A 243,793-nucleotide genomic window follows, 5' to 3' on the forward strand; every position below is an offset into this window, starting at 1 on the left:
TGGGCGTGCCAAGAAGTATGCGGGTGGTAGTCTATCCCTAGACCATAGTGAACCACTGTGTGATTCTGGCTCTGCCAGAGGGCACTTTATCACACTGGAGGGATATTGGAAGTCCAAAGCAAGGAATTATTTCTTTTTTCTTTTTTTTTTTTTTTTTTTTTGTCTTTTGTCTTTTTGTTGTTGTTGTTGCTATTTCTTGGGCCGCTCCCGCGGCATATGGAGGTTCCCAGGCTAGGGGTCAAATCGGAGCTGTAGCCACTGGCCTACGCCAGAGCCACAGCAACGTGGGATCCGAGCCGTGTCTGCAACCTACACCACAGCTCACGGCAACGCCGGATCGTTAACCCACTGAGCAAGGGCAGGGACCGAACCCGCAACCTCATGGTTCCTAGTCGGATTCGTTAACCACTGCGCCACGACGGGAACTCCTATTTCTTTTTTTAAACAAAGATATCCGGAGTTCCCATCGTGGCTCAGTGGAAATGAATCCGACTAGCATCCATGAGGATGCAGGTTCAACCCCTGACCTTGCTCTGTGGGTAAAGGATCTGGCGTTGCCGTGAGCTGTGGTGTAGGTCGCAGAAGTGGTTTGGATCTGGCATGGCTGTGGCTGTGGCTGTGGCGTAGGCTGTCAACTGCAGCTCTTGATTCGACCCCTAGCCTGGGAACCTTCATATGCCATGAGCGTGGCTCTAAAAAGACCGAAAATAAAATAAAATGATGTCTAGTTGATTCACAATATTGGGTTGGTTTCTTCTGTACATCAAAGTGATTCAGTTATACACATGTGTATGTTATTTTTCATATTCTTTCCGTTATGGTTTATCACAGGATATTAAATGTAGTTCCCTATGCTATTCAGTAACACTTTGTTGTTTATCCAGTCTATATGTAAGAGCTTGCATCTGCTAACCTCAAGCTCCCAGTCCATCCCTCCCCTACCTCTCTCCTCCTTGGCAACCACAAGTCTGTTCTCTGTGTCTGTGAGTCTGTTTGTTAGATAGGTTCATTTGTGCTTTATTTTATTTTACTTAAGATTTTTCTTTTTTCTATTATAGCTGATTTACAGTGTTCTGTCACTTTCTGCTGTATAGCAAAATGACCCAGACACACACACACACACACACACACACACACACACACACACACACACACACATTTTTTTCTCACATTATCCTCCATCATGTTCCATCACAAGTGGTTGGATAGAGTTCCCTGTGCAGTACAGCAGGACCTCATTGCTTATCCACTCCAAATGTAATAGTTTGCATCTACTAACCCCAAACTCCTAGTCCATCCCACTCCATCCTCCTCCCCCTTGGCAACCACAAGTCTGTTCTCCAAGTGCATGGGTTTTTTCCTTCTCTGTAGATAGGTTCCTTTGTGCCATATATTAGATTCCAGATATCATATAGTATTTGTATTTCTCTTTCTGCCTTCTCTTTGTATGAGTCTCTAGTTCCATCCATGTTGCTGCAAATAGCATTATTTTGTTCTTTCTTATGGCTGAGTAGTATTCCCTTGTGTATATATATACCTTATCTTCTTAATCCATTCATCTGTCAAAGGACATTTAGGTTTTTTCCATGTCTTGACTATTGCAAATAGTGCTGCAATGAACTTATGGGTTGCATGTATCTTTTTCAATGAAAGTTTTGTCCAGATATATGCCCAGAGGTGAGATTTCTGGGTCATATGGTAGTTCTATATTTAGTTTTCTGAGGTACGTCCATACTGTTTTCCATAGTGGTTGTACCAATTTGCATTCCCACCAACAGTGCAGGGGGGTTCCCTTTTCTCCACACCCTCTCCAGCGTTTATTTGTTGATTTGTTATTGATGGCCATTCTGACTGGTGTGAGGTGGTACCTCATTGTAGTTTTGATTTGCATCTCTCTAATAATTAGTGATGTTGAGCATTTCTTCATGTGCCTGTTGGCCACCTGTATATCTTCCTTGGAGAAATGTCTATTCAGGTTTTCTGCCCATTTTTCAATTGGGTTGTTGGTTTTTTGCTGTTGAGTTGTATAAATTGTTTGTATATTTTAGAGATTAAAACCTTGTCAGTTGTACCATTTGAAACTATTGTCTCCCATTCCATGGGTTGTCTTTTTTTTTTTTTTTTTTTATGGTTTCCTTTGCTGTGCAAAGCTTGTAAGTGTGATTAGTTCCATTGGTTTGTTTTTGTTTTTGTTTCTGTTGCCTTGGGAGACTGACCTAAGAAAACATTTTTACGGTTGATGTCAGAGAATGTTTTGCCTATGTTCTCTTCTGTGCCATATTTTACATTCCACATATAAGTGATATTCACATATAAGTGATATCATAGGATATTTGTTTTTCTCTTCCTAACTTGCTTTACTTAGAATGATAAACTCTAGGTCCATCTATGTTGCTGCAAATGGCATTACTTCATTTTGTATGGCTTAGTATTCCATTGTATATATATATGTATCACATCTTTGTAATCCATTCACCTGTGGATGGACATTTTGGTTGTTTCCAAGTCTTGGCTATTGTGAATAGTGCTGCTATAAACACAGGGGTGCATATATCTTTTTGAATTATAGTTTTATCCAGATATATCCCCAGGACTGGGATTGCTGGATCATATGGTAATTCTAATTTTAGTTTTTTGAAGAACCTCCTACTGCATACTGTTTCTCATAGTGGTTGCACCAACTTGCATTCCCACCAACAGCATAGGAGGGTTCCCTTTTCTCCACACCCTCTCAGCACTGATTTGCAGCTTCTTCTTTTTTTTTTTTTTTGTGGGTCTCCCCCAAGTTTTATTATCATTATTTTTTAATAGTTATTTCCCAATACAGTTTTTTTTTTCCTACTGTATGGCATGGTGATGTAGTTACACATACATGTACACATTCTATTTTCGCACATTGTCATGCTCCATCATAAGTGACTAGACATAGTTCCCAGTGCTACACAGCAGGATCTCATTGCTAATACACTACAATGGAAATAGTTTGTATCTATTAACCCCAAGCTCCCCAACCACCCCACTTGGCAACCACAGGTCCATTCCGCATGATTTGCAGATTCTTTAATGTGGCCATTCTGACCAGTGTGAGGTGGTACCTCATTGTAGTTTTGATTTGCACTTCTCTAATAATTAGTGATGTTATCCATCTGGCTGTCTTTCTTGGAGAAATGTCTGTTTAGGTCTTCTGCCCATTCTTCTACTGAAGTGTTTGTTTTTTTGAGTTGCATGAGCTATTTGAATATTTTGAAAATTAAGCCCTTGTAGTCACATCATCTGCAAATATATTTCTTCAGTCTGTAGGTTGTGTTTTCATTTTGCTTATGGTTTCCTTTGCTGTACTGAAGTTTGTATTAGGTCCCATTGGTTGTTTTGTTTTGTTTTGTTTTTGTCTTTTTTTGCCTTTTCTAGGGCAGCTCCGTCAGCATATGGAGGTTCCCAGGCTAGGGGTCCAATTGGAGCTGGAGCCACCAGCCTATACCAGAGCCACAGCAACAAGGAATAGGAACCGCGTCTGTGACCTACACCACAGCTCACAGCAACGCCAGATCCTTAATCCACTGAGCAAGGCCAGGGATGGAGCCTGCAACCTCATGGTTCCTAGTTGGATTCGTTAACCACTGAGCCATGTTGGGAATTCCGCATTGGTTTATTTTTGCTTTCATTTCTATTGCCTTGGGAGACTGACCTAAGAAAACACTGGTGTGATTGATGTCAGAGAATGTTTTGCTCAGGTGTCTTCTGGGAATTTTTATGGTATCAAGTCTTATATTTAAGTCTTTAAGCCATTTTGAGTTTACTTTTGTGTATGGTGTGAGCGTGTGTTCTAATCTCATTGATTTATAGGCAGCTGTCCAACTTTCCCAACACCATTTGTTGAAGAGACTGTCTTTTTTCCATTGTATATTCTTGCGTTCTTTGTCAATGATTAATTGACTGTAGATGTGTGGGTTTATTTCTAGGCTCTCCATTCTGTTCCATTGAGCCGCAAGTCTGTTTTTGTACCAATGCCATGCTGTTTTGGTTACTATAGCTTTGTAGTATTATCTGAAGTTTGGGAGGGTTATGCCTCCTGCTTTGTTCTTTTTCCTCAGGATTGCTTTGGCAATTCTGGGTCCTTTATGGTTCAATATAAATTTTAGGATTATTTGTCCTAGTTCTGTGAAAAATGTCATGGGTAATTTGATAAGGATCGGATTGCTTAGGGTAGTATGGCCTTTTTTCCTTTTTTTTTTTTTTTTTTTTTTTTGTCTTTCTGTCTTTTCTAGGGCCGCACCCACAGCATATGGAGGTTCCCAGGCTAGGGGTCTAATTGGAGCTGTAGCCACCAGCCTACACCAGAGCCACAGCAACACCAGATCCACCAGCTCATGGCAATGCTGGATCCTTAACCCACTGAGCAAGGCCAGGGATTGAACCTGAAACCTCATGGTTCCTAGTCGGATTCGTTAACCACTGAGCCATAACGGGAACTTCAGTTTTATTTTATTTTATTTTTGTCTTTTTTTTGGGCATTTCTAGGGCCGCTTCTGCGGCATATGGAGGTACCCAGGCTAGGGGTCTAATCAGAGCTGTTGCTGCCGGCCTACACCAGAGCCACAGCAACACGGGATCCGAGCTGCATCTGCAACCTACACCACAGCTCATGGCAAAGCCATATCCTTGACCCACTGAGCAAGGCCAGGGATCAAACCCACCACCTCATGGTTCCTAGTTGGATTTGTTAACCACTGAGCCATGATGGGAACTTAGTATGGCCATTTTAACATTATTAATTCTTCCAACCCAAGAACATGGAATATCCATTTCTTTGAATTATCTTCAAATTTCTTTTATTAATGTTTTATAGTTTTCAGCTTAAGTATTTCACCTCCTTGGTCAGGTTTGTTCCTAAGCATTTTTTTGAGGCATTTTATTAAAAAAAAATTTTTTTTTAGGGCTGCACCTGCAGCTTATGGAGGTTCCCAGGCTAGAGATTGAATTGGAGCTGTAGCTTCCAGCCTATGACACAGCAACACCAGATCTGAGCCACATCTGCAACCTATACCACAGCTCACAACTCCAGATCTTTAACCCACTGAGTGAGGCCAGGGATTGAACTTGCGTCCTCATGGATACTAGTCAGATTCATTTCTACCAAGTCACAACGGGAACTCCTATGTGATTTTAAAAATGATTGTTTTTTAATATCCCCTTTCTGATATTTCATTATTAGTGTAAATAATGTAGTAACTTATGTATGTTAATCTTATATCTTGCTACTTTTCTGAACTCCTTTATCAGATCTAGTAGTTCTTGCGTAGAGTTTTTAGGGTTTTAATATATAGTATCATGCCATATGCATACAATGACAGTTTTATCTCTTCCCTTCCAATTTCAATACCTTTTTATTGTTTTTTCTTGTCTGACTGCTGTGGCTAGGACTTCCAACACTATGTTGAATAGAAGTGATGAGAGTGGGCATTCTTGCCTTGTTCCAGATCTTAGTGGGACTGCTTTCAGAGCTTCACCATTGAGTGTTATATTGGTTATGGGTTTGCCATAAAGAGTTTTTATCATGTTGGGCTATCTTTCCTCTACACTCACTTTGGTAAGAGTTTTTATCATGAATAGATGTTCAATTTTATCAAATGCTTTTTCTGCATCTGTTGAGATGATCATGTGGTTTTTGTCTTTGCTTTTGTGGATATGGTGTATGACATTGATTGATTTGCATATGTTCAACAATCTTTGTGACCCTGGGATGAATTCATCTTTGTTGTGGTGTGCGATCTTCTTATGTGTTCTTGGATCTGGTTTGTTAATATTTCATTGAGAATTTTTGCATCTGTGGTCATCAAAGATATTGGCCTGTAATTTTTTTTGGTGTTATCTTTGTCTGGTTTTGGTATCTGGGTGGTGTTGGCTTCATAGATAATGTCTTTGTGAGTGTTCTTTCTTCAGTCTTTTGGAAGAGTTTCAGAAGAGTTTCAGAAGAATGGGTATAAGTTCTTGGTGTGTTTGGTAGAATTTTCCTGTGAAGCCATCTGAACCTGGACTTTTGTTTGTAGGAAATTTTTTTTAATGGCAGATTCTTTTTCACTTCTAGTTGTCAGTCTGTTCAAATTATCTATTTCTTGATTCAGTTTTGGTGGGCTGTATTTTTCTAGAAAGTTGTCCATTTCTTCTAGGTTGTTGAATTTTTTTCATATAATTGTTTATAGTATTCTCTTATGGTTTTTTTGTTTTTTTGTTTTATTGTGTGTGTGTGTTTTTTCGGTTTTTTTTTTTTTTTTTTTTTTTTTTTTTTTTTTTTGCAGTTCTGTGGAATCAGTTATTTCTCCTTTTTCATTTCTTACTTTGTTTATTTGAGTCCTTTCTCTTCTTGGTGAACTTGCCCAGAGGTTTGTGATTTTGTTTACCCTTTCAAAGAACCAGCTCTTGTTTCACTGATTTTTTTCTATTGTATTAATTAATCTCTGTTTATTTCCTCTCTGATCCTTATTATTTCCTTCCTTCCGCTGACTTTAGGTCTTAATATGTTCTTCTTTTTCTAATTCTTTCAGGTGATAGGTTGTTTATGTGAGATTTTTTTCTTGTGTTTTGAGGAAGGCTTGTATCTCTTTGAACTTCCTTCTAAGAACTGCTTTTATAGCATCCCATAGATTTTGTATGGTTGTGTTTTGTCATTTTTCTTGATATTTTTAAATTTCCTCTTTGATTTCCTTATTAACCCATTGGATTTTTAGTAGCATGTTCTTTAGTCTCCGTGCAGTCGTGTTTTTTTTCCCATTTCTTTTCCTATGGTTGATTTCTAGTTTCATGGCATTGTGGTCAGAAAAGATACTTGAAATAATTTCTGTCCTCTTAAATTTGTTGAGGATTGTTTTTATGCCCCAGTATGTGGTCAATCCTGGAGAATGTTCCATGTACACTTGAAAAGAATGTATATTCTGGGGCTTTGGGGATGTAATGTCTTGGAAATATCAATTAAATCTAACTGTTCTATTGGATCATTTAGAATCTACTGTCCATTTAGGATCTCTGTTCTTATTGACTTTCTGCCTAGAAGCTTCCTATCCATTGATGTGAGTGAGATGTTGAAGCTTCCTACTATTATTGCATCCCATCAGTTTCTCCCTTTTGCCTGTTGGTATTTATGTTGGATACTCCTATATTGGTGTATATATGTTGCTAAGTATAATATCCTCTCCTTGAATTGATCCTTTTATCATTAGATAATGTCCTTCTTTATCTTTCATTGTGGTCTTTATTTTTTTTTTCTTTTTACTTTTTTATTTTTATTTATTTATTTATTTATTTTTTTTTTGCCATTTCTTGGGCCACTTCTGCAACATATGGAGGTTCCCAGGCTAGGGGTCGAATTGGAGCTGTAGTCACTGGCCTATGCCAGAGCCACAGCAACACGGGATCCAAGCCACAGCTCATGGCAACACCACACCACAGCTCACGGCAACACTGGATCCTTAACCCTACACCACAGCTCATGGCAACACCAGATCCTTAACCCACTGAGCAAAGCCAGGGATGGAACCCGTGACCTCATGGTTCTTCGTGGGATTCGTTAACCACTGAGCCACGATGGGAATCCCTGTGGTCTTTGTTTTAAAGTCTCTTTTGTCTGATATGAGTATTACAACCCCCACTTCCTTTTCATTCCCATTTGCATTATTTTTTTCCATCCCCTTACTGTCAATCTATGTGTGTCTTTTGCCCTAAAGTGTAGGCAGCATGTTGTAAGCTTTTGTTTTTATCCAATCTCCCCATCTGTGTCTTGATTACAACATCTAGTCCATTGACATTTAGGGTAATTATTGATAGATATGTATTTATTGCCATTTTAAACCTTGTTTTCCTGTGAATGCTGCATTTCTTCTTTGTTCCTGTCTTTTTTTGTTTTTCCTTTTTTGGTTTGATGATTTCCTTTTATATTATTCTTGTTTTCTATTCTCTTCTTTTTGGTTTTTGTGAATCTATTTTTTTTATTTGTACCCTGTTTTTCAAATATGTTAATTTCCCCCTTTATCTATGTGCTTTAGATGAATAGTCATTTAGGCTCAACCCCCCCTCTTTTTAAAGAAAAAAAAACTACATTTCCTACTCTCCTTCACATTTTATGGTTTTCATGTCCTTTTTATATCTTCATGTTTATCTTTTTGTTGTTCATTGTGGTTATCATTGCTTTCATAAGAATCCTTTAAAAACTTTTTTCTTTTAATCTGTACACTGGCTTATTTTAGTGATTTACTTTCCAGTTGTGATTTTCTCTTTCCTATAGCTTCTTGCTTTTTTTCTATTAAGACCTTTCAATATTTCCTTTAGGATGGGTTTAATATTGCTGTATTCTCTTAGGTTTTTGTTTGTTTGTTTGTTTGTTGTTTTGTCTGAGGAGTTTTCTATTCTAAATTATAATCTTGCTGAGTAGAGTATCCTAGGTTGCACATTTTTCCCTTTCAGGATTTTGAATATTTCTTGCCACGCCCTATTGGCTTGCAATGTTTCCATGGAGAAATCAGCTGATAGCCTCATGGGGGTTCCTTTGGAATCAATCCCTTTTTCTCTTGCTGCCTTTAGAATCTTTGCTTTAACTTTTGCCATTTTAATTATAATATGTCTTATATTCTGTTTGGGTTCATATTGTTTAGGACACTCTATGTTTCCTGTACCTGGATGTTTCCTTCTTTAGGTTTGGGAAGTTTTTCAGCCATAATTCTTCAAATACATTTTTGAACCCCTTTTCTCTTTCTTCTTCTAGAATTCCTATTATGCATAGGCTGGCATGCTTTATATTGTCACATAGGTCTCATAACTTCTTTTCTTTTAATTTGACTTTCTATCTGCAGTTCTGATTGGATGATTTCCATTATTCTGTCTTCCAGCTCACTTACTTCTCTGCATTATTCATGCTGTATTCATTGTCTTTAGCTCAGCTTTTGTCTCAGAAAATGCATTTTCTAATTTTTCTTGGCTCCTCCTTATAGTTTCTAGTTCCTTTTTACAGTAATCTGCAATTTCTATCAATAGCCTTTCTTAATTCCTTCAGTATTTTTATTATCTCTCTTTTGAACTTGGTGTCTATCAGATTGAAGAGGTCTGTTCCTTGTTTTTTTTTTTCCAGGGGATTCTCTTGATCTCTTAACTGGGAGTGTTCACTCTGCTTCTTCCTCTTACTCTTTTCCTTTTATTCTTACTCTGTGAGTTTAGGAGAAACAATTCATCTACTGTGGTTTGGGAAGGTCATTTATATGTGGGAGTGTCCCTGTGTGACCTGCATGGGTTTTACATTTTTGGTTTGAGGGCTGTTTCTAGTATGGAGGCCTGCTGCCTCTTTTCTCAAAGTGTCCTGATAAGCAGTGTGACTGGTGTTGTGCTGATCAGAGCCTGCATTGGATATTGGGTGGAGCTTCCTCTTTGCTCCATGATTGTCATGGCCATGTCAGTGACAGAGTCTGCTCCCCAGTTGTTGGAGTAGAAGCCCCCAGATCCATTTCTGAACTGTTTCTGGGCTGCAGAGTGAGGCAGGCAGGATTGGAGCACTTCCACTGGGAGAGGAGATACTGAGTATTGCTCTACCAGGTAGTACATTTGGTGGTATCACCTCTCACCTGTTGTGCAGACTCAAAAGTACACTGCTGTTGGCACTGCCCTTGGCCCAGCCTCAACTGTGGGGTACTTTCCCACTGTTAATATTTATCTGCTGTTTAGCTTCTATAGTATTTTAATATAGTGTTGAGACCAACAGAGGTGAATTTTATATCTCAATTTTGTTAACTCTAAATTTATGTATCATAACTCACTATTCTAAATGTCCATTTTTCCCATATATTCATGTCACTGAAAATCAGGATGGATTCACATAATTGGCAGGTTTTTTTTTTTTTTCCTCAGTGGTACATAAATTATAGTGATGTCTTTCAATCAGTGGTATCTTATATGTGATGAACTAGGATACTTGTAGGAAAATATATGTCTGGGTATTTCCCCCTACATCACTCTATGGAACGCTAGTCTGTTACGTCTTTTTTTTTTCTTTTTTTTTCTTTTTAAGGTTGCAGTTGTGGCATATGAAAGTTTCCAGGCTAGGGGTGGAATCAGAGCTGCCACTGCTGGCATATGCCACAGCCACAGCAATGCCAGATCTGAGCCACATCTGCAAACTACACCACAGCTCAAGGCAAGGCCAGATCCTTAACCCACTGAGCGAGGCTGGGGATCAAACGCACATCCTCATGGATACTAGTCAGGTTTGTTACTGCTGAGCCATGACGAGAATTCCCTGTTACATCTTTTTCTACCATTCTGCCATTCCTCATCACACTGCAGCCATATGCTGGTCTTTGGGTTTTTTCCCTGAGCACCCGAGGGCCTCTGGACCCCGGGAAGCTCATGAGGCTGGCTCCTCAGGCCTTAGCTTAAGCTGCCATCTCAGCTTAAATGTCACTCCCTTTCAGAAGCTTGTTGACCATACAGTTAAAATCAGCACTCTTGCCCAAAACAACTCCTATCATATTATTCAGTCTTAGTCATGAAAGCACTTGCTCTGATACTTTCATTAGTCTCTTTCCTTGCTCAGCATAAGCGCCAGGAGAAGCGTTCTTGCCCATCTTGTTCAATATCAAACTCCGGCAACTGGAATAGAGTCTGACACCAAGTAGGTGCTCAAATAGTTCTAGAATGAATACTTTAGAGAAATAATGTTAGGCTATGGACACAATTCTGTAGTCATTTAGCAAGTAACTATGTTTCAAATTTACAAATAACATTGCTTATTTTTCTATGGAAAAGAATTTCATATGTGTAAATCATTTTGTTGGGAAGATCCATTTCTGATTGCTATCCAGTTAAATTTCAGAGATATATTACTGGCTGCCATTAATATATATATATTATTGGCATATACCAAGAATAATTTCCACAGCATGAAACAATTCCTAGCATCCGTAATTTATCTGTACATATTGCAAATCTACTTACTCTTGACCAGAAGTGATATCAAACAGGAAGCAAACTAGGGTGAAAAGAGAAAGGTTGTTTCAAAAAATTCAAGAATGTGATTACCTTCAAGTTTTGTTTCTTTTTATTTTTTGGCCACCCTGTAGGCCAGGGATGAGCTCTAAGTCTCAGTTGCAACCTAAGCTGCAGCTGCGGCAATGCTGGATAGTTAACCTACTGTGCTGGATTAGGGATCCCTGTTTGGGGCCAGGGATCAAACCTACGTCCCAGGGCTCCCAAAACGCCACTGATCCTGTTGTGCCACAGCAGGAAACCCACCTTCAACTTAAAAAAAAAAAAAAAAAATTTTTTTTTAAGGCCGCACCTGCAGCATGTGAAAGTTCCTGGGCCAGGGGTCAAATTGGATATGCAGCTGGGGTCTGCACCACAGCCTCAGCAATGCCAGATCCAAGCTATGAGCTACACTGCGGCTTGCAGCAACAGCAGATCCTTAACCAAGTTAGGCCCAGGGATCAAACGCACATCCTCACGGACACCATATTGGGTTCTTAACCCACTGAGCCACAACAGGAATTCCAAACTTTTTAAATTTCAAGAAGAGAAATTTTAAATTTTAAAGGAAAGATGAAATTAAAAGTATTGTTTATACCTATACATTTATTTCCCATGGCCCAGTTCAAAAAATTAACTGAAATAAAGTTTGTTTGACATTGCAGAACAGCTAACAAGGACATTAATGAATAACTTAATGTCAGTACTTACATTTTACATGTATGACAAAAGGATTTAAAAAAAAGGCTGAAATTCTAAAAACTGTATTTGTCTGCTTTTTTTTTTTTTTTTTTATTCAAAAAGCCCATGATTCTGTGGAAGGTGATACAAGATGGTTTTCCAGTTGGATCATAATTTCTACAATTTGTCATAACCATAAATCCCAAAGGTTCCCATCCTCCCCACCCCGATTCACTTTTGGCACCTGTATGTGAAATGTCACTTCTGCAAAATGGGGGGAAAATGTGCTGAGCACAAGGTTTTTAATCACAGTACTCTGTGCCTGATGAAAAATTTTCTGACAGCTGGATTTAGCATATTGATACAAGAAAGATGAACCATCTCACCAATAAAAATCTTCTAACTCCACGGCTGTCTCAGAAACAAATGCATATTAGAAACAGTAGCCAATGCTCAGAGGTAAAGGGGAGACGGCTGCTCTCATTGTTCCCCACTTCTAACTGAAATTCAGAGTCATGAGCAATTCCCACGGGAGGAGGTGGGGTGTCTGGCACAGGCCCTGGCTTTGCGGTTTTAGAATGCCACCTTAATTCCTCACGTCCTTCAGAGGAACTCGGGTCACACGGGATGAAACAGCGAGAAGCTGACAGGACAGAGCTGTTGGCTCCTGGTGCAGGAGGCGGGGCCCGCCCGCAGGACTGGAGGCTAGAAGAGGACTCTGCCAAAGAATGCTGTTTTAAATTCTGATTAGAAAAAATTGTATCATTTATATAGACTTTTGCTCTCGAGCCTTCACCTAGTCTATTAAAAAGAAGCTCTTACAGAAAAATCAGGTTGCTATAGGAGGAAAATAGCCAACACAGACTCCCATTGGCTGATCTTTCAATATGAAGAATACGACTTTCACTTTTCATACTGAGAAGGATTTCATATGAACCCACATGGTCCAATTCAAATTTATTTTCTTAGCTCTGCTTCAGACCCACAGGGGATGGCTAAGAGATTCATACAGAAAAATCTCTGAATGTTCCGCCGTCATTAGAACCTAATGCATGTTTCTGAGACCTACTGGAGAGCTGACAGAGGTTGGGGGGTGGGGGGAGGTCTTAGCCACCCCCTAGCTGTCAAGATCTAATAAAATAAGACATCTTCATGTTAAAACCAAAGAAGCTAATGTTACAAAACTAGGGGGTGGGGAAAGAAGCCAGGATATAGTCCTTTTTCTTTTTACTTAACACTTGGCTAACTCCTGCCTATAGCACCACATATGCGGGTAACTTGTGGAAGGGATGGAGGGAAGAAACTCTGAAACCTCCTGACAAAGGAGCTGTTCCATTGCACAGTCAAGGGCTTCTTTCTTCTGCCAGCCACTGCTGCAGATATTTTCCCCATTTACAGAAGTGTGTGTGAGTGAGGCTGGGGAGAGCAGGGAACAGGCCGAGAGGTGGACTGTCGCCTTCTGAGGAGCCTGCCCTCTGTCCTTAGTGGCGACTGATGCACCCAGCACCTTAGCCTTCACAGTAAGCAGCACCTCTCCTTAAAACTCTTCTTGTTCTTGCTGCTTTTCTTGCCGTTCTTGTCTTTGTTTTCTGACATCTTCTTTGCTCTGATCTCTCTCATTAGGTCAAAGAACACCTGCATGGGGGGGGGGCGGGGTTGGAGAATGAGGAGGAAGAAGCCATTTAATGATTTAATGAAGCAGTTTGACTAAGGAAGATATGTCATTACATTTCAAAGCATAAAGCCAAATTTATTCTTATAAACCATAGGCCTGGAGTTCCCAGGTGGCCTAGTGGTTAAAGATTCGTCAGTGTCACTACTGTGGTGTGAGTTTGATACTGGCCCAGAAACTTCCACATGCCACAGGCTTGGCCAAAAAAACCAAAAACCAAAAAACCATAAGCCATATAAAACAAGAGGTCGAGGGCAAAGAAGAGCAACTGACATTAAAAAACACAGTCTCATTCTACAAAGGGAAATCTCTGTTCCCTTCACACAACAGGTCAAGCTAAGGACAGAAGCATCACACTGTCGCTGCCACTTGGCAGCTTATTTCAAAATGATAAAACCCGGAGTTCCTGTTGTGGCGCAGTGGAAACGAATTGGACTAGGAACCATGAGGTTGCAGGTTCGATCCCTGGCCTTGCTCAGTGGGCTAAGGATCCAGCGTTGTTGCCATGAGCTGTGGTGTAGGTCACAGATGCGGCTCGGATCTGGCATTGCTGTGGCTGTGGCATAGGCTGGCAGCTACAGCTCGGATTAGACTCCTAGCCTGGGAACCTCCATGTGCCATGGGTATGTCCTTAAAAAAGGCAAAAGACCAAAAAAAAAAAAAGATAGAGCCTGTCTTGAGTGTTAAGTGTGAGAAGGATGAGGCGTCACAGGACCGGCCAACAACACCTTGTGAAATTCACATATATTAAGAGTGACAGCAGTCTTCCAACTTCCTGGCTCTTCCAACCACCAGGACAGGAGAGGAAGGCCCAAGTGCCCTTGACCCGGAGCTTTGAGACACATCTGGGGACCAACCAATCAGTCCTTCCCATGACCTCAGAGGGACAAAGTCACTGCACAGTACTGCTCTCCCAGCCTAACCCCACAGTGGCAGGCTTGGGATCACAGGGCCACGGGGAGGACAGGAAGCAGAACGAACAGATGACACAGGGACAGGGAGAGAGCAGAGCTCCTGACACCCTCCCCTTTCCTCAGTCCTCAGTTCCATGTGATGTCACTGGAAGGAACTTTATCACCTCTCCAGGTGATGAGACGCACCCTCTGAACACAAGTGCTTTACTTAGATGCCAATTAGCACTTGTCACAATAGTTCGGGCTTGGCCTTCCGCTACCGTCAGCCAGGCCCGTGTACAGAGTAGCCCCCTGCAGACAAAATATCCTCCTGCCAAGAAAGCCTCAAGATTCCTCACAGAGAAGACAGAGACAGAAAGTGGGTGGCTGAGGGGAGGCCTTTAATCCTTGGACGTTTACCCAAAACTACAAGCTCCTGTTATTTTCTTAGTGAGAAGCAGGATGGAGCTTTCTGGGTGGGGGATTCCCAGGAGCACTTCCCACCAGCTCGGGGCACAGGAAAGGACCCCCCCCCCAAAAGTGGATCTGACTGACCTAAGCACCCCTTTCCTTCAGCCTCTCAGGAAGGCACCCCCCCCCCACAGCTTTTCTTTCAGCAAAAGCAGAGGAAGGGAAAAGCATGTGTCCAACTCAAAATGATGACCAAGCAGATCTTATCGACATGCTCCTTGCCTGTCAAGTGTTTACAAGTGAATACAATGCTGCCAGTCAGAGGTTTCCGGCTGGTTCCTGTTTGGCAGGTCCAGTGGGTCCGGGGCAGGAAGTGGGGAGGACAAGCCCCTGTGACAGCCCCTGCCCCCCCTCATCGTGGTTCCCAGGCCAGGGAAAGTCTGGCTGATTTTTTAAAAAATGAAGTTAGGTATTTGGATTTCCTGTGTGTTTTCGAACTCTACCGCTAGAAAACAATTTGGCAGAAGTTAAGATTTGGAAATGCACAAGAATCAATGTAAGAGCTGAGAGGAAAACACAAAGGAAAAGAAGCTGACAGGGGAACAAGATACAACTAAACAGATTTCTGGGGGGGTTTCTTTGGCCCTGCCCACAGCCCATGGAAATTCCAGGGCCGGGGACCAAACCCTTGCCACAGCACAACCCGAGCCTCAATGCTGGATCCTTAACCCACTGAATCACTGGGGAAACTCCGCAACTGAACAGATTTCTGTTGCTGGAGAGGCTTCCAAAGTGAACCCCTTCTGACACCAACATCCGAAATACCAGCATCATTTCAAGCTAAAGGAAAGCTTGGTTACAAACCGTTTCCTCTTCAGGTGAGAAGCAAAGGAAAATTATTTCTCCATAAGAAAGAGGGGTGTAAGAAGGGATGTGGGCAATTCAGACACCGATGCTAGCACGGGGTGAGGTGTCCATGGCTTGGCTGCCAAGGTGATGTGTGTAGGTGTTGCAGAAGCCTGGATCGTGATGTGAGAGCTGATGAACAGGGTGAGGGCAGAAGAGAGAGCCTCAGCTTTAAGTGGGTCTACTTTAGTTCTGTGGCAACTGCCTCAAATCTTACCTTAAAAAACCACAACCAGGACAAAAACAGAAAAGAAGGGGAGTTCCCTGGTGACCTAGTGGTTAGGATTCAGTGCTTTCACTGCTATGGCCCAGGTTCGATCTCTGGTCTGGGAACTGAAATCCCACATTAAGCTGCTGCTCACCACCGCCAAAGAAAAGGGTCTCTCGGAGTTCCCGTTGTGGCATATCGGAGATGAACCTGACTAGGAACCACATGGTTGTGCGTTCAATGCCTGGCCTCACTCAGTGGGTTAAGGATTCCGTGTTGCGGTGAGCTGTGGTGTAAGTCGCAGATGCTGCTCGGATCTTGCACCATTGTGGCTGTAGTGTAGGCTGGCAGCTGTAACTCCAACTGGACCCCTAGCCTGGGAACCTCCATATGCCGCAGGTACGGCCCTAGGCAAAAAAAAAAGGCAAAAAAAAAAAGTCTTCCAGTCACTGGAGGATGCTCATCACTGTCAAGGCCATCCTTTAACTACCTTCGGAGATTTGAATGAAAAAGTAAGCTGGGACCCAGAGAAGAGAGACCTGGAGGGCTGATTCCTGGGAGAAAACACTATTGAGAGACTATCAGAACCCCCTGGCTCTGCCAGGGGACAGGAAGGTGAAAAGAAGGCACTAACTAATCCGTCAAGGAGAGCAAAAATCAAGAAACGCGCGCTTCTCCGGACACCTGCATGAGAGGCCTTCCCAGGGCTGGCTCCGCCCTGGGGAACACGGGCCCCACAAGCCGGTGGTCTCCCCTGGGTACACGTCCACAAGGCGCATCTGACCAAGGCTCAGGACACAGCCAGGGAGCTCCGGGTGCGACATCTGCATCAGGCCGTCCTGGTGCTTCTCAGGACAGTACCAGGACATCTGGGAGGACAGCCCTACCTCTGCCCCTCCCAGAACGGTTCCCTGGGGACCACAGATGGGACGCCGGGAGCCATGCCCACCTTGTCCACGTTGGCGCGCGTCTTGGCCGACGTCTCCACGTACTGCACGCCCCACTCCTCGGCCTTGGCCCTGGCCTCCTCCACTGGCACCTGCCTCCGCTCCTCCAGGTCCGACTTGTTCCCCACAACCAGCAGCGGGATTTTATCTTCTTCTGCCTTCACACGGAGGATCTGCTCCCTGGACAGCACATCAGGAATGAAGCCACTGAGAAGCTAAACTAGGAACCCCCTGCCTCTAACCCAGCTTGACTGGGGAAATGCCTCCACTCAGGGCTCCTCCCTCAGCATCTTCAACCGCAGCTCTGTCTGCCTGCCCCAGGGTGACCTGAGATGCTCATTCCAAACGCGGATGTGCAGCCCAGGAGGGGCCCTACAGAAGCAGATGTCTGGGCAGGAGCCCAAGATTCTGCATTTCAACAGCATCCTGGGGAAAATTCATGCTTAGGAGAAAAAAAAAATAAAAACCTGGGAACCTCTGGGATCAAAACAAGCTAAAAGAAGTATCTTCAGGGAGTTCCCCTGTGGCTTGGTGGGTTAAGCACCCAGCATTGTTACTGCTGTGGGGAGGGGTTTCATCCCTGGCCCAGGAACTTCTACACACTGCAGGCATGACCAAAAAAATTAAAATTTTAAAAAATTACAACAAAATTTAAAAGTAAGTATCTTCATATACAAAATGCTTAATAATTCCCTTGGAAGAAAAATGTGATTTCTTTGTGAGAATAAAAAACTATGAATTCCACCGTTTTTCATATGGAAGAGAATAGCCCATTAGCAGACATGAAATCATTTAGTGGGAAAAAAAAAACCCTGGTAATTCTTTTTCCTCAATGAAATATAATATTATAGAATAGCAAAGAAACATTAGAGGGACTCTCAAGCAGTAAAGGTGAGTAGGGTTTTGCAAAACTCCTGTTCCAACTATGTCTGTGTTATGTGAGTGCCCCCCACTCTCCCCACACCCAGTTCTCTTAGGCAGTAACCCTACTGCAACAAAATGTGAAAAAAAATGAAAGAAATACTCCTAAGGAAAAGTACTTCAAAAACATCTTTAAAAAAATTCTTACTGGAGTTCCCTGGCTCAGTGGATTAAGGATCCGGCATTAAAACTGTTGTGGCTTAGGTTCAATCCCTGGTCCAGGAACTTCTGCATACTACAGGAGTGACCAAAAAAAAAAAAAAAATAGAAAAATAGAAAAAAAAATTTTAATTAAAAAACTGTTACCTGTAGCACATTAAATTTTGCGCTACTGAAATTAACCAGCCATCTAAAATTGTTTTTAAAAAACCAAGTATTTAAAAAATTAAATGTTCCACGTCCATTATTTTGACCCAGTGGGAACACATCTACCTCTGCATTCTAATACATTCCAAAGAGATCCTTCCAAAACCTGCTGTGGAGATTTGCGCTGATTTGTTATATAACATCAGGTGGCATTACATAATAATAAAAACATTAAAATTTTTTTCTAGGAGTTACCATCCGTGGCTCAGTGGTTAACAAACCTGACTAGTATCCATGAGGACGAGGGTTTGATCCCTGTCCTTGCTCAGTGGGTTAAGGATATGGCATTGCCGAGAGCTAAGGTGTAGGTCGAAGATGTGGCTCGCATCCCCTGAGCTGCTGTGGCTGTGGCATAGGCTGGCAGCTGTAGCTCCAATTGGACCCCTCGCTTGGGAACCTCCATATGCTGCAGATGCGGCCCTAAAATAACAATAAATAAATAAATATTTTTCCCCCCATACAGTCAATTGAAGTACCAGATACCAAACTTTTTTTTCTTTTTTTTTTTTTTAAATACTTAAGCCCCACCTGCCCTTCCTTAGCCCATTGAGGATTCAAATGAGCCTGAAACACCATCAGGTCTGAAGGTTTATCTGAAAGGAACTCCCGGGTTTGGCTGAAAATGATGCTCTTCTGGACCTGCTAGGGATTAGAAAGGAATGGCTTAAGGACCACTCTGCCCCTGGAGGAGGTCATTTTCCTGTGGCAGAGAGGCTACAATACCTGCCCTCCATCTACTCTGTTTCATTTAGGGACAGCCAGATACCAAACATTTTAAGGAAAATGAAAAATAAGCAGATGCTTGAAAATTGCCTCTGAGGAGCTTCGCCATAGCCTGCATTTCCACAGGGGTCAAGGAGTATGCTGCCTTTAGAAGTCACATGATCAGTATAATTAATGAACAATAAAAACTGACCGCTTTCTGGCTCATAGTCTTGCAAAGGCATGACTGATTAGCTCCATCAATAAGCACAGAGATCCCAAACCAGGAGTACCAAGCTTTGGTCTCCTGTAACAAACCTACTTTTCCAGTTTTTGGAATACATCAAGGAAGACGTTCGAGGAAGAGGGCAAGTATTCACATTTTATTTTCTGGTGGGGCCTTTCCATTTGGGAGGTAACACAGAAATGCATATGTTTTCCCTTTTTAAAAAATTTTTTTCTCTTTTTTTTTTTCTTTTTAGGGCCACACCTGCAGCACATGGAAGTTCCCAGGCTAGGGATCGAATCGGAGCCGCAGCTGAGGCCACACCACAGCCACAGCAATGATGGAGCCAAGCAATAGCAGATCCTTAACCCACTGAGCAAGGTCAGGGATCATCAAACCCACATCTTCATGGACACTAGTCAGATTCTTAACCTGCTGAGCCACAACACGAACTCTATAAATGTTTTGTTTTCAAACTGCTAACGGGAATAAAGTGACTGAGTTTGACTCTAAGGGCTCAGATCACCTACCCCCATCCTTCTGTTCCCAGTGACATAAGAGGCCTGGATGGCTCTGGGGCTTTTCTCTGAATGGCCAGCATTTAAGCCAAAAGGACTGACTTCCTCTCCCTTTTGCTTTGAAGTCATCACCTGTCCTTTCTCCCAGGACAAGGTGGCGCTACTCTTCTGGTTGGGGGGGTGGGGGGACGGGGACTCTTCTACCCCCAGTGTTTCCTGTTGTGGTGATTCGTTCAGGAGGCCAGTGGGAAATCAAAGGCCGGGGTCAGGCAAGGAGAGAAACAGGGTGGTGTGTGCATGTGTCCTGTTTTAGCCTCAAGGACGGAGACACAACCACAGGACCCTGTAGATGCTAAGCCAGTTATGAGCACATGGGCTGTAGCCACTTTCTGAAATCTCTAGGCATGTCAGAAAGGGCTACAAACTACAGGATTTCTCATAGGGAGTCCTGGCCACTCAACTGGCCACCACAGCACACACGCCACTGTTGCCGAGAACAGCAAAATTTACCGTCTGGACTTGAGACCATGACAACAGCTCAGGCTGTGACGTATCCCTTCCCCTGGCTCTGCTGGGTCCCAAGGCCTCCCCCCACTCCCAGGGCCTTCCCGGCTTCCCAGCCTTTCCTTCCACGTCCTGGGGGGATAGTTAGCTTCATTTTCCCCTTTGGTGATCACCTTATCTAACTGGAACTTGCTTAAGAAGGAAAAACAAAGTTACTGGGTTCCCCCGCCCCTTTTAATTCATTATTAGACTCTAGCTCTAGAGTCTAATAAAGTCATCTGGGGAGCTCCCTGGTGGTCCAGTGGTTTGGTTAGCATGCAGTGTTTTCACTGCTGTGGCCTGGGTTCAGTTCCTGGTCTGGGAACTGAGATCCCACATCAAGCAACTGCATGCTGCGGCCAAAAAAAAAAAAATCATCTGGATGGATCTGTTTATAAGGAGGGGAGTTGAAAAACAAGTGTGAAAGAGAGACGGGAAGGGGCCAGGCAAAGGGAACAACACCCTTTCTACTAGAATCCCTATGAGAACTAGGCGCACGGCTAGGGATCAAATCAGAGCTGCAGGTGCCGGCCTACGCCACAGCCACGCCAAATCTGAGCTGCATTTGTGAGCTCCACCACGGCTCAAGGGCACACCAGATCCTTAACCTACTGAGCGGGGCCAGGGATCAAACCCGCATGCTCAAAGACACTAGTCGGGTTCGTTACTAGTGAACCACAACGGGAACTCCTCACTAGTTCTTTATAACAAAATGAACTTCAGGCATCTTTACCCACCACCATGATTTCAAATACATTATAGTAAATACATTACAAATTAAATATTCTACTGACCTTGCGCCCATACAGGGAAAAAGCTCTGGGGTCATGACCCAGTGAAGGGTTTTACTTAGGAAACCTAGTCTCATGCATCATGTCATTTCCTTTCACCAGCCGATAACAGCATTTTCAGACACATCAATAGAATGCTAAGTAAAGCTGCCAAGGGTCCTGACACTGCGGCAGGGCAGGGACTGAAACCCAGGTCTGTGTGATCTAAAGCAGGGCTCTCTCCATGCAAATGTCTCCAAAGGAGCCGCAAACGGGCACTCTGACCCACAACTTTCACTCGCCTGACACTTGAGGTTTCAGAAGCCTTAAAGTAGAGCAGAACTGTTACTCCTCTAGCAAAATTAGGAAAAAAATAAAAACAGTTAACTCTCGTCAATCTCTCTCTCAGGATGTCTATGAAAACAATGACAGGTTCTTGTGTACAAGCAATGGCTTTGTCCTCTTTAGGGACAAGAAGAGTCTTCAGACCATTTATATTTGGAAATTATAAACCAGAAAGCTCAGAGTTCCCTGATGCCCTGGTGGTTAAGGACCTGGTGATGTTACTGCTGTGGCTCAGGTCCTACTATGGCCCAGGGCTCGATCCCTGGCCCAGGAACCTCTGCATGCCATGGGCATGGCTAAAAAAACAAACTATGAAGCCTCAAGAGATTATAACAAATGATGAACTATAATGAACCATGATTCAAAACGCCCCAGAAAATTCTTTAGACAGATTTCTTCCTAACAAGCTCAACCCTGGACCATTATACTCAGCCCCAAATTCCTTCCAAGTCTAAGACATGAAAGGAAGGCCAGGAGTTCCCTTGTGGCTCAGTGGGTTAAGGACCTGGTGGTATCACTGCAGTGGCATAGGTTGCTACTGTGACATGGTTTCAACCCCTGATCCAGGAACTTTCACATGCTGTGGGTAGCCAAAAAAAACCAAACAAAAAAAAAAAAAAGGAAGGCAGGCAAAGGGCCTCCTAAAGGCTATTTCATTCCATACGTACCTGAATTCGGCAGTTGCTGTAAAGGATTCATGCTCTGTGATTGAGAACACGAGAAGGAAACCCTCCCCACTTCGGAAGTAGTTGTCTCGAATGGCTGCGTAGTCCTCCTGGCCAGCTGTGTCCAGAATATCTATCTGGACTTCCTCACCATCAAGAACCACTTTCTTTCTGTAACTGTCCGCTTTGGTGGGTTCATAGTCTTCTACGAACTGAGGAAATAAACAGCATAATTAGTAATAGTTTTGTCTTGGGGAGGGTTTTTTTGTTTTGTTTTGTTTTGCTTTTCAGGGCTGCCTGAGGCATACAGAGGTTCCCAGGCTAAGGGTCTAATCAGAGTTGCAGCTGCTGGCCTAGAGCACAGCCACAGCAATGCTAGATCCGAGCTGCATCTGCGACCTACACCACAGTTCATGGCAACTCCAGATCCTTAACCCACTGAGCGAGGCCAGGGATTGAACCCACATCCTCACAGATACTAGTCGGATTTGCTTCCGCTGCACTACAATGGGAACTCCAAGAATAGCTTTTTTTTTTTTTTTTTTTTTTTTTTGTCTTTTTGCCTTTTCTTGAGCCGCTCCCGCGGCATATGGAGGTTCCCAGGCTAGGGGTCAAATCAGAGCTATAGCTGCCAGCCTACACCAGAGCCACAGCAATGCAGGATCTGAGCCGCATCTGCCACCCATACCACAACTCACGGCAATACTGGATCCTTAACCCACTGAGCAAGGCCAGGGATCGAACCCGTAACCTCATGGTTCCTAGTCGGATTCGTTAACCACTCTGCCACGACGGGAACTCCATCCAAGAATAGTTTTAAGACAAATAAAATTTGCCGAAGAATATATTTCCATACATGGGTACTTTGCCTATCATCAGTGGAGTATTTATTGAGGGCCCATAATTATCATACTATGTGCAAGGCACTCTAAAGGACAAATAACTCCTTATGCAATACTTTTCTTCTTTGTTGCTTTCACTTCTTCCATTTTTTCATTTTTCATTTTGTTTTTAAACAATCAGAGCAGATAGTCCCATTTTACAGGTGAGGAGACCAAGCAGAAAGCAGAACACTTGGCAGCACTCCTGTGGAAAACTGTAATACAAGCACCAGCAAGGGTAAGGGACAGGAGCTCTTGTTCATAATCTACCCAAGTATAAAACACATCTGAGTGACTGGGTCACCATGCTGTATAGTAGAAAACTGACAGAACACTGTAAACCATATTATGAAAATAAAAATCAGTATGTAAAAAAAATTAAAAAAAAAACACATCTGAAAAGTAATATGTCAAGAGGTACCAAGAGGCTTCAATAACTATACATGATACACTCCGAATGCGTCAAAGATTCAGTGTAAAAAATAAGACCCTCAAGTACTTGAGGAAAACATGGGTATTGAGATCCCCTTATTACCTAGAAGGAGGGAAGGCCTTTTTTTTTTTTTTGTCTTTTTGTCATTTCTTGGGCTGCTCCCTCGGCATATGGAGGTTCCCAGGCTAGGGGTCGAATCGGAGCTATAGCTGCCAGCCTACGCCAGAGCCACAGCAACGCAGGATCCAAGCCACGTCTGTGACTTACACCACAGCTCACGGCAACGCCGGATCGTTAACCCACTGAGCAAGGGCAGGGACCGAACCCGCAACCTCATGGTTCCTAGTCGGATTCGTTAACCACTGCGCCACAATGGGAACTCCGGAAGGCCTTTTTAATTATCACTCAAAATCCAAAGCCAGAAAAAAGAAAAAATTGATAAATTAGACTCCATAAGAAGTTTTAAAACTTCTGTATGGTATAACACACTATAAATAAAGACAAATGACAGCAGGGAAAAAGTATTTAAACAAATATCACAAAGAGCCATGTATTTGCAGTTCCTAGAAACAAGGAGGGGAAAGAAAAAAATCAACAATCCAGTGGGGGCAGAGTTCCCGTCGTGGCTCAGTGGTTAACGAATCCGACTAGGAACCCTGAGGTTGCGGGTTCCATCCCTGGCCTCACTCAGTGGGTTAAGGATCTGGTGTTGCCGTGAGCTGTGGTGTAGGTTGCAAATGCGGCTTGGATCCCAAGTTGCTATGTCTCTGGTGTAGGCCGGTGGCTACAGCTCCGATTCAACCCCTAGCCTGGGAATCTCCATATGCCGCGGGAGCAGCCCAAGAAATGGCAAAAAAGACAAAAATAAATAAATAAATAATCCAGTGGGGAAAAGTGGCAACAGATATAAACAATTCATAGAAAAATGAATTCATATGATGGTTAAACATATGAGAGAAGGTTCACCCTCACTAATAAAGAAAATAAAAATTGTAACTATCTTTGCCATACCATTTTTCACCTACCAAACTGGCAAAAATCCCACAGTCTGACGACATACTCTGGGGAAAAGACCCTCCTGCCCACTGCTACTGGGAACAGAGAACAGTGCGGCCTTTATGGAGATAAATACGGCAACACTAATGATTGAGACAAGTACTCATCCTGCTTCTAGGAATCTAATCTACACAAACACCTACACAGGTACATCTAAGCTTATCCACTGTAGCGCCACGTGCAATAGCAAAAGATTACAGACCATGGGAATGCCCAGAGCAGGGATCCACATAATGGAACACTACGCAGGTATAAAAAAAGAGGGGAGGACATGTACAGATATATAAATATCTTTCGGATATTAGAATCCACCTTTTGCATAATATATATATACACATATAAGATATACCTTTTAATTGACAGAACACTGTAAATCAACTATAATGGAAAAAATTAAAAAATAAAATAAAATATAGGAGTTTCTGTCATGGCACAGCAGAAATGAATCCAGCTAGGAACCATGAGGTTGAGGATTCAATCCCTGGACTCGCACTCGCTCAGTGGGTTAAGGATCCAGCGTTACTGTGAGCTGTGGTGTAGGTCGAAGACACGGCTGGGATCTGGCATTGCTGTGGCTCTGGTGTATGCTGGCAGCTGTAGCTCCGATTAGACCCCTAGCCTGGGAACCTCCATATGCCATAGGTATGGCCCTAAAAAGACAAAAAGACCAAAAAAAATTTTTTTAATTAAATAAAATTTAAAAATATACCAAAAAACCAGATGTACCGTGTGTGTGTGTGTGTGTGTGTGTGTGTGTGTGTGTGTGTATTTGCCAAAAACACACCCCGGAAGGACAAAACAAAACAAATTTAAAAGCTGATAAACAGAAAAACTGAAGAAAATGAACCTAAATGAATATTAAGTTGGTTATGTAGCCCCATAAAGAAAGAATTAATTCAAGAGCCTTTGAAACAGAATGTCTAGATAAAATGCATTCCATTAAAAGAGACTAAGGACAAAAAATTCAAAGAAATGTTAAACTTCCCTCAGTGGTTAAACTTCCCTCAGTGGTTATACTATCTGTTAAAAATTAACTCAAAATGGATCAAAGACTTAAATGTAAGAGCTGAAACTATAAACCCATAGAAGAAAACACAGGTGGAAATCTTGGATTTAGCAATGCAGTCTTAGATATGACACCAAAAGCACAAGCAACAAAAGGAAAAACAGATAAAGTGGACTTTATCAAAATTGTAAAATTTCCTGCTTCAAAGAACACCACCAAAAAAGAGAAAAGACAACCCTCAGAATGGCAAAAAAAAAAAATCTGTAAAGCATGTATCTAATAAGGATCTTATATCCAGAATATATAAATATTAAAAGCCAATAAAAACACAATTTTAAAATTAAAGGAAATTAAATGCCAATGTAAAAATAAGCCAAGGAAGAAAATGAGAAGAAATAAATGAAAATGGAAAAAAAAAATAGACAAAGGATCTGAACAGACATTTCTCCAAAGACAGTAACACAAATGGCCAATAAGCACATGAAAAGATGCTCAATATCATTAGTCGTTAGGAAAATGCAAATCAAAACCATGAGATACCACTTCACACCCCCTAGGAGGCCATAATCAAAAAGATGGAGATTAACAAACATCAGTGAGGATGTGGATAAATTAGAACCCTCATATATTGTAAAACAGTGCAACTGCTGGGGAAAACAGTTTTGCACTTCCCAAAAAGTTAAACAGAGAGTTACCACATAACCCAGCAAATTTCACTCCTCAGTATAAACCTAAAAATCTGACGTGTCTACAGAGAAACTTGAACATGAATGTTCACAGCAACATGACTCAGAATAGCCAAAAGTAGACACAATCTAAACATCTATCAGCTGATAAATAGAGAAAACATGGTATATCCAGACAATGGAACATTATTCTGTCATTAAAAATAATGAAGTATGATTCACGTTCTAATGTGGATGAAACTTGACAAATTATGGGAAGGAAAATAAGCCAGACACAAAAGACCACATATTATGAGTCTGTTTATAGGAAACATTCAGAATGAATGAATCTATGGAAACAGAAAGCAGAGTAGTGGTCACCAGGGCTGCAGGAGGGGATGACTGCCAATGGTTATGAGGTTTCTTCTGGGTGATGAAAACATTCTGGAATTAGACAGTGGTGATGGTTGCACAATTCTGTGACTATACTAAAGCCACTGAGTTGTACACTGAAACGGGTAAATTTTATGGTGTGTGATTTACATCTCATTTTTTAAAGGAATAACATACTGATACAGCTGTACCATGGATGAACTTTTAAAACATTATGTTCAGTGAGAGAGGCCAGACCTAAAGGTCACGTATTGTCTGATTTCATTTACATAAAAGGTCCAGAACAGCACATCCATAAAAACAGAATGTAGCTGCCAGGGCCCAGGGTGAGGGGTTGCAGGAGATTATGAGGAATGACTGCAACAGGTAGAGCTCTTCTTTTTTTGGAGTGATAAAAATGTTCTAAAATCCTATCATGGTGATGGCTGCATATCTGTCTGAATATACTAAAAATCATTGAATGGTACACTTTAAAAGGGTGAATTTCATTAGAATGGATAGACAATAGGGTCCTAGTGTACAGCATAGAGAACTATATATAGTCTCCTGGGATAAACAATAATGGAAAATATATATATATTTTTTTGTCTTTTTGCCATTTCTTGGGCCACTCCCGCGGCATATGGAGGTTCCCAGGCTAGGGGTCCAATCAGAGCCATAGCCGCTGGCCTACGCCAGAGACGCAGCCAGAGACACAGCAACGCTGGATCCGAGCCACGTCTGCAACCTACACTGCAGTTCACAACAACACCGAATTCTTAACCCACTGAGCAAGGCCAGAGATCGAACCCGCAACCTCATGGTTCTTGGTCGGATTCATTAACCACTGAGCCACGACGGGAACTCTTTTTTTTTTGAAAATAATTTTTTTAATTAAAGAATGTATATTATATATGACTGAGTCATTTTGCTATATAGCAGAAAATGGCACAACATTGTAAATCAACTGTAATTTTTTTTGAAAAAGTAAATTTCTTGGTGCATGAATTCTTTTTTATTTTATTTTTTAAAAAAATTTTTTCTCACTGTACAGCATTGGGATCAAGTTACTCTTACATGTATACATTTTTTTCCCCACCCTTTGTTCGGTTGCAATAATGAGTATCTAGACGTAATTCTCAATGCTACTCAGCAGGATCTCCATGTAAATCCATTCCAAGTTGTATCTGATAACCCCAAGCTCCCAATCCCTCCCACTCCCTTCCTCTCCCATTGGGCAGCCACAAGTCTATTCTCCAAGTCCATGATTTTCTTTTCTGTGGAAATGTTCATTTGTGCTATACAGTAGATTCCAGTTATAAGTGATATCATATGGTATTTGTCTTTGTCTTTCTGACTTATTTCACTCAGTATGAGAGTCTCTAGTTCCATCTATGTTGCTGCAAATGGCATTATGTCATTCTTTTTTATGGCTGAGTAGTATTCCATTGTGTATATATACCACACCTTCCTAATCCAATCATCTGTCATGGACATTTGGGTTGTTTCCATGTCTTGGCTATTGTGAATAGTGCTGCAATGAACATGTGGGTGCAATGGTGCATGAATTCTTAATGAAGTCATAATTCATATTTTCTAAAAATTCAGTAACTGAATTGAAAATATCTGGGAGTTCCTGCTGTGACCCAGTGGGTTAAGAACCCAACTGCAGTGGTTCAGGTTGCTGTGGACGCTTGGGTTAGATCCCCAGCCCAATGTAGTGGGTTAAAGGATCCAGCATTGCTGCAGCTGCAGCTTGGATTCAGTCCCTGGCCCAGGAACTTCCATATGCTGTGGGTGCAAAAAAAGAAAATATCAATGCGAACTTATGGCCTCTCTGATAAACACTCTTAAAAACAAGAGTATTGCTAAATGAAAGCCACTAATTCAAATTATTTTATTTTATTTATTTATTTTTGGTCTTTTTTTTTTTTTTTGCCTTTCTAGGGCATATGGAGGTTCCCAGGCTAGGGGTCGAATCGGAGCTGCAGCCACTGGCCTACGCCAGAGCCACAGCAGGAGATGGAGCCAAGCCACATCTGCAACCTACACCACAGCTCACGGCAACGCCGGATCCTTAACCCACTGAGCAAGGCCAGGGATCGAACCCACAACCTCATGGTCCCTAGTCGGATTCGTTACTGCTGTGCCACGACAGGAACTCCAATTCAAATTATTTTAAATCGAAAAATGAAGTTGCTAAAGGAGTTTCGGTATTAGGCTCTCTTACATTCTTATAATAATGATCTTAAAATAGAGAAAATATTCTGTCTATGCTTCACAATGGTGTCCTTCTTTTAATACCCTTCAAAGACAGATACACAATCCCCCTTAAAACACACCCCAACCCCCAGTGCACATCTCTAAATACCACCATAAAGCATCTCAGTTGTGGAACTCCCTGGTGGCCTAGCAGTTAGGAATCCAGCATTGTCACTGCTGGGGCATGAGTTTGATCCGTGACCCAGGAACTTCCGTAGGCCGTGAGTATAGCCAAAAAAAAAGCACCTCAACTGCTTATTTTTAAACTTCCAAGGATAAAAGCAGCCAGGGGCTTTTTTTTCACTTGTAGTCAGAATGTCCTGATACGACCATCTAGATCCATGCTACGGAAAAGTGTGCCTGTTGTTGGAACACTGGTTTATAATCTTGACATTCACATTTTCCCACTAGAAACAGGAACTTCCCAGAGCCTGGCTATCTGTTAACAGGAACCGTACAACTGGCCTTGCCGGGCTGCTGCGATTCCATCTCAAATGCCCAAGACACGCCAACCCAGGGCCAACTTCACACAGACCTGTTCTTCTCGAGCCACGTCTAAGCTGCCTGTGCTGGGCTGCTTAGAGTGTAAAGCGGTTACTGCCAAAATCCCCCCATTGCCAACCTCACTTTACCAGAAAAGGCCTCAAATCCTAAAGTCTTCAAATCCAAGGATTAAAAGGTTAATATCTCCATCTGCCACACTGGCAGTTCCTTCCAACTTTTCCAAGTCAGACCTTAGACAAAAATAAAGACTTCTGAGATTATGGCTCCTTCCATAATCCAATTTCCCTGAAAATTCTAACATAGAAGCTAAATGTTTGTTTGTTTGTTTGTTTTAAACAAAGGGCAAAGCACTGGAGCAGAAGCAAACAGTCTGAATGGCTCATGATGCTCCAAGACAGCCGGCATCTCCAAGTACAGGACTCAGTTTCCTCTTCTTTGCAATTGGGCTCGGCTGCCTCACCTCCCAGAACAGCACATGTGACCACATGTCAGAACTGCTTTATGAAAAGAGGCCCCCCCAGCTCTCAACTCCAGAAGGGATGTTGTAAAGGTGCCCCTGAAAGTCTGTTATCAGTGAGGTTTGGGAATCACTGCTAAGGTCTCAAGCTCCAAAACTGTGATTCTAGAACCATACCGTTCAAAATCACAGGCACCAGCCAGGAGTCCAGAGCTCAGCAGCCACCGGCATTGGACAGAACAGACACAACATTTCCGGCATCACAGAAAATTCTAAGAAAATCAAAGCTTCCCCAAACAGACATCACTACTCTCTCTTCTCTTCTTGCTCAGATTTTATTTGACCATTTCTTCAATAGCTGCTGCTTTCTGGTCCTCAGATAGGTCAGCCGGCAGAAAAACAGACTCAGGTCAGGTCAGTTTCTCTGAAGCAACTGGGAAGAGGACAAGCAGCTCTCGATCCTTCTGCACATGTCTCCCACCCCACCCCACCCCCCTCCTTGAACCCAGACTACTGCAGGCACACACAGAAACAGAGGCAGTGAAAAGGAAAAACCCAGACTCAACTCTCCTGGTCTCCTGCGGGGTCGGCGGCCACACTGTGCAGAATGGATCCTGGCCTCAAAGCGAAGTCGGGCTCTATGTCTGAACCCATCCTTAGATTCGCAGCTGGGACCTGTCAGTCACCCACACAGTGGAGGAGCCCTTCCTCCACTGACCTGCTCTCTGACCCAGGCCTTCTGGACAGCAGTATGACTGTCCTTTAGGCTGGATCCTTCCTTCTTGTGGGGTCTCTCCAGGGCCCTGTAACATGTTTGGTAGCATCCCAGGCCTCTACCCACTGGGTGTCAGTAGCACCCTCCGCCCCTCAGTTGTAACAACCCCAAATATCTCCAGACGTTCATGATTTGGCGGGGGAGGAGGAGGGATGGGGGGGGAGGGGAGGTGGGGGAAGGGCATCTTCGCCTTGATCCTTTATCTCCAGTAACAACTGCTGCTCTAACCCTGTCTCCCTCGTCCTAATTCCTCTCCTCACCCTCTTTTCTTCCCCAGCCTCTGTTAAAGAAGAAAGAGAAAGAATCATTAGTAACCAAATCACATCATCAGGCAAAAACAAACAAAGCCTTCCAAAGCCAATGTTGAAACCTGCCTCCCTTCCTTCACCCAAAAACGCTGTGGGTCAATTAAACAGATTATGTTAGATTCCCCCACTTTGGGCCTGAGTATAAAATAAAGAAATGCAAGCATCAAAAATAAAAGCTTCTCATGATAAGATACAGGAGGGCTCTGACCCAGGATGAGAGGGAGGTTTTGGTCTGAAGCTTCTTCACCACAGGGCCCTCAAATTATGCAAAGAATATTAAATACAAGGGCGATCATTCGGGAGAGAGTGAGATGGACTGGGACTTTGGGGTTAGTAGATGCAAACCAATACATTTAGAATGCATAAACAGGGAGTTCCCATGTGGCTCAGCAGGTTAGGAACCCAACTAGTATCCATGAGGATGCAGGTTTGATCCCTGGCCTCACTCAATGGGTTAAGGATCCAGCATTGTCAAAAGCTGCGGCGTAAGCAGCAGATGTGGGTTGGATCTGGCGTTGCTGCAGCTGGGGCACGGGCCAGCGGCTGCAGCTCTGATTTGACCCCTAGCCTGGGAACTTCCATAATGGATAAGCAATGAGGTCCTACTTTACAGCACAGGGGATTGTAGTCCAATCTCTTGGAATAGACCACGATGGAAGATAATATAAGAACGTGAATATACATATATATATATGTATGTATGTATGACTGGGTCCCTTTGCTATGCTGCAGAAATTGGCACAACACTGTAAAACAACTAGATTTTAATAAAAAAATAAGAAAATTTTTAAATAAGCAATCATTCAGAATAGAAAAGAAATCATAATTCATCACAAGTTTTCTGCAATGTCCCAATGCTGGGGTGAACCCACCCTCAGGGGCCCCTCAGTGAATCGGGCCCTTGTGTGATGTTCTCCCCTTAATGGCAGAGGACCCGCGCCTAGCTTCTCACCAACAGGACACGGCAGCGGGTGATGAGCCAACCCCATGACTATGTTTCTGGTTCGGAACCCTGCAGAGACTTTCCTGCTGGCCGGGAAGAAGCCAGCTGCATGGTAAGAGCTGTCTATGGAAAGGGCCACTTGGCAGAGGCCTGCGGACGACCTCCGGGGCATCTGCCCGCCGCTAGGGGGCCTGGAGGAGCCGGGAGCCTCACCACACCCTTCCTGCAGACTGAGACCCAGAGCCACACTCTCAGCTCAGCGGGTCCACACTCCTCACCCCTGGAGCCTGGAGATGATTGATGTGTATTGTTTCAAGCTACTGACCATGTGGTAATTTGTTACACAGCAATAATACAAATACCACTTACATCACAAAATCCCAGGAAAATAATGTTATCAATCACCTGCCTGACATACCTCTAGAACACCTTCCTACTTTGTCTGCTTCATACATTCGAATAATCTTGTCGTGTGCCCAGGATCCTGAAAAATCTCCTACAGAGAACTAAAAAATAATTCAGTCTTTCCTCTAGCAAATTGAAAAATAGTTCTGTTATTGATGGTTTAGGAAAGTTTTTTTCTCGGCTTCACAACTACAGGACAATTACTGGCAATGAAAAGTTTAGGACTATTGCCAAATTTGGGAAACCTCTACTGACCCTCCCCCGTAAGACCTGGAAGAACTTTCTAGACACTGTTTCTGACACTATTTCCACCCCTGCTCTTCCTCCACCACCCACACACTTTCAGTGGCAGGTGCCACAGGACCTACTCACACCAGGACACACCCTGGCTGGTGAGTCAGCACCGCCGGCAGTGGGAAGGCTGGGACTGCTGGGAATAACCCCACCGCATAAACACACACAACTGACACACCATTGGTGCCCAGCCAAATGCGTCCTCAATTCAGCTTCCCTCAGCTAGACCCCCAAAAAGTCATGACCACTCCATCGCCACCCAGCACAGGAGGAAGCTGGACAGAGGAGAAAGTCTAGGGGAAAGAGAGAGCGATCTTACTGCCCATGGTTATACTGTCTTCTTTCGCGCACATTAGGGAAAGCACGTGCCTGTGCAAACACAGTGCCAGTGAGAAGCCCCAAGGTTTAAGCTCTGGTCTAAACCCTCTGCTGCAGGACCGGCAAGGGGCCATCAGGCAGGGACATTTGTTGGCTCAGGAATCAAGACCCTGGACTCAGCACATTATCCCCGGTAAGTGATGAGACTCTGAGGCAAAGATGGGGCGAACTTCACTTTGATCCCTGGAAGAACTAGAGAGAACGTGACATCTGTCCCTTGGGGAAAGATTAAGTTCATATGACAACTCGGCTCTCCCTTTCAGTATCTCCCCAAAGTGACTGTCACAAAGCTAAGCCACTGACCCATTCTTTAGATGCACCTGCTCAAAGGTCCCTTCCTCCTCCCTTGCTCCTGTCATAAAGAAGGTTCCAAGGAGAACAGAATTGGGGTTGCCAAGGGGGAGAGGCAAGGGGAGGGATGGAGTGGGAGTTAGGGATTGGCAGATGCAAACTATTACACATACGATGGATAAACAAGGTCCTACTGTATATAGCACAGGGAGCCATAGTCAATATCCTGTGAAAACCCATAACGGAAAAACATATGAAAAAGAATATATATATACATATATATATGTATGTATGTTTAACTGAGTCACTTTGCTGTACAGCAGAAACTAACAAAACACTGTAAATCAACTATACGTCAATTAAATTTTTTTAAAAATAAAAAACATGTAACACCAACTGATCCACATAAACATTTAATTGCACTTCAATTTCTAAAAATTTTTTAATATGTGATTTTTTTACATGAATTCTGAGCTGAAGGGCAAACGTAGTAGAAAAAGATGACTGAAATACTTCCCCTTATTTCAGGAAGGATCTCCTAAAACACAGGTTTCATTGTGCTAGAGTCTTGGAGATATGACATGCTCAAGGATCTTGGAGATAAATCGGTACCAAGACATAGTAAAGCAAAATTCTACTGTGAAAGGAAAGGAAAGGAAAAAGGGAAAAGAAAAGAGAAAAGAAAAGCACCAAGTATACCAATGGAAGTTACGTGCAGGGACCCCGCATGTCTCTGCCAGAGCTGAAATTACTCACCTGCAGTCAGCAGTGCGGCTCTGACACTGGTCAGAAGCCCCTGGAGAGCTACGAAGAAACCAGCCTAACACAAGGTGCCCCAGGACCCTCCCGCTGGAGCAGGGACACGGCCACCGCAGGCTGGCCAGGGCGGGTGTCTTACCTCATCGTACATGAACTGGAGCGTCAGTGCCGACTTGCCGACCCCGCCACTGCCGACCATGATCACCTTGTGAAGGGCCAAGGAGCTCTGGCTCTTACTCTTGTTGGCAGCCATCCTGCTGGTTTTCTGAGGTCACGAAACACGGACAGAGGACCCAGTGGAAGAGCTGCCAGTGAAGACAACAAAGACTCTGAGGCGGGTGCCTTTTCACTCCAGTGAAATCAAACGTGAACCATCCGCTCCAGAAAAGCCCAACCCACCGGTCCGACAGAGAGGTCATTCTTCCAGGCTCCAGGCAGAGACAGAAGCCCTCCAGCATCTCTGGCAGTCACTGCCCAGAGCAGCGCCAGGACCAGAGCGAGGGTGAGGCAGAGAGAAGAAGGTGTGTGTGCATCCATCGCCCATCACCAAACCAGCACACCCGCCACAGAGCTGCACTGACACGGGGGACCAGACAGAGACCCCACGTCACCTGTGCCACAGGGACCTCACAGGGACCTCAGTCCCATCCCTTTATTTACACCGCCCCCTCCCACGTATGTTCAACACACACACCCTCACACGGCCTTCCGGGGGACCAAAGCGGAACTCTGAGAATGGTTAAGTCAACGTGCTTTTAATAACAAGCATCCCTTCGTGACATGCGACATATAGGAAAACTAAATTATTCACTCCACATTCATTTACATCGGCGAACTAAAATGAGTTACACTTTTCTAAAATAATAGTCTATTCTGGAGTTCCATGGTGGCTCAGTGGGTTAAGGATCCAGTGTCGTCACTGCAGTGGCATGGGTTGCTGCAATGGTGCAGTTTCAATCCCTGGCCCTGGAATTTCCTCATGCCACGGATGCAAACATTAGTAAGTCATTAATTAACAACCTATTAGTCAAAATCAGTTTTAACCTCATCAGAAGTGAAATCGAATGAGCAGAACAGAGCAACCTTGGTGGTGTGGGAAGAGAAAGTATTCCAGAGTTCCCATCGTGGCGCAGCAGAAACGAATCTGACTAGTGTCCATGAGGACGCAGGTTCAATCCCTGGCCTTGCTCAGTGGGTTAAGGATCTGGTGTTGCCGTGAGCTGTGGTGTAGGTCACAGACTCAGCTCAGATCAAGCATTGCTGTGGCTGTGGCGCAGGCTGGCACCTGCAGCTCTAATTCAACTCCTAGCCTGGGAACCTACATATGCCGTGGGTGCGGCCCTAAAAAAAAAAGAGAATATACATATAAGAGAAAGTATTCCAAATAAGTACATTTAACAAGTGCCTGAAACTTACTCTAACCCATGTGCCAATTTTTATTTTAGGCAACTTGTTCGGAAAGTCTCTTTCACACCTGCTCCAGCATAAGGAAAAAGGGCCCAGGCTCAGGCACATCATAGGCCCAAGTCTGGTTCTCTCATTTGCCAGACGCGCAACCTACATGCCAGTTACTCAGTTTCTCCAGGCCGGTTTCCTGATCTGCAGACAAGTGAACTAACTACCCTGTGGGATTTTTTAGAGTAATAAATGAGACAACAGGTGAAAGACCGAAGCACTGTGCCTGGCACACAGTAGCAACTTAAGAAAGGCTGGTTTTCTTCCTATCTAATTTTAAGAGAATTTTTTTTTTTCAAATTACAGCATGATGAGCAGTTATTTCCATTACTTCTGACAAAGTAACCTGAAAATACCCCCAGTGGAAAAAAAAGCAAACATGGAAAAATTAAAAAATAAAGATGGAAATACACATCTTTTTTTCTTTTTTTGCTTTTTAGGGCATCTGCGACCTATGCCACAGCTCACAGCAACGCCGGATCCTTAACCGAGTGAGTGAGGCCAGGGATTGAACCCACGTCCCTATGGATTGTAGTTGGGTTCATTACCGCTGTGCCACGATGGGAACTCCTACAGCATCATTTTAAATCAGCGCTCTCCATCCTTGGTGGCATGATGCAACCCCTGGGCAGCTTTAAAAACAACCCCAGAGATCTTGATGGAATTTGGTCTGGGATGGCTGGCATGTCTGGGATCACAGCCTGGACATGGGAATGTCTAAAAGCTTCCCTGGTGATGACAGCAGGCCTCCCAGGTTGAGAACTCCTATTAAATGCTCCGCTGAGCTCAAAAGGAAGTAAGAAATCCCCGTGCTGGGGAGGAAAAAAATCAGAGCAGTGAGAGCTGGTATCTCTTCAGTCCTAGATGGCTATTATTCTTAGTACCTTAGGATTTAACAAACAAAACATATAGGGAGAGGAAACTGGACACCCATGCCAGGTGAGAGGTCGAATGGAGACCTCCTCTCATTTGAGAACTGAGAAGCCAAGGCTCTTGACAGAAGACACCTTCAGGTAAAGAATGAACCAGCCAAACATCGGTCCACTATCAGGGAGGAAGAAACTTCCTCTGCCCTTCTGGGTGCTGCTGGTGCTTCTAAGAATTAAATTAACGTGAGACAGATTAACAGGAGAAAATCCCAGAAACGTTTTATAACATGTAGACATGGGAGCAACCCAGGAAAACTGAGTAACCTGCCCAAATGGCCAAAGCCCTCACCTTAAACGCCGTCCTCAGCTAAAGGCAAAAGAGGATGTTGAGGGTGGGGAGAGTCAGTTATGAGACATGAGCAGAGAAAGTCCAGTAAACAAGGGTAAGGTTGTTATGCAAGTTTAACTCCTTGCCTTCTCCACTGATAAGAGCTTCTAGAGGTTTGGCCGCCCTCCTGTTCCTGGTACAGCACAGGAGACGCCCTTACAAATGAAGCTATATACCTTATATATGTCAGTGTTTCCTGCAAATGTTTAGCTCCTGCTTGGTTTTTCAGAATGTTTTTCCATGTCTGCTGTTTCCTGGGAAAAAAACTAGCTTAAAACGAGTAATATGCTGGAGTTTCCCTTGTGGCACAGCGGAAATGAATCCGACTAGGAACCACGAGGTTGCAGGTTCAATCCCTGGCCTTGCCCAGTGGGTTAAGGATCTGGCGTTGTTGTGAGCTGTGGTGTAGGTCACAGACACGGCTCGGATCCTGCATTGCTGTGGCTGTGGTGTAGGCTGGCAGCAGTAGCTCTGATTCGACCCCTAGACTAGAACCTCCGTATGTTGCAGGTAGGGCCCTAAAAAAAAAAAAAAAACAAACAAACAGTAATATGCCACAGAACTCTGTTTTGGGGATGGTAAATTCTGCTCCCCTGTACCCCCAGCAGGGGAGGACAACAAGGACGCTTGTCTGCCTGGACCCTGCCTACAGCAAAGTGCACCCTGAAACTCTGTAAGCACAGCATTCCTCCACAACTAAGGAATCAACATAAAAAGTAATCTCAGGCTGCTCGTGGTGCTGCAGCATGAGACAGATGCTAAATGCAGCAAAGACAGCTCAGGATTCCTACAACCAAACCCCACAAAGAGGAGACCACAGGTCCAACCTACAGAACACCTAAGAAAATAACCATGCAGGAGAGCTGGCATCCCTCACAAGTAGGACTTTTCAGACAGCCATGATAAAAAAAATTATTTGATTGTTTTTAACAAAGACAAAACCAGACTGTGAGGAAAACTGCATTATCAAAAGGCCAAGAGTTGGGAGTTCCCTAATGGCTTGGTGGGTTAAGGATCTGGCATCATCACTGCAGTGGCTCGAGTTCCCTCCCAGGCCCCGGGAACCTCCCCAAGCCAAAGGTTGGCCTGGGGGGAGAAAAAGAAAAAAGAAAAAAATCCCATCACCCAGAGATATTCACTATTGACAGTGAATTTCATGCTTGTATTTTAATCTATATATTCTTACATTTCAATCCATATAATTCTTTCTATATTTAAAACCTTTTGGAGATCATATTTGTATGGTTTTGCGTGTTATTTTTCACATATTATCTATCTGTCTTCTTAAATGGGGAAGACTGAACATAAACCTTTTCTGGCTGATTCAAGACTCAGCGTCACTGAAAATCAGAAGCCTTGGCTTCTCTGAGTGGGGTCACATGCCTGCTTGTTCCCCCCACACTGGAAGGCCCTCTTTCTAGGGCCCCTTTCCTATTGATGTGCTTTTTAGTAAGTGTTTTAAGCAATTAACTGGATAATGAAGCACATTGGAATTGTGACTAAAATAGAATAAGTGGGATAAGGAGCGGGCCTCCTCCAAAGGCTCAGGAAGGTTAAACTGCTTTTGGCCTAATTTCTGGTCCACAACTGTTCACCATGGGGCTAAGATCAGTGCATGATGTTAGAAACTCTATACCATCGACGATTTCTCTGAAGCAACATTGCTTCCATGAGTTATGATATTATATTATAATTGTATTAAAATGAAGAAGTAATTTTCCATATTTTGGGCGGGGGGGGGGGGAATGCCAGCAAACACATGCAGGCATCTAACTCTGAGCCATTGTTTTCTAAAAGCAAAGTCAGTTTCTCTAGAAGAAACAACCATAAATGAATTGAAGGTTACTCAAGAGATCCACAGATACTTGCCAAATACCTGTGCACCAAGCCCCCAAATTGAAACAAGTGTGGTGGCTACCTGCGGGCTGTGTAACCGCTTCAGCCCTGGACACAAGGGAAAAGGCAGGAAGAAGGCAGGCGAGTCAGCCCGGGCCCCTCCAGAACCAAGCCTGGAAACTGCAGGTGCCGACCTGTTAGGGGAGATGATAAACCCGTATGTTGAAACCACTCTGGATCTATTTATTGTTACTTGTCCAGACAGCATTCCAGAAACTGTGGTCTGTGGTCAAGAAACTCAGAGTCCAAGTTACAGATTCATCAATGATGACCATCTGGGCCAACAAAGTCTATGGCAGGAGTCCCCCGCCCCTGCCTGCCCCCACTGCCGAGGGCTCTGGGAACATAGGAGAGCCACCTGAGTCACATGGCAAGGTCAGGGGACATGCCTCGAGGGAGCAAGGGTTGGAGGAGCTGGTGACAGAGGAGGAGACATCAGGAAGAAGACAAGTCAGGGAGGCTCAGAAAGGTCATGTTGGTGACTTGTGGCTTATAACAGGTATGCCCAGCCAATAAACATATTCTTAAAAAGTAACATAGGTACCCCTTTGCCCCAACATCTTATTATGAAAAGCTCCACGTTTTCAGAGAAATAGAAAGAGCTGCACATATACCCACCACCCAATCCTACAGTTAACGTGCTGCTTGCCTTTTGCTTCATGGCAAAGCCAGTCATCTGGCAGCCCTCCACCCACCCATCCATCCATCTTATGTTCTGATGTGTTTCCATGTAAGCTATATACATCAGTACACATCATCCCTAGCTTCACTCACATCTTTTTTATTGTTATTATCATTGGTCACACACGCAGCATGTGGAAGTTCCAAGATAGGAATTGAACCCTCACCACAGCAGTGACAATGCTCAATCCTGAACCACTAGACCATCAGGGAACTCCACATACATCCATTTTTCACAAAACAATTCTATCTGTCCCAGAATGATCTTTAAGGGGCTTGCAAACCTCGTAATTGTTCTCTTCCATTCCAATTTGGGTTCATAGCCAATACATGAAAAGTCAAAACACAGACCTTCCAACAATGGGAACTGGGGCCTGTGACACCAGGCCTTGGCAGGCTCACCCCTCAGAGTCAGAAATCTTTTATTGGGAGTTCCCATCGTGGCGCAGTGGTTAACGAATCCGACTAGGAACCATGAGGTTGCAGGTTCGATCCCTGCCCTTGCTCAGTGGGTTAACGATCCGGCGTTGCCGTGAGCTGTGATGTAGGTTGCAGACGCGGCTCGGATCCCGCGTTGCTGTGGCCCTGGCGTAGGTCAATGGCTACAGCTCCGATTTGACCCCTAGCCTGGGAACCTCCATATGCCGCAGGAGCAGCCCAAGAAATAGCAAAAAGACAAAAAAAAAAAAAAAAAAAAGAAAGAAAAAAGAAATCTTTTACCAGTTGAGAAACACACCACAGATTCCCCCCCCTTTTTTTTCCTTTTCTTTTTACAGCCATACCTGCGGCATATGGAAGTTCTCAGGCTAGAGGTTCAATCCGAGCTGCAGCTGAGGCCTACACTGCAGCCACGGCAATACCAGATCCTTAACCCAATGAGTAAGGCCAGGGATCGAACACACATCCTTACAGAGACAATATCAGGTCCTTAGCCCACTGAGCCACAATGGGAACTCCAATAGATTCTTTTTAATATGTCTCCACCTAACAACGGGAAAGCTGTATCTATAGTGGGCTTCATTTCTCTCCAAAAAAAAAAAAAAAAAAAAAAAAACATTTAAACGCTACTCTATGCTTAGCTGTGCATCTTAGAAAACTCGATCTCCTAAGGAAGGATATAGATATAAAGCATTGGGATAGAACTGCCCATATGCAACGATAAAGATGGTTCAGGGTATAGTGGAGAGCAGAACAAACTCTGGGAAAAGAAGTTCTGGAAAGGCTTCAGAATTGAGTAAGAATTCACCCAGCAGAGTGGGGTGAGAGAGGGAAGCTTTCCATGCATAACAGAGGGCATAGCAAAGCAAGAAAGGCCTGAAGTATCAAAGCAGGTCCCAGAATCACATAATATTGAAGCATAGGAATGGGGTGGGGAAGTGACTGGGTGTCACATCTCCAAAGACAGATGTGCTCATCTACAAGTAAGCCTAAAATGCTGTCTTAAGAAATATATCCAGGAGTTTCCGTCGTGGTGCAGTGGTTAATGAATCTGACTAGGAACCATGAGGTTGCGGGTTCAATCCCTGGCCTTGTTCAGGGGGTTAAGGATCTGGCGTTGCCATGAGCTATGGTGTATGTTGCAGACATGGCTCGGATCCTGCATTGCTGTGGCTCTGGTATAGGCCAGCGGCTACAGCTCCAATTAGACCCCTAGCCTGGGAGCCTCCATATGCCGCAGGAGCAGCCCAACAAATGGCAAAAAGACAAAACAAAAAAAAAAAAAAAAAAAGAAAAGAAAAGAAAAAGAAACATATCTAGGAGTTCCCGTATGGATGAGAAAGGGAAAGATCTGGCATCATCACCGCTGCAACATAGGACTGGCCCAGGACTTCCGCATGCTATGGGCACAGCCAGAAAAAGAAAAAGAAAAATAATAATAATAATAATAATAATAATAATAACAATAATCAAAAAGGGAGACAATCCTAAATCTGGGAGAATTTAGTCACCCAAAAAGTTAAGGACAATAATGAAAACAGACCATAGAGAAATGAGGAATTTATGAAATCATACCTATAATAAATATTAAATAAACAAGGGAGGCTATTGCTTACAGCAGAACATCAAAGGCAGACTAATAACAGTACAGGGTGAGGAAGCTAAAAAAAAATATAGACATTTTCCATCTATCAGAGTTAAGACTGGTTCAGGCAAGAATCAGCAGGAGATGCTAAATCTAAAGGGGAGACTCAGATGAGGATCGGGAGACCGGCACAATCTTGAAGCATCTCAGCTTACTTATGAATCCGACTCCTCATCTTAACAAGCAGCAGTATTAAGTATGAGGACAAATCCCAACTATCCAGACCACTTCCGGTTACAATCCAAATTAGGAACAATCCGATCTAAATGAGGGTCCTGAAAGGTCCTCCCCTTGAGAAGCAGCATCTCGGATATGGAGGAACACAGGAAAGCGATGGATGGCAGGGGTTGCAAATGCTGAATAATGAAAAAGGAAAGCACAGTGACGCCGTCCATTTGGGAGCCATCATTTCTATGGACACTGAGAGTCAACATGCAGTCTCCCCATTTCTTATCATTGAACACCGACCTGTTAGATAGTTGTGAAAAAATGACTGTATATACCAGCGGGCATGGTTGTGAGAATACAAACTGACAGCACAGAATCCCTGTATCATTGTCCTTCTATTTTATTTTATTTTTGTTATTTTACGGCAGCACCCACAGCATATGCACAGCATATGCCTACCCGACAGCCACAGCAACTCAGGATCCAAGCCGCATCTGGGACCTACACTACAGCTCCCGGCAACACAGGATCCTTAACCCACTGACTGAGGTCAAGGATCAAACCTGAATCCTCATGGATCCCAGTCGGGTTCCTTAACTGCTGAGTCATGAAGGGAACTCCATCATTGTCCTTTTAATGACACAAATGTGGTTTTTTGTACACAGTCTCACAGGCACTCCTTGGGCAGAAAGGTTAAGTAGTGTCTTATTCACATGAGTGTCCCCAGGGACTAGGGCTCTTACTGACAGTGAATCAGAGAACTAGAAATGCCCAGAGAATGAATACGGAGTGAATGAACCATGAGAGAAGAGTCTTTAAGAAATAAAAATGAGAGCGCTTTTTTTTTTTTTTTTTTTTTTTTTTGTCTTTTTGCCTTTTCTAGGGCCACTCCCACAGCATATGGAGGTTTCCAGGCTAGGGGTCGAATCGGAGCTGTAGCCACCGGCCTACACCAGAGACACAGCAACTTGGGATCCAAGCCGCATCTGCAACCTACACCACAGCTCATGGCAACGCCGGATCCTTAACCCACTGAGTGAGGCAAGGGATGGAACCCGCAACCTCATGGTTCCTAGTTGGATTCGCTAACCACTGACCACGACGGGAACTCCGAGAGCGCATTTTAAACAATTTTCCATAACACGTACTATGCCACATTTTTCATCCACGTTCCATTAAAGAAAGGTTTATCCATTGTGTGTTCTATTGTGAACGTTGATCCTAGAAGGTAAACAATTAAGGGAGCAGACCTCCCCAGAGGTTCTTTTTGTGGTTTAACAATAAAAACTGTTAGCTACAAAAATGTTTAAATGCACACACACAGACTCAGGAGCCAATTTGAAGAGATGGATCCGAGATGGAAAATTAAAGATCAGCAAAGATAATAACTGCAATGGATTGAAACACATCCAGTTTGTTCATAATGATACTAAAAAAGCATCTTTCGAGGACTGGTGAAACAACCCATTATTTTTAAAATTGGTAAGTAAAGGGACGTATAAAAAAGGGATATATAAAAATATATCTTGCTTCTCCTATACAAGCTGTCCTAACAGATGACCAAATAATAGATGAAGCAAAGTTTCCCTTTACGAAATATTCTAACTAATCAAGGAATGACAGATTTTAGGCTATCACCATTTTGCAACTCCTCATGAATTAAGAGATCTGCTAACATTACAAAAAAGAGACAATCTGACATCTTGAAAAAGACACAACCATCAAGATGTATCCTTGCCAGAAACCTTCTAAATCTAACCACTGATTCACCTGAAGTACAGGGAGACAGAGGAATATGCTCTACAGAATAAGACACACAGCTGCTTCAACGAATAAAGTGCAAGAAAAAAAGAGAGACGGATAGAGTTCCCGTCGTGGCTCAGAGGTTAATGAACCCAACTAGTATCCATGAGCACGTGGGTTTGATCCCTGGCCTCGCTCAGTGGGTTAAAGATCGGGCATTGCCGTGAGCTATGGTGTAGGTCACAGATGCGGCTTGGATTCAGCATTGCTGTGGCTGTGGCGTAGGCAGGCGGCTATAGCTCCGATTCAACCCCTAGCCTGGGAATTTCCATATGCCACAGGTGCAGCCCTAAAAAGACATTTAAAAAAAAAAGAAAAAGAAAAAAGAGAGATGGAGAGGGAACCCGTAAATTATGAGACATAAGAGCCATATCAACGGATTGAAACATACGGACCAAATTTGGATCCCAGTATGAACAAACACACACACATAAGAAAACTGGGGAATTCTGAGCATTGACTGGATTTGATAAGGAATTATTGATAAAAAATTTTCACATGACTTCATTTAACCTTACTACAAATGAAGCTAAATGATTTATGACATTTGCTTCAAAGTTATCAAGGGGGAAAAGAGCAGAGATCTAGATGAAATAAGATTAGCCATAAACTGATCATTGTTGACACTGATGGATGGATACAAGGCAGTTCATTATACTATCCTCCGTACTTTGTTTTTTGTTTTGTTTTAATAGCTGTAACCCACAGCATGTGGAAGTTCCTGGGCCAGGGATCCAGCCCCAGCCAGAGAAGTGACCCAAGCTGCTGCAGTGACAACACCAGATCCTTAGCCCACTGTGCCACAAGAGAACTCCTAGATGCTTATTTTTGATGGAATACACTCATGGTACTAAATTATTACTTTAGTTTCTTGAGGATGGTCTAGTTACCAATATTTACATTAAGAAAAAAAAAGCACAAATTGCTCAACAAAACCTAGAAATTCAGTTCAGGATAATTTTTTAAAAATTTGCCTAAACACTCCAAATCTTCTATATTATGTATGTGGCAGGAGAATGTATCTGTGACAAGAATGCATATCTCCAGGTTCAGGATTGCCAAACCATACCTATAATAACCCCCGTATTTTATTTCTTGCCATAAATCACTAAAATTTCTCTGAAGCCCTCCCAACTCCCCTCCAAAATAGCAGAGGACCACCTAAAGTAACAGTACATTAAGAGGCCCTTGGAGTTCCCATCGTGGCACAGTGGTTAACGAATCCGACTAGGAACCATGAGATTGCGGGTTCGATCCCTGGCTCGCTCGGTGGGTTAAGGATCCGGCCTTCCCATGAGCTGTGGTGTAGGTCACAAGACGCCGCTCAGATCCCGAGTTGCTGTGGCTCTGGCGTAGGCTGGTGACTACGACTCCGATTAGATGCCCAGCCTGGGAACCTCCATATGCCACTGGAGTGGCCCTAGAAAAGGCAGAAAAAAAAAAAAAAAAAAAGAACAAGAGGCCCTTTTGGCAAAAGCACATCCAGTAAAAATGAGTTTTTAAAACATTTTGCTAAGTAACATTAAACATACATAGTTTAAGGTACTGTCTGCCTGGCATCCTTCTCTTTTCTTTTTTTATTTCTGCACCTGCATCATGTGGAAGTTCCCAAGCCAGGCATCAAACAGGAGTCACGGCAGTGATCCAAGCCACAGCAGGTCCTTAACCCGCTGAGCCACCAGGGAACTCCTTGGTATTCTGTTTTAGAAACTGCTCCCCTCCACCATCCTCATGGTTACTACAGGAGAAGGGGCAGGGCTGAGGGAGAGAAGACATGCCAGGCTAGCATGTGGCCCCATTCTCAGGGAGAAACTGATCCCAAAGGGGCACATGACCCAAGTACGGGGTTGTTGGTGGCTACAGCTGGGAGACGAGCCCCCAGCCAGGGCTGAGAGAGAAGCAGGAACCCCTGTGGCCCTTCAGACCATGCACTGCCCGGTCTGAGGTTATCATTATTAGTTCTGAGATAGGCCCTTAAAACAGAGATTACCAGATCACCAGATCACCAAATAAAGTAAGTTTTGTCTATTAAACAATGCTCCACATAAACAAAAAACTGCAGGTTCAGTGGCTGGGTATTTCAAAGTCCCTATAGTTTTACCAGAGATACTCTAAAAATTAGAGCAACCTAGTCTGTATAAGAATCTCATCATTTCACCCACTGATTTATTATTTAGTTTATTAATTACTATTCACTAGTAATCAATTAGTAATCAATTAATTATTAAACCTGTATTTATTTAAATAAGGATTGCTGATCATTTGACGGCTATCCAGCTGGCAGGGATCTGTCTGGCCATCTCTTACGTGACTTCGTGATCTCAGGAAGGAGCACAGGCCTTGCAGTGGACAGCTGAACCTGGATAGCGTGACAGTGGCTCTGGGCACCTGAGTGCCTGGCAGTTGGGTCACCTCGCCAAGCATCCTGCATTGGCTAGCTGACCTCTCCACAGCCACAAACTTCCGAGGGCTAAGGCTGAACCTCTGTTAAATCCTTCTAGCAAATGAAGATACTCAGTCTTAACTCCTCAGGCTGGTAAATCTGCATTTCCTGATGGCTTTTCATGAAATGGGACCTTCCTGGAGTGACGGTCCTGGTAAGAAACAACTTAAGTCCTCAAGGGGCTCAGTTTCTCTTACTGGAGCCTCAGCCCTTCCTACATCTAGTAACTTAAAGAAGGAAACTCAGGAGTTCCCCGATGGCCTATCAGTTAAAGGATCCGGCATTGTCACTGCTATGGCTCTGGTTGCTGCTCCAGCATGGGTTCAGTCCCTGGCCCAGGAATTTTATAAGCTGCAAGCAGAGCCAAAAACCTCAGTTTTCCCCCTCCCTTGTGCAGCTGCTATTGTCATCAGCCCCAGGGAACAGAATATTTTTATCTTCTCATACATATATGACTCAGTTTCCATGTCTAGGAAAACAAGGAAGTTGAATTAAATGATCCAAGTTCCTTTCCAATTTTTTGCTACTTTTTTCTGAAATCCGATCTGCAAAACAACTTACATTAGCGCTCCTGTGCACCTAAGGAAATTTGTTTTAGGTATTTGTGTTCCCTGATGCATATCTCTTTATCTGTTCTCCTGCCAAAGGTGGGGTGGGGAGGTGGGCGACTAAACAAAACCAAACGAAATTAACTAAAACAAAACCAGAAAGTTCTGCTTTGCTCATCACAAGCACCCTGCCTCTGGTCTGTACCGCTGGGTACACATTACTGCTTCTGCCAGGACTGCCCTTTCTTCACCATGACCTCCCTGGACCTCCAGCTCAGCTGACCCTCAGTCCACGCAGGTTCCCAGGCCTGTCCATACCACCCACTGAGGCAAAGCAGTGATCTCCTCCAGACCAGGCCTGTCTCCCCTACTGCACCGAGAGCTGCCCATGTGTCTTTGTGTGCCATGCACCTGGCACTTAGGAGACCCCAATCCATGGTGGACTAAAAAAAAAAAAGAAAAAGAAAGAAAGTTCTCTGCCTGGGTTGGGAGGCCTCAAAAAGACAAGTGGTTAACTCACAAACTTTGAAAAGTTAAATTTCCTTAAAGGATGACTTTCCTCAACTACAAAGCAAAAAGAAATGGTGCGAGGTCATTTGCAAGCTCTGATTGTTTAAGCATGTGCAGTTACTTCCAAAATAAGGACCTCCCCCACCCTACCCTCACCTCCAATGGACCCTGGGGATTTCACTGGCCTTAAAGAGTCTGCCAAGCCATACAGACTCCAGTTCCTTCTACCCACAAAGGCAGCCTCGGAGACATGAGGGCTGCTTTGCCTCCGGATGGTTGAAGGTCAAGTCTGAACCCAGCATACGTGGGTGGCCCTGTCCTAAAAGACTTACCCAAAGTGCCGCTTAGATTTTTCACCTAGATTCACTTCCCCATCATCCACTAGCATGTCACATGCACACAAACAGAGCCTGTGGAACCTGCAAGGTCATTTAACTGGTTCAGAGCCCCCACTCTCAGCCAGGACACCTTTAGTGGCTGCAGGGGGTGGGAGGCGGGAGGACCTTCAATCATGGGGTGAAATACTGGAATTCCTGGATCAGAAAGCTCTTTAAGAGTCAGGAATGCACAGACAACCAGAGCCCAAGTTCTAAAACAAAGACCTAGGAGGAAATGTTCCATCAGAAGCAGTGAGGACACACCCAAAAGAACTGAAAGCAGGGCCTCAAATCGGTATTTGTACCCCCATGTTCACAGTAAATATTCACATCAGCCAAAAGGTGGAAGCTGCCCACGTGTCCACTGATAGATGAATGGAAGACAAAAGGTAATCTATCCATACAGTGGAATAGGACTTAGTCTTAAAAAGGAATGAAATTCTGAGATAAGCTACAATACGTATGACTCCTGAAGACATTCGGCTGAGTAAAACAAGCCCCTCACAAAAAGGCAGATCCCTCTCTGCTTCCACTTATAGGAGGTACCTGGAATAGTCAAATTCATTGGGATGAATTCATAAGGAGAATAGGGGTTGCCAGGGGCTGGGGACAAGGAGGATGGAGAGTTCGTGATGAATGGGACAGCTGCAGAACGGGATGCTGAAAAAGCTTTCAGAGACGAAACAGTGGGCCGACTGTACAACAACATACATGGACTTAAGGCCACTGAACTGTACACATAAAAACTATGAAAATGAGGAGCCCCCTGGTGCCCTAGTGGTTAAGGATTCGGTGTTGTCACTGTGTGGCTCAGGTCACTGTTGAGAGGATTCAATCCCTGGCCTAGGAACTTCTGCATGTTGCAGGCATGGCCAAAAATAAAAAAGTGTTAAAATAGTAAATTTTATGTTAGGTATACTTTACCCCAACTTCTTTTTTTTTTTTTTTTAAGTAGTTACACGCCCACAACAGTGGGTCAGAAGAAAAAAAATGCACAACTTGAAGTCTGGCGTCTGCCATTGGGAAGCTAATGGCCTTGGTTCAGCTGGCTCCCTCGGCCTCAGTCTGATCTAGTAAATCCAGAAGAGATCTGTGTCCCCGGGGTCACGATGAAGGAATGAGAAAACACCTACCTACCACGATACCTGGCTCTGGTCAGGCACTCTGCTTCCAGAAATCCACTCGGATGTTCTGGAAAGTCTTGGAAAGAAATGGGCAGAGGAGCCCCAGCTATGCCAAGGCAGGGCGAGCTGCCAGGCTTGAGGGAGGAAGAGACAAGGCCAGGGTGACTCCTTCGCTCAGATTCTGCCTCCCAACAACCAAGGTGGCACTTGTCCAGGGCTCCATCCCAGACAGGAAGAGGCCTGGCTCTGGTCCTCATTCAGCCACTCATTCTGTGATGAGGCGAGTCCCTTTACCTCTGGGCCCAAAGGATGGACAGCATTTACCCACCCCCCACCCCCCACCCCCGCACCTCGTGCCATACCTGGGAGGAACCAATGTGGAAACCCGCAGTAAAGGCTGGACGAGCATTTCCCAGCCAGAAACAAGGGTAGAAATGCCACCACCTCTAACAGAGGTCCTTTGGTCCTTCCTCCTTCTGTCACCCACAAGGACAGTGGCACTCGCCTTCAGAGGCATTCACAAGGGGCACTGCAGGCCCTGCCTGAAATCTCCCCCGGAAGCTCCTGAAATCTAACAAAGGTCACCTCTCTTTCTCTCCCCATTGTGTCAGGGTGTGCAGCTCTAGGGTGCCAGCACCAGATGCTGCCACCAATCCAGTTGAGATCTGGGAGCCACAGTGCGGGAGCAGTGGGGAGGGCAGCACGCTGAGGGGCGTCCCTCTACCAAGTCCCCCCAGACACGCAGGCCCCCCACTCTTCCCCACAACTAAACTCTCATCCCACCAGGATGGCATCCATCACCTGAAATGACTAACCCACCCCCACTGCATCCCCCAGCCCCTGGGCACACTGGCAAACTCTTCTAAAAATGCTCCTCTACCTTCTGGCCTATCCTGAGACCCGGGGGTCCCAGGGGACACGACATCTTAAGGGGATGCTATTTCTCCTCATGTGCTTCAGGGACAGGAGGAGAGAAGGGTCCTTCTTCCCTTCCCCCCACCAAGTGTCACATCCAACCATCTCCTTCTTCCTCTTGCAAAAGCCCTGGGCCCCCACCTGGCTGCTAGCATCTCTGGACCTCCTCTCACGGCCCTCGTTCACTCGTGGTACTTGCTTCTGACTCACAGGCTTCCTTTCCAACCCAACCCCCATCATCCTCCTCAGCGACCTCTATGTTCACACTGACCACCCGCCCAGGAGCGTGGCTGCTCTAACCCTTGAACTTCTCTCTCAAAGCTTTTTCTTTTTCTTTCTTTCTTTCTTTTTTTTTTTTTTTTTTTTTTTTTGCTTTTTAGCGCCACACCCAAGGCCCATGGAGGTTCCCAGGCTGGGGGTCTAATCAGAGCTACAGCTGCCAGCCTACACCAGAGCCAAGCTGCATCTGCGACCTACACCACAGCACCACAGCTCATGGCAATGCTGGATCCTTAACCCACTGAGCGAGACCAGGGATCGAACCCACAACCTCATGGTTCCTAGTCGGATTCATTTCTGCTATGCCCCAACAGGAATTCCCCAAAGCTTTTTCGTTCCTTTCCTGTGACACTACTGTGGTCACTTCATTATCATCAGCGTGATCATCCTCTCCTCTCACTGTCTGGCCCTGGCCCCCATCCCTCTAGCTCACCTGCTCATCCACCCCTCCCCCATCATTCTCTGCCTCTGGATACAAGAGCACTGGTTCCAGCACCTTCCCTCAGTGCATGGGATCCCACTTCCCTCCTTCCCCAACTGAGACCCCATAGCTCACTCTGCAAACACAGTCACCTTCCTCATCGCCTCACTATCCTGCCTGGCATCTGCACCCAACAAGCAAATGCTGCTGGAGTGGGAAAGTCACATGACCAACCTTAGGAAACACGAGGAGAAGTGTGTTTAGGGTCACAAACTGGGAATGGGTGTTCACTCTACACGTCCAAGAAATCTTACTGTGACGCTCTCCGAGGCCCTCCCCACGCTCACGCTCCACCAGTGACCTTGCCTCATTTTCCCCAAACAGAAGCCATGGAGCACAACGCCCTTACCACTCCTCTGCCAAGTCTACAAACCCACTGGCATCCATGCCTATCTCCTCCTTGTCTGCTGCTCTTGGCAGAGGCCAACTCTCCACACAGGTGTTGGACTCTGTGCCACCCACACCCCCATACCAAGGTCATTCCTGTCATTCTGTTTAATCTTCATCCTAAACACACTTACCATTTTTATCCTCATATTCCCCTCTAGCTAGTGACACAATTTCTCTGTAGGCCTAGTTATCTGTACCAGTGCCTCTCACAGTACCTGGGAATCTTGGTCAAAGGCACATTCTGATTCAGCAGGTCTGGGATGGAGCCAAAGACTCTGTTTTGGGAGTTCTTGTCATGGCGCAGCAGAAGGGAATCTGCCTAGCAACCTTGAGGTTGTGGGTTCAATCCCTGACCTCACTCAGTGAGTTAAGGATCCAGCATTGCCATGAGCTGTGGTGTAGGTCGCAGATACAGCTCAGATCCCACATTGCTGTGGCTGTGGCTTTAGGCCGCCAGCTACAGCTCCGATTGGACCCCTAGCCTGGTGTGGCCCTAAAAGGATTTAAAAAAGAAGAAGAAAAGAAGAGGTTCAGAGAGTGTCCAGACTGGAGAAGCAGAGTTCATTCGTGTGCCACCATGGGGGGCGGGGGCAAATTCCATGAGGACAGAAGCTCCTTGGTTTGTGACCTGGGACCTGGATCTCTTCATCTGGCTGTTGATTCATGTCCTTTAACAATCTTTATAAGAAACTGGTCATGAAGTGATGAAATGGGTTTCCTGAGTTCTGTGAGCCACTCCAGCAAATTAATCAAACCCAAGCAGGGGGACATGGGAACCTCTGGTTTATAGCTAGTTGGTCAGAAGTACAGGTAACATCTGGGCTTTGTGACTGGCAGCTGAAGCGGAGGGCAGTCCTGTGGGACAGAGTCCTTGACCTCGGGAACCTGGTGTTATCTCTAGGTAGAGAGGGTCACCATTGAGCTGAATCACAGGTCACCCTGCTGGTGTCAGAGAATGTCTTGGTGCTGTGCCCCCACACATAATCCACATTGGAATTGGGTGTAGAACCCCTTTAGAAGTTAAAGAATGGTGGGCAATGAGATCCTGCTATATAGCACAGGGAACTATATCTAATCACTTGTGATGAAACATGATGGAGGATAATGTGAAAAAAAATCTATATATGGGTATAACTGGGTCACTTTGCTGCACAGCAGAAATTGACAGAACATTGTAAAAATCAACTACAGTAAGATTTTTTTTTTTACGTTTCAAAAAATAACAGGAAGTTCCCTTATAGTGCAGTGGGTTAAGGATCCGGCATTGCCACAGCTGTGGTGCAGGTTGCAACGGCAGTGCCGTTCGATTCCTGGCCAGGGAAATTTCCCATGCTGTGGGTGTGGCCCAAAAAAAAAAAAAAAAAAAGTTAAAAGATGGCAGAAGGTACTGAATGAACACATATAATTTGAGATTTTAAAAAGGCTTAATATGCGAGGATGAGCAGAGGTACCACATTGGCTAAAATCCATTCCTAATAATGGGATCAGATAATCTACAACAAATGCCTGGCCACCAACCTTTTCCTGTTTTCACAGGGGGAGGGGAGTGGAAGGAAGAAGGGGGCTGATAGGAGAGGCAGGATAAAGAGAAAAGAAAGATACTAGCTCATAAATTAGGGCAGCAAACAGGAGACAGGCCAAAAATAGGAAGAAAGGAAAGGCAAATTGTGCTGACTTTTCTAGTCTGCCTAATGGCGACTAACAACCTTGAACTGGGTTGGAATGAACTAAAGCAATTCTCAGAAGACTTCATTTTCTGAAGTTACAATTTAACTTGATTTATGAAACCTTTTGTTATAAATATGCCGAAGTCAAAGGATATTTGTTCTATGTTAGAATCATAGAATTTTTAAGAGCTAGGAAGAAACCTACAGACCTTTTAATCGGGCTTCAAGCTCAGGGTTCCTAAATTCTTCTCTGCACGTACGGACACTACAGAAAGATTTCATCTAGAAGTTAAAAGAATAAAGCTCTTTTTGTGCAGGTGAATAATTAAAATGTGTTAGGGCTTGGAGCTCCCTCTGTGGCACAGTGGCTTAAGAATCCAACTATAGCAGCACATATAGGTGCAGAGGCGCAGGTTCAATCCCTGGCCTGGGAATTTCCACATGCCAGGGGTGCAGCCATTTAAAAAAAAAAAAAAAAAAAGTTTTTTTAATGTATTAGAATTTCAAAAAAGAAATGAAAACTTGCTAGACAAATAAATATTGTCCGAAGTTTTCAGGTAATTGGGGGAAGGGCTCTATTTTTTTTTATTGCCAGAATGCCACTATTTATTTATTGGCCTTGCTGTCAGGGCTCTAGGAAACTTTTTCTTGTGATTATGCCTCTTTTGCCCCTCCCCTTTTTAAAAAACTTTGTATGGGGCGTTCCCGTCATGGCTCAGTGGTTAACAAACCCCCGACCAGTATCCATGAGGATGCGGGTTCGATCCCTGGCCTCACTCAGTGGGTTAAGGATCCCGTGTTGCCGTCAGCTGTGGTGTAGGTCACAGACACAGCTCAGATCCTGAGTAGCTGTGGCTGTGGTGTAGGCCAGCAGCTACAGCTCTGATTCAACTCCTAGCCTGGGAACCCCCACATAAAAGACAAATGACTAAAAAAAAAACTTTTTATAGTGGCAGGTTTCACACATACATAAAGTTAGAAAGAAGCATTTAATAAGCAGGTTCTCCAAGATGTTTTTAGCTACCATGTCAGTGAGTTTTATTTCTTAAAAAATACACAGATGGTGGAGTTCCCCTTGTGGCTCAGTGGTTAGAGAACCCACATCCATGAGGACACGGGTTCAATCCCTGACCTCTCTCAGTCGGTTAAGGATTTGGCATTGCCCTGAGCTGTGGTGTAGATCGCAGATGCAGCTCCGATCCTGAGCTGCTGTGGCTGTGGTGTAGGCCGGCAGCTACAGCTCTGATTCAACTCCTAGCCTGGGAACCTCCATATGCCACAGGTGTGCCCCTAAAAAGCAAAAAAAAGAAAGAGAAAAAAAAATACACAGATGATTAACAACTAACTTTGCTCATCATGGAGATCATTTTGGGCTAATTTTTAACCAGTTTCTTTTAGGGTTTCAAAAAAACAAAAGAACAAACAAAAAAAAAACCTCAGCTGTTTCATTTGGTTTAGGGACCACCAAGATTTTGTTTTAGTTTAGTTTGCTTTTTAGGGCCGCGCCCATGGCATATGGAAATTTTTTAGGCTAGGGGTCGAATCAGAGCTAGAGCTGCCGGGCTACACCACAGCCACAGCAACTCGGGATCTGAGCCTCATCTGCAACCTACACCACAGTTCACGGCAACACCAGATCCCCGACCCACTTAGCGAGGCCAGGGATTGAACCCATATCCTGCAGAGCCAGGAAGGGAACTCCCCAGCGAGATTTTCATTTCTAATTTCCAAAGCTACTGTATATTTATTTGGCTAATTAACCCTAGCGCCTGACAAGGAAGGACCAGAAGAAAGAACATAAAACTTCAAAAGTTTCAAGAATAGTAAAAATTCCAGCTGCATTTTCATCTCCTACAGTACACACTCCAGTAAGCACCTGAAAAAAAAGAAACCATAAAAAAAGGAACTGTGGTAGATAGGCTCCAAGAATGCCAATGGTCGGGGTTCCCATTGTGGCTCAGTGGCTAATGAATCCAACTAGGAACCATGAGGTTGCAGGTTCGATCCCTGGCCTCGCTCAGTGGGTTAAGGATCTGGTGTCGCTGTGAGCTGTGGTGTAGGTCACAGATGTGGCTCGGATCTGGCGTTGCTGTGGCTCTGGTGTAGGCTGGTGGCTACAACTCAGATGAGGCTCGGGTCCTGCATTGGCGTGGCTGTGGTACAGCTCCAATTAGACCCCTAGCCTGGGAACCTCCATATGCTGTGGGTGTGGCCCTAGAAAAAGACAAAAACAAAAAACAAGCATGCCAATGGTCTTCAAGCTTCCCCAGGGCAGTCCACTGCCACGTTACACCAGGCTGGCCTGTGTGCTGGCAGAAGTGACAGTATGTCACTTAGATACAAAGACACTGCAGTTTCCACTTGATCATCCTTTCTCCCACTTCCTCCCCGTCTCAGATCACTTGCCCTTGGGAGAAAGTGAGCCACCATGTTGTGAAGAGTCCTATGGAGAAGCCCCTTGGTGAGGACTGAGGCCTCCAGCCAACAGCCATGTGAGTGCGCCATCTTGGAAGCAGACTCTCCAACACCAGTCAAGCCTGCAGATGTCCACAGCCTCAGGAGAGACTCCGAACCAGAAGCACCCAGCCAAGCCACTCTCCAGTTCCTGAACTTCAGAAACTGTGATAGTAAATGTCTGTTGCCTTAAGCTGTGAAGTAGGGGGTAATTTATCACACATCAGAAGAGGATTCATTCAAAAGACAAACTTTAGAAATAGCTATGCAGGAGGACCAAATTACTATACATCCTTCAACTCCTGCCGTTTACTAAGCAAAATTACCCAGCTTAGACTATTTTAATTTGGATCAAAACTAACTTAATATTATGTATGTCAATTCCCAATCTAGTGGGCCTAAAATACATTGTATATAAACTGCCCACAAAGCATTAACAAAAGCAATAAAAGACAACAATATGTTAGCAATTATCTATTAATGGCACCTTTTCCTGCATTTATATTTCAATTTTTAAAAAAGGAAAAACTCTGCCAAAGACTTGTCTACAACTACAACAGAGAACACTCAGGAAAATTACTGCAGTTTATTTTAGCTTATCTTACTGTCTTTTCAGGGCCACACCCACAGCATATGGAAGTTCCCAAGCCAGAGGTCCAATCGGAGCTGTAGCCGCTGGCCTACGCCACAACTATGGCCACGCAGGATCCAAGCTGTGTCTGCGACCTACACCTCAGCTCACGGCAACACCGGATCCTTAACCCGCTGAGCAAGGCCAGGGATCAAAACTGAGTCCTCATGGATGCTAGTCAGATTCGTTTCCACTGAGCCACCACGGGAATGCCAGTTACTCTTTTTTAGAGTAACATCAACTTGAACTTGAGACCTGGCTGGTATTCTGTAGTTGCTATTGTACCTTCCTGCTTTGACACTTGGCGTCCATATTCTCTACATCTTTCTCTCCACTCTCACCCATCAAAAAGCTTATTACACCCTCTTGCCTACCCGGCCTACTTTTGGGGACATCCAAGGACACGTACACATGCACATCCATACTTGTATTCCTAGGCACCAAAAAGAACTGAGGAGCCAAAGGACACAGCTCATGGTCAAATCTCCAAGGCTAGATATTTACCTGGCCTTGGTCAGATCAGTGGGTCTGTGCTGAGCAGACAGCTGATGCTCCACAAACACCAGTTTCCCTCCACCTCCTCACCCACCCCAGCCCCCTCTGCATGATGAAGGAAGAGTCCCATTTTCTCTCGAACTTGTTCACCTCTTCTTTCTTTCTTTCTTTCTTTTTCTTTCTTTCTTTCTTCCTTCCTTCCTTTTTCTTTTCTTTTCTTTTCTTTTTAGGGCCATACCTGCTGCATATGGAAGTTCCCAGACTAGGGATCAAATTGGAGCTGCAGCTGCCGTCCTACGCCACAGCCACAGCAATCCAGGATCCTTAACCCACTGATCCAGGCCGGGGATCAAATCCGCACCCTCATGGATACTAGCCAGGTTCTTAACCTGCTGAACCACACTGGGAACTCCTCAGTCAGCTCTTTTATTCAGACTCTTCAGCAACATGCATTCGCTTTAGAAAAACATCCAAAGGGCTGTTTGTTTAGAAGTATAGGCAGCCCAGGATAATAATAAAAAAAAAGAATGTATGTATATGTATAACTGGGTTACTTTGCTATACAGCAGAAATTGACAGAACATTGCAAATCAACTATAATAAAAACAATTTTCTTTTAAGTACAGGCAGCCCCCAACTTATGATTCAACCTACAATTTTTCAACTTTATGATGGCTAAAACAAAGGTGATATGTATTCAGTAGAAACCATACTTCAGAGGTTGAATTTTAATATTTTCCTGGGCTAGCGATACATGATAAGATCCTCTTGTGTTCACAAGACCTAAACAGACATTTCTCCAAAGATATACAGATGGCCCACTGGCGTGTGAAAAGATGCTCAACATTGCTAATTATTAGAGAAATGCAAATCAAAAGTACAATGAGATACCACCTCACACCAGCCAGAGTGGCCATCATCAAAAAGTCTACAAATAACAAATGCTGGAGAGGGTGTGGACAAAAGGGAACCCTCTTACACAGGGGGTGGGAATGTAAACTGGCACAACCACAATGGAAAACAGTATGGAGGGTATTTAAAAAACTAATAATTGAGTTGCCATATGATCCAGCAATCCCACTCCTCGGCATAAATCCAGAGAAAACTCTAATTCAAAAAGACAGTTTGAGTTCCCATTGTGGTGCAGCAGGAACGAATCTGACTAGCAACCATGAGGTTGAAGGTTCGATCCCTGGCCTTGCTCAGTGGGTCAAGGATCCGGCATTGCTGTGAGCTGTCGTATAGGTCACAGATGCAGCTCAGACCCCGGGTTGCTGTGGTTGTGGTGTAGGTCAGCAGCTCTAGGTCCGATTGGACCCCTAGCCCGGGAACGTCCCTGTGCTGCAGGTGTGGCCCTAAAAAGACAAAAGACAAAAAAAGAACAAAAAAACATTAGTCAAGGAGAGGTACTCTGAATGGAGGCAAAAAGACAGAACCTGTGAATGGATTTTAGCTGATATACATATATACATTTCTAATAAAAATTATCAGTATTGAGAATATCTTCCATTTAGTAGAATTTTTCTTCTCTTGTAGAAGGTATTTTCTTAATTAAAAACATTATAATCTATAGAGAAGAATTAACTGAAGACGTCTACAATTTCAAATTTAACTGTAAAATGCAACTGTGAAACAGATTGCGGGCATTTTTTTGAAAAATTTAAAACATTAAGACCATATTGGAAACATACTTTTTCAGAAAAATGGTGTTAAAGACAGTTATGGCTAAGAAACCAATTAAATTATGTGGCTATGTACCAAAAAGGAAGGAAAAAAAAAAAAATAAGACCGTTCGTCTGCAAACTTGGTGCTTCGAGCGGCTCAGAGTGTGCAGGCTGCTGTCTCCAACCTACGTGCTGTCTCTGCGCCCACAGCGCACTGTCTGCACCGCCTGGGGGGCTGCGGATGGGCACAGTCCAGGAGCTGGGCACCAGCCCCGCTCTGCTCTCTGTGGGAAAATTCACAGACAAACATGTATGGATAACAACAGAAAATGTCATTGGAACAGTGGGAATCAGCAATTTTGCACAGGAAACTTTGCGAGATGTTTACTGCAGTCTGACTGAAGTTGGGACAAAATTGAACAAACAAGAGGAGTTTGGTGCTTTGGAAAGTGTGAAAGCTGCCGGTGAACTCTATTCTCCTCTACCAGGAGAAGTAACTAAAATGAATGGAGCTCTAGCAGAAAATCCAGGACTTGTCAGCAGATCTTGTTATGAAGATGGCTGGCTGATCAAGATGACACTCGGTAACCCTTCAGAACTAGATGAACTAATGAGTGAAGAAACACATGAGAAATACAGAAAACCTATTGAGGAGTAAAGTGGAAGCCCTAAATAAACCAGTTTGAAACAACTTAATCTAGCATAGATGTCTTAAATTAGTGGTGGATAGATTTTTTTTTTTTTTTCTCTTTTTAGGGCTGCACCCCTGGGCATACGGAGTTCCCAGGGTAGGGGTCTAATCAGAGCTGTAGCCGCTGGCCTACGCCACAGCCACAGCAACGCCAGATCCAAGCCTCCTCTTCGACCTACACCCACAACTCATAGAGATGCCGGATCCTTAACCCACTGAGCAAGGCCAGGGATCGAACTGGCAACCTCAGGGTTTCTAGTCGGATTCCCTTTTCCACTGGGCCATGATGGGAACTCCAGTGGTGGAGAGATTTTTAAAAAGCAACTTTTAGGAGTTCCCATCGGGCATGGCTCAGTGGTTAATGAATCCGACTAGGAACCATGAGGTTGCCGGTTCGATCCCTGGCCTTGCTCAGTGGGTTAAGGATCCGGCATCACCATGAGCTGTGGTGTAGGTTGCAGACGCGGCTCGGATCCCTTGTTGCAGTGGCATGGTGTAGGCCGGCAGCTACAGCTCTGATTCAACCCCTAGCCTGGGAACCTCCATATGCCGTGGGAGTTGCCCAGGAAATGGCAAAAAAAGACAAAAAATAAATAAATAAATAAAAATAAAAAACAACCTTTAGCAAAAGAACCTACTTACAATGTTACCAGAAAAAATTACCACTTATCTTCCTAATGACCTCAGATAAACAGTGTGCATCTTTTGCACAGCACCCTATGATTTTCAGGCTAGGCACCAGTTAGAGTATTCAGAATTCTTGAAATTATCTGTGGTAAAACTACTTATAAAATTACATAATTCAAGGATAACATCATTATCTTAAGCCTTATATATATATATATATAATATTGTAACTTGCTTACAGCCATCCCTGGATTTGGGTTAAAGTACTTAATGAACTTCCCATTGGAAATAACTGGCTGTGGAGAAAAATTTTCGTTAGTTGCACAGAGTCAGTAAAGAACATTAGTATCTTAATTTTACAATATACTGTGTTTGCTGGTGCTATTTTTACACAGTGAAGCACAGCCTTGCAGAAAAATAAGGAAAAGTTTAATAATAAAATATTCAACTTAAAAAAAAAAAAAAAAAGACAGTTCGTAGCAGCACTCTTCACAGTAGCCAAGACATGGAAACAACATAATTGTTCTTCAACAGAGGAATGGATTAAGAAGATGTGGTATATACACAGTGGAATATTAGCCACAGAAAAGAATGAAATAATGCCCTCTGCAGCAATGAGAAGGACCTAGAGATTATCAGACTAAGTAAGCAAGCCAGAGAAAGACATTTATCATATGATATCACTTACATGTGGAATCTAAAATTTATACAAATGAACTTATTTACAAAACAGAAATAGATTCAGACATAGAGACCAAACTTATGGCTACCAAAGGAGATAGTGGTGGGGGAGACCGATGAATTGAGAATTTGGGGTTAAGAGATACACACTACTAAACATAAAAAGATAAACAGAAAGGACCTACTGTAGAGCACAGGGAGCTATATTCAGTATCTTGTAATAACCTATATATATGTAAAAGTGAATCACTTTGCTGTGCACTTAAGACTCATACAAGATTGTAAATTAACTACAATTAAAAAAAAAAAGCCCCAGCTCCCAGTCAGCCAGAGCTGATACATAGCCAGTCCATACCCATGCAGCCAGTTTGTTTTCCACTCTGAGTACAGTATTCAGTAAGTTACATGAGATATTCAACACTTTATTATAAGATAGGCTTTAGGTTAGATGATCTTGCCCAACTAACTGGAGGCCAATCTGAGTGTTCTGAGCACATCTAAGGCGGGCCAGGCTAAGCCATGAGCTTCCATAGGTTGGGTGTAGTAAATGCATCTTTGACTTAATGATATTTTCAACCTATGATGATGGGTCTATCGGAACATAACCTCATTGTAAGTCAAGGAAAATCTGGACTCATAGCCCATGAAAAGTGGGATCCGTGCATACCACCCTGAGACCAGTCACACCGGAAGCCTTAGAAAAGCTCACCACCATCTCTCAGCACTGTTGTCACGTTGTCTCCCAATTTAGCTTTCGGAAAAGGTCTCCCAGGATGTTTCCAATGTGGTTAAGAATTCAGTAACTGAATGCCAAGAAATACTGTGGAACTGGGTGATGCAGCCCAGAGAATTCTCTCAACTCTCTGGCTTGAAAATCTCCAGAATCTCAAGCCATTTTCAGCTGAGGCAAGAACCTCGAAAAATTAAGGCAAGAAATTAGAACTCCTCCACTTTCTCCATCTCCTACCAAGACCCATTTAGGCCTCTAAACCTGGTTTTCCTGCATTTATGTGTCCAGGTCCCATATTCCCGAAAGATAAATGATAACCAGACTTCCACTTTTTTTCCATACAAAATCCTGGCAAAGGCATAGGGAAATCTTGCTGACATCTCAGATCAGAATACCCACTGTTTCCGATGGGAAATAACATGAACAGAAAAGGAAGGAAAGGCCTAGATGTGGTCAGAAGGAGGCTAGCTGTCGCAACTTAAACCACACACAAGGGACAGGATTCCCTGGCCTCTTTTTCTCCCCTCCCTCCATCCCACCCCCCCTCTATCACAGAGAAAACCTCAAACATTCCTTAATTCATTGAATCCTAACAAGTAGGCCAACCATTACCACCTTTTTTTTCTACAGCCATGGACTCTGCAACACAGAGAGGGGAAAACCAGGCTCACGATCACACCACAGGAGTTCCCATTGTGGCTCAGCGGTAGCCAACCAGACTAGTATCCATGCGGATTTGGGTTCAATCCCTGGCCTCCCTCAGTGGATTAAGGACCCGGCACTGCTGTGAGCTGTGGTGTAGGTCCCGTGTTACTGGGGCTGTGGTGCAGACCGGCAGCTGTAGCTCTAATTCAACCCCTAGCCCGGGAACTTCCATATGCTACAGGTGCGGCTCTAAAAAGAAAAAAAAAAAGGAAAAAAATCACACCATGAATAAAGTTTTGGAACCTAGGTCTTCACACTTTGTCCCCTGCTCTTCCCAATATTCACAGGTACTTTTCACTGTCACTCCGTATCAGAGAACTTTGAGATTCTACTTATATTGTTCCAGGTTTAAGGAAGATTGCCTTACATTGTTCTGAACTTTGATATCAGAGATCTTGCGGCTCTGCTTAAAAAAATATGGATCGTTTACACATCTCAAAGATTCGCTAACCCCTCTGTTAATCAATGCCCTCTCTCCAGCCTCAAAACCTAACAACAAAAAATAAGGTTAGGAAACCAGGACAAAGCAGAAAGTTCAGGGTTCTACAGGGGTTAGAATCAAGTCACAAATAACTCCAATGAACCATCAGCCAAGTCTCCTCCTTGGCAATTCTATATCAGTCTACTAGAACTTCTCTCCAGAAGATTCACCTGATAGCAACATCAAGTCCCAAGGTTTCCAGTATTCACCTGAAAGTGGGCAGAGAATGGACACTGCTTCAACAAGTAGTCTGGGCGCAGCCGCCTCTGCCGCTAGTCACGGATAACCTCACAGCCCTATCCGAGGGCAGGAAGAGGTGCTGAAGCCTGGACCCGGCCAACACGCAGGTCCTTGTGCTTCCTATCAGAGCCTCATCAGGGCCAGCCCCCCTTAGAAAGGAACTAGGGGTTGCGGGGGGGGGGGGGCACTTCACACTCTTCTCCCAGACAGGAGCAAAAACAAACAGACCGAGCAACTTCCCTAACAGCGCCCCAGCACAGTCCAAGTACAAGTTCTTAAGGCACGACTAAGTTTTTGCAACATTCACACCTCTCACCCTGACCGCAGCGGCGACGAAGGGCCTGAGGAAGTGGACCGTCCTTGGCTGGAGGCCCAAACGCGCAGGAAGTGGAGGCAGAGGCCATTTGCGGGAAAAGGGAAGGAGTGAACAGGGGGAGGCTGGGGCGCCGCCCCCATCTCCCTAGCCCCGCGGCTCTGGGAGCCCCCCCACCAATCCTGGCCCAAGCGGGGCCGCAGCCCTCGGGTCGCCCTCCCGCCACAGCCTGGCGCGGAGCCGGGGGCAAGGGCCACCCAGCCCTGGGCGCGCACCCACTTCCCCAGCGCGCGCCCCACCTCGCCCGGAGGGGCCCGCCCGGGCGCAGGCACCCTTACCTTGGACCTTCCCGCGCCTCCTGGCCGTCCGCACCGGACCCCCCGCCCTTAAACCCGCCCCGCCCGCTCCTTCGCCTCTGCCGGGGGCCGGACCCCAGCCGCACCCCACCGATTTGTCATTGAGCTGCCGGTTCGCTTCCCCACCCCCCGAGCGCGCGCCCGGCGTCGCCAAGGCAACCCTGTCCCTCGAGAGCGCGCCCTGCCTTCAGCTCCTCACCCCCGGCCCCCGGCGGCCGCGCCCATCGAGAGCCTATTATCCAATCCGAAGGGGAGGTTCCAAGCCTTGGGCGGGTGGGGGAGGAGTCTTCGCCAATGAGAAGCCGTCTCGGGGAGGGGGAAGGGGCGGAATCGGCACGTCGGCCCCGCCCAACTCCTTTCCTGCTTTCCGCGGCTGACGCGGTGCACGTGACCGCTGCTGCAGTGAAGGAATCCTGAGCCGGTCTGGGGACTCTGGGTGTGGCGGGCGGGAGGGTGCTCTAGTTTTGGGCTTAGGTCAGGGCGAGGCCAAAGCCGTAGAAAGCAGAAAGGAAGGACAGATCTGATACAGAGAAACCGAAGTAAATTGTGATGTGTCCGGGAGGCCGTCGTGACGCCGGCCAGGGGCTCCCGTAGGCGGGATCTCCGCTTACCACCACGACGCGTTTGGCTGATGACATCCTATTAGTAGTAATGGGGTTGCTAATGCCTAGCAATAACTTAGCCCAGGTCATGTACAAGGGCCAGAAGCTTGAGCCCATCCTGGATGCAGGAAGTTCACTGAGGAAGCTCATGGCCGGAAGGTTTTTCACCCACAGTACGTCCCTATCATGATCCGAAACCCGGGAACTTCTAATTTCTATCCAAATAGGGTTTGGGTTGATTTTCCTAACTGCCCCTTCCTAGAGCTGAATCCTACCCCAACTCCACTTTGCCTAGGCAGAATTTATGGCCCCACTGACCCCGATACAACCTCATGGTTCGTCAAACACTATATGGCAATTAATTGTTTAAATGCCTGCCTCCATAATCTCTAGGGATGGAAGCCATCTCTTGTTCAATTCGATATCCACAGCAGCTAGCACTGTGTAATTAATTCTTTCCTTGTTGATAATTATACATCAGGGTGCTGCATGTATTACAGGAAAGGCTTTGTACTCTGATTAAATCGCTGTGTATAAGCAACTAACAGATCCAGACCCTCTACAAAGAGCAATATCAAAAAGCACAGAAGCATTAACTTAGTTTTAAGTAACAGGCTTATCAAAGACCATATCACCAGACTCTGCTAGTTTAGCCTAGGATCTTAAGTATTCTATTTGACCTTCCCCATATACATTAAAGACTTATATTGCCTGCTAAGTATATGAGAAACTCTGCTAGGTACTGTTAAGGGAGAAGGTAGGAGGCTCCTCAGAAAGGAAGTTCTCCAGTATGAATGACCTAGAAGGGGAATCAGATGAAAGTCTATTCCTACGGATAACGATTAAGTGCACAGGTTTGGAATCAGGAAGCAGAGGTTTAAAGGAGGGCTCTGCCATAGAACTAACAGTGTCTTAATTAGGAAGTTAACCACTGCAGGCCTTGGTTTCCCCAGCTGCCCAACAGGAGCAGCACCTGCGCACTGCAGGTGTGATGATTTACATGCAATGACATATAAAGCACTTGGCATAGTGCTGGGAACTTGATGGGTGCTCAGCAAACATTAGCTTCCATTGTGTTGCCACCCAAAGCCAAGATGGACACGAGCTTATTATAACCACCTAGGGAGAGCATTTCCTCCCACTACAGCACCGTGTATGGCCTGGTAGAAAGGACACGCTGTGGCAATGCCATTTGATCAAATGCAAGTTCAGACCCGGGAAGGGCTTACTGCGGCCTGCCCTAACGAAACGGACAGGTTAGGGAACAGCATCAGGGCCCTGGATGACCACCAGCATTTTCCTGTCCCCATACCCCTAGGACCTACAGCAGTTACAGGTGGTTTTCTTACCATTCCTGGGGTGTATAACTGCCATTCCTATGACTAGTAACAGGGCGCATTAGGTCTCAAAAATGATGCCCTTACTCTCCACATCCCATCCCCACCCAACCACCTGCCTACCTGCCTCAGCCCTCCCCGCCCCCCACCCAGGGATTCCACTGGGACTCGGCCAAGAGGGTCATCTGTTCAGCTCTTGCACATGCCAGACCCTAGCTAAGTGAGGCTGTCTCAGAGGGGACTGGCAGGGCACTTGGAAGAGTTGTCTCACAAAGGACACAGACCCGGAACATATCCCCATCTGGGGATGAACCACAGCCTCTGGGACTGCTCCTCTCAGATCTCAGAGGACACCCTTGTCTGCTGAGCTTCTCCTGAGGGAACTCTGACTCCCTGCAGAGCAGCAGCCTGAACAGCAAGAATACAAGAGCCCCAGCAGGACCCTGTAAGGTCGCTCTAACCCACTGCAGCTGTAGAAAGAACATACTAGATGCTTGCTCCTTCAAAAGTACTGACTGAGTATTGAGTGAGTCTGGACTACTGTTTGGCGAATATTTCCACTTCTCTTTCCTGGGCCCTAGACAGTCTTGAACTTCTTGCTCCCTGTAGGTGGGTGACTCTATGGGACCCAATGACTTGGAAGCAGACATGATACACAAATCATTTGGGGGTGGGAGAATTTATCTGTCCATGGGAGACCCTTCAGAGCTCTCATCTGCATGGTATGGTACTGGGAACGTATGGGGGCCCCATCAGCCTGGGCCCCTGCAATGAACACAGTGCCCCCCACCCCCCAGCCCCGGTCCACCACTAACCTGTGACAGACATTTATGTGATTGAGAAACAAACTCTGTGATTTGAAGACACTAAGATTTGGAAGTCTTTTGTTGCTGCTGCACAGCTTAGTCTGCTCTGACTGATGTCAGGCCCTAATGGGTACCAAGCTAGGGATATGGTGATGGCTAACTCAGACAAGAGAACCAACAGACAAGCAACTAGGTCATTACAAATGGTGTGCCATTACAAGTGACTTTAGGAGTTCCTGTTGTGGTTCAGCGGGTTAAGAACTACATAACATCCATGAGGATATGGGTTTGATCCCTGACCTTGCTCACTGAGTAAAGGATCTGACATTGCCACAAGCTGCACTGTAGTTCGCAGACATGGCTCAGATCCCGCGTTGCTGTGGCTGTGGTGTAGACTGGCAGCTATAGCTCCAGTTGGATCCCCAGCCCAGGAACCTCTTCATGCCATGGGTGCGGACTTACAAAAAAAAAAAAAAAAAGAAAGAAAGAAAGAAAGAAAGACCACCCTGGCTATTGTGTGGAGAGTGGCCTGTAAGGGGCAAATGTGGGAGTGGACGTGGACGTTGGAAGGCTGTTCTGGGGGTCCAAGCAAAGTGGGGCCCACAGGGGCAGAGCCTGGCAGTGTTGTAATCTGCCCTTGGTTAATTGGAGATCTGGGGAGATTGCAGAAGGAAGAGAGCAAAAGCACTGAAGACTAAACAGAAGGTCCTTCTGCCAATCCCAGCGGCTGGGAGTTCGGACCTCTAGAGGTGCTTTGACCCCAGGAGATAGGTGCTCAAAAGCCAGGCAGAACAGGGGAGAATGTGAGAGGGCAGCTGGCCAATTTCCTAGAACATCAGCCAGCATATGAGACTTGCTCCCAGAGCTGGCAGGATGATATAAATAGACGGTATTATTAGAAAGAGTCTGACAAGCTCCAATTATCCCTGCAGGCATTTGATACTTGGTGACCATCTGGATTAGAAAAAAGAGGGGGGTAGTTCTCGTCGTGGCTCAGCGGTAACAAACGTGACTAGTGTCCATGAGGTTGCAGGTTCCATCCCTGGCCTCACTCAGTGGGTTAAGGATCAGGCATTGCCATGAGCTGTGGTGTAGGTCATGGACATGGCTCAGATCCCACATTGCTGAGGCTATGATGTTGTCCAGCAGCTGCCTAGCCTTTTCCATATGCTGCAGGTGCAGCCCTAGGAAAGAAAGAAAGAAAGAAAGAAAGAAAGAAAGAAAGAAAGAAAGAAAGAAAGAAAGAAAGAAAGAAAGAAAGAGAGAAAGAGAGAAAGGGAGGAAGGGAGGAAGGGAGGAAGGGAGGAGGGAGGAGGGAAAGAGGGAGAGCCACCGATCTACAGATGAAAAGAAGCCATTCTTACCTACCAATGGTTATAGGGAGAATCCACTATAAACAGCAAGACTCCTTAGGGTTCTTCTTGGTCATCTCCCTCTCTGTTTCTCCAGCCCTCAGTGTCCGGCGCTTCCTGCCAGCTCCTCCTGTTCTCAGAAACAGCCTCATGGGTTCATCCGCACATAGGAATAAAGGGCTAAAGACAGCTCAGTGGGTACCCACTCCTTCCTGGGCATTTGCATCATCCGAAACTGAAACTTGAGGTCTTAGGCTAGGGGAAGGATTTAGGGGAGGACCAGAGATCTTTTTTTTGAGGGGGGGGGCACACCTGCAGCATATGGAAGTTCCCGGGCCAGGGGTCAAATCAGAGCTGCAGCTGCCAGCCTATACCACAGCCACAGCAACGCCAGATCCGTGCCATATCTGTGACCTACATCGCCGCTCATGGCAATGCCGGATCCCCGACCCACTGCAAACCCACACTGTCACAGACATTGTGTCAGGCTCTTAACCCACTGAACCACAATGGGAACTCTGAGGACCGGAGGTCTTTAACTCACACTACTAGGATGGAGTGACTTTTCCCTTCCTGGCTGGGGCTGGCAAAGGTTCAGACTCCTGAGTTCTCACCCAAGGCACCAGGTAAGGGTGATGCTTTCTTGGAGCCTCCCCAAAGCCTGGGGAATATCCCTCTGCCTTCCTTTCTTGAAGCCTCTTGCTGGCAGCTACCAAGAAAAGCGCTGGCGCTTTCTTATTCCCAGCCACATTCCGGCTCTTGACTTTGGTGCTCGATTATTTATGGCCACTTGAAAAAGACTTACTGGGCCTTTTCTCAACCACTTTCTGCTAAGTGTTTTATTGAGAGCTTCTCTCTCTGCGTTACTCCCTTTCTATGTCATCTCACCAGCCCCAGCCAGGCAGCAGGAACTAACCAGATATTCCCAGGAATTGTTCTTCTGGGAAAGCAGAGGTCCACGTCATTAGCTAGAGAATGAGCTTTCTTCTTCTAAAAGAAATTAATCAACTTGGGTAACACATTAGAAACAAATGAGGAGTTCCTGTTGTGGCTTAGTGGTAACGAACCCAACTAGTATCCATGAGGACTCAGGGTCGATCCCTGGCCTCACTCAGTGAGTTAAAGATCCTACCTTGTCGTGAACTGTGGTGTAGATGGTAGCTGAGGCTTGGATCTCGAGCCCAAGTTGTGTGTCTGTGGTGCAGGCCGGCAGCTGCAGCTCCAATTCTGCCCTTAGCCTGGGAACTTCCATATGGCACAGGGGAAGCCCTAAAAAGACAAGGAAGGAAGGGAGAGAGAGAGAGAGAGAGAGAGAAAGGAAGGAAGAAAGAAGGAAAGAATTCCTCTCCGAGTTCCCTGGTGGCCTAGCAGTTAAGGATTAGGTGTTGTCGCTGCTGCCTGGCCTGGGAACTTTCGCATGCCACTGGTAAGACTCCCCCCCACCCCACAAAAAGATTCCTTTCTGTTTTGAAGTGTTGAATGAGCCGCACTTATCTTTCTGCTGTCATAGTTTACCAAGAGTTATCTCCATGAAATGAGGACAAGTCTATCCGGTCATTAAATAATAAGTCTTCATTATGGCTATGCCCCACCCCTTGCCAGCTCACGTTCTCCTCGTCCAACTTCATAGACACCCATGCTCAGTGCTTCCAAAAATCTGCAGGGTACACCACTTCCAGGTAACCAGATAAAAACCCTGCAGGGTGGCAGCGGCAAAGCCCTGGCTTGTGATATAAAATGAAATTTGAGTGTCTGGATGCTGTGCTGAACGCTCTCCAACATGAAATATTACCCCGTCTCTCCAGAAGCCAGCCCCATCCAAGAGCATGAAAACACCCCTCCTCTCTCCCTGCCAGCGTGTTCTCCTGACCGCATTGCGAGGTCTTCCCCGGATGCTGCCTCGGCCTCAAAGGTGCCAGCCTCAGCCACCGCACACCAACCCTGCCTTCTTGGTGCCTTGACTCCATTGCTCCTCAGACCCCAGAGCTCCTGAGGGTCCCATCTCAGCCACCTGTCCTTCTCTGAGGGCCCATATCACCCACCCAGTGCCTGCTGACGACACCCAACCAGAGCTGGGTCCCCCACCCAGACGTTCTTCTGATCTTGAGATGCATGTCACCCAGTGAGTCAGAGTCCAGCTGTCAGCACCTGGGCAGGCAGACAGACAGATAAAAAGGACAGGACACAAAAGCCTGAGTTAGGAAGGCAGATGAGGAAAGAAGGTGATGTTGGCTGTGCAGGGGAGCAAACTTTGCCACCCCAAAATGTGTCTCTCTAGAGTTCCCTGGTGGCTCAGTGGGTTAAGGATCCAGCATTGTCATTGCTACAGCTCGGGTCGCTGCTATGGCAAGGGTTTGATCCCTGGTCCAGGATTTCTGTAAGGTGCACACCCCCCCCCCAAAAAAAACAAAAAAAAAATTTTCTCTTTGGCCTACAGATTATTTTGGATTATTTTGAGCTGAACACAAAGGCCCAAAGACCGAGGAGGAACCTTTGACCCTCCTCCTAACTGCCTGAAAGAATTTAGATGGAGGACCTGTTTCAGGAAAATATTATAGATTATCATAATATCATGAGTACCAGGCATGATGGACCAGGCGGAATTAGCAAGGCCTAGGTCATCACTGAGGAATTCTGGGTCCCAGTGTCACTGCACAGCCCAGCAAACATTTGTTTTCTAAACATCCTCTCATCTCATCTTCCTGTGAATTGTCTTCCTCACCTTTTTTTTTCCTTCATTTTACAGCTGTACCTGCAGTGTATGGAAGTTCCTGGGCCAGGAGTCAAATCAGAGCTGCATCTGCAACCTACACCACAGCCACAGCCACACCAGATCCAAGCCGCCTCTGTGACCCATGCTGCAACTGCAGCAATGCTGGATCCTTAACCCACTGAGTGAGGCCAGGGATCGAACCCACCTCTTCAGGGGCACCATGAGGCACAATGGACATTCCTCTTCCTTGCCGTCGATAGTCCCCAGCCCCTCCCCCCACTTCAGAGGGCAGATAAGCCTCAACTGCCTGACTTCTCCGTGGGCCCCGTATTCTTAGGGAGCCCCTGTACATAGGTAATAAACTTTGATTTCTCCTATTAGTCTGTCCCGTGTTCATTTAATTCTTCGACCAGCCAAAAGAACTGAGAAGAGCCAAGGCAAGTGCTTCCTCCCCAGCATCTGGGGGCCTTTCTCGGGCCTGTGTTGTGCAGACTGCCCTTTGCTCTCTCGTGATCCCCACAGCAGCCCATGGCACTGCTATTCCTCACCTTATAGATAAGGACCCTGGGCCTCGGGGGCCCACAGGGCACAGAGGACCAAGGGGCAAAAGCCTGAGGTCAAGCCTAGGTCTGGAGCTGGGCCTTGACTAGCTCTGCTCTTGGCCTAGTGCAGCCAGAACCATCCTTGCAGCCTCCCAGTGAAGTCCAGGCCCCCGGGTTTTTAGTCACCACCTGCCTGCTGCTCGAGGCTGATTCCAGCTCCTCTGGAGAAGGTGAGGGGGCCTGCATTTCAGCCTTGGCCTCAAGCTGCCACCCTGCCCACCCCTATCCCTGCCCTCAGCCAATCACCGTAAACACCAGCCCTTCCCCGCTCCATGATTTTTTAAATTAGCAACACTTTTTAGGGGGAGGGGATACACCCACGGCAGGTGGAGGTTCCAAGGCCAGGGAATGAACCCAAATCACGGCAGTGACAACGCCAGATCCTTAACTGCTATGCTACCAGGGAAATCCAGCAACACCGGTTTTTGTGGGGTTTTTTTTTTTTGCATTTTAGAGCCACACCCATAGCATATGGAAGCTCCAGGCTAAGGGTTGGATCAGAGCTATAGCTGCCAGCCTTCGTCACAGCCACAGCCAACTCCAGATCATCAGCCCACTGAGCGAGGTCAGGGATCAAACCCACATCCTCATGGATACTAGTTGGGTTCATAACCCACTGAGCCACAATGTAAACCTCAGCAACACCTTTTTTTTTTTTTTTGGCTTTTTTGCTATTTCTTGGGCCGCTCCGGCGGCATATGGAGGTTCCCGGGCTAGGGGTCGAATCGGAGCTGTAGCCACCAGCCTACACCAGAGCCACAGCAACGCAGGATCCGAGCCGCGTCTGCAGCCTACACCACAGCTCACGGCAACACCGGATCGTTAACCCACTGAGCAAGGGCAGGGATCGAACCCGCAACCTCACGGTTCCTAGTTGGATTCGTTAACCACTGCGCCGCGACGGAAACTCCAGCAACACCTTTTAAAAATGTGTTTTGATTTTCTTTTTAAAATAGATCTCTTTCCTGCATGAGCTCCAGAGAGCAGGTCAAGGCTAAAGGGTCAGAGGTCTGAGGAATGTGAGGTGGCCAGTGGGGGATAAGGGGCCCCTGAGTCAGGAGAGTTTCTGATTTGGAAAGAAAGCAAAACTATTACAAGTGGAGTCTCACCCCTGCCCTCCCATCCCCTAGTCCCTCCTCCAAAAGCAAGACCACCCAGACATTAAAATTCACATCTCTGGGAGTTCCCATCGTGGTGCGTTGGAAACAAACCCAACTAGTATCCATGAGGATGTAGGTTCAATCCCTGACCTCTCTCAGTGGGTCATAGACCTGGCACTGCTGTGAGATATGGTGTAGGTCACAGATATAACCCGGATGTGGTACTGTTGTGGCTGTGGTGTAGGCCAGCAGCTGTAGTTCCGATTTGACCCCTAGCCTGGGAACTTCCATGTGCCAGGGGTTCAGCCCTAAAAAAATGAGCAGAAAAAAAATTCATGTCTCTGGGATGGGGACTGGGGAACCATCCTCTTTTCTGCAATACATTTTTCTGTAGAGTTGTAATTCCTTATCATGCCAAGAAATGTGGCGGAAGGGAGTAAAATTAAAGTAACAGTGAGGTTAGTCTGGCCCCCAGGGGTGGGAAAAAGCTGCATCCTCTTTAGGTTCCCCCGAGGCAGGGCCCCACTGGGAAAACTCCAGAAGGACAGAGTGGCTAGGGCCACACTCCTGGGACATCCTGGCACAACCCATGCAGGTGGCAGATCCAGTCATAATAGTCGGGGCCATACATGGCAGGAAGCAGTCTACTTCTGGATAGATGTGCAGCCCAGATGCTGGTGCCAAGAGAAGGCCCAGTGGCCAGAGCTGGATTCCTGCTCTCTCTCCTGGGGGACCTGCTCCTGCCTGCCCTCACTGCAGACAGAGAGGAGATGAGGCCCAGAGCTGAAGAGGCCACAGGATGAGTCTGAGGCCTTTCAGCCAAGACAGGGGCCCACCTCTCCGCTCAGCAGGTCAGGTGGGCACCCTGCCAGGTCCTGTGCCAAGCAATTTATAACAGCATCTCGGCATCTTTCATGCCCTACTGTCTTAAGAGGGAGGTGCAGGAGTTCCTGTTGAAACAAATCTGACATCCATGAGGATGTGAGTCGATCCCTGGCCTCGTTCAGTGAGTTGGTGATCCAGCGTTGACATGAGCTGTGGTGTAGGTCACAGACACGGCTTAGATCTGGTGTTGCTGTGGCTGTGGTGTAGGCTGGCAGCTGTAGCTCCAAATTGACCCCTAGCCTGGGAACTTCCATATGCCTCGGGTGCGGCTCTAAAAAAAAAAAAGAACAAAAAAGAGGGAGGTGTAATTTCCTATTAACAGGTAGGTCAGGCAGGTTGAGAGGCAGAACAGGCCTCAAACCAGATGTGCCTGATGATGAAAAACACACCCTTTATCCCAGTCCCATGGCTGCAAGGCTGTGTGACCTTGGACAAGTCACCTCCCCTGTCTAAACCTGGGTTTTCTCTACCTGGTGATGGTCTCAGGTCTATGCTGAGCACCAGCTATGGCAGAGCTCTGCCAGGCCCCAGCTTTCAGGAAAGAGTGCCATCCTGTATTCTCACCCCTCCCCTTGGGCAACTGGCCCAGGTAGAGGCCAAACCTTCGGCAGAGCCAGCTCAGTCCCCTGCTGTTGTGGCTCCTCTGGACTCCTGGCCCCCCAGCGCTCCAGCTCCCATCTCATCACAGCCTGAAGCCTGTTCCAGGAACTCCCTTGGAGGAGTGGCTGCTGCCTAAAGGGCGAGGCTAGAGAATCTCTCCCCAGATCTCCTGGTGCTAAAACACGGGAACATGGATCCTTGGTTCACCAGGTCATATCTGATGGCTGTCATTAGCCTCTCACACTTAAATATTAATTCCTCTGATCCCTCCCACAGCTGAGATGTTATACATCAAAGGGCCCATTACAGGGTTTGATCCTTAGCAAGCCTCGGAACCTGTTAATTAACGGATGGATGGATGGATGGATGGTTGGAGGATAGATGGGTGGATGGATGGATGGATAGATGAGTAGATGAGTGGATGGTTGGGTGGGTACGCGGGTGGCTGGGTAGAATAGGTAGATGGATAGGTGGGTGGGTAGATGAGTGGGTGGGTGAGTGGATGGTTGGGTGGATTGATGGATGGATGGGTGGGCGGGTGGATGAGTGGGTGAGTGAGTGGATGGATGGGTGAGTGGGTGGGAGGGAGGATGAATAAGGGGATGGTTCGAGATATAGGATTAGGCGAGCCATTCACAACTGGGGATGCCCCGAGGTAGGTGCGAGGTGGTGGACACAGGAGCAGGTACTTGGCGGCCAGAGGGCCTAGAGGCCCTGAGACTACAGGCAGGCCATGGCGAGACGCGTGCAGAAACAGCCTGCCAGATCTGGAACACAGACCTGCAAGGTGTTGACAGCACCCATCTCCCACAGCAGGCTCTGCAGGGCACGCAGAGCAGTGTCAGGCACATGGCCCATTTTACTCCATCTGGTAATTAGTGCCCCACTGTCAGACTGATCAGCTCACATTGGGTAGTGGTTTGACCCAGGGCCACCTCGTGTGTCTCAGCAGAGCTGTGACAGGCTGGGCCCAGGCCCTGATGACCAATGTCTGTGGCAGGCCTGGCTCTGCCTGAGGCCAGCAGGCCCTGACCCGGAGCACCCAGAGCACCATCCACTGGCCCCTCTCCCAGAGTGGACAAAGCCCCAAGGCTACTAAGGTTGCCACATCAACCGGAGATGCAATGTTGGGAACATATTTACACTATAAATTCTTCATTGATGATCTGAAATTCAAAATCATTTGGGCATCTGGAGTTCCCTGGTGGCCTAGAGGTTAAGGGTCTGGTATTGTCTCTGCCATGGGTTGGGTCTCTGCTGTGGCATGGGTTCCATTCCTGGCCCAGGAACAGCCCAAAAAAAAAAAAAAAAAAAAAAAAAAAAAAAGAACAAGATGCCAAATTGAATTTTTCTTTTGGCCACACCCTCAGCATGAAGAAGTTCTTGGGCCAGGGATCAAACCTGAGGCACAGCTGTGACAATGCCAGACCCTTAACCCTTTGTGCCACCAGGGAACTCCCAAGGCATCTTGTATTTTTATTTGCAAAATCTGACAAAACTACCCAAGCCCAGGGTCTCTGGATGGGCAAACTGCAGCAGCCCACACCAACCAACGTTGTCAGAGCCCAGCTGCAGGGCTGGCTGAGAAGGGAGGCCAGAGAAGCAGGCCAGACAAATGGCTCCCAGACAGAGCCCCCCCCAACACACACCTCCAAAGCATGCAAGCAGCCCCCCAGCAAGGACGGCTGCAGGCTCCAATGAGATGGCATGTAGCAGCGCTACCCCTCGCGGAGGTGGGCAGCGGGGAGGCACCTCTCCGGGGCTTCCCCGATCCCACCCCTCCTCTACCACCCCTCCTCCATGACTCAGCCTCTCAGATTGTCTATACACTTCACCACTGATTCCACAGCACCTTGTATTCTGCTGCTGTCCTGTGGCTAGAGAACCCCCAGCTGAAATCATAAGACCCCTCAGACTGAGTGCCCAATGCTACAACTCAGCCAGCCCAACACCCTGCAGCCAGCTCTCACTCAGAATGTAAAGTTGATCGACATCCTGGGCTGCCACAGACAGCCCAGGCCCCTGGGGTGCTGTATGGCCTGAGCCTCAGTTTTCCTTTTTTTTCTTTTTTGGCCACCCCTCAGCATATGGAGTCTTTGAGCCAGGGATCAGATCCAAGCCTCAGTTGTGACCTACACCAAAGCTGTGGCAATGCTGGATCTTTTAACTCACCGTGCCAGGCCGGGGGTCAAACCTGCATCCTGGTGCTTCAGCAATGCTGCCAATCCTGTTGAGCCACAGCAGGAACTTCCAAGCCTCAGTTTTCTTGTCTGTAAGCGGAGTGAGCTCACAGAGCAGGCTGGGGAGATTCAATAACACGATACAGAGAGTTTGCTGCCATTTGGGCCTGTAGGAGCCCCTTGGTCCACACCATTTCCTTGATTTTGTTTTGTTTTGAGTTAATTTTTTTTAAATTGTGATAAAATACACAACATAAAACTCACCATTTCAATCCCCCCCCCTTTTTTTGTCTTTTTAGGGCCACACCCGTAGCACATGGAGGTTCCCAGGCTAGGGGTCGAATCGGAGCTTTAGCCACTGGCCTAGGCCACAGCCACAGCAACTCGAGATCTGAGCCGCATCTGCAAACTAAACCACAGCTCATGGCAACGCCGGATCCTTAACCCACTGAGCAAGGCCAGGGATCAAACCTGTGTCTTCATGGATGCTAGTCAGATTCCTTTCCGCTGAGCCATGATAGGAACTCCTCAACCATTTTTAAGTGCACTTTCAAGGGCCTTAATTACATTCCAGTTGCTATGTAACCATTACTACCCTCCTTCTCCAGAACCTTCTCACCTTCCCAAATTGAAATTCTTTTTTTTTTTTTTTTTTTTTTTGTCTTTTTGCCATTTCTTGCACCGCTCCTGCGGCACATGGAGGTTCCCAGGCTAGGGGTCGAATCGGAGCTGTAGCCACCAGCCTACGCCAGAGCCACAGCAACACAGGATCCGAGCCTCCTCTTCAACCTACACCACAGCTCATGGTGATGCTGGATCCTTAACCCACTGAGCAAGGGCAGGGATGGAAGCCGCAACCTCATGGTTCCTAGTCGGATTCGTTAACCACAGCACCACGACGGGAACTCCCCAAATTGAAATTCTGTATGTTAAATAATTCCCCATACCTTCTCCACCCCCGCGCCCCAGCACCTGGGGATCAGCATGAATCTGACTCTTCTAGAGCCCGCATGTAAATGCAGCCATACGGTGTCTATCTTTTGGTGACTGGCTTATTTCACTTCACTTAAAGTCCTTGAGGTTCATCCACGCTGTAGCCTATGTCAGAATTCCACCCCCCTACCTTTTTAAAAATTTTTTTGGCCTGATGTGCAGTGGCTCGATGTGGAATCTCAGTTCCGAGACCAGTGATCGAACCTGGGCCACAGCAGTGAAAGTGCTGAATCCTAACCATTAGACCACCAAGGAACTCCCAGAATTTCCTTTGTTTATATGTATAAAACATTTGGGTTATGCATTCACCCTTCAATGGATAATGCTACTAGGGGCATGGACATGCACTAGCTCTTTGAGATCCTGCTTCCAAATCTTTAGGGTTTATACACAGAAATGGAGCTGCAATCACATAGAGTTCTATGTTTACCTTCTTGAGGAAGCTCCATGCATTCTTCCACAATGGCTGCACCATTTTACATTCACGCCAACTGTGCACAAGATTCCAGTTTCTCCACATCCTCGCCAAGACTTATTTTCTGTTTTTGTTTGTTTTGTTTTGTTTTAGGACCACACCCCTGGCATATGGAGGTTCCCAGGCTAGGGGTCAAATCAGAGCAGCAGCTGCCAGCCTATGCCACAGACACAGCAACACCCCAATCCGAGCCGCATCTGTGACCTAGGCCACAGCTTGCAGCAACACCAGCTCCTTAGCCCACTGAACAAGTTCAGGTGTGGAATCCACATCCTCACAGACACTAGGTTGGGTTCTTAACCCACTGAGCCACAATGGGAACTCCTATTTTCTGCTTTTTCATAGTAGCCATCCTAAGAGGTGTGAGGTGGCCGTTCCCCCATTTCTGGACCCTGCTTCTAACAGGTGATCTGTGAAACCTGTGAACTGGATTCTGGCCTGAGCTTTGGTTCTTTGGTTTCCTGGGAGAAAAACGGGCTCTTTTTCCTCCTGGCGGGGACCTTGGGCCTGTGGCTCCCAGGGGTTATTTACAGCTGGGGCCACCTCAGGCCACCCTTCTGGGAAGGCTCAGGAAGGGCCCTTTCTGGGAGCAGTGGGGAGAGGGTGGGCACAGGGCATGGGATCCCCGTGGCTTTCCTGCAAGAGCACAGAGCTGACACAGGGCCAAGGACAAGCAGCTGTGACTGAGGGAATCAGGGGACCCTTAGTGGCAGCTTCCCCTCCAGCTCTCTGCACTGACTTTGCCGCCGCTGTTCTGGGTTCCCAGTAAAAAGCCTTCCCCTCTCCCCTGGGGCTGGGCTCTCATGGCCCCACCCAAAGAGACACTGTCACCAAAACTCCCTGACTCAGAAGCCACCCTCTCACCGACCCAGCAGTATACACAGCAGAAGGCAGGCCCCCTGAGGCTGGGACGTGGAAATGGCAAGCTCTGATGGAGGAAAGGCCTGGAATGATCCAGAACTAGACGGGGAGGCAGGCCGGAGTATATCCAGCTGTTCCTCCCATCCAGGGAGATTTAACAGGGCTTGGAGTCACAGAGGCCTGGATTCAAATCACAGCCCCATCAGCACATGCTGTGTGACCCTGGGGTAAGCCCCTTGGCCTCTCTGAGCTGCTTCTCTCCCATGAGGCTGAAAATGCCTGAATCACAGGGGTTTGATTCAATCTGGGCCCCACTGGCTGCACCCACCTGCCCGCCACTCTTGCGTGCAGACTCTGCCCTTCTCCCCTCCCCATCTGCAGCTGCTGAAACTCCACATACATTCAGACGTTCTAGAAGGAACAAAGCACTAGATGAAAAGGATAACGGCCTCCCTTTTCCGACTGGGGCTGGCTCGTTCTTAAGGGAAAAAACAACCCCCCTGCAGCATCACCTCCTTTGTGTTTGGGTCTCAGGAAACAATGAGTGGTGGGCGGTTTCCTTTCCGGACCTGCCCCTCATCCTCCCGAAATTCCCCAATGGCGGCCAAGCTCTGTGATAAGAAAAGTCAGCTGTTTCCAGCAAGAGGCCAGCTCAGATCACAGGCGGTAGAACAGAGGCAATGCCTCTCCTGCGCACCGCCCCCCCTCCACTTTCAAGACAGATCACCTGAGCCACACACCCATCAGCACACTGGTGACCTCCTGGAAAGTGCTGGATCAGGTACCCTGTGGGGGGTGAGCTGGTCACCTCCTCCTGGGCTTGTGGCTCCTGCCCCCCTCAAATCCTGGGCTTCAAAACCATGGGGGGGTGTGGACCTCAGAGATCCTGGCACTCAGTAGGCACATCACATCAGGGTGATGTCCTGACCACACACTAGTTGCCAGGCACCATGCTGGGTACGAGGACACCCTTGTGGGCACAGGGATGGCAACTCTGGGGGGGAGCAAGAGGCCAACGTTGCCCTCCTCCCATCCCCCTGCACTGCTGGTGCTCAAATTTCTCCACCCTCTGCTCGCTTGAAACTGAGGGAGGAGCGACAGCAGAGCCAAGTCCAGAAAGGAGCCGGTGCCATGAAGCAAAGAGTCAGGTCGTTGGGCGCATGGTTTGACTTCAACTCTGAATGCAAGTGTTGACTTAAAAAAAGTCACAACCTGAAAGGTGAGGGTTAGGTTTTATTGGGGAGGAGGGTGAAATTAGGGCTTCAGCTCGGGGAAACAGCATCTCAGGTAGCCCTGAAAAAAACCCCGCTCTGAGGAGGCCAGGGGGGAGCTAGGATGTGTGAGTTTTGCCAGTAAGAACAAAAGATTTACAAATGATCAGATTTGGAGAAAAAGATTTATAGAAAATCAGTTTCTATGGGAAGATGTCAGGGCCTGGCCTTACTGGAATGACTCCATTGACAGGCACCTCAGCTGTGGGCCAGTCTTGTTTCTTTCCTGAGTCTCCTCAGGGCTCACTGACCCACCCTTGGGAGTGGCTGTTCTCACAATGACCGTGACATCTTTTGTTTCGTCAACTTAACTGCAGCCCAGGAGGCAGTATCTCAGATAGCTCTGAAATACTGCCCTGCGAGGAAAGGGGAAATATCTCGATACAAATCATAAAGGTGAAGGGGGAGGTGCATGCAGCCTGGCACACATTTTGCAGAAGTTTGCTGCTGGTCTTGTGAAGGTTGATACTAGTCCCAGACATTAGTCATTGCTGATGGATTTTAGTGTTTTTCTAGATATGAGGAGATGCAAGAGTTGGGCTCATAAAATCTTCTCCTAAAAAGATCCTACTCTTTGAAAACCCATTCTTCCAGTTTTCCCAGAACACAGAGTGCCTCACTTCTGGTCTCCACCCTGAGCTCTGCTCAGGGGATGCTGCCGTTTGGCTGCAGCCGTGGTGGCTCCCGTTTTACTCCACGTAGAGGCAGATGGCGAGGGCCAAACTTCAGTTCACACAAGGAAGTAGCAAGGTCCTAAGGAAGGCCCTCCATCTTCCTCACGCAGACCAAGCAGAAGACAGCTCCGGAGACTGGGTTCACATCGTCCACCCTTTAATCCAGGATGGGCGATGATGGCGTGAGGGGGCAGGAGGTGGGAAGGCCTGGACCAGGGTCTCTGAGGAAGCCTCCCCTCCCAACTGGCTCCACACACAATCAGACCAGGCCTTGCCCCCTCCACACTGATAGGTTCCCAGGAGGATGGAGATGGGCCCCCAGATGTGACTGTTCACCTTGGAGACCCGTTGTGGACATGGGGACAGCCCAGCAAGATCTACACCCTTTCCCGGAATGTGGAGCATAGATTAACCTCCTACGAGGATTCATTGCCCTCTTACACACTCGACCACCTTCCCCCCCACCTCCACCTTCTTCGTCATTCCTGCCACACGTTTCCACCATCAACTCCAGCCACAGATTCTTTATAAGCTTAGCACCTCCTCACAGTCAGGGCTGGCACCATCTTGAGCTCAGCCTGGGCCCCTCTGATGCCTTAAGAAAATCTCTCTTGCTTTACCAACTAGGCCTTGCACGTTCCTCCCTTGGCAAACCTAACACACACCTTTGGTGACCTCCCTCGAAGTCCAGGCTCTCGGCCAGGCCCAGGCCCAAGCCGCCAGCCTCACCCCCAGCTGCTCCCCAGGTTGCACACAGCACCCCGAGGTGCCCCCCAGTCATTCCCGCCCCTCCTCCACCCATGACCCCCCACCTTCTCCTCCAAACTCCACCAAGCAGCGGGGCATCCCTGCCCACCCCCTTCCACGGAGAGAGAGGCACCTGGCATAAAATAGGAAAGGACAAGCATTTATTGAGTACCTACCATGTGCTGGCTGCTTTCACGAAGGTCATCTCAAATAATCTTTTTCTTTTTAAGGCCCACCTGCAAAGTGGGTCTGGGGGAACCTGCAGAGGAGGAACGGCTGCCTGAAAGGCCCCCTGCTCTAGATATACCTCCACTGCGTGCCATAGGAAGGGCCACCTGGGGGGCCTGGCCCTACTGGCAGCAGCTGGCCCTGAGCTGCAGTCACAGCTCACAACCCGCATCTTCCATCTCACAAGGGATTGAAAGTTTGGCCAAACCACTGTCAGACAGACTTGCCCTCAAGCCCTGTATTAATTGGCTTTTGGACGCTACCACCCAAACCTGAGTTCCTGTGTGTCCCATGAGGGCTTAGCTGCGGAGGCCGTGACCCTGAAGCCAAAACAGCCAGACACCTGGGCTGTGCCTACCTGTGTGGTGAGCCTGGGAAAGCAGGTGCCCAGGCTGGCAGGCTCTCCTGGGACGGGCACTCAGCCAGCATCCCCGGTGGCCATGCTGAGCAGATGGGATGTGTTCTGGGTTGTCAGCCCGCAGCGGTGGTTGCACCTGGACTGGGAGGGCCTGAGGCTGCCCTGGGCTCTGCACCTCCACCCTCCTCCTGCCACACCCGGCCTGGCCCCGCGCACTGGCCCCTTTCCTATCAGCTCTACCCCTACAGAGTCAGCTGAGGAGGGCAAAAGCCTACGCCTGTCCTCTCCATCTCCCCCTCCTCACCTTCCTGGGGAGAGAGGAATCTGGCCGGGATTTTAGTGATGTGTGCCTCGATCCTGCTTGGAACACAGTAGGTGCTCAACAAATGCTACTTTATCCTAGATGAGTGGTGGGAGGCAGTGTGCTGGTGGTGCAGAGCCAGACTCTGGAGGCAGAAGGCTAGTGCACCCCACTCTGCTGCTCCCCAGCTGTTGGAGCTGAGAAAGTTCCCAGCCACGGAGCCCCCAGATCCTGGTGTGTAGACATTTGGACAGTGATTGGACCTGCGCCACAGTCCACAACAGTGCTGGCTCCCGGTGTGGGCCATGAAGTGTTGGCCCTGATTTATCTTAGGAGGATCCAGCTGCATCTAAATGAGGCATTGGGACAGAATAAAATATTGAGGGAGTTCCTGTGGTGGTGCAGTGGAAACGAATTTGAACAGTATCCATGAGGATGCAGGTTTGATCCCTGGCCTTGTCAGTGGGTCCGGGATCTGGAGTTGCCGTGAGCTGTGGTGTAGTTCACATATATGCTGCTCAGATCTGGCATTGCTGTGGCTGTGGTGTAGGCCGGCAGCTGTAGCTCCGATTCGATCCCTAGCCTGGGAACTTCCATATGCCGCGGGTGCAGCCCTAAAAAGCAAAAAGAAAAAGAAAAACTCCTCTGCTCCCCACAGCATCCCAACCATACAATTTATGATGTTTCCTTTTGCTGATGCATCTGCTGTGGTGGTACTAATGGCCAGTAAACCATTTCACTGAGGTTTTTTTTAATCACCTACTTAGAAACTGTACAGCAAAACCTCTTTTTTCAAACCCCCTGCTCTGTAAAAGTGCTTGGAGTTCAAGAAATTATCTGTCTTCCTAGGAGAAATCTGGTAATGCTGGATTTGCAGTAGGAATTCATTTATGTCAAGAGTAATTCACCACCTCAAGGTCTCCCTAGAGAAAGCTGGAAAGTTTATAGCTCTTTCAGGCAATTTGGAAAGAACCTCCTTGATGGTAAATAATTTTTATGTTCTTAACAAGAGAAAAACTGAAGACCAGCAGGAACTCTGCAGAATTTCATTGTCTTTCTTGGGCAGGAAGCTACTGCATGAAAAGGAGAGGATTGTTTGGGGATTTTGGGGGGGGGGGGGCGGGGCTTCCCATGGCAGGTGGAAGTTCCTGGGCCAAGGATGGAACCACAGCAGTGACTTGAGTCACAGCAGTGATGATGCTGGATCCCACTGAGCCACCAGGGAACTCCTGGCTTAGGTTTTAATCCTTTGTTATCTCCAGCCTCAAAAATGTATTTTCCACTTATATTTAGCTAATTCATGGTGAGAAACATCTGCAGTCTCAGAGGTCAGCTGTTTTCTCTCCTTGAAGGTGACTTCTAGGACACGGCATTGGACTGGGGCTGGAAATTTATTTCTAGATTCAGTGGCCCTGCCTGTAGTTTCAACAGAGATGGGGTTGGCCTCCTGGTGGGTTTTGTTTGTTTTTTTAGGGCCTCAGGTGCAGCACATGGGATGTCCCAGGCTAGGGGTCAAATCAGAGCTACAGCTCTCAGCCTATATTACCAGCCACAGCAAAGCGGGATCCGAGCTGCGTCTGCAACCTACACACAGCTCACAGCAACACCGGATCCTTAACCCACTGAACAATGCCAGGGATTGAACCCGAATCCTCATAGATACTAGTCGGATTTGTTACTGCTGAGCCACATGGAACTTCTCCAGGTGGTCCCTTCTGTGGCTCATGCTTAAATACACCAGGGCAGGGGCTCTCTGCATTGCTCTGGCCCAGAGGCTGTAACAGCCTCTCCCTGGATCACCCAGCCAGCCTGATCTCCACCCAACAGCTTATTCCCAGTGCTTCTCTTTTTCTGGTTTTCAGATGACTTTTTTTTTTTTTTTTTTTTAATGTTACTGGAGTATAGTTGACTGATAATGTCTTTTGTCTTTTTTTTTTTTTAAGGGCCGCCCCCACGGCATATGGAGGTTCCCAGGCTAGGGGTCAAATCGGAGCTATAAGCTGCTGGCCTACACTAGAGCCATAGTGACGCCAGATCCAAGCCATGTCTGCGACCTACACCACAGCTCATGGCAACACCAGATCCTTAACCCACTGAGCGAGGCCAGGGATCGAACCCGCAACCTCATGGTTCCTAGTCGGATTCGTTTGTGCCATGAAAGGAACTCCATAGTTAACTAACAATGTTCTGTTAGTTTCAGGTATATGGCCCAGTGAATCAGTTATATATCCATCCATTCTTTTTCGGGTTCTGTTCCCATCTGGGTTATTACACAGTACTGAGTAGATTTCCCTGTGCTATACAGTGGATCCTTTTTTTTATCTTTTTCTAGGGCCACACCGGCAGCATATGGAGGTTCCCAGGCTAGGGGTTGAATTGGAGCTGTAGCCGCCGGTCTACATTGCAGCCACAGACAGCAACGCTGAATCTGAGCTGCATCTGCGACCTATACCACAGCCCATGGCAACACCGGGTCCTTAACCCACTGATCGAGGCCAGGGATCGAACCTGCAACCTCATGGTTCCTAGTTGGATTCGTTAACCACTGAGCCACGGCGGGAACTCCTATACAGTGGATCCTTGTTATATATCTATTTTATATATATTAGTGTGTATGTGTTCATCCCATCCTCCTAATTTATCCCTCCCCCCAACATTTCTCTTCTGGTAACTATAAGCTGACTTTTCATTGGTTTCCACCCGGGACCTCCAGCCTGCTCCCTGTTCTTTCAGGGTTGTTCAATCTGTCATGTCTGTGGCCCTCGACTGCTATGGTGAGGAATCAGGCCTGAGGGTCAAGGCCCAACACATGCTGGTCCCTGGAGGCTACCACAGTGGAGTGAGTGGCCTCAAGCAGTTGGGGGTCCTAGGTTCTCAGTTCCAGCTCCCCACGGGGGCACCTGCCCAGACACAAAAGTTCAGGACAAAGCCTGAGGCAGCCAGGGGGCAAGCAGTGAGATGAGGCCAGAAAGAAGGGCAGAGGCTGGTCAACCACAGCCCTGAGAAATAAGAAGCCACCAAAGCTTTGTGGCAGGGCAAGCTGAATCCTATGGTCCCATGTCCCCACATTGTGCTGTCTTCGACCTGCAAGCAGACTGAGAGGCTCCTGAAGGCAAGAGTCCCAAACTGCTCCTGGGGCAACTCCAGGGCCTGGTGCTGCATGACATGCAGAGGCATGTCCTGTCTTTCTTTGCTTATTATTGTTTGCTACTTTGCACCAGTTAGTGAAAGAACAAGAGGTAACACAGAATGAGACCACAATTCGAATTTTATAAATGTCTGGGAGTTCCCCTTGTGGCTCAGCAGTAATGAACCTGACTAGTATCCATGAGGTCACGGGTTTGATCCCTGGCCTTGCTCAGTGGGTTAAGGATCCAGCATTGCCATGAGCTGTGATGTAGGTCGCAGATGTGGCTCAGATCTAGCATTGCTATGGTTGTGGAGTAGGCCAGCAATTGCAGCTCTGATTTGATCTCTAGCCTGGGAACTTCTATATGCCACAGATGTGGCCCAAAAAAGCAAAAAAAAAAAATTTTTTTATTAATGTCCCTTTTTGCCCCAGTCATCCACCTATGACACACTATTTTGGAACTGATGCCAGGTGAGAACAGAACCAAGGATTATCTCTATATGATAGAAAACTCTTGGCTGAGTAAATTCATTGTGCACGTGAGAATGGAAAAGAAAACTAACATGGTCCAACTGTTGAAAATATTCTGGTTGTGCCAATTTTACTTATTTATTTATTTATTTATTTTGTCTTTTGTCTTTTGAGGGCCACACCCGACGCATATGGAAGTTCCCAGGCTAGGAGTCCGATCAGAGCTATAGCTGCCGGCCTACACCACAGCCACAGCAACATGGGATCTGAGCCGTGTCTGTGACCTACACCACAGCTCACGGCAACACTGGATCCTTAACCCATTGATTGAGGCCAGGGATCAAACCCACAACCTCACAGCTCCTAGTCAGATTTGTTAACCACTGCGCCAGGGCAGAAACTACCTGGTTGTGCCAATTTAAATGCAAACTACTGTTTCCTGAACTGCTTACCATTTGTTTAAGCAAAGTCCTTAATTTGGGAAGTTGCTTGCCCACAGCCACAAATAAGAAATTAGATTGAATTAATAAAGTTGAACTGTATTTGGATGCCTCAAATTAAATTCTCCCAGGGTTTTGTTTATGGTTTTGTAACATTTGGAGGTAATTGTGATCAACCCCAAATAAACCACAGACTCCACACACGCACACTTGCACACACATCAAAAACTGTCCTGGTTTTTTCACTGATTTAATCTTATGCAGCCTAGTACTTGAGTCTACATTTGATTTGGGCCTTTTTACCTCTTCATCAATGTAAATTCTTCACCTTTGAGGAGTTTTCCAGACCAAAAGCCTTTGACCAGCTGCCATCAACTGCAGATTTGCACTGACCCTGTTTCTGCAAAGACAACAAAGAAGATGAAACAAAAATACTAGACTTTATGTATTAAGCGCCCGTGGGATATTAATCTCGTGAATCTAGCATGTGTACTACTGCATTGCAGGTCAGGACAGATGCTTGACTCACCTTCGTGAGATGAATATGCCAGTAAAGGAAAAGCTGCTAAACACAAGCCTAAGTCTCAAGGGACCCCGATCAGAGTCCAGCTCTTCAGTGGGGCCTGGACACCAGCTGGGCCAATGGCAGGGTTCAGGAGAAAGCTGTGGTCACAGAGTTGGGGCTCACCTGGTCTGGTTTCCCCATCTGTGAACTGAGGGTTGCGCCTCTGCTGCAGCCCCTCAAAACGAGCTTCAGATGATGTCTCGCTTTGAAATATGGAGCTCAGCACAAGCATGAGGGGCTGGTGGGCTCCAGGATGTCCTCGTGCGGGGCCCAGAGACTGCCCCTCGAAAACCCAACACCTCTGGGCTTTGGATGAGCTGCTTTGCTCTGCTGCTCAGCCTAGGCCTACAATGCCACAACAGCTGCCTCCTTCCTGCCCACCCCTGCTTCCTGGATACACTCACTGTGCATAGGTCTGTGCTAGAAACTGCAGATACAGAGATGAAAGATGGGGTCCTGCCCTTGGGAACCACTGTCATCTTGGGACAACCAGGTAAGCAGAGAGAGGATCTCAATGCCCTGGGGTGTGAGCACTGGGCCTGACCACACAACTGGGGGGTGGGGGAGAACCTCACAGCTGGAGGGGGAGGGGAAAAACACCTGGAGCTCCACGGTGGCCTAGTAGGTTGAGGCTTCAGCATTGTCACTGCTGTGGCTTGGGCTCAATCCCAGGAACTTCTGCATGCCACAGCCAGGAAAAATAAAAGAAAGAAAGAAAAAATAAAAGAGAAACAGTAGCCACCGAAAGGACAGAATAACTAAGCACATCCTGAGTTTTTCATACATGGTTTCATTTTGCATCACAGTTGTGTGAGGTTGTCTCCACCACACAGATGGGGCTGGAGGCTGCTTAGCTGCCAAATTCACGGAGCTTGGAGACAGCAGCATCAGGATTGAGGGGGTCACAGGGCAGCAGGGTGCTGAGGCTGGCACAAAGGGCCAGGTGGTCTATGGTGTTCTGGTGAAGAAGCTGACCTAAGCCAATCCAGATGGGTCTGAGAAGGCCAGTGTCCCTGGGCTTTCTGTACAGGTCATCCCTCTACCCCTAGCCACCTACTTTGTGGATTTGCAGTGAGGGGATTCTGTCTACTGGGGCCAGAAGACCATGGCCTGGTCTAGACTCCTGCCTTCATTCCAGCTCCTCCAGGGAACTGATTGTCTAGCTGAGCCCAGTGTAATTACCTGAGTCCTTAACAAGAGAAAAGTCAGGCAGAGGAGAAGTGCAGCTGAAGGGGCAGTCAGAGATTTGAAAGTGGGAGAATGCAGCACTGGCGGCTGTGAAGGGGGCCCTAGGCCAGGAGATGCGGGCGGCTGAGATTCATCCCCGGCTGACAACCAGCAAGGACAGGGGAGACTCAGTCCTCCAGCCCCAAGGCAATGAAGTCCTGCCAAGCTAAACCAGCCTGGAATCAGATTCACATCAGTGCCTCCAGCAGGGAACAAGGACCTTGGTGAGACTCAGGCATAAAACCAGCTGAGCTCAGCCTATGCCCAAACTTCGGACTCACCAAAACTGTGGGATAAAACATGGGCATGGTTTTAAGCTCTCCTTGTGGCAAGTTATTAACAGTCGCAACTGAAAACTAAGAACAAATACGTGAGCTCTCTGAAGACAGATGGCCCTGGCCTGGGAGGGAACAGCACAGGGCTTGCCATGCTGGCAGTGAGGACCGCGTCTGCCTGTGGGTTCCATGTACTCAGAGCCAGTGGGGAGGGAACTACTGAGCCAGGGCAGGGTCACTATCATGAGTAGGCTCAAATTTTTTTTTTTTTTTTTTTTTTTTGTCTTTTTATGGCTGCACCTGCGGAAGCAGGCTCTGACCTCCCTTGGGAGGAGGACAGCAAAGACACATGAGATTGTGACAGCCCATCTCAAGATCCCCCTCCTGGGAGTTCCCGCTGTGGCTCAGTGGTTAAGGAATCCGACTAGGAACCATGAGGTTGAGGTTCGATTCCTGGCCTTGCTCAATGGGTTAAGGATCTGGCGTTGTTGTGAGCTGTGGTGTAGGCCACAGATGTGGCTTGGATCTGGCATTGCTGTGGCTGTGGCGTAGGCTGGTGGCTATAGCTCCGATTAGACCTCTAGCCTGGGAACCTCTATACGCCATGGGAGCGGCTCAAGAAAAGGCAAAAAGACAAAAAAAAAAAAAAAAAAAAAAATCTCCCTCCTGGATGAGAACCAGATGCGTGTCTGGAGGTGCTCTAGATGCGTGGGAAACAGGCTCCAAAACTCCCATCTTGGCCACTAAGCTGGCAGCAAAGGCCCCGAGGTCATGTGGCTTTAGGGAGGATCCTGGGGAGGATTTCTGAGTGTCCTAACAGGGGCCAGAAGAACTGGCTCTGCCACCACTTGCCTGGGGAGCTGCCAGCAGGTCCCCCACCCCCAGGCTTTACTTTCCAAAGTGTGGTGACTTTTTTTTTTGACTGCACCAGCATATGAAAATTCCTGGGGCCTGAACCTATGCCACAGCAGTAACAACATGGGATCTTTAACCCGCTGAGCCACCAGCGAACTTTCTTTAAATGCAAAGTGTTTTCCATGTATTGATTCACTGAATCCTCAAAAAACCCATTTCAGTAGCTGGACTGGTAGAGTTATTTTTTTGTTTTTGTTTTGCTTTTTAGGGCCGCACCCACAGCCCTATATGGAGGTTCCCAGGCTGGGGGTCTAATCGGAGCTGTAGCTGCCTGCCTACACCACAGCCACAGCAATGCCAGTTCCGAGTCGTGTCTGTGACCTACACCACGGCTCACGGCAACACCAGATCCTTAACCCACTGAGCAAGGCCAGGGATCAAACCCGAAATCTCACGGTTCCTAGTCGGATTTGTTTCCTTTGAGCCATGACAGGAACTCCCACTCCAGATTTCTTGACCTCTTGGCCCTTGTCCCACTATTGTTCTGTCACAATCAGACTGAGGCGGGGGCAGATAAGGGTTAGGAACTTCAAGTGGGGAGCCCAGAATCTGAATCTCCATTCTGCTCCTAACCCTACTGTGACCTGGAGCAGGAAGCACCTGCTTGCTGGGTCCAGTTTCCTCACCCGCTCCTGGAACTTTTGGGAGGGGCCCTGCAGGGTCTAACACCCTCTCAGCACCTTCTTATCCTCTCTGGGCAGGTGTGAGATTGCACTGGTAGCCAGGCACCCTGCCTCCACCATTTCACAAGCAGCCTGAGAACTGCCAGTGCCCCACCATGTCGAGTTCAGCCCCAGAAGCCATCTGTTCCAGGCACTGGGCTCCACCCTACCCAGTACACTGACTGCACGCACCAGCCCCTTCCGCCGCACGAGGTCAAGCCCACTGCCTCATGTCTCGTGCACACACACGTCTTCACATATGCACACCCACTCTGTGCATTCCTAGTTATAGCACCTGTTCGCTCGCTCACAAACTCCACATTCGCCCGTCCACCCGCCTCGCTCGTGCCCACGCGGTTCTCCCGCTCAGTGTCGGCTGCGCTGGAGCCCCAGTCGGTTGCCGAAGAGGGTGGGGCACCCGCGGCCGGCCGCGCTCCACCCACTCTCGGCCCCGCCCTTTCCCCACCTCCTGCCTGGGCCCTGGCCCGCCCATATCCGCGCCCAGCCCCGCCTCCTGCCTGGGCCCCGCCTCCCGCCTGGGCTGGCCCAGAGGATGTGAGCTCACTCCCGCCTCCCGGCTCGCAGCGCCGTCAGGAAGCGTCCGCCCGCGGTGGCCGCCAGCTCGTTGCCAACGGGCCGGCCGGAGTCGCCCGTCCCGCCCTTCCCGGCGCCACACGCAGTAGCTGCTTTCCAAATGGGTACGCAGTGAAGGCGGGCGGCCGCGGAGCCCAGGCAGCGCCGGGCTCCGAGACACTTCGTCCTCCGGGCCCGGCGGGTCGCCAGGAGACCGCCGGCGCGCAGGCCACGCCCATCGCGTTTCCGGTCGGGCCACGTGACCAGGCGCGCACGTGTTCCGGCCTCTCGGCGCCGCAGGCCGGAAGCTCCTCCTGCAGGGCTCAGGGCTGTTTCCCACCTGGGTCTGACGCGGGCCGGGCCGGGGGAGGCGGCGGGCCCCGGAAGCAGCGCAGGCGCGGTGGCCCCGGGTTGGGGGCAGCAGCCTCGCTATGAACCCCAGGGGCCTGTTCCAGGATTTCAACCCGAGTAAGTTCCTCATCTACGCCTGTCTGCTGCTCTTCTCCGTGCTGCTGCCCCTCCGCCTGGACGGCGTCATCCAGTGGAGCTACTGGGCTGTGTTCGCCCCCATATGGCTGTGGAAGCTCCTGGTCCTTGCCGGCGCCTCGGTGGGCGCGGGCGTTTGGGCGAGGAATCCCCGTTACCGCACCGAGGGTGAGGCCTGTGTGGAGTTCAAGGCCATGCTGATCGCTGTGGGCATCCACCTGCTGCTGCTCATGTTCGAAGTCCTAGTCTGCGACAGGGTGGAGAGGGGCACCCACTTCTGGCTACTGGTCTTCATGCCGCTCTTCTTTGTGTCTCCCGTCTCCGTGGCCGCCTGTGTATGGGGCTTCCGGCACGACAGGTCCCTGGAGCTGGAGATCCTGTGCTCTGTCAACATCCTGCAGTTCATCTTCATCGCCCTGAGGCTGGACAGGATCATCCACTGGCCGTGGCTGGTGGTGTTTGTGCCGCTCTGGATCCTCATGTCCTTTCTCTGCCTGGTGGTCCTCTATTACATTGTCTGGTCCCTCCTGTTCCTGCGTTCTCTGGATGTGGTTGCCGAGCAGCGAAGAACACATGTGACCATGGCCATCAGCTGGATAACGATCGTCGTGCCCCTGCTCACTTTTGAGGTTCTGCTGGTTCACAGGCTGGACGGCCACAACGTGTTCTCCTACGTCTCCATATTCGTCCCTCTTTGGCTGTCATTAATCACTTTAATGACCACAACATTTCGGCGAAAGGGGGGCAACCACTGGTGGTTTGGTATTCGCAGAGATTTCTGTCAGTTTTTGCTTGAAATTTGCCCTTGTTTAAGAGAATACGGGAACATTTCATACGATCTACATCATGAAGATAGTGAAGACGCTGAAGAAACGTCATCTGTTCCAGAAGCTCCTAAAATCGCTCCAATGTTCGGAAAGAAGGCCAGGGTCGTGATAACCCAGAGCCCTGGAAAATATGTTCCCCCACCTCCCAAGTTAAATATTGATATGCCGGATTAAACTCGTTGTCGGTGGGGGAGTGCCCACGAGTGGAAAAGAAACCATATACACCCGAAGTCCACCTTACTTTGGCCTCTTTGCTCATCCATCCCAAACTTGGAACTGATAACAGGCTCCAAACATCATTTCATGCCTTGTTGGAGATCGATGCCTACCAGTGACTCATCAGTATTTCATCGGAGATGTGGGAGGTTATTTTACCCTATAGTGGTGGGTGTGCCTGTGCGCGTGCACGATGTGCGTCCCGGTATGAGGCGCTTGTCTCCAGGTTGCTGCTGCAGAACCAGCTAGAGCTGTGCATTAAATTGTTTTAGTAGGTCTTCAGATGGGCTCAAGACACAGCTAGGACTTTTTTTTTTTTTTAAGTGGTACTATATACCTATCAAAAGTATTGTTTTGAAAAGTATTTTTATACACTGCTGGCCTGAAATTGTATTTCAGATTGTGCCTGTTGTGACGTAATCAATAGCAAAAGTAAAGCCTTCTCCTTCCCACCACTTGCACATAAACCTCATAGTTGTTACTTTAGGCGTTCCTCCTGTTAGAATAGTTTTTCTTTAGGCTTTACTGATACAGGTTTTGAGTAGCCTCAGAGGTGAATTTTTCTAATGCAGTGAATCCATACAGATGTGATATTTATATGAATATTTTAGCCATGTAATATATTATGTTGAATTCTAGTTCTGTGCAGTAAAGTGTATTATGTTAAAGTATTTTTTTAAGTTTATATGTGAAGACACATGTCTATTGCAGATGTTGTTAAAGATTGCTTAAAACATTAATATGTACCTGGTCTGGGGTCTTATTAAAGTTCTAGGCATGAATATAGGGATTGAAAAATCCCAAGGATCTGAATATTCAGGTGTTCCAATGCCTCGGTCTGCAGAGTTTTAAGGTCTCTCTTGGGAGGAGCCACTGTCCTTTGGGAACAGGTGACATGCTCCAGGGTGGCACCAGACCATAAAGTGTAACTGTTATTTAGCACCTTGAATTTTTCCACACAGGCAAGTACATCTCTTCACGAACAACTAAAAGAAGCAGCAAGTGGTTTGTCCATTTCTAAGAATCTTAGACTATTAATTGGCCATAAAGTAAAGTGGTATTTATACTTGTCACTGGAAAGCCAGAGAGAGTGGCCTTAACCGAAAATGGCTAACAGGATCAAGTATTATTTTAAGGTCCAAACTTTTTGATCTGTCAGAAACAGGTTATTTTTAAAATAAGTACAATGTTGCTTTAGGTACTGGTGGTAGCCAGGGGATCAGAAGGGCACAAACCAGATCCTGGAAGGGTTTTGTTTTTCTGAGAAAAACAAATCCTTTCAAAAGGAGGTTAAAATTTAAGAGTATTGATATTATTAATGGAGAGAAGACTGGAGGGAACCCATTTCTGTTACTAGCCACCTAGTAAAAATTATCTCAGCTGGGCTCCGTAGGGATTACGTAAATAATCTACCTGGTGAGAAGACATGCTAGCAACAATGGCCAACCTTTTGGGGACGTGGGTGCCCAAAAGCATGAGGGTGTTGCTACAGCTCAGTTTGGTCTCCTAGAACTGAACTGAGGTCATAGACACACACATGTGGTCTCTGCCAGCCCACAAGCAGTGGGTGTAACATTTCACAAGCATGGATTCATTCATTCGCTTCCTCAACACGTATTGATTGAGGACCTGCTCTGAGCCGGACGTGGTGCTGGGATGCGCGCAGATCACATTTGGCAACTGCCTTCACGCACACAGCACACAATTAAGTGATGAGGTAGTGCCTGTGGCAGCCGCCTATCTGTGGGAGGGAGGAAGGCAGGAGCAATGTGTGCAGGAGAGTGCAGGATGCCCCTGGCCTCGGGGGGATCTTTCCCTGGAACTTGACTCTCATCTTTGTTTGCAAAAGCCCAGCCCAGCCCCTGCCTGTCCTTCCATCCCCAAACAATACCTTAAAGACATGGCTTACACTTCAGTAAGATATCGCTGTGGAGGAGGGGTTGCCGGAGGAATTGAAGGGCTGGTATGGGGGCAGCCGTGGGCTCAACAGCCCCTCCTGGTACAATTTGAGGCTGTGGACTTGTTGGCACCCAAAACAATCCCTCCAAACCTGACGGTCCCTCCTGACGCTCACCTGCCTGTCTCCTCTCTGCCATCCCAGGGTGGCCTGGTGTTGGAGAGCCAGTGATGGTCCTGTGTTCTCTGCAGGTGGGTCATCCCCTGGCTGACCTCTTTCCTGCCTCAAGACCATTAAGTAAAAACAGCCGGCGTGGCGGCTTGTAGAAAGTTGTTTAGTCTGTAGAAGCTAATACAGTCTCAGCTATGCCTGGAGAGTTACCTAATTGCTATGGCAACCCTGACTAGCCACAGTATTTAGCATGTGTCCAATTCAGTAACTCTAGTTTCTCCTGTAAGATGCCTTAGTCCGCTGTTACTGCAAGACAACCTCAGAAATCTCAGAGGCTACTGATTACAAATCCTCACCCTGGGGTTTTATATTCCAGGGCATGGGCGTGGTCTGGGCCTGTTCCAGGTCCTGGGGGCGGGAAGGAGTGGCAGTCCCCTGGGCATGTCCTTTCTCATGGCAGAAGCACAAAAGGCCAAGCCAACCCCACAAGCACACTTTGAGCCCCAGGTCACGCACTTGGTGGATGTCAAGTGTCCTTGTTCTCTTGGCCAATGCACAAGGCCAAGCCCCACCTCGGGGGTGGTCAGTTCAAGCCCAAGAACAGTGACACGGTCGGAGCAGCTGTTGCAAGAGTTTTTGTTTTTGACTCTTTGGGGCCCCACCAGAGGCATATGGAAGTTCCCAGGCTAGGGGTTGAATGGCCTACACCACAGCTCACAGTGGATCCTTAATGCACTGAGCAAGGCCAAGGATCGAACCTGCAACCTCATGGTTCCTAGTCGGATTCGTTAAACACTAAGCCCTTGCAAGAGAGTTTTGAAGACAGGAAAGGAATCACAAAATTTGTGGCAGAACGTGAATGATCTTCCCCGTATTTTACAAACATTCTGTCATCTTGAAAAGTTCATTGTTTGGATTTCCCTGGTGGTTCAGGTTAAGGATCCAGCATTGTCACTGCTGTGGCTCAAGTTCATTCCCTGGTCCCAGGAACTTCCACATGCCTCAGGTGCAGCTAAAAAGAAAAAATTTCATTATTTAATACTGCAATATTGCAGTAATAACTACAAGGGAATCTGGGGTGGGGCGGGGGCCGGTAGGCAGGGGCCTTGAGGTGAGATGTGGAAGGCCCTGCATCCAGACACCTCTGTCAACAGTGGAGGGCTCTGGAGGCTCCACACAAAATGGATTTATGGCAGCACTGGACTCCAAGGGTTTCTCTGGGGTCCCTGGGATGCTTTGGAGGGGTCAAGCCCGGGCACAGGGAGACCAGCCAGGTGGGAAGTGCTGGGAAACAAGGGAGAAGCAGCATCTACACAGGCCTCAGCAGCACTCTGGGTCAAGGAAGAAGCAGACCCTCCCGGCCAGGCCTGCCCAGGCTTCTGGAAGGCAAATACGAGAAAGCTCTATGTCTGACTCAGTAAAGGATCCGGGCAGCTGGCACACGGGCAGGAATGCGGGTGCCAAGCTCAGCAAGCATGTGGGAAATCACGGGAAGGGGTGCTGCCAGAGACCCTAGCAAGTTGATGCCTCAGGGACCACCTGGTGAGGATGTTGCAGCTGGCACCCACTGCAGCCACGAGACACTGCCACCAAGATAACAAATACCCAGCCATCTCTGCCCAGAGCTCAAGATTCAAGTACCAGGAGGGAGGGTGTGATGGGCAGACCTTGCAGCTTCCAGAACATGAAGTGGAAGAGAATCTGGCTTCTTTGGCACCAGGAGGAGGAGGCAGGACTTGGCCAGACTCACTCAGTAGAGGTTTGTGCAGAAGGGAAGGCTGTTCGGAGACTGGGTGACCAAAGCTGATGACAGAAGTGCTCCTGGGCTGGGGGATGCGCATCCTCCTGTGCTGACCCTTCAAAACCACTGCTCTTATCCAGCAGGACACAACTGGCCTCGCCACCACGCATTAGCTCATCTTTCCTGATAGAGGGTCATGGCGCAAAGCTGCTTCATCCTTCCTGCAGCCACCTCTTCATCCAGGGCATCTGCAGGGGTCTCATCCGTCTCTCGCTCTATCATATTCTTTCTGTATGTTCCAGAATGTGTGGATTAATGTTCACTACCATGGCATGCCTCCAAGGGCTGGTCAAGGACCCCAGGGGGCCCACAAGCGCCTCCCTTTCCCAGCTACCCCTCAGGGGAAGCAGATGCTCTTCTTCCACCGAGACTTCAAGTGAGATGCAGTCGCGGATCCGAGAATGCAGCTGCCCTCTGGTGAGCCGGACTCAAAAGGTTGGCAGGAATGAAAAAACAGTGCCACCCTTCCCCTCCCTAGATTTCTGCTTATTTTTCATTGTAAAAAAGTTAACACATGATGAGTTTATTTTTTTTAAAGAGTTAATAAATATTTTTTAAAGCCACCAGCTTTCGTTTTTGCCATGGTAAATGTTACTACAACTCACAGAAACAAAAGGGCCTTGTGGTTCTTGATTTTTTTTTGCTCTTTAGGGCCTATGGAAGCTCCCAGGCTAGGAGTTGAATCGAAGCTGCAGCTGCCAGCCACAGCCACAGCCATAGCCACAGCCACAGCAATGCAGGATCTCAGTCAGGTGTGCGACCTATACCACAGCTCACAGCAACACTAGATCCTTAACTTACTGAGAGGTCAGGGATCAAACCTGAATCTTCATGCATACTAGTTGGGTTCTTAACCCCTGAGCCACAAGGGGAACTCCTCCTTGGCAGTTCTTAAGAGTGTTGAAGGGGTCCTATGACCAAAATCTTTGAGAAGGGCTGCCCTAGATTAGAGTTGGTGGGAAGAGAAAAAAAATGAAAATTGGGTGGAGTATATTATGATCCATGTGCCTGGCAGGGAGGGGAGAGTAACAGGTATGTCCTTCCTGCACAGTCAGAGAATGCCTCTCTCCTCTGCCACCCCAGGGGACCCCGCCATCCTTGACCACACTGCACTTGGTGGGGTTTTGGAACCTGGTGGGGCCTCAGCCCTGTGCAGGTCCTGCTGGTTCTTCATTTAATTTTACCTAGAACCATGTGGGGCCTGGGGGTTCTCTAGGATCCTGACCATAAGCCCCACCCCTTTTGTAGCAGCAACACAATTGCTCCAGAGTCTCCTCACCACCCCCCTACACCCCAAGGCGGCTGTGTTGGCTGGGCTGGGTGGCCCTGACCACTGAGGGGACACAGGGATGGACAGCCATTCCCCCCAGGGCTCCCTGGCCACAGTCTCTGTTCTCAGGATGTCCTGTGGGTTAAAGAGCTTCTTTAGAGGTCAGGGAGGGGAAGTGGTTTCGAAACCTCCCTCCCTGTGTGGCTCAGCGCTCCCCACCCCCACCTTCGGCCTCGACCCCTCCCCTCGCCCTGGGTCCGGGCCTCAGCCTCAGCAGAACACCTTGTGCAGAACCTGGGGCCATATGGGCTATGACATCTCTGGTCTCATCCCAGCTCCCTGCTGGTCCCCTCACAGTCCTGTCCCAGGGGCCACCCCTCCTGGACCAGTGCCGCCTCCACCACACACAAGGGTCACCTGCCCTCTATCTTCTCCTCCACACCAGGACCTTCCCCCACCCTCCTCACCACCTCAGCCAATCTCTGGATCTGAGACGTGGCTGGTTCAAAGTGGCCAAAGTCTTCTTCCTTGGGCCATTCTGGCTTTTTTTTTTTTTTTCTTTTTTTCTTTTTTAGGGCTGCACCAGAAATATATGGAAGTTCCCAGGCTAGGGGTGGAATTGGAGCTGCAGCTGCCGGCTGACACCACAGCCACAGCCACACGGGATCCTTAACCTACCGAGCGAGGCCAAGGATCGCACTAGTATCCTCATGGCTACTAGTTGGGTTCTCAACCCGCTGATCCACAACAGGAACTCCCACTCTGGCATTTTGACGTGGCCCTTCCAGTTTTAACCGAGGGCAGTAAGTGAATGGGACACTCAAAGTCTCTTCCACCGGCCTGAGACCTTTCCAGGAGGCCTCCCTGCTCTTAATGGGTGACCAGCCACCAGTGAGAACAGAGTCTGCACTGCCTCCTGTATGGCAACTGCCTGGTGCTGCTGTGGAGCCAGGGCTGCCCCACTCACCACACCCCACCTTTCTCCACCAGGCAGTTTAATGACAGGACTGACTTGGGGGGCGGGGCTTGCTGTCCTAATGGTTAAATATCCGAGCATCTTCCTTACTCAAGGCCTGACTCACCCCTCTCCCTTCCAGCTGTGCTTAGCCCCCACTCCACCCTTGGTCCCTGACTGGCTCTTGTCCCCTTGGACAGGACACCTGAGCCCAGTCTCCTGGCTGATCCTGAGGACCAGGCCAGACTCTGCCCCAGGCCAGGGGTATGCGCCGTGATGACAGGGCTCTGAAACATCGGATACACTTTTCAGAGCTGGGAGATCAGGGCCATGGCCACCTAGACCCAAGGTCCAGCCTCGGGAGGCCAAACAGGGCCCGGACAGCCAGGCTAGGGTAGTCTCTGAGTGACCACCCTCCTCTCCAGAGGCTCAGGCAGAAGTTACAGATAGGGAGACAATGGGGCCTTGCCTGGGACATCCCTGAGACCCTGCCGCCTCATAGAACCTGCTTGAGGACCTCAGCAGGTGAGAGGGGGGCATTGCAAAGCAGGCTGGCAGGCCACCCAGTGCTGCAGTGATGGCCTGGGCCAGTCCCAGGTGCATGTCCCCCCCACACATGGTCAAATGACAGTCAGCTATGTGCCCAAAACACATAGTCTAAGCTTAGGCTACCATGACAAAAATCCTCTACACTGCGGGACTCAACAGCAATCAAGTGATGTCAGCTACACACATCTCATTTCTCAGAGTTCTGGAGGCTGGAAGTCTGAGGTCAGTGTCCTGCACTGCTGGATTCTGGTAAGGGCCCTTCCCAGCTGGCAGAGAGCCCCCTTCTCACTGAGTCCTCATGGGGCAAGGAGAAGCAGCTAACTCTCCTCTCTGGTGGCCCTTTTCTTTTGTTTGCTTTTTAGGACCACATGGATGGCATATGGAGATTCCCAGGCTAGGGGTTGAATCAGAGCTGTAGCTGCCAGCCTACACCACAGCCACAGCAACATGGGATCCGAGCTGCATCTTCGACCTACACCACAGCTCGTGGCAATGTCAGATCCTTAACCCACTGCGTGAGGCCAGGGGTTGAACCTGTGTCCTCATGGTTACTAGTCAGATTTGTTTCTGCTAAGCCACGACGGGAAATCCAAAAGATTCTTTAAATTTTATAGTGTTTTACAATTTTCAAAAATTTCACATACATGATTTCATATAATCCCCTTTATTATTATTATTCTGCTGTGATGTCACCTCTATTTTAGTAATTTGTGACCTCTCGATTTTTTTCGATTTTACTCATTAAAGAATTTTTTTGGCCATGCCTGCAGCATGTGCAAGTTCCTGGGCCAGGGATCAGACTCGAGCCACAGAAGTGACAACAGCAAATCCTTAACTGCTAGGTCACAGGGAACTCCAAGATTGATTTATTTTATCGACCTTCTCAAAGAGTCATCTTTTGGTTACTTTTATTTCCTCTATTATTTTCTGGTTTTCTTTTTATTGATTGCTGCTCTTTATTATGTTCTTCTGCTTATTGTGGACTTTCTCCTTTTATTCTTTTTATAAGGTGTACTCTGGGGTAACTGATTTGAGACCTTTTCTAAGCATTAAGTGCTATACATTTTCCTCTGTTTACTAATTTAGCTGCACTCAGCAAACTTTGAGATTTTGTGTTTTTATTTTCATTCAATACAAAATACTTTTAAATTTCCCTTTTGATATCTTCTTTCATCACTAAGGGTTTTTTTTTTTTTTTTGTCTTTTTGCCTTTTCTAGGGCCACTCCTGCCGGCATGTGGAGGTTCCCAGGCTAGGGGTCTAACCAGAGCTATAGCCACTGGCCTACACCACAGCCACAGCAATGCCAGATCCAAGCCGCAACTGTGACCTACAGCACAGCTCACGGCAATGCCAGATCCTTAATCCACTGAGCAAGGCCAGGGATCGAACCCACAACGTCATGGCTCCTAGTCAGATTCGTTAACCACTGAGCCACCATGGGAACTCCACATCACTAAGTCATTTAGAAGTGGGTATTTAGTTCCAAAATACTTAAGGATGTTCCAGATATCCTTCTACTGCTGATTTCTAGTTTAATTTCATTATAGTCAGACAATATACTTTGTATGACTTGAATCTTTTAAGATTCATTAAGACTTGCTTAATGGTCAGGATACGGTCTCTCCTGGTAAATCTTCATTGCACTCTTGTGCTACTGGGTGAAGGGTTTTATGAATATCGATTAGTTCAAGTTGATTCATACTGTGGTCCAAGTTGTCTATATCCTTAGGGATATTCTGTACACTTGTTAATTATTGAGAGAGGGTTTTTTTTTGTGTGGGTTTTAGCCTGTTGATAGTGATGCTACCAACCAGGAATGCCTGAGGGCACTCACCTGGGTCCCTGTTCTTTGCAGTGTGCCCCCACAGACATTACCCCTCCCCCAATCAGGACCAAAGTTGTGGCTGGAGAGGCCTCTGTGCAACTCAGCAACCACCAGTAGGGGACTTGGAAAAAACGTTTCTTACTCACCGGTACCCACCACACAGGGCCACACAGAGATGCAGGGAGAGAACGAGAACAAGACCTCTGATCCTACCTTCACTGAGGTTTAGAGTTGGGGGCCTAGGGTCTCATGGGTTCACTCTTTATTGATGAATTTAAAACAAGAGTGGGAACTAAAGTGTGAGAAGGGAAAAGCAGTGTCACTCAAGGGCCAGTTATCTGAATTCTCCAGGGCTTTCTGAAAGCAGAAAGTGGTGGGTGGGGTGGCCTGGTTCTTTATCTGTGTAACTGGCAGTATGTCTTTGAAATGTATGCCTTGGCAGCGAAAAGCTTAATATCAGGCATTTGTACTATAGGGGTACTGAAATCTTAACTATAGTTGAGGACTTATATATTTCTCTTTGCACTTCCATTAGTTTCTGCTTTATGTATTCTGAAGCTCTGTTATTTAGTGCATAGTCCTGTAAGATTATTATGTCTCCTTGGTGAATTCATTCTTTTAGTATTATACATTATCTGTCTTTATTCCTAATAGTTTTCCTTGCTCTGACTTCAGTGTTTTCTGTTTTAGTGAAGTGAATTTCACAGTATAAAATAAACTGTTTTACGATTCATTGGAATTTTAGTCCATTCACACTGTTGTGCAGCCATCACCTCTATCCAGTTCCAACATTTTCATAATTCCCAAAGGAGACCTTACACCCATTAAGCACATTCCTCCAACCTCCAGCTCCTGGCAACCAATAATCTGCTTTCTACCTCTAGGGACCTACCTGCACTGGATCTCTCATATTTTTAAACTATTTTTTTATTATTTTCCGTTATGGTTTATAAGAGGGAAGTGAATATAATTTCCTGTGCTGTACAGTAGGACCTTGTTGTTTATCCATTTTATATACACTAATTTTTGGAAGTTCTCATGTGACATAGTGGGTCAAGGATCCGGCACTGCCACAGCTGTGGTGCAGTTTGCAACTGTGGCAAGGGTTCACTCCCTAGCCCAGGAACTTCCACGTGCCATGAATGTGGCCAAAAAAAAAAAAAAATAGTTTGCACCTAGTTATCCAAAACTCCAAATTCATGGATCCTTCTTTCCTTTTTTTTCATCACACCCATGGCATATGGAAGTTTCCTGGCCAGTGACTGAATCCGAGCCACAGTTGCAATTTATGCCACAGCTGCGGCAATGCCAGACCCTTAACCCAGTGCACTGGGCTGGGGATCAATCTGACACCTCCACAGGAACCCAAACCACCACAGAGACAACACTGGATCCTTAACCCACTATGCCATAGAGGGAACTCCACGGATCTTTCATATTAATGGAATCATACATGTGATTTTTTTGTGCATCTGGTTTCTTTCACACTACATGATGTTTTCAAGGTTTATTCATGTCATAGTACGTACTTTATTCCTTTCTACAGGTGAGTACTACTCTGTTGTACAGATATACCACATTTTGTTTATTCATTCATCCACTGACAGGCAACCGGGCTGTTTCCACCTTTGAGCTATTGTTACTACTGCTACCATGAAGCCTGGTTTATGTTTGGTGCCTTCCCATCTCAGATTGTTTTTACTTTCCGGCCCTCAGTATCCTCAGCTGCCTTAAAGACTGTCTGTCCTCTGCTGCTTTGATCCTGTCTGCCCTCCCTTCACAAGGCACCAGGCTTCCAAGGGATCTGCTCCCTCCACTTCCACCCCAGGCAGGCCAGGTAAAGGCTCACTTCTCCAGGGCAGTGGATTGAGTGTGTCAGACTAAGCCCACACCCCCCCCAGGAAATAACTGATGAATGAGGATGCTTGTTAAGCCAAGTGAGTTAATAACTTTTGTCTGCCCAGTCATCATCAACTGGGCAGCTCCAACAACAGCAATTTCTCTCTCAGGGTTCTGGAGGTTGGGAGGCTGAGGTCAGAGTTCCAGCCCCATCAGGTGCTTGGCAAGGGCCTCCTTCAGGTTCTCTCCTCACATGGCCTTTTCCTGGTGCCCGTGTGCCAGGAGAGGTGACTGTGTTTCTTCTTCCTTGTATAAGAGCACATCCCATCACGGGGGTCCACCCTCATGAGCTGCTCTAAACCTAATCACACCCCAAGGCCCCACCTCCAAACACCATCTCATGGAGGATTAGCGCTTCAACACATGAATTTGGGGGGGTTACACAAACATTCAGTCCATAGTACTTTTCCTCTAAGACCAGGAAAAAACAAGGATGTCATTTTTTGCCACTTTGGAAGCTCTAGCCAAAGAAATTAGACAAGAAAAAGAAATAAAAGGCATCCGAATCCAAAGGGAAGAAGTAAAATTATCTCTGGATATTCATATGCAAAATAATGAAGCTGGACCTTTACCTTATACCAGGCATAAAAATTAATTCAAAATGGATCAAAGACAAATGTAAGAGCTAAACATATGAAACTCTTAGGAGAAAATATAGGGGGAAATCTTCACGACGTTGGACTTGACAATGATTTCTTGGATATGACACCAAAAGCACAGGTAACACAGGAAAATATTGGATAAATTAGATTTCATCAGAATTAAAAATTTCTGTACCTCATAGGACATTTTCAAAAGAGTGAAGAGACATTCCACAGAATGAGAGAAAAGATTTGTAAATTGTACATCTTTTAAGGGATTAAAATCTAGAATATATAAAGAACTCCTAAAATTCAACAACAAAAACCAAACAATTCAATGTAACAAGGGACAAGGGATTTGAATAGACATTTCTCCAAAGAATATACGACAATGCCCATTAAGCACATGGAAAGATACTTAACACTATCAATAGGGACATAAAAAATTTAAATTACCATCAGATTATCACTTTACACCTATTGGGATGGCTATTATAAAAACCAACCAAACAAAACCAAACCAGGAAACCGTAACTCCTGGAGAGAATGTGGAGAAACTGGAACATTTGTGCACTGCTGATGGGAACATAAAGTGACACAGCTGCTGTGGAAAAAGAGATTGGTGGGTCCTCAAAAAGGACGACATTAGGATTCTACAATTCCACTTCTGGGTTTATATACCTCAAAGATCTGAAAGCCTGGACTTGAATAGATATTCACACACCCATGTTCACAGCAGCATTATTCATGGATGCTCAGAGGTATGAGGGAAGCAGGGTTAGCCCTTCCAAAATACGTCTTTTGGGCATATTAATTATTTAGCTTTTTGGTTATTTTATAAGAAACAGCAAATATGGGAAAAACTCTGAAAATCAATTAAGAGTCAACCCTTTGTAGGAAACACTGACATGTATAAGGGGAATCTCCATTTGTAAGGGCGTCTCCCTTGCGGTACCAGGAAGAGGAGGACAACCAAGCCAACGAGAAGGCAAAGAACTTAAACTCATCCTTCCTCCCTGGGCTTTCCTTGGCCACCTCTCAGAGCTGACCCTCCCCACCCTCAACGTCCTCTTTTGCCCTTAGCTGAGGACAGCGTTTAAGGTGAGGGCTTTGGCCATTTGGGTGAGTTAGTTTTTCTGGGCCTCTCCCAAGTCTACATGTAGTTAAACGTCTGTTGGATTTTCTCCTGTTAAATCTGTCTCATGTCAGTTTAATTCTTAGAACAGCCAGAACCACCTGGCAGGGGGGTATAAAGGAAATCATTTCCTCCCCGACAGGTGAAGCAACCCAAACGTCTTGACAGATGAGTGCCTAACCAAAACGTGGTATGTCCATACGATGCAGGATTCCTCAGCCTGAAAAAGGAAGTTCTGACACAGCCTACAGCCTAGATGGGCTTTGAGGTTATTATGCTCAGGGAAATAAGCTGGCCAGAAAAAGACAAACACTGTATGATCCCACTTACATATCTGGCACGTAGGATAGTCAAATTCATGGAGATAGGAGTTCCTGTCATGGCTCAGTGGAAACAAATCTGACCAGGAACCACGAGGTTGCAGGTTCAATCCCTGGCCTTGTTCGGTGGGTTAAGGATCTGGCGTTGCCAAGAGCTATGGTGTAGGTCACAGACATGGCTCAGATCCTGCATTGCTGTGGCTGTGGTGTATGCCGGCGGCTGCAGTTCCAGTTTGATCCCTAGCCTGGGAACCTCCAATATGCTGCAGGTGTGGCCCTAAAAGAAAAAAAAAAAATTCATAGAGACAGAAAAGACAAGGGTAGGTGTCAGGGGCTTCGGGGGAGGGGAGAAGGGGGGAACTGGTGTTTAATGGGAACAGTTTCATCTGAGGAAGATGCAGAGTTCTGTGGATGACGGCGGTCACAGCGCATTAACAATGTGAATGTACTTAATGCCACAAAACTGTACTCTGGAGAATGGTTAAATGGTATATCTTATGCACACTTCATCACAGTTTAAACTTTTTTTGGTGTGTGCTTTTTTGGGGCCACACTCATGGCATATCAAGGTTCCCAAGCTAGGGGTCCAATTGGCACCGCAGCCACTGGCCTACACCACAGCCACAGCAACTCAGGATCCTTAACCCACTGAGCAAGGCCAGGAATCAAACTGCATCCTCATGGATCCTAGTCAGATTTGTTTCCACTGCACCACGACGCAAACTGCACAGTTTAAATATATTTTAATGTAAAATTTAAAAATTGTTAAAATGGTAAATCATGCATATTTTAATCATAGCTTTAAAATTTTTTAAATAATTTTTTTTTTTTTTGGCCCTGCCCATGGCATGTGGAAGTTTCTGGGCCAGGGATCAAACCCACGCCACAGCAGTGACCTGAGCCACAGCAGTGACAACACCTGATCCTTAATCCACTGTAACACAAGGGAACTCCCAATTGAAAGTTTTTAAATGGCTAAAATAGCAATAAATTTTATATCATATAGATTTTACCACAATAAAAACCTTTTTTTCACAAAAAAAAGTTTAAGGATTTTCCTATGGTCCAGAGGATTAAGGATCCACTTACCCAGACCCAGAATTGCTCTCACAACTCTTTGCCCCCTGGCAGCTCAAGAGAGCAGAGGTGACTGGATTAGCCAGTTCCCTGGGTGAAGCAAGGCCCAGGGAGGGGGTGGAGCAGTTGGCAGACATCTGTCACAGGCTAGGAGAAACCCCAAAGAGTCTGCAGAACGCAGAGCAAACAAGTGCTCCCCAACCTTACCCAACAGCTGAGACTGAAACAGTGTGGGGGGCCTGCCCTGAGGCCTCCACCCCGCTCACCCTCTGAAGTCCATTCCCTGATCATTCCCACAGTATATAAAAGCTCCCAGGCGAAGGGCTGAATCAGAGCTGCAGCTGCTAGCCTAAGTCACAGCCATAGATACACTGTATCCGAGCGGCATCTTTAAGCAACACCACAGCTCACGGCAATGCTGGATCCCCAACCCACTGAGCAAGGCCAGGGATTGAATCTGCATCCTCATGGATATTAGTCAGGTTCATTTCCGCTGTGCCACAATGGGAACTCCCTGGATATCCCTCTTGAGAACTCCCCAGCCCCACAGCCCAGAGCTGGGTTCAGCCCCGGTCTCCAGGCCCACAGGCCATGCTGGGACCTGGGCTGGGCCACGCGCTGCACCCAGCAGTGAGAGTGAGGTCTTGCTTCGGAAAGCTGAAAGCCCGCTCACTGCAGTGGTTTTCCTGATGAAGGATCAACTCATGACAAAGCATTTTATGACCAGCTAGGCCAGGCTCATGTCCCAGAAGTGCACTGCTTGATGGGAAAGCGCTTAAAACAGATGTAGGAGAGTGGTTTGTGGGGAGGACACGTGAGGGCAGAATTGCATGGAGGGGAGAGCTGGTTGCATTTTGAGGTGGGGCCTGAGCGCAGCTCCTTCAGGACGGGACCTCCTGAGGTGGTGAAGGCAGGGTCAGTGCAGCCCCCTTCCTGCCCCAGGTGATGGCCACTAGGCCTTTGTCAGCCACATCCCACCCAGGCTGTTGTGAAGCTCTCTGGTGTGAGAATATCTGTGGGCACATCCCAGTCCTTGGAGAAGAGCAATGTGTCCAAGCCACAGTCAGTGTGTGTCCCCTGGGGCAGAAGGTGTCGGCAGCCCCGCCAATACACACAGTGGGAGGTGGGGCTGGGGCGAGTCATGAAGCTTCTCTCCAAATCTGGTTCAGCTGGGTCTCCAGCATGGCCTGCCCATGGACACTTCTGACCCACAGGCTGGGCCAGGCTCTGCTCTCCCTTGGAAAGGTGACCACAGAGCTGTTACTCTCTGTGTCACCACCAAACAGGCCTGCTCCTGGCCCTGCCCCTCACCCCCTGCCCTGGGGTTAGAACCTGCCCTGCAGGCCTCCCTCAGATACGAGCTCAAGCCTCAGGGCAGTGGCTGGCCTGCAAGTCCCCTTTTGGTCTGCAGCCAAGTGGAGGAAAGGGAACTCCTGTCTCCTAAGGCTGCCCTGGCGCCTCCCTCAGCAAGGGCAGGACAGAGAGGCAGCTCGGTGTCCCACTCTGCACTCTGCATGTCCAAGGTGAAGAGGGAACAGCCCTCACAGGCCCTTGTTCCTGTGACTCAGTGACAGAGAGGGACACAAGCTGGAATAACCCAGCACCCACCCGAGGGAGGGCCTCCCTGTGTTTCTGCACAGTGGTCACCAAACCCAACTTTTCCACATGGCTTGAGAAGGACCCCAAGCCTCCCCTGCCCTCCAGGGTACAGAATGTCCCAGGCCTGGGACACTGCTGTGATTCTGCAGCGTGGTGTCCACTAGGTCACTGTTCCCAGGTTTGAAAGGGCTCACGTCTCAGCAGGAGGCGGGGAGATTTGGGGTTACTGGTGGGGACATGTGATGCCCTTGTGCACCTAGGAAGTGCCAATCACACCTGGTGTCTACTCACCCACTGACTGATGGCACTTGGAAAAGCAAAGCTCTGCCCCCTGCACTGCAGGTTGGGTGGAACTGGCTTCACTCTGGGGGGGTGTGGAACTCTAGACACCAGCAGGAAAACCAGGGCTGCTGAGACAGAAGACCAGCCAGGGTGCAGGGATTCATCGGCTTCTCTGAGGATCTGGCTTTAACCCTGACCTGAGACCCTAGGGGCAGACGTGCCCTTTCAGCCAGAGAGGCCTGGGCTCCCTCTGATGCCCCTTCTTCCCATCCCTGGTAGAGGGGGTGGTCCGTAGCTCGGGGCACTCAGGCAAGATCAGACCTAGACTTCTTCCCTCCAGGATAAGCCCCAGACACTGTGCTAACCACAAGGGCAAGTGGAAGATGGCACAGGCTAATTGGCTACCAGGGACGCCTCACGTGATCTCAGGGACTTGTCACTGGTTGGGGCCTCGCCAGCTGTCTCCCTGGTGCTGGTGGCACTGGTCTTCCCTGGGGGGATGTCCACCCACCCTCTATCAGATGCTGGCCACACACAGGGCCAATCATCCAAAGGAACCGAGGGACAAGTTGGTCTCCTCATACAGCTGACCCTTGGACGACACAGGTTTGCCTGCGTGGGTCCATTTTGTGTGGGTTTTCCAGCTGCATGTATTACAGCGCTGCATGGCCCAGGTTCCTGATGTGGTATGGAGGGTGGACTGGAAGGCACTAGTGACTTTCACCGTGCTGAGAGCAGGCAGCCCTAACATCACATCCTTCAAGGACCTTCAGTTGGCCTTTGCTCGCAGTCTGGTGGGTAGCGAGCAGCAGAGCTGGGTGTCCACTGCACCATGTGCCCTTCCCAGGGTGTGCTGGGGACGACCAAGGGGATTTTATTATCTATCTATTTATTTATTTATTTTTTTATCTCTGTAGGGTCACACCCATGGCACATGGAGGTTCCCAGGCTAGGGGTCGAATCAGAGCTGCATCTGCCAGCCTATGCCACAGCCACAGCAACACCGGATCTGAGCCATGTCTGCAACCTACACCACAGCTCATGGCAGTGCCAGATCCTCAACCCACTGCGTGAGGCCAGGGATTGAACCCATGTCCTCATGGATACTAGTCGGGTTCGTTAACCACTGAGCCATAACAGGAACTCCAAGGGGCTTTTAAACATCGACACTGAAAAGAACACAGCTGACTGTGGTTCTGCTTCTGCCCACTGCTTCCCCTCGTGTTTGCGTAGCAGCAACAGCTCTCAAAATAACAGCTCTGTCGAGGAGAGAAGGGGCTGGCATGTGGGTGTGACACTTCCAAGAAACTGGACCAGCTCATAAAAACCTAAGTGTTTCACAAAAGCTTTATTGGTGGTCACGTCTACGGTCATCATTACAGTGCAGAACGATCACAGTTCAGTGCAGTGCTTCTAGTACAAGTCATATAAAACCGTGGAACACGCTGCATGAATAGTGCACTTGATATAAAAATAAATTACACTTTAAAAACTACGGCAAAGCTTTACACATAGAAAAAGTAAACACAAAATAGTTAGTGAGGTCCTCATCACTGTCTATCATACCCAGACATGAGATAACGAGAGCAAGGGGTCTCAAGACACCTCTCTGATGAAGAGAAATCCTGGACAGTGCCAGAATTACTGTCTCCATCAAGGCGATCCAGTGGTTTGTGATCCCACTTCTCAGAACCGGAAGCAATCACAGCTCTACCAAGTTAACTCAGCAGAGTTAGGCTCAGGGCAAATTTCTATAATCCAAACAAATTTCCTCATCCTGGAGGCTAAAAGGTAGGAAAAGCTTCCAACTTTCTTGAAGAACAGTAGTGCTTAAACTTATGAGAGGAAAAAAAATCCCAAATAATATAAAAATGTATATTATACATTAGATTCCAGTTGCTAAGGCTGAGGGCAAGAGTAATCAGAAACTATTGAGACCTTGAAGCCCCTCAGATCAGGGAGACTCTTGACCACGGCTTGTCCAAGTGTGAGTGAGGTCGCCCACCTGCTCCAGTGACAGACAGTGATCGCCCGCCTGGCTCCCAGGGAGCCCCCTGGACCATACACACCGTTATCTACACAGCCGTTGCCCTCTGCAGCAGTGGGACCTGCCATCTCTGCTCTTTATAGAGAACGCCTGCCGACCCTGCCCTAAAAGTGATGAGAACTTGGCTTCTAAGAGCCTGACTTACAGAAAAGCACACGAGCTCTTCCTCTACATAGGTGACCACCAGAGAGTTCTGCTCTAAGGAGGTTTCTGCAGCGACACCGGAGCTTTCCCTCCCGGTTCAGCTAAGCAGAGACAGAGGAAGTGTCAGCCGGAGCTGAGACGCATGAGGAACAGGTGGCCAAGATGCAGGATGACCCAGGGACTGCATCCTTCACTGTCCATGGAACAGCTGTGACTGCTCCGGTGGGTGAAGGTAAGACACAAACTTGGCAGATGACAAGAAATATTGCTAATAACGGGCAGTTCCTGTGGTTAGGACTCGAGCTTTCACCACTGCTGCCTGCCTTCAATTCCTGATCTGGGACCTGAGATCCCACATCAAAATAAGATCTTTTCTTAAAACAACATCAGTGTTTTAGGAAAGCAGCTCAGGTAAAACCACATTCATCCCGATCAAAGGAATTGAATCACTCCTCTGTTCAGCAGGGTATCCCCCAGGGCAGGGATGCAAGAACAGTGAGCCCTTCCTGTGAACACGAAAGTGAGACCCTGAGAAGCAGGATCTCCTTTATTACTCCACTATTATTTCTCAAGTTCTCAAGAGTCTAGGAGAGAAACCTGAAATCTGCCAACCTTCTTGCCAACTTCCATGCCAGCTCTCCCTTCCTGACCAGGCCCCGGATGCGCAGCGAGCTGACCTGGGCTTCAGCTCTCCTGCTTGCTTGGAGCACCCCACACACCCTAGACCAGGGGCAACAGCAAGTAGACACAAGCCACAGTCCCGTTCTAAGCAGCCGCCTAAAACCTGCTCACAGTCACCAGCTCTACCGTGGTTCTTCCTGGTCTGTTTCCAGAGTAAAATCTGTCTCTGGAGAGACTGGGAAGAGAGCAACACAGAGTGGAGCCTGTGACTCAAGCGGCCTTCTATTATTTCTACTAAACTGGGTCTGTTATCTCAGCGCTAAGGCGCCTCCGTGTGGCCTCCCACTGCAGGGACACTAACCACCTGCACTCTGGAGTGAGCGCCCAACTCGAACCTGCGCTCTCCACTCACACCTGTGCTTGCTCGCTGGCCTGACACGGCCAGTGCTCCTTCCAGCTATACTGCAGCGAGGCATGGGAACCACATCTGACACAGAAAACTCCTGTCCAGCCCACTGCCGCTGTGAACAGCCATCTGAGGGTCAGAGCTGTACTGGGTTTATCAGTGGCTCAGATGTACAGGCAGATGTTAAGCTTCTCTGTCATCAGGTACCGTGCCCCAAGGGCCACCTGCCCGCAAGACTGCCACAGCTGGACCTCCCCCCACCCCCCACCCCACTTCAGTGTATCCACCTGCTCTGGTCCAGTCATGTCAAGCCCCAGTCTCTGTCAGCATCCTTCGCCTGCTGCTCTCTCTGCGCCTCCTCTACCTGACCTGCTCAGACCTCAGCCCTGCCCTCGCCCCATTCAAAATGAGCAGAACAGGGGAGCATCATAGCCACCCGGGAACGGCACCTGCAGCAGGTATGAAATGACATTTAGACTGACATGTATCTGCTGCGTAGGGCTAATTCAGTAAAGCATTAATGTCCATATTTACCAGTTCCTGTCAGGATGCGAGGCAAAGTGTCCTTTAACTTGAGATTCAAAGGAATGTTTAGAGGTCCCTATCAATATTCTCACTGGTAAGATTACAGGTGCTTGAAGACATAAAGGTTAGCGGGTATTTCAACAATTTAGTTCCAAAATCTAGAAAGCTGCTCTGTGACCGGAAGCACAACCTTAGCCCTTTACCTCCAGGGCCGTCAGGACTGAAAATGTGATGTCCCTTGTTCTAGATGTCACTACAGCGGCAAGAAAATCTGTTTCACAATTAAGAATTGGCAAGAGCTCCCCCAATGAAATTCACAAGCTTCGCAAGCTAAGGGGAGGCAGCCAACAAGAAGGGCCAACTTTCTTTCCTTGAGCAAAACTGTTTTGTGCAGGAGTGGTTTCCAATCTCAACAGCTCCCTGGGAAACAGCACAAGATTAAAGTTCCTGAGCTTTCTAGACAGACCCTCGTGATTATGCTACAAGGAACGAACCCAGGAGAGTCCAAACCATGTAGTTTTAAAGATCCTGGAACTGGGAGTTCTTTTATGGTGAACAGCATACATTAAACGCTCTATTACATATATACACCACAGGGCAGGAAACTAAAACCAAATTCCAGGAGGTATACTTTAACAGCAACCCTTGACAACAGGGATTAACGGCAACTTTACCAACACTTTCCAGATCACCCTCATTCCTCGCAACGGCTAAGTTTACTTGATGCATTCTAAATTTTTAAAGCTAAAAGAGTATTTTTCTGCGCACTGGAATTGAAGGTAGTTATTTTTATTCTTTTCTCTATTTTGTATAATGAGCATATAATACTTTAACATTCAGAATTTTTTGTAGAGACCAAAAATGATGAAGAAATTCTAGAGAACTCTTTTTAACCAATAGAAAATCCCTAATGTGGAGTGAAATGTGCATTCTTTCCATAGGATGCATTTAGTTTCAGCCATGAACCACCGTCCCCTGCCACCCCCCATTCCCTATTTCTATCCCGGTACTGTTTATCCTTCACTTTACAACTCTAAATTTACTCAGCTTACATGAAAAGGAAAAGGCGCCCAAGTCCCCGTAGGTACCCAAGAGCTACTGTGCTGCCCCTTCAGTCCCTGAGTCTACCGTGGCTTGTCCCCAGCAGCAGGAGCAAGTATGCGTGCTTGGAGGTAAACGCTCCAGGGTCTCTTGAACCACCAGCCCCTTCTAGAGTGAAAAGACTGTGCAACTGAGTTCTCTGTAGCTCTGCTCAAGGTTTATCTTACGTTGATGTAAACGTGGAGTATTAAGATAGCCATCCAGCAAAAAGTCAAAAGTATGGGAGACATCTGAAAGCGGTCTGTACTCTAAAAACGTCTCTTTAGTAATAATTAATCTACCTAATTTCCTGATTTCCAGGCAATGCACAGCAAGGTACAATTTCCCTAACAGACATTCAGATCAAAGACCCTCACCCTGACGAGAGAGAGAGAGAACGAGAGAGAGAGGGGGGGGGAGGGGGAGAGGGGGGGAGAGGGGGGGAGGGAGAGAGAGAGAGAGAGAGAGAGAGAGAGAGAGAGAGAGAGAGAGAGAGAGAGAGAGAGAGAGAGAGAGAAGAGAACGAGAGCGAGCGTGCGCGCGCCCGCGAGAGCCTACGCCGGCGACGGCTGCCTATGGGGGTGTTGTGAGGAGTCACCACCACTAGGGGGAGCCAGGTGCTTGGAGGAAACCGCAGGGAAAGCAATTCCCAGGTTTCAGGAATTTACAGCTTGGATAAAATTATAGGAAGTGGAAGATCATATACCCTTTCTTGGGCAAATGTGTAGTGTAATGAAACCCTTCCAGCTGGACGGAAATGTAGGTGTTTTGTTCATGAAGGTGAAGTCAAACCTAGGTGAGCTTTTTACCCACAAGCAGATCCAGCTCCAGCAGAAGTGGACTCTGGGACGGACAGCTGGAGGGCCCGGTCCTCAGTCACAGGCCAGGAGGTGGCCACCGCTCAGAGCTCAGTGGTCAGCAAGCACTTCTGCTTCAAGGTGGCTTCTTCAGCCAAAGATACAGCAGAGCTGAAAGGAGGGAAGAATGGGTCATCAACTCTTTTTCGAAAGAAAACCATTTTGGGGGCGGGGGGGAACAGCAGGCATTTCTCCACACGTGTCACAGGGAGCATGTTGAGAGTTAAAAGAATTATGACCTAAGTGAAAATGTAGTGACACTGAATTTAGCAACAAGGTAGTCCCCAGGGGGGTCACTGTCTAGATAACAAGCTTAGGTCATCTTGAAATGGAATCTAGATTCCCCTACCTCCTTGCCTAAAATCCACCAGACAGACTGGTGTCTCACTGAGCTGGGGTTACCCCCAGGAACCAAGGAAACTGCTGTGCTAGACAAACACCCAGGGGCAGGGCGGGGTAGGGCGGGGCTGGGCTTGGGCCCCATGGTTGTGTCTGAGTCCCTGGACCACTGCACCTGCTCTGTCAGAGCCAGGAGGGAAACAGAAATACACAGCTCGCCCTGAGGGCCCCATGGACAGAGGTTCAGGGATGCAACAACCCCTATTCTGGTTTCATAGAGATGGAAAACAATATCAAAGTGCAGAGGCCAGAGCTGAACATCAGAAGCACTATCACGACACAGACATGAAACAGCAGTTGCTGGCACCCCTTTCTCCACCTCTACCACAGAGACCAACACTTCCAACTGCTTCTTCTTGGTATCCCTTCACTGCTCTGGATCTTTGGTTCTCAAAGTGTGGTCCCTGAGACTTGTTACACATGCAAATTCTCAGTGATGCAGAGTCAATGTGGAGAGAATGGATATGTATATAGTATAACTGACCCACTCTGCTGTAAAAATGACACCAAGACAACACTGTAAATCAACTACACCCCAATAAAATAAAATAATCAGAAACAAAACAATGACCCAAAGGAGGCCCAGTAACCTGCATCTAACCCTCTCCAGGTGCTCTACTAGCTGAGTTCTACCTGTTCTAAGGGATGTGTTTCCACAATGACTTCCTGATACTAACTACGAAGCTGACACTCCACATGACCAGGCCCACAATCCCTCCTTCCCGTCTTTTTAACCGTTTTATGAACGATTCTGATCATGTTAATATTCGGTGTTTGCTGCAGTCACATAAATATGAAAATATTTCACAACTGAAAATACGCGTATTTCTTTTTTGTACAATTCCTTTCCCCTGGACTGAGTAATTGCCTCCTTTTTGGTTGTAACTGCTTGCTCAGTTTCCCAGGCTTAGTTTCTAATTTATCCTCAACCTCATAAACGTAACCATGGCTCTGTTCCCAGTAGGAATGTTCAGACACATCATGTGAGAATTAAACTGGGGTTTGGGCCATGTGTTTGTGGTTTCTCCTTGGCCATACCCTTCCTCAAACTCTGTACCCTCCTCTTCAAATATGTGCAGGATCCTTTCTGGACCTGCTTGGAACTGTGCTCTCCTCTGGTAGGTTCTGCACCTATTTCCTGGGTCCCCTGTTTTCTTTCTTGGATAACCACCTTGTTTGGATGGAACTCCTTCCCCAGTAAGTAGCTTCCCAAGGAAGCCTGCCTTAGAAGTATGTACTTTAGAGAAGCCCTCTGTTTAAAAATGTCTTCATTCTAATCTCACACTTCATTGGTAGTCTGGGTATAGAACATGCAGTGAAAAATGACTTTCCTGGAGTTTCCTTTGTGGCTCAGTGGTTAACGAACCCAACTAGGATCCATGAGGATGGGGTTTGATTCCTGGGCTCGATCAGTGGGGTAAGGATCCAGCATTGCCATGAGCTGTGGTGTAGGTTACAGATGCAGCTCGGATCTGGTGTTACTGTGGCTGTGGTGTAGGCCTGGAGCTGCACCTCTGATTTGACCCATAGCCCGGGAACTTCCATATGCCACAGGTGCAGACCTAAAAAAAGCAAAAAAAAAAAAAAAAGAAAAGAAAAAGAAAACTGACTTTCCTCCTGAACTCTATAGGTTCTACTATCTTCCAGCCTTCAGTAAAGCCTGCCATCATTCTGATCACCCATCCTTCCTTCGTGCATACTCTTTCCCCCTCTGAAGACATATATCCTCCCTTAGGTTTGGTATTTTGAAATTTCATCATGTTCCTTGGTATTATCTATTTTCCTTCTGTACTCAGTGGCTACCTTAATCTAGAAACTCAAGTACTTCTGTTCTGGGAAATCTTGATTCCTTTCTTTGACATTTCCTTCACTTTTACTTCCTCTTTTTCTGGATCTCCAATGATTCACATATTGGACTTCCTAGACCAATCCTCCAATTTTGTTTTCTCTCCCATTTTCATCTCTTTGGTCTACTTTTGGAGAGATTCCTCCAATCTTACCTTCCAGGCATTCTCTGGACTTTACTTTTAACATGGTTAATAATTTCCGAGACTAGTTTCTTATTTTCTCTTCCTTTTCTTTTTAAATTTCCTGTTTTTGTTGTATCGATATGGTGTCTTCTCTCTCACACTTTCATTTGCTAAGTTTCTGATCCTCACATTCTTTTATTTCCTCCTTGTTTCTTTTCCAAATTTACCTGCTTTGGTCTTGCCTCAAACAAAATAATCTGAGGGAAGCTGCCGGATCTTTTTTTTTTTTTTTTTTTTTTTTTTGCCTTTTAGGGCCGTACCTGAAGCACATGGAGGTTCCCAGGGTAGGGGTCAAATCAGAGCCTACGCCATAGCCTCAGCAATGCCAGATCCGAGCCTCGTCTGTGACCTACACCACTACAGCTCACAGCAACACCGGACCCCCAGCCCACTAAGCAAGGCCAGGGATCGAACCCACATCCTCATGGATTCTAGATGGATTCATATCTGTTTCGGCACAAAGGGAACTCTCAGGCTGTTCATATTTATTTATTTATTTATTTATTTATTTATTTTTGTCTTTTCTGGGGCCACTCCCACGTGGCATATGGAGGTTCCCAGGCTAGGGGTTGAATCGGAGCTGTAGCCACCGGCCTACACCAGAGCCACAGCAACGCTGGATCCGAGCCGTGTCTGCGACCTACACCACAGCTCATGGCAACACCGGATCGTTAACCCACTGAGCAAGAGCAGGGATCGAACCCGCAACCTTGTGGTTCCTAGTTGGTTTCGGTAACCACTGCGCCACGAGGGGAACTCCAGGCTGTTCATATTTAAGAATGAAGCACTGGAAGGCTGTTTGGAAGCTGTGGACAGATGGGCAAAATCCGCTAACTAACAGGCTTCCAAATCGAGTTATTAGGCAGATTTCCAGGCAATTTAATCAAGGGATCCACAAACGTCAGTGTCTCTGGACCTTTTCTCTCTAGGTGAGTCAGTTTTTCTAGAGCACAACTGTCTTAATTCTCCCCTGAGACATTTACCCTTGGCCAGCAGCATTCTGGAAGCTGGAAAAAGAACGAAGGCTGGAAGCCTCATCCCCCGGTTTGCAGACACTGAGTTAACTTCCCCGTGCTCAGTTCCTCTCAACAGACTCCCAAGTCCAGGGCCTCTCCTGCCCAGTTCCTCTGGAGGGAAACCTGCAGAATGAGGCCAGCGCTGGCAGGGTGGGGAGGGAGTGTCCAAATGGGTATGAACACTTTCAACAAGCCTCATATTCTCAGCTCCAAGTGCCCCATCTTCACAAACATGTGATCCCTCCAGCTCCTGAGCCTTCCTAGCATTCTGCTGTGTGAGTGGGCTTTACACTTTCTTACTTCCCACCCCCCTCCCCTTTCAGGCTTAGATTTCAGTTTTCTCCTCTCTGTCAAGTTAGTTACCACACACCTATCATTTAGCTGCTTCCAAAATTTGTTCAATTCTCTCCATTGCTGTGGTCTTCTCTCCGCTCCTTTGCCTTTGGTGTTTTATGCCTTTAAAATACATTTTTTTTGGAGTTCCTGTCGTGGCTTAGCAAAAATGAATCTGACTAGCATCCATGAGGATGCAGGTTCAATCCCTGACCTCGCTCAGTGAGTTAAGGATCTGGTGTTGCCGTGAGCTGTGGCATAGGTCACAGACATGGCTCAGATCCTATGTCACTGTGGCTGTGGTGTAGGCCGATGGCTACAGCTCCAATTAGACCCCTAGCCTGGGAACCTCCATATGCCATGGGAGTGGCCCTAAAAAGACAAAATAAACAAATAAATAAATAAAATTGTTTTTGCCTGCACCCAAGGCATGCTAAGTTTCTAGGCCAGGTATCAAAGCTGCACCACAGCAGTGACTCAAGCAGTGACAACATTGGGGCCTTAACGTACTGAGCCACCTGGGAACTCCGCCTGTGCTGATTTAAGCTGCTAAATTTGTGGCAATTTGTTACACAGCAATAAATAACTAATATAATTATTTTTATGCAATTCATCTGTATTGCTGCACTGCAGCTAGAGTCCATTAATTTCTACCACTCTAGTCTAGTATTTATCCAGTTGACTGCTGATGCACTCTATAAAAGTTTTCAGCTTGGACTATGATGAATGCAGCTGCTATAAACATTCTTATACCTGTCTTTTGATGGAAATACATCTATATTTCTCCTGGGTATGCACATAAGAATCACTGAATCACTGAGTATTTTCACCCTTTGGTAGACACCACCAAATCTATGTCCAATGTGGCTATTTCAGAGTTTCAATCACCCTGTACCTTTACTGATACTTGGTACTCCATGTCTTCACGTTAGCTGTTCTAGTGGTATGCAGCAGGATCACACAGTGGTTTGACTTTGTATTTCCTGATAACTTGTCAAGATGTACCATCCTGTATGTTTATTGGTCATCTGGATAGCCTCCTGTGAACTGCCTATTCAAGCTTTTGCCTGTTTTTCTATTGAAAGTCTTTTTCTTATTGATTTACTAGAGCTCTTTGTATATTCTGAACATGAGTTCTTTGTGAGAGATGGAGACAGACTCAGAGGGCAACTGTTCTCCCCTACTCTGGCTTCCCTTTCTGAATGCTTGAAGTTATATCTTTTGATGAATAGGAGATTTTGATACAATCCAAGTTATCCATTTTTTTCCTGTATCATTAAAGCTTTTTGTGACCTGTTTAAAAAATCTTTCAAGGTCACAAGGATGTTCATTTATATTTTCTTCTAAAAGCTTTATTCTGGACATTTCATATTTAGATCTGCAATCCACCTAGGATGGATTTTTGTGTGCAGTATGAGGTTGGGTCAAGATTAATTTTTTCCCCACAAAGATATTTAACTTGTTGGGCTGATTTACTGAAAGGCCATTCTTTCCCTTCAGCACCATAACATTGTTTTTCATAATCGGATAACTGCATTTGTGTGGGTTTGCTTCTGGACTTGACTGTTTCACTAATTTACTTGTCATGTTTTCTTTATTGAGATACTGACATATAATATTACATTAGTTTCATGTGTACTACTTGTCATTTTTGATGTAATTATTTTATGACAACTTTGCTTTGGGACGGAATGGAGACAAGCTCTGATGCCATCTCTAACTTGGAAGTCCTTAAGAACTCATGTTTTATTGTGTAAACTCAATTACAAAGAACTACCACCTGGTCCTCTGCACATAATCTCTATTTTTACAGTGGGAATTACTAGTCATTCAAATGTTGAGGAAAATAGCCTAGTGCATTTGTACAAAGTGCCAGCTGATGCTTTGTGGGCTCCCCAGGGCAGGGATCATGTCTCTCTGGTTCCCTGCTGTCTTCTGTGCCAGATACAATCAATGTCTGCTACCGAACAGACATCCAATGGGTGTTTGCTGAGTGAATAAATGTCTTAATGACTATGGAGATGAGAGAACAATCTTAAAATGAAGCTATGGATTTCTCTCCAATTATGATTTCTAATAACTTTTCCTTTACATATAGTTAGGACTTTTGTTCTCTCTAAAGCATCAACTTCAACAGACCCACATTCTCAACACCAGGAGGGTACGAGAAACAGCAGACATACCCAGGAAAAATTTGTCTGAGTTGAGAAATGAAGGCAATTATAAATCTTTGCAAAACAGGCACAGTTTTACTCCTAATGATGAAAAGCTGAAGAACTACTTGCTGAACCAAAGCTCCTTTACGTCTTGTTTCTGTCTGTGGCGAGCTGTGTGTTAAAATGAGCCTGCAGCAGGTCTTTGTGAAAGTCCTCTCAGAGCCTTCACCTCAGGAATGCCCTCCCTCACCCTTACCTGTGCCTCTCCTCCCAGCATGATGGACAACATAATAGTAAAGCATGATGGGAAAAGACGTAACTCAATTTTAAACCAAATAGAAAATTTTCAAAATAAACCATTAACATCTTTATCTAATGAATACTTCATTAAAAAATAAGACCTACTTCATAATTTTGTAGAAAATTGCTTCTGACAAGAAAAAAGAAAAAACGCTACCCTAAATAGCAAACAGTTTTAATTAGGTTCAGTGGACGAAGAATTGACCTTACTACTTTAAGTATAACTAATTTTATCATTTTTTTCCTTCTAACAAATGCCTCAGAACTGCTACTGAGAAACAACTTGCTTACCTGGTCACGGCATCCACCAAGAACGGAGCTGGGGGAGAGATGAGCGAGGGGACCTCTCTAGGACCATGTCCCTCCTTGCCTGCTGAGGACAGTCCAGTTCCTGAAAGCCCATTAGGAAGGACAGTGCTCTGCTGGGGAGACACAACACGTCTGAGCAGAGATGACAGGACCTGCCCAGCAGCCAGCTCATCGGCTCCCAGTCACTTCCTCCATTACGGGAATAAGGATGATTTTCGTGATCAGGGTTGTTTTGCTTTGGATTTTTTTTTTTTTTTTTAACCATCCTTCACATCAGATTTTTATTTTTGTCTTGTTAGCACCTTGAATCATTTATGAACAGAAAAGTTACATCATTCATTTGAAGCCAGCAAGTTCAATTATAAGCGTTTTCAAGGAAAAAGTAGAGGCCAGGTATTCCTTCAGGCCTCACTCTGAAGGGGCAATGGAAAGAAAAATTGCAAATATCATGAACTTACTGGCACAATCCAACGGGGTGTGATCATTGGTGCTGAAGATACCTGAAATAAATTGTATATATGTGTTTATTTTTAGGGAAGACTGGCTCATGTTCATAACTATAGGCATGATGCTTTCCTCTATTATGAAATGCACTGGGTGGGGGAGCAGTTCCTGGGAGGGGCCTTGAGCTGACAAGGACTTTTGTTTTATTTTGGTTTTTTGGTTTTGCTTTTTAGGGCTGCACCTGCAGCATATGGAAGTTCCCAGGCTAGGGGTTAAGGGGGAACTACTGCTGCCGGCCTACGCCACAGCCACAAGAGCATGGAATCTGAGCTGCGTCTGTGACCTACACTACAGTTTATGGCAACGCTGGATCCTTAACCCACTGAGCGAGGCCAGGGATCAAACCTGCATCCTCATGGATACTAGTCAGGTTTGTTTCCACTGTGCCACAATGAGAACTCCAAGCTGACAAGGACTTCTGAATGCCAGGTCCTTTTCTACAGCTCAGATGCCACACATCACCATGAAAGAAATGGTCTCTTTAATCTAAAAACTTACTACTCTAAGAATGCTAATACTGCTTTGAGGTTGTTCACTAGAATTTCCCCTTACTCTTAGCATCGAATTTAACATTTATTTTCTGAAATTTCAGTTCATTACAAACAATCCTTGGAGTTCCCACTGTGGCTCAGTGGGTAACAAACATGACTAGTATCCATGAGGATGCAGGTTTGATCCTTGGCCTTGCTCAGTGGGTTAAGGATCTGGTGTGGCTGTGGCTGTGGCTGTGGTATAGGCCAGCAGCTGTAGCTGAGATTTGACCACTGGCCTGGGAACTTCCATAAGCTGCGGGTGCGGCCCTAAAAACCAAAAAACAAAACAAAAACAAAAAACCACCTATTGAAATTCATTACAAATAATCATTACAAATTTCAGTACTTCAGTTCACTACAAATAATCATTGCACAGCACCCTGAACAATGGATTATGACTAATTCAAATGAACAGCAAAAAAGAAATTATACAGAAAAAAACCTGCCTACATACAGTTCATTTTCTAACTGTGCATGAAGAAAGTAACAATAAAAACACCCATACTGCTCCTAACTCAAAGGGCCTTTGTTACATTCTTATTAATGTTTAATTTTCTAGATCTTACTTCTATGTAGAATTATAATCAACTCTTCCTTTTTTATGAAAACTTAGACTAGTCCTTGCACTGGTGACAGATGAGGATTAGAAAAAATTAATACAAATTCAGGTCTTAGGTAACCACCAAAAGAATAAAAATATAAAATATGACTTTCCCACCAATATTAAGATTTCTTTTACCATAAGAAATAAAAGATGGAGAAAAAGAAATACGGTAAAATAAAAAAAATTGGTGTGGCAGAAACAAGTTCTCTAATAACCATAATTACAATAGATATAAAAAGATTTAAACTCAATCAGAGGAATTGAGACTCTGAGATAAGATTTAAAAAACAAGACCCAGCAAAACATTCGTGAAAGGTCCACTTAGAACCAACAGATACGAAAGGCTGAGAATAGAATGACACACAATTATACATAAGGCAATTCAAACTTAAAGCAAGGTGCCAATTTTTAATCAATCAAAAGGGAAATAAATAAAAAGAATAAGGGCAAAGAGGAGTTCCCCTGTGGCACAGCAGGCTGAGGGTTAAGTGTTGTAACTGTAGTGCACAGGAGGTTGAGGGTTAAGTGTTGTAACTGTAGTGCACAGGAGGTTGAGGGTTAAGTGTTGTAACTGTAACAACTGCATGCACTGCTGTGGTGTGGGTTTGATCCCTGGCCCAAGAACTTCCACATGCCATGGGTATGGTCAAAAAAACCAAAACCAACCAAACAACAACAAAAAAAGGGTGGGAGTTCCTGTTGTGGTGCAGCGGAAATGAATATGACTAGGAACCATGGGGTTGTGGGTTCGATCCCTGGCCTCACTCAGTGGGTTAAGGATCTGGCATTGCTGTGAGCTGTGGTGTAGGTCACAGATGTGGCTCAGATCTGGTGTTCCTGTGGCTGTGTCATAGGCCAGCAGCTGCAGTTCCTATTCAACCCCTAGCCTGGGAACTTCCATATGCTGTAGGTGCAGCCCTAAAAAAAGCAAGTAAATAAATAAATAAAATTAAATACCATTCACAAAATCAACAAACTATAAAGTATTTAGGACTTAACCTAACAAAGAATAGAGAAGACTTAACAGAGAACAGAGCCTCTAATAAGGATAAGAAAATAGAGATATATATCATGTTCAAGAAAAAGATATTACAAAAATGCCAGTTACTTCTAAAATAATACATTTAATATAAACTTCATTAACGTGGTAGCAGAATTTGGGGGGAAATATGACATAACGATGCTAAAATGTATAAGTAAGGATATACTAGATATTAAAACAGATCACAAAGCCAGAGTAATTAAACACAATGGTACAAGAACAGAAAAGAAGGCCCAATGGATGAGAACAGAAAGACTAATAAACCAACTGGGAAACGACGGATTATTTAGTAGATAATATTGGGGAAACAGGCTCTTTATATGGATAGATACAAAGTTGGGTCATATCAAAGCCATAACAAACACCCCCAAACCCTCAAACTTTTTAAATAGGTTAAAATCTAAATGTGAAAAGTGAAATAAAATAGAAGAAAACAAAAAGAACACTCTGTGACCTCAAGGGATGGGGTGGCAGATGAGGAAGGATTTTTTTAAACCCCAAACCATAAAGAGGTACAAGGAGATTATGTGCTGTCAGAGTAAGTTGCCTGCCCAATGAAGGGTGTGAATCTGTCTCCCTCTCATCTCCTGGCAACACACCCTGGCTGTCTCAATCTCCCAGCCACCCACCTCGACGATACTGTGATGAAAATTCCTCAGATGTGTTTATATACAGATTAGGAGAAAGTACTTTTAACATCTAAGACAGACAAGGCTTTTCAGGAAACTCCTGAAATCAGCAAGAAAAAAAAAAAAAAGATAGGACACCCAAAAGAAAAATGGGCAGAAGACATGAATAGGGAACCTAAATCAGCATGAAAATAATGGAGGACAGGTAACATTTAATTCATGCGAATTGAAGCAATGAGAGAAATGCATAAAGATGTACCATATTAGAAAGACATAAAGCACAGCTTAAGGAAGAATGCGAGGGAAGGAGGCCTTGCTGGGAGCACTGAGCAATACCCAGTGGAACCAGGTATTCTCATCAGCACCAGCCCTACAACCCTCCTTGTGAGCATGTACCCCAAACTCTCCCACAGCTCCTTGAGAGGGACACGAATGAGGGTGTTTATCTGAATAGACATACAAGAGGTGGCCTGGAAGGACACATATCAAATACAGCTGAATGGGTGTCTCAGGGGAAAACGGAAACAAAACAAAAGAGAACACTTCCACAGACCCAAAGAGATAATAATCAGCCATGGACTGAGAGGTGTAATTAATTTAATTTGGGCATCTGACATTTTAAAAACTGGATACTACCCTATTGGTCTGAGAGATATCTTATTGTCACAAGTTTATTTTATTTTACATATTTACCAATTCCCAAAGTGACAGGACTCTTTATGCTTTCTAGAACTCTCTTCCTAGTCTTAGTAATGGATATTCCTGCTCTAACTTTTAGGCTCTGCTTTTGTTCCTCTATGGGAAGATGGGATTTTATAATTATAACTTGGACATTTCTTCTTGAGGATGGTAACTGTAAACCTAGATAAACACAAAAGTATGATAATAAAACACTTTCTCTAATAAGATACTTTATTTTCATATCTAGAACTTTTGTACAGCTTTACTCTTATAAAGATTTTTTTTGATGGAAAAAGAAAAACAATAGCCTTCTTAAAGCCAGTTTTTTTGTTTGTTTGTTTTTTGTTTTTTGTTTTTTTTGCTTTTTAGGGCCACACCTGTGGTATATGGAGGCTCCCAGACTAGGGGTTGAACTAGAACTACAGCTGCTGGCCTACACCACAGCCACAGCAACTCGGAATCCAAGCTGCATCTGCGACCTATTCCACAGCTCATGGCAATGCCGGATCCTTAATCCACTGAGTGAGGCCAGGGATTGAACCTGTATCCTCATGGATCCTAGTCAGATTCATTAACTGCTGAGCCACGAAGGGAACTCCCTTACAGCCAGCTTTAAATATAATGGGGAAAAAAAAAATCTCAACAGCAAAAAAAAAAAAAAAAAAAAAAAAAAGGAAGGACCTGGAAATAACAAATAGGAAAATGTGAGCATATATTGGGGAAACTGTAACTACACAAATTTTAGGATAAACAGAAAGTCTTGGATGAGAAAAACATTGTACTCTTGGCTAAGAAGACAAATTATCATAAATATGTCAGTTCTTTCCTCAACTTATGGAATTACTACTGCAATTACAAATATAAATTCAAAGGTTTTCAGCAGGGGTGAGATTTGTTATTCTAAAAAACATCTGAATGCATTAATAAGCATGAGTTCCCCAGTGGCCTAGTGGGTTAAGAATTTGGCATTGTCATTGCTGTGGCATAGGTTTGATCCCTGACCTGGGAACTTCTGTATGCTGTGGGCCCAGCCATAAAAAAGGGGTTCCCACTGCGGTGCAGTGGTTTAAGAAACTGACTGCAGTAGGTCGGGCTGCTAGGGAGGTGTGGGTTTGATACCAGCCCTGCACAGTGGGTTAAAGGATCTGGATCCCTGGATCCGGTGTAGGTCGCAGTTGTGGCTCAGATTCACATATGCCTGGGAAACATCCTATGTTATGAGTGGGGCCATGGAAAAAAATTTAACCAGCAAAAATAGCAAAACATCTGCATAATGATGCCAGACTGGCTTTATCACAAATCAAAATTAATTAAAAAGCTAAAGTTATTAGAAGAGTATTATAGTTCTAATAACTGAAAAATCAGTAAGCATAATAAAATAGCTCATGTGCGGAATCCAAAATGTATAATATTTCTAAATTTTTACTTAAAACAAGGAAAACATTCTAAACTAGTGGCGAAGGAAAACTGTATCAATGATAAAAAAAAAAGGTTTTTAATCAAGTTGATTTTCATCACTGTATCACACACCTAGTTCCTGAGAAAAAGCAAACAGGCGACAAGCATTCTGAGTTAAGCCTCAAGGACTCCTCTGGGCTTCAGGTCACTCTGCATTAATTTCACAAGTACCTCTTTTGTCTAGTTAATGGATTATTACGACTCAAGACTGCCAACATCCCTTTGATTTTCTGCTAGCTCACTTTTCTAAACTTGTGATTGATTCTAATCCTTTTGTAAAGTCTCTCTGTTTCTTGACTTAAACTGGTGGTCTCACCTCACACTGGTACGACCTGGAATGTGTTGGAAATGCAGCTTCTCAGGCCCGACCCCACCTGTACCAAATCAGAAACTGTGAGAGGGAAGCCCAGCAACCTGTGTTTTAATACACTCTCCATGTGATTCCTACCCAAGTTTGAGAACTGATGATCTAAGCAAACATCTAGCATCAGGGAAAGTGCCATCTGTACTTCCAAGCCTTGGAGTTCCTATAGCAGCTCTTGTCCTATTACTCCCAGGGAAGTAAATGAATTATCTGTATACCTTCCACCTCAACTGGCATATATGTCTCTGGAGGGAAAGAATAGTTTCCTATTTGTATTATGTTCACAGTACTTGACATAGAATCTCCCAAATGCGAATAATAACCACTATGTTTAATGCCAACCATTCTTATGTTTCCACCTTTTTGTTAATTTTTTTCTTTGTCACGCCTGTGGCACGTGGAAGTTCCTGGACCAGGGATCGAACCTGTGCCACAGGAGTGACCCCAGCTGTTGCAAAACAATGCTAAATCCTTAACCCACTGCACCACAACGGAATTACGTTGTTAATGTTTTTTTAAAAAAATTAAAAGTGCCTACTGTATGAACTCTCTAGAGCTGGTTTATCCCCACATATTCCTCTCCTGCTCTTTAGTATGGTGTTGAATTATAAGCCAGCTTACGGTAACATGGGGTTATATGCAGATTCAAGCTGGCATAACTTTACTACAGAAAGTCAATGCTAAGTGGTTCCTGAGATATAAACTCTTATGAAATGAAAAGTTTTACTGTTGAAAAGGCAAAACTTGGACTCTAGCAGAAATATTTTCCCATCTTACTGTTCCAAAGTATATTTACCTGAGGGGTGACCTTGTGGTCAATTAGATTCTCAGTTAGAGATAGAAGCAAGGCATCCAACTCATCTGTAGCATCCTATGGAAGACACAATGTACAGATGTTAAATGACCCATTAATCATCACATAATTTTTTCCACATCCTCGCAATGTATAATTTGGACCTAGGCCAGGTTGATGCTAACCTTTGAACAAAAAGAGACCTCAGGAATAATGGTTATTAGTGACTTCCCCTTTTTTTAGAGGGGAACCTAGCCTACAATCAGAACTTTAAAAAGCTAAAGTGTTATGGGAATTTTCACATAATTATTCCTTTTGGTGAGACAAAACCTAGTAGGGTTAGAAATATCTGGCTCTCAGCTCTTAAAATAGATGAGGAAAGTAAAAGGTTCAGCCCATGAGGCAGTGAGTAAAGAAGCCTGAATCCCACATGCTTCTTTATCCATACATATGGGGGCTTCACTGTCTACCAAAGAGAATGATATAAACTTCCCTCTATAAATGTTAACTAATACTTTTTGTTTAATTAGTATTTGAAACATCTTATAGAAACTGAGTTCTGTACTGGAGGCTGTGTTTTTGGGGGAGATGAGAAGAATTTTAAAAAGATGAAAGGTAAAATTCCAATCTGGAAATAAGAGAAACAAGTATCTAGGGTGTAGTACATAACAAAAAGGCCATTCATTTATACATCCCTATTTCCCATCTGTCTGTCGTCAGGCTATGGTGTGTCCCCTGTTCAATGTTGACCTAATCCTAATCACATGCGAAAATATTGTCCTCTCTCTTCTCACCTCTCCCTCCCCCCATTCTACCCCCTCCTACCTCCAAACATGGTGACCTCCCCAAACAGCTTGTGCATATCTCTACCATAACATATTAAAATTTTCTCTCCAACTGTACCATAAGCAGTTTGAAAGAATGGCCATGTTTCATTCATTTTTGAATTTTAAAAGCCTAGCATGTTGTCTGGTACAATACACAATAAATCTCTGAGCTAAATATCCTCCTCTATTCCAAAAACATCTGTTTCCACCTAACAATTTTCAATGATCAGTCGAAGATGTCAATATATCTTTTTAGAATTTTAATTAGCAGACAGGAATCTCTAGATTGAAGGTATTTTGGGTGGAGTTTTTTTTAACCCAAAAGTCTGAATAATTACACATCTAAATGTTAACTATATACTGTCTTTGGGTAATGGGGATACAAAGTGATTCCTAATTTTTTCTTATTATGAAGTATTTCGTAAGCATCTATAATAAATGTGTTTATGCAATAAAAGAACAAAATGGCAAATGTTCGTTTACAAAAATAAATTTGTGTTTAACTTGTAGATGAAGACACTCACTGGCCAATGAACTGGTTTTCTATGATTTCTGAACTGGTAAGGGTGTGTGGCAAGTAGATATAGGAAAAGCAAGATTTGAGATAAGCCGGTTGTATTACAACATGATCAACTTCAGAAAGCTAATTTTAGGGAGTTCCCGTCGTGGCACGGCGGAAACGAATCGGACGAGGAACCATGAGGTTGTGGGTTCGATCCCTGGCCTTGCTCAGTGGGTTAAGGATCCGGTGTTGCCGTGGGCTGTGGTGTAGGTTGCAGATGTGGCTCCAGCGTAGGCCAGCAGCAACAGCTCTGATTGGACTCTTAGCCTGGGAACCTCCATATGCTGCGGGTTCAGTCCTAAAAGAAAAAGTTAATCAGTCAATATTTATTTAGTGCCTATTATGTGCCATGTACTGTTTCAGACACCAGGGAAGCAGAGCCAGCATCCAATTTAATCCATAGCCAGTATCCTATTTAATCCAAAAAGATTAAATTGACTGATTAAAAAAAAATACAGAGATCACCTAAAAAACAAAAATACCAACAAATAACACAAAAACTGGAGAAGAAACCCTCAGATCCTCTGGTGAGGGATTTGACAATAAGATTCTCCCTAGAAGTGAGGCAAATGGTCAGTCAGAAATTACCTTGGTCCTGCCTAGGAGTCAACCCAGTACAGTCTCTGGAGAAACCTTAAAATATAAGTGTGGAGTTCCTGTTGTGGCATAGTAGAAACGAATCCAACTAGGAACCATGAGGTTGCGGGTTTGATCCCTGGCCTTGCTCAGTGGGTTAAGGATCTGGCGTTGCCGTTGAGCTATGGTGTAGGCTGCAGATAAGCCTCAGATCTGGCATTGCTGTGGCTGTGGTGTAGACCGGCAGCTACAGCTCCGATTCGACCCCTAGCCTGGGAAACTCCATGTGCCGTGGGTGTGGGCCTAAAAAGCAAAAAAGTGTTACCTTTAGAGCAGAACCACCTTCTGCAGGTGTGGTGCACATCCCAGCACGGGGCTCCTCAGGGAGGGGCGTGTTATTCTCATTAACCACAGCACTAAGAAGAAAAAGAGGAGGTCACGTCATGAGGAGTGATACAGGAGACAGAGGCAGCATTTTCAAAGAAAGACAAGGCTTTGAAAAGAAGAATAAGAAATCCATGCAGGGGAAGTAGAAATTGCATTTGTGAGGAGCATGGGAGCTGCCAGCACTGCCCTCACTTGCTGCTGTGAAACCCCTCCCCACCCCACCATGTAACAGCTTTCACCTCCAGGTCAGACTCATTCACAGAAAGGTCAAAATGGTGGACTCCACTGCTGCCCTCCTAAATTGCAATGAAATGACAGAAGAGATTTATTTTTGACAAAGGAATAAATTCATGAAACTTCAATACAGAATGTCAGTGGTAGTTCAGAAGTGTTGAGGAAATCCTGAAAGCTATGAAATGCACAGAAGAGGATGATATTAGAACTACGGACAGATCAAATGTTACAGTCTCCTCCAAAGAGCAGAAAATCTAGAGAAATTATATAAAAGAAAAGATACAAAAACTGTAAGAAAAGACAGACAGATACACAAAAAAGATTAAACAGGCTGATTTCTAAAAGCTGTTATGAAATACATGAAGGGGAAGTTCAGTGGGACAGAAAAGAGACAGAATATCTGAGCTATGGGAGAACAAGTCAGGAAACCACAGAGAAATCACTTAAGGACTTGGGCTGGAGAGCTCCACTGCAGACAGAAGTAACGTCCTGGGTGCCCCACATACTACAAGGGGCCTCAACAGGTGAGAGGGTGTCAGCAGTGAGACAAGGATGTCTAACTCCAGATAAGAATACGAACAGGCCCAAGAAATAGCAACAACAACAAAAGACAAAAGACAAAAAAAAAAAAAAAAAAAAAAAAAAGAACAGGAGCAGGCGTACAAATGGCTTTCACACCAGGGAGGAAGGGCAAAAGGCCAAAAGACCATCATCCACCAAGCTAACACACCCAGCAGGAAACCCCAGTTTCTCAGTGTCACTGAAAAGTGTGCAAGCAATAGGAGAAGTTCCTGCCCAATCCAACAAGGAGACTGAGAAAAACGTGAGACAAATCCTAGAGTGGAAAAGCTGGACTTATGAGAAAAACAGAAGCTAGGACTGCTGCAGCCATAACACTGAGGCAAATGGAGGCAAAAAGATCAACAATAAGAAGGAACAGTTATGAGAAACAGAGAGGTAACTGAGATATTTCAACTGACTAACAGATACTGGATATTAAAAAAGATAAGGGCTTATGATTTTCTAGAACTAAAAAAAGACACAGGTCTTCAGACTGAAAGACCACCCTGAATACCAATAAGAATAAAAATAAACTATTCCCCTGAGACACACAGTCATGAAAATGCAGGATATCAAAAATAAGCAGTAAAACTTAAACATTGCCAGAGAGAAAAAAACAACTTTGTTCTCTAGAAAAAAGAAACAGCTCAGATGAAAGGAGCTGATTTAAGAAGCAGTAAGCACTGAAAGGAGCGAAATACATTTCACAGCGAATTCCTCCAACCCTTCAACAAAAGATTAGTCCTGCTTTTCAATACACTAATAGTGAACTATCAGAAAGAGAGGTCAAGAAAACAAGCCTGTTTAAAATCACATGAAAAAGAATAAAACACCTAGTGATGACACTACTATGAAATGAGATAGCGGTAAGGATGGTAAAACTTTGTCAACCTACTATAAAAAGCATTAAATTGCAGGAGTTTCCTTGTGGTGCAATGGATTAAGGATCTGATGTTGTCACTGCAGTGGCTGGGTCTGATCCCCGGCCTGGAAATTTTCACAAGCCTCGTGCATGCCCCCTCCTCCCAAAAAAGAAAAAAAAGGCATTAATTGCATACTTTTGAAGGGTAAATTTAAGAGAATTACAACCCAATAAGAACAAAGATAAATGATCTTTTTATCTTTATCTCTTTTTTGTCTACTCTGCAAAACATGAAGGTGTGACAGAGCTCGATATGTGGTACACAGAAATGTATTAAATAATCTCCAGAATTTTCTGATGCCTGCAATATTTCCTTTTAAAAAGGGGGTACAGGAACTTTTTTAAAAAGTGTGGTATGGCATGCGGAAAAAGACAGAGTAACAGGAAAGGAGAAGATCCAAAAACAGACCCAAGTTTATATAAGAACATATAAGTATATTTTAAAGGTTCCATTTCAAATCCTGGGAAAAACAGATTATTCCTGATAATAAAAATAGATTATTCAAAATACCATTTTGGAAGCTGGAGTATTCTAGGATGTTCTAGCTTCAAAAGTTTAATGACATTTCTAATAAACAATTAGGCATTCCCCATTATTCTCCTCTTAGCAAAAAAAATTTTGATGATATTACTCTAAAAGGCTCCAGTAACAACAGTCGTAGTAAAAAATACCGTGGGAAAACTGATTTATTAGAATTAATTAAAAGGTTAAGTTGCAATTCCAGTTTTACCCTGATCACCAATTCGTATGTTTGCTGAATACGAACTGCAAAGTCCTTTATACAAAGCTTAAACGCTATGTTGATTATGGTGCCTGGAACTGACTGACTGCAGTTTATCAGAAAACTCTTCACTGAATAAGTTTTGAATAATGGCAAAAGAAACGCATTCATTCATCCAGCAATGTTTTAGCACCAGCTAAGCACAGAACACTGGATATACAGAGATGAACAACACAAATTGGACAGAGTGGGGGCAGAGGTCTAGTAAGACAAATAAATGGCATAATAATCAAAAGACAGGCAGAAGGAACTTAAAGGGAATAGCAAAGAAATTTGTTGCATCATAGAAGAGCCCATGGTAAGAAAATTTACAAGAGCAATCCCACCATGATGACAAGGATGGCACTAAAGTTAACCGCCTTCCACATCTAAGAGAAACTGTACACATTCCTCATGTATGTCTTAAAAGATTAAAAATATCTTAGGTTGTTTTTGCTCTACAGTTTGAATCTGCTGAAGAAGAAAGAGAATGGAGAAAGACTAATCAGAAGTATCTTCAAATATCTAAAGTTAGGTTCTAGCAAGCTATGTAACAGATAGAAGAGGAAACTCAAGGTATCTTTTGAACAGATATCCTGAAACCGTGTGGTCACAGACTGGGAAAGAGGTAAAAAAGCACCCTCAAGAGGGAACTGAGAAGGAAAAGAACATCAGTATAATTCAGTCTACCCAGAGCTGTACCTGTTTGTGGCAGCATCCTGAACACTGGCATTCTTATGACTTAATAAGCTATCTTCTCTTGTAACCTAAGAAAATAAAATCATAAAAATTAAATCTTTGTTGAGGATGCTAAAGTAATAAGAAATACATATTTATATGTGTTTCCTGTAAAAACAGAAATATCATCATGCTTCAGTTCCTTATCTATGGAAATAGCAGTACTGCAACCTGTGCCATTCCATCCCACTCCTAAATTAATAGTCCGAGTTTCCACTGCAATATGTTGGTATACAAGTCCATATACTTCACTAGACAGCTCTCAGATATTTAAGACACCATGGTATATTGGCCTATATATACAGAATCCAAAAAGATTCAATGCCAGAATGTTTCAAATTTACATGATAAAAGAAACAGCTATTAAGCTCTATATCTAGCTTCCTACTTTTCCCTGAACACAGAGAATATTTCAGAAGAGAATTCTAAAAATTATTTCTGCAGAGGTCAGTTAGTTCTTCCCTCAACTTTTCTGAGGTATCATTTGCATACAGTAAAATGTACACATTTAAAATGTATGGTTTTATGAATTTTGAAAAATATACACAGGTGTATAATCAACAATAAACATCTGTAACACTTCCACTACCCTCAAAATGTTCTCCTGAGGCTTCCACTGCAATCCCATCGAAATCCCTTAGATGCAGCCAGCAATGAGCTGTACTTTCTAGTTTTGTATAATCATAATATGCTCACCTCCTTAGAGTAACATAAGCCTTTTGAGGTTCGCCCATGGTGTTGCATGTATCACTAATTCAATCTTTTTTATGTGCTGAGCAGCATTCCACTGTGTGGACAGACCACAATTTGTTTATCTGTTTACTCGCTGATGGACGTTTGGACTGTTGCCAGTTTTTACATATTGACATACTGCAAATAAAGCTACTAGGGACAGTCATACCTGTGTGAACCTACATTTTCATTTCCCTTGGATAAATACCTAAGAGTGGATACTGCTGGGTCATGTGGTAAGTATATGTTTAATATCTTACCAAACTCTTATTTGGCCATAGTGTACTACTGTTTTCATAAATTGTTGAATATGATTTGCTTATACTTTGTTAAGGACTTCTGAGTCCATGTTCAAGCACAGTATTGGGCTATCGCTTCCTCTCGTGGAATATCTTCCTCTGGTTTTGGTATTGGGGTGATATGAGTCTCATGAAATGAGTAGGGGAAGTGCTCCCTTCACTTCTATTTCCTGAATGAGTTTGTGCAGAACTGTTGTTCTTTCTTCCTTAAATGTTCAGTAGATCTTAACAATGAAGACAGCTGGTCCTGAACTGTTGTTTTTTGTGGGATGATTTTTAACTATAAAACAACATCTCTTTCATTTATGGCTATTCAAGTTTCTCTCTTGTTCAAGTCCAGACAGACCCAAAAGTAAAACTGAGATGTAAGGTTATGACGACTCTTGCAGCCACTGGTGCTATGACATGCAGCACCAACACCAGGGTGAGCACTTACTAGATGCTCAAGGTTATTATTCATGGTTATTATTTTATTTCATCCCAATAACCCACCTTAGGGTAGGCATTACATTATCCCTTTTTAAACATAATTAAACTGAAGTTCAGGGAAATGAACTAACTTGCCAAGTCATAGTTAGTAGGTGGTAGATTAGAAACAGGATTCAAATTCCAGTTGTCTGACTCCAGAGCCTGTGCTGCCTGCCATATTTTACATTTGTTTTATATTTACTATTATGTTTTACATTAACTTTGGGGTGAGAGGAACTGCCTGCCATATTTTACATTTGTTTTTATATTCAATATTATGTTTTATGTTAACTTTGGGGTGAGAAGGTACATATAACACATGAACAATATTCCTCTCAGTTCCCTCAGGCTTGTGTCTGGGGAAGGATGGACAAAGAGCATCTTCCCAACAACAGGATATTCTGAGACCTTAGCTGACCAGCGTCTGTCCTGTTTCAGTGTTGAGGATGAGTCTGAGAGTTAGGGAGGCCAAGGGAAGGCTGGCTGGAGAGCGCGGACACCATAAACTTCATGGGGACTGGTCCCTGCATCCTTCACGAGATGTTGTAGCTGACTCCTCACCATCCCTCTGTGGCTAAGAACATCACAGTTTTGCTGAAGTGGGGGTTGGGGGATGGTGGGGAACAGCCAACTGATAAAGGGTGATCTAAAGTCACAGACTCAATACGGACAGGAAGCTAAAAAAATCACCAGATTTCCCGGCTATAAAAGTAACAACAATTAGAGACTCACTTCTCTAGGAATTTGACTTTTTAAAAAAAAACACTTTATACCCTAGAGTATCTTTACTCTTTTTATCCTATGACTGCCCCCTCCTAATCTAGCCTGATTAGAATTTAGAGCTGCGAAGGCACCTGCCACCTCAAGCGTGTTTCTCAGCACTATTCCCTCTAACTGCCAACCAGGACACGAATGTCCAACGTTCATGTATTTTATTTGTTTTACAGGGTCGCTCGACCCAAGTCTCTTAACATTGAAGACATCTGGCCACTCTGCCAGGACCCCCTCAAAAGCAGCCTACCTTCTGCACGGCTTCTATTTGAGCCTTTAAAATGTTACTTTTCAAGTCAGGAGGAACTCTGCGGGCATTCAGTCCTGGGCTGTCCATGGCATTATTCAGACATTTCTCAGTTAACTTCACCACTTCCTCCTAGATATTAGAAATATACTGTGAGCAACTCTGATAGGCAATAATTAGGTGGAAACAGAAAGGGACTGATGTTCATGTTCAGGCAAGCAGGGAATCATGTGCCATATCCTACTCTAGGAACTGTCAATGACTCCTACATGCAGTTTCCAACTAGGGCTCAATAATCACAAACATGAAATATGAAATTGGGAGGGACCCCTGGACATCATCAAGCCCAATTTCCTGTCTTTAAGCAACTGAATAATGAAACTACACCATCCGTAGCAAATGCCTGAATTAAACCACACATGAGGAATCTCAACTGGATTTTAGGTCAGATTCTACACAGGCTAATCCTTGTGCTTATGGAACTGTCACCAGGCAGACAACTGTTTGTCAAACAGCCACAAAGAGGTCACTCTCAGATCAAGACTTACAAAAATGATCAAATAAAGCATAAGTCTGGTCAATGAAGATCGTAATTAGAGCAATATAAACTAACCATTACAAAAAGAAAAGGAGAAAGCAAAATAATAAGTGTAAATTACCTGCACTACAACTGACATTTTACCTAATTTAAAATGAATGACAATCAATTACCATCATTATTACTACGGTTACCATTTAATGCTGGTCTAAATAACAAACTCACTCTCAATATTTTCTTAGTCTCACATACAGCTTTTGTCTGTAAAACAGGCCAGGTGCCATGTATGGGATTATATCCTGTACCACTTTTCAGGTTTCAAAAGATTTAACTCATGTGCTTATTCCAATCTGGTTTTCCATAGTGTAGTCTCCATACATCTGGCTCTGAGTGGGATCCTAAAATCTGAATGATTAATAGGCCTCCTCAAGTGATTTCCATACACATAAGAGTCTGAGAATCACTACTCTGTACTAAACTCTACGTAGGCCTGTAACTTTAGTCTTTGGGATGGCTCCAAGTAATAGAAAGAAGACTCTCAATCCTTTTCCAGTGATGGCTAGCTTACACCATATGGCCCAGCAATCCCACCTGTGGGCATGTGTCCAAGGAAACAAGATCACTATCCTGAACAAATACTGGCACCACATTTTCTGAAGGAAATCCTGCTATTTTCATCAACATAGATGAAGCTGGAGGGCATTATGCTAAGTGAACTAAGTCAGAGAATAACAAATACTACACAGTATTACTTAAATGTAAAATCTAAAAAAATAAATCCAACTGATAGAAACAGAAAATAGAATGGTTTCCAGGGAGTAGGGAAATAGGGGGAGGCTAGTAAAAGTTATGAGGTGAATAAATCCTAAAGGTATGGCATGGTGACTGTAGTTAATTAGACTGTTTCTTATACTTGAAATTTGCTAAGAGAGTAGATATCAAGTGTTCTCAGTTCTCACCAAAAAACAAAACAAAAAGGTTAACTTATGGTGATGGATGTGTTAATTTGACCACAGGAATCATTTTACAATGTATACTTACACCAAATCATCAAGTTGTAGTTTGTTTTGTTTTGTCTTTTTAGGGCCGCACCTGTGGCATATGGAGGTTCCCAGGCCAGGGGTCAAATTGGAGCTGTAGCCGCCAGCCTACACCACAGCCACAGCAAAGCCAGATCCAAGCTACATCTGCAGCCTACACTACAGCTCATGGCAATGCTGGATCCTTAACCCACTGAGTGAGGCCAGGAATTGAACCTGCGTCCTCATGGACACTAGTCAGATCTGTTTCCACTGAGCCATGACGGGAACTCCAAGTTGTACGCTTTAAATATATTTTAATATTATTTGTCAATTATATCCCAATAAAGCTTGAAAAAGTTCTCAGCTAGTTAAAATGCTTTGACATTTTCTTTTCAGAGACAATTACACTGTGGACGAGCTTATTTGCTTATCATTTATATTTGCACATCACAGAATTCTCAGAGCAACCCACCTCTGACATAGGCAGATACTTCTTTTCCTGCCTATATTTAAAAAAGAAACAAGAATTCAACATACATATCATAGGTAAAAGTGCCTGTGATTGTTACCATTTTTCTGGAAGGCAATTTTGCGTAAGTACTAAAGGCTTTAAAATTATTCCTGAAATCTGACCTCACACTTCCACTTTCCAGGAAAATGATTGAAGATGATGGCAGATATTTATGGAGTTCCCTTGTGGTGCAGTGGCTTAAGGATCTGGCGTTGTCACTGTAGCAGCTCAAGTTTGATCCCTGGTCCAAGAACTTCCACATGCTGTGGGCACAGCCAACAAAACAAAACAAAAACAAACAAAAACAAAAAAGGCTCACTGTCACAGTACTAATTATGGTGATAAAAATTAGCAACAATCTAAATGTCTAATAGGAGCCTGAGTAAACACAATGATGACATATGCACACAATTTAGCCATTGCCTGTAATATGTTACTGAAGTAAAGAGATTTATAATTGATTAGCTATAAAAAAGAGTCACTGAATTTCTACTTCAAAAAATGTACATTGCTTTTAAATGTTTAGAAGTATGAACCTTCTTTCTCTTTTCTTTTTTTTTAGGGCTGCACCTGGGGCATTTGGAAGTTTCTGGGCTAGGGGTCGAATGGGAGCTATAGCTGCCGGCCTACACCACAGCCCCAGCAATGCCAGATCTGAGCTGTGTCTGTGATCTACACTGCAGCTCACAGCAATGCTGGGTTCCTAACCTACTGAGCGGGGCCAGGGATCGAACCCGCATCCTCATGGATACTAGTCGAGTTCATTACCACTGAGCTACAACAGGAACTCTCTGGAAGTATGTATCTTTAAAATGTTAACTGTAGTTATCTCTTACTAGTGGGATAAGGAGGTTTTTACAATTTCCTGCTTTTTAAAATCTGTATCTTGTAGAATTATCTTGTATGTACACAACAGAAAAAACTGCTAAAATACAAGTTGAATGTAATAGCTTTAAAATATTTTCACACTGTTTTATTATTGCATGTAAGTCCAATGACACCCAATTACTATGCTATTGATATATCTGCCTTGAATGACCAAAATGTGGCAAACAAAAGACCAAAAGAATTAAAAAGATACCTTGATTCCTAAACAGGTCCAAATTAGACCTGTTCTAACACGGCTGGGTGCTTAAACTCTTTGTAGAGCAGTCCTTAGCCGTCAGAGTCAGCTTAGTTAGGAGCCTAAGTCAGGGGTTAAAGTCTGCTGAAGTTTGTTTTGGAGCAAGAGCTCATGTGCCCTGGGCACAGAAAGCCAAATGACATCGGGAGTTTGCAGAAAAGCAAGGGTTTATTCATAGGCGCCAAGCAAGGAGAATGGGTACTTCGTGAACAAAAGGCCTGAACTCCCTGATGGCTTTCAGGCAAGGGTCTTTAAAGACAGTGTTAGGGGAGACAGTCGTAGGATATGTGATCAGCTTGTGGACCTCCTTCTGATTGGTTGGTGGTGAGCAAATAGGATGATGCTTCTGAAACCTCAACCTTCTGGTTCCAACCAGTCTGGGGTCTACTTATTTACGGTCAACAGGTAGTCACCATCCCCGACCTCTGCAGAACAACTTAAAGATATGCATGACTGTTATCTACATTCCTTCAGGAGGAGCAGGAGTCCTATGACTCTGTATCCTAATCAGTAACAGTTTGAGCCTACTCTTTGCAACTCAGGGAAGGCTAGGAGACTAAACCTTTTTTCTACAAACAAGAAATGGGGAGCACAGAGGGGCTTTTGTACCTGGGAAGGCCCCACAGGATCCTGCTTAGTTTCAATCTCCCCTTTTCTTTAATACTCCTCAATCCTGAGGGGGAACAAGGGCAGGACAAGAAAGGGAATAAAGTTTTTTGGATAGTGAGATTAATCATAAACTCAGCAAGGGGACTCAGTTTTAGGGGGACTTAGAGTCAAGTTCTCAAACAGAATGCCACCAGATAGGCTCAACCAGAATGCTACCAGATCCGCTCACCCAGAATGCCATCAGATTCAGACACAAAACCACTCTCGAAACAATCTTGGCTAGGAAGCATGAACATCTTTCAGTAGGGCATTTATACAGTCAAATACCTAAGGTGAAGAATTAGAATAAAGAGTAAAACCTAAAAGAAAAATAGTACCTTTTTTTTTTTAAAATACAGAGAAGACTTATTTCTAAGAGCTCCTTCATTAAATATCTCAGAAAAACTGAAACTGTTTAATTATTTTTAAATTGTGTAAGCCTTTAAATAAAGTGATGGTCTTTTTGGTTCTGAGGAGAGATGTGAAGAGTTATTTTAAGTTTGGTGTGGTTTACTCCTTTTGAGTCATGGACCCTTTTGAGAATGTAACAAATTTTGGACCTACTTTCCAGAAAAATGTATAAATGAATCAAAGACAAGAATATGTATTCCATTTCACAGGGTTTAAGGCACTTCTCATAATTATTCATGAGTAGATCCATCATCCGCAGGCAAAGAATCTTTGCAGGATTAGATACAATTTACCTTGTGTTTTTACTAAATATACACAAAGGCTTTAAACACTTTATAAACTGTTTCTTTCCGTTGTTTTAAGGTATCTAAATGAAGACAGAGTGGTGGCTGAGACCACTGAAGCAGGAGGTGGATGGGTCCCGGGCTGAGTAACTGGAATCTGTCCACTGTGGAAAGACACTTCAAAATGAAGGGACCACATTTCTCATTCTTGAGGTCAAGGAGGCCTCCTGAACTACACATGCACAGAAAGGTTCTTTGGGGGTTAGAGAAGGGCAGGGGCACCAGTCCAGAGTACAACCTATCCACTTCCCAGAAACCCTTGTGCTAGAATCCATCTTGGCTAAAAGATGCTTGTGCACACAGGGACAGGCCCTGAGTCAGGCCAAATACGGGTTCAAGGCCAGACAAAGCAAGATGATTGGCCAGAGGACACCTGGAAGAACTGCCCTCATATAAATGACTTAAATCACGCCAGAGGAGAGTGACTCTCTCTCTCTCTCTGAGCCCACCCATGCTTTCTGTACATGTATCTTCTCTCTGAATAAACACTTTATTTGCCTCACTATTCACATTCTCTTTGCTGAATTGTTCCTGCAAAGAGATAAGAACTGAGGACCTACATCAAACTTGCTGGGGACCTACATCAAACTTGCTGGCCCTGGTGGTCTAGTGGTTAGGATTCAGTGCTCTCAACCCACAGCCACCTGAGAACATCATGACAAAAGAGAAGTGAACTTTTAGAGCTAGCCTACTATGTAAACTAAAAAATGCTAAGCTACCAATAGCATAACAGCCTGATATTCAGACTTAAAAATTACTTTAGGGACTTTCTGTTGTGGCACAGCAGAAATGAATCCGACTAGAATCCATGAGGATGCGGGTTCTACCCCTGGCCTTGCTCGGTGGTCAGGGATCCCACACTGCTGTGAGCTGTAAAGTAGGTTGCAGACGTGGCTCAGATCCCACGTTGCTGTGGTTGTGGTGTAGGCTGGGAGCTGTAGCTCTGATTTGACCCATAGCCTGGGAACTTCCATATATGCTGTGGGTGTGGCCTTAAAAAGCAAAAAGCAAAAAAAAAAAAAAAATTACCTAAAAAACAAAAACAAAACCCACACCAACAATACTAGTATAATGTTAGTAACCCTTCAAGCTAAAAAATCAAAGCAATGAAGGTTAGCAAAGAATATGCCATTCCCATATATGCCCCTTTGACATAAGGGGTATTTTGAGCTGAAGGCAGCTGAGGAGAAGCAGGTACAAGAAAAGCTCTGTCCTTCCCCTACTTTCTTGAAAGCAGGACAAAAATTTACAAAGGTGTCCCGCCTTCCTCTCTACCAGAGGACAAAAGTTAACCTCTGTAAACAGCTCAAACCCCTAGCACTGAGAAGTATTTAAATCTGCATAACAAGCAGATTTACTCTTGTTTTCCCTGCTTATCCTTGCATCCTCCACTCTAACTTTCTTTCTTTTGACTTTAGCTGAAGATGGTATTTAGCTGGAATGCTAAGCCACCTCTGAGAGTTACTCACTAGGCCCTGGCATCTCCCATGTATACACGAGGTATAAATATTAATGAACTTGTTTGTTTTTCTCTTGTTAATCCATCTTTTGTTACAAAGATCTCAGACAAGACTCAGGAGGGTAGAGGTGAAAACTATTTTTTCCCCCTATAGCAATTATTGTCAAATAGGAAATATTTGCCTTTGCATTTGTAAAAATATCTTTTTTTTTTTTTTTTTTTTTTTTTGGCTACACTGTGGCATGTAGAAGTTCCCGGGCCAGGGATCGAACCTGCACCACAGCAGCGACCTGAGCCATAGCAGTAACACCAGATCCTTAACCTGCTGACCACCAGGGAACTCCCTGAAGTGGTTAGTTTTTATGGGCTGGGTAATTTCACAGGCTAAGGAGTGGGAGGATTTCTCCAACTATCTGGGGAAAGGGAGATTTCCAGGAACTGGGCCAGTGCCCATTTTTTGGCCTTTTACGGTTGGCCTTGGAGCTGAGATGGCACCTGTGGGTATGTCATTTAGCTGCTAATGTATTACAACTAGAGTATAATGAGGCCCAAGGTCCACTGGAAGTCAAGTCTTCTGCCATCTTGAGCCTAATCAGCTCTAACCAGTTTTTATCCTATTTTGTTATTCTCAAGGGCTATGCCATTCTTTTAATGGTTGTGCCCTGTTCCCTTCCCTCCTATCTCACTATCACCATACCCTCTGTGTCCAAATGGAGGGTAGGAGGAAATAAAGTACCTATTTACAGAACCAAACTAAAACATTTGGTGTCACATTTATGTCAGGGACAAAATGGAAATGGTCAACAAAGGCATGTAAAGGACACTTTAACCTTAAGGGGAATTTATAGCTCTCCTCAGAAGTCCACAGAAGACACCAGCCAATCCCCATGCACCAAGTCTGCTTACTCCCGCTCTGGACTTCCTGTTCCCCTAACTCAGCTACTCTGATCCAAGTAAGAAAGAAGACTACTAGGCAACCAATCAGAAAAAAAAAAAAGCAAGTTACTTTTGTATTTATCTCGTAAACACTCCTTAATCTGTCAGCAACTCAGTTTCCAAGCTTGCAGGTCAAAACCCTTTTAATAAATCATCTTTCTGTTTTGTTTTATTGAGAGTACAGATTTTGTTTTTGTTTTTACAGCCACACCTATGGCATATATATGTAAGTTCCCAGGCTAGGGGTGAAATTGGAGTTGCAGCTGCAGGCCTATGGCACAGCCAAAGCAACACCTGATCTGAGCTGCATCTGCAACATATGCCACGACTTGAGGCAATACTGGATCCTTAACCCACTGAGAGATGCCAGGGATCAAACCCACATCCTCACAGAGACCAAATTGGGTCCTAAACCCACAGAGGCACAAATAGGAAGTCCCTCCCAGATTTTAGTTTTTGATATAATTTTTGGTTATACCCTCTTAAGGTGTGGATACAAAGAAAATCAACAGTAAAAATGACAAAGATTATTCCAAATCACATGCGATAGCAACCTGCCACTAGATTACATTAACAACATGAGAAGTACAAGCTGCAGGCCAAACCTGGCCCACCACCTATGTCGGAGAATAACGTTTACTGGAACGCAGCCATGCTCATGCCCATGTGGCTGCTCTCACGCTACAATGGCAGAGCTGAGCACAGTGACAGAGACTGTGTGGCTGCTAAGACTGAAATACTTAAATGACCTTTTAATGAAACAGGCTGCCAACTTCTGGTCAAGAGAACAGTCATCATGCCTTACTATTTTTTTTAATTGAAGTATAGTTGGTTTACAATGTTTTGTTAATTTCTGCTGTACAGCAAAGTGATTCAGTTATATACACACTTTAAGAAAAATATATATATATATTTATATTTAAAAATTTTTTTTCTGGTTGTGGCACACAAAAGTTCCTGGGCCAGGGATCAAACCTGAAAAACAGCAGTGACAATGCCAGATCCTTAACCCACTGAGCCACCTGGTAACTCCTCCATTAGTTTATCATAGGAGACTGAATGCAGTTCTTTGTACTACACAGTTAAGACCCTATTGTTTATCCCCTCCATGTATAATAGTTTAGATCTGACAGCTCCAGCTTCCCATTCCTTCCTCCCCAACCCCTTCACCCTTGGCAACCACGAGTATGTTCTCCTTGTCCCAGAATCTGTTTCTGTTTCACAGATAGGTTCGTCTATGTCATATTTTAGATTCCACATAAAAGTGACATCGTATGGTATTTGTCTTTCTTTCTGACTTATTTAACTTAGTATGAGAATCTATAGGTCCATCCATATTGCTACAAATGGCATTATTTCATTCTTTTTTATGGCTGAGTAATATTCCATTGTATATATGTACCACATCTTCTTTATCCATTCATCTGTTGGTGAACATTTAGGTTGCTTCCTCGTCTTGGCTATTGTGAATAGTGCTGCTATCAAGACAGGGATGCACATCATGCAGTACTTTTAATTCTTTACCCTAAAAAGACTAGTTGCTAAAAGGTCATGCATGGCTTAAGTGTGCCCCTGTCCTCACTAATAAATGCAGTTTAGATTTTGTTACTTAAGCATTTTTTAAAATTTGCTGATAAAGAAACAAGAAAAAAATGATTTCTGAAATGAAATTTGAAGGTAAAGAAAATCCTGGAATTGTCTCAAGTAATTAAGAGGAGGAAGGTTATTTAAAAAAAAAATTAAAGATCCTGACATAGCATAAACCCTAAAGTATCTCTAACATATAAGTCAGGCAGACACTGTGAGTAAGTTTCCAAAATAGGGAGGCACCAAGAAAGAGGGAAGAAGGAGTTCCCTGGCAGCTCAGCAGGTTAAGGACCCAGTGCCAACACTGCTATGGTGCAGGTCTGATCCCTGGCCTGAGAACTTCCAAACGCTGTGGGTGCCGGGGGGTGGAGGAACAAAACAAAACAAAAAAAGGAATGAAAGAAGGGAAGAATCCCAATGACTTGAAGAATCAGGGGGCATCTTCAGGCTGGAAAGAATGATCAGTTCAATATCTGAAAAGGTGATTATTTTAGTCTTAGGCTGAGGAAAACTTGCTGCTTGCTCAGGCATCTTGATCAATTTGCAGATAGCTTAGGAAATGTTTTCCTACACTGAGGTGAAATCTGCATAACTCTTAACATTCTCACTGACCTTAACTTTTCCCTGAGGCTATTAAAAAACAGGGACTTTACTTCCTTTTTCACATCACGGCTCTTCAGATAGCTGAAGTATTCTTTCCTGAGATTACCGATCTTCAGCTATAACTTTGTTTCAAGACCCTTCACCATATCCCACTTTAGATCTCCTAAATCATTTTTATCTCTCCTGCTTTTTAATACTATGGTTGGATCTCCCTTTTAAGCCCTTTCAGTTAATACAACATAGCTGTCTTGGCAGCCTCACTTCACACTCTGTTTCCATATCCTCATTTTAACACATGCCTGTTACCTTCTACACCTCCCTATCCTAACCCTACATTCGTGTCACACTTGTCATAACATACACTCTTATATCCAGTCCATCATTCCAGCCTGTCAGTCTTCATGGATCCTGATTTGGCCTTCCAAGCCGTACCAGCTGTTACCATCTGAAAATCCCACTAGCAGAGGAGATCTGCAATACGTGTACCAGCCTAGTGGGACAGGCCCCAGTTTTCTGGGGGCCAAGATTTTTGTAATTCTTCTGTGGATTCCACACAATACTTATTATCTGATATCTTATAAAACATAAACAATAAACAGGTTTGTAAAACTGAATCAACAGTGCATCAGGGTCTCAAGTGACACATCAATCCTGTGTGATGCAGGCCTGACGGGACATGAGGTCCCTCTAAAATGGGTTCTTAAGACAAGTTTGGGAGTTCCTGTCGTGGCGCAGTGGTTAACAAATCCGACTAAGAACCATGAAGTTTCGAGTTCGATCCCTGGCCTTGCTCAGCGGGTTAAGGATCTGGCATTGCCGTGAGCTGTAGTGTAGGTCACAGACGTGGCTCGGATCCTGCGTTGCTGTGGCTCTGGCACAGGCTGGTGGCTACATCTCCAATTAGACCCCTAGCCTAGGAACCTCCATATGCCGTGGGAGTGGCCCTAGAAAAGGCAGAAAGACCAAAAAAAAGACAAGTTTGATGTCCACTCTGCTGTTGGCAGTGCTAGGCCGAGTCTTACCTCACAATGCTGTGACTGGTACAGAGCTTCTCAGTTACCCAAATTTTAGAGCTAGTCACCCAACAACTGACACTTTGTTTTAGGACAATGTATTTTATTTACAGTAGGCTTTTCATCCTAGAATTACTTTAGTTAGTAAAGCTGAAATTAAGATTAATTTGCAATCCTTAAGCAAACATCAACTATTAATGGCCGAGGTATAGAAATCAGACTGGACTAAGAATGTGTCATATAAATAAAACAGGAATTAATTTTTAGACAGCACTAGTTGAAGAGTTCAGGTAGCTAGATATCCCTTATTTATTACTACAAGATTAATTATTTCCTACTTCTGCTTGGGACTGAGTAAGCCTCACCAAATATTAGCTATTATTTTCCCAGCCATTTAAGCCCCCAAAGACTCCTTGATAGTATACTGTCCTTTACCTAATCCATTCTTTTTTTTTGGCTGCCCCCAGCACATGGAATTTCCAGGCTAGGGAACAGATCTGAACCAAATCACTGTGACCTATGCCACAGCTGTGGCAATGCTGGATTCCTAACCCACTGTATCGGGCCAGGGATTGAACCTATGTCCCAGTACTCCAGAGATGCCGCCAATCCTGTTGTGCCACAGTAGGAAGTCCAACATAGCCCACTCTTTTACTCCCTTTCCTATCCTGAACCCACACTCATACTCATTTTTTTAAGGCTTCAAAACTAATTTAATAGATCCTCTGGTTCACAAGCTAAGTTAAGTTGCAGCTCAAGACTGCAGGGAACCCTGCACAAGAAACAAGCAGGTTTCCAGTAACAATCACTCACCTCCTCCCCACCGTGCGGAGCCCTCTGGGACTGAACAGTTCATTCTTCTCTAGGTTCACTCCAGGCCTCCACTACCTTTCTGTCAAAATAACTGCCAACCATCTAAAGCTTTCACCTAAAGCTTCCAATTAACCCTTCTGTCTCTGACTCTGCATTCCCCCACCTTAAAGAGATAGTAAAACAAAACAAAACAAAACAAAACAAATGAACAAAAAACCCTGATGATGTAAAGGAAACAGACCAATATAACTGAAAAATACTGAGGGGTCAAAAAAAGAAAAAAAAAAGGAAAGGCTTTCTGAAGTTTAATCAGCTTCTTTCATTTTCTTTCTTTTTCTTTTTAGGGCCACACCTGAGACATGTGGAAGTTTCCAGGCTAGTGGTCAAACCAGAGCTGCAGCTGCTGGCCTATACCACAGCCACAGGAACGCCAGATGCAAGCCACATCTGCAACCTAGGGCACAGCTTGCAGCAACACTGGATTCTTAATCTTAATCCTAAATGAGGCCAGGGATTGAACCTGCATCCTCATGGATGCTAGTCAGGTTCTTAACCTGCTAAGCCACAACAGGAACTCCCAGCTTCACTCCCAGCTTCATGTTTTTTTCTTTTCTTTTGCAACTCAGAAGTTCCTGGGCCAGGGATTGAACCCATGCCACAGCAGTCACCCTGAGCCAATGTAGTAATAATGCCAGATCCTTAACTACTAGGCCACAGGGAACTCCTAATCAGCTTCTTAAAGATTTTTTTTTTTTTTTTTTTTTTTGGTCTTTTGTCCTTTTAGGGCTGTACCAGCGGCATGTGGAGGTTCCCAGGCTAGGGGTCCAATCAGAGCTGTAGCTGCCAGCCTATATACCACAGCCACAGCGACAGCAGATCCAAGCCATGTCTCCAACCTACACCACAGCTCATGGCAATGCCAGATCCTTAACCCACTGAGCGAGGCCAGGTATCAAACCCCCAACCTCATGGCTCCTAGTCGGATTCGTTTCTACTGCGCCACAATGGGAACTCCCCTCTTAGAGATATTTCTAAGAAAAAATATGATAAAAGGAATAGAAGGGAAAAAAAGGCTTGGATTCAAAATGACAGATTGATTTTTGGCCACCTGCAGTATATGGAGTTGCCGGGCCAGAGATCAGATCCGGGCCACAGTCAAGATCTAAGCTGCAGCTGTGGCAATGCCAGATCCAAAAGGACAGTTTTAACAATGACTATGTAAGAAAGAAGAAAATCGCTCTGTACTCCACAATTGGGTCTCTAAAGAAATCCCAATTAGTTATCCAAGGATGAAAGAGCACTGCTAGTTAAATCTTCTCCTTTCCTCTTTATTTATTTATTTATTTTTTATTTATTTATTTATTTATTTTTGCTATTTCTTGGGCCGCTCCTGCGGCATATGGAGGTTCCCAGGCTAGGGGTCTAATCAGAGCCATAGCCACCAGCCTACACCAGAGCCACAGCAACGCAGGACCCGAGCCGTGTCTGCAACCTACACCACAGCTCACGGGCAACACCAGATCCTTAACTCACTGAGCAAGGACAGGGACTGAACCCGCAACCTCATGGTTCCTAGTCGGATTCGTTAACCACTGCGCCACGACGGGAACTCCCTCCTTTCCTCTTTAAAACCAAACCAAAACAATACATATCTGGAGGTCCCACCAGGGCACAGTGGGTTAAGAATCCAACTTCAGCGACTCAGGTTGCAGTGGAGGCGTGGGTTCATTCCCCGGCCCTGTGCAGTGGGTGAAAGGATCCAGCATTGTAGCAGCTGCTGTGTAGGTGGCAATCCCTGGCCATATACTATGGGTATAGTCATAAAATTAAAAACAAAAGGAATTCCTGTCATGGCTCAGTGGAAACAAATCTGACTAGCATCCATGAGGACGTAGGTTTGATCCCTGGCCTTGCTCAGTGGGTCGGGGATTTGGCATTGCTGTGAGCAGTGGTGTAGGTCACAGATGTGGTGTGGATCCCAAGTTGCTGTGGCTCTGGCGTAGGCCAGCAGCTACAGCTCCGATTCCACCCCTAGCCTGGGAACCTCCATATGCTGCTGGTGCAGCCCTAAAAAATAAAAAAATTAAAAATTAAAAGCAAAAAGAAAAAAACACACAAAAACTGATTCAAAAGATATTCGTTATCTGTTATATATATGTGTGTGTCTTCAGATCATGACCTAAAATCCATTCTTCCATTTAGTGGGGATATCTGGTAACTGATTTGAATAATTATTTTTATCCCATTTCTGTTTTAGTTATCTCTGTAAGTTATTCAATGTAGAAATAAGAAAAATTTTAAATTATAGTCAAACAATAAACTGAAGTTTAAGTAGTTTAACAATTAGTATGTCACCCCCAACCCTGACCTCAAGTCTATAAAACTCCAAGAGGACAGGATAGTGAAAGGTATGTGAGCTTACACTCAAGCATCTGAAGTTTATTACAGAGCAGTTCCCTTCCAGACAAATCCTTTTATAAGTTCGAAAGGCTTCTTTATTTATTTATTTATTTTGTCTTTTGTCTTTTTAGCGCTGCACCTTTGGCATATGGAGGTTCCCAGGCTAGGGGTCGAATTGGAGCTGTAGCCACTGGCCTACGCCAGAGCCATAGCAACACGGGATCCAAGCTGCGTCTGAGACCTACACCACAGCTCATGGCAAGGCTGGATCCTTAACCCACTGAGCGAGACCAGGGATCGAATCTGCAACCTCATGGTTCCTAGTTGGATTTGTTAACCACTGAGCCTGACAGGAACTCCCAAAAGGCTTATTTTAACTAAGCTCTTCAACTAACTCAAGACCTATGAATCAGAGAAGGGATGGGCTGAACCAAAAGGAAAGGTTTAGGAGTTCCTGCTATGGCATTATGGGATCAACAGCATCTTGTGAGCACGGGGACGCAGGTTCTATGCTTGGCCCGGCACAGTGGGTTAAGGATCTGGCTTAGGTCGAGACTGGTTGGGATCTGACCTCTGGCCCGGGGAACTCCATATGCTGCAGGGCAGCCAAAAAAAATGAAAATTAAAAAAATATTTTAAAAAATAAATAAAAATTTTAACAACCATACTACTTTTGATTATGTTTAAAAATATCAAGAAGGAGTTCCCTGGTGTGGGGCAGTGGGTTAAGGATCTGGCATTGTCACTGCAGTGGCTCAGGTCACTGCAGTGGTGCAGGTTTGATCTCTGGCCTGGAAACTTTTGCACACTGCACATACAGCCAAAAAAAAAAAAAAAAAAAAAAAATTAAAACAAAATCACAGGATGACCTTATAGCTCCTAATGTTCTTGTCAAATTTCCTCCTTTACTCCTAAACATCCGCAAATTTCACCTTTTTAAAAGACAAAACAAGTTTATAAAAGTTTAGCCCAGACAGATTTCCTAGGGGAAGAAAAGTATTAGCTTTGGATAGAAAAGGCTCTTTGAGGTCTGGGGTGGGTGACAAGCATACAGAGGAGAGATCTGGGTACCTTGCTGTTGATGTTAACATCGATGTTGGGAGGAGGGGATGGCAAAGAACTCTTCTCCACCTCAAGATGTTTGAGCTTCTCTGAGGCATCTTTTAATGCTGAAAAAAATGTCAAAAGAGCTGCTTAGTCTCCAGGCTGTCAGAGCCCTGTGATGGTGTAGAATGAAGCCTCCCCCCTACCAGTCCAACACCAGTTACCATCAATTAAAGGTAATAATCCAGGAGTTCCTGTTGTGGCTCAGCAAGTTAAGAACCTGACTAGTATCCATGAGGATGTAGGTTTGATCCCTGGCCTTGCTCAGTAGGTTAAGGATCTTGAGTTGCCATGAACTGAGGTGTAGGTCGCAGATGTGGCTCTGATCTGGTGTTGCTGTGGCTGTGGTATAGGTGGCAGGTGCAGCTCTGATTTGACCTGGGAACCTCCATATGCTGCAGGTATGACCCTAAAAGAAAAAAAAATGTAATAATCCAGATCAACACCACCATTATTATCTGATAATAATCCAGATAAATAGAAATTCTTTCCATAACCAGGTAACTCTCCATTAATTTGATTAAGAGTTAATCTAAACAGGAACATTGCCCTGTATCTGCTCTGATTCTAAAAAGCTGCCAGATGGAGTTCCCTCTGTGGCACTGGTAGTTTTTAAAACTCTTTAGCTGATTTTAATGCACAACCCAGACTGAGAATCACTAATTCAACATTAATCTCAAAATTTCAAAAACGTCCATACTTGTTTATTTACTTAATTGCCACCTCATGGTTTTCTTATGTTTCAAATTATTTGACATGAAAAGTTTAGCATGGTGATGCTGGGACCACAATATTTTAGCTTATGAATTGTTAAATTAAACTGTTGAGTTTGGGTGGTAGGGGAGAACTCGTGGGAATAAAGCTTCTTTTGCAACTTCTATTCGGGTGAAAAACATCCTGAGATTCCTTTTTTTTTTTAGTTACTATTTATAACTACTCACCTAAGCCAACCAGGATTTTCAAAGAAAATACAGAATAAACTGGATACCGAGATTATAAGATTTTCTTTCTTTCATTTTTGGCCACACTGGTGGCACATGGTAGTTCCAGGCTAGGGGTTGAATCAGATCTGTAGCTGTTGGCCTATGCCACAGCCTCAGCAATGCCAGATCCAAGCTGCATCTTCGACGTACACCACAGCTCACAGCAACACTGGATCCTTTGACCCACTGAGAGAGGCCAGGGATCAAACCTGAGTTCTCATGGATACTAGTTGGGTTTGTTACTGCTGAGCCATGACGGGAACTCCCATAGACCTAATTTCTTAACATAAAACACTCCATTTTCATTGAAAGCTCTGAGCAAATGTTGTTAAGTTTGAATTGAATATGTTTTATTATTGAAAACCACACATGATGCAAGAAATTTCTTCTGCCACTTCAATAGCATTTAAGCTCTGCTGGAGTATCATCTGCAATTAGAGTTCACTGACTGTAAGGTATCTATTTCTGATGCATGGCAGAAAGAGTTAAAAAAAATTCTTTCCCTATACTGATTCCAAATCTGCTTCCCTATACTTTCAAATTGCTGATCCAAGATTCACCAACAGAGTGAGATAAAATGAACTCTTTGATATAACAGGCTTTCAAATATTTGAAGTTTTTACATCTCATTTGGTCTTTCTTTTCTAGGCATTCTAATATGTTCCCCCAAAACCAATACAATTTCCTAGAAAGTATGTACTAAATAAATGTTGTCTGTGAATGTACCACTATTGCAGCACTGAAAGAACTTCTAAAGCTTTAAAAAATTCATATAATGGACATAAAATGAAATACAAATAAAGTCAATATTGGCATCCTACAAAGGAGACAATTTTTATTTTAACCCTGAAAAGAAATTAAGCTAGTCCTGTTTCTGGCTGAACGAACTGAAATACTGATGGCCTTGGTTTGTTATATCTCATATCTTTCTAGTGACAAAGAGTGATCATTTCTAACAAGAGATAGGGTCCAGGGCTGTGAAAACTGGAAAATAACCAAATGAAATTGTTCGCAAGAAAATATATGAGAAATATAGGCATTCCTTGGATATACAGTGAGTTTCCTTCAGATCACAATAAAATAAGTCATGTGAACTTTCTGGTTCCCTGGTACATATAAAAGTTATGTTTGCACTGTAAATGTGCTACAAGTCTACTAAATGTGCAAAAGCACTATGTCTAAAAATATATATATACCTTACTTTAAAAATACTTTATTGCTAAGCAATACCAACCATCATCTGACAATGTAGGGTGGCCACAAAACTTCATTTTGTAAAAAACACACTATCTGCAAAATGCAATAAAACAAGGTACACCTGGAATAATGGAAATGTTTTCTTAATCTAGTAACTGACTACTACCTTTAAAAAAATCAAATTAGAACACAATTCTGAAATTATCAACATAATAAATCAAAACTAATTTTTGTTCCCCTGATCTCAGGCTCACAAGCATAATTTAAATATGGTAGATGTCAATTTAAAACACCTTTGATGTATCAGAGCATCTGTTCAACTGTGTATTTTTAGTGGTTACTTAGGGAACAAAATAACAAATTTTTAATGCCAATTACCCGTAGTACTTTAGCATGTTCTATTAACCAGAAGTGCTGTGTAACTTTTCATTAACACTTCTTCCTTCTAAATTACTATATACTATTTCTGTATTTTTACACTCTTCAGAGGCAACAGCAAACTCACTGGCAATTTCCCTAAGCTGTTTAAAGATGGCATCTCATCTGAGCAATAGAGATCAAAATTGGCAAGAGCCACATAAATATAAGCTGCTTTTAAATGAACACATGTTACACTGAGATTCAACAGAAAGCTCCTGTTTGAAGACAATTTATGCTTTAATATCAAACCAAACTCACAAATACATAGAAATTTTTAATGTGCAATTTGTTTCCTTTTAACTTTTTAAAAGGTTTAGGAAAGCAGCATTCTTTCTGGATTATTTGTGTAGGTTTAGGCAAACAACTGCCCTCATTATGCTACTTTTTATATGCTAACAGAATGGCCAAACATTTATTCACTCTTATGCCCTAGAAAATCTTTAAGGAAACTTTTTTTCTCTTAATTTTTATTCAAGAAACAAAGAAAAAAGAAGATTTGGAAATTCAGAAATGTTTAATGACTTATAAATGATACAAATATTTAATAGTCTCAGTTATGTGATCTTAAATATTTCAATGGACCCTAAAGCCAAAAAAGGCAAGAAAGCATAACTATTCTACATTAAAAATTCAAATTCAAATATTACATAAAAGACTCTTAGAAGAACTGACTTAAATAACTCATTTCAAAGGGAAGTAAAATAGGAGTTGCTGTCGCGGCACAGTGGAAATGAACCTGACTAGGAACCATGAGGATGCAGGTTCAATCCCTGGCTTTGCCCAGTGAGTTAATAAGGATCCAGCACTGCTGTGAGCTGTGGTGTACGTCGAAGATGCAGCTCAGATACCGAATTGCTGTGGCTGTGGTGCAGGTCGGCAGCTATAGTTCTGATTCAAACCCTAGCCTGGGAGCCTCCATGTGCCGCAGGTACGGCCCTAAAAAGAAGAAAAAAAAAAAAAAAAGGGCGATGGGAGGTAAATTAGAGAAATGCCATCGATATTACACAGAACATTTACTTACTCCCATATTCAACTTCAGATTCCTCTAGTCCAGTCTGCCTGGGGGCTGTGCTGATTTCATCTGATGCTTGGGATATGTCCAGAGTGTCAGCTGCCCCAACTACCTCATCAATGGTTGTTTCTGGTAAGTCTGGACTATCTAGCAAGTCAATCTTCAGAGGCAAGCTGTAAAGGTAACAGAAAACTTACTTAGAACAAGGAGTTCATTAGAAAAAGAATTTAAAATACTGATAAAAGTATTTGTCGGAAAAAAACAATAAACAAAAAACAAGTTCATAGGACAGAGTACCAGACAGGAGAGAGCAGCACTTAAACAAGGAGAGAAGCCTGGAAGACTACAGAAAGTTCCTGTCAAGTAGAGCACTGACCAGGGAACACGTGCAAGAAAACTTCCTGAGCCTGGGAAAAAAACTACCCAAAAGGATTTCCTCCCCTTGCCAGGCAGGGGAAAGAGCTAGTGGCACTCATACTGGGCCACAATGTCCCCTTCCACAGACAGAATGAAAACCACGCACTTCAAGGGTATTGAGTATTAGGAAGGTCTTACTCCAATAGTGGAAAATAATTAACCCAGACTGAGCATGGCAACAAATCCACTTAATATATCATAAAAGACCTGAAAAGATCAAACTGTTTACAAGTAATATAACTGCATCCCAAAACAGAGCTCAAGAAGATTCAAGAAGATTCTCAGAGGAACACAAAATGATCTGACATCCAACAAAGTCAATTTCACAATGTCAGGCATCCACTCAAAGATTACCAGGAATGCAAAGAGGCAAAAAAAGACATCCTCTACTAAAGAGAGTAATCAATCAATAGAAACTGTATTTCCATATGTTCAAAAAGCTAAGCAGAAACTAGAAGATATAAAAAAAAAAGACCCAAATCAAACATCTAGAGATGAAAACAATACCTGAGATGAAAAATAAATTGGACGAAATCAACAAATTAGACTTTAGAAGAGATACTAAACTTAAAGGCATAGCAATAGAAACTACCCAAAATAAAATACACACAGATAAAGGAATCTCCCCAAAAGAAAAGAATATCAGTTAGCTATGGGACAACTTTAAGCAAACTACTGTATAAATAACTAGTCACAAAGTTAGGGTGGGAGAGAAGAAATATTTGAAGAAAAAAATGGGTGAAATGTTTACAAATCTGATAAAAATTATAAACCAACAGATCCAAGAATTTGAACAAACCCTAAACACAAGAAACATGAAGAAAACTACACAAAGCACACCGTAACCACACTGCTTAAAAACAATGCTAGGGAGTTCCTTTGTGGCGCAGCAGGTTAAGTGTCTGGTATTGTCACTGCAGTGGCTCAGGTCGCTGCTGTGGTACAGGTTTGATCCCTAGCCCAGGAACTTCCACATGCTGCAGGCGAGGCCAAACAAAAACAAACGAACAAAAACTTAGAAGCAGCCCCAAACATTATATGTTAAAAGGAATAAGATAAGAATGAAAACAGACTTTTTTTTTTTTTTTGTCTTTTTATGGCCACACCCGCAGCATATGGGGGTTCTCAGGCTAGGGGTCTAATCAGAGCTGTAGCTGCTGCCCTACGCCAGAGTCACAGCAACACCAGATCTGAGCCATGTCTGTGAGCTACGCCACAGCTCACAGCAACGCTGGATCTTTAACCCACTGAGCAAGGCCAGGGATTGAACACACGATCTCATGGTTCCTAGTCGGATTAATTTCCCCTGTGCCACGATGGGATCTCTGACAGCAGACATCTTATCAGAAGTAATGCAAACTGGAGAACAGTGGAGTATCTTAAAAGCGCTGAAAGAAGGAGTTCCTGTCATGGCTCAACCTAGTTAACGAATCCAACTAAGAACCAGGAGGTTGTGGGTTTGATCCCTGGCCTTGCTCAGTGGGTTAAGGATCTGGCATTGCCATGAGCTGTGGTGTAGGTTGCAGACGAGGCTTGGATCTGGAGTTGCTATAGCTGTGGTGTAGGCTGGCAGCTACAGCTCCGATTAGACCCCTAGCCTGGGAACCTCCATATGCTGCAGGAGCGGCCCTAGAAAAGGCAAAGACAAAAAAAACCAAAAAACAAAACACGCTGAAAGAAAAAATCGTATCAACCCAAATTTTATTATCTAGTCCAAAAAGCTAGATAACAAAAGGAAAACCAAGGTACCTACCAAAGAAAAGCAAAAAATGTATACGCAAATGTTCATGACACCATTATTCATAACAGCCAAAAAGTGGAAACTCAAATGCCCATCATCTGGGAAATAGATAAAGAAAATGTGATATTACCCAAAAAATGGAATAATAATCAGCAATAAAATAAGTGAAGTACTGACAAAGGCTATGACCCTTGGAAACATAATATTAAGGGGAAAAAGCCAGACACCAAATACTACATATTGTGTGAGTCCACTTCTATGAACTGTACAGAATAGGTAAATCCACAAAGACAGGCAAATCTCCTCCTCTGTGGAGAGGAATGGGAATTGACTCCTGTGGTATATGGTCTTAAGAATCAATATTAAGGACTGCTTTGACATCCTGAGCCTCCTAGGGCCCCAAAGGCCCAACTATGAGTTTCCCTGCTCTCACCAGATACACCCTCCCAGGGAAAAAGATTCCCCATCAACTGTACCAGCTGCATCCTACCAGGTTCTTAACCTAACAAGTTTCACTCTGCCAGCCTATGAAATTATTCAGACGAGCTAATCACATCCTCCAGTAGGAACCAGAAGTCAACTCATTCTCATGTTGCTATAAAGCCCTGTCTCCCAAAGCCCATGTTTGTTCACTGCTCCCAAGTAAACATGTATGTGGCCTCACCATTGTGAGGTTTCCTTCTCCCTTGTCTAATAAACTGCTGTATATCTTATTTGTCCAGTGCTGGGCATTATGTATTTGGCCTTCTTGTAGTACTGAGGGTGGGAATCCCTCTCTCACCAAAAGGGTAAATAAATGATGAGCAGAACAACAGGTAATAGGTATGGGGTTTCTTTTGCAGGGGGTGGGGGACAAAAATGTTCCAAGGTAAAATTGTAATAAAGGTTGCAAAATTCTATACATGTGCTAAAAACACTAAACTGTCCACCTCAAATGGGTAAATGGTATGGTATGTGAATTATATCTTAATAAAAAGAAAAGACAAAATCATCATCATTCATACAAAGGAATTCATTACCAAAAGGCCAGCACTAAAAAAATGTTAAAGGAAGATATACAAAATCTATAGGCAGAAGAAAAATGAACAATGTATTATGGGATCTAAAACAAACACAAAAGTAAAATTCTGGACAAATGATAGTAAGAAGGCTGGGAGGGGAGAAATGGAAGTACACAATTATAAAGTTCTTACACTATACATGGAATGGTATAATACCCCTTGAAAGCAGATTACGATAAATTAAAGTTGGACACACTTAAGAAACCATTAAATTAAAAAAAAAAAAAAGCCAGAGTTGTTAAGCTATGGAGTAAGAAAAGGGAATAAAAGGAATTTAAAGAAACACTTGATCGAGAGTTCCCTGGTGGCTCAATGGGTTGTCACTGTGGTGGCTTGGGTTGCTAAAGTGGTGCAGGTCTGGGGTTTGATCCTTGGCCCTGAGACTTCCGCATGCAACAGATGTGGCCTACTCCCCTGCCCCCTAAAAAGAGAGTTCCCATTGTGGCTCAGTGGTAACGAACCTGACTAGGATCCATGAGGGCTCAGGTTCAACCCCTGGCCTCGCTCACTGGATTAAGGATCTAGTGTTGCTGTGAGCTGTAGTGTAGGTCACAGACGCAGCTCAGATCCTGCATTGCTGTGGCTGTGGCACAGACTTACAGTTCTGATTTGACCCCTAGCCTGAGAACTTCCATATCCTGCAGGTGCGGCCCCCCACCAAAAAAACCCAAAAATATCAAAACAAAAAAATAAAATAAAATAAAAAAACACCCAAAACCCAGTTGATTAATGAAAAAAAAAAAAAAGAGGAAGATGGGAACAAGAAACATATGGGACAAAGAGAAAACAAACAGCAAGATAACAGACTCAATCATATCAATAATCATGTTTAAAGGAAATGGTATAAACATATCAATTTAAAAAAATTCAGTCTCCATAGCAATTGTCAAAAATTGCCAATGCCAACTATATTTCAATTCATCACAGAGGGTTACTGGGAAAAGTTTACAATTAGCAATAACCACACCTTGGATAAACCACACTGCCATTGCACAAAGCTGAAACATTCCAGTTTTTGAATGCAGAGTTTATCAGTAGAGATTTAAAAAGCAAAACCCAATTATGTGCTGCTTACACAAAACATAATTTAAATATAAAGAAAGAAAATTAAAAATAAAAGGATAGAAACAAATATACCATCATAACACTAGTCAAAAAAAAGCTACAGTGAATATAATGTTACCAAAGTAGAGTTTAGAGCAAAGAATAGTACTTAAAATGAAGATGGTCATATCATAAGGACAAAGGGGCCTTTTATTCTATTTTATCTTTGCTTTTAAGGGCCTCACCTGTGGCATATGGAGGTTCCCAGGTTAGGGGTCAGATCAGAACTGTAGCTGCTAGCCTACACCACAGCCATGCAGGATCCGAGCTGCATCTGCAACCTACATCACAGCTCACGGCTATGCCAGATCCTTAACCCACTGAGAAAGGTCAGGGATTGAACCATATCCTTTCTGATTTTGTGTTCCATCACTTACTGAAAGGAGAGTATTGAAATCTTCAGCCATAATTGATTTGTCCAATACTCTGAAGTTCTTTCAGTTTGGGCTTCATGTATTTTGAGGAGCTGTCATTAAATTCATAAATAATTAGTATGGTTATGTTCTCTTGATTAAAAGGCCCCTTTGGGAGTTCCCATCACAGCTCAGTGGTTAATGAATCTGACTAGCATCCATGAGGATGCAGGTTCAATCCCTGGCCTTGCTCAGTGGGTTAAGGATCTGGCATTTTAACAGTTTCTGAAAGAACAAGACATTCAATGCAATTCATCAGCTGTGGAAAAGCTTAAAGGTCACAGACATTTGATCTTTTTTTTTTTTTTTTTTTTGGTCTTTTTGCCTTTTCTAGGCCCACTCCCAGGGCATATGGAGGTTCCCAGGCTAGGGGTCTAATAAGAGCTATAGCCACCGGCACACGCCAGAGCCACAGCAACAGGGGATCCAAGCCCTGCCTGCGACCTACACCACAGCTCATGGCAAGGCTGGATCCTTAACCCACTGAGCAAGGCCAGGGATCAAACCCGCAACCTCATGGTTCCTAGTCAGATTTGTTAACCACTGAGCCATGATGGGAACTCCAACATTTTATCTTTTTGATCTAATACCAAGTTAGGGCAGAGGAAAGAAACTGCCACTCTTTCATGCTTTCCTAGAGGAATGAAGGCCAGATTTTAATAATTTACCCTGTGTTGCTAAAGGGAAAAAAACTCCTTTGAAAACTGCTACAAAGGATAGTAAAAACAGAGAAAGAGAACTTATTTGCAAGTCCAGAGATCTGTGTCCCAGCCCCACCTCTGCAACCACCCTGTCAACTGCAGACAAGTTACTTTACCTTAGTCTTCAAAATGTGTTCTACAGAGGCTGAAGGGTTCCACAGACTTGAGTGACTTAGATAAGTGGAAAATGTGGTAGTTTTGGTCTCTCTGTGGTAACTCTCTTATGGGATTTTATTTGGAATTTCCAATTTAATTAGAAGGGTTTCTTGGCTAAAACTTATTTGGAAACCACTGGAGTAAAGGTCCTTGGGGTACTTTTCATCTATAAGAATCAATTAACATAAAACCTTCTACTGGGCTAATCTTTAAGTCTTTTTGTACAGGTCTAACAGTTATCTTCCCTAAGTGTTATCAGTGTAACTTGTCAGCCTTTTTTTCAAAAAAACAAGGAAAACAACATCAGGAGTTCCTGCTGTGGTGCAGTGGGTTAAGGATCCTGCATTGTCTCTGTAGTGGCAGGGGTTCAATCCTCAGCCCAGTGCAGCGGGTTAAAGATCCAGCATTGCTGGATAGGTCGTGGCTGTGGTTCAGTTTTGATCCCTGGCCCAGGAACTTCCATACGCCATGGGTACAAACAAAAAAAAGGGAAAAGAAGGGGGGTGGTAACAAAACATCCATCAGAAGAAATGGTGGGAAGTTCCCTTTGTGGTGCAGCAGAAACGAATCCCACCAGCATTCATGAGGATGTGGGTTCTATCCCCAGCCTCGCTCAGTGGATCAGGGATCCAGTGTTGCCATGAGCTGCAGTGTAGGTCACAGATGTTGCTGTGGCTGTGGTATGGGAGCAGGTGTAGCTCCAATTCGACCCCTAGTCTGGGAACTTCCATATGCTGCATGTGCGGCCCAAAAGCAAAAAAAAAAAAAAAAAAAAAAGACATGGTAACAAGAAGAGATGAAACAAAAATGGGCAGAATATTAGAATTTGTTGAAGCTTGTTGATAAGAATGTTACAGTTCATTGTGTTATATAATTTTGAAATTTTCATCATAAATTTAAATATGTATATTTTTATTTTATTTTTGTCTTTTTGCCTTTTCTAAGGCCGCTCCCACGCCATATGGAGGTTTCCAGGCTAGGGGTCGAATCGGAGCTGTAGCCACCGGCCTACGCCAGAGCCACAGCAACACAGGATCCGAGCTGAGTCTGCAACCTACACCACAGCTCACGGCAACGCCAGATCCTTAACCCACTGAGCAAGGCCAGGGACCGAACCTGCAACCTCATGGTTCCTAGTCAGATTCGTTAACCACTGTGCCACGATGGGAACTCCTTAAATATGTATTTAAAACCAATATTTTTGGACAAAAGAACGAGATGTAGTGGAAGTTCATCTCTAGATGAAAGAGAAAAAAATTTTTTTTAACTACACATCATGTGTCTTAGTCTATTCAGGCTATTTTAACAAAAATACATAGACCGGGTGGCTTGTTAACAATGGAAATTTATTTCTTCCAGTTCTAGAAGCTGCAAAGTCTTGCCAGGAGATATGGTGTCTGGTGAGGGCTCTCTTTTTAGTTCAGAGACAACTGTCTCTTTGTTATGTCCCCACAAGGCAGAAGGAATAACAGAGTCCTCTGGCATCTCTTTTGTAAGTGCACTAATTCCCTTCATGAGGGATTAATCCGCCTTCATGAAATCAGCTCCCAAATTAGGGATTCAATCTCAATATACGACACAAATTTTGCGGGGGACACAAGTACTCCGTCCACAGCATTCAAAAATAAGATTAAAAACTTAATGAGCAGTTCTCTGGTGGCACTTTTAAGGCTCTGGCACTTTCACTGCTGTGGCTCGGGTTGCTCTGAGGTGAGAGTTCGATCCCTGGATCAGAACTTCAGCATGCCCCGGGCATGGCCAAAAATAAAAACTTTGTGAATCAGAAATAAAACAGAAGTCCATATGTAAAAGAATACTGAATTGTTTCAGAATTTCTGAAAAACAATAGTAAAAAGTTTCCACAGTATGTGTTAAACTGTGTCCCACCCATCCACCTCCAACTCCTATGCTGAAGTCCTCACACCCACAACCTCAGAACAGGATCTTCTGTGGAAAGAGGATAGCTGCAGATGTAATTAGTTAAGTCAGGATGAGATCACACTGGTAAGGCAGACACTTAATCCAGTCTGAATATCCTGATGAAAGGGGGAAATATGGACACAGATATACACACAAGAAAGCCATGTAAAGAAGAAGGCAGAGATCAGGTGATGATGCTGCAATCCAAGAACTACCTACAAACCAACAGAAGCCAGATGAGAGGCCAGGAACACATGCTTCCTCACAGCCTTAGAAGGAAGCAGTCCTGCTGACGCCTTCATCTCTGGTACTTCCAGCTTCTAGAACTTGAGACAAAAGTTCTGTTGTCACCCAGCTGTAATGCAGTCCTGTGAAACTAATAATCTCACATTTGAAAGACTTGAGCAGGACTTACTAAAAAGAACCTGAGAGCACCATGTTCTCCAGGCCAGAAAACACAAGACACAATGGACACAATGGAACATTCTGCAAGGGCACCCAACAGACAGGAGGGCACTGACTTTTCTCCTTCTTTTCCCAGGAGAACAGGGCAAACTCACATCAAGTAAATGAAGACTCTCAAAGAACCTGTGCAAGAGTGGAATGGCATCTTACTTTGTGGTAGGAGACTGCTAAGCATCAGAAACCACTAGGACTAGGTCAGGTATGGCATTGGGAGAGCTCATAGCAAAACATGATGCAGGAACCTCTACGTTTGATATTATATGTAACTACATTTCCCATGTAGGGAAAAGCACCTTTTAGTATGGAGAGGTTCAAATTCTGTGAGCTGACTGCAGCTTACCTCAATAACCTGGGGGAATAGCCAGCAGTTGGACAAGCTACATTTACAAGTGGCTGGCAGAACAAGATTGCAGATTCCCAGAGGCCAAATCTGGAATTAAGTCACACATCAAAATGTGCGTGAACAGGAGTGGGTGATAAAACATTTAAAAATCCATGTATCTGTAAGGATAACCTGACCCCCTTGCTGTACAGTGGGAAAATTAAAAAAAAAAAAAAATCCATGTATCTACTAGTAAAAAAAAAAAAAAAAAAAAAAAAAAGTATTTCCTTTATTGGTGAGAGGAAAGAGTGAACCTCTCTTTTACAGAACACCATTTCATATTTGTAGAAAGAAGGACAGAATTGGAGTTCCCATTGTGGCTCAGCAGAAATGAACCCAATTAGTATTCATGACAACTCGGGTTCAACCCCTGGCCTTACTCAGTGGGTTAAGGATCTGGTGTTGCCTTGAGGCTAGGCAAGGCTACACACCTGTGGTGTAGGTCGCAGATGGGGCTTGGATCCCGAGTTGCTCTGGCTATGACATAGGACTGCAGCTACTGCTCTGATTTGACCCCTAGCCTGGGAACCTCCATGTGCCGCGAGTGTGGCCCTAAAAAGACCTCCCCCCTCAAAAAAGGACAGAACTGGAAAATCATCATACTGTAAATAACAAAATAAACGTGATTGATTTAGGTTAAAATTATCAATGGATGCTAAAACTACCAGATAAAAGACTTTAAGGAATAGAATATCCGCTCAGTCTTAAAATGACACTTTACAGATTAAGAGGGAAAAGCTGCTTTTACAGAGAAATCTGGTGGACATCAGATCACCTTAATCAGAACACAAGTAAAATATTTAACCTCAACCTAATCATCAGACTCCAATCACACAAATATAAATTGAGAGATATTCTGCAAAGAAACTGGCATAGGCTCTAAAAAACGTCAATGTCACAAAAGGCAAAAAAGGCTGGGGAAGTTTTCATGAGTAAAGAAACATGAAAAACTGGAATTCCTGTTGTGGCTCAGAGGGTTAAGAACCTGACATAGTATCTGAGAGGATGTAGGTTCAATCCCTGGTCTCCCTCAGTGGATTAAGGATCTGGTGTTGCTGCAAGCTGCGGTGTAGGTCGCAGGTGCTGCTCAGATCTCACACTGCTGTGGCTGTGGCATAGGCTGGCAGCTGTGGCTCCGATTCAACCCCTAGCCTGGGACCTTCCATATGCCATGGGTGTGGCTGTAAAAATAAAGGCAAAAAATAGAAAAATAAAAGAAACATGCAAAACTAATTGAAATCTTGATTAGATCCTGAATCAGGTAGAAAAAGATCTATAAAAGGTATTTATTGAAGCATGGAAAAATCTGAGAATAGGCTATAATAGTTTTAGGGAGTTTCATGGTGGCTCAAAAGGTTAAAGATACGGTGTTGTCACTGCTGTGGCTCAGGTTTGATCCCTGGCCTGGGAATTATTATATGCCACTGGTGCAGCACTGCCACCCCCTGCCAAAAGATAATAGTGTTATAACAATGTTAAAATTTCTGAGTGTAATAAATAATTACATACAAGGATGCCCTTGATTTTTGGAGATACAGGCAAAGAGAAAGACTAAGGGATATGGTAATATAATATCTGCCCTGCTATCCTCAATTAGCTCAGTGAAGAAAATATGTCAGCAAACAGACAAAACATTGACTGGTAGCAAATCCAGGGAGAAAGGGCATACTCATCTACCAGTCTCTCAACTTTCCTGTAGGCTTGATGTTATCCAAAATTAAAAGTTAGGAGAAAAGAAATAAATGTATGCTCTTCCCTTGAGCCGGAAGTTAAGTCTAGCTTGAGGTCCATTCAGTGTAACTCCATCCAAGAGACAAGTGCACCAGGGGAAGGTGGCCCAAGCAGTAAGTGTGTTCGTGGGCAAGAGGTGAGCCGGGAACAAGAGAGAGAAAGAGTGCTGCAAAAGATGAAATATGGAGTCTACTGCCTAAGATGGGAACTGATGGGTTCTGTGATCACTGATGTGTGGCACAAAAAAACTAGTACTTATATTCATGCCATGACACCTAGCTGGTTACAGTAGCATCATTCACATAAGACTTTGCCCCCTTTCCTCCTTCTTCTTCCTCAACCATGAACCCATATCCCCCATGGGAAAACGTGGGAGAAAGTGAAGATTAAAAGAGCAAACCATCACCACCTCCATGGGAATGAGAAGGGGGAAAGAGGAAATCTATATGTTGGGTGGAAGATCAGAACTGACGTTCTATAGTTTAAAACTATGCTTTAATTACTAAAAAATGATCTTTATATGTACGAATGATAGGCTAGAAAGGGAAAAGAGGAGTTGACCTTGTATAGACTATAGATGAATACAGTAATTAAAATTAGAAAAATTAAGCAGAGAATTCAATCATTTCCAAAAAAACAACAGTGCTAAACTCTTAGCAATGAACTGGGACTCAAGCCAGGAGCAACTCAGGGAGCTGAGAGTGGGAACATGCACCACGGTCAAAAAATCCAACTACCTGGAGGAAATGAAACCTGCAACACTCCCCATGAGGCAGTGAACAAGAGTCAGACCCACTATTTGAGACAGGGGACTGTATCTTCTAGATAGGAACAGAGACTGAAAAAGCCACAAGCCCATTTCTTCAAATGAAAAGAAAGCTCCTGCCTGCCATGAAGGGAAGAACAGAAGTATCTGTGCAACCAACAATCAAACGACCATATCCTGGTGCAAGGACTGGAGGCAATTTTCCTGAAAGGTTTGACTGTAAGACCTTCTTCAGAGCTGAGGATTTCAGAAAGTCAGGCGAGGCATTTCAACACTGCCTTACCTTTCTGGTAAGCATGGGAAGAAGGAAAGAAGAGAAACCCAATGAAAGAAAACAAGGCAAGTTGAACTCACAAAAAATTACAAAGCACACAAAGAAATTTGATGTAAGACAGATAACCAAAGGAACCCAAGGAACAGGAGCATTTACAGCTGAGGAAGGAGAGAGGATAATACAGTCCTTAAGAGTTTAAAAATTGTACATTAAATGCGCTGAAAGATAGAAAGGACAGAATCAATAAAACAGGGAAGGAGCTTATGTAACTATAACAGTAGATTCTAAGAAATGAGAAATTGAGTTGTTAAAACACTCAGAAGGGACACATTAGACTAGAGAGAGTTAAAGAATTGCTGAATTAAAAGATAAAAATTAAAGGAGTTCCCATTGTGGCTCAGTGGTTAACGAATCTGACTAGGAACCGTGAGGTTGAGGGTTCAATCCCTGGCCTTGCTCAGTGGGTTAAGGATCCAGCGTTGCTGTGAGCTGTGGTGTAGGTCACAGACACAGCTCATAATCCTGTGTTGCTGTGGCTCTGGCATAGGCCAGTGGCTACAGCTCTGATTAGACCCCTAGCCTGGAAACCTCCATATGCTGCAGGTGTGGCCCTAGAAAAGACACACACACACACACACACACACACACACACACACACACACACACACACACAAATTTAAAAAAAAATGAAAATCACCAAGAAGGCACTATATATATAGACATCAGATATGGAAAACAGGAAATACAGACCAATATAGAATGAAAGCTACAACACAGATTTAACAGACAAGGCAGAAGGTAAAAGAGATAGTGAAAGAGGGACAACATCAGAGGAGACACGACTCAGAGGAGACAAGACTACAAATTTTCCAAAAGACATTCATGAGGGATTAACACGGCACACTGAACATGTAAGCTTTACTCCTGCTTTCTCATGAAACTGCTCTAAACTGACAGTATAAGGACATAAAACTCACATTCATAAAGAACAAAAAAGGGGGAAGAAAAAAAACTGAAGGTAGTAGAACAGATGAAGAAGTGGTCACTTATCAGAAAGACTGTAGAAGCTAACCTACTCTAGGAATAGGAAAAGCCCAGAAAAAACCCAAATCACTCCACAGAACTGAAGAAAATTTGAAAATATTTCCCCCACTCCATGGGTTGTTTTCATGACATCCTTTGAAATACAAGAGTTTTCATGTTTAATGAATTTCAATTTATCTTTTTTGTCACGTGCTTTTTGATACAAACCTAAAAAAAAAATATTGCTGGGTCCATGATCACAAAGATTTGCTCTGATATTTCCTCCTAAGACTTTTCTAGTTCTCGCTATTAATTTTAGGTTTATGATACATTTGGAGTTCATTTTTTTTTATGGTATGAGGTAGGATCCAATTTCATTTTTTTTGTATGTGGATATCCAGTTTTCCTAGCACCATGATACATTTTTTAAAAACTAGTGCTGACAAAACTGGAAAGCCATCTGGAAACCCGAATAAAACAGATTCATCATTCACACCCTATAATGAGGTAATTCTAAGTGGATCCGAGATTCAAATACAAGAAAAATAAAACCATACAGTGCTAGCAGCAAAAATGGCTGAATCCCTCTAAAATGTGGCAGGGGGGAAAACCTTCCTAACTACTAAAATCCAGAAACTATTAAAAAGAAAATGATGGATAAGTTTGCTTATATAAAAATTTAAAACTTACTAAAACCAAAGTAAAAATACAAATGACAAATTTAAAATATATTTGCAATTAATATTATGAGTTACACAGAGTTAATATCTCTAATAAACATTAAAAATTTCTTAAAAACAGGGAAGATAAAGACCAACAGCACTGTTTTAAAAAGCAGGGAGGGGAGTTCCCGCTTGGTGTAGTAGTTAAGAATCTGACTGCAGTGGCTCAGGTCACTGCAGAGGTGCAGGTTTGATCCCCAGCCCAGCACAGTGGGTTAAAGTAGCCCACGTTGCCATAGCTATGGCATAGGTTGGCAGCTGCTGCTCAGATTCAATCCCTGGCCCAGAAACTTTCATATGCCATGAGTGCATGTGTCATAAAATAAAAATAAGTAAATTTTTAAAAAGACAGGGAGAGGTCACTACAGATAAGAACAGTAAATATGCAGATGACTCAAACACACAAAAATATGCTCATAAAAAGAGAACTCTAAATGAAAATTGCACTGAACACATCCATCGTTAATCTTTTCCTTCTATTTTTTTTTGGGCACACCTACAGCATATAGAAGTTCCCAGGCTAGGGGTCAAATTGGAGATGTAGCTGCTGGCCTATGCCACAGCCACAGCAACTCAGGATCTGAGCTGCACCTGCAACCTATGCCACAGCTTGCAACAACACCAGATCCTTAAACCACTGAGCAAGGCCCAGGATCAAACCCACATCCTCATGGATACTGGTTGGGTTCTTAAGCTGCTAAGCCACGAAAGGAATTCTCATCAATCTTGATTACAGTGTTGGTGTCACAAGCAAATACGTGCCCAAACTTATCACTTTAAATAAATGTATTTTATTATACACCAGTATATGTTAATAAAGTTATAAGAAAATACAGAATCCACCTCCAATGAAGGGGAATATGGCAACATCCACAATTAAAATGTGTTTACCAAGAAAGAATGCTAGAATCAGAGGGAAAAACGGGAAATTACTCCAACTTATCCTGAGATCTTCTGATTGTCTGCACGTGTCTTTAACATTTTTTTAACCACTTTATTTAGGTATAATTGATGTGTAGTAAAGAAACAATTGATGTGCAGTTATTTAAGCTGTATAATTTGAAGAGTTTTGCCATAAGTATACACCTGTGAACCCATCACTATAATAAAAGAAATGAACATATCCATCACCCTCTAAAGTTCCTTGTGCCCTTTTGTTATTCCTCCCTCCCCATTCCCCCTACAAAGTATTTGATATTTTTTCAATTACGAAAAAAGACAACTTTACACCCAGTATTTGATAATTTTTCAACTATACAAAAAAAGATAACTTATATAGTGGAAAAACATGATAGATATCACTCTACCCAAAGTTAACACAACTAGTAATGGACAATGTTGAGATCAGGTATCTTCCGATGTCACTGCAGGCACGTCACATCTGCACAGAGCTATATAGATATATCGTATTTTTCTTCTAAAAATGCATAACTTGAACATTGAGAAAACAATCAGTTAAATCTAAACTAGAGACAGTCTATTAAACAATAAATTTGTACTATTTGGGAATGCAAACACTGTAAAAGAGAAAGAGAGACCGAGGAACTGCTGCAGATCAAGACACAAGAAAGAACAAAATGCTAGCTAACATATAATCCTGAGCTGGACCAAATAGCCAGTACTAGGACAGTCAGGAAATCTGGAAGTAGACAGTACAGATTAGGTAATAGCGGTATGTTATATTTGATTTCCCAGATGTATGTGGTAGGTACCTTGTAAATAGGTAAATAGGTAAGAGACTGTTACTGTTAAAAATTACCTGCTGAAGGAGTTTCCTTGTGGCACAGTGGGTAACGATCTGGTTTGTCAATGCAGGGGCTCGAGTCATTGCTATGGCAAGGGTTCCAACCCTGGCCCAGGAACTTCCACATGTCGCAGGCACAGCCCTAAACAAACAACCAACACTCCCCCTCCCCCGCCCCCGCGCCACAGAAACCTGCAGAAGAATCTGGATGTGGAAGTTCACAATCTCTGGAAATTATCCTCAGATGGTCAGGAAAAAAACCTCCACACTTACACTTTCCATTTTAAAAGTATCAAAACACTCCTCCCTTACTTAAAATCCACCAGACTCAATGCACTTGGAATAAAATCCAAACTGTTTTCCCTGAAATACAAGGCCCTATGTGCCCTCAGAACCCTTATCATAACATCTTCCTGACTTAACCTCCACCTATACTCATTTTCTTCCTACACCTCAGAAGTCAACCCAAAGGCCCCTGTATTAGCTGTTATCTCTGCCTGCAATGTTCCTCCTCCTCTGTATGGCTGACCCTGATGACACTCAGGTTTCAACTGAAGTACCTCTTCAAAGGCCTGCCCTCCCCTCACCTGCAGTCACTTACATGGTCACCACTTGTTTCCTTCCCAGCATCTCCTGCTGTTTGAAACCACAACATCTTCATCTGTTTGTGTCTTCTTCACTAGAATGTGTGTGACTGAGTGTGGGAACTTCTATCTGGGTCACTACTGTATTTCCAGAACACAGCAGGACAGTGCCCGTATACAGTAGGTACTCAACAACTAGTCACTGAAAACTGAGTTATTAATTTTTACAGGTACCCAGTATGGAGACTCATTTAGGAATAATGAAATCTCAGACGTCCATTTAGAAGCTATTCAAAGTAGTACACTACAATTCAAAATGAAACAGTACAACTTTAAGTGGTTAGTACCAAGGAGAAAAAAGGACTGCAACCTTATAGTATGAGAACACCATCATCAATCAGGAGACATATAAAACCATGTATTTCATGCCTTCCCTCCAACTCTCGATCTACTTCTTCTCAAGCTAAATGAGATTCTGTGCGTGTGCACACGTGTGCACACGCGTGCTTTTGGGGGAGGGGCAGAATGTGTGAACAAGGGGAGAGATAGTAAAAGTACATTACTGTGGATGATAACAGCAAGATTTTCTGTTTCAGTCACTTTGTCTCAAAACAAAGTAAAAAAAAAAGGATTCATCCATTTCTTAACTCCTATTTAAACTAGCTGAGGGAGTTCCCTGGTGGTGCAGTGGGTTAAGGATCCAGTATTGTCATGGCTGTGGTAAGTTTGATCCTTGGCCTGAGAACTTCTGCACGTCCTGGGCATGGCCAAAACAACAACAAAAAAACCTGTAGTTGAAACATATGACTATAAAGATTCTAAGCGTAAACAAGCCTCCCTTGCTCACCATCACACCTGTGCTTTTTAGAACAGGCTGAGTTTATCTGAAGTTGCTTCTGCCACATTCTTGTGTGCACTGTTAGTGAAATGTTCCCAGGTAACATCAGATAAAACACCTCTCCTGTCTAAAGCTTGCCTGCCAAAAACCACTTGAGGATTTCTCTCTGTATTTCCTGGAAATCTGTTACAGAGTGAAAGAAACAAAACACTCATCAGGCTGGCACCAGTGGTCATTAACTGCTGAAACAGACTTCCTGCACCCACCCCTCTTCCCTGGGGAAACATTAAATGCAACATTCTCATTGCCCCTTCCTCTAGAAAAATTTATTCAACTGCCCCACTGAAACTCCCAAATAGATGTGGGATGACAATCTATAAAGAAGCAATATACGAAAGATAGAATTTAAAACATATAATAAAAGCAATTCACCCCTGAGCATTCCATCTTCTAAAAATGTAAACTATAAAACATACTTTATCTCTCTACAACAGAGAAATAACTAATTGTCCTGGTACAAGAGCTGTTCAGAAACTGAAGATTTATTTATTTGCTTTTTAGGGCTGCACCTGTGGCATATGGAAGTTACCAGGATAGGGGTCAAATCGGAGCTACTGCTGGCTTACACCACAGCCACTGCAACATGGAAACGAGCCTCATCTGCGGCGACCTACACCATAGCTCACGGCAACGCCAGGTGCCCAATCCACTGAGCAAGGCCATTCATCAAACCTGCATCCTCATGGATACCACTCAGATTTGTTTCCGCTGCCCCACAACAGAAACTCCAAGATTTACTTAATTTAAATGCCACTGTGCTTTATTTTTACTCTGTACATTCTGTCTCACATAAGTTGGGACAAACATATAATGCACCAGAAAATTTAAATAAGATGTCAACCTAAGAAAAGTCTTAATAAACAGACATGCCTCCAGAAAACAAAAACAGAAACAAAAAAAGGAAACAATTTCAGATGCTATAAAGAGATGAGATTATACACAATTTTTAAAATGGGCAAGGTATGAAGTGACATGTCTTCAAAGAATATAGGCAAATGGCCAATATGCTTATTTTAAAAATCCAACATCATTAACCTCCTGAAAGTGCAAGTCAAACCCACAATGAGAAACACCATCCTCACAACTAGGTGGCTGTAATGAAAATGACATGATGAAACCAGTGGTGAAAAGGTAAAATGGTATAGCTGCTTTGGAAAACAACCTGTCAGTTCCTCAAGACATTAGGTACCACATTCCACTCCAGTGTACACACCCGAAAGGAATGAATACGTGTTCATGAAAACAGAAAAACCTGTACATGAATATTCACAACAGCATAATTCACAACAGTCAAAAATGAGAAACCCAAATGTCCACCAAATGACGAATGGACAAACAAAATGCTATATATCACACAAGGAAGTATTATTAAGCCATTAAAAGGAATAGAATCCTGATACAGGCTACAACATGGATGAATCCTGAAAACACTGTGCTAAGTGAGAGAAGTCAGACACAACAGGTCACATATTATATGATTCTATTTATAGGAATGTCCAGAATGAGCAAATCCACAGAGAAAGAAAGTCGATCAGTGCTTGCCAGGCCTGGGGGAGAGGTGGATGGGCAATAACTGCTAATAGGTAAGGGGATTCTTTGGGGGATGATAAAAATGTCCTGGAATTTGAACAGCGGTGATGGTTGAAACACCTCTGTGAACACACAGAAGTTTTAAAAAATATTGTCAGACACTACACTTTCAATCTGTGGTTTTTGGCAATGCACCAGCACACATCCACTTCTCAAAAATGCACAAAGGATAAGGACATTATCACTTCTATCCATACCCTTCCTTTTTGTGGAGACCTACCTGTATACACTGAAGCAGTCTGTCTTGTTCCCCACTACATTTTAGGACATTTTAATTTGTATTTACTTAAAGCAGCACATGTTAGCTAAGAAAAGCAATGTCTCCCTAATCCCTACCCTCTGAAAATTCACTGTTTATCCTGCTCTATGCACTTAAAAACAGACACACAGCTTGGTGATTTCTACAAAAATGGGAAAATACCTCACACAGACACTCCACTTCAGTTTGCCACTCAATAGTGCTTCCCTAACATGCGCCAATAAAGAGCTGGTATAGACTTTCCTCATTTTTTAATAATTACTGTATGGATGCAGCATATTTTAATGACCCTAGTCTTCTACCAGACAACAAACATTCTTCACATTGCCTCCAGAGTTATCTTTCTAGAGCAATCTGAGCCCCACCAAGCCTTTCACTGTTTTGGAGTCAGTACACAGGTATGAGTCTGGTTTCTAGGACCAAGCTGTCCTGAGTGAAGCCCAGCTTCACCATGTACTAGCAATATGACTTCAGAGAAGTTACACTCATTGCACCTTAATTTCTTTACTGACCTATATAACTTACAGATTCCCAAAAGAATTAAACTGCTGGAGTAAATGATAACTGCTATGCCTCCACAACTATGCCAGGCACAGCAGCACTAAATGTCAGTTGTCATTCATGCTAAACAACCTGTGATTCCCCTCCACCACCACCCCGCCTTTGGCCATGACATGCGGAAGTTCCCAGGCCAGCGATCAAACCTGTGCTACAGTAGCAACACGAGCCACAGCAGTGGCAATGCCAGACCCTTAACCCACTAAGCCACTAGGGAACTCCTCCATGAATTCTATACTCATCATTCAAACCCCATTTATCATTCCTCAACTATACCTTGCACTTTACTACTTTAAAATTTTCTTCTGCTATAGCTCTCTGGTCCCTAGTGATTTATCCATGCAGTGTACCCTCGAAATCTGATGCAAATGTCAGGAAGCCTTCTTTATCTTCAATCACTTCTACCTTCTATGACCCAGCTTACCTAACAATTTAGCACTTGTGAAACTGCTCATCTCCACAATTTAAGCGTAATTTTCTTTTTTGTTGTTGTTGTTGTTGTTGCTATTTCTTGGGCCGCTCCCGCGGCATATGGAGGTTCCCAGGCTACGGGTCCAATCGGAGCCATAGCCACCGGCCTACGCCAGAGCCACAGCAATGCGGGATCCGAGCCTCGTCTGCAACCTACACCACAGCTCACGGCAACGCCGGATCGTTAACCCACTGAGCAAGGGCAGGGACCGAACCCGCAACCTCATGGTTCCTAGTCAGATTCGTTAACCACTGCGCCACGATGGGAACTCCTAGCGTAATTTTCTTAAAGCCAGGGACAACATTTTGACTATTTCTGTATCACCAAATGTGCCAAGATGAGCGTCGCACTTCTTCATTCAGTCCATCAACCGATATCTATGGAGGGCTGAGCCAGGTGCCACTCTGGGGATAGGGGCATAAACAAATGCATGCTCCCCCTTAATGGAGCTTACATTCTATTGAAGGATACAGCAATGACAAACAAACTATGTGTAAAGTGAAGAGAGGTGAGAAAAAAGAAAAGCAAGGTAAGGCAGACCATGAATGTAGAGAAGACTGGGGAGCCCACTGTTATTTTACAGAGAGGTCAGGACAGGGGTCTCTGAAACGAAGCCTGAAGGTGTCAGAATGAACTAAAAGCAATTCAAAGGAGGAAGCAAAGGTAAAGTGCAAAGATCCAGAAAGGGAACACGCTTGGTATGTTTGAGCAAGTCTTTGGAGGAAAGTGAGCAAAGTCAAGCGGTGGAAAAAACCATGTTTATGTCAATGTGAAGATGTGGGGTATTATGCTGAGAACTCAGGTTTGAGCAGAGGCCTGACGTGACTGGTCTAAGTTACAATTGCCGTGGCCACAGAGAGGAATGTGAACCAGGAAGGAGCCAGGAGCAACAGGTAAGAGGGAGACCAGTAAGAGGTAAAGCATGACAGGGAACTGAAACACGGTGGACATGGTGACAATCGGATTCTGGATACATTTTGAAGACCGAACTGAAAAAATTTACCGACTGAGGAGTAGAAACAAAGAGGAGTCAACATGATTACATGGTGCTATAATTTAAGCCAGTGCTTCTCACACTGTGTGATGGGAATCTCCAGGAGGGCATGTTCCACAGACTGCTGGTCCCCCACGGACAGCTCACCCGGAGCAACAGAAGGGAAGGCAGAGCACAGATGCCTACACGGAGAGGCGGTGGGAGGGTACAGTGGTTCTCTTCTGATGGCTTCTTTTCTCAGTGAAAGAGGAAGCAAGGTGGTCAGCTGAGACTAAGGAGTGACGAGAGAGAAGTGAGGAGATGGCAAAGGTTTGAAGAGAAGCTACTGCCAGAAGAGTGGGGAAATTAGCAGATTAAGGAAATATAAGAGGATTTCAGGCAGCACTGAAAGCCCAGCTTGAGCTTAATGGCCATGATTTGAAGTAAGACCACTGAACAATATTGCATTTCATACTTACCATCTACATGCACAGCAGAGAGAACTGGATTTATCCAGGGTTAAATGCAGAATTTATCCAGATGGGGTTAGGGTCAAGAAACTTGAAGATCTGTGCAAAGAAGTAATTCTAAGTGACCTTGTATAAGGAAGGGAGAAGGAGGAACTCTGGTAGATATTCAGCACATAATAAGGTGAATCAAAACAGGAGACATCGATCTTTCACTTAAAAACTTGCAATGATTGCCCCAGGTCTCTTGACCAAATCCAAACTCCTTAGATTGACATTCACTACCTTTCCAACCTACTCAAATACTTGTAACTGCCATGGCCCAGACATAACCTGCATGTTCAAGAGTATCAACTCTTCCGGGGTCTTTCTAAGGGCTTTCAGGGGTTATGCTGGAAGAAAGAATTTGCTCCCCAGCCAGAAAGAAATAACCTAAGTTATTCAAAGTTGGTCTCCTCAGAGTTCCCGTTGTGGCTCAGTGGGTTAGAAACCCAACACAGTGGGACACAGGTTTGATCCCTGGCCTCACTCAGTGGGTTAAGGATTCAACATTGTCATGAGCTGGGACAAAGGTCACAAATATGGCTTGGATCTGGTGTTGCTGTAGTTGTGTAGGCCGGAAGCTGTAGGTCTGATTCAACCCCTAGCTGGGAATTTCTATATGCCGCAGGTGTGGCCTTAAAAAGGAAAAAGAGAGAAAGAGTAGGTTTTCTCTCCAAACTCCTAGCAAGTTTGCATTATATAATATCTGAAGCTAGTAGCTGGGCTACCAACATAATTTTGTTAATTAGAAATTCTTCTGTGTAATAATGTATATCCTTGTGGTATTTTACACGCTGGGATGTTTCCACAACTTCTCTGGCTACTCCTCTAACTAGTTCCACAAGAAAAAAATCAAACCAGCAATTGTCTTCCTATTATCTCTTATCTTTCATTCTTTTCTTTTACTCCTCCCCCTAATAACTTAAAATATTTTTCATTTAATACTAACAATAATCAGTCATGTCTGGCAGACCAAACCTTTATTAAGGAATCTGCAACTTCTTCTAAATCCTAACCATACACTGGTATATCTCGTTTGTTTTTTCTTTATTGGAATTAGTTGAAAACAAAACAAACAAGAATTCCTTCAACAAGAAATAAGGTCTGCAGCTGTTGAACCTGTCTTTAAAGAGGAGGAGGTACAAATTTATTACACCACTAAGGGAGTCTTCAGTCATACTCCTTGGAGAATGTTGTTCTCCAAGTCAGGGATCTCTTGTCCATGCCAGTGTAAACAAAAGTTGACCAGGTGTCAGGAACAAAATGGGAAAAGTTCAATCAAGCACTATCACCTAGAATTAATGTCACAGCTTGGTGTCAGAAGCCTAAAGGCTTAGGTAATTATCCAAAAACAAACAAAAATTGTGAGGATAATTCCTTCAGGAAAAAAACAGGAACACTTGTTTTCCACTTCAGTGTAAAAATTAAAATGTATCATTTAAAAAAGCCACAGAAATTTTTTTTTCACCCATTTCTTTTGAAATTCTCTCTTCACTAATTCTTTGAGGCTAATGTTATGATCCTTCCCACCAATGCAGAGAATTCAAAGCAGCTAAAGTGTACTATAAATTAGCAGTGGTCAAGAACTGAAGATACAAAGTTACATAACACATCTTCCACAGGCCTGTGTCCTAACATCCTTACCACCAAAGTTTATGGCAGCTGAGCATGAGAAAATTCTCACAATGATTTCATGTGACTAAAGTAAACGTTAATTTATATGAACAGAGGGAAAGAAATTATTGGGGGGCAGGGGTGCACCCTCGGCATTTGGAAGTTCCCAGGCTAGGGGTCCAATTGGAGCTGTAGCTGCTGGCCTACACCACAGCCACAGCAATGCAGGATCTAAGCTCAGTCTGCGCCCTACACCACAGCTCATGGCAATGCCGGATCCCTGACCCACCCACTGCAGAGGCCAGGGATCAAACCCAAATCCTCATGGTACTAGTCAGATTCATTTCCGCTGTGCCACAACCGAACTCCTGAGAAATTCTTATGTTCTTGAAAAAGGGAGCTGAGGAAGAATACTATACCTAAAGCCACATGATTCATAATATCTAGCAAAAAAATCTGACAAATCACATTTTATGCATAAGACAGGGGCACAAGGAGAGAGAGATGAAGGAAGAGAAACAGAGAGAGGTATCCCCACGATAGTATATTCACATTCTATCCCTTATATAAATGCACCTCACATGCAAGCATCCACAATAATTCTGGAAGCAAGGTATAATTGATGATGTGGTGTAATGTATATTAAAATATAAGAAGTATAAGGTGGGAGTTCCCTGGTGGGCAAGTGGGTTGGGGATCCAGTGTTGTCACTGCTGTGGCTCAGGTTCAATGCCTGTATCAGGGACATCCACTTGCCCCATGTACAGCCAACCAAAAAAAAAACAAACAAACAAACAAACAAAAAACAAAACAAAAAAAAAGAAGTATGTGGTGGTAAAGAAATTAAATGTTATTGGTGCAAGATGATTTTATTTTTGCAAATCCATAAAAGTCCCATATATCAAGGATATAAAATAAATTAATGCAATGTGATATTATTTTCAAACCCAATATTCAAAGCCTAATACACACAAAATAGCAGTCCTTCAAAGCAATTAACAATGGTTTACAAATGAGGAGTTTGCCTGTATCAAAGCAGTTAAAGTGCTAATGTTCAAACTATCACGACTGCCACCAGGAGCACATGCTGCATTATTATGAGACAGCTGTCCTCCAACTCTTTTCAGTTTACATGTGTGAATAAGTATGGGAGTGAAAGGGATCAAAGCTGAGGATCAGTCTTCTTAGCCTGTAAAGCCGGTCACTTCCACAACATTGTTTCTCCTCTGGAAACCCCCAAACACCACAGCCCTCTGCTCCTCACCCCTTTCATCTATTTGCTTGTTCCGCATGATAGAAAGATGAAATACATGATATCAGGACACATGAAAGTTACAAAGCAAGGTTACTTATCAAAATAATTTTTTACCATATCAACCTAGTAAACATAAAAATCTAGTAGAAAGAGAAATTTCCACAAGTAGGACTTGGCTATTTGTGTTATCCTTTGAAAGAAGCTGCCTTCCTGTCCATTCAGGAGACACTTCAGTTTTATAACCTGACATGTTTATATGGCACCGTTTACATCCTGGACAATTTCAACAATCAAGTTTGACCCAAGTATTATTAAATTAGCATTTTATGGGGCAACACTTTAAATAGATTAAAATGCCCCTGTGAAAAATAATTTGTACTGATATTACAATATTTGTACACTGCTGCTTTTTATTTTTTTTTTATTTTTATTTTTTTTTGTCTTTTTGTCTTTTGTTGTTGTTGTTGTTGCTATTTCTTGGGCCGCTCCCGCGGCATATGGAGGTTCCCAGGCTAGGGGTTGAATCGGAGCTGTAGCCACCGGCCTACGCCAGAGCCACAGCAATGCGGGATCCGAGCCGCGCCTGCAACCTACACCACAGCTCACGGCAACGCCGGATCGTTAACCCACTGAGCAAGGGCAGGGACCGAACCCGCAACCTCATGGTTCCTAGTCGGATTCGTTAACCACTGCGCCACGACGGGAACTCCCACTGCTGCTTTTTAAAATATAGACATGTTATATACATAGGAGGACAGATAAAGTTGTTTTCTGTAAATTCATTTAGAAGTATACCTATGACTAAACTTATCAAGATCCAAAAGGTTAGATTACACTCAGGAAAAGGTAAATGCCTTTGAAGTCTTTTTACCATCAAAAGAAATAATGATCTTAAGAGCTCATGTATTTTCATGTTCAAAAGTGTGAAGGTCACTAGTTTTGCTGTGTTTCTGTAAGTTTCCCTGTCTATAAAAATGCAGTTGAAATATAGCCAACCTAATCCAGATGTTAAAATTAACATTATGTTAAGTAAAAGCAGCCAAAGTGCTGATGTTAAATCACATGACCTTGGCATTTCAGGCAGATCAGATGCTTCTGGAGTATATTAATTCCCTAATCAAGGACTGGATATATGATCACTGACGCTTTAGGCATAACAAAATGCAGAGTATAAATAGGCTGGAGACAATTTATTAACTTTAGGTTGAGCTATCTCTACCTGTAAGTTTGTCATACCTCTGGAAACGTGTATATCCATCCTGAAAATGCCAAAGCAGTAACAAATATTCCTAGCATTTGACAGGAAATCCTGGAGCATGCAGGAACTTCTATAAAACAGGTGATTTTGATTTTACTACTAACCTGTCTGAGCCCTTCACTTCCCCACCCCTTTGCTGTCTGCTTTCCCCATCACTCCTCCAACCCAGTCTCTATTGTCAGGAACTTATAAATAAACTATTTTATAACAAGGTTTTCAAACAAAGAAAAACCATGATATGATTCTCCCTACACTTAAAATATAACAGTACTGGTTAACTTAAACTCTAAGTATAGAAATGACAATTTCAATATAAACTGAAGATCTTATTCTTCATTAATAATCAGTCTGTATTTCCCAAAGTTAAGATTCTGATAAGGTACAGATCAGCAGTTTGACCTTCAGACGTCAAGATTCTTTTTTTCTTTTCTTTTTTTGTCTTTTTACGGCCACACCTGCGACATATGGAAGTTGCCAGGCTTGGGGTCAAATCAGAGCTGTAGCTGCTGTCCCACACCACAGCTCATGGCAACGCTGGATCCTTAACCCACTGAGTGAGACAAGGTATCAAATTCATTACTGTTGAGCCACGACAGAACTCCCCAAGATTCATTTTAAAGTCAGAGAAGCCAAATCTCAGGACTTTCTAAGAGACCAGGAAAGCTGTGTTTTTATTGTGCCTCTTTTTGGTTTCTATTATAGAAATAATAGGTTGTAAATCATATTCTCATTCATGAAATCTCTTCTTGAATGGTATAAACCAGTTTCTGTGCTTAAAATGTTATGATTCAAATTCCTTTAAAAAAGGAATCACCATTGACAACACCTGACAATTAGAATCTGACCTATGTAAAATCTAAAACAATTATGAAGATACACATTAGTGGCCACTTTTAAGCCCCTACATGATGACAGACTTACAGAGATAGGAAGCTGGGCTATTTAAGATATGTGTCTGTTCCCTTTATTTATTTATTTATTTATTTATTTATTTTTTCTTTTATGGCTTCACCTGCAGCATATGGAAGATCCCAGGCTAGGGGTCAAAACAGAGCTACAGCTGCCAGCCTGCAACACCAGATTTGAGCTGTGCCTGTGACCTGCTTCGCAGCTTGTGGCAATGCCAGATCCTTAAATCCACTGAACAAGGCCAGGGATCAAACCCTCATCCTTACGGACACTATACTGGGTGTGAACAGAATGGAAACTCCTGTTTCCATTTAGAAGACACAGTAAAGAACACTTTAAGCATCCATCCCCTTATGTCTGTTTACATATATAAATTCAGACTGAAACCTGTCTATAAATTTCATTCTCTAAATACTACTTACCTCTGCTTACTTAACGTTTCTACTGACAAGGTGTATTATATTTGAACCAAAAGTCCAATAAATAAGAGCCTCTGAAACATTTATCTTTGTCTAAGAGAGATGGCTAAGACTATCCTCTCAGCTAAGCAACATGGTAAACAGGTTTACATTTATAATGAAGCTTCGTTATCTTAATAAGTATTATGAATTCTCAGATAAAATATCTTCAAATTATATAGTTTAAAAGTGTGAAAATTTTGTTAAAATTTTTAAAACTCTGAAAAGACAAAAATATGCTTTCCTTATATAATTTCCCATTATATCAGAAATATACTTCTTCCAACTAATTTGCCTCTATGAATCAGACTAAAGAGTTTGGACAATTACCTTCTGACGTCCATAAGGGACTAAAAAAATAACATGCAAAAACTGAAAGTGCTTAAAAGTGATATGTCTTAAGTGTTAAAAATGATATGATTCTGGCTTCAGAATTTTATTTTAAAGGTTGTATAAGGCCAGATTATGAGGCTGTTTGCAAACAAGGGACTCTATCAGATGCATGAGATGAAAGGGAAAAATGAAAAGACAAAGGAAATACATGTTCCATGTTGTACAACCATTCAGTAATAATATAACCATTCAGTTAACCACTGGTTAATAACTTAATCATGCAAAGTAACCACTCAGACTTACCTCTCTACATGAGTCACATTATTGCGATTTCTAGACCTTCCGGTAATTTAAAATACTTTATTAAAAAGTAAGTTTTCAATTTAAAATTACATTATTAAAATTATAGACTCTTAGACGCTTAACTGAAATTAAGGCCTGGGTCACTTTAGAAGTACCAAAAATAGTGTATAAGAGCAGTTTAATGAAAATATCACCAAAGGCTAATACATCACACCTGGACATGCTTTCCTTATGTGTGCTTTTAATGTGTCTGATTCTTCAAACCTCAATCTGTTCGTATTGCCTGGGGTGGGGTGGTAATGGGCAGCTTGTTCAGAAACACAAACCTTCTCCTGGGACATCTTCTGAGTGATGTGTTAACATGATTTTAAAATCATGAAAACTCTTCCCCAAAAGGTAACATACATACCCTTTTCAACACTGATGACATATAGCTTCTTCAGGTCCTTTTCCCTTTCACAGAAGAATTCAATCATGAACAACACTACCCAACTAGTGATTCATTATAAAATAACTTCTCCCCAATCTTCCTATTGTGATCAATCCTCTATAAACTCTAGAAAATGTATCCCATCAACTTGCATGAAACAGTCCCAATGCCTAAAAGGCTTAACACTCATATCTCAGTCATGGCTGTGGGGCCAGGGAAGCGAGCATGGTGGCCTCCTGCACTCTTCACACTGTGCTCAGGGACAAAATCAGGGTGGTTTCTATGTGCAGGCTGGGGTGGGGACAAGGCCCTTGTGTTCCACTGGTTTCCACCACGTTGACTGCAGTCACTGGCAGCAGAGAGCCTGGATGGTTGGGGAGTGGGAGGGGAGCACAGTTAGTCAACAGGAACGGGAGAAAATGAATGTGTAAGGGGTAATAAAAGAGAAGGCAACTGACCAGCATGCACCCTGCTCTGAGTAGTTACCAACTTCTACTCCATGCAATGATGACATTCAAGAATAACAAAGAGGGGAAAATCCACAAAGTTACAGGTAGTGGCAAATGTCAATACGGAAATATGTATAAGCAATCAGAGTCAGTAAAGTGAATTAAAGAGGAAATTTCACAGATAGCAAGACACTGTATCTGTCCCTGATGTTGCTATCAAAATCAAAGGCTGAACTGTTGTCTGAGGTTCCTAGGAGAAGAAAAAAAAAAAAAAACTTATGTACTTAATTCAAGTATCTGAAAGGACAATTCTACATAAGGACAAAGGCATAAAGAAAAGGGCAACTGTGAAAAGTTATTTCCCAAATCACGTGACTTCACAAAAAACGAAATCCAGGAAATAAAATGCAGAAAGAGCATTAAAACAGCGATAACAACAAAAACAAAAACTATCCTCACAGAGGCCACGTAATTTTACATCAATGTTTCCCATTAACAATGGAGAATCACATTGAGTTAATAAAAAAAGAAATGGAGAATCGCTGTTCCTTCTATAATCCAAGTTCACAGGACTTTAGAATGAAATTCAACAGGGACAGATAAGGTGATGAGGTCATAAGCCCCGCCAGGAATGGCTTACTAAAATCTTAGATACTTTTAATTACAAGTGCTATAAAAAGGTCTATCAAAGTCGGAGGGTAAAACATGCATACAAGCAGCTCCTGGTTAGAAATAATCAGAGTCCTCCAGTAGAAAGAAAACATTTGTCAAAGTTTTGTCACACGACAAAAAAACGGCAGCATGTATTTAAGATAACTACAAAGGGGGAAAAATCATGCTGATTGTAAAAGATGTCTAAGAATATTTTCCAAGTATTATTCAGTTTGATTTATAAATAGCATATGGATTTAAAATACATAAATTGTTTCTCAAAAGACAGTTTAAATATTGGATACTTCTAAGTTGCTAACATACCAAATCATTCACTGATATAACGGTGTCATTTAGAAGATATCAGCAAGAAAAAGCTAAAGAACTGAACAGGGATCGTGTTGAGATTAAACTGGCTAACAGTTATCTAGCAGAAACAGAATAGTCTATTATGTCCAAAATTTATTAACTCATCACTTTCCAAAGGAGGACTGTTTTATATTCATGCAAAAGTATAAATAAGAATCAAAGCATGCAGAAACAAAGAATGAAGTGCAGAATGCATCTCAAATTAAGGCTGGGGAAATCCGTTAGCTCCAAGACAGGTCAGTTCTATGTTCAGTTCCAGGCCACTGCTGACACAGGCTGAGGCTCACTAGGTCTAAGGAATCACTTTGCTTCATTTCAGCAAAGGAGGTCTCAGCACAATTACACAAAGATAGGACCTACAGCTCCAAATTCTTCATTTTTTTTAAATTCAATACTCTGATACAATATTCTCTTTTTAAAGGCTGCATCAAAGGTACTGAGTAATGCCTAATAAATCATCTTAAACAGATTTTAATACATACTAATGACAATTGGAAAACTAAAGATTTAGTGTCATAATGCAGATGCAAACAAACCAGACTCTCATTCCATATTAATATAAAAGGTAAGCATGAATTAAATGAGTTTTATAATTGAAGTTTCAGTACTATGATTTCCTGCCAATAAAACCTGGCAGTAACATCAAGAAATAAAACACAAATGCTTACTGGAGCTGCGTTTTCAATAAGAAAGTGAAGAAACTCTTTTTTGTGGCTTAAAAAAATAAAGACTAAAATTCGACATTTAGAAGCCTCACTGTTTACACTTTAAGTGTGTGCCCATGTGCACACACATACACAAAGTACCACCACCACACTCAAGTAAAATGGGGAAAAAAGGATAAAGGAAAAAACAGGGGGGAAAATCCCAGCAATCTCAGAAGCGAATGAAGTTATTTGGAACTGAAGTAAAAATATGCCCAACCATCAAGAGCAAAGCACCTTGCAGTTAGTTAAGCCAAAATCAAAGTGAAATATAATTATGTAGCAGAGACTGAAAATAATCACCAACCACTGTTGACCCACCACCATGAAGGAAGAACTGGTTGCACAGAAAGCTGACCAAAACCTTGAGATCACCACAGAAACTCATTAGATTTCAGGTACTACACAAACTAAGAGCAAGAGAAAAAGAGAAAAATTCTATGAATGATCAAAGTTCATTTCATAAATAGACACAAAACTTGAACAGACGATGCAACCAACATGACCATTCAATCCAGTAATTCCCAAGGAGCCCCCCCATGCCACATATATTTAATTGGGAAAGGATGGACCCCACTGATTAACCCCAATAAACCACAAAGTATCCATATTTGCATACTTTGTATTAATCCAAAAAAAAGACCCCAGGAATCTAAACAAGGATATTCTCTGTCATGAGATCATTTCTCCATCCCCCCAAATAGAGTATTTCAGGCTTTGGTTTATTGGACTATAATTACATTTGTTTTGTCTTTATCTTCAGTCTTTAATGAAGAAAACATACCCAAAGCAGCAGTATCCTGCTGCGTGGAATAGCATGTAACAAACACATTACACCCTTATGGATGAGGGAAAAAATTCTACTGACCAATACTGAAGCCTCTCTCAGTAGAGAAGCACCCAGCATGCTGCTCATGCTCATGCTGACCACATAAGGAGAGCTGTGATGCTCTTCACTCAGACACTGCCTTCCTTCTCCATCCACATCTCTTGTCCCTCTCAGTGTGACTGCTCAATAAACACTTCTTTTCAGATTACAAATATGAATAATTTGCCTTCAATCATATTAAAAGTACTCTCAGATTATGGCTGGGGATTCATAATGCCCTTATACAAGCAATATTTCATTTTGGTTTAATGAGTTAACGAACCATTTCTTGTCATGCTGATCTGCTGCAGGACTCCTTGGACGATTCTCCACCTCCACAAGCACAGGACCAGAGGGAATGGAAGGAATCACAGGCAAAGAAGATTTCACACCCCAAGCCTTTGGATACAAATGATAAAAATCATTTATTTTGTCTAGATAGAAATCTCCTCACCAATAACAGAACATTAAAATGGAATACTATCTATGTAGTAAACAAGATATAACAGTAAGCACAGTAACAAACAAATGCTTGAATGTTATACCATCTTGGAGACAGATGATAATCTAACCGAAAGTTGGTATTTTATTCATTCTGTAGGATACAGAGAGACAGAAAATGTTTTACAGAACACCTGTTCTATTATAACATCTTAGAGAATAAAATGAGAAGGTCTCACACTACTGAGCCACTTTGTAGCCAAGAAAGAGAAAAAGCACAGAACTTTCTGAAGGTTACACCACTATGAAAATTCAGTTAATAACTCTACAGCTTGTTACAATTAACCACAGTGTTCCAGTGCTTTAGAAGCTTAATACTGCCTTACCTGTTGGGAGCCATTACTCTGAGCTGAAACATTATTGTGAACACTATAATGGGGGAAAAAATAAAGAAAAATTACTGTGGGTACCTAAAACCAAGAATGTAAGATGTCCAGAAAAACATCTGCCTTTATAGGCAAATACCTGTTTTTCTGCTCATTTGGTATTTCCATATAACCTATATTGTACTTGGGCTTTAGATGTGTACTTGACTACCAATCCTGTTCATCCACTGGACAGTATCTGTCAAAGATGACAAAATAGACGGCAGCACAAATGATTCCTTAAATTCAGAGCACAAATACCCACATAAAACTTAGCTGTCACTTCTGCATATTTCTACCTTCTCAAGATTTTCTAGTGTTGGCAATAGCTCAGCATTTTATAACTCTAAAGACCTCAGTATAAAGTTAGAAACTTCTCCATATATCCTCTTCCTCCAAATGATTTATAAAATGTTTTAAAATTTTTAGCTTAGGTTGCACTCATTCCCCTCTACCTCCCAAAAAACAATTTCAAAAACTCAACATACAATACACAAAATAAATAGAAACAAATCTCAGAATAGCTAAAAAACGAACAAATATTCCATGAGAGTAAGACCTCAAAGATGAGATACTACCACAACAGAATTAGGTAAAAGAAGAGTTGACCCTCTTCAGACTTTCTGATATAAGCATAACTAGTAACCTGATGTGAAGAATTCATCTAAGCTAACTATTCAATGTTACAAAACACTTTCTTCGAAAGTGACAAAGGGAGTTCCCTTCATGGCTCAGTGGTTAACGAGCCCAACTAGGATCCATGAGCATGCGGGTTCAATCCCTGGCCTCGCTCAGTGGGTTAAAAGATCCAGCATTGCTGTGAGGTGTGGTGTAGATCACAGATGTGGCTCAGATCCTGCATTGCTATGGCTATGGCACAGGCCAATAGCTGTAGCTCCGATTCGACCCCTAGCCAGGAACTTCCATATGCCACGGATGAGGCCCTAAAAAGCAAAAAAAAAAAAAAAAAAAAGTGACAAAATATCAACAGATTTAACAAGAGCACTGTGTTTCAGGGAGATAACAGAATTAAATACATTCAATTCCTTATTGTTATATTACTGACCTTCAATGATAAGGAAAGAACACTTAGTATCCTAAGGAGATTAAAAGTACATCACTGCCAGAATCAAGATGGCACAGCCTTCTCCTCAGCTACACCCAATTATTATATCCAGCTAAGATGTCACTCCAGTAAAAGGAAATGGGCAAAACTTCTCAAACACAAAACAAACTCTGAATACAGGGTCCAGGGGCATCTCTTAGAGAACAAAACAAAACTATCTACTGATGAAAGACAACCAATTAAGTGGTCAAGAATGAAGAAGCCTTGGACTTTCCACTGTGAGGATGCAGGTTCCAACCCTGGTCTCGCTCAGTGGGTTAAGGATCTGATGTTTCCACAAGCTGTGGCATAGGTTGCAGATTTGGCTCAGATCCAGTGTTGCTTCGGCTGTGGTGTAGGCCTGCAGCTGCAGCTCCGATTTGACCCCTCGCCTGGGAACTTCCATATGCTGCAGATGCGGCTGTAGCAGAAGAAAAAAAAAAGAAAAAAAGGATGAAGAGGCTTTGCTAACAGGCTGGGTGATGAGGAGTAAACACCTTATACCCTATGTTTTATTAACTACATCTCTGTTACAAGATTAAGTCACCAGAACTTGCACTTCCACTGTCTGGGTTCAAATGAAAACTGCCCCACTAGCTCTGCCCTCTTTACTGTAGCTTTCTCATTTGCACGAGACTGTTAGAGGGATTAAATAAATGTTGGCTAAGCACAAAGACAAGTGACAAATAAAACCAGCCAACAAAAAAGTACTTAAAAGAAATATTGTTTGGTATTGCTCTGTTGCCAAGGCCAATGTAAGGCCTGTCAGACACAATTTCTTTGTACTAACCATGTTGTTCTTCCCAGAATAACTATGCTGTATTAAGTAACTCATAATCCCCAGCAATAATGAAATCTCATCCAACCTGTTCAGTAAGGAAATCAGATTCACTACTCTGGTCCCCTAGGTTACTCTCTGAAGCTTTTCCTTTAAATGAGAATAACTCCAATAGGTGATAAGTAAAAAGACAAATAATAACATGAGAAAAATGCATTTGTAATAAGTGATGTTAACTGGATTTTAGCTATTTTAAAAGAATTTAAAATGCAGAAAGCACTGTTTTCTCATAATTACACACTCTCTCACCTCCATCAATGTGAACAGAACAAATACTGCCCCAATGCAAACTCCCCTTTTAAAGGACTATCTACTCTTTTTTTTTTTTTTTTTGTCTTTTTATGGCTGAACCTGCAGGTATATGGAGGTTCTCAGGCTAGGGGTCCAATCGGAGTGGCAGCTGCCAGCCTACGCCACAGCCACAGCAATGCAGCACACTTAACCCACTGAGCGAGGCCAGGGATCGAACTCAAGTCCTCACGGATGTTAGTCAGGTTCGTTAACCACCGAGCCACGACAGGAACTCCAGGACTATCTACTCTTATACCTCCTCTGTTCATCATTTCCTCCACCATTTCTTCTTTTCCTCTCTTTCCTGTCTTCAAGACTGTCCATTAGGCCTGTCAAGAAGTACTAATAAATGACGTGTGAACTGTTCTTTAAAACGTCACCTCTTCTTAAGATACTTTATATTAGTCAAGACTCACAAGGGAGTAGTTATAAAGAAATAAAACAGGACAAGGAAAACTAACATCAGCCAATTTAAAATCCTGTTATTCAAATAAGCACAGTACAAGGTCAAGAAGCTTTTTAGGTCAAATAGTTGTGCTTTTTCAAACAGTACTGCTTTCCATGGTTCACTGGAGCAAAACTGTTTCTGCAAGCAGAACTCTAAGGGCAGGAACGAAAGGGCATTGCTGCCAGCCCCAGCCCAGGTCCTCTCAAGCACTCTTATGAGCAGTGCTCAATAACCTGCAGGAGAGTAAGTCCCTCTCTACATTTCACTCCTAAAAATGTATCCTAATCAAAAAATAATTAAGTATCATTGCTTGAATACCCCATTTTTTTTTGCTGTTTTCCAAAGCTAAAAGCATCACTCAAGAAGAGAGAATAAAATTTAGTTACTAAAGTTAAATTAATCTTAATTCTAGGAAAGAGACAATATAGTCATATTCATTTTTTGGTCAGATACATGTATCTTAGAATATTTTTAAGGACAAACTCTGGCAAATAAAAAGCCTTAATTTTTCAACTGCATATCACTACTTGAATGCTCTGTTTACATTTCTGCTAACTTTATCAGATTATCTTCTTCACTGTAAGCTCTAATAGTCTGTCCCAGACTCCTTTTCAGGAGAGCAAGTCATGATTCATTAAACAAACAAAACATAAATACTTTAAAATATACAGAATACCACTCCATTTTGCCTCCATTTTTCTTAAAAGCATAGCTTAAAAATAACTCCAAGGAAAATTTAAGTGAATAGCTCAGAAAAGGCATAAAATTTTGTTTTTTACCTCATTAAAAATTCACAATGGAGAGAATCCCTCACCCTTCCTCCCTACTCTACCCATTTATTTATTTTTAACAGCTTACTGACAGCTAAAGGAACTTCAGTGAAATCCTTACGCAAAAAGCAGAGTGCTTCTGTGATGAGTCACTAATCACAGCCTGGCTTTAACAGCTTTCTAAGTGAAAAAAAGTGAACAGGACATCTCAAGGTGAGGCTTGACCATATCCAGCACCCAAACCAAACAATGTCTCCTTTTGAAGAAGCTCTAGTTATACATCTGCCATACAGGAGTACCGGTAGTTTTTTAAAAAAAACTAGATGTGTATATCCTGAATCAAACAGTTTACCAGGCATTCCAGGAGACTCTGAAACATACCAATGGCTAAGAAGTATTATATCAAACTACACATTGTAACATACACTATTAAAATTAATGACTCATCGGACACAAGACTTCCAGATGGTGGTCTGAGAACAATGGTAGATCCTCTCCCCAGCACAACATTTAGCTGGTTGAAATTATTTTTAAAAAAATCATTAAAAGGCATTCATCAAATGGAGAAACATGTATTCAATAAAACCTACTAACTCTTAGCACTGAGGCTGGCATCTGAGCCACATTTCACTCCCCTCCCCACTCTCCCAGGTTCAGTGTGGTGGAAGCTGCAAGCAGGTGGGTGTGGCCAAGAAGGGGGAGGTTCTCCCAGCCAGCCAGAATTTAAACCAGCTATTTTAAATATCCTTGAGAACCAACGAAACCCAATGTGAAGAAATAAAGTATGAGAACACTGTGTCCACAATCAAAAGAATATCACTAAACAGAGAACTACCTTTTAAAAAAGAAAGAAATTCTGGAGTTTAAACGCACCATACCTAAAATGAAAAGTTTGGAGTTCCCATCGTGGTGCAGTGGAAATAAATCCGACTAGGAACCACAAGGTTATGTGTTCAATCCTTGGCCTCTCTCAGTGGGTTAAGGATCCTGCGTTGCAGTGAGGTGTAGTGTAGGTTGCAGACTTGGCTCGGATCTGATGTTGCTGTGGCTGTGGCGTAGGCCGGCAGCTACAGCTTCAATCAGACCCCTAGCCTGGGAACGTCCATATGCCACGGCTGCAGCCCTTAAAAAACGAAAGGAAAGGAAAGGAAAGGAAAGGAAAGGAAAGGAAAGGAAAGGAAAGGAAAGGAAAGGAAAGGAAAGGAAGGGAAAGAAAATAACATGAAAGTTCACTACAGGAAGACACAGCAGACTACAGCAGGCAGAAGACAGGTCAATGAGATGATCTAGACTAAGGAACAGAGAAAAAAAGGAGGAGGAAAAATGACCAGAGACTGGGAACCCTGTGGGTACCATCAAGCAGAGCAACATAAGTGTAGTGGGAATCCTAGGAAGAGAGGAGAGAGAAAGGGGCAGAAAAAGCCTGAGAAATAATGAGTGAAAACTTAGCAAATTTGATGAAAATAATAAACCACAGAAAAGCAACCAGAAAAGAACTGGATTGATAACACTTAGATCAGATCAAATAGACTTTGAAACAAACAAAAAAGTTAGTAGAGAAAAATAGGATCATTGTTTATAATAAAAGAACAAAACAATTAAAAATATATATACATGCCTAACAAAAAGTCCAAAATACATGAAGCATGAACAAATAACTGAAGGGAAATATATAAACGACTGGGCAAGAGTAACAGGAGACTTTAACACTCCACACTGAATAATGGATAGAAATATGCCCAAATCAATGATAAAGCAGAAATGAACAGTAAAAATCAAGCAGACCTAACAGACATCTACAGAATATTACACTCAACATTATTCTCAAGTGTACACGGATCATTTTCCAAGATAAATCACATGCTGGGCCATAAAACAGGTCTTAATAATTGTAAAGGGATCAAAGTCATGCAAAGTATGTTCTCTAACAGAGTGGAATAAAATTACAAAAAAAAAAAAAAAAAAAAAAAAAAGGAGTTCCCTTCGTGGCTCAGCAGTTAACAAACCCAACTAGGATTCATGAGGATGTGGGATCGATCCCTGGCCTTGTTCATTGGGTTAAGAATCCAGTGATGTCATGAGCTGTGCTCTAGGTCGCAGACTTGGCCTGGATCCTGTGTTGCCGTGGCTGTGGCTATGGCTGTGGCTGTCAGCTCTCCGACTGGACCCCTAACCTAGGAACTTCCATATGCTGCAGGTGCAGCCCTAAAAAAAAATTAAAGATCTCAAAATCCCAATAACCTAATCTCCCACCTAAAGACACTAGAAAAAGAAGAGAAAACCAAACCTAAAGTAAGCAGAAGGAATGAAATAATATACCAGAGTGAAAATTAATAAAACAGAAAAGAACAAATAAGACTGATGAACCCAAAAGCTGGTTCTTTAAAATGGCCAATAAAACCGACAAACCTTTATCTAGACTGATCTAGGGGAAAAGAAACTCAAGTTACTAAAATCAGAAATGAACCAGCAGGAGTTCCCTTTGTGACACAATGGGATCAGTGGCGTCTTGGGAGTTCTGGGATGCAAGTTTGATCCCTGGCCCGGCAGGGATAATGATCAGGCAGTCCTGCAGCTGCATCTTAGGTTGCAACTATGGCTCAAATCTGATCCCTGATCAGGGAACTTCATATGCCTCAGGGCGGCAAAAAAAGAAAAAAAAAAAAAAAATCGAATGAGGACTTTATCACAAAGTTTACAGAAATATAAAGGAAGAGAATAATACAAATAAGTGTATGCCACAAATTCAGTAACTTAGATAAAATGGGCAAATTCTGGAAAGACAGAAACTCCCAAACTGACTCAAGATGAAAAAATGAAACATGAATATACCTGTAACAAGAGACTAAACCGGAAATTTTAAAACTTCATACAAAGTAAGTCCAGGCCAGATGGCTTAAATGGTGACTTGTACCATATATTTAAAGAGCTCTTTACAAACTCTTCCCAAAAAAACCCCAGAGTGAAGGAAACACTGCCCAATTCATTCTGTGAAGCCAGTGTTACCCAATATCAAAACCAGATAAAGAAACTACAAAAGTGTCTTTGATGAATACAGACACACAAACCCACAACAAAACCAGTGAACCAAATCTAGCAACATATAGTGTAAGGAAGGATTATACCCCATGACCAAGTGGGACGTTCCCCTGGAATAAACTGATCTGCAAAGCAACCTTTGTTCTTTGAGCTCCCTGTGTGCAAGGGCCATAATTTATTCATCATTTGCCCTTAGTTACATGCCAATAACAAATGTATGTCATTCTCATTATAAACAGCCCATCTACCCAAACCCACTCTTTTTCTTTAAACTGTTATTTTTCTTTGTGTCAATTTTATCTGGTATTATGTATTTATTTGTTCCCTGCTATGTCCACCATGCTCAGGGACAAGATAACACTTGACAGGTCTTCAACAAATATTTGTTCAATGAATGACAACAACTACAGAATCGTGAAAACATTCTATTATCAGTTGCAAGGTATGACCTACCTGAGTTCTTCAGGTTTTCCTGTACCTCCTAATGGAAGAAAACAGAAAACATCAGATTAGTTTCCTCTTACATGGTAAATGCTTTACCACTCATAAAAGTAATCCTGGCATTCCTGTTGTGGCTCAGTGGAAACGAATCTGGCTAGTATCCATGAGGATGCAGGTTCAAACCCTGGCCTCCCTCAGTGGGTTAAGGATCCAGCGCTGCCGTAAGCTGCGGTGTAGGTCTTAGACATGGCCCAGATCCCACACTGCTGTGGTGTAGGCCAGCAGCTACAGCTTCAATTCAACCCCTAGGTGGGAACCTCCATATGCCACCGTGTGGCCCTAAAAAGACAAAAAAAAAAAAAAAAAAAAAAAGTAAATCCTTACAACTGATCTGTGTCCCAATTACAGTTTTAAAAACCTGCATTTCACAAACATGTTCTAGGGTTCACACCATTAAAGTAAATAATGACAATTATTTCCATTGTTAAGTAATGCTATAAAATAAATACATATCTTCAAAATCAGAACCATCTCTAAGCCTCTGGGGTGAACTAAGTGAGAGTAAATGATCATCAGGGCAATCTAAGAGGTCACTCAGGGTTTTGAACAAACTGAAATGGTTTCATTTATAGCTCTATATTATTAATTTATAGACACATCAAAAATGGTGAATATAAATCTATTTTTTAAAAACTGATAACTGCCAAAAATCAGGTCATGGCTGCTGTTCTGGGGTAACTGGTGATGACTCTGACACCGGACATAAAGTTCAATCTGTATTTTAGTACAAACTCAGATCTGAAACCAAATACAAATTTCAGTTTACTGGTCAAAGTAAACTATTAAAGTAACAAACAACAAGAAACATTTATGAACTTGGAAATGTCTCTGTATGATATATATACAACATTTTTATAATATGAAATTATTTTTTACTTAAACATTATTCATCATATGCCAATGTTTTAAAAAACACCTAAAGGAATTTAAGAGATTATTATGAATGAGATGCAGAAGTCAGAAAGGAAGAGAGGGAGTTCCATGTGGCTCAGTGATAACAAACCTGACTAGTATCCATGAGGACATGGGTCTGATCCCTGGCCTCACTCAGTGGGTTAAGGATCTGGCACTACCATGAGCTGTGGTGTAGGCTACAGGTGGGGCCTGGATCTGGTGTTGCTGTCGATCTGTGGCGTAGGCCGGTGGCTACAGCTCTGATTCGACCCCTAGCCTGGGAACCTCCATATGCTGCAGGTGCGGCCCAAGAAATGGCAAAAAGACAAAAAAAAAACAAAAACAAAAACAAAAGCACAGGAAACTGTTGCTTTACAGAAGAACTAAAATAGTAAAAACAGAAACTGAACACAAGCTCAGTAGTGTATGAACTGAGATTAGCAAAAAGTTCAATCTCAGCAACAATATAGGCAGTTCTTCCCCTTTTATCAAATAAGAGTACTTTATTTCATTTTTTCTTTTCAGGGCCACACCTATGGCATATGGAAGTTCTCAGGCTAGGGGTCGAATTGGAACTGCTACTGCCAGCCTACGCCACAGCCATGGCAACGCCAAATCTGAGCCGTACCTGTGATCTACACCACAGCTTGTGGCAATGCTGGATCCTTAACCCACTGAGTAATGCCAGGGATTGAACCCATGTCCTAGTGGATATTATTCAGGTTCTTAACCTGCTGAGCCACAATGGGAACTCCAAATAAGAGTGCTTTAGTTGACTGGAATAGACTTGAGAAGACTGAGATAGCTTCTTCTCAAGTCAACACCACAAGCTCAGGATGAACTGTCAAGAAGAGCTGTCCTACGGAAGAGGGCTACACTTCACCTTTCATTTGTAGGGTTCGCCGAGAATATCGTTTGCTGGGCCTTCTTTCAAAAGATGTTGATCTTCTTGCTTTATTGGTTTTTGTGGTCTGATACTCAGTTTTCCCACTAAAATAAATGAGGCATAGTAATAGAAATAAGAGAATTTGAGGCCTACAGTAACCAGATACACATAAATGAGAGGTTCTCCTTAAAAGAACCATCCTAAACTTCATCCTGAATGTCTTGATGTCTTTATCACACTGTTCTTTCACTTTTTAGGCTCGTGTGAAATATGCAACACAAATTATATTGTTTTTCTTAATTATGTACATCACCTAAGAACATATTAAATAAGTGTGAAATATCTGTGGTTTTATGGAACTCCCTTTTCTTTCCCATCCATGGTCCTCAATGCAAAATATACAATCAACTCAAGATTTTCAGTTACTTTTTCCTACTGTGATATACTTTTCAGAATAATTTTCCAGAAATGATAAAACTATTGTCCCACTCACCTTCGCTTCCATTTAAATTCTGCTAAATGCCTCCTCATGTTTAATGCAAGTAGAATAGAAGCCCTCCTACAGGAATCCCACGCATAATCAACCTGCCACATTACTGACATTATTCAATACTTCTTTAAATCTGGTTCCCGTGGCATGCTGAAAACTCACAACCAATAAGCTACTCAGGTAAACCAAAACATTTCTAACTTACAACCAACAAACAAGGAGTCTAAAAAACAATGGAACTTCAGGTTTATCAAGGAAAAGAAATGTCACTCAGATTAATTTCCCACTAGTGCAGTCCTTTTTTCTATATGGTATCTAGCTGTTGGATGGACACTCCTTAAAATCTTGTTATTTAGATTTAAACTGAGGGTTAATTAATATATAAAGCAAATGTCAATGACCATCAACAGATGAACGGATACAGAAGATGTCCAGTATATATACACCATGGAATACTACTCAGCCATAAAAAGAATGAAATTTTGCCATTTGCAACACTGTGGGTGGACTGGAGGATATTATGCTTGGTAAAATAAGTCAGACAGAGAAAGACAAACACTGTGTGTTATCACTTAAGCGTGGCATCTAAAAAATAAAACAAACTAGTGATATAACAAAAAAGAAAAAGCCTCACAGATATAGACACCTAGTGGTTACCAATGGAGAGAAGGAAGGGGAGAGGAGCATGATCGGGATTGAGGGTTGAGAGGTACAAACTATTATGTATAAAATAGATAAGCTACAAAGATATATACTGTACAACACTGGGAATATAGCCAATATTTTATAATAACCATAAATGGAATATAACCTTCAAAAACTATGCTGTACACCTAAAACTTATATAATATTGTATATCAACTATACTTCAATAAAAAAAATTTAAAAACTGGAAAAAGTCTGTCAAATCACTCCTTTTAAAAAAAAGGAAGAGGAGTTCCCGTCATGGCTCAGTGGTTAACGAACCCAACTAGCAACCATGAGGCTGCAGGTTCCATCCCTGGCCTCGCTCAGTGGGTTAAGGATCCAGCGTTGCCATGAGCTGCGGTGTGGGCTGCAGATGCGGCTCAGATCCCGCATTGCTGTGGCTCTGGCCTAGGCCAGTGGCTACAGCTCTGATTGGACCCCTAGCCTGGGAACCTCCGTATGCCCTAGAAAAGACAAAGACAATAAAAAAATTTTTAAAAAGGAAGAAATGAAAACATGAAGAGGGACATAAAATCCACTGCACCACTGAAATATTCTCCTATTCAGGAAATTACAACCAATAAAAATATGTACCACTTTTTCTTTTATTTTGGCCAATGGAACTATATGCCTTAGTTTCCACATCTGTAAAATGAGGAGTTGGGCTGAATTTTCTGGCCTCTATGAAATAATGAAAGGTACAGCAGGCAGCTGTAAACATTAACCTGTATCTAAACCGTGATCCTAATCGAATAAATCCTGATCGATGAGAGCTCTTCTGGACAGGGCCTCGGAGGCGGAAGAAGGCGTGGTGCTCCACAGCACATTTCCATAAGTGTTTGCACGCTTTCGGATGATCCAGTCTAAAGACAAACGTATGCTCTTGCTCTTTGCCCTGAAAAAGAAACAGATGTTAAGGGAGGTAATTATTAGCTTAAACAGTCCTAGCCCGTTTCTCAGCTGCAAACACAACCACAGCAACACCAAATATCAACTAAGCATTTAGCTTGCTCCCTGAAACCCCAACACTCTTTGTAGCTTACTTACATAAAAAGGCAGATTTAAAATCAAGCTGTCCATTTTCTCAGCCAATATAAAATTATTCCTAAGAGTTTTCTCTCTACTTACGTGATTCTCACTCCTGAGAGAGGCATAAAATGAGCCTTTATCTGTCATATGTTAGGATAAATGTATAATTATAATTTAAAGGCTCATATAAGATCTGGCCATATATATAACAGCCTTAAAAATGATTCTTTGTTATAATAACTGTACTCGCAGGAATCCTTTTTTATTTTTTTTGTTTTTTAGGGGCACATTCACAGCACATGGAGGTTACCCAGGCTAGGGGTCGAATCTCAGCTGTAGCTGCCAGCCTACACCACAGCCATAGCAACATAGGATCCAAGCCACATCTGAGACCTACACCACAGCTCATGGTAATGCCAGATCCTTAACCCACTGAGCAAGGCCAGGGATTGAACCTGTGTCCTCATGGATGCTAGTCAGATTTGCTAACCTCTGAGCCACAACAGGAACTCCCAGGAATCTAATTATACCAGTTCACATTCATAGATACTTCTCTAAGAACTTCACATGAATTCTTCAATAAGTAGATACTATCATTATCTCCATTTCACAGATAAGAAAACTGAGGCTCAAGGAATCAAGCCCAAATTCACAAAGTTAGTGAGAGAGGAACAGAATCTGAACCTAACCATTCAGGCTCCAGAGCCTACATCTGCAGCCAACTAAGCTAATACTGTGTCTCTAGGGGAAAATATTTTCTCAACACCAAAATTTAAACCCAAAGATTTCCTTCACTGTCACATTTATGACAGTAAAAACTAGCCCCAAACCCTAAATATCCAAAACAAGATAATCAAGTAAACAATGACACATATTTAAAAACTATAGAGATGAGCAAAAGATGAAATGAACTAATGCACTATTGTTTATTCATATTACAGAACACTATATTAAAATAAATGAACTAGATTTACACGGCTATATTTGTTCAGGTAAAATAAGCAAACTGGAGAAAAAAAAAAAGAATATCCAAACATCCAAAACATATACAAATAAATACTAAACTGAGGCAGTCATCAGAGGAACACAAACTAAAACCACAAAATAATGCTACTGCCAGAATGGCTACAAAGAGAAAGACAATACCAGACACAAGTCAAAGAACAAAGATAACTTTCACACTGCAGGTAAGTGTGTAAGCACTTTGGAAAACAGTTTGGTGGTCTGCACAAAAACCAAACACATGCATGTCCCCGGGGCAGCACCTTCTTAGCAGCTGAAAATGAGAACAGCTCAAATGTCCACCAACAATAGGATGGCCCACTCAGAAAATGGAATACTCTCTCATAGTTATGAATGAGCCAACTGTAACTCCTCACAGCAGCAGGGCTGAACACTCACAACTACAATCCTGAGACAAAGAGAAGAACCAGTCAGGTTTCATTTATATCAAGTTCAAAATATAAGCACAAACTCCTGGGAAACTGTACCCCATGGGGAGCACAGGAGAACTTCTACAATTCTTCTAGGATTCTATCTCCTCATCCTGGTGCTGGTCACACAGGTGTATTATATTCAACAAGCTATACATTTATTTGTACACTTATCTGAATGTATGTTACACTTCAATGACATTTACCAACAAAAACTACACACAGGAAAAAAAAACCATAAGAAAATGTATAACCTCAAAATAAGCATTTCTATAACTCGAAACCTGGAAGCCATAAAATATATATATATTTTTTTGTCTTTTGTCTTTTGTTGTTGTTGTTATTGTTGTTGTTGTTGTTGCTATTTCTTGGGCCGCTCCGGCGGCATATGGAGGTTCCCAGGCTAGGGGTCCAATCGGAGCTGTAGCCACCGGCCTACACCAGAGCCACAGCAACGCAGGATCCGAGCCGTGTCTGCAACCTACACCACAGCTCACGGCAACGCCGGATCGTTAACCCACTGAGCAAGGGCAGGGACCGAACCCGCAACCTCATGGTTCCTAGTCGGATTCGTTAACCACTGCGCCACGACGGGAACTCCATCCATAAAATATTGATAAATGCACTTATTTAAAATTTCTTAAAGTACCTGACAAAAACCCTAACAAGCAATGTGAAAAGACAAACATCTATGAGACTGAATGTTTATAACATCCATGACAAAGAGTAGAGTAAAACCTACAAGAAAAAAGACAATAAACCCAAAAGAAAATTGGGCAAAGGATATGAACAGTTCGGAGAAAAAGAAATCAAGCAACTGAAATGTATGAAAAGATGTTCAATATCACTTACAACAATAGAAATAAAAATTAACCCCACAATGATATTCCATGTTTTACGTATCAGATAAAAACGTGTTTAATTTCCTCTGAGAAAGCAGGCCATGCAACTTGACAGGATTTCTCTATATCCAGGACAAATGCACAAAACCATTTAACCCTGCAAACCCACCTCTAGGAAATTATCCTACAGATAACATGCCAATGTACAAATTAATTATACACAGTGAATAAATGTCAATTAATTGAGAATTTATTAAATTAATTAGGGTATACCATACACAAGAATATATGTGCATAACATACATGCATTTTAGTTTTCTGCTTTTATAAGAATGAAGAACAACTTTACGTACTGATACATAAAACATTCCAAGTTAGAATGCAAAGTTTATAAAGGATAAGGAGAGAGTAGTGCATAATAAGCATGGCAATCTCTGTATAAAAAAGGATATGCACTTTTGCTTGAATATATATATATAATACCTTCAAAGAGACATGCAAGAAGCTAACACTATGTTAGATCAAATGTGAAACACCGTCAATTGTAAGATGCACATTTTATGGCTCAATAAGAACAACTACCACTAATTAAATATGACCATATTTTCTTATACACAGAATTATATCTTATTCTCCATGAACAATTCTTTAGATCTAGATGCAAATATTATTTAATCACATCTGTGCTTACAAAAAAGGAAAATATTTGTAAAATAGATTTTTAGATATGAAATGTCTCTTCTGAAACATTTTCAACTCATTTGTTGATAATATACTGATCATCTGTACCATCAAGAGACTTCTTTTTTAAAATGCTCTACTACTGTCTCTGATTTCCAAGTTGTGTAACAGGCAATCCTTTGTATGTATCTCAGTAAACTTAAAACTTTCAAAAAAGACTTGTAACTGTTTTATCTAATTTTCAGAATCTCAAATTTATTACTTTATATGCAGTAAAATTTTTATTTACTAACAATTCCATTGATTTAGAAAATACATAGAATCATGCAACCACCACCAAAACCAGGACACAGAATAGTTCTCTGATGTCCCCAAACTCCCTACACTCTTTCTTTGTGGTCAGGCCTCCTCACTCCCCCAACCCCAAACCGTCAATGAGCTATTCTCTATCCCTAAAGGTTTGCCTTTCCCAGACTATCAGATAAACGGAATCATACAGTCACAATTTTCTGAGTCAAGCTTCTTCCACTTAGCATAATTCATTTGAGATGCACCCATGTTGTTATAGGATTATCGATTAGGAACTAGACCTAATTGAGAAAAAGATAATCCTTCATGGCTTTATTATTATTATTTTTTTGGCCGCACCCACAGCACACCGAAGTTCCTAGGTCAGGGACTGAACCTGTGCCACAGCAGTGACCCAAGCCACCAGACCCTTAAACCTCTGTGCCACACACAAAAAAAGCCATCTGCAGCCAACATGGCTGGACCTTGAAATGATCATACTAAATGAAGTTAGACAGTGAAAGACAAACATCGTATGATAGCACCTATATGTGGAATCTTAAAAAAAAATAAATAAATAAAGGATACAAATGAACTTATTTGCAGAACAGAAACAGACTCACAGACTTTGAAAAACTTATGGTTACCAAAGGGGGTTGGGACAAATGGACTGGGGGTTTGGGGCTGGCATATGTACACTGAGGTATACAGAACAACTGGCCAACGAGGGCCTGCTGTACAGCATAGAGAATTCTACCCAGTATTCTACGATAATATATGTGCGAAAAGAAACTGAGAGAGAATGGATATGTGTATAATGCATACAATTTAGGTCACTTTGTTGTAGAGCAGAAATTATCACAGCCTTGTAAATTAACTATACTTCAATAAAACTTAAAAAAAAAAGATTATTAAGTAGATCTCTTTTCATCAAGTACTAAAGGGATAAAGCCATTTTTTTTTTTCGTTTTAGGGCCGCAGCCCCGGCATATGGAAGTTCCCAGGCTAGGGGTCAAACTGGAGCTGAAGCTGCAGGCCTCTGCCACAGCCACAGCAATGCCAGATCTGAGCCACATCTGCATCCTACACCACAGCTCATGGCAACGCTGGGTCCTTAACCCACCGAGCTGGGCCAGGGATTGCACCTGCATCCTCATGGATGCTAGCCAGATTGGTTACCACTAAGCCACAATGGGAACTCAAAGCCATTTAAATATACATTTTTATACACTTGAGATATATTATTAACAAAGGAATGAGAACAGTCTTTTAATCTTTAAAGACAGAAAACTATAATTTTCAGATGATATGACCTAAAGCAGGAAATTATTTAATTAAATTATTAATTATACTAAGTTCCTTTTCTATGGCTCCATAAAACAAGGTGTGTTTCCCCTTTTAGAGACTTAAGTTACCACATAACATAGTCATTGTTAAATTGTAATACAATACAATTCCTACCTGATCATCATCTTCTACAACCACCAGGGTTAATTTATTCTTCTTAAAATCCAACCTGGTTATTTTGGGCCTACAATATGAGAATAACAGACAGACCTGAAATAAATGTGCTGTAAATTTAAAAAATGCGTTGTTACTTCAAGCATATTAATCATCTAACTTATACACTGAAAACTGACAGGCAGGTAAGCATAACCTGTACTGCTGCGCAAAAAAGTCTCCAATCTAAAAAATAATTAATAGAAAAAAAAGCTGAAAAGCAAAATCTCCGGCAAAATTTATGCTGCAAATATGTAAGACATAACTATGGTGTAAGAGAATCTCCAAGCCTAATGCTAACTGGAACTGGATACAGGAAAAACTATGAAGTTTTTATTTTTTTATTTTTTTTTGTCTTTTGTCTTTTTGTCTTTTGTTGTTGTTGTTGTTGTTGCTATTTCTTGGGCCGCTCCCGCGGCATATGGAGGTTCCCAGGCTAGGGGTCCAATCGGAGCTGTAGCCACCGGCCTACGCCAGAGCCACAGCAACGCAGGATCCGAGCCGCGTCTGCAACCTACACCACAGCTCACGGCAACGCCAGATCGTTAACCCACTGAGCAAGGGCAGGGACCGAACCCGCAACCTCATGGTTCCTAGTCGGATTCGTTAACCACTGCGCCACGACGGGAACTCCCTATGAAGTTTTTAAAAGGCACAAAACCCCCCAAATTCCTGACCTTCAACTCTATTTTCTATAGCAATTTTGATTAAAGAAATCTTTAATTTAAAAAATAAAAATTTTTTTAAAACCTCACTTTATGGCCACTTTCCAACTCCAATTGATTCTTACAAGGTAGTACAAAAGATGCTAGAGCATTCTCTGGCCCCGAAGGCTGTTCCATCTGCCAAGTGGGAAGGCTGGAAGTGTCAGAAAATTTACGCTTAAGGACTAGGTCACTAAAAGCCCAGCTTTCTCACCTATCAAGGGACAATTATAAAGTTATTTACACTGACGTATCCCAAGGAGTCTCTAGGAAGGACACCCGGAAGCAAAAGTAAACGAAATACTATCTTCGACTTTTTGAGGGAAAAAAATTTTCAACTTAAAACTCCATTCTCAGTCCTTATCTAGAAAGCATAAGACAAGAATAAATCATTTTAAAGCATCCAAGGATTCAAATAATTTACCTCCTAAAATGCATTTCTTAGGCATTACTTGAGCCTACGTACTAGAAAAAAACAAAAGCAAAGAAAGAGGGAAATATGGAAAGAAGACAGAGATTCCTAAGTTAGAAAAAGGGAAAAGGAAGTCCCAAGACAAAAGCTGGAGAGCAGCCTAGGAGAGTGAACAGTTCCCATTGGAAAAGTATCTTTTCAGGAAACACTTGAGAATTTGAGAAAAAAAATGAAGAAGAAGACAAAAGCAGGTCATTTAAAGAGATGCATGGAATGCATGAAACCTAAGAGCTCTAGGAAAACAAAAACTATACGGAAAGGAAATGTAATCTCATTTGTAAGCTCAAGGATTTTAGCACTGATCAGGAGAAGGACAGGACCAGGAGAGAGCAGTACTGCACAGGGAGCTCTACCAAGGGGTTTGTGCAAGGCTGCAGGAGGGGAACCTTCACAGCAGCAGGCCTCCCAGACAAGGTGGCACAGGGCCAGCACCAGGAGAGGAAGAGAAGGAGGGAACTCCCAGGAGAGAGGAGAATGGGAGAAGGGTTGTGTGTCTAGGCCATGGCATTTGGCAGCAGGGGGGAGTCGTCCCTGAGCCACAGAGCTCTGAAGGCAGCAGAGGTTTGGGGTCTCCCACAGCTATAGGATTTGCTTATCTATGGCCAGCAGATATGAAGTGCAGTTTGCAGTGAGATATGCAAACCAGACAGGCTCTTAGTGGCCAAAACTACACTTGGGTTATATTTAAAGCAACTGGATGTGTAAGAATTTGAGTTTGGCAGGCTTCGAGCTAATAGTCCTAGAGTTCTGGGAAGAAGTAAACAACAGAGGGGCCCACAAACAAGATCTATCCTCAGCCCATGTATATATAACACCAGTATACTACTAAGCTCTCCACCAGAACCCACAAAGACGTAATAATATAAACACGATTCGCTGACTTCCAGCTTTTAGAAACAACCAGACAAAATCTGAAAACCTTAATTATGGTTATGAAATCCAAGTAATATCTGTCCATGATGTAAAAGTCAAATGCAAATATAATGTAAAGGTATGGATGACAGAAGCTGGGACATAGAAAGAGAAGTTCAGCTCCACAGGAGGGGCCACAGTATTAACACCTCCTTCTTACACAATAAGGAGTTGGGAGTAAAAGACCATGGGACAAGAAATACCAAAAACAGTGACATTATATGATGGAGGGAGTGGCCAAGTGAACATTTAATACACATATAAATATATAATATTTATTTTAAGGCACATATTCTGACATACCTTGAAACTGACGGAAAACACAACTAGAAGAGTTTTAAAAATTGCTTTGGAGGAAAGGACTAAAGATGAATAGGAAGATGACAGGACAGTTGCAATTCATTTATAAGACTTCAGAACTATTTCTAAATTCTATGTTTTGTATTAATTTCATATAAGTATTTCCCTTCATTAAAAAAAAACAATAATTATCTTTGACGTGAACTCTGCTTACCAAAAAAATAAGCCAATTTTGGTCTCTCCTTCAAAAACAAGGACGCCTGTTGGGGTTAGTCCCAAGCTGTAGTCATTCCCATCTCTAGCCTAATTTAAGAAAAACAGAATATATTAGCTTTATTAGCATAAAACAGGTTTTACACTTTCACATAGCTGATTAATTTTCATATTAAATTATATCAATTACATATGGCTAATATTAATGTGCAAGATGTTTTCAACAATTAAAGTATCCAAAATCACATTCTCAAGAAAATTCATGCATACATAATTCACTGAAACACTACAGTTTTAAGGTATGTCTTCTTTGAAAAGAGACAGTTATCTTGCCACTACAAAGAAAGCTTTCCAGATTCTTCCCACATTCTAGTTGGTATTTAAGTCACAGATTTCGAAAAAGACTACCTTTCTGAGAAAATTGAGCTTCTTAAATTAAAAAGAACTTAAATCATTACATAAGCTATATATATTAGCTTATCAAAGTCTTCTCAATTTACCAATTTTCAACTTTACTTCCTTAATTTTTTTTTTTTTTTTTTTGGTCTTTTCTATGGCTGCTCCTGCGGCATATGGAGGTTCCCAGGCTAGGGGTCGAATCGGAGCTGTTGCTGCCAGCCTACACCACAGCCATAGCAACACAGGATCCAAGCCGCGTCTGCAACCTACACTACAGCTCATGGCAACACCGGGTCCTTAACCCACTGAGCAAGGCCAGGGACCAAACCTGCAACCTCATGGTTCCTAGTCGGATTCGTTAACCACTGCGCCACGACGGGAACTCCTACTTCCTTAATTATTAATTTCTTTTCTTTTTCTTTTTTTGGCTGCACTTGCAGCATGCAAAAATTCCTGGGCCAGGGAATGAACCCATGCCACAGTTGAAGCCTGTGCCACCAGCTATGGCAACAACAGATTCCCCAACCTACTGCACCACAAGGGAACTTCCCTAAGTTATTTTCATTTTACAGAGCCCACTCAGCTTACATAAGATGATAGGAATACGAAATGAAAAAGTAGTAAGTGGCTTACAAATGAAAACAAGAACAACTTAAAAGCACATATATTTCTAGAGATTTTGGCTGTTTCTCTTCTTTCTTATTTTTGGGTAAGATTCTCATCATTCAGTATTTAATCTCAATCTTCATAACCACACAATGAAGTCCTCAGTGTTAGCCCATGCAAACTCCATACCCTTCCTCACACTGAAAAATTCCAGCCACCTTGAACCAATAAATTTTTTAAAAAGCTTTAAAAGGGGTTCCCATCATGGCTCAGGAATAAGGAACCTGACTAGTATCCATGAGAATGCAGGTTCAATCCTTGGCATCGCTCAGTGGATAATGGATCTGGCATTGCCATGAGCTATGGTGCAGGTCACAGAAATGGCTCAGATCCCACAATGCTGTGGCTGTGGCGTAGGCTGGCAGCTGCAGCTCCACTTCAACCCCTAGCCTGGGAACTTCCATGGTGCAGGTCACAGAAATGGCTCAGATCCCACATTGCTGTGGCTGTGGTGTAGGTTGGCAGCTGCAGCTCCACTTCAACCCCTAGCCTGGGAACTTCCATATGCTGTGGGTGCAGCCCTAAAAAGATGATAGATGGAGTTCGAGTCGTGGCACAGCAAAAACAAATCTGACTAGGAGCCATGAGGTTGCGGGTTCTATCCCTGGCCTCTCTCAGTGGGTTAAGGCTCTGGTGTTGCCGTGAGCTGTGGTGTAGGTCACAGATGCGGCTTGGTTCCTGCATTGTTGTGGCTGTGAAGTAGGTCGGCAGCTGTAGCCTAAACCTCCATATGCCTCTGGTGTGGCCCTAAAAAGCAAAAAAAAAGATGATAGATAGATAAATAAATAAATAAACAGCATCACAACACAGTGCTTACCTTGACCACATGCATATCAACCCCATACATTTCTAGCCACTTGGCTTTATTCAGATAATTGGTTTCAGCTTGTGCTGGTGTCTGACCTCTGAAATTTAAAAAAGTAATATATTTTAGGATAATAATAAATATAAAATGAATTCTATACCAAATATAGAAATAGAAGAAAACAAATTTGAAATCACTACTGTGGTGAAGCTAAGGTATGATCAAATGTCAAGTACCTGTATTCCTTCCATTTCTCAAAAATAGCCAGCTCCATCTCTTCAGTCTGAATGGGCACAAACCTGAACTCAGACACAAGTTCGGGACTGTGCTCAGCAAGATCATAGTCACCAAGCTCAGCTACAAACATAAGGTTCACAAAGTTATCTTTTGTTAATAAGTTAACTCCCTGCTGAATCCTTCAAACCCATGTTATTAATAAAAACTGCTAAGAAGATTAGATTCTTTCTTAAACTACAAGGCATGCACAATACCCAGACCATTCCCAAAAGTACTTGCTTATTTATTAGCCTTAGGACCTATCTGGCCATACACAAGTCACACAAGTCTGGCTATAACCACAAGGTGTGGTTGATAGTGTCTTTTCAAGAAAATGTCATTCTCTTAATTTAGTCAAACCTTATTAATGCTTAGCTTTTGAAAATCTTTTAGACTTCATAAGAAATATTTATTGATCTATTAAATAAACAAAAATATTTAGCAATCCTTAAAAAAACAATTAGCTGCCATCTGTTAAGAAGCTAATATCATTGTAAGATACAATCACTGTCCTCCTGGAATTTTAAATTATTAACCCCCAAGAAATTTAACAACAATGAAAAAATTACTAAAAAGTACTTGGTGAAGGAGGCAGGAGGAAAAGTACTGGACAATGCACAAACATCTATGTACGCTTCTGTGGTTATCTCTAAACTGGGTTTGAGGAAACAATGATCCTAATTTTCATATTTTAGAAATCTGTCCTTTAAAATAGTATTTTACACATATTAAAATATTTCCATTTTGGGAGTTCCCGTCGTGGAGCAGTGGTTAATGAATCTGACTGGGAACCATGGGGTTGCGGGTTCGACCCCTGCCCTTGCTCCGTGGGTTAACGATCCAGCATTGCCGTGAGCTGCAGTGTAGGCTGCAGATGCGGCTTGGATCCCGCATTGCTGTGGCTCTGGCGTAGGCTGGCAGCTACAGCTCCAATTACACCCCTAGCCTTGGAACCTCCATATGCCGCAGGAGTGGCTCTAGAAAAGGCAAAAAAGACCAAATAAATAAATATTTCCATTTTGATAAAAAAAAAAAAAAATCCAGCTGTGGAGAGGAAAAAATACATGAGAACTACTTGAGATAATCATGAAAATGGTAATAACTTGTTTACTGAGCATCTATTCTACATACTAGACATATTACAGCCATACTGTCATTTAACTGCATAACCACCTAGGAAAATATTATCATGCCCACTTTACTGCTGAGGAAATTGCTCTTTTGTTTGGATCACAAGTTCTTTAAGAACCAAACCAAATATGCTACATAATGTTGTTCAGGATATACACTAAAATGATAAAGAAAAATTGAACTTGGGAGTGTGAGAAAAGTGATAAGAATTATTCTGAAAAAAATAGAAAATCACAAATGAGAAACAAGGAGTCCCTCTTATGAAGACAGGAGTGATAATTTGGCAAATTTACTCTTAAGGATCTTAATTAGTCTTATGTGATAAACTATTAGACATGAGACAATGAGATGCATAATACACAGCATGAAGTTTGAAGGCATCATAAAAATAATGGTACCATGGGTGAACGAGAAAGTAGGAAAGAAACTTTAGGAAAAGATATACGACAAGTAGGGTTAAGAAATAACATAATAGAGCCACATGCATGAATCAGACAGTAAGTGTTTAGTAAGTATCACTTCAAATTATTGTTTTGTTAAATACACAAGTCTTTTTTTTTTTTTTTTTTTTTTTTTTCCGGTTGCACCCGAGGTATGTGGAAGTTCCTGGCCAGGGATCGAACCCAAGCCCAAGTTGCAGCATCACTGCCAGATCCTTAAGCCACTATGCCACACAGGAAACTTCACCCAAATCATTATTTTTAAGAAGTATACACTTCGGCTGTCTTGAAACTTACACAATGAAACACAGAATATATGAAGCCATAAGTGGTGGAACACAGATATCGAAAATGACAGCTTTTCAGTAGATCTGAGAGTTTTAGAATTTACAACCTCAAACAGCAATTAATAAAACTTAAACAATGTGCTTTCAAAAAAAAGATGCATGCAACTATATACTTGTGATCATTATAATGCTAGAGGCATGGCATTTCCAAACTAGTATCTGTTTGACACCCTGCAGATCAGAAAACAAGTTTTAGTTTGTCAACAGACTACAATAGCAGATGGAGACATGCAGATAGTAATTTACACCAGGGGCAAATTTTTGAAGTACAGAAATTTCTTCCAGTCACCAATCCTCTATCAACAGGAAAATATGCTTTCTAAAATAGGAGCAGCACAAAATAAGCAAAATATTAGGTTTACCACAAAATATGGAAAATTTAGTCCTATTATTACCAATACAATGGAAAAACAATTCTACTGGTCTTAGAGAGACTGGGGATAATATACACTTACTCCCCAAAAGCTTAAAGTTATTAATGTCTTAATAATAATGATTATTTTGTATTCTAATACATACTAATATTCTAGTCAGATTATTTCTTTCCATTCGTGAACAAGGACTGAAATTATAATTTTCCTAAAATGTCAAGTTTTCAGAAGAAAACACCTAAGTTTAACAAGTACTGGATCAGTGTAATAAGGTACAAAAGAGTTTTTTATTAATCTCATTTTTTGAAAAATGTTTTTTAAAAAAATCCTTAAAATAATCATCAGGAAGTTTTAAGTACATGCTAAATATTTCTTTTATGGATTCATTTTTAAGAACAAGACTAAAGAAAGCAAACCAGGAGTTCCCACTGTGGTGCAGTGAAAACAAGTCTGACCAGTATCCATAAGGATGTGGATAAGATCCCTGACCTCACTCAGTGGGTCAGGGATCTGATGCTGCCGTGAGCTGTGGCATAGGTCACAGATGTGGCTTGGATCCCACATCGCTGTGGCTGTAGTGTAGGCCAGCAGCTACAGCTCTGATTCAACCCCTAGCCTGGAACTTCCATATGTCTCCAGTATGGCCCTAAAAAGCAAAAAAAAAAAAAAAAAAAAAAAAAAAAAAAAGTAAATCATGCGGCTATAGGGACAATTTACTCATACATCACTGCATTCTTCTTAAAGGAAAAAAGTTAGCTGAGGATCCCATTATAATATATATAGAATTATCAAGTAAACTGCAATTTTTGTTTGAAAACACTATTAGATGAAAAGAGCAAATAAAATGAAAGGGAAGAAAAAGAAAGCAATGTTCTAAATCGAGTGAAAGTCAGAGCTGAATAATGATACAAGTTTACACAAAAACAGTGGTGTTTCTTTTCTTGCACATCACTTAATCTTTTGAAATCCTTATACACACAAAGAATTATGCTTTGCTCTTAACAATCAACAGGAAAGTTGCTTACCTTGCAAATTATAAGCTGCCAATTGCACAGCTGTCTCAAAGGGACAATCTAATCTGAGACCAAAACATAAATTTGTTAGACAAGTCAACCTCACAGCCTTCATCTTATGATAAATGGAAATAATACATACTGCATACTGATCATTTCCTTCTCATAATTAACTAACCATGAACTAATTTTCCAGCTACTCAAGAAAATGTGGTTTACCTTAAACTAATACTCACTTTCCACTAAGGATATCTTGTTTTAACTGAAGAACAAATAAATACCTAAGAAAAATAAAAGGCACACATTTAATTAGGCAGAACAATCTACTGTGAAAAATCTTCCCTTCTAATTTGAGAAGAAATATCATAACAAATAAAATTAAAATTCACAGTAAAGTCTGTAAAGGAAAAAAAGACTAGGAAACAAGAGGCAATAAGCATCAGGAAGATGGGAGAGAGTGCCCAAAGGGCAGCACCAGGACTGGTATAGAGCACAGAGCAGCACCTCGAAAGAGAGGTTTAAAGCAAGTTACTGAAAATGAGCTCTGTGACCTGATTTAACTTTCCTCTGACAATACAGCCACCTCATATGTAAAGGGATACAGCAATGATACACAGGTAAAAGCTATATAATCTTATTCATTAGCAGAGTGTTCAGGAGGAAACCCTTCTAAAGACACTCAGCAACTCAGTTTTTACACATCTGTGCATGAGTCATAGATATGCATTATAGAGTCAATGAATAAACTCCAAGGAAGCATGACAAAATAAAAATAAATGTCTGTAAGTTATTTAGAGTTATTCAAAACTATTCGAGCAAATGCAGGATTTAACTGTTTAATTAATCAATGGCATTTCAATAAAGAAAGTCAGGAGTCAACCTGAAATAACTCCCAGTGGCCAAAGATAGATCATTTTCAATATCAATAAATATAATAATGTACTGAAACACATCAGTCCTGTTGATAATTCATGAGTTGATAATGACATTTTAAAGGAAAATATTCTATACTTAAAAAAACACTATCCCCAAATGAAATTCTATTTTTTGATGTCTTGTTACCAGGGGCAAAGTATCCATTCCATTAGCTGTCTATAAACTGGAAAGAATTATAAAAACGATCTATCAATGTCTTTAGCTAGCCTGACCAAAACTTTACTCTTGTACACAACTCCAGAGAGTGGTCTTACCGGGTTAGCTCTTCACGAAGATTATTTGGTTCTGAGGAATAAAACTTAACTCGTAGATGCAGACAATAGGGTGAACCAACTGCCATTAAAAGAAAAAAAGAAAGAGAGAAAGAAGGGGGCTTTAATTTTTTTTCAATATAGGTATTTAAATAGTAAAAAATCTGAGTTCCCATTGTGGCTCAGTAGTAACTGTATCCCTGCGGATGCAGGTTTGATCCCTTGCCTTGCTCAGTGGGTTAAGGATCTGGCATTGCTGTGGCTGTGATGCAGGCCTGCAGCTGCAGCTCCGACTCAACCCCTAGGCTGGGAGCTTCCATATGCTGCACCTGTGGACCTAAAAAGCAAAATAAATAAATGAATAAATAGTAAAAATTTTCAATCAGTAAATATGTCAAAAAGCTGGGGGCTCAGAGGTAACGAACCCAACTAGTATCTATGAGGACTCGGGTTCAATCCTTGGCCTTGCTCAGTGGGTTAAGGATCAGTGTTGCCATGAGCTGTGGTGTAGGTCACAGATGTGGCTTGGATCTCTCATTGCTGTGGCTGTAGTTCAGGCCTGCAGCTCCAATGTGATCCCTAGCCTGGGAACTTCCATATGCCACAGGTGCGGCCCTAAAAAGACAACAACAACAAAAAGACAGGAACTTCTGAACTGGAAAAATTAAAGACATGCTTTACAAATTAAAAAAAAAAAAATCTACTGAAGTGTAAGATAACAGATTGCTGTAGCAATAGGTGACACTGTTAGCTTGATTAAGCATCACACAAAAAGATCAATCAATAGCTGTTTTAAATGTACCAATGATTGCACTACTGCCACAGTCACCTGTCCTCCCAAGATAGCTCCAGGTTATTCTAACAGTCCAAATAAAAGTCTTGGCCAACCATGCTCTAACAGCCCTAAAAACCCACTAAGAGCATGGAGAATGCCAGTTATAAACTGCACATGGCAAATCTTCCCACACACTTCCCAATCTACTTCACCTACCCACTCACCCCCATATTCTCATGGTCCCATTATTTTGTAAAGCAAAGAGTTGAGGTGCCCTAAAATCTCTGTTACTACAAAAAACACAAGGGATTACAGACTAGACACCAGTATTTTTGCCTATTACTAAGAATAATAGACATTTTTTATGTGAATTGCTTCTTTTCACTATGCTTAATATTTTAAAAAGTTAATCTTAAAATCTAAAGATATTTTCTAGAGCAGGGCAGATACCAAACAAGAAAATATCAACGTAAGTAATTAGTAAATAAAAGTCAAGCATCTCATGGGAACTCAATATTACTTGCAAGCTGCAAGCCTTTCTCCTAGAAACAAACTATAAGGCACTTAAATATAGACTACCATTGACTCTCTATATAATTTAGAGGGGTAAATCAGTATATGAGACAATCATTTTTAGAAAGTAGAGATGTTGGAGTTCCCGTCATAGCGCAGTGGTTGATGAATCTGACTAGGAACCATGAGGTTGCAGGTTCGATCCCTGGCCTTGCTCAGTGGGTAGGGGATCCGGCATTGTCGTGAGCTGTGGTGTAGGTTGCAGACCCGGCTCAGATCCCGCATTGCTGTGGCTCTGGCGTAGGCTGGCAGCTACAGCTCTGATTGGACCCCTAGCCTGGGAACCTCCATGTGCCGCAAGTGCAGCCCTAAAAAAAAGCAAAAAAAAAAAAAAAGAAAGTAGAGATGCTAAGAAACCCACTGGGAACATGATTTATGTTCTTACTATCAGAAATTAGTTTCTAATATATAACTATGTCTAATTCAGTTTTCACCTTTTTCACAATTTTTTCAACACTTACTTTTTACTTGCTTTTTGATGCTCTTTGTACCATCCAACCAATGCTAAAAACAAAAACAAAAAGGTAGCTCTTAAGTAGATGAGAGATAACATTTTAATTAGTAAAAGTTAATTTTCATCATGCTTTTGCTGATAAACACAAGGAAATATTTCACAAGAGAAAAGCAAAAGTGAGGAGTTCCCATTGTGGCTCAGAGATAATGAACCCAACTAGTATCCATGAAGACTTGGGTATGATCCCTGGCCTTGCTCAGTGGGTTAAAGATCCAGCACTGTCATGAGCTGTGGTGTAGGTCACATGTACAGCTCGGATCTGGCACTGCTGTGGTGTAGGCTGGCAGCTGTAGCTCTAATTCAACCCCTAGCTTGGGAACCTCAATATGCTGTGGGTGTGGCCCTAAAAAGATGAAGGAAGGAAGGGATGGAGGAAGGGAGAAAGGAAGGAAAACAAAAGCGAGACTGAAAATCAGGGGGTGGATATTAATCTGCCCAGAATCCACAGCAAGTTTATGACACATGCGAACAACAACAACAACAAAAAAGGCCTAAAACTTCGACTTCTTTAAACATTTCCTTCGCCCTCTTCATAACAAGGATATACTCTTAATTCTGCCCCTTAGTTTGTCTCGCTGTTCCCCAAAAGATGACTCTTTCAAAACTGATAAAATGACACAAAAGAAAAGTATCCTCATATTCTAGTGCTTGGCTCATTCTTGTAATAAAAACGTGAGATTTAGTAACAGATCATAACCCCAAATTAAGTGAAATAACAGTGTCACATATTTTAAACTAGATCCTACTCAAAGTAGTTGTTTTTAAAAGAGCCTGCATAATAAGATTATATCTTTTTCATAATCAAGGCCCTATTTATTAAGCAGTCTGTGCTCCTTTGCTTTACAAATAAAAAATGATTACATTATGATTAGCAGCTTCTGGTTTCAAGAGTGATACTCTTTTTGGTTTCTGTAACCTCTTCACTCTGAAATGCCCAAAACACAAACAGACCTGAGAACCAATTCCAGAGACTCACACTTATAAACCATTCCCAGCTCACTTCTCATTATTAATCCCCTTACAGTGCAAATCCTAACCCGGACTGGATGCACTCATCCCATAAGATACGCAGGACTGTGTTCTCTTTAGCATGCTTACAATTCCAAGCCCCCTAAACCAAAGCAGTGCTCCTGTGCTAACAGAGCTGAGGAATCCAGCTCAGAATCCAGAGAGGCAGAGAGTGGGTAAACAAGGCTGCATTGTTAACAGACTTGGAACCACTGGCTTTTCTTGCCAATTATTTGCCTAGCCTCTTCTCCCCTTTCTCTGCCAAGATCCAAAAGTGAAAGTCACCGAAATACCAGTGTGTCAGCAAAGCACCTCTGCAAGTCGAAGTAAGATGGTCAGTAAACACTACAAAAGGCAATTAAATACTGTTCTATATCTTCTCTGGATTCCAAGTGTGTAGGCACTAGCTATCTCTCATCTTTCAATAAATTCAGCTGGACATACACTTTACGCATTTCAGTTTGGCAATGTTCAGCTTTGCACATCCCTCTATCAATATAATGCTAGGCCAGCCAGTAGGCAGAACACAATTGAGTCTGTTAGCTGAAAAAGATTTCAACTTAGGACAGTGAAAAGTTCATCCACCATGACCAAGCCTGGTACTCTACTATTCAAAAACTCCAGACTTCATTGTGCAAAATGCCAACCACAGGCTAATGCCAATCATGTACTACGTCTGAGATAAAATCTGCTTATATGCCCTGGAATGTTTTCTCCCCAAAACCAAGGATCTGGGATTTGTCATCTTCTGCTTTCATTTATTACTGCAATAAATAAATGGATGGCTGGTCCCTTGAGCAGTCTCAACATGACCATACTTAGGGAAACTCTCATATACCATAAGCAGTACAAATGAGCATAGACCTTCTAGGAGACAATGACTATGTCTTTTTTTTGGTCTTTTTAACAGTTTTAATGGTATAGGTAAGTTTCCAGATTATTAAGTATTTTAGCTTTCATTCTTATTAATTGTTGCACAGTTCTGTCATGTTGAAATACTTTATTTAACCAGTTCACTAATTGTTGGATATATAGATTGTCTTAATTTTCTCTGATGTAATTCCTTGTGGATTAAATCATCCATAATGATTTCTAGATGTAAAATTGCTGAGTCACAGACTCAGAGTTACTTTTAAGACATAGCTGGGTTCCCACATGGCTCAGTGGTTAACAAATCCAACTAGGAACCATGAGGTTGTGGGCTCGATCCCTGGCCTTGCTCAGTGGGTTAAGGATCAGGTGTTGCTGTGACCTGTGGAATAGGTTGCAGACGTGGCTCAGATCTGATGTTGCTGTGGCTGTGGTGTAGGCTGGCAGCTGTAGCTCCAATTCTACCCCTAGCCTGGGAACCTCCACATGCCACGGGCGTGGCCCTGAAAAGCAAAAAAAAAAAAATTTAAAGGCAGATTACAACACATAGTAAAATGTTTTGCCAACATGTACAAATTTGTACAGTTGATCCTTGAACAAAGAGGGTCTGAACTCCACAGGCCCACTCATACATGGATTTTTTTCACTAAATACACACTACAGTACTACACAATCCTAGGTGGGCTGAATTCACAGATGCAGAACCCTAGATACAGAGGGCCAACCATAAAAGTTACATGCTGATTTTCAACTACATGGAGGGTCAGCACTCCTAACCCCCACACTGTTCATGGGTCAACTATATATAAACATGCCTTCTCTTTCAGACTGAGGCAATCCATAATGAAACAGTAACAGAAATGCTATATCTAGGTGGCTGAGATGGCTGATTTTTCTTTGTGCCTTCCTGTATTTTTAATATACTCTATAAGAGTACATTATTACTTACAATAATCATGCACCCCCTTATTTAATATGTAATATATTCATATGCCCTAATTTTTAGAAACATTAAAAGGTATACGGGAATTCCCTTGTGGCTTAGGGGGTTAAGGATCCAGCATTGTCACTGCTGTGGCTCAGATGGCAGCTGTGGTGCAGGCTCCATCCTTGGCCTGGGAACTTTCCCATGAAGTGAGTATACTGCCTGGGAAAAAAAGGTATACAGTCAAGAGTCCCTTCAAGCCCTGCAATACTCCATATACCCAACTTCTGTCACTATATGCACCACTCCCTATCCCAACAAGTTACTGCCTTCTGATTCCTTCTAGAGTTTCTTCAAACAAGTAAAAAAGAAGGGGAAAAAAGTGTATGTTGGTAAAGAGCAAAGAAATTAACAATGGGCTGAAAATAACAGGCTAAATATAAATTTTGACAGAATACTCTGCTGTACAGTAGAAACTGACAGAACACTGTAAATCAACTATAATGGAAAAAATGAAAATCATAAAAAAAATAAATTTTACAAAGAAAAAAATTCTTTGACAGAATAAGGGATATTGAGAAGGAAACAATATTAGGCCAATACTATTTTAAGAACAACCTAAAACCTTTCTCAGACAGTTATAAGTTTCTTCCACTTTAAGGACATTTAGGGCTGGTCTCATAAACAGACCTTTAATCTCTAATTTGTACCTGAATATTCTAAGCACATTAAACATACAATCATCCTGGTGACACAAAGGATCAGTTTTCTTTCAAGGAGGCATTTTAATCTCTTTTCTATCTGCGTTTGATAGCTTCTACACTCTGCACTCCTTTAAAACAATCCAAAACTCAGATAAAGCATCAAGCACATTTTAAAGTGAAATTTAGGAGCTGGGGGAGTCATTCTGGGGAAGGTCTGAGCTCATGTTTGCATATTCTCAAGTCTGTTTTCTTTCATCTCCTCCACATTCCAAGCCCAGGGACTGGAAAATTCAGAGCTCAGAGACAGGCACTGATGGTATTTTCCTTGAATCAGGGTCTTCGGGATAAATTACAACAGAAGATAAAGGTGACAGCATGCAGATAGAGACTCTTGGATGCATAGTGTGAAACTAATATGGTTCTTTTACCTTCTGTACCTTAAAAAGGAAACAAACTTCCTTCTAATTTCCTACTTTTCAAATCTAGTTGATAAACTTAGAATTCAAAGGATATGGAAAGCTACATTTCTTTCCATCCTATTGAGCTAGGCATAAAAGAACAATTACTTACTTGTGTGTCTTAAAATATATATAATATATAATCACAGACATAACGGTCATAACTAAACCAAACAAAGAATCACATAGGAAGCTTCCAAAACACTAACATACACACACCCTTATCCCAGGCCCTATAGTCAGTCTATAAACAACTCCTCAAATGAATGATTCCTGACTTCTGTCGGGCTCTACTAAAGAAATGCACCACTACCTCTGCTCAAAGACCTTACAGCAGAGAAATGCTAACCATCTTTCCAAACAATTGCCTCTGCAAGAAATATTCCTTCTGTGAGGAGTAGAGGCTTATGCTCTGAATTAGAGGATTATTTTAAAGCAAATTTTAACATTTTAAACAATTAACAAATGTTTAAAATCTATGCTACGAAAACAATATCAATACACTGTACTGCTGTACTCTAAAAACATTTCCAATTTACTCTAGATTTCATTATAAATTCTACCTAGTTGATTCTTTTTTGGTATTAAAAGTCTGTGTTTAAGAGACTCCAGATGAAGACTTAGATAAAGCCATTAAAATATATTTTCCGAGGGGGAAAAATGTAATTGTAATATATACATGTAAGGATAACCTGACCCCCTTGCTGTACAGTGGGAAAATTAAAAAAAAAAATATATATATATATATATTTTCCACTGTACCTTTCTGTATATTATTAGTATGCTCTCTTAGGATTCCTAAAAGTCAAATTTATAATGGAAATACAGATGAGTTAGGTAGGCTCTATATTCACTCACTGGAGGTAGAACACATAATCTATGTTGGAAATACATTTAAAAAAACAAACAAACTGGAGTTCTCATTGTGGCTCAGTGGATTAAGGACCTGACATATTATCCATTAGGATGCAGGTTCAATCTCTGGCCTCATTCAGTGAGTTAAGGATATGGCGTGGTCACACACAGCATAGGGTGCAGATGTGGCTTCCATCTGGTGTTGCTGTGTCTGTGGTGTAGGCCTACAGCTGCAGCTCCAATTCAACCCCTGATCCAGGAACTTCATATGCCTCAGGTTGGCCGTACAAAAGACCAGTTCCTCCCTGTTCAGTACATATATGTCCGTGTGTGTGTGTGTGTGTGTCACAATACAGAATACGTACATATGTATATTTAACTTATAGGTTATCTCTATATATTATTCACTCTCCACTACCTTACTGAATCCTATTATTTGTGTTAAGTTTTCAGTTACAATCCCATCAGTTGCTAGCAGTGATCATTTTACCTCTTCCTTTCCAACATTTCTAACTTCTATAACTGCATTTGCTGGTACTTCGACTATGAAATTAAATAGCAGAGGTAATAATGGGCATCTTTGTCACCTGCCTGTCTTTAGTAGGAATGCTTCTATTGTTTCTCTGTTAATCTAAAGTTTTTTGTTTGTTGTTGCTTAATCATCAAAAATCTGTATAGAAAGAGGACAGAGCCCCTGAGCAGGCACCAGGTCGGCTTTCCCCAGGTGCCACCTGCAGGGCCACCTGTCTGTCCAATGCCTAATTCTCCCCTGGAGATGGGCTCACCTTCCAAAACTGGCTAGCTCTACACTGAGAGAAAGAGAGCAATTCTGTGTAGGCCAAAATCCACTAGGTTTTTTTTGTGTTTTGTTTTGTTTTTTTTCTCTTTACGGCCTGTGGCATATGAAAGTTCCCCAGGCTAAGGGTCAAATCAGAGCTACAGCTGCCAGCCTATAGCCACAGCAACGCCAGATCTGAGCCGCATCTGCAACCCATGCTGCATTTGAATGTAGTTTCATTGAAGTACATGATAAAGCAGTAAGAGCATAAATGGTTAATCTGTTTAGAAGTGGCATACATCACATAAACTCACATTCTATTGCCAAAAGCAAGTCACATGGTCAAAACCTAGTATCAACCAAGCAAGAAAGTATAGTCCTTTTATAGCAAAAGCAGAAAACAATCCCATATACAACATAAGATGAATTATACAGACTGATATCCTTACATCTCTGAGAATAAATGCCAACAGATCATAATGTATTACTTATACTTTTTTTTTGGTCTTTTTGCCATTTCTTGGGCCGATCCCACGGCATATGGAGGTTCCCAGGCTAGGGGTCGAATCAGAGCTGTAGCCGCTGGCCTACACCAGAGCCACAGCAACTCCGGATCCGAGCCGCATCTGCGACCTACACCACAACTCACAGAAACGCCAGATCCTTAACCCACTGAGCAAGGGCAGGAATCAAACTTGCAACCTCATGGTTCCTAGTCGGATTCGTTAACCACTGTGCCACGACGGGAACTCCTATTTATACTCTTAATAAGCTATCAAACATAGGTATTACATATATGTAACAAACAATATAAGCTATCAAATTGATTTAAGAAAAAGGCAAAAAACAGTTACTATTGCTGTGTTCTTTTTCCTTCTTTTGCAAGTATTAGGAGAAATGTTACCTATTATTTCCCTTTTCTGAACATAAGCGTCTACAATCTAGGTAACTCATTCTTCTTTAAAAATTTGATTGGACCAGTTAAAATTCTAAGCTCTAAATATGAAGTCTGAAAAACTTTATCAATCAGAGGTCACAAAATATAGATATATCAGAGGATTAAATCTTGGCCCTGAAACATGTTTTGTTTGGCCCACACTATATTTTTCACATTCTTTTAAAAAAATTTATCATGAAATATTCACAGAAAGCTGTAATCATAAGAGCAAGAGGTCCTGCTATCTCCCCCCATATTCCCCCAGTGCTTGCATCATACATAACTATAGTACAATATTAAAATCAGGAAATTGGCATTGGTACCACGTGCATAGATAGTTCTATGTCATTTTGTCACACATCTAGATTCCCGTAACTGATGCCACAATCAAGACAAAGAAGTATTCCATTATCACCAAGAGCTCTCTCATATTACACCTTTACAAGTACAATGACCTCCGACCTTCAATATCCCTACACCTGGGCAACCATTAATTTGATCTCTACCGCTATAATTTTATCAAGAATGTTATATAATCAGCAGATTAAGAAACCAACTAGTATCCATGAGGATGCAGGTTCAACCCCCGGCCTCGCTGAGTTAAGGATCCAGCGTTGCTATGAGCTGTGGTGCAGGTCCAAAGATGCAGCTTAAATCTGGTATTGCTGTGGCTGTGGCACAGGCCGCCCACTGCAGCTCTGATTTGACCCCTAGCCTGAGAACTTCCATATGCCACAGGTATGGCCGTTAAATAAATAAATAAATAAATAAATAAAAATAAAGAAAAAAAGAATGTTATATAAATGTAAGTATAGAGTATATGGCCTCTTCAGAATGAGTGTTTCTGTTTTTATTTGCAAAATGCCCCTGAAATCCATCCAAGCTGTGTGTATCAATAGATTTTTGTCTTACATTGCTGAATAGTATTCCAAGGTATCAATGTGCTATGGTTTATTTAATCATTACTCTACTGTAAGACCCTTCAGTTTTATCAAGTTTTTTGCCATTACTAATAAAGTTGCCATAAGCAATCAAGCACAGTTTTTTGTGAAAAAATTAAGTCTCATTTCTCTGGGGTAAACAACTATACATACAATTGTTGAGTCATATGGTAAGTATATATTCAGTGTTTTAAGAAATTGCCAGACTATTTTCCACAGTGACTATACCATTTTTACATTCCCAAAACCAATATATGAGAGAGTCCGTTCCTCCACATCCCATCAGCATTTGGAGCTGTGTATTTTTTAATTTTAGCTATTCTCACAGATGTATAGTGACGACATCCCATCAAGGTCTTATTTTGCATTTCCCCAATGTCCTGTGATGTTTAACATCTTAATGTTTCTGTATATCCTCATTGATGAAATGTCTCTCCACATCTTTGGTTCACTTTCTAACTGGATTGTTTGTTTTTTAAATACTGAGTTCAGGAATTCTTTATATACACTAAATATGAGTTCTCTGTGAGATATGCGATTTGCAAATATTTTCTCCCAGTCTATAGCTGGCTTTTCATCCTCTGAACAGTGTCTTTCCCAGAGTGAAAGGTTTTTAATTTTGATAAAATTCATTTTATCAATATTTAAAAAATGGATCATGTTTTTCTTTTTCTTTTTTTTTTCTTTTTTTCTTTTCTTTCTTTCTTTATTTATTTTGTCTTTTTGCTGTTTCTTTGGGCCGCTCCCGCGGCATATGGAGGTTCCCAGGCTAGGGGTCGAATCAGAGCTGTAGCCGTCGGCCTACACCAGAGCCACAGCAACGCGGGATCCGAGCCGCGTCTGCGACCTACACCACAGCTCACGGCAACGCCGGATCGTTAACCCACTGAGCAAGGGCAGGGACCGAACCCGCAACCTCATGGTTCCTAGTCGGATTCACTAACCACTGCGCCACGACGGGAACTCCCGGATCATGTTTTTGATGTCAGGTCTAATAGCTCTTCTTCAAGTCCAAGGTCCCAAAGATTCTCTCCTATGTATTTCTGAGTTTATAGTCTTACATTCTAAATTTATGTACACTATCTGTTTTTGAGTTAATTTTTATACAGGTATACGGTTTAGGTCAGGATTCATTTTTTTGCCTGATAATCCAACTGCTCCAGCGCCATTTATTAAGACTACCCTTCTTTCACTCAATTAGTCTGGCATCTTAGTCAAAAATCAGTTGGCCATACTTGTGAAAGGCTATTTCTGGGTTCCCTATTTTGTTCCACCGATATATGTATCTGTGATTCATACTATACCAATACCACACAGTCCTGTTTAAGTAGTTGCAAAATAAGTCTTGAAGCTCACTACAGCAATTCCCCCTACTCTTTTTCTTTTTCAAAACTGTTTTTAGCTATTTTAGATCCTTTTTTTTCCATTTAAGTTTTAACAAAATTTTGTCTATATCTACAAAAGATCTTCTGTAATTTTGATACAAACTGCATTAAACTCTTACATCAACTAAGGAAGAACTGATTACTTTCTTGAATCTTTTAATCCACACACAGTATGTCTCTCCATTTATTTAGCTCTTTTTGATTTCTTTCATCAGACACTACTTTATAAAATTTAACCACCGTTTTTAAAAAATGCAAGACTTATGGAGTTCCCTAGTGGCTCAGCAGGTTAAGGATCTGGCATTGTCACTGCTATGGCACGGGTTCAATTCCTACCCAGGAACTTCTGCATGCCATGGGTGCAGCCTAAAAAATACAAGATATATTCTGAGAGTCTGGATTTTCAGCTTCTCTTGAAATACCTAAAGATCCAGCAATGCTATATGACAATAAACAGCTAGAGCTAGGTAGTACCTACCCCTCACCTCCTTTTTGGGGGGAGGGGAAGTGACATGTCTCTATAGGGAAAGGAAAATAGGAAAAGAAGACATATCAAGCATGCAGCATGATTCAAAAAAAGGGCAAAACCACACCACTTCTTGGAAATAAGTAACACCACTCCCATGTCTTTATAATGCATGCCAACTTGCTTCCCTTGAGTTGCCCTGCCTGATTCCTACAGACATTTAATATTAAGACTGAAAACTGTTCCTTCAAAATAAATCATTCATGTTATCTAGCAAACTGTTATAGCTAATTCCCCAATTTTGTGAAGTCTTACTGTATATAACCTAAAACCACTTAGGGAGTTCCCGTCGTGGCGCAGTGGTTAACGAATCCGACTAGGAACCATGAGGTTGCGGGTTTGGTCCCTGCCCTTGCTCAGTGGGTTAAGGATCCAGCGTTGCCGTGAGCTGTGGTGTAGGTTGCAGACGCGGCTCGGATCCCGCGTCGCTGTGGCTCTGGCATAGGCTGGTGGGTGGCTACAGCTCGGATTAGACCCCTAGCCTGGGAACCTCCATATGCCGCGGGAGCGGCCCAAGAAATAGCAACAACAACAACTACAAAAGACAAAAAAAATAAAAAAATAAAAAAATAAATAAAACCACTTAGTATTAAAATAATTCCTTCTTGCCTGGCTTAAGATATTTCACTTTCACACTGGAAAGTTCTATTGTACAAGAAAATGACCCCAAATCATCTTTTTTTTTTTTAAACCACTGATACTGGCAGCTCTGCTGTCCTAAGGCAACTCTTTATACACATCCTGTTATTTTTATGATGGTTACCCTAAATCTACTTCATCAAGAAATACTGAATTACCATAAAAATTTTTTGTAGAGTCACACAATCAGATTTAATAACAAGGTTTTATCAACAGTATAAAATATAATTTAAAAAAAAAACACTATTATTATTATTTTTTTGGCCACACCAGCAGCATATGGAAGTTCCCAGGCCAGAGATCCAAAGACACAATTATCATAAGAAAAAACATTCAAATTGATACCATCATCTGTTTTTCCTTAAGCTACAGGTTATTTGTCAAAGGAGAGTTACTAAAGAAGAGTCTAAAGGCAGGTTTCAGGAATACCTGAATTACCTGCATATGTGCACAGAATGTTATATGTAATGTGCATTTTTCTAGGCAAAGCATTCACAGAATTCGTCATTACAACTCAAGGTTTAAGATCATCACAGCACTGAAGTTCCCATGGTTTAGTGGGTTAAGAACCCAACATAGTGTCCCTAAGGATGGAGGTTCAATCCTTGGCCTTGCTCAGTGGTTTAAGGATCTGGTATTGCCCACAAGCTGTGGCGTAGGTCACTGATGCAGCTTGGATCCAGTGTTGCTGTGGCTGTAGCAGAGTTAAGCAGCTGCAGCTCTAATTCCACCCCTAGCCTGGGAACTTCCATGTGCCACAGGTGTGGCCCTAAAAAGAAAAGAAGAAAAAAGAAAGGGAGAAAATAGCCACAAATCATGTATCTGAGAAGGGACCAGTATCCCCCAAAATAAAAACGCTTACAACTCAACAATGAAAAGGAAATAACCCAATTTTAAAGTGGGTCAAGAATCTGGACAGACTGTTCTCCAAAGATATACAAATGGTCAGTAAGCACCTGAACAGATGTACATATCTTTTCCATTAGGGAAGTCCAAATTAATACCTCAGAGAGATCACTTCACACCAACTGGTATGGTTAGAATTAAAAAGAAGGGGAAATGGTGTGTTGGTGAGGATATGCAGAAACTGGAACCCTTGGGCACCACTGACAGGAATGTGGATTGGTGCAATTACTATGGAAATCACTTTGGCAGTTCCTCAAAAAGTTAAACATAAAGTAACCTTTTGATCCAGTAATTCCACTCCTAGTCCATAACCAAAAGAACTGAGAATTATGTTCCTGCAAAAACTTGTGCACAAATGTTCACAGCAGCATTATTTATAATAGCCAAAAGTGAATAAACCCAGATGTCCTTTGGTAAATAAAAATGTGGCATATCCACACAGTAGAATATTATTAGCCATAAAGGATCAAGTATTGAGGATATGTTACAGTACAGATGAACCTTGAAAACATTATGCCATGTGCATTTTCAGACTCAAAAAGCCACATTTTGCATGATTCCATTTTTATGAAATTCTCAAAAACAGGCAAATCCATACAAATAGAAAGATTCACATTTGCCAGAGGCTGTGGGGAAGAGGAATAAGGGAGTGACTGGTAAACCGTGAGCCTCTGGCTATAAATGACACTTTTGGGACAACTGTCACAACTTGAATGGGGTCTGAGGATTAGATGGTGCTAAACATCACAAGAACAACTTTCTGGTTTTTATGCTGTATTGAGTTATGCAGGAGAACATGTTTGTTTGTAGGAAACATACACACATACACTCAAAAATTCAGGGGTAATGGGACATCATACCTGCAACTCTCAGATGATTCTAGAAAAATAGTTAATTTATATTGTTCTTACGATTTCTCTGTAAATATGAGATTGTTTCAACTAAAATGATCTAGTATAAGTAAACAACTCAAAAGAACTGAGCAGGGGGAGTTCTCATTGTGTCTCTGCTGGTTAAGAACCCAACATAGTGTCTGTAAGGATACAGGTTCGATCCCTGGCCTCAGTCAGTGGATTAAGGATTTGATGTTGCCGCATGCTACAATGTAGGTCCCAGATGCGGCTCAGATCCAGTGTTGCTGTGGCTGTGGTGTAGGATGGCACCTGCAGCTCTGATTCAACCCCTAGCCTGAGAACTTCCATATACCAATGCTGCTGTGGCTTGGGTTCAATCCCAGGACTTTCAGATGCCACAAATGCAGCCAAAAAAAAAAAAATCACCAAACCAAAACAGAGAAAACTAAGACTATATGTATACATAGCAACGGCTTCATTAATTTACAAATTTTGGTTATCTTCTCAATGGATGCATAATTCTAGTCACACATATTTTGGACTGATCTAAAATGACCAATAAACTAAACTTTAACACACTAATTTTCCAAATATGGAAATGCCATATATTCAAGGTCAAATTTTAACATGCAATTCCTTGGTCATTTTTCACCCTGCCTCACTCATTTTATGTTTTACAGTTATGTCAACATAGTAAGTATGACAAAGAGCTGTGGAAACCATGAGGTTTGAATAGATGATCCTGGCTAAAAAAATCCACATGATCTATCAGTTCATGATCATCACCAATAAACTGAACTGTTCCTAAAAGTATCAATTTTGTTTCATTCTGGGGTTACATCTGGCCACAAAAATAAATAACTGAAAGTCTGGAACTGGGTGGATTAGGATATTCCAAAGTGCTATCTAGAGTTATTTTTCTTTTTTTAAAAAAAAAGTTCATTTGTAACAGCTTTCATCTACCAATTATTGTTCTTCCAGCTCAATTCGCATAGAACATAGAGTATGTTAGTGACAGAAAAAGCAAAAACTAAATAAACTTAATATTTTTTTTTGCCTTTTGTCTTTTTAGGGCCGTACCTGCAGCATATGGAGGTTCCCGGGCTAGGGGTCCACCTGGAGCTGGAGCTGCCGGCCTATACCACAGCCACAGCAACACCAGATCCAAGCCGCGTCTGTGACTACACCACAGCTCATGGCAACACTAGATCCTTAACCCACTGAGTGAGGCCAGGGATCGAACCTGCAACCTCATGGTTCCTAGTCAGATTTGTTTCCGCTGCACCACGATGGAAACTCCATAAACTTAATCTTAATGCCTAGATTTCTGACTATTGAGAGGGATAAACCAAGACTAAAAAGAGTATGGATCACAAGTTCTTATGCTGGTTTTACTGAACACCTGCTATGGCCAGAAGAAAAGCAGTATATGTGTATCAAATGAGAGGGAAAAAATATCACCATGGGATCTAGTAACTCAGTAACTGCTGACATTAGCAAGGAATGAATAATGCAATTTAGGAATGGCTGTGTGTCTATTTCTTTCCACAATTACTTAAATACTTTAAGAAATGGAAAGAAAGAATTTGAAACCTAGTGTGAGCATACTTCTCTCTTTTCCCTCACAACTCCTCAAAAAAACAGGAAACTGTGCATTGTCTACTGTTCAAAACATTTATTCTTTTCATGTGATTGTTAACACTTTAACTCCATAATTCAAGAGATGAGAGTTTAATGACAGTCAACTCAACAGTCAACCAAGCCTATATCAAACTAAGTAGGGGACCAGAATTAAATTCAGTCAAAGGTCTTGTGTGTCTACTACATTCTAGGTTACAGAGTAAGATTCATTCCCTGCCTTTGGTGGATTCAGTCTAATAGAAAAGAAATAACAAAGACAAAAAAAAAAAAAAAAAAAAAAAAAACAAACCAGGAGTTCCCGTCGTGGCGCAGTGGTTAACGAATCCGACTAGGAACCATGAGGTTGCGGGTTCGGTCCCTGCCCTTGCTCAGTGGGTTAACGATCCGGCGTTGCCGTGAGCTGTGGTGTAGGTTGCAGACGCGGCTCGGATCCCGCGTTGCTGTGGCTCTGGCGTAGGCCAGTGGCTCCAGCACCAATTCGACCCCTAGCCTGGGAACCTCCATATGCCGCCGGAGCGGCCCAAGAAATAGCAACAACAACAAAAGACAAAAAGACAAAAGACAAAAAAAAAAAAAAAAAAAAAAAGAAAGAAGATTAAAAAGAAGAATAAAAGAAACACCTCTTATACAAATCCATCCAGAGATCAGAACTGGGAAACAGCTTTTCAAATTTTTTTATGTGTATGTATGCGCATAAATTCAGAATTTTTTTTTTTGGCTACCCCACGGCACATGGAAGTTCCCGGGCCAGGAATCAAACCCTAGCCACAGCAGTGACCCAAGCCGCTGCAATGACAACACCAGATCCTTAATGCACTGTGCCACAAGAAAACTCCCTGGGGAGTTTTTTAAAAACAGAAAAATTCAATTATACTATTTTGTAACTCTTTATTTTTACATCATTCATGTCAATTAGTACACTTAAAAACCACCATTTTTAATGAGCTGCAGGTATTCCATTGTAAGGATGAACTAAAATTTATCAAACCAATACCCGGTAGCTAAATGCTCATGCTTAATTTTTGTTTTAAATTGGAGGTGGGGGAATCAAGAAAACAACAGCAGCTAACACTATTAACTAAATGTTAATAAATGTATAGCTATACATTTAGCCAACATATTCTATAAAACCAGTCTAGGAGTTCACCTCCAAGACATGTGGATTTTGTAAAGTATCCTATAGAAATATTCCAGTTAATTTATTAATCACGCCTACCCTCCTCCCTCCCCACAAACCTGTTCCAAAAGGAACTTGGCAATTCCTATTATATATATTGTTCCTATAGGTCCTAAACACAGCGATTATTGTGTCACTAAACAGCCCCTCCGCCCCTGCCGGACTTCCAGAAAGTCTAGAAGGCTTATTGTCTAGATGTTCTTATCTCTGCTCCCTCCCTCTTCCTGATGCTGTGAATGCCCTATTCTAGACCTTAATATTACTTCTATCCCCAAAGTGTTTGCACTGCCTGACTTTGACCTCTGGCCACTCCAAATAATTCTACACAACATTCCTTTGTAAAACTCCCTAAAGCAAAACATAACCTCCCTGTCTGAAAAATCCTTAATCCCAACTATTAGAGAATAGTGCCAATTTAGTATTAACACTTTTGCTATTCAGTTTGGATGACATGGCCACAATCCTACCTTCTGATCTTAACTACTACTCTTTTAAATGCCCTCTAAATCCTAGTAAAGTACTCAATTCTTTAAAAAGCCTCCAACTTCCTACCCTATTACATATCTCTTATCTGAAATGTGTAAGTTAAGAACATCTATTTATAGACACAGAAATCACAGATTTGGAAGGGATCTTAGGGATATCCTAGTCCACTCACCTTAATTTGCAAATGAGAAACTTCTATCACTTACCCAAGAGCCCCCCAAACTCCCAGGCCAGCACCCTTTCCATTATACAGTGTTACCTCTAGACTGCCCAAGAACCAATCGGTTGAGATTTCCAAGCTCATCTGCAAAGATCATGCTCTAGCAACATGGGTTAGGGCCACAGCTCATATTTTTTTAAACCCGCACTTCAGGTTATTCCGAAGCAAGGGGTCAAAGCTTTCGACCATAATAAGAAAACCACGGGAAAAAAGAAAATATTAAGAATATGTAGCCTGTAGCACTTAGCACATCATCTGACATTTTCCACTTCTGCACCCATTTTGAAGCCTCCAAAAATCAGACACTCACTGCTACTTGTGCTGAATCCATAAATCTCAGTCCGAAATAGTCGCTTTCAATTAGATCCAAGTGGTACATAATCTGATCAAACAGCTCTTGTCCTTTGGCTTTTTTCTGAAATGACAAGAAAATAAACCATTAAGTAGCTTGTAAGATCAAAAGCCTGACTTGAAGATGGATTACAAAAGATCTCTTAAAAAAAAAAAAAATTGGAGTTCCAGTTGTGACACAGCTGAAACGAATCCCACGAATCCCATGAAGATGTGGGTTCGATTTCTGGCCTCGCTCAGTGAGTTGCTGTGAGGTATGGTGTAGGTCACAGACAAGGCTTGGATCCCAAGTGGCTGTGGCTATGGCACGGACCAGGAGCTGTAGCTACGATTCAACCCCTAGCCTGGGAACTTCCCATATGCTGCAGGTAGGTGTGACCTGAAAAAGCAAAAAAACAAAAAACAAAACAAAAAAAAAACCTAAAAAAAAAATTACTTGCAATGCCAAATTACCATGTAGCAGGTAATGGATAAGACAGCATAGTTTTCCAATAAAACACTTAAGGCCAAAATAGACTATGTGATCTATTATGTGCTTTCCTGGACAGTGTTACTTCCTCTCAAACAACAACTACTACTTGGACCTAACAATGTGTATAAGGATAAACCCTGTCTTGTCAATTTTTAGAGTTCCTACTTTAAAGGAGCTTTAAATGTAACTGAAAAGAGAAAACAAGAAAATTTAGAGCACTGAAGTACAAATCGTGTGGAATTAACTATTTGCCGAGCAATTTTAGAGAAGAGACAGTCACACAGAGACTAGAATCATCAGTAAATACTTGAAGATCAGTCAAACTGGAAAAGAATGTAAGGTAGGAAATCACAAGAGCAGGAATAGAAGGAGGGGGGGGAAATATGGGTCAGCAAGAAAAGTAGAGGGAGCTGGGGCAAGAGCAAAGAAACTTGTACAGAAAAAGCACTAATTTGTTCTTTATCTTAATTCATACTACTTTAATCCCACAGACTGTGTACTTTATTACACTTTTCATACTTAAGTTTTCTATTTGGTCCTTTTAGGTAAGTATTTGTTGTTTCATATGGCTAATATTTTCTTTTAGAAAACTTAAGACTTTCTTCCCGATCTATCTTTGCATGTAGTGCTATCTGTAACACAGTTTGATATCTTTTGTTATTTGACTTTGAGGTGCTTGTGCTCATTTGTCTCCTTACTTGGACAAATTCACTAGCAATAATTAAGTTTCTCTAGATTACATGTAGTAAGAGAAAGAGTTCAACCCAGATGTATATCAGTCCCATATGACTCTGAGAAGTTAGTGGGGATGTAGGTGAGACCTAGAGGAGCGACCTAGAACCAGAAAACCACAATCACTTTCCATCAACAAACAACACTTCAGATTAGTGATTCACTCCCATTCCAAAGAGAAAGGGAAAGTGAGACTGGGCAGGATATATATTCATTACAATTTATCACTCCCTAAGAGCTGATAGAAGAGGGGTAGGGAGTTAAGGTAAAGAAATTTTAGGGAGGGGAGTTTCTACTGTGGCTCAGGGGTAAAGAACCTGGCTAGTACCTAAGAGGACGAGGGTTAGATTCCTGGTGTTGCTTAGTGAGTTAAGGATCAGGCATTGCCGTGAGCTGAGTTGTAAGTTGCAGACATGGCTCAGATCCGGTGTTGCTGTGGTTGTGGTGTAGGATGGCGGCTGCGGCTCCGATTCAACCCCTCAACTGGAAACTTGCATATGCCTATGGTGCAGACCTAGAAAAGAAAGAAAGAAAAAAAATTTAGGGGGGAGGAATTTTAACACCCCCCTCACAGAGAGCAGAAAATAAATATCAACGTAACAATAAAGGTTGAAGATCAAGACCTGAATTCAGAAGATTTTTAACATATTTGTTCCATTAACACGATGGAAAGAGAAATACGGAGTAAGGATGAGACAGTTATTATTGGAAATGACAAAGCTTTTAATTTTTTTGTTTGTCTTTTTCTTTAAAGTTATATATTTTTTAAAATCTTAAAAAAAATTTTTGGAGTTCCCGTCGTGGTGCAGTGGTTAACGAATCCGACTAGGAACCATGAGGTTGCGGGTTCGGTCCCTGCCCCTGCTCAGTGGGTTAACGATCCGGCGTTGCCGTGAGCTGTGGTGTAGGTCACAGACGCGGCTCGGATCCCACGTTGCTGTGGCTCTGGTGTAGGCCGGTGGCTACAGCTCCGATTGGACCCCTAGCCTGGGAACCTCCATATGCCGCTGCAGTGGCCCAAGAAATAGCAAAAAGACAAAAAAAAAAAAAAATTTATTTTTTTTTACAGAATAAAATACATATAAAATACATATATTTAAACACAATTACATTCACACAGATTATTATATCATGGATCTTAAGAAACAGATTAAGTGACTCCCTCTGGAGAAGAGGAATGGAAAATATGCTGAGACAAATAGGAAATTTATTCTATACTTTATCCCATTTTGTATGGCTTTCATCTTTACTATTTAGTATTATCTACTGCATTTCAATTTTTCTTTAAAAATTAGCATTATATTAAAATTGTGTATATTATGCAACTAAAATTTATAAAGAAAGCCTTATATACCATTAAATATTTTATATAGCATAATAAAAAGAATAACTTCACTGGTAAGAATAACAAATGTAATACACCCTCTGAAAATAAGTAAAATATAAAATGCATAAATTGGTTAAAAAACAGTGTTACTATATAAATATATCCTTATAATTTGTTACATCTTATTGATTCTTCACTATAGGCATTACACCATTCTAGGTGATGTGATAAACAAGACATTATAGACCTTACATTGTACCACGGAGAGAAATGGTTATTGATAATACAGTTGTAGAACTGTATTATTTAATTGTACAGTTGCTTCATTTAATTATAATTATAAATTCTTTGATGGAGAGGAAATCAGAATCAGATCTAAGGAGACTTCAGCATTCCAAGAATGATGTCGCATGACCCCCTTCATGGTGGATTATGCACTTATTTACTATGAGGTATATTTCTTCTCCAGAGATTCCTTGTTTGTGTATCACTTGTAGATTTTTGGTTTGCAGTTATTTTGAAGTTTTGATATAAGAGTCTATATGTATGTGAGATTGTTTTAAGTTGTTGTTCTCTTAATTGCAAGTTCATCTCCAGTGTCCTGCATTTGTGCCCACCTCTTCTCATGATGTCTGATTTTGGTGGTATAATTGCGCACGGATGATTTCGTATCTTTACTGTATGTATACCTTTACTGGTGAGCCTTGTCATTTGTGGAATTTTTGTTTCCTGTTGCTGTCTTGTCTTTTCTACTAGAGAAGTTCCTTTAGTATTTGTTGTAAGGCTGGTTTAGTGCTGCTGAATTCTCTCAGCTTTTGCTTATCTGTGAAGGTTTTGATGTCTCCTTCAAATCGGAATGAGAGCCTTGCTGGGTAGAGTCATCTTGGTTGGAGGTTTTTTCCTTTCATCACGTTGAGTATATCATGCCACTCCCTTCTGGCCTGCAGAGTTTCTGCTGAAAAATCTGCTGATAACCTTATCGGGGTTGCCTTGTATGTTATTTGTTTCTTTTCCCTGGCTGCTTTCAAGATTTTCTCTTTGTCTTTAATTTTGGTCAGTTGGATTAATATGTGTCTCGCTGTATTCCTCCTTGGGTTTATTTTATATGGTACTCGTTGTGCTTCCTGGATTTGAGTGAGTGGTTCCTTTCCCATGTTAGGGAAGTTTTCGGCTATTATCTCTTCGAATATTTTTTCTGTCCCCTTCTCTCTCTCTTCTCCTTCTGGCACCCTATAAATACGGATGTTAGTGCGTTTAATGTTGTCCCAGAGTTCTCTGAGACTCTCTCCATTTGTTTTCAATCTTTTTTCTCTTTTCTGTTCTGCATCCATAATTTCCGCTAACCTGTCCTCCACCTCGCTTATTCGTTCTTCTGCCTCCTGTATTCTGCTATTAGCTGCTTCTAGTGAATTTTTTATTTCAGTTACTGTATTTTGCATCTCTTCTTGTTTAAGTTTTATATCTTGTATCTCTTTGCTCAGTGTTTCCTGTAAGTTATGCATCTTTACCTCCACTTTATGTCCAATGTCTTGCATCATCTTCAGCATCAACAATCTAAAGTCTTTTTCCTGGAGGCTAAGAATCTCCTCATTGCTTAGCTGATTTTCTGGGGTTTTTCCTTTCTCCCTCATCTGAGTTATAGTTCTCTGTCTTTTCATTTTCATAGGCTTTTGGTGTGGTGACCTTTTTACAGATAGTAGAGTTGGAGCCTCTCTTACTTCTGGTGTCTGACCCCCTTGTGGCTGAAGTCGGTATGGGGGCTTGCTGTAGGCTTCCTAGTGATTTGCCTTTTTAGGGTCACACCTGTGGCATATGGAAGTTCACAGGCTAGGGGTCGAATCAGAGCTGCAGCTGCCGGCCTACACCACAGCTATAGCAACACAGGATATGAGCCATGTCTTCGACCTACACCACAGTTCACGGTGACACTGGAGTCTTTAACCTACCCAGGGATTGAACCTGCATCCTCATGGATACTAGTCAGATCTCAACCTACTGAGCCACAATGGGAACTCCTTTTGTATGTTTTTGTTTGTTTGTTTTGTTTGCTTGTTTGTTTTTTGGCTGCTCCCACAGCATGTGGAAGTCACCAGGCCGGAGATCAAATCCACTCCACATAGCAGGGAACCAAGCCTCTATAGTGACAATGCCGGATTCTTAACCCACAATGCCATAAGAGAACTCCTGAAAGTTTTTGATTTTAAATCATACTTATGACTAAGTCCCAAAGCACTGCTAATAAACTAAATAGAATATAGCAACTATATAAAAATCTGCCAATGGCAATGATTCTAAAAAAACACAAAACATTTCTAAGTTACAGCAGGAAGTAATAGAAGTTGCAGAAATATTCTGCTGCATTCATCTGGTACCAAGTTTTTTGCCTCCTTGGTTAAATGTATTCCTAAGTATTTTATTCTTCTTGATGCTACTATAATGAAGGGATTAAGGTCTTAATTTCATTTCCAGACTGTGCATTGCTAGTGTACAGAAGTCCACCTGATTTTTGTTGACTGATTTTGAATCCTGCAACATTGTTGAATTTTTATTAGCTCTAATAGTTTTACTGTGGAATCTTTAGGGTTTTCAACTTATAAGATCATGTCATCTTAAAATGAGGTAATTTTACTTCTTCCCTTAGAATCTGGATGCTTATCACTTCTTTTTTTCTACTTAACTGCTCTGGCTAGAGTTTTCAATATTATATTAAATAGACATGCTGAAAGCAGGCATCCTTGTCTTGTTCCTAATCTTAGAGAAAAATAAGCTTATCTTCCATTTCTTACTTCTTTTATGCTTCCTATTTTGTACTTTTTTTCTCCTATGGGAGGAGTTCCCAAATATGATTTTCTAACTCAGTAATTTGTTCTCCAACCGCATGGGAGCATCCAGTACATTGGTACCAAACTTACATGCTTCTATTACCTTCATTCTAAGGTGTATTTCTACAACCAATTTCATATTCCATCAACACTCTCTATTTGCTTCAAAGACCAAAGGAAAACCTAGCTCCCTTATTCTGCTTTCATCCTTATTCTGCCAAAGCATTACTTGCCAGGCTCTTGAAACATGGCAGTTGTGTTTTGAGAAAGAATGGGCTCCTACCAGCTGGGTACCTGACTCCTCAGAATAAAAATTTTTCAAGGGTATGTAGGGAAGTCCTTGGTGGTCTCATCTCTTTTTTTAAAATCTTTTAATTATTCCTCTTCTTCTACAGCATGAAGTGTAAATTCCAGGGCATACAATAGTCTTTCCTAACTAATCCTAGCCTACTCTTACAGCCTTATCTTCTGCCACTCTAGCATTTTTACCTGCTTACAATTTCCCCAGTAAGTCATACCTTTAAGCCTTGGAACAATGCAATTCTGCACAGAACATCCATTAGGTCTCTAACGAACTCTTGACTAACTTCAAGAATCAGTACGTCTGTGTTACCTTTCAAAAAGCCAGACATAAATCTTCTTTCTTTGGTGCTCTTTGTACATGTAATTCTAGTTAGTATAAACCCTATGCAAAGGCACAAAGTTGTAAAATGGTCCATTTTGGGCAAATTGTCAGAAGGTTCATTGCGGCCTGAGTGTGTAGAATATGGAGGTGAAATCCTCGATCCTAGGGCTGATATTTTATTCACTTTCTTATACCCTTTCACCTTGCATCTATTGCATGTGAACCAAGTAGAAAATGGAAAGTGAAGACAGAGATTCATACTCTGGCCCACCACAAATTTTTTTCAGCTACATCTAGACCAACACTTGCTACTTACATTATTTTCTTTCCTAACAAATTAATCTAGGTCACACGTCATTTAGACCCAGTTCTCAATATCACATCCAAGATAGCATCTTCCATCAGCCTCTTCTCTTTCTCTGCCTAAGATGGGATTCATCCTAGAATGTTCCTCCTATTATCTCCACCTGTGTATATAAAGCCAGTTCCTTAGGAGCATTATTTTCTGTACAGTTAAACAAACTCAGGTCTCTCCCATCCAGCCATTCTCCAGCCACTGTTATTTCCTTTCTTTCACTGCCAAATCTCACGGCAATCCCCCATTTTCCCTTCACACACCTCCTCAAACAACTAAACAATATTTATTAAGTGCCTACTAGGTACAAGGGACTACAAGAGGTCCAAAAAATAAATGACTGTCTTCAATAACTCCTTCAAACCCTCTGAAATACTGCTTCCAAATACATCCCACTGAAGCTCTTTTTTCTTTTTACACTGTTTAAAATTTTATTGAAGTATTGTTGATTTACAAGGTTTTGACAATTTCTGTACTGTTGTGATTCAGTTGTACATGTACACACATCCATTCTCTTCCAGATTCTTTTCCCACATAGATTATCATAGAACATTGGGTAGAGTTCTCTGTGCTGCACACTAGGTTCCATATACCTCAGTGTGCACTGAAGCTCTTTTCTCTACTTCATTCTTCTACCCCTCCTCTCTGAAAGGTGACTTTCCTCATGATCTTCCACACAATCAACACTGACCTCTACACCAGTGGAATAACTACATTTTACTCATTTCTTTTCTTTTTTGGGGGGTGGGGTGGGGGTGGGAGCATGCACCCACAGCATGTGGAAGTGTTCCCAGGCCAGGCATCAAACTCGAGCCTTAGCAGCAACCAGAGCCACACAGTGACTACACTGATCCTTAACCCGCTGCACCACCAGGTAATTCCCATTTTACTCATTCCTCATCTTCATTCTGTCCTTTCTCATATTCACACGCAAAGCATTTCTTCTGCTGCAAACACAGCTGTTAGTCTGCAGCCCCATCACCTTGTGCCTTTTTTACTGTGCAGTCTCCAGTCTTGCTTTTTTTCCTGTAATGAAGCAAGCATACCACCTCTAAACTGAATTTGTGTCACAGCAGTAATCAGAGCCAAAGGAGTGACAGACAATGCTGAATCCTTAACCACTAGGCCACCAGAGAATTCCTATATGTCATTTTTATGTTTTTTAACTACTCAAAAACATTTAAGTAGAATAAAATCTAAGTATACAAAAATCCAGGCATTCTTTTTCTTTAACAGTTTTGAGATATATATCACATACCATATTATTCACCTACTAAAAGTATACAATTCAAAGGTATATTCACGGATATGTACAATCATCACAATTAATGTTAGAAAATTTTCATAGCCTCAAAAAGAGACCTCGTATCCTTCAGCTATTGGCCTCAACCACCCTTGACAGCACCCGTCAGTACCCATTCATCTGCCCTAAGCATTGTCTCATCTTTTTTCTCTCCTTTGGATTTTCTATTCTCGATGTTCATGTGAATGGAATCATAAACTATGCGGGCTTTTGTGACTGGCTTCTTCCACCCAACATATTTTCAAAGTTCATCCATGAAGCATGACCTTTATGGTCAAGCAGTATTCCATCACCTGGATATAACACTATATGTTATATAGATAATGTTTATCCATTTTATCTGCTGATGGACAGCTGGGTTTCGTCTATATTCGAGCTAATTAAGAACGATGCTGCTAGGAACATCTGTGTACATGTTTTTGTGTAAACATGCTTCCAACTCTCTCGGGCATATATTTAGAAGCACAAGTGCTAGGTAACAGGGTAAATATGTTTAATCATTTGAGGAGCGGACAGACTGTTTTCCAAGGCAGCTGGACCACGTTAACATTCCTTCTAAAGAATGTTAAGTGGTTCAGATTTCTCCACATCCTTACCAACACTTGGTATTATCTGGAATTTTTATTTTAGCCTCCCAAGTTGGTGTAAAGCAGTATTTTTTTTTTTTTTGGTTTTTTAGGGTCACACCGCAGCATATGGAGGTTCCCAGGCTGTAGCTGCCAGCCCACACCACAGCCACAGCCACACCAGATCCACAGCTTCATCTTCGACCTACACCACAGCTCACAGCAATGCCGGATCCTTAAACCACTGAGCAAGGCCAGGGATCGAACCTTCAAGGATGCTAGTCAGATTTGTTTCAGCTGAGCCACTACAGGAATTCCCTTTATTAGCATTTCTGATGACTAATGATATCAAGCATTTCATGTGCTTGGTTGGTCACTTGGAGGAGTCTATTCAGATCTTTTGCCCACTTTTAAATTGGGTTATTTGTCTTATTATTGGGTTCTAACAGTTCTTTTTTTTTTTTTTTTCCTTTGTTTTTCCTATTAGGGCCACACCCACAGCATATGAAATTTCCCAGGCTAGGGGTGGAATCGGAGCTGCAGCTGCCAGCCTACACCATAGCCATACCAGTCCCAAGCCCTATCTGCAACTTACACCATAAGCTGGCAGCAACGCCAGATTCTTAACCTACTGAGCAGGGGCAGGGATCAAATGTGCATCCTCATGGATACTAGGTGGATTCTTAACCTGGTGAGCCACAATGGGAACTCTAGGTTCTAACAATTCTTTATATGTTCTAGATACTTATCAGATATATAATTTGCAAATACTTTCTCATTCTGCAAGAGCCTTTTCACCCTCTTCATGATGTCTCCAGGGCACAAAGGTTATAATCCTGATAATGTCTGATTTATTTATTTCTTTTGTTGTTCATGTTTCTGGTGTCATATCCAAGAAAATGGTAATGAATCCAAGGTCATGAAGATTTATCCCTGTATAAGAGTTTTATAGTCTTATGTTTAGGACTTTGATCCATTTGAGTTAATTTTTTTTTTTTTTTTTTGGGTATTTAAGCTGCATGCACATTCTCAAGCCAGGGATCAAACCCACCCCCCAGCAGTGACACTGCCGGATCCTTAACCCACTAGGCCACCAGGGAACTCAGCTTTGAGTTAATTTTTGTCAATGTATGAGTTAAGGTTCCAATTTTATTCTTTTGCACATGGCTATCCTGTTCTAGAACCATTTGCTGAAAAGACTATTCATTCCCTCATTGAATGGCTCTGGTACCTGTCAAAAATCAATCGCCCATAGCTCTATGGATTTATTTCTCAGTTTCCTATACTGTTTCATTGGTCTACATGTCTATCCTTGCACCAACAAATCACACTATCCAGATTACTATATAGTAAGGTTTATAGTAAGGTTTCGTGGTTTTTTGGTTTTGTTTTTGCTTTTTACAGCCTCACTTGTAGCATACAGAAGTTCCCATGTGAAGAGTCAAATCAGAGTTGCAGCTGCTGGCCTACGCTACAGCCACAACAACTCAGGATTTGAGCTACATCTGCGACTTACACCACAGCTCATGACAACACTGGATCCTTAATCCACTGAGCAAGGCCAAGGATCGAACCTGTTGAGTTACAAAGGAAACTCCCTATAAGTAAGTTTTAAAACTGGGAAATATAAGCCCTGCTACTTTGTTCTTTTTAAATATTATTTTGGTTATTATGGGCCCCCTGAAATTCCATATGAATTTTAAAAATCAGCTTGTCAACATCTACAAATAAGGTGTGTGATATCCTTGGTAGGATTACATTGCATCTGCAAGTCAGTTTTGGGTGTAAGGCCATCTTAACAATGTTAAGTCTTCCAATTTGTGAACATAGAATTTTTTACATTTATTTAAAGGTATAATAGTCTATATAACTTAAATCAAACGAGTTACTGCAGCATTTCCAAAGAGTAAATTCTAAAATCAGATGATTAGAAATTTCTACCTCATGCCATCATCATTTACCAAAAGGCATTCTCACTATATTAGTTCCTTTAAAAAAATAAGTAGAAGGTATTTAAATCCCCTCCTCTAATTTTGAGAGGAAAGGGAAAGAGAAGAAATTAACTATTACTACTAGTGTATATTAACCTGAGGTGGCTAGATCTAAATTTCTCTACTTAATTACAGATAATTCCTTACTTATTGCCTGGGTGATCATCTTAGTTTCATGCTGCTTGCTAAGATCAGTAGTGACCCTAATCCTAATAGGAAATAAGCATGTGTTCATTCAATTTCTAAGATCAATTCTAAATCTTCTTTCAGAACCATACTAGACTGTTTAAGAAGCTAAACCAAAAAAAAACCAAAAACAAAAACAGAGAGCGAGAGAGAGAGAGAAAAAAAACTGCAGTTCCTACTGTGGCGCAACAGGATCAGTGATATCTCTGCAGTGCCAGGACGAAGGTTTGATCCCCAGCCCGGCACAGTGGGTAAAAGGATCCAACATTGCCATAGCTGTGGCACAGGTCACAACTGTGATCTGATCTCTGGCCCAAGAACTCCATATGCTGTGTAGCGGCCAAAAAAGAAAAGAGAAAGAGAAAACCTTTCTTCATAGAAATGAGTATTCCTCTAGCCCTTGTCTTTACTAAGGCATTTCAGCAGAGGGGGGTGGCGGGGAGGGAAACACCCACTTTATATCCATACAAGCACCTAGAGTGAGCATACTAATACTTCGCTTGCAGAGCTGAAAAGGCAATTAATTGTTCTGGTTCCACAAAGAGTCAAATCTTGGCTTTTTCACAGCAATTGTCTGCATGTGAGGCCAGCCAACATTTCTAGCCTTGATCAAGCATCACACACCTGCTTACTGAGCACCTGAGGCAAAGGAAGCCATTTCATACCAGTCACTAGCCATCTGTTCCACTATGTTCCACTATTTAAAACCCAGTGCTGCTTTCTCATCCACACTATGTCACCTTTTCAAAAAACTCCGTTTCAAATTCCACCTTCCTGGTATCAGCCTCCCCATCAATCACCTTGAGACTTCATACTTCAGACATTAGGTAATAAGAAACTTCTTTCCACTCTCTTATACAGCAATCTCAAGCTTTTGACCACATACCTAATGCTATTTTAATGGAATAGTACACAAAACTCTTAAGATCCTTATCAAATTAAGAAATGAATGTGAAAACTACCCTCACAAAGTATCACATATTAGAATGTCTGACAAACCCTTAGGAAGAAAATTTAAATGCATTAAAGTCTTTCAGACAGTATACAAATATTTCTGTACAAATATAATACTCAAAAAGATGACTTCAAAACATTTCAAGATATCCTGTTCTTAATTTTACCATATTCCTTTTTTTTTCCTTTTTCTTTTTAGGGCCCTCCTGGGCATATGGGAGTTCCCAGGCTAGGGGTCAAATATGAGCTGCAGGCTGCTGGCCTACACCACAGCCACAGCAACACTGGATCTGAGCCGCGTCTGTAACCTACACCACAACTCATGACAACGCTGGGTCCTTAACCCACTAAGAGAGGCCAGGGATAGAACCCGCATCCTCATGGATACCAGTCGGGTTTGTAACCTACTGGGCCACTACAGGAACTCCCTCATATTCCATTATTTAAAAAAAAAAAAGTATAAGGAACATATTTAGTCATTCTAAATTACTTGATCAATCAGAATGTTCATTTAAACAAACCATCCAACTCTTTAATCTCTCACTCTGTGAGTTTAAGGCCTTGCAGAGCTTATTCAACTTTGTAATGCAGCAACACCCAGGCTATCCTGCTGCACAAAGAGATTTTTTTAAACTGCATTTTGGGTGAATGAGTATGTAGTAAAAAGCGTTTGTGGGGAAGCAAGACATGTGGAAGATTCAAAGACACCTCAGCTCACACATTTTACAGCTTGGTTACGTAAATCTTTTAATACAGGACAAAGAGCAGACAGCTCAGAAAAAAACTCAACTTCCCCCAAACCATACAGCTACTTCTTCCACTCCCCTCAAAAAAAGACCTGTAAGGAATACGTTAGCTCCTTTCAAATATATTGGACTGTTTCATACTTTGAGTTATGATTATTCATAACTGCAAAAAAATCTCAAAATGTGATATAACTGTAACATCCACTCTTGAAAAAAAGATTACAGCATATGTATGGAAAAACAGGTTGTATGGAAAAACCTACTTTGCAAACTACTTTGAGAACAGAGATAGAACAGCCAGAGCTGAGGAGTATGAAGAAAGTCCTTTTACTCACCTCATTTCATTAAAATTTCAGCAAGCACATCAAACTGGAGGAATTATTTGTTTTAAGGAAAGTGAGGAGTGTTTTGAAAATTACAAAAAAATACCAAGAACTAAAAGTCTTACAGTATCCACATAAGTATCATTATCGTCCCCAAAGATTCTTATTGCTTTAATCCTAGCTCAACAAGGATTGTGAGAAATCCACTAGAGTACACTCCATACTGCTGTCACACATACAAGACTCATGCCAGTAATTGCCCTAACACTTGAAAGTTTCAGTTAACTGCCACTAATCCCAGGGAAATACTCTCATTCCAGGTGTCTAAGGCTACCTGATCCACGGGAGCCCATGTTACCTAACCCTCTGGAAGTTAGCGGTGGAAAGCTCAGAAGAAGAAAAGTGACCCCAGGGAGAATCTTTAGGTCAGCAAGACCTACATACCGGCAAGTCCACACTGACATCAGTGCCATCCAGGAGGGACACCCGGCACGTGATGACAGACTTCGCATCTCCAGCCGCAGGGATGTGCGTGGCAGCACGCTGAGCTTCTCGGAGCCTTTCCTTCTCAGCATGTTTACGCATCGACCTCCGACCGAGGGTTCTGCGGAAGAAGCTCAGCATCTTGGTCACTACAAAACCAGAGAGAAAAAGGTATCAGAAGTCTCCTTACAATTTGTAGTCAGACAGATGGTGTCATTTAGGAAAGTTCTGTCAACATTAGCAGATGAGTTATTAAAAAGAGCACCTGGCCAAGTAAATTTAAAGACAATAAATCTGGCTACTTTAATTCATAATTTTTAAAGACTGTAACATAAAATAGAACTATGGCTTATAGCATTTCTAAACTTTCTGGACTATTTTATAGGGCACTAATCTAGTAAGAGAGGGGCAAACATTCATGAAGTTCATCAGGTCTTTTGGGCCAATAAATTATAGGTACGATAGCCAAACATGAGGAGACAAAGCCATACACTGAGGTTTCCTTTGATAATAACAACAATCCTAGGAAGTTCCTTTTCTTCTCTCAGCATTCATAGTGAAAATACAAAAATCATCACCTATTTCAGCTGAAATACAAATATAATGTAAATATAAGTTTTTATCAAATACTCTATTACTTACAGATTTTAAATTGCTGCTTAATATAAATAATTCCTTACAATGTCAAATTAATGCTACCTCTTTCCTTATCTCTGTTAAGAACATTAAGGTTAATCAAAGTAATCTAAACAAGTTAAACAGAGCAGACATAAAATGGAAACATCATAAAAACTACCTGGCTAACCTAAAGTTTAATTTACAAAACTAAGAGTTGCATAAGGTCACAGAGAAAACAGGTTGTGCAGACAAAAGAAAAGTAATCACAGTGCACTAAATGACTCAGCTAATAATTTCAGTCATAATAATATAAACACTAATATTGATCAAACCCAAACTATAAAGTAACAGAACTGAGAGGTATGTAATATGGGTTGGTGCAGAAAGAGCCAACTTCTAATCGTGCCTAGTAGGAATTCAACAAATAATTCGTGAAACTAAAAAAATCAAGAAGTAGCAATAAGAGTTTATTATTTAAAAATGTGAAATGGGAGTTCCCCTCTTGGCTCAGTGGAAACAAATCTGACTAGTAATTTTGAGGACACAGGTTCAATCCCTGGCCTCGCTCAGTGGCTTAGGGATCTGGTATTGCCATGAGCTGCTGTGTAGGTCACAGACGAGGCTCAGATCTGGCCTTGCTGTGGCTGCAGCTGCAGCTCTGATTTGACCCCTAGCCTGGGAACCTCCATATGCTGTGGGTACAGCCCTAAAAAGACCAAAAAAAAAAAAAAAAAAGTGAAATGATCGCCCTCAGGAAGAAGAATTCAGGAGAATGATCTTGTTTTGGAAGAAGCCGTCAGATCAGAAAACTTTTTTTTTTTTTTTTTTTTTTTTGGCTTTTTAGGGCCACACCGGTGGCATATGGAGGTTCCCAGGCTAGGGGTCCAATTGGAGCTGTAACTAGCTGCCTGCCTACACCACAGCCCCAGCAAAGCCAGATCCAAGCTGCGTCTGTGACCTATACCACCACAGCTCATGGCAACACCAGATGCTTAACCCACTAAGTGAGGCCAGGGATTGAAACTGCATCCTCATGGATGCTAGTCAGATTCATTTCTGCTAAGCCACGATAGGAACTCCCAGATACTCTTTTAACCACATACACTCATAAGTTTTATAAAAAATAAAAGCAGGAGTTCCTGTCTCAGCAGTGGTCACAGACATGGCTTAGATCCTGCATTGTTGTGGCTGTGGTATAGGCTGGCAACTGCAGCTCCGACTCAACCTGGGACCATCCATATGCTGCGGTGCAGCTCTAAAATAAAATAAAATAAAAGCTATTTTTTAAGTAAAATAAATACTATCACATGAAAAAAAGAAGTGTCTATGAATCAAAGATTATCATACACATATTACAAGTATGGATAATTCTACATAATGAGGTAAACTGGCAAGGCCATGATACTTGTCATGTGCACATTCAGAGAAATAGCTAGAATCCTACATAGCTTTTCAGTTTACAAAGCACACATACCTAACTATCTGGCCCCAGTCTCTTTCTTTCCAGGTTTCTTTTCAGGGAATGCTCCCTTTGCATTTTGTTCACCAGTCTCATTTCAGCTGACTATGAGAGCTCATACTTGTTGTCCCAGACTTAACACCCTATGTCAGAGAATCCTTAGTATTCCCCTTTACTTAACTCCACCTATCTCTCCCTTGGGAAACAATCCCTGATATCTCAAGAGTCAGTCACTCCCCTCAACACATCTTCACTGAAGCTTGAAAATATTTTTCTGCCTCACTAATCAGATTTTAATTATTCCTTTACATGTCTGTCTCCTTTACTGTGTCCTTCTAGAGGACACCACTCCTACTCTGAGTGGCTAGCCATCCAGTGCCTTTCATCATCAAGCACAACAAAAACATTTAGTAAATAATCTTACTTGGTACTCAGAAAAATGTCCCAAAGCACTGTTTTATTTTGATGACCAAACCAAGCGTCACAGATTAAATCAATGACCAACCCCACTTATTTAGCAAATAGTCAAGATGGGGCTCAAACTCTGATTTTCTGACTCCAAATCTTAGTCTCTCTTTCTACTAACTATTCACGTAAAACTCATTATAGAAGAAAGAAATTATCAAAGACACAGCTAAAAAGATGCTGAATGAAAGTACAACATAAAACATACATTATGAATTTGTTTTTTAAAACCTAACCCAGTTCATTCAAGAAACTGCAAGGAGGTTAAAAAAAAAAAAAGAGAGAGAGAGAGAGATTCAAAGAAACTACATATTCAAAGAGACTTAAAACAAATATCAAACAATCACAATGTGCTGACTGATTTTAGATTCTAATTCAAATAACAAAGTTTTTAAGTTGTCAGATACTATTGAGGGAAGCTAGGTGAAAAGAACTCTACTTTTGTAACTTCAACATAAGTCTAAAATTATTTCAAATTAAAATACTTTTTCAAGTCACACATTTGTTATCATACATATAATTTATAAGAAGTCTCCCCAAGAAATAGCAACAACAACAACAACAACAACAAAAAAGACAAAAAAAAAAAAAAAAAAAAAAAAGGAGTTCCCGTTGTGGCGCAGTGGTTAACGAATCCGACTAGGAACCATGAGGTTTCGGGTTCGGTCCCTGCCCCTGCTCAGTGGGTTAACGATCCGGCGTTGCCGTGAGCTGTGGTGTAGGTTGCAGATGCGGCTCGGATCCCATGTTGCTGTGGCTCTGGTGTAGGCCGGTGGCTACAGCTCCGATTCGACCCCTAGCCTGGGAACCTCCATATGCCGCGGGAGCGGCCCAAGAAATAGCAACAACAACAACAACAACAACAAAAAAGACAAAAAAAAAAAAAAAAAAAAAAGAAGTCTTGCATAACCAGTTGATGCTTTAACGCAGATGCATTTGTAAACATGATAAAAGCTAGAATATTAAAACAAATATCAACATATTTAAAAAATAATTCATTGAAAAAATTTAAAATAATTCAGTAGCTATAAATTGAAAGTTACAGCCTCATTTTACAAGCATGCAAACTCCTATGTAATCAGGTAAACTGGTGAAACCATGAAAGTTGTGTGAACTTCCTAAGGACATAAATTACACACACACACATCTGAACACTAATTGGATTGTTTATAATGACAAAGTAAGTACTATCAATTTCCTTTTGGCTAAAATGTGGTATCAAAGATTGTTAAAAAAAAAAGTAGTCTTTATCTTTAAAAATATATACTGAAATATTTATAGGAGAATTGATATGATGTCTAGTATTTGCATCAAAATAGTACAAGGAAGGGGTTTAAGGAGCAAGGGAGATGAAAAAACTTGGCCAGATAACTGGCCAGTAACTGTTGAAGCTGATGATGGGTACATGGAGTATATTCTTCTACTTCAGTATATGCTGAATTTTTGCATACCAAAAATTTTAAGGGAACAAATTTTTTAAAAAGAATTATTACGCAAAATTCAACATAGACTGAAAAAACTTAATGTGAAAGCAGTTACATGAAAACCAAGTTCAGACCAACTAAAGTGAAAGAAATGAGTATTAGGAAAAAAACAAATAGTAAATTAGGGTGAAGAGCCTTTAAAATTTTTTCTGCAAAAACATTTTTGAAAGATTAATATGCAGTTTTTTGTTTTTGTCTTTTTAGGGCCAAACCCACAGCATATGGAGGTTCCCAGGCTAGGGGTCAAATCGGAGCTACAGCTGCCTGCCTACACCACAGCTCATGCCAACACCGGATCCTTAACCCACTGAGAGATGCCAGGGATCGAACCTGCATTTTCATGGATGCTAGTCAGATTTGTTTCCACTGAACCACGACGGGAACTCCAATATGCAGTTTAATAAAGAATTACCACAAATCATGAAGATATACAACCCAGAGGTGAAAGATCGGGCAAGATATGAAGAAGCAAGCTCTAAAAGATGACATGCAATAAAAATACTCATTAAAAAAATGTTCAACCTCAACAGCAACCAAGGAAATCCAAATTTAAAAAAATAAGATACTGTCTTGGTATTTGACAGATTCTAGACAGCCAATGTTGAAAAGGATATACGAAAAACCATCACCTTGAGACAATGTCCTCTTGGAGGAAGATGTGACCACACTATCAAAAAACTTTAATATGCATACTCTTTTACACAGCAATTCTATTTCTGGTAGGATATCCTAAAGAAATAGTCCCATATGTGCTCCAAGTTGTAGAAACAACTTTAAGCACATAATTAAGAAAAATTTAAGTATGTCCACCAACATGCAAGTAATTAAATAATGGTTCATACAATGGCGCACAAGAGAGTTGTTTTTCAACTACAGTTGACATAGATACTGATAAAATTTACAAGTGAAAAATGAAATCAGAAAAACAAATACAGTTTTATTCCACACTAGGGTGGGATACCTACATACACATATTTATTATACCTTACACACACACACACACACACATACACACCCCCAAACTTAAATGAGGTTATCTCTGGAGAGGGTCATGTGGAGGTGCTTAATTTTTCTATAAGAATATATAAACATAAGTTTTAAAAAATTTGTTAAAAAGTTTTCCCATATTCACTCTTTTCCCACCCCCACCCCCTATTCCCACTTTCATTCTTCAGGCTGCAGCACTGGATTTTTAGCAACGCCAATCAGACCCCTGTTTAAAAAATCTTCAATGGCCTTGCTCCCTGATCCAGCTCCTCCTACATCTGACCCTACTGGCCACCCACTCCCATGTGCTCACTGGAGTAACTCTTCCACTCAGCCCAAGAGTCTTTAACTCTTGGGCTTTTTTTGCTTTCGCTGTTCCATCTTTTTGGGATGTCCCTTTCCCACTCCACCTCTTTCCCACCCTCTCCCACCCACACACAGGGCTACCTTCAGATTTCTGGCTGAAAGGTCTTTTACACAGAAAAATATTCCCTGCCTTCTAAGTCAGGTTCCCGTGTTAGTACCCTTAGTCTTTTCTTTATGACACCGCAGGAAACTGTAATTAAATACCGAATTGTTTGTTTATTTTACCAGGCATTTCCCAGACTAACACACAAGCACAGGGACCTAGTCTGACTTGTTTTGTGACCTGCGAGCACAACACTATGCATATTAGAAGCTCAGTAAGAAACTTGCCTAAAACAATACAATGATATTTTTGGATAGTACGTTTATTTTTTTAATTTACTTTGTTTGAAGTAGAGCTGATTTACAAGGTTGTGTTAATTTCTGCAGTACAGCAAAGTGGCTCAGTTATGCATATATATAAATATTCTTTTTCATTTTCTTTTCCATTATGGTTTATCACAGGATATTGAATACAGTTCTTTGAGCTCTACAGCTATCCTGTTGTTTATCCATTCATGCATACTAGTTTGCATCTGCTAACCCCAAACTCCAGATCCATCCCTCCCCCATCCTCAAAGGTTTTAAGTACCAGTTTTTAATTTATTATTTCTAATTTTTCAGCTATGAACTAACAAGAAGGGTTTCCTTTACAAGCAAAAAAATGCAAACTAAAGTAATCCATTTACTAACTAAACTAACTTAAGTTTTTCAAAGAAAGATATAAAACTCAAAAAGTTTGTCATACGTGTACACTCTCTTACATGCCTGGTAGACACAATCTTCGTTAAGCAACTGCTTTCTGATAACGCAACAAGCCAATATACAGCAAACACCATTAAGGTAATAAAATCCCAATATAGGAATAATTCAACAGTTAAACATATCGTTTCCTAATGAATTTTATCTAAAAAAAAAGAAAACCCCGCAAACTCATTTCTGTACAAGTAACCTATTATGGGTGGGGGGGGTAGCAACTTGTTAATTATCTCAGAAATGGAGCTATGGGAAACTTTTTCTCTAATTCTTAAAAAAAACTTTTGATGTTAATTTAAAATGTTGCAGGCACAATATCGTAAATCAATCATAATTAAAAAGAAAACTGTTGAAAATACTTGGTATTCTAACAAGAGCAGGACCATGACGACAGCAACAGGTAGCATCAAAGTTCACCCCCCAAAGTCCCCGGACCCAGCTCTCCGCGGGCCACGGTGGGGGCGGGGAGGGCCCCGGAGGCCTCGCCCTTGCTAGGACACACCTGCCTCTCAACTTCCAAACGCAAGGCAGCCCCAAGCGCATTCGCGACACCAAGCCAAGGTGTGTTTCCCTGACCCGCCACGTCCACGTCGCCAGTGGGCGCCCCTGGCCCGTCCCCCAGTCCCCCGACGCCGGACGCCGCCCCTCCCCTCGCGGGTTCAATATTCCGCCGGCCGACGGGCAAGCGCCCGGTGGCCCGAGGGTCACGGGCGAGGCCGCAGCCCCGGCGCGGGCGACCGAGAACCCAAGCGCGGGCCGCGCGCTTACCTGGGCTGCGACCGCGGCGCGGCCACGAGGGGAGCTGACCGCGCGAGGCTGCGAGGGGCGGCTCCTCCGGAGACGCCAAGAAATGGCGACCTGAGGCGCGCCCACCGCGGGCTAATCCCCTGCGGACCCCGACGCCCGCCGGCCCGCCCCTTAAAGCCCCTAAGCTCCGCCCTGGGGGCGGGTCAATCTGCTCTTAAATGGGCAACGCCGCCGCCCCGGAAACGGCCCGGCTCGGCGATGCTCCGTTTAAAGCGGCGCTGCTAGTCCCGCCGACCCCGCCCGGCGCCCGCGGCTGTGAAAACGGCCCTTAGGAAGGAGGGTTGCGCACCTGCGGCGCCCCTCATTAGCCCCCTCCCAGCCCGCGGACAGAGCCTGGCGTCAGGTGCCGCTGGAGCGTCCACTCCGTCGCTCAAAAAATTCATTCATTCAGCAATTATTTACTACTCTGCTGATAAAAGAACCCTCATTCTACTGGGACAGAGACGGTAACACACACACACACACACACACACACACACACACACACACGTCAAAGGTGCAGAGCATCATGAAGAACAACAAAGCAGGGAAT

General features: G+C 42.9%; 3 protein-coding genes and 2 pseudogenes across 30 annotated transcripts; 2 read left to right on the forward strand and 3 right to left on the reverse strand.

Annotated features, from left to right (window-relative positions):
• Positions 1 to 11,768: 11,768 nt before the first annotated feature.
• Positions 11,769 to 88,299, reverse strand: RALB (RAS like proto-oncogene B). 12 transcript variants are annotated; one of them, XM_084999625.1, is made up of 10 exons: positions 88,045 to 88,299; positions 84,139 to 84,235; positions 73,879 to 74,005; positions 67,849 to 67,954; positions 65,823 to 65,936; positions 38,195 to 38,306; positions 33,704 to 33,869; positions 21,779 to 21,987; positions 16,722 to 16,899; positions 11,769 to 13,317 (listed from the first exon to the last, which is right to left on the reverse strand). In XM_084999625.1, the coding sequence occupies exons 7-10, from the start codon at positions 33,815 to 33,817 to the stop codon at positions 13,198 to 13,200; spliced, it is 621 nt and encodes a 206-aa protein (XP_084855751.1). In that variant the 5' UTR covers positions 33,818 to 33,869; positions 38,195 to 38,306; positions 65,823 to 65,936; positions 67,849 to 67,954; positions 73,879 to 74,005; positions 84,139 to 84,235; positions 88,045 to 88,299; the 3' UTR covers positions 11,769 to 13,197. The 12 variants fall into 12 exon arrangements, with proteins under 12 accessions (XP_084855751.1, XP_020930415.1, XP_084855750.1 ...); XM_021074756.2 differs by lacking the exons at positions 38,195 to 38,306; positions 67,849 to 67,954; XM_084999624.1 differs by lacking the exons at positions 65,823 to 65,936; positions 67,849 to 67,954; positions 73,879 to 74,005; positions 84,139 to 84,235; positions 88,045 to 88,299 and adding an exon at positions 61,692 to 61,840.
• On the forward strand, positions 38,440 to 57,543 carry LOC102164362 (glycine cleavage system H protein, mitochondrial pseudogene; annotated as a pseudogene).
• Positions 88,043 to 94,013, forward strand: TMEM185B (transmembrane protein 185B). The gene has a single exon (XM_003359446.5). It carries the CDS (start codon positions 88,484 to 88,486, stop codon positions 89,537 to 89,539), a length of 1,056 nt encoding a protein of 351 aa, XP_003359494.1. The 5' UTR covers positions 88,043 to 88,483; the 3' UTR covers positions 89,540 to 94,013.
• Positions 94,014 to 106,273: 12,260 nt separating this feature from the next.
• EPB41L5 (erythrocyte membrane protein band 4.1 like 5) lies at positions 106,274 to 243,314 on the reverse strand. Of its 17 annotated transcripts, none has more exons than XM_084999610.1 (26): positions 243,223 to 243,314; positions 236,242 to 236,429; positions 224,928 to 225,113; positions 223,355 to 223,459; positions 207,682 to 207,724; positions 205,876 to 205,954; positions 204,922 to 204,966; positions 204,698 to 204,750; positions 201,344 to 201,464; positions 201,120 to 201,207; positions 199,239 to 199,327; positions 196,598 to 196,667; positions 191,589 to 191,758; positions 189,684 to 189,790; positions 187,859 to 187,886; positions 180,876 to 180,918; positions 180,332 to 180,447; positions 149,994 to 150,157; positions 146,340 to 146,437; positions 131,864 to 131,992; positions 129,308 to 129,372; positions 126,066 to 126,156; positions 123,779 to 123,853; positions 117,626 to 117,667; positions 117,150 to 117,277; positions 106,274 to 110,735 (listed from the first exon to the last, which is right to left on the reverse strand). In XM_084999610.1, the coding sequence occupies exons 4-26, from the start codon at positions 223,421 to 223,423 to the stop codon at positions 110,669 to 110,671; spliced, it is 1,980 nt and encodes a 659-aa protein (XP_084855736.1). In that variant the 5' UTR covers positions 223,424 to 223,459; positions 224,928 to 225,113; positions 236,242 to 236,429; positions 243,223 to 243,314; the 3' UTR covers positions 106,274 to 110,668. The 17 variants fall into 17 exon arrangements, 14 of the variants coding, with proteins under 14 accessions (XP_084855736.1, XP_084855735.1, XP_020930800.2 ...); XM_084999609.1 differs by having other exon boundaries at positions 117,150 to 117,280; XM_021075141.2 differs by lacking the exon at positions 224,928 to 225,113.
• Positions 154,075 to 154,203, reverse strand: LOC146395813 (U4 spliceosomal RNA; annotated as a pseudogene).
• Positions 243,315 to 243,793: the final 479 nt, after the last annotated feature.

This window comes from Sus scrofa, chromosome 15 (genome assembly GCF_054392235.1).
Source record: "Sus scrofa isolate SSC_HxYL_T2T_F1_AM1 chromosome 15, Sscrofa_HxYL_maternal_Yorkshire_Landrace_v2.0, whole genome shotgun sequence".
Lineage (NCBI taxonomy): Eukaryota > Metazoa > Chordata > Mammalia > Artiodactyla > Suidae > Sus > Sus scrofa.

Excerpts from the sequence above, each read along its gene's own strand:
- RALB (XM_021074756.2), bottom strand. The coding sequence starts at position 33,817 with ATGGCTGCCAACAAGAGTAAGAGCCAGAGCTCCTTGGCCCTTCACAAG. Across the intron at positions 16,900-21,778 it reads ACAGCAACTGCCGAATTCAG|GGAGCAGATCCTCCGTGTGA; the intron begins GTACGTATGGAA and ends TGTGCTGTCCAG. Across the intron at positions 13,318-16,721 it reads CGCGCGCCAACGTGGACAAG|GTGTTCTTTGACCTAATGAG; the intron begins GTGGGCATGGCT and ends CCCCCCATGCAG.
- TMEM185B (XM_003359446.5), top strand. The coding sequence starts at position 88,484 with ATGAACCCCAGGGGCCTGTTCCAGGATTTCAACCCGAGTAAGTTCCTC.
- EPB41L5 (XM_021075139.2), bottom strand. The coding sequence starts at position 236,421 with ATGCTGAGCTTCTTCCGCAGAACCCTCGGTCGGAGGTCGATGCGTAAA. Across the intron at positions 204,967-205,875 it reads CTTCGTGAAGAGCTAACCCG|GTATTTATTTGTTCTTCAGT; the intron begins GTAAGACCACTC and ends TATTTTTCTTAG. Across the intron at positions 146,438-149,993 it reads ATCTGAAGTTGAATATGGGA|CATTAAAAGATGCCTCAGAG; the intron begins GTAAGTAAATGT and ends CATTTTTTTCAG.